The 288,358-nt window shown below is 46.3% G+C and overlaps 1 protein-coding gene across 1 annotated transcript; it reads left to right on the top strand.

Moving 5' to 3' along the window:
- The first annotated feature begins 52,824 nt into the window (after positions 1–52,824).
- LOC148773215 (anosmin-1-like) lies at positions 52,825–281,005 on the top strand. Its single transcript, XM_088833792.1, has 14 exons — positions 52,825–53,106; positions 99,659–99,706; positions 184,307–184,369; positions 206,331–206,553; positions 223,956–224,140; positions 230,874–231,003; positions 240,063–240,268; positions 244,626–244,770; positions 256,259–256,405; positions 267,985–268,079; positions 269,567–269,741; positions 270,975–271,201; positions 272,346–272,472; positions 276,426–281,005. The coding sequence occupies exons 1-14, from the start codon at positions 52,900–52,902 to the stop codon at positions 276,482–276,484; spliced, it is 2,037 nt and encodes a 678-aa protein (XP_088689918.1). The 5' UTR covers positions 52,825–52,899; the 3' UTR covers positions 276,485–281,005.
- Positions 281,006–288,358: the final 7,353 nt, after the last annotated feature.

Raw genomic sequence — 288,358 nt, 5'->3', positions numbered from 1 at the left:
GCAGTTCATGGGGTTGCAAAGAGTCAGACACGACTGAGCAACTAAACTGAACTGAATGAGAAATAAAATATTAAACATTTTATATGATGAAATAAGGTAGGATTGACTCTAATTTAAGTAAATACAGTACTGCTAGTTTTGGTATATTTCCATTGTTATTGGAAAAACTGAAAGTGTTAGTTGCTCTGTCGTGTTGAGCTCTTTGCAGCTCCACGGACTGTAACCCACCAGGCTCCTCTGTCCATAGGATTCTCCAGGCAAGAATCCTGGAGTGGGTTGCCAATTCCTCCTCCAGGGGGTCTTCCTGGCCCAGGGATCAAACCTGGGTCTCCCACATTGCAAGCAGATTCTTTACTATCAAAGAATCCCAAAGAAATCTCATCAGATTTTTTTTTTCTAAAGGTTTACATCGAAAAGTCATGTGAAGATTGGTAGATTCTGATGCCTGTCAATTGCATTTAATAAAATCAAGGTTACTAACCTGTATTGATTTAGCTGTTGGAAGATGTTTTTCTTTCAAACTCATGACATGCCATTGGACTATGTGTTGAGACTGAGAATTGTTTGCATTGAGCTATATGGGACTGCAAGGCGATCCAACCAGTCCATTCTAGAGGCGATCAATCCTGGGTGTTCATTGGAAGGACTGATGCTAAAACTGAAACTCCAATACTTTGGCCACCTCATGCAATGAGTTGACTCACTGGAAAAGACTCTGATGCTGGGAGGGATTGGGGGCAGGAGGAGACGGGGACGACAGAGAATGAGATGGCTGGATGGCATCACCAACTCGACGGACATGAGTTTGAGTAAACTCCGGGAGTTGGTGATGGACAGGGAAGCCTGGCGTGCTGTGATTCATGGGGTAGCAAAAGGTCGGACACAACTGAGCGACTGAACTGAACTGAACTGATATGGGAAAAATAACTTTTCTTATTCCACATTTTAATATCATGCTCTTTTTACTTAATTAGCAGCAAAGGATGTCTCTTGAAAGACAACCTTATCTTTGGAGAAAGCTGAGATTGAGGTTTTGGTTAAGAAAAACTGATGGCAATGTCACACTGCCCACCCTGTATAGCACGTCTCAGGTCAGAACATGTCAGGAAGAGCCCAGAGTCCTCATTTCAGAGCCCACCCCTCTCCTGAAATGGGAACAGAGTGTGTCAGCAGAGCTCGAATCTGTAATTCTACTCGCTTCTCGAGTCAGTTCCCGATTAGATTTCCCTGGTGGCTCAGACAGTAAAAGTGTCTGCCTACAATGCGGGAGACCCAGGTTCGATCCCTGGGTCGGGAAGATTCCCCTGGAGAAGGAAATGGCAATTCACTCCAGTATTCTTGCCTGGAGAATCCCATGGACTGACAGAGGAGCCAGGTGGGCTACAGTCCATGGGGTCACAAAGAGTTGGACACTTGGACACTGAGTGACTTCACTTTCTTTCTTTCTAATCCACCATGGCTATGCAGACCTCTTCATCTTTCCAAAACTCAAACTCAGACCTTATTTAACAAGCGAGTTGACTTCGTTAACAAGATAAACTAACTCCTCTTAGCCATCATGGAGACTTTTTTAATAATATCACCAAACCAAAAGCCTTTTTAAAATCCCTGGGTATTGTTTTAGAATAGATTGACAGCATTCAATAATTCTTGCAATTGATTTTCCTTCCTCTGATAAGTAAAAAGCTTATCATGGATACAGGTAGGTCCTTCCAGACTCTCTGTTTGCCTTAGGTTGGTAGGGTTGGCAGGCTAGAACCCACGGGTCAAATCCCCGCGGCCCCCTGTTTGTGTAAATAAAGTTTTATTGGGACACAGTCACGCCCATTCCTTTCTCTGCTGCCTGTGGCTGCATTGGAGTTACGGTGATGGAGGCAGGTAGCCGGGACAGATGATAGATTTCTACATAGGTCATATTATCCCGGGTCTCCTGACACTGGCCTGCTCCGTTCCAAGCTATATTAATTATTTGTGGGCGATTCCAGATGCTTCAGTTACAGATGTTTCTGACTAATACATTTACCATGCTTTATTCTCGCCATGCACATTAACGTATGTCTGGCACATGCGAGAGGGTCTTCCATTTCACAGTTAATCAAAGGTTTGCTTTGATTGAGGGATTTTCCACCCCCAGTCTTCCTTGAGTTACCACCAAAAGGATTATTGACTTATACCCTCCTTGTGTTTTGTTATTTACATCATGCAGGAATGAAAAGAGATATTAATTCATTCTCTTCTAACGCTGGCTCTTTTGTGCACATGTCCAATTTGCATTTACGGCTAGCTTTGCCAGATTCAGCAAATAGAAATACAAGATGCCTGGTTAAAGCTGAACTTCCCATAAACATCACATCAATGTTTAGGAGACATACGTCCCAAGAAAATATAATTCAAATTTAATAGGGCATCTTGGGTTTTCATCTAGCGACTCTGTTTATGATTTAAATTTATAGCATGTTCATTTTCCACGGTGGTAGAGCTCTAGGGAATGTACCCCAACAATGACAAATAGACTTGAAATAAGGAACCAAAAACTCCACTTCTAGAAATGCATGCCATGGTGTTGATTGATGACAGCCATTGAAGAAACAGATTTATGCAGATAGTAGTTGATGCCTTGTTGCAAAGCAATTATGCCATAACCTAGACTGATGAAACATTCTACACACTTGGGAAAAACAAGGGAAAAAAAACACAAACAACCCATGTTCCTCAGGTAGGAAATTAGCATAGAGTCTAGCACTTCATAAATATTTATTGCGTTGTCTCTGGATGGTCGGTGCAGATGGCAGCAAAAATGAGAGATATCGGAAGATGCCGGAATTGCCACGGAGGGAAAACAACTGCTAGGTCACAGCTCCAGTGATTTCCCACACACTCGTGATGGCCTAACTCTGCTCCATATCTCCCCGACTTTTGATCTTCCTAAAGCTGAGTGTTCTACAGCACTTCCCATAGGCCACTCTCCAAGAACTACAGAGGGAAACCCCCCAACTTCAGATTTCATCATGAAAATATTTTAGAAACTAGAGACAGTAGGGGATGAATGAATGAATTAATCAGCCATCCGTGTGTTGGTGAAGGCTGAGGGGTGGACTTCACGTCAGGGAGGAAGGCACCCTGGTCTGAGAAGGGCATCTGGATGCTGTCCTCACCGGAGAACTCACCTTGTCCCTGGAACCTGATGTACTGAGACTGCGGGTTTCAAATTGATGTTTGCAAACGATGGTTTTGACTACATTTTATCTCACCCATTAATGGCAGCAGCTTTGAAGTCCCACTCATAAAAATACTTGTGTGGTGGTTCAGTCGCTCAGTCATGTCTGACTCTTTGTGACCCTATGGATTGCAGCATGCCAGGCTTCCCTGTCCTTCACTATCTCTTAGAATTTGCTCAAAAACTCATGTTCATTAAAGTTGGTGATACCATCCAACTATCTCATCCTCTGTCACCCCCTTCTTCTCCGGCCCTCAGTTTTCCCCAGCATCAGGGTCTTTTCCAGTACGTTGGCTCTTCACATCAGGTGGCCAAAGTATTGGAGCTTCAGCATCAGTCCTTCCAATGAATAGTCAGGGTTGATTTCCTTTAGGATGGACTGGTTGTGTCTCCTTGCAGTCCAAGGGCCTCTCAAGAGTCTTCTCCAACACCACAGTTCAAAAGCATCGGTTCTTCAATGCCAGCCTTCTTCATGGTCCAACTCTCACATCCAACATGACTACTGGAAAAACCATAGCTTTGACTAGACAGACCTTTGTAGGCAAAGTAATGTCTCTGCTTTTTAATATGCTCTCTGGGTTTATCCCGGGAGTTGGTGATGGACAGGGAGGCCTGGCGTGCTGTGATTCATGGGGTCGCAAAGGGTCGGACACGACTGAGCGACTGAACTGAACTGAACTGAACTGGGTTTATCCCAGATTTTCTTCCAAGGAGATACTCTTACATTCCATATATCTGACTCTGAAATATTGACCATCAGGCTCTGCTTAACCACTTGACATGAAATCCACGTCTAAATCTATTCATTAGGTAAACAGCTGATTGAACTTGCAAGTACAGAGGAAATAAGACTGTCCTTGACCTCCCACGCCTTTAGATGGTCCCTGGTTTTGAAGTTGCATTCCTTGGGAGCAAACTTTGGTCTTTAAACAGCAGGTGTGGGGTTGTGACCGAGGACCTGATGCTGTGTAGATGTCTCGAGGGGGATCGTGAGCCGACCACTGGTCATACTCCTCTTCCAACGCCTCCGTCTCCCAGCTACCTGCTCTTCTGGCTCGTGGGCTATAGTTATCTTTCCTAACTGAGTCTCATTTTTGTCCTGATCCTGTTGCTATTGCAAAGTATAAGTTCTGGCTTTATTAAATTATCCTTCAAGTCAAAAATGAATGCTTCTAGATGTTTATAATTAGCGGTTCCTCATGGAATCAGCTCAGTAATGGAGGACTGTGTGTGTTTCATTGATGCTCTGTTTTATTTATGTCAGGATGATTTTATACGCACAGAAATACATAGGATGCTCCAGAGGGTGATTTTAGGGAATTTTGGCCAAAAGTTCGCCCAGGGGTTTGCATACAGTTTTAATAATATTCAACCAAAAGCATAATCACATGTTTCTCATATATTTCCAAAAGCCCCATATGGCAAGAAGCGCCTGCCAGATTTTTCTGTTTCGATAAACAGAATGACTTTTCTTTAAACAGTTCTGAAAAAATATATATCTTCTTTCTCTGCTCTGTACTCATCAGAGTTAATTTGGCATTGCCTGGACCTCCCTCCTGATGACTCTTGTTTTTCCCTCATGTGTCATTCCAGAGAGACCCCCAAGGTCACTAGGCCTCAAAGATTTAAGGGTTTTCAACGAAGGACAGAGGATGGCAAATGTCTGACCTCAGTGAACTGCTTGGCATTGAGACTTTAAAACAAAAACAGAGAAGATTTGTTGTCTGTGGCCCATGAAAACTTGATCTTTTCTCTAAAAGAGGTTGTTCGTTTCACCCCATGGCATTCAATGTATTTATCATCAATTCCAGCAATAGAGATTCAAGCCGAATGGGCTGAAGTGAAGCAGATAGGAAAAGGAGTAAATTCTTCGGACGCTGTTCTGTTGACGTATTTTCTCCTCTGGCTCGATGGGTCACTGCAGCCCATTACTTAGATAGCGAGGAAATATAATTGAACTGAAAGTCCCCGTGTCCTTGAAAGAAAGTGGGGCTGTTCTGTGTGGCTTTTTGCCCTGTCAGTCTTCCCTGGTCTCCGAGGTCTGCTTTGACAGCCCTGAAGTCTGCGTTATACACAATAATATACACAAAGGAAGGGAATCATTAGATCCTATGGTACGTTTCCCTCCTGAGAAACCAACTGCTTTAACGTCTTCCCATTGTCTTTGCCTGTCCTTTGCCGCCCACTGATAGTTAAACACGGCCGCGTGGGAGGGGAAAGGATGCAAACTTGAGTTCATAGGCACAGCTCAGCTTCTCCTGCAGTCCCGAGAAGGGACTCCATGTGCGCTGGACCAAGTACAGTTCTGCGGAAGTTCTGTCCCCAGTGCCATCAGCGAACTAGAAAGAGAGGCTTGGATTCCAAACAGAGCCCTGAATGATTACGAGACTTGCCTGCTGTTGTTGATGGTTGAAGGAAGTCCCCACGTCACTTACTGTCTGAGAACTGTGGGCAAGACCTGGGATCAGCATACCCAGGATTTGCAGAAAGTGGATTCACCCTGCAGAAGCCAAGGGCACTCAGAGATTGCACTCTGGTTGGCATCCCACGGAATGTATTTCAATGTTGGGTTACTGTACTGGGAGTTTCCGAGGTGTTCAGAGGGTATTCTGCATTCTTTTCGGCTTCCTTTGGTGGGACTGGGTTCTCACAGCTTTGTTGCACGATTCGACTTCTTTAGTTTCTTTATTTTCATCGGTACCATTTCTGTGTCTTTGGATGATCACGTTGAAGCAGTGCTGCTAAGTCCTTATGAGAAGCTTTATAATAATGGTGACGCTGAAGCTCCAGTACTTTGGCCAACTGATGCAAAGAGCTGACTCTTTGGAAAAGACCCTGATGATGGGAAGGGTTGAGGGCAAAAGGAGAAGGGGGCGGCAGAGGATGAGATGGTCGGATAGCATCACTGACTCAGTGGACATGAATTTGAGCCAACTCCAGGAGTTAATGGAAGACAGAGGAGCCTGGTGTGCTGCAGTCCATGGGGTCTCAAAGAGTTGGACAGACTTATAGGCTGAACAACAGTGATAATACTTTATCTTACACCAATATTTATTCTGGGAAAGATTGAAGGTGGGAGGAGAAGGGGACAACAGAGGATGAGATGGTTGGATGGCATCACCGACTCAATGGACATGGGTTTGAGTAAACTCTGGGAGTTGGTGATGGACAGGGAGGCCTAGCGTGCTGCAGTCCGTGAGTTTGCAGAGTCGGACATGACTGAGCAACTCAACTGAACTGACTGATGCAGACTTACATTGATCCATTCTTTGCCACCTTTTTATAACTCCCAGAGATTATGGTGGAGCTTTATTCTTCATTACTCGAATATCTTTTTAAAAACATCACTGTGTGTTTTGATGAGGAGTCTGCATTCGATAGTTTTTGGTAAATACTAAAATTAACGCTTGTCCCACTGAGATGATTTCCACATTCATACAGTGAAGCAAGTTGGAAAATAGAGTGATAGATATTTTCATATAAATTCAGGCAAGTCCATCTGCTACTGGAGATTGAAAATTTCTATTTTAAAACTGCGGAATAAAGTGCTATTTTTGTTTGAGATGAGGGAGAGAGAAGACATGCTGATATTGCTTGCATTAGAGGAACTTTGGAGGCTAGACATTTTAAATGGAAAGCCTTGGTCTCTGACCCAACAGTGTTGCTGCTGAAGAATCAGAAAGAGACTTCTATCTGGAAGTAGGTTGGGTAAGTGTACTGCTTTTTTGATCCCTGGGTTGGCAAGATCCCCTGGAGAAGGGAATGGCTACCCACTCCAGCATTCTGGCCTGGAGAATTCCAAGGACTGTACAGTCCATGGAGTTACCAAGAGTTGGACAGGACTGAGCAAACTTCACTGCTTTTTCTGGAATGAATTGATAGGAGAGGCTTTGGGGTGATGTCTGTTAGTCAACCTTGTACCTCTCTGAGAGGTATATCACAGGGATTGCTTATTGCTTGCAATCCCACCATTTCTTTCGGCTTCCCAACTGCCGGAATGCTGTCGTGCTGTTGGGAAGAAATGAATAAGTCACCCTAAATTTTAAAAAAATGTTGACTGTCCACATTTTGGAGAATTAGAAATGTAGTGTGGAGTAATTTCACAAGAAGACCAAATCTGTAGAAAAGGGAGCCTTTATTATAAAAACGCAACTCTCAGAAGCCAGTGAAAAAAATAACAATGTGAAATAAGAAGTTAAAGGAAAAGGCAGGAAACAATTCAGGTAATCTCCGTGTAGGAACACCTATTTTTAAGTAATAGAACATCTGACCACTTTACTGAATTCAAAATATCTGAATAAGTTGCACAGTAACGTGTTTTGCAAGTCATGTGAAGAAGAGTAGCCAGACAGAACTTTCTGCTCACAGTCACGTCCGACATACTTTGAAATAAATTTTTGTTTTGTACCGTGAATAGCAAACCTGTTATTCATGTTGTCAAAGGCAGTCAACTTGTTAAAAGTCTTCCCAATACTGATGGGACACTGATGCGGTTTTACTACTGTCTACCAAACACTGGTTCTACTTTGTGTCTAAAGCACTGCCCACAGAGCTCCCACAGATACAAACGTGAAAGATGTACAATGAGGTAACACACCTTGTATATTCCAATACATTTCTGTGACAAAAGTGTTTACGAGCAGAGTTGCGTTTGAAAACAAGCCAAGCAAAATGAGAGAGAAATAAAAAATCATGCATTGTCGTTACCTCTTCAGAGAGTCTTGCATGGAATGACCATCAATCCATGGCATGTGGACCGTGTTGATCCTGAAAAAAAACTTTGACTTGGGTGCATCCCAAGTTGCAGGAAGGGGCACCCCATCTAGGCCCCAAAAGGGGACTTCCCAACACAGGGGGTGGGAAATGAGTTTCCGAGGAGACATACATGCTGACGAAGCAAGAGATTTCATTGTGGGTGTGTGTGTGGGGTGCCCAGGTGGAGGAAGCAAGGTACCTCGAACCCTGGAGGACTACTCTTCCACGTGACTTGCGGTCCTGCATTTTATGGTGATGGGGTCAGTTTCTGGGTTATCTTTGGCCAATCATTCTGACCCAGGGTCCTTCCTGGTGGCTCACGCATTTCTCTGCCAAGATGGAGGCCAGCGAGAAGGCTTCTGGGAGTGGTAGGACACGTGACAACTCCTTTTGTCCTTTCCTGAATTCTTCTTGTTGGTGGTAGTAGCTTGTTAGTTCCGTATTCCTCACCAGGACCTCCTGTCGTAAAACAACTCACACAAATGGTGTAACTAGGTTGCCTTGCAGAGCAGGCAGTTTCAATCTGTGTTTCCTTGACATCAGCACGTCAGCTGTAAGGCATGGAGAAGGAAGACCCAGGTCACTCTGGGTTCCTATGGCCAACTTTCAAAGGGAAGGATGAGCAGGGAACTTCTGTTGCTGCTAAGTCACTTCAGTCGTGTCCGACTCTGTGTGACCCCATAGACGGAAGCCCACCAGGCTCCCCCGTCCCTGGGATTCTCCAGGCAAGAACACCGGAGTGGATTGCCACCTCCTTCTCCAATGTGTGAAAGTGAAAACTGAAAGTGAAGTCGCTCAGTCGTGTCCGACCCTTAGCGACCCCACGGACTGCAGCCTACCAGGCTCCTCCATCCATGGGATTTTCTAGGCAATAATACTGGAGTGGCTTGCCATTGCCTTCTCCGGAGCAGGGAACTAGCTGAGGTTTATTGAAGAAGAAATGGCAGAGGCTCTTCCACGTGGTATCTTGTAGTTGTCATTGCTTGGAAATAACAATTGATCATGCACTTGTAGGTAGGAAAATAAATCCGATGTGTGCTTGGTAAGAGAGCCAGGCAATTGACAAGTGGCAGTGCTAGTCCCTAGAATATGTATAGTCTTTGTACTGGGCAACTTTTTGACAGAAGCCCAGGACGTAACCCACATCAGACAGAGGCAGGCAGTTGACCAGTTATCTCTCCTCTAGGCAAACCCATCACTTCTCAGTGGAGCTTCTTAAAACACCTCCTCACTGCCTGCTGGGTTATCAGAGTCTTTGCATCCTTTTAGTACATTGCCCTCCTGTTACTAGTGATGGATGTTGCTCATAGTAAGGTCTGAAGATGACTTTGACTTTCTTAATTAAAAATAGTAGGCATGTTATGTAAATTAATTGCCTCTTTTGCATGTGAACTTCTCCCGTAATAGTCCTTGAAGAGGAAGAACTTGAGAAGAATGATAATTTAGTCTCTTTGCAGCCAAAGGGATTTTCATCATATTCCTTGACAGTTTGTTGGCTTGTAAGTGGACTGCGTCCCAGGATGCAATGCATACAAAGACATTTATTTCTCATAGCGTCTCTGACAAGTGAAATTCCCCCATTAGACTATAAATAAAAACAGCTGTGCAGCCTCCGACACATTACATAAACTGAAGATGTGTCAAATTTTAAAAATAAAACAACTATTGTGGAATTAAACTCCTCTAGCTTTTAAATATCATTACCGACAACTTAATAATGCATTTCAGACTAACCATGGCTTTTCAAAAATAAAACCAGAGGCTTTCAACTTTAATCTAGGAGAACCGATTTTGTTGGAGATCCTTCCCTATTATAGTCATAAAACAAAAAAGCAAAACCAAAAATATACATTAAAAATTGTCTATGATAAGATTATTAAATTACATATTTCATTAAAGCTATTTTTAAAGTAAGATCACAAGTCAAGTGAGATTGAGAATATTTTACATCTATTGAGAAAGCCAAGTTGAAAATGTTAAATAGCCTATCATCATTTAAACAGAAGACATTTATTATTCACAGCGTTCTACGAGATGCTGTAAATATTTTATAAATGATGCCTGCCAGCCTAATCTCCTGAGAGTTTTAGCAATGCTCTCTTAAAAATCTGGGTGAGTGGAGTGTCATTCAAATACAAAATAGAAATAGAGGTAAGTCATGAGAACAGTTTAAACTATAGTATGTGGCGGAGGAAAGTGAAATCCTTTAACCTGGTAAAGGAATCCTGCAAATTAATATACAGTTTCCTAATAAAGACCAGAAGGCTATAGTCCATGACCTCATCATTTCACGGAACTTTCAAGGTAAAATTAGTCAGTCCAGGCCCCTGCACGTCACAGAAGCTTTTGAACTTTATTATCTTATCCAAAGTCGCACAGCTAGTTAGAAGCAGGCTCAAAACTAGTTGGTCTGCATTTAATCGATTTCACTGTAATATCAGAGCACTTACAGGTTTTTGGTTTTTTTTAATTTTTACCTTATACTGGAGTCGAGTTGATTAACAGTGTCTAGGCATAGAGCAAAATGATTCAGTTATACCTGTATCTGTCCTTTTTCAAATTATTTTCCCATGTAAGTTATTATAGCGTATTGAGCAGCAATCCTTGTGTTAAGTAGTAGGTCCTTGCTGGTTATGCATTTTAAATAGAGGAATGTGTACGTGTAAATTCAAAATTGTCAATCTACCCGTACCCTCCAGCCTTCCCCCGCTGGTAACCGTAGCTTTGTTCTCTACGTCTGTAAATCTGTTTCTGTTTTCTAAGCAAGTTCATTTATATCGTTGTTTTTTTTTTCGATCCTACATGTAAGTGATGTCCTGAGACTTGTCTTTGTCTGTCTGACTTACTTCGCTTAAGATGGTCATCTCCAGGTCCATCCATGGTGCTGCAAGTGTGGCAGGAAACGGGGGACCCCTTTCAGCCAGCGAGTGGGCTCTTTGTAACACTCGGAGATGACTTGTCCAAGGAGACACACGTGCTTACAAAGCAAGAGGCTTTACTGGGAAAGGGGCGCCCGGAAGGGGAAAGCAGGAGGGAACCCAGGAGAACTTCTCTGCCACATGGCTTGCAGTCTCAGTTGAGATTAGTTTCTGGGTTGTTTCTGGCCTGTCATTCTGATTCAGGGTCCTTCCTGGGGGCGCACCACTCATTCTGGGAGGTTAGTAGTGTGTCTGGACTGGCCTCTCTCCTTTTGACGATTCTTCTAGTTGGTGGTGGCTTGTCAGTGCTGCGTTCCACACCAGGACCTCTTGTTGTAAGCAAGCTCATGCCAATGGTTACTCTTGCACCTGGCCAGGGTAGGTGGTTTCAGCCAGTGGTTTCCCTAACACAAATGGCATCATTTCATTCTTCTTAATGGCCGAGTAATATTCCACTGTGGGCTTCCCTGATAGCTCTGTTGGTAAAGAATCTGCCTGCAATGCAGGAGACCTGGGTTCAATCCCTGGGTGGGAAAGATCCCCTGCAGAAGGGATAGGCTACCCACTCCAGTCTGCTTGGGCTTCCCTGGTGGCTCAGCTTGTAAAGAATCTGCCTGTAATGCGGGAGACCTGGGTTCTATTCCTGGGTGGGGAAGATCCCCTGAAGAAGGGAAAGGCTACCCACTCCAATATTCTGGCCTGGAGAATTCCATGGACTGTATAGTCCAGGGGTCACAAAGAGACGGATACGCCTGAGTGGCTTTCACGTTCACTATTCCATTGCATATACGCACTGCATCTTTCCACATATAAGCGATATCATATGCTATTTACCTTTCTCTGCCTGATTTGCTTCACTAAGTGTGATAATCTCACATTAATCTGAAAAGGAGCAAGGAAAAAAAACCTGTTAATTTTTTTTCAGCAGGCGATTCTGTCTTTGAGAAATTTTTTATAGAGGAAACATTGCTTCGTAGCATTATGTAAGGTTCACGTGTACAGTGTTATATTTCTTCCTTCTTTGTACCTTACAGTGTGCTTACCGCACACGTTTAGTTTCTGTCCGTCACCATACAGTTCAACGCCTTTACCCATTTTGCACTTGGCCCATTCCTCCCCATTTGATAACCACTAAAGCGCCGAAGAATGGATGCTTTTGAACTGTGGTGCTGGAGAAGACTCTTGAGAGTCCCTTGGACTGCAAGGAGATCCAACCAGTCCATCCTAAAGGAGATCAGTCCTGGGTGTTCATTGGAAGGACTGATGCTCAAGCTGAAACTCCAATCCTTTGGCCACCTCATGCAACGAGTTGACTCACTGGAAAAGACTCTGATGCTGGGAGGGATTGGGGGCGGGAGGAGACGGGGATGACAGAGAATGAGATGGCTGGATGGCATCACCGACTCGATGGACATGAGTTTGTGTGAACTCCGGGAGTCGGTGATGGACAGGGAGGCCTGGCGTGCTGTGATTCATGGGGTAGCAAAGAGTTGGACACGACTGAGCGACTGAACTGAACTGAACCGAACTGAACTGATGGTGTGTTTTTGCTTTTTTTTTGGTGGGGGTGGGGTATGTCACATCTTATTAGCCCACTCGTCCAGTGATGGGCCCTTTGCTTCCATATCTCAACAGTTGAAAATACTGTCATATGAACATGGGGATGGATTTGTCTTTTTAGTGTTTTCATATTCTTTAAATGAATACCCAGAAGTGGGATAGCTGGGTCATATGATAGTTCTCTTCTTAATTATTTGTCACTCAGCAGTTTTTAAAGTAATAGGCCCACTGAAAACTAATTTCGAATGTTTACTAATATCTAGATGCAGTGGCATTAAAGTAGCCAAAACCTCTTGGGCTGAAGGGGGAGACCTCCAGAATGTTTGCATGATGAGCTTAGCAAACCGTCTCCCCCAAAAGCCTTGACAAAACTGAAAAAGATCATTAAAAAGAGCACGTCAGTTCTGGAAACTCCGACCAAAGGCTATACAAGAACCAGCAAAGCATTTTGGATTCTCCTGCCATTTCTGGATTCTCCCGCCAGAAATTCAAGATCTCGCATCGCCTTTCCCGTTCTGACCATTTTGCCGAGCCCAACCCTAGACTGAGACAACCATCTGCTCTTTCGGATCCAGCATCAGACAACCGTGCCCTGCCGTGAAAATAAAAACAAGGAGGCAAGCAGAGCACCCCAGCGGGTGCCGATGGGCGCTGCTGTGAATTGCAGTTTCACCGGGGCTCTGGGTGCCACTCAGAGATGCTCCTACTTTTTTCTTCACAGCTTCCTCTGACGGTACCCAAGGTGGTTTCAAGCACCATTTTTACCGCTCACTTCGGCATGCTTTTCAATTCTTGCTTCCCTGAATCCTCAGATAACTAGTTTCCTTTTTATTCTAGACGGAGAAATGATCGAGTCAGAACCGCGTGACTGTGCCTGCTGATTTAGCCTTTTCTGTTTCTTGCGTGTCAAGGTGATCTCCCTGCCTGAGCCCAGAGCCCTGTTCTCAGCACCCACTCTGACTTCTTGCAGCTTTAGTGTCTCTACTGCTTCAAGCTATGAAAACCTATGACAGTGAAAGTGCTTAGTTGCTCGGTCACGTCCGTCTCTTTGCAACCCCACAAACCGTATGGAGCCCTCCAGGCTCCTCTGTCCATGGGATTCTCTGGGCAAGAATCCTGGAGTGGGTTGCCATTCCTTCCTCCAGGGGATCTTCCTGACCCAGGGATAGAACCTGGGTCTCCTGCATTGCAGACAAATTCTTTACCATCTGAGCCACCAGGGAAGCCCTATAAAATGAAAACCTATACAAATGGACAATTATCTCCTTCCTCGGGGGTGGGGGGGGGAATGTGTTCCCATCACCTCACACCTATCTCTCCTTTCATAATCGTATTTTTAGTGTGTGGTTAAACACATACAACATAAAATAACCATTTTAACCATTCGAAAATGGCATTCGACCTTTTTTTTTTTCAAGTGGAAGACTCTCTTTTTACTTATTCTTTTAGGCATGATTTATTACTGCTTTTTAAAAGTCATTTAAATGTTATCTTTTTCAGGTTATTTTAGACATTTCAGTATTAAAATCTAAAGCTCTTTTAAAGAAATTTTTTTCTTGGAGTATAATTGATGTTCTGTTGGTTTCTGCCATACAGTAAAGTGATTCAGTTTGACACACACACACATATCCAGTCTTTTTAAGATTCTTTTCCCATATCCGTCATTACAGAGTATTGAGCAGAGTTCCCAGTACTGGACAGCAGGTCCTTGCTGGTTCTCCATGTTACATACAGCAGTGTGTCCATGTCCATCCCAGACTCCCTGACCATCCCTTCCCCCATCCTTCCCCCTGGTGACCATAACGTTATTACAGAGTATTGAGCAGAGTTCCCTGTGCTGTCCAGCAGATCCTTATTCCTTACTTAACTTATATACAGCAGTGTGTGCCTGTCCAAATCTTCAACCATTTTGAAGTGCTCGGTTCTATGGCATTTATTTAGTCCAGGCACAGTGTTTAGCAGCCAGAATAGCCTGTCAAGTTCCAGAATATTTTCATCCCTCCAGAAGGAAGCCCTGTAACCATGAGTGGTCACTGAGTCCCCTGGCCACCCCCTGGCAAGCCCCAGTTTGCTTTCTCCCTCTGTTTCCTGATTCTGGGTGTGATGTGTAAATCCTTAGTCAGAGGTCTCACAAAGATGAGAAAAGCTGCTTGCGTCCACGAGTTCACGTCTCCGGTTCTTCTCACGCTGCTGTAACCTAACCTAGCTGCCATCCTGTGCCTTCCTCTCCAGACCTGTTCAGTCTCAGACCCGAGGTGACAGGCTCACCAGCCCTCGAGTGTACCGTCGGGTCTCTTTCCCTTTTCACGCCCCTGAAACACTGGAAACGGATCAGCAGCTTATTCGGGGCTTTCGTTGAAATCCATGTTTCTTCATTTCTCAAGCAGTAAAAGATATCCACAGCAAGGCGGGAGCTCCTCACGACGTCTTGTCCCGTGGTGGAAAATTAAAACCATCGCAGGGCTGATGAGTTATCCCCCTCGGATGTTAGAAAACACCATCTAGGCTTCGTTTGCATTTTAGACTTTTCATATACATTTTGGTTTCATGGGTTACACCAAAGTGGCCTTTTCACATTTTCCTATTGGCTCCGAAGCTTGTGGTTTCTGCATATGTGAAAGGCCTTTGAAGGTTTAGTGCATACACACCTGTTGACTTGACTTTGGTGGTGTTCAGTTGCTCAGTTGTGTCTGACCCTTTGTGACCCCGTGGACTGCAGCATGCCAGGCTTCCCTGTCCATCACCTTCTCCCAGAGTTTGCTCAGACTCACGTCCACTGAGTCCATGATGCCTAGACTTTCAGTATTTAGTAAGAATCGTGAGGTCTTGTGAAGCCTGAATAGAAAGACTAACTCTAAGAATCCAGATCCTGTTTTATCATATTTCTTTAAAAAAATAATACAATTTCAAATGTATCTGTCCTCATATGGAAAGCATTTTGGGGCCACTACATACAGAGAAGGGGAAAATGTTTAAAGCTAATTTTAAAAGAAAAAATGCAATATAATAGTAATATGGGAAATGGAGATGGGGGTGGGAAATGGATTTATTTTTGTACTTGAAAAAATTTTTGTTTCCTAAAATAAGAGGGATCGTCACTGCTTGTTTGAAGGCTAATGCCAGAAGTCATTAGGAGGCTTCTGGGCACTTTGCTCTTGCAAGAAGCTGACATTTACAAATTTGGTGAAGGTCATCTTTTCCCCTAGGCCTGAAGACAGCAGAACATTAATTTTCCTGTATCATAAAGTCAACCAAAGGGACTCGTGATCCAGGACGGTTGCCTAAAAATGGTTCCCCAGTTTGGAAGAGTAATGGAGCAAACAAGGGAACGCTGCTTTGTAATGTCAGTGAATAATAAGCCTGGGGTTCTCTCCTCACAAGTCATTATCTAACAACACACCAGGCTGTGATTTTTCTAGCATCGGAGTAATCAGCTTATGCCAAAGTCAATAGACCAGGTTAAAAACACTCCTTCATTTTAACATGCTGGCTGTTATCTTTATGATCAGGGTTTTTTTTTTTTAAATACTCCTTATATGTGGAATGAAATTCACATTTTTTTAAAACAAAGTCTCTGCTATATGACAAAAGTATTTTGATTGTTCAAGGGTTTTGGACCATACTGTAGCTTTCAAAGTTCTTTCCCATTATTAAGGAGACTAAGTGTCTTTTCCCCCCTCACCTATCTAAAACACATTTAAAAATTTTTATTAATTCATAATTAAGTGAATTATTAATTTATTAATTCATATTTATTCAAAATTTATTAATTTATTAATTCATATTTATTCAAATCAATTTATTAATTCATAATTAATTAAGTCTATCACTTCTAAACTTATAACTGCCTCTGTCCTTTATAAATGAAAGGGGTTGGGTTTTTGCTTGCTTCTTTCGTGTGTTTGCTTGTGTGAGCGAGAACTATTTATTTGAGACAGCATTTGTGCAATGTCATCCACCAGGGAAGTTCATTAAAGAATCATGGGCTGGTCACATAGGTACCCTCTGCCTTGTGGTCAGTTGTTCAGATGTGTCCGACTCTTTTTCGACCCCATGGACTGTAGCCTGCCAGTCTCCTGTGTCCATGAGATTCTCCAGGCAAGAATACTGGAGTGGGTTGTCATGCCCTACTCCAGGGGACCTTCCGGACCCAGGGATCTAACCTGGGTCTCCTGAGTCTCCTGCATTAGCAGGTGGGTTCTTTACCATTGCACCACCTGGGAAGCCCACACCCTCTGCGTATGCAGCTCCTACAAAAACTTCAGACTCTCAGGGGAACAGATATTCATCATAAACCACGTGTAGCTCCATGAGCCCTTCTTATCAGGGTTCACAACAAACTTTCTGAGCTCCGTGTTCCCAGCTGCCAGCCAAGGACTGACCTTGCAGGTGAGGTTTTCTCGCAGAGCTGTCTGAGGTCTCCTATGCAATATTCTTTTATTTACTTTCTTCAGTTCAGTTCAGTCACTCAGTCATGTTCAACTCTTTGCGACCCCATGGACTGCAGCACATCAGGCCTCCCTGTTCATCACCAACTCCTGGAATTTACTCAAACTCATGGCCATTGAGTCTGTGATGCCATCCAACCATCTCATCCTCTGTCATCCCCTTCTCCTCCCACCTTCAATCTTTCCCAGCATCAGGGTCTTTTCCAATGAGTCAGCTCTTTGGTTCAGGTGGCCAAAGGACTGGAGCTTCAGCTTCAACATCAGTCCTTCCAATGAACACTCAGGACTGATCTCCTTTAGGATGGACTGGTTAGATCTCCTTGCAGTCCAAGGGACTCTCATGAGTCTTCTCCAACATCACAGTTCAAAACCATCAATTCTTTGGCTCTTAGCTTTTTTTATAGTCCAACTCTCATATCCATACATGACCACTGGAAAAATCATAGCCTAGATGGACCTTTGTTGGCAAAGGAATGTAATATGCTATCTTACATATTCATTTATTTGGTTGTACTGGGTCTTAGTTGAAGCAGGTGGGATCTAGCTCCCTGACCAGGGATTGAACCCAGGCACCCTGCATTGGGAGCACATAGTCTTAGCCACTGGACCCCAGGGAAGCCCCTGGGACTCTCTTTTGCATGAACATCTTGTCCCCTGTTTATCCAGACCTCCAGGTCCACCCCCCACCTTGCCTCTCAGAGACTCTTAAACTCCATCTGCAGGAACTCTTCCCTTCTTCACAGACCTTCTGTGTTCCCTGCCTCTTCCTCTTCCTTTGTCTGTGATGTGGCAGTGATGGTGTCCACTTTGGTAAGCCAACCTGAAATACCATGCGATCACTCAAGGCACACGGACATGGGCCGATGTAAATAAACACCAATGTATTTGAACATTGGGTTTTTGAACATGAATGCTTTGCAGTGCATTTTGAAAGAAAAATGAAGTCGCTCAGTTGTGTCCAGCTCTTTGTGACCCCATGGACTGTAGCCCACCAGTCTCCTCCATCCATGGAATTTTCTAGGCAAGAGTACCAGAGCGGGTTGCCATTTCCTTCTCCAGGAGATCTTCCTGACCCAGGGATCGAACCTGGGTCTCCCACATTGCAAGTAGATGCTTTATCATCTGGGCCACCAGGAAATCTCCAGTATTTTGAAACATATATTTTCATACACATTTTACTATTTGTTTTATAGATGATGCCATTAAGATTTCATTCTGAAACTTGTCCTAAAATTTGCTTCATTTTCTTCTGATCATTCTCTTAAAAGGATGAATTGAAATGTAGTAATATACTAACCCATCATTGCTAACAAATATTAATCTTATATTTTTCTTCTGATTAATCAAGAACGTTTGCACATACTGAATTGCCACATTCTTTCAATTTTCCCCCTTAGAATGGGAAAATCAAATGTTAGGTTATTTTTGTCACAGTGACTCCTCTCTTTATGGAATGTTCATCTTGTCTCCTCAGTGCTAGATTTAAGTGTATGACAGAGTAACAGTGTTGGTGATGATGTGGAAATTTTAATTGTCCTCACACGCTGCTGGTCAGGATGTGAAATGGACCAGTTGCTTTGGAAAACACTGGCATTTTTCAGAAAGTTAGACATGAGTTTCCGTGTGACTCAGACATTTTACTCCTAGATTGATACCCAAGAGAACTGAAAGCGTATGTCCTCCAATAAGCTTCAATGTGAATGTTTATAGCAGTATATCCATAGCAGACAAATAGTAAAAACAACCCAAACGCCCATCAACCAATGAGTAGAAAAACGGTGTGGTCTGCTTCTACAATGGATTAGTATTCAGCCATAGAAAGGAATGGAATACTGACTCATGGTAATGAGAGAGTCAATTCTTAGGTAGCTGGATAAGGAGTCTGGGGCCCTCAAGGAGTAAGGGGTCCAGGATTCTTAAGGAGAAAAGGACAATTTTTTTTTCCCTACATTGCTTTATCTTAGTCACATAAGGCATTAAACCCAGAGCTAATGATAACACAACAAAATTCATCTTGCTCAGTTCAGTTCAGTTCAGTTGCTCAGTCATGTCTGACTCTTTGTGACCCCATGGACTGCAGCACATCAGGCTTCCCTATCCATCACCAACTCCCGGAGTTTAGTCAGCCTCATGTCCATCGAGTCGGTGATGCCATCCAACCATCTAATCCTCTGTCGTCCCCTTCTCCTCCTGCCCTCAATCGTTCCCAGCATCAGGGTCTTTTCAAATGAGTCAGTTCTTCATTTCAGGTGGTCAAAGTATTGGAGTTTCAGCATCAGTCCTTCTAATGAACACCTAGGAATGATTTCCTTTAGGATAGACTGGTTGGATTTCCTTGCAGTCCAAGGGACTCTCAAGCGTCTTCTTGTTCAAGGGTATGTTTTTCCTTAAACTGTGTACCAGTGATTAAATAACAACAATGTATTCTGCTTGAGGACATGTTCACTTTCCTAAGAACCTTCTGACTAACTGTAATATAAAATGTGGGAGTGGGTCTGGGAAGACCTTTACAACCTTGAGAGATTCTTTTGATTTAACTGTAATGACCGAGCAACTTTCACTTTTCACTTTCATGCATTGGAGAAGGAAATGGCAACCCACTCCAGTATTCTTGCCTGGAGAATCCCAGCAATTGCGGAGCCTGGTGGGCTGCCATCTATGGGGTCGCACAGAGTCAGACACGATTGAAGCGACTTAGCAGCAGCAGCAGCAACACATTGAGAAAATATCTAGCTTCCTTGCTAAGCCTAGGGAAGAGGGCACCCTGTGTCCCCCTTCCGATGTCTATGTCAGAAGCTTTCTCTGTCCCTTTGGACACTTTAATAAAACTCTGCTACACAAAAGCTCTTGAGGGATCCAGCCTGGTCCCTGGTCCTGAAGCTAAATCTTCTTCTTCAGAGATTACAAATCTGACATCATTCACCCATCATTGTAAGCTATCGCTGTGACATGAATGACCCTCAAAAACCTGCTGCTCAGTGAAAGAAGCAGGCACGAAACGCCACCTGTTGGATCACTCGATTAGCATTGCATTTCCAGAATTGGCAAATCCTTAGAGACAGAAAGTAGACTTGTGGTGGCTGGGGGTTGGGCAGAGAGGAAAGTAGAGTGACTGCTAACTGGTATGGGCTTCTTTTTTGAGTCATGCTGATGTTCCAGAGTTCAGTGAAAGTGCTGGCTGCACTGCCTTGTGAATAGAGTAATATCCCTGACCCGTACACTTCAGCCTCCAATTAAAACAAATACAAAATTAAAAAAAAAAATCCTTGACCTGTTACACTTTAGAATGGTGGATTTTGTGTATGTGAGTTATATCTCAAAGAAATGAAAAAAAAATCTTATTAATTTCCATTTGAAGATAAGGGAAAAAATATTTTAATTTTCTCTGTGAAGCACTTAAAAGAATTTTACGGCAGAGCACGTAATGGAAACTTTTAAGAGAAATGAGAACAGAGAACCAAAAGTGATCCTATTTAATTTCATAGCTATGTGACTTTTTTTTGGCTTCACTGGGTCTTGGATGCTAACTTAGCAATTATCAGCGTTTTATTAAAGTATAAAAAGGAACAGAGAAAGCTTCTGACATAGACATCAGAAGGGGGATGGAAAGTGGCCCCCTTGCTATGAAACCGTTTACCACAGTTTGGGGCTTGAACCCGTGTGGCTCGGACTCAAACCCAGCCAAAACCCATGGGACCTGGGTTCAGGACCTAATGAAGCTCAGGTTCTTGATGTCTCATCGCAGAATGAATTCAGTGAGAGACAAAGTGATAGGTAAGAAGTGGATTTATTCAGATTCAGAGAGAAACACACTCCGCACACAGAGTTTGGGCCATCGCAGGGGGCCAGTGCGGCCGCAGAATGTGGTGTGGTTAGTTTTTATAGGCTGGCTAGTTTCATATGCTAATGAGTGGGAGGGTTATTCCAACTATTTTTGTGAAGGGAAGGACATTTCCAGGATCTGGGCTACTGCTCACTCCTTGATCTTTTAACAGTGTCTTGGAAAGGTCTATCTAGTGAAAGCTTTGGTTTTGCCAGTAGTCATGTATGGATGTGAGAGTTGTACTATAAAGAAAGTGGAGTACCGAAGAATTGATGCTTTTGAACTGTGGTGTTGGAGAAGACTCTTGAGAGTCCCTTGGACAGCAAGGAGATCCAACCAGTCCATCCTAAAAGACAGTCCTGGGTGTTCATTGGAAGGACTGGTGTTGAAACTGAAACTCCAATCCTTTGGCCACCTGATGCGAAGAGCTGACTCATCTGAAAAGATCCTGATGCTGGGAAAGATTGAGGGCAGGAAGAGAAGTGGACGACAGAGGATGAGATGGTTGGATGGCATCACTGACTTCGGACACGATTTTGGGTTAACTCCTGGAGCTGGTGATGGACAGGGAGACCTGGCGTGCTGCAGTCCACGGGGTTGCAAAGAGTTGGACAGAAATGAGCGACTGAACTGAACTGGAACTGTCAGGGCACCTCTGCGTGTGTCATTTCCACTTGCTGAGTGAGGATCAATGTCTCGTCTCGGCTGCCCTCTTGGTCCCGTTGGATTTGAATTGCCTCATGTTGTGTCCTTGGGATATGTCATTCTTTCAGAAGTTGAACCCTGCCCCTTTCCCTTCTGTTACAGCTAGTCTTAGCAGGGAAGCTATATGCTTTTTCAGGGACTTCCCTGTTGGCTCACACAGTAAAGCATCTGCCTACAACGTGGGAGACCCGGGTTCGATCTCTGGGTCAAGATGATCCGCTGGAGAAGGGAATGGCAACCCACTCCAGTCTTCTTGCCTGGAAAATCCCATGGACAGAGGAACCTGGTAGGCTAGAGTTGGACACGACTGAGCAACTTCACTTCACGTATATACTTTTTCAACTGCGTTTTCTCTAGTTACAGTGTGGGGACTTCTCTCTAGCTGTAGTGTGCTGGCTTCTCTTATTACGGAGCACAAGTTTGACAACCCCACGGCATGCGGGAACTTAGTTCCCTGAGTGGGGATTGAACCCGAGTCCCCTGCATTGCAAGGCAGACTCTTGATCACTGGACCACCAGGGAAGTCCCAGTTGTGTGATTTTTTTTGGAAGAATCATCTAATCCAGCAGTTTTCGTTTCATTTGTCAGAGTCCCCAGTCAAACCTAATAATGCATAATGATGTACAGTTAGGGATCCCAGTTAAGTAAATAGCTTTCTTCATGTAAGTCTTCACTCTGGTTCCAATGTTTTGAGATATTGCAGATTTTTTTCATACATGCATGAATAGCATGAGACAAAGACATATTGAGGGCATTTGGAAAACCTCAATTTCTCCTATCACTCTGTCACCAGTATAAGTTAAAAAAAAAATGCGTTTGATGATATACGCACAAAGCTCATGTCTTTCCTTTCAACTCCCCTTGAAATGCTGCTACATTTTTCACTCTGGCTGCCCTTGGTAGCTTGTGTTTGGGCTAAAAACCCTTGGACAAGAAGAGGAATTCCTTTAAGCAATGCCACAGTTAATATTTCATTTCTGGCTTTTCAAGTCTAATGATGTTGTAAGACCATGAGATAGTTTCTCAGTGCGTTTGCCTACTTGAAGAAATATAATCATACTTTCATATTTTTTTTTCAGTGATTATGCTTTTTCTTTTTTTAAACTGGGAACTCATGCTTATGATAATTGTGTCTTTGTGTTTCGGTAAGTACTTCACTGATAACAGGGAGCAGCTGGAATACCTTCACTCTGTCAACAGAGGACTGTTGTTCAGTCCTGACTGACTCCCTGCGACCCCATGGACCGCAGCACCCCAGGCTTCCCTGTCCTTCACCATCTCCCAGAGCTTGCTCAGACTCATGCCCATCCAGTCCGTGATGCCGTCCAACCATCTCTTCCTCTGTCGTCCCCTTCTCCTCCTGCCCTCAAGCCTGCCAGAGGACTGGCGGAATACATTAAAGGTTCAAATACAATGAGAGTTGCCAAAAGATCCTTTTACTTTTGGTTTCTGCTTCTATTAAGATGTTACACGATTAAGGATTGCTCCTTGCAGGAAATTCAGAATAAATATTCACTTTCGTAAGGAATATTACTGCGTAGGTCAGAATCAGGGACTAGGAGGATTACTAAGCGTACAGAGCACTTCTTCCATCTACCAGTGAACCAGGAAGGGCATCCGGTGGGCAATGGGTACATCCCACTTCCCCAGAGCAGATGATCACAGGCTTGCCCTCACTTTTGTTTTATTTATGTGGTTGCTTCAGGTCAGAGTTTTGGTGTGTGGATTCTTCATTGTGTCATGCAAATCTTTTTTTTAACAGGGTACAGACTATCTGGTTGTGGCATGTAGGTTTGGTCACTCTATGGCATGTGAGAGTTTGGGCTTCCCTGGTGACTCAGCTGGTAAAGAATCAGCCTGCAATGCAAGACACCCAGGTTCGATTCCTGGGTCTGGAAGATCCCCTGGAGGAGGAAGTGGCAGCCCACTCCAGTATCCTTGCCTGGAGAGTCCCATGAACAGAGGAGCCTGGGGGGCTACAGTGCATGGGGCCTCAGAGAGATGGACATGACTGATTGACTAAACGCATGTGGGATCTCTGTTCCTCGACCAGGGATCAAACCCCAGTCCAGTGCACTACGAGGCAGATTCCTAACCCCTGTTATGGCCAGAGTCGTCCCTTTTTCATTTTCTTTCCACATCTCAAAGGGGCCAACAACATCCCTTGAACCAAGAAAGAACCCAGAGGGAAGCCGCACACGAGTGTCAGGAGTCTAAGTGTTAGTCACTCAGTCGTGCCCAACTCTGCGACCCCATGGATTGCAGCCCACCGAGCTCCTCTGTCCGTGGGATTCTCCAGGCAAGAATGCTGGAGTGAGTCGCCATTTCCTTCTCCAGGGGATCTTCCCAACCCAGGGATGGAACCCGGGTCTCCTGTACTGCAGGCAGATTCTTTACTGACAGAGCTTCAAGGGAAGCCCCTTGTGGGAGGGAGTAGAATCTGCAAAAAACTAATGATTGTATATGGTTCACCTTCGCTACTTTTAATCCCATAACATTATCATCGCAGCACTGTTTATAATAGCCAGGACATGAAAGCAACATAGATGTCCATCTGCAGACGAATGGATAAGAAAGCTCTGGTACATATACACAATGGAGTATTACTCAGCCATTAAAAAGACTTTATTTAATTCAGTTCTAATTAGGTGGTTGAAACTGGACTCTATTATACAGAGTGAAATCAGCCAGAAAGAAAAACACCAATACAGTATACTAACGCATATATATGGAATTTAGAAAGATGTAATGATAACCCTGTATCTGTTCTGTTCTGTTCAATCACTCAGTCACGTCTGACTCTTTGCAACCCTGTGGACTGTAGCCTACCAGGCTTCTCCATCCATGGGATTCTCCAGGCAAGAATACTGGAGTGGGTTACCATTTCCTTCTCCAGGGGATCTTCCCGACCCAGGGATCGAACCCGGGTCTCCCGCATTGGAGGCAGATGCGTTAACCTCTGAGCCACCAGGGAAGCCCTATACAAGACAGCAAAATAGACACAGATGTATAGAACAGTCTTTGGGACTCTGTGGGAGAGGGCGAGGGTGGGATGATTTGGGAGAATGGCATTGAAACACGTATATTATCATACGTGGAACGAGTCGCCAGTCCAGGTTCGATGCATGAGGCAGGGTGCTCAGGGCTGGTGCATGGGGATGACCCAGAGGGATGGGATGGGCAGGGAGGAGGGAGGGGGGTTCAGGATGGGGAAGCCATGTACACCCATGGCTGATTCATGTCAATGTATGGCAAAACCAATAGAATAATGTAAAGTAATTAGCCCCCAATTAAAATAAATAAATTAATGACAAGATTATAAATCAGTGACCAAGCTACTGGAAAATATGAAGTATTTGGGAATTGGAACTAGTTCAAGAGAAATGTGAGTCCAAGCATGCAAGAGGACAGCAGCAAAAATGTCGGTCCCTAAAGAGGGATGGGATTTGAACACAGTTTAGCCTCACCTGAAATCTTTTGCCCATAAAAGATGACGTAGAAAAATCAGTGCTAAAATGACAAGAATTTCTGGGACAGAAAAATTGGAGATATGAGGGACAGTAAAATCCAGGGAGCCCCTGAAGATAGCTTTGAATTGCTTCGCCTACAGGGAGGCGTGGCGTGCTGTGACTCATGGGGTCGCAAAGAGTCGGACACGACCGAGCGACTGAACGGAACTGAACTGAAAGAACAAGAACAGAACTTTAATTTCCTGCTCTGTGTTGTCTGCAAAGTTGCCTGTGTCCTTCTGGGGGAGAAGAGAGGAGAACCTTTAGGAAGCGGTGGTAACCTAACTAGTTGGAATGCACCATAAGATCAGCCTTTCGTGGCCAAGGGCTACGCTGTCCAAGGCTTATTATCTCAACTGACCCTTCAATAACCTGTAAATTAGGAACTCTTAGTATCTCTGTTTTATGGGTATAAAGACAGACAGTAGAACGCTACGTATTTTGACCCGGAATAAATGGTGAGTAGGCAAGCCACTCCAGTACTCTTGCCTAGAAAATCCCATGGATGGAGGAGCCTGGTGGGCTGCAGTCCGTGGGGTCGCTAGGGGTCGGACACGACTGAGCGACTTCACTTTCACTTTTCACTTTCACACATTGGAGAAGGAAATGGCAACCCACTCCAGTGTTCTTGCCTGGAGAATCCCAGGGACGGGGCAGCCTGGTGGGTTTCCGTCTACGGGGTCGCACAGAGTCGGACACGACTGAAGTGACTTAGCAGCAGCAGCAGCAGCAGCAGCAGCAGTTGGTAAAGATGGATGTAACGGATGCTTAACCATCATAACTGGCTATTCAGGCATCACAATCTCTGTCTATAGAGACTTTTTCTTTCACTTCCTGTTTCATTTGAAATCACTTTATTTTTCACCTTTCTAGCACCATTGTCTGTTGGTTCTCAAACAAAATGGTATTTGTTCTTCTGTCTGTAGTGGGTCCGTAGTTCTCAGACCACGTATTACGGCTGCTATTTACTTAACAGGAGAAACTTTCATTGGATTCATAGTTTTATTCTCGGAACCCAGGCGCAGAAAGGAGCTCAATAAACATTTGCTAAATGAATGATTGATCATCCAAGGACTAAATTGGATAATGTTGAACAAATATCGATTCTCCGTTCTCTCTGTGTTCAGCTTATGCTAGAATTAACTGCCCCCGCTAGTGAAAACGTTGTCTTGAAATGTGTTCAAACTTCCCGTTTTCTGTGAATTAACCAGAAATGCTCTGTTTCGAGATTTTCACTAGTTAACAAGTTACGCCTCTTTTGACTTGCATCGTTTTAAAATATCAAGGGGGACACAAGTTCACGTCTCCTCAAGGAGCAGGGGTCACCCAGCCGTCTGCCTCCCTGTCTGAGTGTTCAGACAACACCTGCCTTGATGAGTGTTAATGCACGTTAAATCACATCTCCTTACCTGAACTCCGAGGGTGCCTTGTTCAACAGGTTACTCGGTTATTATTATCTTCCACCCAGCATCAAGATAAAACATGTGCCAGAGAGAGATGTCTTATAGGGTGTCTCGAAATGGGCTATTTATATACACAAACAAATAAATTACCAGGCCCAGTGATCCTACCTTTTCAGAGGACGAGATTTGTTCCAGGGGTTGAGAGTGGAAGAAAATCGATCCTTGTTGAACTGACAAATGTCCCGTCTGGATACTTCACGTTGCCTTTAAAGCATAAAGTTGCCATTTTCCTTTATCTGTCAGCTACTTATTTCCTGCAAGAGCTATTCAGGCTTTCTAAATCATACCTGTTGGTCTCTTGCCAAATGCTTGCCGCTGGGTGCATATGGAATAAATTATCCAGTGAAAAACATCTCAATCTTTTAGCTGCTTGATCAAACGCCTCTGTTAGTGTTGAAAATGCTGTTCATGTCTAAGGAGCACTTTGGCCACAAGGTACAAAAATCTCACAGAGGACAGCCAACCAAGGTCCGTGTAGTCAAGGCAATGGTTTTTCCCGTGGTCATGTATGGATGTGAGAGTTGGACTGTGAAGAAGGCTGATCGCCGAAGAGTCGATGCTTTTGAACTGTGGTGTTGGAGAAGACTCTTGAGAGTCCCTTATACTGCAAGGAGATCCAACCAGTCCATTCTAAAGGAGATCAATCCTGGGTGTTCATTGGAGGGAATGATGCTAAAGCTGAAACTGCAATACTTTGGCCACCTCATGCGACGGGTTGACTCACTGGAGAAGACTCTGATGCTGGGAAAGGTTGGGGGTGGGAGGAGAAGGGGACGACCGAGAATGAGATGGCTGGATGGCATCACCGACTCGATGGACATGAGTTTGAGTGAACTCCGGGAGTTGGTGATGGACAGGGAGGCCTGGCATGCTGTGATTCATGGGGTCGCGGAGAGTCGGACACGACTGAGCGACTGAACTGAACTGAACTGAACTGAACTTGACTTAGGAAATTTTAATAGTTAGAAGAAAAAGAAAAACCCACATCAAGTCACTACTTTGCACACACTGTGCTTGCTCTTGGTATTCAGGAAAGTTATGGTGAAATGGATGGTGGTATTTCCTTTTCAAGGTAGGAGGGGGACTTCCCCAATAATGGACATGGAGAAACACCCAGGAGAAATGGAACACACTCTCAATGCACCGCTTTCCCCAACCGGGGATTAGGGTCTCAGCTCTGAGCTTTGCTACCCTGTGTTCCTTGTTCTCCTGTAGAACCTGTCAAGGCCACCTGCCTGGTGAGAGCTGGGGCCTCGTGCCCAGCGTTCCAGAAGGGTATTCATTCTCATTGCATAAATGTAGATCATTGCTTCAGCTTCAGTATCAGTCCTTCAATAAATATTCAGGGTTGATTTCCTTCAAGACCGACTCTTAAAGGTTTGATGTCCTTGAAGTCCAAGGGACTCTCAAGAGTCTTCTCCAGCACCACAGTCTGGAAGCATCAATTCTTGAGTGTTCAGTCTTCTTTATGGTCCAAGTCTCAAATCCATACCTGACGACTGGAAAAACCAGAGCACTTTTTGCAAAGTGATGTCTCTGCTTTTTAATACACTGTCCAGGTAGGTCATAGCTTTCCTTCCAAGGAGCAAGGGTGTTAATTTAATGGCTTCAGTCCCTGTCTGCAGTGATTTCAGAGCCCAGGGAAATACAATCTGTTCCTGCTTCCGTTTTTTCGCCATCTATTTGCCGTGAAGTGATGGGATCAGATGCTATGATCTTGGTTTTTTGAATGTTGAGTTTTAAGCCAGCTTTTTCAGTCTCCTCTTTCACCCTTATCAAGAGCCCTCTTAGTGGCTGTTCACTCTCTGCCATTAGAGTGGTATCATTCGCATATCTGAGGTTGTTGATACGTCTCCTGGCAATCTTGATTCCAGCTTATGAGTCATTTATCCCAGCATTTCAAATGATGTACTCTACATATAAGTAAGCAGGGCGACAATATACAACCCTAATGCACTCCTTTCCTAGTTTTGAATCAGTCCATTGTTCCATGTCCAGTTCTGACTGTTGCTTCCTGACCTGCATACAGGTTTCTCACGAGGCAGGTCAGGTGGTCTGGTATTCCCATCTCTTTAAGAATTTTCCACAGTTTGCTGTGATCCACATAGTCAAAGACTTTAGCTTAGTCAAGGAAGCAGAAGTAGATGTTTTTCTTGAATCCTCTTGCTTTTTCTGTGATCCAACAGATGTTGGCAATTTGGTCTCTGTTTCCTCTGCCTTTTCTAAATCCAGCTTGAACATCTGGAAGTTCTCAGTTCACATACTGTTGAAGCCTAGCTTGAAGGGATTGAGCTTTAACTTGCTAACATGTAAAATGAGTGCGATTGTGTGGTGGTTTGAACATTCTTTGGCATTGCCTTTATTTGGAATTGAAATAAACACTGACATTTTCCAGTCCTGTGTCCACTGCTGAGTTTTCCAAATTTGCTTGCATATTGTGTGCAGCACTTTAACAGCATCATCTTTTAAGATTGAAATAGCTCATCACCTCCACTAGCTTTGTTTGTAGTGATGCTTCCTAAGGCACACTTGACTCAGCACTCCAAGATGTCTGGCTCTAGGTGAGTGATCACACCATCCTGGTTATCCAGGTTATTAGTTAAGTCACAAGTGTTAGTCACTCAGTCATGCCCAAGTCTTTGCGACCCCATGAACTGCAGCCCACCAGGCTCCTCTGTCCATGGGATTTTCCAGGTAACGATGCTTAACTGGGTTGCCATCTCCTTCTCCAGACGATCTTCACGACCCAGGGATCGAACCCATGTCTCCTGCACTGCAGGCAGATTCTTCACCATCTGAGCTACAAGGGAAGCCATCCAGGTCATCAAGACATTTTTAATATAGTTCTTTTGTGTATTCCTGCCACCTTTTCTTAATATCTTCTGCTTCTGTTAGGTTCATACCATTTCTGTCCTTTATCGAGCCCATCTTTGCATGAAATGTTCCCTTGGTATCTCTAATTTTCTCGAAGAGATCTCTAGCTGTTCCCATTCTATTGTTTTCCTCTATTTCTTTGCACTAATCAGTCAGGAATGCTTTCTTATCTCTCCTTGCTGTTCTTTGAAACTCTGCATTCAGATGGGTAGATCTTTCCTTTTCTCCTTTGCTTTTTGCTTCTCTTCATTTCACAGCTATTTTTAAGGCCTCCTCAGACAGGAATTTTGGTTTTTTGCATTTCTTTCTCTTGGGGATGATTTTGATAATCACTTCCTGTACAATGTCACAAACCTCCATCCATAGTTCATCAGGTACTTGGTCTATCAGATCTAATCCCTTGAATCTATGTGTCGTGTACACTGTATAATCATAAGGGATTTGAGTTAGGTTATACCGGAGTGGTCTAGCAGTTTTCTCTACTGCCTTCAATTTAAGTCTGAATTTGGCAATAAGGAGTTCATGATCTGAGCCACAGTCAGCTCCTGGTCTTCTTTTTGCTGACTGTATAGAGCTTCTCCATCTTTTGCTGCAAAGAATATAATCAATCTGATTTCAGTGCTGACCATCTGGTTATGTCCATCTGTAGAGTCGTCTCTTGTGTTGTTGGAAGAGGCTGTTTGCTATGACCGGTGCATTCTCTTGGCAAAACTCTGTTAGCCTTTGCCCTGCTTCATTTTGTACTCCAAGGCCAAACTTGCCTGTTACTCCAGGTATCTCTTGACTTCCTACTTTTGCACTCCAGTTTCCTATAATGAAAGCGAAAGTGAATGTTTCTCGGTTGTGTCTGACTCTTTGCGACCCTATGGACTATTCAGCCCATGGAATTCTCCAGACAAGAATACTGGAGTGGGTAGTCGTTCCCTTCTCCAGGGGGTCTTCCCAACCCAGGGATCGAACCCAGGTCTCCCGCATTGCAGGCAGATTCTTCACCAACTGAGCTGTGATGAAAAGGACGTCTTTTTTTGTTTGTTTTGGTGTTCGTTCTAGAAGGTCTTGTGGGTCTTCATAGAACCGTTCAACTTCTCTGGGGGAGAATGGATGTGTGTGTGTGTGTGGCTGAGTGTCGTGGCTGTGCTCCTGAAACTGTCACAATATTGTTGTACTCCAATGGAAAACAAAAAGTTTAAGGAGTTTGTTAACAGAGGGCGCAGAGGAGATGAAACCGCGCCTCGTGCTTCTCCATTGCTAGGCATTGGCCTGCAGTGTCTGTTGAAGGCAGTGACCAGCGGTGTGGTTATTGGAGATCTTCCCAGGCATCTGTAAGTCGCTCAGTCATGTCCGACTCTTTGCGACCTCATGGACTGTAGCCCGCCAGGCTCCTCTGTCCGTGCAGTTCTCCGGACAAGAATACTGGAGTGGGTTGTCATTTCCTTCTCCAGGGGATCTTCCCTACTCAGGGACTGAACCCACGTCTCCTGCCTTGCAGGCAGATTCTTTACTGTCTGAGCCACCAGGGAAGCCCCTTTGCCAGCAAGGTGCCCCCAAGATCCTTCCTCTCACGATTCCCAGGCGTCAGCACAAGCATTCACCCTCAGCAGTTTCCTGCTTCAAACTCTAGAAAGATTTTTCCTCATTCACACACTCGTGGCTTATTAGAATTCTTGTGCCGTCTTGTACTGTAATGTGAAAAGTGCAGCGTGCGTAATTTGGAATATTTTCAGTTCATCCATTTCACCATTAAATGAGCATTTATCAGATATCTGTTAACATTTCAGGCATTGAAGTGGATGATGGGGACGCAGAGATGAATCCAGTGCGTCTCTTCATATAATTAAAATCACATGATGAATGACTTTGCCGTATGTGACTGCGATTCTACGGTACATGGGGTTATAGCTCTTGTCTACAGCAGTGATTTATAGAGCATCTCTCGTGATAATGGAGGAAACCTATTAAACCAGAGCTTATCTGCTAAACCCAATGAGCGGCTAAGTCGCTTGGCTTTGGTCTGCAGTGAGTCATGAGCGTGTCGGCAACCACTGCCTTGTTTCCCTTTCTCTGACCTGACTTCTGGGAAGGTGTTAAAAGCCAGAAGAAATGTGAGTGTGTATTTTAAGAGTCTTCCAGGAAAACAAAAACTACTCTGACTATTTAAAACATAGGAAACACAATTCAGGAACGTGATGGGCAACGTGGCATGGAAAGACAAAGCAGAGAACAGTCTCCAGGAAGACTTGTTGAAGCTTGCCTTTTAGGGAGACCCATGGCAAGCCACTCCAGTACTCTTGCCTAGAAAATCCCATGGATGCAGGAGCCTGGTAGGCTGCAGTCCGTGGGGTCGCTAAGGGTCAGACACGACTGAGCGACTTCATTTTCACTTTTCACTTTCACACATTGGAGAAGGAAATGGCAACCCACTCCAGTGTTCTTGCCTGGAGAATCCCAGGGATGGGGGAGCCTGGTGGGCTTCCGTCTATGGGATCACACAGAGTCGGACACGACTGAAGTGACTTAGGAGTAGCAGCAGCTAAACCATCAGCATCTTGTATTACTCGTAACTATATTGTAGAGAATTATTATAGTCTACATAATGATAACTGTTTTGTTGTTCTTTAGTTGCTGAGTCATGTCCGACTCTTTGCGACCCCATGGACTGCAGCACACCAGGCTTCCCTGTCCTTCACCAATTCCCTGAGTTTGCTCAAACCCATGTCCACTGAGTCGGTGATGCTATCTAACCATCTCATCCTCTGCCACCCTCTTCTCCTTTTGCCTTCAGTCTTCCCCAGCAGCAGGGTCTTTTCCAATGAGTCTTCTTTTCCCACCAGGTGGCCAAAGTATTGGAGCTTCAGCGTCAGCATCAGTCCTTCCAATGAACACCCAGGACTGATCTCCTTTAGGATGGACTAGTTGAATCTCCTTGCAGTCCAAGGGACTCTCAAGAGTCCTCTCCAGCACCACAGTTTGAAAGCATCAGTTCTTCAGTGCTCAGCCTTCTTTATGGTCCGGCTGTCACATGACTAACTGGAAAAACCATAGCTTTGACTATATGGACCTCCTTTGTAGGCAAAGAGATATCTCTGCTAAATATTTCTTTTTATTTATTTATTTGGCTGTGCTGGGTCTTCGTGGAGGCACAGGGGATTGTCATTCTTTGTCATGGCATGAGGGATTTTCAGTTGCAAGTCCCATGAGCTCTCACTTGTGGCCCTTGAGAGCCCTGAGGGGGGCTCAGGGAAGGAAGGTAGGAAGGAAATAGTGATTTCCAGACCCAGATGCCGTATCACCTGCTGGGAACCAGAGCCACGGAGATGCTGGGATCTCATGAAAGACACAGCCTCCTGGGGGTCACCTGCTGTGGGCTCCTTGGAGAGCCTGGGGGTACTCCCTGGTGTCAGGAAGGGAGGACAGCATGACACAGGGACTGTTTGTGCCCCCTCCCCCAGCCAGAGTCATCTGCTGAAATGCTTTCCCCCCAGTGTGGTGCTCTTAGGACGTGGAGCCCTTGGGGGTGATTCGGTCATGAGGGTGCAGCCTTCATGAGTGGATTAGTGCCCTAATCTGAATCTGCCCACACTTGGCCTTGACTTCCAGTCTCCCAGCTACGTATTATAAAGTACTATTTTATCCAACATCACAGACAGGTCACCTAATATTTTATTTTAAAAAAAATATATTTATTTTTGAGTATACTGGGTCATCATTGCTATAAGTTGCTGGCCCTTCTCTCGTTGCTGCAACTAGTAGTGGAGGCTACTCTTTAGTTGTGGTACAGGGTTTGCTGTCTCAGTGGCTTCTCTTGCTGTGGAGCAAAATCTCTGGAGTGCACAGGCTTTAGCAGCTGTGGCATGTGGCCTCAGTAGTTGTGGGGCAGAAGCTTAGAAGACCCCGAGGCATGTGGGGTCTTCCCAGACCAGGGATCGAAACAGTGTCCCCTGCATTGGTGGATGGATTTGTAGCCACTGGACCACCAGGGAAGTCCCACCCAATATTTTATAAATATTGAGTTCTTATTATGTGTCAAGGATGGTAAGTTTGATACACATCGAACCCCGCTTCCATGAAAGTTACATTCTGGTTAGAGACAAAGATCAAGCAAGAAAATTAAATAAAAATAGTTGTACTATTAAAAAGAAAAACGGGCTTCCCTAGTGTCTCAGATGGTAAAGATCCACCTGCAATGCAGGAGAGCCTGGTTCCATCCCTGGATCAGGAAGATCCCCTGGAGAAGGGAATGACAACCCGCTCTAGTATTCTTGCCTGGGAAATCCCATGGACAGAGGAGCCCGGCGGGCTGCAGTCCATGGGGGTCACAAAGACTTGGATATGACTGAGAGATTAACACTTTCACTTTCACAAATAAATAGAATTTCAGGCAGAGATAAATGTCAGGAAGAAAAGTAAAACAGGGTCTAGTGAGTGATGGGATTAAGAGTATATACATGACTAGAGATGGACAAATGAGTACTCAACAAAAGCATATTTTTCTTGGATTATTACAAGCCAGTTTACAACTTTTTTTTTTTTTGTATAGTGATGATAGAGAAACAAAAATCAACTGAAATGCCATGCTCTTTTTTCCTTTTCCTTTTTGTATGCCACGGTTTATGTATCGAGAATTTTGAGGATATTTGCCATTTCTTGTTCGATGACATTCAAAATGCAATACTCGTAAAGACTAGAGTTATTTCTGCTGGAATTTTTTCAGAACTATCTTCCTTGCAGCCAAGAAAGTGATGGTGAGACATGAGTGGGTACTGGAGGATGAAGGGCTGGCTGACTGGGTGTAAAAATGTCTTTGGCTCTGGAAGTATTTGCTTGTCTTTGGAGGAAGGGACAAGCTGGAAGTCCAGCAGGATAAGTGCTGGGGCTGGAATGGACAGATCCAGAGAGGATACTAGACCAGAGGGAGGTTGAGCAAATCAGGACCAACTGGAGAGCAGGGAAGAGAGACTGAATATAATCTACAAGTCATGGGGGTCTATGGGGTTCGAAGGAGAAGAGATCCATCATCTGCTTTGCGCCAGGAGGGCTCAGAAGGGGGCTCAGTGGTAAAGAATCTGCCCGCCAATGCAGGAGATATTTAATCCCTGGGTCAGGAAGATCCCCTGGAGGAGGAAATGACCACCCACTCCAGCATTCTTGCCTGGGAGAATCCCACGGACAGAGGAGCCTGGCGGGCTATTGTCCATGAGGTCGCCAAGAGTCAGACACGACTCAGTGACTCAGAAGCTGCCGACGTTGCTGTGAAGGGCAGGGGTGAAGAAGAAGACCCACCCCCACCCCTCTTAACAGCTCTGGAAGCAGCGAACAGAAAAGAGCAGCCTGAGGGGAGGTCAGATGTGACTGAGGTGTATCCGGAGCTGTGCAACACGATATTATTGCAAAAGCCTCGGAAAAGAGCACACAGGTGGGAGGGAAGCCAGGAGCTGCCATTACATTGAGAACGCATTTGCCCCGCACACTCGGCCCCTGCTTTGTACTCAGGGTGGGCAGACTTGTTCCATAAAGGCTTAGCTAGTCCATCTTCGAAGCTGGGCAGACCAAACGTTTTCTATTACAGATACTCACATCGGTCCCTGTAATGTGAAAGCAGCGGTAGGCATTATGCTAGTGAGTGGAAGTGTCTGTGTTCCAATAAAACTTTATTTGCACCAACAGAGGGCAGGCAGGATTCAGTTAGCTGCTTTAGAGTGTTGGGGAGAAGGAAATGGCAACCCACTCCAGTATTCTTGCCTGGAGAATCTTGTGGACTGAGCCTCGTGGGCTACAGTCAGTCCATGGGGTTGCAAGAGTCAGACACGACTGAGCAAATAACTTGCTTCCCTCCCTTAGAGTGTTGAACCACCAGTAACATTTCCTGATGTCTGGTTCACGCAAGAAACTGTGGCCAAGTAATGTGCTCACGTTTCCAAGGATCCATTCTACAGGACATTGACCTGGGCAGTACCCACCCACATCCAGACTCCTGACTTGTGCGTGTGTGTTTACTAAGTCACCCAGTCGTGTCCAACTCTTTGTGACCCCCCTGGACTGTAACCCACCAGGCTCCTCTGTCCATGGGATTCTCCAGGCAAGAATACTGAAGCGGGCTGTCATTTTCCTCCTCCAGTAGATGTTCCAGACCCGGGAACTGAACCCATGTCTCTTATATCTCCTGCAATGGCAGGCGGGTTCTTTACCACTAGCACAACCTGGCCTTGTAGGTTCACTTAATCTCCTGACTAAGATGATCCTTTTCATAGTTCACTGGAATAACATCCTTGTTCTTAGTGTTTACTTTCTGCTTACTAATCTTTTACTTCTGCTTAAGATTTTAATGCTAGCCTTTAACTTCAGGTTATTACAGGTGAAGCCGTGGGCATATTTATTCTGCCTCCAATGACTTTATTCTTTCCATTGAAATCTTTTATTTCGGGTCCCTGGGAAGATGGTCTGATGCAGAGCACATGGACTTTGGAGTAGCTGGAGCTGGGTTTGGATAAGAGTTCCATACTTAAACCATTGTGCAAATTGGCAATTGATTGATTCTTTCCATTGAAATCTTTTATTTCGGGTCCCTGGGAAGATGGTCTGATGCAGAACACATGGACTTTGGAGTAGCTGGAGCTGGGTTTGGTTAAGAGTTCCATACTTAAACCATTGTGCAAATTGGCAATTGATTGATTCTTTCCATTGAAATCTTTTCTTTTGGGTCCCTGGGAAGATGGTCTGATGCAGAACACATGGACTTTGGAGTAGCTGGACCTGGGTTTGGGTAAGAGTTCCATACTTAAACCATTGTGCAAATTGGCAATTGATTGATTTCTGTGCACATTCATTTCCTTATCTGTAAGGCAGATAATGATATTTCCTTCACATCCTAGTTAACATTAAATGATAATCCTAAAGTACCAAAGTACCAGGCATTGCAGCAATTTAGGATTTCTTCCTTAAGATATAATAAGTCAGACCAGAAAACTGAACAAATCACTGAACTCAGTAGAAAAATGTTAAGATTTATGAAACCTCCAATTATTAGTTTACTGTTTTGTAATATTTCCATCAAGTTCCAGTGACCCCTTAATTTGACTGTTCTATTTGCAAATGAAGTATATAAACTATAAATATGTATTAATAAGAGAAATTCAACTAGTGGGTTCTTCTCAGGGAATACAAGATGTAGTGCAGGGAAACCACATCGTCTAAAGATTTAAGGGAAATGTTAGTTGCTCAGGCATGTCCAATTCTTTGGGATCCCATGGACTGCAGCCTACCAGGCTCTTCCATCCATGAGATTTTTCCAGGCAAGTATACCGGGGTGGGTTGCTAGGCTTGGAAACCCAGCTAATAACCACCCACCAACATCTTTGTGTCCCGAGTTTCATTACATTATTTTGAACCGACTGTTTCTTTTTCACTTACATTTCACAGTTGCTAGACTAGTCATCTAGCATGAAAAATTAAAACCAATATAGTCAGTGAGTGTCATTGTAAAGACTGGGGTGGCGGTTCTAGAATGGCTTTTAAACTATCTTCTAGAAAACTTGTGAGGTTGGAAACAAATAATGGCCACATTACAATAATAATCATAGCCTCAGTTTAAGGGGTTTTCTTCCCCTCTAATATTTATTTTATTTATTTGGCTACATTGGATCTCACTTGTGATATGTGGGATGTTCGATCTTCATTGCAGCATGCAAGATGCATATATATACATATATATATATATATCTTATTATTTTTTTTCAGTTGTAGCATGCCAGATCTAGCTTCCTGACTAGGTATCGAACCTGGGTCCCCTGCATTGGGAGCCTGGAGTCTCAGTCACTGGACCACCAGGGAAATCCCCAGAAATAACATTTTTTTCACCCATCTGAGCTTCCTTCAGCCCAGTCAAGTCGACATATGGAATTAGCCATCACAGTTCCTGTATAATATTAATAAACGGTCTCCCAGTAGGATGAGAAAGGTCATGTTTGAAGAGAGTCTTTTCCTAAAACTCACTCAAGTAATCAGAAAGAAAGATGAGTCTAACAAACAAGGAGAAAACAGCTTAGTAATATCACAATATCAGAAAACCCTCACAAATCTGATAGGATTTAGATTAGGTTAGTTTATATCTGGGGCTTCCCTGGTGGCTCACATAGTAAAGAATCTGCCTGCAATGGGGGAGACCTGAGTTCGATCCCTGGGTCGGGAAGAGTCCCTGGAGGAGGACATTGGCAGCCCACTCCAGTATATTGCCTGGAGCATCCCCCTGGACAGAGGAGCCTGGCGGTCTATAGTCCATGGGGTCACCAAGAGTCTGACACATCTGACCGCCTAAGCATGGGTTCGTTCTTATTGAGATATAATCAGGCACATATATTTTCCTAATGTTAGGTAACTGGAGACTTGCTCTGGATTTCTGGTCTGGGGTTTCCAGACATCACCAATCAAGGAGTCTTGGGAAGGCTTTGTTATTGTGGGAACTGTTTCTGGATGGCGGTGGTCTTTAATACTTGTGCTTACGTGCAGGTACTCAGTTGCTCACGTGTGTCTGACTCTTTGTGACCCCGATAGACTGTAGCCCGCCAGGCTCCTCCGTCCGTGGGATTTCCCAGGCAGGAATACTGGAGTGGGTTGCCGTTTCCTCCTCCAGGGGATCTTCCCAATCCGGAGATTGAACCGTATCTCTTGCGTCTCCTGCATTGGCAGGCAGATTCTTGATCTCTGAGCCACCCGGGAAGTTCATAATTAATTCCTGCAGCTCTTCCTTTTACATATGTCCTTCCTTGCTCCCTGTGTGACCTCATTCAGCCCATGGCTTTAACTATCCTTTGTTTCGTGAGTAGCCTTAACGTTTCCTCTATTACGAGAACGAAGAGCTTAGAAGCAGGGTGTCCCCTATCGGTAGGCAGGCAGGAGGTGCCGAGGAGACCATGTCATGGGCGTTGGCTAGTGCTTGCTGCTTGTTGAAACCTCAGTAGTCGTTGAGTCTTTTCCAGTCAGCCAGTTCACAGTCTTGTACTATTTACCTTTAGGTTTTTCTCACACTGAGATATCGCCTTCCTCGGGACTGCAAACAGTTCTCCAAAGTCTGGAGGGAGCCATTGCATTCTCAGGGTCAGCCTTCTTGAGTCATTTGAACGCTACCATTTTGTTCCTCACTTTTCCCAAGAATAACATTTTCACGACGAAGCCTTATTCTCCTCTGGCTTGGCACTCGGAAGAAAAGAACTGCTTTTTTTGACTCTTTCTTTCAACAAAGAATATATTTAATATTGCTCTAGAAGGCCTGGGGCTCTGAATTGCTGCTTAAATAAACATCTAGGATCTGGCGCTGATAATTTTACGTCATTATATTTTTAAAATTAAACTTCAGGAACGTGGAGTTGGATGAATTGTACTTTCTGCCCCGTGACGTTTTCACCATTTTCCAGAGATAGCCCCTTTTTTGTCTTCAGTTAGCTATTTAATTAGTTATCCTGAAGACTCGATGGACGTGAGTTTCAGTGAACTCCGGGAGTTGGTGATGGACAGCGAGGCCTGGCGTGCTGTGATTCATGGGGTCGCAAACAGTTGGACACGATTCAGAGACTGAACTGAACTGAAGAGTGTATTAGACACAAGAAAAGCCAATTACCAACAACAAAAGCTAGGTCTTTTTCAAATAACCAGCCCTCTTGTTTTCTTCACCATAACTCTGCAATCAATGTCAACTAGTCCCTTTTTTTTCTAATATAGGTTTACGGCATATGCATGGTTGCTAATTAACTAATGAGCATTTTATCAAAACGATAGCCTGCCATACTAATCTCCTGGTGGACTATCTCCAGGTGCTACATGTTTAAGGTTAATCTTTAGCGTATACATCTCAGTAATTTATTTACTGTGACAGCTATATGCTACTTCTTCACGTGAATACGTGAGTGTTTGTTCCACGGAGGGACATTCTATTGGGTTTCAAGGTCTTGCTCCTTTCAAGCTGCCCTGTGAAAAACTGGCTCATCTGTAGTTTTTACGATACACGTGCACTCCCTTCCGTTGGGTTGCCCAGGGCTGTGACTGATTGTTGCAGAGAAGAAGCCGATTCTGACTCCACGTTGGAACTGTTTCTTTGACTTGCTTTGCCGTTGCTTTTGTTATTGTACTTAACGGCTTGCCTGAAAGACCCTGCCCCTCTGCCTGACTGTTAAACTAAAGTGCCTTTGTTCAGAACCCCGTCCACCTGTAGATAGCAGGAAGGAAGAAATTAACACATCCTCTGCCTGAGGCTTGCCATTCTAAGAGATGTTTGCAAGATGAATGGCCTTTTCACTTTGCTTCCTCACCTCCCCACCCCCATCTCTGATCTATAAAAGAACCTGGCATCGAGACTACATTAGGAGGCGCTAGCCTGCCATCTTCTTGGGGTCAGCCAGCTCCCTGATTAAAATCACTTTCTTGCCTCAACACCACTCTCTCGTATTCATTGGCCTCCTGTGTGGCAAGCAGAACGAGCTCGGACTCGGTAACAATACCATCAGCTATGTGAGTGGTTGGTTGTCTAAGGGGATGCCTGACACTTCTCTCTGGTCACTGCCATCAGTTTATAGCCCCACCAGCCGTGGATAAAATCTTCTCTGGAGGCACCTACTCTTTAAGAGGTAACCTGGGCAGGCTTTCAGTTGTAGGCGAGAGAAAGTCACATCCCCTCTGCACTTTTTTTTTTTAATAATTATTTTTATTTATTTATTCGACAGTCCCAGGTCTTTTCTTAGTTGTGGCAATTTTGTGGGATCGAGTTCCCTACCTAGGAATCAAACTCAGTTCTCCTGCATTGGCAGGGGCTGGAGTCTTAGCCACTGGACCACCAAGGAAGTCCCTTCACTTTCCTCTTATTTTCGATATTTTTTTTTTTCCTGGCCATCAGTGATGCTGGACATCGCTTCATTTAACTTTATAAATAACGTGTTTCTGCATCTGTGTGTGCTCGTTCATAACTTTTGCTTAGTTTCCTTTTGGTCTGTTTATGCTCTTTTTATTGATTTGTAGGAAGCCATTCCCTAGTTTTCATTCTAGTATTTTGTCATTTGTATTGGGAAAGTATTTCCTTCTACTTTGTATTGAATCTCTTTCTTTAGGACGTTTTTGATGAACACTGTGTTGTAATTTTTAATGCAACTGCATATATCTTTCATTTAGGGGAATGTGTTAGGGGAAGCACACTGATTGAAACCGTCCACCCTGGCCAGGCACCATAGTAATCTTTTGCATCAGCTGTTTTATGACAGGAGGTCCCGGTAAGGAACTAATAAGCCTCCACCAACTGGAAGAGTTCAAGAAAGGTCAAAAGGAGACACCACATGTCCGACCACCTCCCAGAATCCTTCTCTCTGGCATCCATTTGGCTGAATAAGGCATGCACCACCAGGAAGAACTCTGAGTCAAAATGACTGGCTAAAGACAACCCAGAAACTCATCCCATCACCATAAAACTGCAGACTGCGAGCCGTGTGGCAGAGCTGTTCTTCTGGGTTCCCTTACCCTCCTGCTCTCCGCCCGGGCACCCTTTCCCAATAAAATCTCTTGCTTTGTCAGCACATGTGTCTCCTCGGACAATTCATTTCTGAGTGTTAGACAAGAGCCCAGTTTCGGGCCCTGGAAGGGGTTCCCTTTCCTATAACAAATGCATTGTGTGTTTTATTGAAGGAGTATTTTATCTGGTGTCTAGTTCAGGATTTATCTCTGATCTCAGCCCGAGTTTGTTCTCTCCTGTCAGATACTGAATTGAGTGCTTCCTCACTTCCCTGAGCCTAATTCAGGTTTTGCTGGAGGGTGAATCCATGTTGCCTTCTGAAGCTTGGAGCTTGAGGCAGTTTCCCCAGGGAAAGAGCTTCCCTTCGGGGGTTCCAGCCCTCTGACTCTGGGTGCAAAGGTTGGTGTTGCCTCCCAGCCCTTTGCTGCCCCCTGCAGGCAGCTGTGACCAGGGGCTGCTGCTTCTACATCAGCCCAGTTGCATGCTGGGAAGCAGAAAGAACCACGTGGTCTAGTGCATTTCCATTAGTTTGGGGGTCTCAAGAATTTCACCTAATTCCTATGCTGTTAGTAAACAGAGCCCTGCCCCAACCCCCATCATATTTTCAAACACTTTGCATAGGGGCTTCCCTAGTGGCTCCGTGGTGTAGAATCTGCCTGCCAATGCAGGAGACATGGGTTCGATCCCTGGTCTGGGAAGATCCCACGTGCTGCAAGGCAGCTAAACCCCGGCCCTCCCCCAACAACTACTGAGCCTGTGCTCTAGAGCACCCCCCACCCCGGACCCACAACAGCTGAGCCCACCCACTCTAGAGCCCCTGCTCTGCAACATGAGAAGCCACCCCAATGAGTAACCCACACCCCAACACTCTGTAGCTACAGAAAAACCTGCACAGCAAAGAAGGCCCAGCACCACTCTAAAGAAAGAAATAAAAATTTAAAAAATAAACCTTGCATGAATAAAGAAATAAACTGTTCCTGCTCTGGATATGTTGAATTCAGAAGCACTGTGCTCAGTTGAAAAAAATTTAAAAAAGAGCCAGACACAACACTGCCTACCATCATTTATATGACGTTCTGGCAAATGGAAGGACAGAAATCAGATCCCTGGTTGCCAGAGGCAGGGAGTGAGGGCAGGAAATTGATACAGGAGAGAGAGAAGAGAAATGTGTATGGTGCTGGAAACATTCTAGATTACTGTCGAATTGGTAGTCACACGGTTGCATACTTTAAGGCAAATTATGTCTTCACAGTCAAATTGCTCATTTGAAATTTACAAATTGTTATTTTCTGTAAGCTAATTCCATTTTAGTAAATATACCTCAATAAAACTGAGAAGTAAAGAGTTAAATAAAGGGGGGGGGGGCGGAATGTATGATCTAATTCCACAACGATGAAATTTTATACTGCAAGCCCTTAAAGAGGTGGTGTTTAAAGTCAAGTAGAGTGTTTGACCAGGTGTCGAAAAGTGACTCTGGTGTTCACGTCTGCTATGCAAGTTCTTTTTGGATAATATCTGGGGCTGAACTGCTTATCTTGAATACTCTGGACAGGCACCTGTGAATTGTACCTAGGTATTTGCTTTTCTTTTTAGTCTGTCATCATTTAGGAAGCCTGGCATGGTGCAGTCTGTGGGATCGCAAACAGTCAGACATGACTTAGTAACTGAACCACAACACATTGTCAAATGAGCCATTCGGCTTTTTTAATTTAAAAAATTTTTTTGATTGCAAGATATTTACTTGACAATATTGTGCAGATTTCTGCCGTACATCAACATGAATCTCAAATGAGTTGTTCTGAGAAATCATTTTGGAAAGTGAACTTTATTTTTATGTTCAGAAGCCAATTTTCATTTCAGTGCTCATTTAAAAATCATCTTTACCTTTCCATTACTGGGAATTGACTCTTCCAAACTAAAGAGGCATTGCTGTAACTCAGCGGTTCTCAGCTGGAAGTCATTTTGCCGCCTGGGGGACACGTGGTACTATCTGGAGACGGTTTCATTAGCTGTCCCTGTTGGGGGATGGGGTGGATGCTACTGACATCTAGCGGATAGAAGCCAGATTAGTTCCCTGTGGGAAATTATCCCTGAGTGTCAATAGTGCTGAGGTTGGAAAACTGAGGATAATCAATCCTGGATATTCATCGGAAGGACTGACGCTGAAGCTGAAACCCCAATACTTTGGCCACCTGATGCAAAGAATGGACTTATTGGAAAAGACCCTGATGCTGGGAGGGATTGGGGGCAGGAGGAGAAGGGGACGACAGAAGATGAGATGGTTGGATGGCATCACCAGTGAGATGGATGTGTGTTTGAGTAAACTCTGGGAGTTGGTGATGGACAGGGGGGCCTGGCGTGCTGCAGTCCATGGGGTCGCCAAGAGTCAGACACGGCTGAGCCATTGAAGTGAACTGACGCTCAGTTGTGTCTGACTCTTTGTGACCCCATGGCCTGCAGTATGGGGGAAACCTAGGTATGAAATTTATACAAAAATAACACAGAAGAAGTGAAGGTCGATTGGCCGTGTATGACTCTGCTGCTTCACGGACTGTAGCCTGCCAGGCTCCTCTCTCCTTGGGATTCTCTAGGCACTGAATAGTTAAAATCAAAACATATGTTATAAATCCATTGGTTAATACTGTGAATGCTATATTTACCTTGCCTGGTTTGGGCATGTATTATTAATTGAAGGTCTGTACCTAATCTTTTTGAAGTATTTAAGCAGAAGTGTGAAGGTGTTAGTCGACTCTTGGCGACCCCACGGACTGCAGCCCACCAGGCTCCTGTGTCCATGGGGATTCTGCAGGCAGGAATACTGGAGTGGGTTGCCACTTCCTTCTCCAGGGGGATCTTCCCAACCCAGGGGTCAAACCCTGGTCTCCTTCACTGCAGGCGGATTCTTGACCATTACCTGAGAATAACCCTGAGAGGTAGTTTCCTTTACGATCTCTGCTTTACAAGGCGAAGACACAGAAATGAAGGGAGGTGAAGGAATTTCTGTGGGCAGCACGGCCCCCATTGCTCCTGCTGAGACTTCAACCCCAGGTCGATTTCGAACTGATCCTTTTCACTCCTTTCAGTCCTCACACTACGCCATTTCTCATAATCCCTTGGTATCGGAAAAGGCGATTATGAAGTCACGACTTTAAAATTTTTGTAGATACAGGTATGATTTTAGTTAATTACTTTCGCAGAGAGGGAAAAACCTCTATGTAGATTTGGCATTAAACGGACATTGAACATATACACCTAATTCTCTAAAAAACAGAAAAGGGCTTAGATCACTTTCATTTCTTTTATTGTCCGTGGTAATGCCAGGAAACTGTAATTCGCTTAGTAAGATCCCGCTAATAGGACAGAGTCAGCCGGCTCTTAACATCCCAGTCTCAACTGGCTAATTCCGTATCTGTGAAGGAACACATCCACCCGCAACATTGCTCCGAACCGAACATTTTCTAGCCTCACCTATAAAGAGCAGGACGAATACCAAGATGCTGACAATAAATGTCTCTAGGATGACTGGTGTCTGTAGAATCATCCGGAATGGTAGCTACTCAATATTTGCAGGAGAAGAGAAAGGGATGGATCGAGTTTCCCGTCTGTGCCCTCCCTTAAGTTCCTCTTGAGCTGAGAAGTTGCTGCCGTGTCAACAAGGACTCGCTCTACGTGATTCAATAGTCAGAAGGACCGCAGGGAACCCAGCCCCACTAGGAATGCCACTTACACATGAGGGGAACCCCGTTTACCAGCTTTGAGAGCCCACTCTTGACAGCCTGTGTCCTGGAGAAGCTCAGATTGCTGAGAAAACAGCACAGCCGTCCAAACAGGGCTTAGCATTCCTCGTCTGGAATTCAAAGTCAGCCTTTTGTGTGAGAAGGCCGTGCTCGTGGTCCAGAGGCTGCGGGATGGACAGAAGAGAGAGGGAATGACCTTTGGATTCTGAGTCCTGGAAGCACCCAGAGAGGATCAGAGTATTCTCCAGCTGGTTCCAGTTAGCCACGATAGAAAATTCTGGATGTACACCAAAACATTTTAGTTTCGTTTTAGTCCCAGGTCCCTTTTTTTTTTTTTCCCCAAAGCCCCTGTGGATTTCCTGGTAGCTCAGATGATAAAGAAAATGCCTGCAATGCAGCTGACTCAGGTTCCATGCCTGGGTTGACACGATCCCCTGGAGGAGGAAATAACAATCCCCCTCCTTTGGTATTCTTGCCTGGAGAATCCCATGGACACAGGGGCCTGGTGGGCTACAGGCCATCAGTTCAATTCAGTTCAGTCGCTCAGTCGTGTTCGACTCTTTGCGACCCCATGGTCTTGCAGCACGCCAGGCTTCCCTGTCCATCACCAACTCCCGGAGTTCACTCAGACCCATGTCCACTGAGTCAGTGACGCCATCCAACCATCTCATCCTCTGTCGTCCCCTTCTCCTCCTGCCCTCAAATTTTCCCCGGCATCAGGGTCTTTTCAAATGAGTCAGCTCTTCCCATCAGGCGGCCAAAGTATTGGAGTCTCAGCTTCACCATCAGTGCTTCCAATGAACACCGAGGACTGATCTCCTTTTGGATGGACTGGTTGGATCTCCTTGCAGTCCACGGGGTTGCAAAAAGTCAGATACAACTGAGTGACTAGCACTTGTGGATTCAGAAGAGAAAAATATTAATTCGGGCCTTAGTCACGTTTATCTGTCTTTTCCCTTGGCTCCAGGGTATCATGGTGTTTCCCTGAGTTTCTCAAATTTCTGACCTCCTGACTGTTGGGACTCTTGCTTACAGTAGCCAGGGAGTGATGAAAGGCAGTGTGTGGGTCTTCTTTCTGCTTGCTAACACCGACGATAAAGCCTGTCCACTCTCTTCAGTTTTCCCTGGCTTTGAATTTCATCCACAATCTGAACAAGCACGTGATGTCTGAGCTGCAGAGGTATTCCGAACCAGGAGCTACTTCGGATATAATTCACACAGAGTCTGCCTTTGTCGTTTAGTTTTGCAGTGAACAGAGGAGTGCTTAAAATCACTCTGAAGACAGCTTTGCACATTTCCCCGGTTTAGTTCAGTGTGACTGTCGTTACGCGGGAAACCTTTCCCTTGCTAAAGTCCGCAGTGGTGTTAGCTGAGAAGGGTACACGATTACGCCAGTTAGATTTATGCTTTATAGTTGACAGTGCAGTCTTCAAACTAGGTTATCAGACTGGATTGTTGACTGCTGTTGCCTGGCGTGCAGTCCATGGGGGTCTGCAAAAGAGTCAGACACGACTGAGGGACTGAACTAAACTGCCGCGTTTTATTCAAATGGCCGCCATGTGGCGCTGTTTCCTGCTAAAAGTTGCCTTGTCCGTTGGCTTCTTTTTCAGATTGTCTATCCAAATCTCTGGTATTTACATGGCTCAATGTAAATTTCCACGGGCTTAACAGCATCAAAGAACAGCCCCACTTCAGTCTCTCAACACAAAACAGCTTCAGTTATTTCTAAAGAGCACCTGTGTTGATTTCTTTCATGTCTCGGGATGAAAATCAGAATAAAAAGTATGATTATTTGAGCTTCGTTTCAAAAAGCTAAAGGAGTCTCATTTTACCAAGTGTTAAATAGGAATTTTACTGAGAAATGCATTATTCCTTTCCCATGAAAAGTAGGCCCTTCAGAAGGGAGAAATGGAAAAGTTATATCATTAAAAAAAAAAAAGTCACTCAGTTGTGTCTGACTCTTTGTGACCCCATGGACTACACAGTCCATAGAATTCTCCAGGCCAGAATACTGGAGTGGGTGGCCTTTCCCTTCTCCAGGGGATCTTCCCGACCCAGAGAGTGAACCCAGGTCTCCTGGATTGCAGGAGGATTCTTTACCAGCTGAGCCACAAGGAAAACCCAAATTATGTAATTTTGGTTAAAACTGCATAATTCCCAGTTCTACTAATTTGCTAGTATGTTTGGGAGCAAACCAGTAATCTTTTGGTCAAGAACCTGAAGTACAAAAGTTACCTTTGATATTTTAGTCTCCTGCATTTGGCTGTTACATAGTATTTGCTTTATGGCTACGTCCATGTTTTTCAGTATCTACGGTTCAGATGTAAAATCAGATATGAGGACCCTGGCTCATTCTGGTTGAACACTGTAGTTTTGCCAGCATTAAAATTTGGGGGAAAAAATCAGTTAATTTGCCTAGTCACTGAGACAAGTGTTCTACTTGACTGACATTGAACATTCTTTGAAACCACTGGGTTTTAAAAAACTCTGTGTTCCTTGTAAGGTCCAGAAGCTGTTCTGCTCAATGAGACACTTAAAATAAACAAACGTCCTCAAATAAACTAAAGTTAAAATCTCCCTGGGCAGAGGGGCTAGGAGGGAAAAAGTATTCACAGTTGAACATCTTCATCACCATACAACTGATCCTTGAAATGTAAAAATTCACACTCCAACACAGTTTATTTTTTAGTAGTTAAATTTTAGTAACTATGGCAGGGAGAGAATAAAAGTGTAGCAGTCATTTAATCTAGAACAGGCTCCTAGCGCGACTACAAAACAGGTATCAAATTTAACACCAATCGATGGATTGATGGTGACTTTGGGGGAAGGGAGGGAAGCAAGCAGACAAATTCTTGATATTTGACAATTCTTTGTATAGTTTGCAAAAATCTTCCTTAAAGTATGCCTTTGCCCACAAAAGTAATACCAAACACATTTCTGATGCTTTTCAGTAACATCTCAGTAGACATCGAGGTGATTAAACATAATACCTTCAGACCTGTGTCTGGTGCAGCTGTATTTTTATAATCCCGCAGAAGAGGAAAAAGGAAGCTAAAATTATTTCCAAGTAGGCTGTTTCCCCTGCAAGATGATAAAAGAAAGCAGGTCATTGCAGATGGACACGGTTGTCCTGCTCCAAAAAGCAGAGTGTATATTCAGTGACCTGGGGCAGAAAGTTATAATTTTCATTTGTCAGTGGTTAAATCTGTCATAAGGGAGCGATTGGCACAGCACCGGGCGGTGGGGGGGTCACCCCATCCTTGCCTGAAATCATGTTACAAAGGATGCAGATTTGATTCGCTATCCACTCAGTTCTTAACCGCATCTCAGCTCCTCACTTCACTCTTGTTTTGAAAGCTGGGCAGAAAAGAGTGAAATCTGGATGGGAGGAGGAAGGCATACCTGAGGAAAAGTGATCTTCAGAAGGGATCTGGCCGCCGAATCCTGACGACTCTGCACGCAGACGTCGAGGTTCAGTGTGGGCCTAGCTCACTTCCTGGTTCTTCCCGTGACGCTAATTTCTCATCTTTAAAACACAAGCTTAATTTCTCTGGATGTGGACTGCCGTTTCTGAGAGAAGAGGCCTGTTATTGCATCATCAAATGAAAGCCATTGGAAGGAAAAAGGAAAGTGGTTTGAGTCTCTGAGACCCCCGTGGACGGTAGCCCCGCCAGGCTCCTCTGTCCATGGGATTCTCCAGACAAGAAGACTGGAGTGGGTGGCCATTTCCTCCTCCAGGGAATCATCCTGACCCAGGGATTGAACCCAGGTCTCCTGCACCGCAGGCAGATTCTTTACCATCTGTGCCACCAGGAAAGTCCCCATTAAGAAGGAAACTCGGCACCGTGGGTGAGTTTCTTGCCTGCACTTGACTGTCCCCTATAGCCCATAACCAGTGACCGTGGACCACACTCACATTACAGGTCATGAACGCCAGCAAATCAAAGCATTGATCTTCTCCAGTTTTAGAGCGCATCCTCAGTTTGCCTTTCCAACAGGGGAGCATCAGAAAAAGAGAGTGACTGTTTCCTACCCGGTTTATCCTTCTCGAATGCCACTGAAAACCCTTTAAAGAGACAAGCTGCTGCCTCCCAAAAATGAGTCTAAGAGGGTCTTGGCTAAACGTTTCTGGGGGAAAATATATCAGTGTGATTACTAAGAAGTCGAGAGGCATGTCAGCACACATCCCTCAAGAAGGTCCTTAAAATGAAGAAACAAATGCGTGCTCTTGCAATCAAAGCTTCTGCTCCATTTTCAGTAGGGTGTGTGTTTTCTGACCCAGTTTCCTCCCAAACTGGCCCTTGGCTCACTGGCTGTAGCTTCAGGAGGTGGTGTTTCACAGTTGAGAGTCCACGGCGGCTTTATCTCACACAGGCTGACCCAGAATCTCTGGATGGGAGTCCTGGAGTACACCTTGAGCAAGCCTCTCTGATTAAGGATTTTAAAAAAAACAAGGTAAAAATGAGGGGAAGAGCCTGATAACCTGAATCAGTTGCAAGGAAAAGCATTGCTAACTTTTTGGAAACCGGGAATGGGGGCCTTGTTTTCTGTTTCATTGGTAACCTGAGACAGGCCATGTATTCTGCTCTTTTTTCAAGGAGTTAATCCAGGGTATTTTTCTAGATTCTCTTTAATAGATTGCGTGTTTTGTCCAAGTCCCACTGAAGTGATTACAAGGTTCATTTCTTCTCCAGACAAATTCGGACGATCAGGTCCATCTTGGCTTTGAGGAAAGACATACTAAGCGCTTTCTTACTAATGCATCTGGACCATTCCCACTCAGCCATTTATCAGTCAGCGTTCCTTCCGGACATACTTCAGGGTCCCCTCTCAGGTACTTGGTCTTGACTAACATAGGGTGTGGCTTAACCAGTCACGTCAACAGTTAGAGAATTTCTGGCTTCATAGGTGAAGCTGGTGGTAAAGAACCTCCCTGCTAATGCAGGAGACGTAAGAGACACGGGTTCGACCCCTGGGTTGGAAAGATCCCCTGGAGGAGGGCAATGGCAACCCACTCCAGTATTCTTGCCTGGAGAATCCCATGGACAGGGGGGCCTGGTGGACTATAGTCCTTGGAGTTGCAAAGAGTTTGACAGTGATTGAAATGACTTGGCATGCACGCAGATGCCAACTCAAAAGGTTAGCTGCAAAATAAATTGAACATATGTGAAGAGAGTAAAACACTAGATTTTGAGCATTACTCTGACTTTACCAAAATGCATTCTTTTCAAAGTGACTTTCAACTGCAATTAAAATAAAGAACATGAAAAAGACGAGCACACTCATAGAGGATGTCTGTGATACTTCTAAAAGAAGAAAGCTATGTAACCACAAGTCCTATTGTAACATATGCATAAGAAAGCAGACCCTATACGTTTAAACCTAAGCTTCCTGTGCAGCTCACTAGATGTTCTTTTGTAGTTTATCACAAAATGCATTTATACATGGAAATGAATACGCTATGTCACACATATAACCGGCAAACATATTGCTTTGTTAAAAAAAAAATACAGTGATCCCTTTGAACACTTAAAAGCTCAGCATGCCTGTCCTTGTGAGTTCACTTTCTAGAATATAAATTTAATGATGTAACATGCAGAGTTATAAATCAAACATACTGTAAGAAAACACAGGCATGCATGATATCGTTGCCTTCACAGAGACAAGTTTTTGCTTAACTTTAAAATGCAAACTCCAGAATCCGCTACAGCTTTTGGAAATGTTTGTAGTAATTCCCAGATGAAAGTGATAACATTCAGAAGACACTTCCTGGGTTCGGATGTTTGTCCTCCATTCACTGATTTATGGCTCAACACACCTTCCTGCTTGGGGTCTCCAAGAAGATGCTCTTCTTTGCTCTTAGTCAATATTTAAGTGTGTCGGTTGTTCTTTTGTCGCTGAGTCACATCCCAGCCTTTGCGACCCCGTGGACCGCAGCACGACAAGGCTTCCCTGTCCTTCACCATCTCCAGGAGTTTACTCAAACTCACGTCCATCGAGTCGGTGATGCCATCCAGCCATCTCAACCTCTGTCGTCCCCTTCTCCTCCTGCCCTCCATCTTTCCCAGCATCGGGCTCTTTTCCAAGTCAGCTCTTCGCATCAGGTGGCCAAAGTATTGGAGCTTCAGCTTCAGGATCAGTCCTTTCAATGAATATTCAGGGTTGATGACCTTTAGGAAGTGTGCTTAACATACTTTAAAAAGATCTCCATCCACAGTTCTTAACATCTTTTCAACAAACTTATGAGTTCACGTGAGCTCAGGTATAAACATTTTATGGTTCTGGCTCATGTTTAGAACTGTCATGCTAAAAGCTACCGATGAGGTTGGCTGTGTCATTTGCAGGGCCTCGGGCAAAATGAAAATTCAGAGAACCATGCTGAAAATTAAAATCAAGATTGTGACAGATGAACATTAAACGAAGTGTGGATCCTTCTAAGGTCACACAAGCCATGAGACCAGCTCTGCCTACAGAGCCTTTGGCACAAAGCAACTCTGATTTTTAAAAGCCACTGGGAGAAACACGCCAAACAGTTAATTTTCTTGGCCTTGCTGATTTGAACGATATGAAAAAATATATACACAAGATGATGTGAAAAAAAAATGGGTATGAAAGGATCACAGCAGATGGTTGTTATTGTCATCATTTCACAGGAAGATCTCAGAGTGTCAGGGTGGAAACTGTGGGGAATTTTAGGAGGAGAGAACTGGAGATTGGAGCAAGCCATGGGCTCTGTGGGAAGGGGACTCTGGCTTCTCGCTGTGTGTTTGGGCAGGTTGCATGCGTCTAGACCAAACTGCTGCTTTGTGTGGTGGTGCGCTAACCAAGGCCCCTCCTTTAGAACGTGTGTGTGCAGTCCTGCATGAGGGCCAGCTCATGTCTGTGCTCAGGAGTGTCAGTCCCGTTGCCCCGCGAGTGCCCTTGAGTCTTCCAACTCCTGTGACACCTAAGTGTCCTCAGACCCCGGCTGTCTGTGGGGTCTCCTACCTGCAGAGGGCTGGAGCAATGTCCCTTCCCCGTGGAGCTCTGGGAAATACAGAGCTTTGTCAGGGAGGGGGTGTAGTCCAGACAATGCAGCACGTCCACCTCTGGACAGAGAGCGTGGCTGGTAAGTGGGAAAAGATGACAAGAGGTGTGGTGTGCTGTGCCTGGTTGCTCAGTCGTGTGCGACTCTTCGTGACCCCACAGACTGTAGCCCGCCAGGCTCCTCCGTCCCTGGGGATTCTCCAGGCCAGATTACAGGATGTGACGGGGTGGCTGTCTTGCTACTCAAAGGGCCAAATCAAAAGACTTGGGGGCAAAGAGGAGCAGGGTTCAGAAAAGACTACTGTCTTGAATAGGCCCCCCGTGCTGGCCAGGCAAGGCCTTGCTGGAACAGACACCTGCGGAGATGAGGTGTGAGTCGTGTCCGAATCTTTGCGGGCAGCCCCACGGAGGGCAGCCCACCCGGCCTCCCTGGCCATCACCAGCTCCCGGAGCTGGCTGAAACTCACGTTCGTTGAGTCGGTGATGCCATCCAACCATCTCCTCCTCTGTCGACCCCTTCTCCTCCATAAATGTTCCTAGCGACCTGCCTGGATGGATTTTCAGGTGATGGATGCTCGTTAAGAGGGAAGGAAAGGCCTAGTGAAAGGTCTCAATGGACGCAGTTGAAGAAGAGAGGGAAGGAGACAGGAAAGGAAGCAAGCAGCAAAGGATGAGGAAAGAAGGAACGGGGGAGGCGGGGGAGGATGGGGAGATCTGGGGGAAGGGGGGGTCAAACGTCCCTGCCTGTCTCCTCTTATTGCGCCCAGCGCAGTTCTGTCCATCCCCTTCTTTCCGCTCCTCGAAAAAGGGAACATCCCAATACTCCAAAGCATATGAGTAGGACCTGGGACCACTGGAGTCGGAAGCAGGGATGGAAGCCCACAAGTTCGGGGGGCGGGGGGGGGGCGCTTTCGTCTATCCTTAAGCTGTTGTCACGTCCACGTGGGGTCCCAGGCCCTGAAGCCCAGGCCAGCACTTGACACCCAGGCCCGGGGCCTGCTGTTGACGCCCGATTGGCGAGGGGGTGCTGGGGGGGTGCAGCAGGGAGCGCAGGCGGCGTGCGGGGGAGCGGACCCCCAGGAGAGGGGCGCACGGCGGGCGCTCCGCAGGCGGGCGCGCGGCTGGGTCCCTTGGACCTGCCCACGGGCCTCGGCGCGCCCCGCCCACCGCCGTCACTCACTTTGCTCGCAGCCAATGGCGCGGCCGCCTGTCACCCTCGCTCCGCCCCCCGGAGGCGGGGCCGGGGGAGGGCGCGCGGCGGGAGTGGCCGGGTTGAACTTTGCCAGCCGAGTCGCGGCGGCCGCGCGGTCTCCGGCGGCGGCGCGGAGCGGGGAGCCTCGGCCAGCGCCCGGCGCCCGCGCGCCCTCCGACCCGCAGCCATGGCGGCCGCGGCGCCCGGCGCGGCCCTGACCCTCTGCCTCTGGCTGGCGGCCTCCGGGGGCTGCCTGGCGGCCGGCTCCGGCGCGGCCGCTGCCCGGCGCTTGGATGAGTCGCTGGCGGCCGGGAGCGTCCAGCGCGCCCGCTGCGCCTCCAGGTGCCTCAGCCTGCAGATCACGCGCATCTCCGCCTTCTTCCAGCACTTCCAGGTACGCACCGCCGCGCGCCCGGGTGCGCCCCTGCAGCTGCGGGGCGCGCGCCTTCCAGCCTCGCCGCTCAAACTTCTCGCTCAGCGGCAGCCAGCCGGGGTCCGTCCAGCTTTACGCGCGGGGTGCGTTGTATCTTCGGGGAGTAGGGGGCGGTGGGCGATCCCCCCTTTGCAGCCCCTCGACGGCTCCCGACCTAACTCCCTGCTTCCCCGGGGAAACCCAAAAGGCGCTTTCCTTCGGGAACGGAGTGGCTTCCGACGATGGAGTCGGGTAGGCTGTGGGCTTGTGAGTTGCCCCGGGACCTCCGCCGCGGGACTGCGGGCCGGTGGCCGGTCTCCCCTTAAAGTCCCCGGGCGCTCCGGGCCCTCCGCGCCGCTTGCAGAGCGAGCGAGGCTCGCGCTCCGCTGCACCCGGGGACCCCGCGCGACCAGCCCCGGCGCCGCAGGTGCCCGCCGGCCGAGACTTTTTTTTTGTCTCTGTTGAGCTTTGCTTTCGCACTCGGCGGGCCGAGAGCTCGCGGTGCACCCTTGGAGCCTCAGGCAGGGGTCGTGCCTTCCAGCGAGTTTGCGTGGGGGGCGGGTGGTGGTGCTGGTTACTGCCGGTGACTCTGCCGCCCCAATTCGGAGCCCCAGAGCTTCCAGGTGTCGCCAGAGAATGGCGTGGAGACTAAGGGAAGAGATGGCAACGGATAAGGGACTCGGAGGCGCCGAGTTCGCATGTTCCGAGAGGACTCCGGGGGCCAGTATCTCTTCCAACCCTCGTAGGTTCTGCCGACTTGGGGGTAGAGGGGCGCGTGTGGGTGCGTAGAAGGGTCAGGGGACAGGACGCTTGATGCCAGTAGATGGCTGGGATACTGGGGGGAGCCACAGCGGGGAGTGACTCAGGGCCCCTGGGTGGCGATGGGCTCCCGGGAACCGCTCCCGAGCCGGCCCCAGGCGCGTCTCGCAGCCGCGGTCTCCAGCTGATCCGAGCGCGCGCACTCTGCAATTCACGCGTATAACCTAATTCCTCTTGTGTGCTCGCTTCTCGCCCTAGCCGTCTCCTCTTGTAGTCGTTCACCTGTTACAAGATCCCAACTTCTGGCCGCAGGGAAAACCGCTGCTCCCAGAAAGGGGCCGCGCGGCTCCTTGATGGGTTTCTAAGCCGAGCCCCTCTGAAATAAACGAGGCGCCCCTCGCGCTTGCGCGGGGTCAAAGGGGGCCTTCCAAGGGTCCCCGGGCCCTAAGCTGCGATGAGGGCCATCGTAGTGACCGTGGAGTTTGGGACGAATCTCCGAAGCCTTTAAGCCCCGTTCATTCTGGCGTGAGAGAGCTAATGAAACCTTGCCCGGAATGGCCCACGGAGAGCTAAAAGTTGGGATGTGCAGAGAGTGAACCCGCTGGCCAAGTCTCCACGCGCTCGAGTGCGCGCGGTTCTGCGTGTTCACAGAGAAGCGGCGTCCGTAGGTTTCAGAGAACTCCGCGATCCTCCTTGGTCTTCAGGGAAGGGACCGAGGGGGTGTGGTCTCTTGTGCTGAAATTCCGCGGACACCCTGGAGAGGGTCCCTCCCAGCCACCCGGTTTCTTGCCTCCCTGCCCTGCCCTGCGGTCGCTCTTCTGAGGCAGTGCCACCCTGTTGTTCAAACAACGACGTAAAACAGCATCCTGTTCCCAAGGAGAAAGACTATCTTTTCTTTTTCTTCTTCCCTTCCTTCCTTCTTTAAATTGAACTGTCAGTCGCTGTAATTTATTTGTTTTACAGTTTCAGCCGCCTAAAGAAACAGTGCAGATCAAGCCAATTCCCGTGAAAGGCTTTTCTTGTGGTCTCTTGGCATGATTTCTCTTCGGAAGAAAAAAACTGCTGACAGAATACACATTGCCAGACAATCCTGATTACATTTTAATTAGCTGGGGTGGGGGGTGAACTAAGCTGCAAATTACTCAGTTAGGACTTAATAACTGCTGTTTCTGCAATCAACTGCAAAGCCATTCTTGGAGGGTTAACCCTAACCTGATAATGCCTATCTGATTTATCTAAATTGCAGGGATTAAGCTTTCTTAAGATTTGAAAAGACAGAGGCGCACGCTCCTTATAAAACCTCAAGCTTCCCCGTCCCTCCCCTCTTTAAATGATTGGAAGGATGCTGAGGTATCAGGCAGGGGCAAGGGCAGGTGGGAATTGTGAACTGGTGGGAAAGGCTGGGCTGGAGAAAGGTTTTGGAACAGTGCCTTCTATCAGGGATACCCTAGCCACCCACGCACTTGTGCAAATAAACCGGAGAGGAAGGCTGTGTCTGCTGCAGGTAGTGTTTCACAGTTTCTCCCGTGTGGGTCCATCCTGGCCTGCTTGTGAGGGTAGAGGAAGGTTCGCCTGCAGCCTTGAGGCCAGACAAGCCTGTGGACTCTCAGTTCAGTTCGGTTCAGTTGCTCAGTCACGTCCGACTCTTTGCGACCTCATGGACTGCAGCACGCCAGGCTTCCCTGTCCATCACCAACTCCCGGAGCTTGCTCAGACTCATGTCCATTGAGTCGGAGATGCCCTCCAACCATCTCATCCTCTGTCGTCCCCTTCTCCTCCTGCCCTCAATCTTTCCCAGTATCAGGGTCTTTTCCAATGAGTCAGTTCTTCGCATCAGGTGGCCAAAGGATTGAAGCTTCAGCTTTAGCATCCGTCCTTCCAATGAATATTCAGGACTGATTTCCTTTAGGATGGACTGGTTGGATCTCCTTGCAGCCCAAGGGACTCTCAAGAGTCTTTTCCGACACCAGCGTTCAAAAGCATCAATTCTTCGATGCTCAGCTTTCTTTATAGACCAACTCTCACATCCATACATGGCTACTGGAAAAACCATAGCTTTCGCTAGACAGACCTTTGTCGGCAAAGCAATGTCTGCTTTTTAATATGCTGTCTAGTTTGGTCATAGCTTTTCTTCCAAGGTTAGTGGGTTGATTACTTCAGAACCGGCTGCCTTTTTTTTCTGGCCCCGGGGCCACATAGAAACGTGCTGTCTGTTACTAAAGAGTAGGAAGTGTTGTGGAAGGAGCTAAACTATCAAACTTGTTCTTTCTCCTGTGACCCTTCTCTCTTGGCTTCTCCGTGGTGTTTCAAATTTGCTCTCCAGCGCTGTTCTCGGTAAGGAATAATTTAAAGATGAAGTCATTCGCGTGGATTTCACTGTTCATCTTTCTCTTGGGCAATGCCTGTGTTACACCCAAACATCAGAGTTTTCACTTGGAATTACCAGCAGTACAGAGCTTGGATTTCCTGGCTCGTCCCTCGAGGGCCAAGCTGGGGCCACACTCAGAAAGGTGGGAAGGAGGCAGAGGTAGTGTTAGTCACTCAACAGTATCTGACTCTTTGTGACCCCATGGACTGTAGCCCTGCCAGGCTCCTCTGTCCATGGGATTCTCCAGGCACGAATACTGGAGTGGGTTGCCATTGCCCTCCTCCAGGGGATCTTCCCGACCCAGGGATCAAATCCGGGTCTCCCACGTTGCCGGCAGATTCTTTACTGTCTGAGTCACCAGGGTAGCCCACCTACCAAAGTGCCCTGTGTGGGGGTGTGCCCAATGGGCGCCCCACAAGGGAATCTCGCAGGATGTTTGTAGACCATCATGGATACCCAGGATCTGACGAGCACGCACACTTGCTCAGGCATGGCGCTCGCCTGGTGTCCTTTCTTACCAGCTGCTGGGCCAACACGTTGGACCTTATTTTAGCTAGATCATAGCTCAGTTGGTAAAGAATCCACCTGCAAAGCAGGAGACCTGGATTCGATCCCTGGGTTGGGAAGAGCCCCTGGAGAAGGAAAAGGGTACCCGCTCCACTATTCAGGCCTGGAGAATTTCATGGACTGTATATTCTGTGGGGTTGCAAAGAGCTGGACACAACTGAGCCACTTCCCCTTTCACTTTCTGGAAGTTAGGCTTTCCTGGTGGCTAAACCAGTGGGTAAACCGTCTGCCTGCCTGCCATATGGGAGACCCAGGTTCGATCCTCAGACTGGGAAGTTCCTCTGGAGAAGGAAATGGCAACCCACTCCAGTACTCTTGCCTGGAAAACTCCATGGGCGGAGGAGCCTACTACAGTAACCAAAGAGTCGTACGTGACTGCGCGACTGCAGGAAGTCGAGCCAGGGATCTCCCCACTTCTTCCTGCTCCACCCACAGCGGATGGGCAGCCCCCTCCAAGGGTGCTCAGACCCCCTTACCAGAGGCAGTTAGGTGCCTGCCCCAGGAATGGGCGACAGGCTCATTCCTGTGGCGTTGTGGCCTCTGGCTGGTCATCCACAAACACAGCGTGCAGCTCCCAGAGTGGGATGGGCACAGCTGCCACTAAACTGTGGGCACTTCAAAGCGTGCTTGTGTCCGCTCTCAGGTTGTTGCAGGGGGCAGAGTGTGACAGTACTTTGGCGGGGGGCAGGCAGGGAGAGGTTGGGGAGGACCGGGGCTCCAGGGGGCCCCACAGCATTAGGCAGCTCAGAACCTTCGCTGGAGAGGAGAGGGATGTGAGAGGCATCACGCCTGCGGAGATCTCCAGAACGCGCTTCAGCATCCCAGCAGATTCCACATTGCAAAATGCAGACTCAGAGACGAGCTCACTGAGAATTCCAGTAGGGTGGTCTTGGCGCGGTCACCCCCCAAGCTGCAGGGCTGTTTCTGAGCTTGACCCACGTGCCCGGATCTGTGTCCCTGGGGCTGGCCCTGGTTTGGGTTGTTCAAGCCCTGGAAGTGGCTTGAACAACTTGAAGTTACGCCCACTTGTCCTGGGGATTACTCATAGGCTGTCCTTAGTGTTCAGAGATGTGATAAGTGACATGTTCACTTGGGAGTACCCTGGCCCTGCACTCATTTTCTCTGTTCTGTTCAGCCGCTCAGTCGTGTCCGATTCTTTGAGACCCCGTGGACTGCAGCACGCCAGGCCTCCGTATCCATCACCAACTCCTGGAGTTTACCCAAACTCATGTCCATCGAGTCAGTGATGCCATCCAGCCATCTCATCCTCTGTCGTCCCCTTCTCCTCCTGCCTTCAATCTTTCCCAGCATCAGGGTCTTTTCCAGTGAGTCGGCTCTTCCCAGTAGGTAGCCTAAGTATTGGAGCTTCCTTCACTGGAAGATTAAAGAAGAGGGACCCTTAGCCTGAGAGAAGCTCTGTGTCTTTTTAGGGAATCTCATGTACCCTGCGGAGTGACTTCCTCCCTTGTGCTGGGACATTCCTGGTGGCCACCCCGCCTGTCTCTGCAGGTTCTGTGCGTTATGGCCGTGATAGAGCTGAACCTCAGAGGCTCCCTGAATATTAGCAGACCTGCAACCTGCTGTTCCTATGCCTGGGTATTCTCAAAGGAGGCACAGTAGACTAGGGCTTGAGGAAAAATAGCCCGATTGGAAGAAAAAGAGTCTGAGCGAGTCTGTTTCTTTTGGGATTGGCTTTCGGGACCTGATGGGGGGAAGTGGGTGGAGTCTTGGAAGATAAATAGCAGGTTGCTGGCGACCTTGGTCCTAGGGCTCTAGGATTTTATTAGCGCGAAGAGATTCTTGCTTAATGGGACATTATTCACTCTTCCAAGTACCACTGAGAGCCTGGTTTAGGTAACTGATTAGAGATCAGAGGCTTTCTTCTAGCAGTAATTGGAAGCTGTTTGTTTTGGCAGAAGAGAGAATGGAGCTGGTGATTAGCTCATTCCGTGTAGAGGACTAGCCTCTGCTCTCAGAAAAAGTAAGCAAACAATTAGCGCATCGGAAGCCTTCGGCAGCCACCAATCAGCCCCAGGCTGACGGAGTTTTGAAGCAACAATCTTGCGGTGAATATGCTCAATTCTTAGTGTGTCTGCTGGGCCTTCGCTGAGATCGAAGTGACATGCTAGAAAGTCTCTGGGAAGAAAGGCCATCCTCACGTTTCACCTTCATATTTCCTGGTCTGGGTCGCTGGAGCTGTGTCTCCAAGAATTTCTAACTTTGACCCAAACTAAACATTAGGTTGTCAGCCTGCATGCTCGGCCTCTCAGTTTTGCAACTCCATGGACTGTAGCTCCCTGGACTTGTCTGTCCATGGGATTTTCCAGGCAAGAATACTGGAGTGGGTTGCAGTTTCCTCCCCCACCGCAGACCCAGGGATCGAACCTTGCGTCTCTTGGGTCTCCTGCATTAGCAGGCAGATTGTTTACCACTGGGGAAGCCCAAACATTAGGTTATGTGTGGCAAATTTTCTTGCTTCTAATAAAGTGTTTCTCATTGAACGTGATTTATTTATTTTTAGTAAAGTAAGTAAGTAAAGTCACTCAGTCGTGTCCGACTCTTTGCGACCCCGTGGACGGTAGCCTACCAGGCTTCTCCGTCCATGGGATTCTCCAGGCAAGAATACTGGAGTGGGTTACCATTTCCTTCTCCAGGGGATCTTCCCGACCCAGGGATCGAACCCGGGTCTTCCGCATTGGAGGCAGACGCTTTAACCTCTGAGCCACCAGGGAAGCCAATTTATTTTAATTGGAGGCTTATTACTTTACAGTATTGTAGTGGGTTTTGCCATATATTGACATGACTCAGCATTGGGTGTACATGTGTCCCCCATCCTGAACCCCCCTTGGTGTGTTTCAGTGAATGGGCATACAACTTTCAGGCTAGGTAAAGAAACTTATAACACTGTCAGTGGGCACCGCTTGTATTAACTCAGAAGTGGAGAAGTCCCTACATGTGACTTGGCCATTGCTTTCCAGAAATCTGACTCTTAAACAGTTTTGAGGGTTGGGCTTGGGAAGATGATCAGTGAAGCCTATCTGCATTATTGACAGATGTTTGGTATCTGAACGGTAGTACTGGGGGAAATAACGTATGCTGGTCCATCTAGTCAAGGCTATGGTTTTTCCCGTGGTCATGTATGGATGTGAGAGTTGGACTATAAAGAAAGCTGAGTGCCGAAGAATCGATGCTTTGAACTGTGGTGTTGGACTCTTGAGCGTCCCTTGAACTGCAAGGAGATCCAACCAGTCCATCCTAAAGGAGATCAGTCCTGGGTGTTCATTGGAAAAGACTGATGGTGACGCTGAAACTCCAATCCTTTGGCCACCTGGTGCAAAGAGCTGACTCATTGGGAAAGACCCTGATGCTGGGAAAGATTGAGGGAGGGAGGAGACGGGGACAACAGAGGATGAGACGGGTGGATGGCATCACCGACTTGGTGGACATGAGTTTGAGTGAACTCCGGGAGTTGCTGATGGACAGGGAGGCCTGGCGTGCTGCAGTTCATGGGCTGGCAAAGAGTTGGACACGACTGAGCGACAGAACTGAACTGAGCTGTTGGGATGCTTTGTCAAATAATTCCATAACTCTGAGCACTGTTGGTGCCATGTCTGAGCACCAAGCCCCGACTGAGAGTTCTGAAGTAAGCCTCCTTTCCACATTTCTTTTGCACGCACCCTGGACTCCATATTCTGAAAGTCTGGTTGTCTGTCAACATATGGCATTTATTAAGTGTGACCTAGTTTTTGCTCTTCCCATTAATCAAAGATATCCATAAGTCCTTCCAAGTTCAGATCAGCGTGAGGTCACCGACTTTACCGAAGCAGACCGATAAAACGGATATTGTCAACCTTGCAGTTATTTTTTGCAACATCCGTCTAAGGAGAATGTGCAGTTTCCTTTGGCTTCCCTGAAGCCATGGACGTGGGGCGTAGCTGCCTATCCCATCTCAGGAGATGCTGTTGGTGACCTTCTGGCCCCCAGTTCGCCGCCCTGGATCAGCTGCTAATAGCTTACAGCTGCTCCCCCTTGGAGACTGACCTTTAGCCCCCGGGCACCGTCTTGCCAGCAGGGTAGCGCATCGTCCTTCCTTGATGAAGCCAAATCATGGTCATTGGCTCACCATTGGGGGAGGGGGGATCCGGGAGGCCTGCCCTCTTGCTGGGATGAGCTCTGGTTCAGTTTATGCTCTGCAGCCTTGCATGGGGCCAGGCTTCTTTGGGCTCTCCCCGAGATGGCATGTCTGCTTCACCTCTGTCCTTCCCTCCCCTTCCACTGAGAGCTTCCCCCATCCATCACGTTCACTCAGAGCCCCCCTTTCAGCCTCCGCCTCCAGGAAACCCAGCCTCAGACACCTCCCTTCAGGTACCTCTTCTAATTCAGCCCCTTCCTCCTGCAGGTTACACAGCTTGATTCTTATCGGAATGATTCATTCAATCACGTACAGATAATAGACCGTAGAAGGAAAAATATGAACCAGCTTTTACAACTCTCAGTTCAGACTTTTCCCCACTATCCCCTTTATTTATTTAATGTTTATTTTAGATTGAAGTATACCTGACTCAGCTCAGTGTACTTGAAGTCTGCTTGGCTCAGCTCGTAAAGAATCCGCCTGCAATGCAGGAGACCTGGGTTCGATCCCTGGGTCAGGAAGATCCCCTGGAGAAGGGAACAGCTACCCACTCCAGGATTCTGGCCTGGAGAATTCCATGGACTGTATAGTCCATGGGGTCGCAAAGGGTTGGACACAACTGAGCAACTTTTGCATACTTGACTTACAATGGTGTGTTACCTTTCCGATTCTTTACCCATGTAGGTCATTACGGAGTATTGAGAAGAATCCCTTGTGCTGTACAGTACCTCCTTGTTAGTTACCTATTTTATATATAGTGTGAACATGTTAGTTCCAAACTCCTATTTATCTCCCCCCACCCTTTTCCTCTTTGGTAACTGTAAGTTTGGTTTCTAAGTCTGTGAGTCTATTTCTGTTTTGTAACCCACTCTCCCCTTTCAAAAAAAAATAATAATAATAGCAGTTGCTGCTGCTGCTGCTAAGTCACTTCAGTTGTGTCCGACTCTGTGTGACCCCACAGATGGAAGCCCACCAGGCTCCCCCGTTCCTGGGATTCTCCAGGCAAGAACACTGGAGTGGGTTGCCATTTCCTTCTCCAATGTGTGAAAGTGAAAAGTGAAAGTGAAGTCGCTCAGTCGTGTCTGACCCTTAGCGACCCCACGGACTGCAACCTACCAGGCTCCTCCATCCTTGGGATTTTCCAGGCAAGAGTACTGGAGTGGCTTGCCATTGCCTTCTCCGTAATAACAGTTAATGCAAGTTAAAAATAATAATCTTTCTAGATCAGGAAGCACTCTGGACATTTTCTGGTCTTTGTTCTTGTTTTTCTTTCCTGATGATTTCAGTGGAAACGTTAAAATCTTGATCCTAATACATAAGCATATCATGCTTCTTCACTGCCTGTGTGAAATACACACACACACACACACACACACACACACATAAATGTAGAGTCGGCACTGTGTGTGCTGGTTCTGCCATCTGCAGACAGAGAGCCAGCTGTACTCTGCCACTGTGTATGAGACTTGAGTGTCCGCAGATTTGGATACCCACGGGGGTCCCGGAAACCCACAGTCCTCAAGGGATGACTACTATGAAGCCAGCTTGAAGCAGTGTATGAGAGGTGGACAGTAGTTAGCATCAGGGGACATCATTAACCTCGGTGCCCCTGGCAGCTCTGGGAAGATGGCAAGGAAGACCAGTTAGTTCAGATATTAGGCAGCTCTGGATTTACTCCGCGAGCGACCAAGGGGGCCACGTCCCCCCACGACCTCATTGTTGTTGTTTAGTCACTCCGTCACGTCCCACTCTTTGCGACTCCATGGACTGTAGTCTGCCAGGCTGCTCTGCCCATGGGATTCTCCAGGCAAGAATACTGCAGTGGGCTGCCATGCCCCTCTCCAAGATCTTCCCGACCCAGGGATCGAACGTGCATGTCTTGCATTGGCAGGCCGATTCTTTACCGCTGAGCCACCAGAGACCCAGAGTCCCCTCCATATCTTTAAAAGACTTTACATGCACATGGTTTCAAAGTGGTGAGCTGAGGCATCTCCCCAACGCTGGGACAGATGGTTGGATAAAAGTGGTCATCCCTGAGAGCCAACAAGTGAAGAGTTATTGATGTGTCTATGGCTCATTTTCATGTACATTTCAGACCATAGGTGCTAGATCGCTTTCTCCCTTTTACAAAAAAAGAAAATAAAAAAGCACGTCACTTTAATCACTTCCATTTATTTCAGCTGTTATCAATGGATTGTTGCAATTTCAGAGATGAGGCTGTAAAATCCTCAGGGATTTAGAATCTGGTATGAGAACTAAGCGGAGAAGGCAATGGCAAGCCACTCCAGCACTCTTGCCTGGAAAATCGCATGGACAGAGGAGCCTGGTGGGCTGCAGTCCGTGGGGTCGCTAAGGGTCGGACACGACTGAGCGACTTCACTTTCACTTTTCACTTTCACACATTGGAGAAGGAAATGGCAACCCACTCCGGTGTTCTTGCCTAGAGAATCCCAGGGACGGCGGAGCCTGGTCGGCTGCCGTCTATGGGGTCGCACAGAGTCGGACACGACTGAAGTGACTTAGCAGCAGCAGCATAAGAACTAAACCTGTAAACAGACCACGGCAGTCCACCAGGGAGGTGCTAGGGAGAGTTATTCGTGTGAGATCTCAGAGGAGAGGTCCTGTTGCTTGAGTGGACGTTCCCCAAGGGAGATGATACACGCTGAGCACAGCCACTGCGGACTCTTCCAATGTAGAAGAGCCAACGTGAGTCAATGCAGAATCCTGCGGGAGTGCAGTCTGCCTGCTGGGGGCCTCTTGGCGGCTTGTCATCGACAGGATACAGCGTCAGCCTGCCCAGCCAGCAGCCAGGCGTTGGGGACTTTTGGTGAGAGCTGTTACAAAGCGCAAGTCCTTTGTTCTGCAGGACAGGTTGAGAGCAAGTCATCACACTTGGCAATGTCTTCCTGGTTCTTGCTGATCTGGTTGAACCTCGGGCTCCACCACCAATTGCCCTTAGGCTATTGAGCTGGTCTCTCTGGAGATCCTTGCCAGCACCCCCTGAGAAAAAGCCCCAGCTGAGCATCAAAAAGAAAGGACTGCCTTTCCCCTCTCCCTGGGGTCACGCTTTGGCTTACAGTAGAATTCCAGTTCTGAACTGGTGGGGCTGGACCCAAAGCAGAATCTCTGCTGAACGACCGAGCCACAGGTTAGAAAGTTATTTGGCGTTCATTGTTTTCTGTGCAGTCTTGGTGTTGACAGAGTTCAGTTCAGTCGCTCAGTCGTGTCCGACTCTCCGCAACCCCATGAATCACAGCACGCCAGGCCTCCCTGTCCATCATCAACTCCCGGAGTTCACTCAAACTCATGTCCATCGAGTCGGTGATGCCATCCAGCCATCGCATTCTCTGTCGTCCCCGTCTCCTCCTACCCCCAATCCCTCCCAGCATCAGAGTCTTTTCCAGTGAGTCAACTCGTCGCATGAAGTGGCCAAAATATTGGAGTTTCAGCTTTAGCATCAGTCCTTCCAATGAACACCCAGGATGGATCTCCTTTAGAATGGACTGGCTGGATCTCCTTGCAGTCCAAGGGACTCTCAAGAGTCTTCTAAAACACCACAGTTCAAAAGCATCAATTCTTCGGCACTCAGCCTTCTTCACAGTCCAACTCTCACATCCATACATGACCACGGGAAAAACCATAGCCTTGACTAGATGGACCTTGGTTGGCAAAGTAATGTCTCTGCTTTTTATTATATTATCAAGGTTGGTCATAACTTTCCTTCCAAGGAGTAAGCGTCTTTTAACTTCATGGCTGCAATCAGCATCTGCAGTGATTTTGGAGCCCCCCCAAAAAAAAAGTCTGACACTGTTTCCCCATCTATTTCCCATGAAGTGATGGGACCATATGCCATGATCTTTGTTTTCTGAATGTTGAGCTTCAAGCCAACTTTTTCACTCTCCTCTTTCACTTTCATCAAGAGGCTTTTGAATTCCTCTTCACTTTCTGCCATAAGGGTGGTGTCATCTGCATATCTGAGGTTATTGATATTTCTGCCAGCAATCTTGATTCCAGCTTGTGCTTCTTCCAGCCCAGCGTTCCTCATGATGTACTCTGCATAGAAGTTAAATAAGCAGGGTGACAATATACAGCCTTGACGTACTCCTTTTCCTATTTGGAACCATTCTGTTGTTTCATGTCCAGTTCTAACTGTTGCTTCCTGACCTGCATACAGGTTTCTCAAGAGGCAGGTCAGGTGGTCTGGTATTCCCATCTCTTTCAGAATGTTCCACAGTTTATTGTGATCCACATAGTCAAAGGCTTTGGCATAGTCAATGAAGCAGAAATAGATGTTTTTCTGGAACTCTTTTGCTTTTTTGATGATCCAGCGGATGTTGGCAATTTGATCTCTGGTGCCTCTGCCTTTTCTAAAACCTGCTTAAACATCTGAAAGTTCAATGTTCACATATTGCTGAAGCCTGGCTTGGAGAATTTTGAGCATGACTTTACTAGCGTGTGAGATGAGTGCAATTGTGCGGTAGTTTGAGCATTCTTTGGCATTGCCTTTCTTTGGGATTGGAATGAAGACTGACCTTTTCCAGTCCCGTGGCCACTGCTGAGTTTTCCAAATTTGCTGGCCTATTGAGTGCAGCACTTTTTTTCAGGATTTGAAATAGCTCAACTGGAATTCCATCACCTCCATTAGCTTTGTTCGTAGTGATGCTCTCTAAGTCCCACTCGACTTCACATTTCAAGATAGTTTCACATAAAATCTCTCTTTGACCTTCACAGCAACTCTTTTGAGGTTGGGAGCATTCTTTTGATAGATGAGACAACCGAAGCCATCGGAAGGTGAGATAACCAAGGCTTCATGGCAGAAACTCACGCCCTAATTGTCACATTGCCAGACGTTCATACTAAACGACCCACTCCTCAACATGTTAACAGTGAGAGAAGAGAAAGTTATCATGTCAGCTGTAATATCATCAGGGGTCACTGAGTTTGGGGGACATGGGATCATTGCCTCCTGGAACCACGATCGCATCATGAAGTATTGAAGTGAAAGATTGTTGGTGTGAGAGAAGAAAAAGATACGTTTAAAATATCACTCCAGCAACAAGATCCCCTGTGCCCTAGTCTACCCCAGTTCTTCCAGCCAACACAAATCTGTCACACACAGTTATCATTCAAGTAGCTTAGATTCTGGTGACCCAGCCTAAGTGTCTCTTGATTCCCGCCCACAGAAGAATTCTTTTCTACTAGGGAGAAAGCCTGATAGACATTTATGCGGACAGTTGTGGAAAGTGAAGAAAGTATTATAATCATTAATCATCTTTTAAATCTTTATACAGCCATTTGGCAGACAGTCGTAATTTCTTAGATGAAGACTTTTCCCTTATAAATTGAGTTTGTGTGCATGTATGTTAAGTCGCTTCAGTCATATCTGACTCTTTGCAACCCCATGGACTGTAGCTTTCCAGGTTCCTCTGTCTGTGGGATTCTCCAGGCAAGGATACTGGAGTGGGTTGCCATTTTCTTCTCCAGGGGATCTTCCCAACCCAGGGATCGAACCCGTGGCTCTTATGTCTCCTGCATTGGCAGGTGGGTTCTTTACCACTGACACCACCTGGGAAGTCCTGAGTTTGTGTAGATCCACCCAGAATTTCCCTTGTCTAGCCAAATAGTAGAGAAGTAGTATGATCCTCGCAGAAATGTTTCATGAACAGCTGGACCTCTTGATGTCATAGAGGATGAGTTTGTTGCCAGGGAATCCCAGAGGTCTCAGGACTTCAGCCTTGACCTTCATTCTTGGCTGCTGTTGCTGTTCTGTAACAGGACATATTCGGAGTATTTGCCAGTGATGATGGTAGCTTGTAGGTATGTGAACAGCTACTTCCAAGACCTGGCATATGCCCCCTTGCTTGCTTTTCATTTTTGTTTTGAATGGTGCATGTGTGTGGTTACACTTGATCATTCTTTTCAGCTTCCCTGTAATACATAAATGTTAGACAATAAGGAATTCTGAGAAACAATGTAGAAAATTCTCAAGGCTGCTCGTGAAAAGAAAATGGTGATGACATGGGATTCTGTAACCACCCCCAAAGTCCAACAATCTATCCTCAGGGGAACCTGAGGAACAATGGCTCATCAAGAGCGGGGAAAAACACTAATATACAACTCTTCATTCACATGCTATTTATCCTTTCATTTTAAATTGTAGCTTCCATCATTTAGTAAGCATTTTGGTCTCCAAGTGATTAATACCCTGCCAACTGGAGAAAATGACACTCTATTAGAGTGACCTCAAAATATGTAATTTCGTATTCCCTGGTACCTTCTTTCTTTGAAAGATAAAGGAGATAGGCTTTCTCCGCAGGAAAGAGTCATATCATGGCTGGTGATCAGCATCTTCACTTTCGGGAAGTGGAAGGTCCTATTGGCACATGCAGGATCTGAAAGAACCTTCAGAGAACAAAAATGCACCTTCCCCCCCTCTCAGTCCATATTCTAACCATCACTGATGACCTTTAAAATTTCATAGCTCATTTCTGATGATAGCCAAAGAAGTGACAGTTTTATAAGTCCATAAGTGCAAATGTAAAACAGAGTCCTTTTAATGAAGCTAGAAACATTAATTTTGCAAAGCAATCCATCACCTTCCAAAAATGTCATTAATCATGCCACTGCTGGGGACCACAGAAGTGTTGGGAATTCATGTATGTAAGCAATTTACAGCTCTTTTTTCCATCTTGTGTTCCGAGCCTGCACATTTTTTTCATCCCACTGAACTGTTCCAATGCGTTAATAATTCATATCTCTGAAACACAGCACAGGATTTTGTTCTTCCCCTCTCCCTCCAATGCAAGTGACGTTCTTCTTATCCAACAACAAGACAGAGGGGGCACATTCTTGGGAGGTGACCGAGAGCTTCTCTCAAAGAAAGACCAAAACAGTCAAGAAATTGTAAATGTAGACGAAAAGTAAAGGTTCCAGGTTAAATGTGATTTTTGCCAATTACTTACGGTGTCCTTCTTGGCTTCAGAGAAACGGTCCCTCCGATGTCAGTTTATCAAGTCTTGTTTCATTGTCTGGGAAGACATAATCGAGAGAGAGATGGCAGTTGGTAGTCTTATAGATGTGTCAGCCCTTGTTTTTAAATGCTGGCACTAGAGGAATGAATGAATAGTGTTTCTTGTACTTTGTGGACTGGAAGCAAAATTGACAAACCTAGAACAGTGAGAGAGAGAGATTTTGAAGAGGACTCACATCGTACAAATGATTTGCCACCGTAGCCCCTGGATAAGGTTTTTCAGTGCTCTTATAAAAAAGCAAGCATGCCAAGGAAACTGGCCTCCCTAGATCATTAGCTTGCTTTCCACCAGTTGATGCCAAGGAATCTGGCATCCCTGGATGATTAGCTTGCTTTCCACCAGTTAATGGAAGGAAACTGGCATCTCTGGATCATTAGGTTCCTTTCCAACAGTTGAACAGAGCCCTGCAGGATGCGAATACCAGGACCATTTCCAATTGTGAGGGAATCAGCACCACCTTCATCATAATCATTTGCATCATCATCATAACCACCACCGCCACCATCATGGCCATCACACTACCAGCACCATCATTATCATCCCCCCCACCCGCACTATCATCATCATCATCATAGCAATCATCACCGTCATCACTGCCACCACCATCATTATCAAGAATCACCACCATCATTATCACCACAGCCCATCATCATCATCATCATCAGAACCACTGCCATCATTATCACCATCAAAACCCCATCATCATCATCATCAGAACCACCACCATCATTATCACCACAGTCCATCATCATCATCATCATCATCATCATCAGAACCACTGCCATCATTATCACCACACCCCATCATCATCCCCATCATCATCAGAACCACCACCGTCATTATCACCACAGCCCATCATCATCATCATCATCATCATCATCATCAGAACCACTGCCATCATTATCACCACACCCCATCATCATTCCCACAATCATTATCAAGAACCACCACCATCATTATCACCACAGCCCATCATCATCATCATCATCATCAGAACCACCACCACCATTATCACCACAGCCCATCATCATCATCATCAGAACCACCACCATCATTATCACCACACCCTATCATCATCATGATCATCATCTGAACCACCACCATCATTATCACCACAGCCCATCATCATCATCATCATCATCATCAGAACCACTGCCATCATTATCACCACACCCCATCATCATCCCCACAATCATTATCAAGAACCAGCACCATCATTATCACCACAGCCCCATCATCATCATCATCAGAACCACCACCATCATTATCAGCACACCCTATCATCATCATGATCATCATCTGAACAACCACCATCATTATCACCACAGCCCATCATCATCATCATCATCATCAGAACCACTGCCATCATTATCACCACACCCCATCATCATCCCCACAATCATTATCAAGAACCAGCACCATCATTATCACCACAGCCCCATCATCATCATCATCAGAACCACCACCATCATTATCACCACAGCCCATCATCATTCCCACAATCATTATCAAGAATCACCACCATCATTATCACCACAGCCCATCATCATCATCATCATCATCAGAACCACTGCCATCATTATCACCACAGTCCATCATCATCATCATCATCAGAACCACCACCATCATTATCACCACAGTCCATCATCATCATCATCAGAACCACCACCGTCATTATCACCACAGCCCATCATCATCATCATCATCATCATCATCATCAGAACGACTGCCATCATTATCACCACAGCCCATCATCATTCCCACAATCATCATCAAGAACCACCACCATCATTATCACCACAGCCCCATCATCATCATCATCATCATCAGAACCACCACCGTCATTATCACCACAGCCCATCATCATCATCATCATCATCATCATCAGAACCACTGCCATCATTATCACCACACCCCATCATCATCCCCATCATCATCATCATCATCAGAACCACCACCGTCATTATCACCACAGTCCATCATCATCATCATCAGAACCACCACCGTCATTATCACCACAGCCCATCATCATCATCGTCATCATCATCATCATCAGAACCACTGCCATCATTATCACCACAGCCCATCATCATCATCATCATCATCATCATCATCAGAACCACTGCCATCATTATCACCACACCCCATCATCATTCCCACAATCATTATCAAGAACCACCACCATCATTATCACCACAGCCCCATCATCATCATCATCATCATCATCAGAACCACTGCCATCATTATCACCACACCCCATCATCATTCCCACAATCATTATCAAGAACCACCACCATCATTATCACCACAGCCCATCATCATCTCCATGATCATGATCATCAGAACCCCCACCATCATTATCACCACAGCCCATCATCATCATCATCATCATCAGAACCACCACCATCATTATCAATACAACCCCATCATCATCATCATCATCATCAGAACCACCACCATCATTATCACCACATTCCATCATCATCATCATCATCAGAACCACCACCATCATTATCAATACAACCCCATCATCATCATCATCATCATCAGAACCACCACCATCATTATCAATACAACCCCATCATCATCATCATCATCATCAGAACCACCACCATCATTATCACCACAGCCCATCATCATCATCATCATCAGAACCCCCACCATCATTATCACCACACCCCATCATCCCCATCATCAGAACCCCCACCATCATTATCACCACAGCCCATCATCATCTCCATGATCATGATCATCAGAACCCCCACCATCATTATCACCACAGCCCATCATCATCATCATCATCATCAGAACCACCACCATCATTATCAATACAACCCCATCATCATCATCATCATCATCAGAACCACCACCATCATTATCACCACATTCCATCATCATCATCATCATCAGAACCACCACCATCATTATCAATACAACCCCATCATCATCATCATCATCATCAGAACCACCACCATCATTATCACCACAGCCCATCATCATCATCATCATCAGAACCCCCACCATCATTATCACCACAGCCCATCATCATCTCCATGATCATGATCATCAGAACCACCACCATCATTATCACCACAGCCCATCATCATCTCCATGATCATGATCATCAGAACCACCACCATCATTATCACCACAGCCCATCATCATCATCATCATCAGAACCCCAACCATCATTAACACCACACCCCATCATCATCCCCATCATCATCCTCATCATCAGAACCCCAACCATCATTAACACCACACCCCATCATCATCCCCATCATCATCATCATCATCAGAACCCCAACCATCATTATCACCACACCCCTATCAACATCATCATCATCATCAGAACCCCCACCATCATTATCACCACAGCCCATCATCATCATGATCATCAGGAACCCCACCATCATTAACACCACACCCCATAATCATCCCCATCATCATCATCATCATCATCATCAGAACCACCACCATCATTATCACCACAGCCCATCATCATCCCCATCATCATCATCAGAACCACCACCATCATTATCACCACATTCCATCATCATCATCATCATCAGAACCACCACCATCATTATCACCACAGCCCATCATCATCATCATCAGAACCACCACCATCATTATCACCACACCCCATCATCATCATCCCCATCATCTGAACCCCCACCATCATTATCACCACAGCCCATCATCATCATCATCAGAACCACCACCATCATTATCACCACACCCCATCATCATCATCAGAACCCCCACCATCATTATCACCACACCCCATCATCATCATGATCATCATCTGAACCACCACCATCATTATCACCACCCCATCATCATCATCATCAGAATCACCACCATCATTATCACCACCCCATCATCATCATGATCATCATCTGAACGACCACCATCATTATCACCACACCCCATCATCATCATCATCAGAACCACCACCATCATTATCACCACACCCCATCATCATCATCATCATCATCTGAACGACCACCATCATTATCACCACACCCCATCATCATCATCATCATCATCAGAACCACCACCATCATTATCACCACACCCCCATCATCATCATCAGAACCACCACCATCATTATCACCACAGCCCATCATCATCATCATCATCATCATCAGAACCACCACCATCATTATCACCACCACCACAACCTTGCTTATTTAACTTCTATGCAGAGTACATCATGAGGAACGCTGGGCTGGAAGAAGCACAAGCTGGAATCAAGATTGCCGGGTGGAATATCAGTAACCTCAGACATGCAGATGACACTACCCTTATGGCAGAAAGTGAAGAGGAACTCAAAAGCCTCTTGATGAAAGTGAAAGAGGAGAGTGAAAAGGTTGGCTTGAAGCTCAACATTCAGAAAACAAAGATCATGGCATCTGGTCCCATCACTTCATGGGAAATAGATGGGGAAACAGTGGAAACAGTGTCAGACTTTATTTTTTTGGGCTCCAAAATAACTGCAGATGCTGATTGCTGTCATGAAATTAAAAGACGCTTACTCCTTTAAGGAAAGTTATGACCAACCTTGACAGTATATTAAAAAGCAGAGACATTACTTTGCCAACCAAGGTCCGTCTAGTCAAGGCTATGGTTTTTCCCGTGGTCATGTATGGATGTGAGAGTTGGACTGTGAAGAAAGCTGATCGCCAAAGAATGGATGCTTTTGAACTGTGGTGCTGGAGAAGACTCTTGCGAGTCCCTTGGACTGCAAGGAGATCCAACCAGTCCATCCTAAAGGAGATCAATCCTGGGTGTTCACTGGAAGGACAGATGCTAAAGCTGAAACCCCAATACTTTGGCCACCTCATGCGAAGAGTGGACTCACTGGAAAAGACTCTGATGCTGGGAAAGGTTGGGGGCGGGAGGAGAAGGGGACGAATGAGAGTGAGATGGCTGGATGGCATCACCGACTCTGTGGACATGAGTTTGGGTAAACTCCGGGAGTTGGTGATGGACAGGAAGGCCTGGTGTGCTGTGATTCATGGGGTCGCGGAGAGTCGGACACGACTGAGCCACTGAACTGAGCTGAGCTGACAACCCCTATTATCAGTACCATCATCATCACCACCGACATGACCGTCATCACTACCATCATTGTCATCATAACCACCATCAGCTCCATCACCAGCATTGCCATCATGACCGTAATACCACCACCAGCATCGCTCTCATCATGATCATAACCACCATCTCCAGCATCATTACCAGCATCATCTCATCATCCCCATCTTCCCATCTTCATCAGCCACATCCCCACATTTGGAATTGTGACCCTATTCCCTGAGAAATCTCTGTACAAACAATTCTGTTGAGACACTCAGATTTCCACACTTTACACATCATGATGGGACTCCTTACTTTGCCCCTGCTTACTGAAGTCGGTCCTTCCCTTGAGGGCCATTCCCCCAATGAAGAGGGTTTTGCTCACCACAGAGGACAAAGCTGGTGTGAAACCAGGATCAGAAACCCCCCTTTCCCCACACCCAGGCGTCTGTGGTCATCTGTTCTTGCTCAGCAGCCTTCCCATATGGATGAGTCAAATAGGGGTAAAGTTACAGGCTATCAGTTCAGTTCAGTCGCTCAGTCATGTCCGACTCTTTGCGACCCCATGAATCACAGCACACCAGGCCTCCCTGTCCATCACCAACTCCCAGAGTTCACTCAAACTCATCTCCATCGAGTCGGTGATGCCATGCACACATCTCATTCTCTGTCGTCCCCTTCTCCTCCCACCCCCAATCCCTCCCAGCATCAGAGTCTTTTCCAGTGAGTCAACTCGTCGCATGTATTGGCCAAAGTATTGGAGTTTCAGCTTTAGCATCAGTCCTTCCAGTGGACACCCAGGACTGATCTCCTCTAGAATATCCCAGCTTGGAGCTCACTTTCTGGAGTGGAAGTTTATTAATGATAACAGTGCCGAGTATGTGTAGAAGTTACTGATGGCTTTCAGAAACGGTGAGCTGCCGGTTGCCATTGAGATGTATCAGTAACTGCAATTCTTTTAAATTTCTTCTGTTGGAAGAAACTGCAGAGCATCACTCAAGATGCTCGCCACAATTAAAGATAGTCATTGGTTGAAGGTGGGCACTTACTTGGCTTCTAATGATTTTCTCCCATGTTTTGGGCTATCATAGCCATTTAGAACTGAAACTTTGCCTTTAAAACCTAAAATAGGTATCCCAGTTTCTTTCTTCCTCTTTTAGACATAGATAGGCCTGCGGTAGGGGTTTGGCGAATATCCCCGAGGCATCTTTGACTAGAAATGCATCTTCTCTCCCTCCCTGTCACCCCGCTTCTCTCTTCGTCTCCTTCCTTTATTTTGACACTTGGCTGTCCCGTTTTGAAAGCCGCACAGCCAAACCCATTCGCTGATCATTCCAGAAATGGCCAACATCTGGGAAGTGATTTTTCCCATTGGGCCAGAATCTGAAAGAAAGTAGGGAACATTTTCTGTTGTTGTTTCCACGTTTTCGTATCCGGAGCTATGAGATAATGTCTTCACAGCTGCAAAGAAATTAAAAAAAAAAAAAAATTAACTTCTGTGCAGGATATATTTATTTGTTAACTATCACCAGAAAAAAAAAACAAAACATGTAGAGGTGAGGTTCCATGAGAACAGATCTCCATTTGTATTTTGATCTTTCTGTTTTTCAGAGGCCATGGACTTGTATAATATTTTAAACCTGTTTTTCTTGGGCAAGACTTGTGTACTCTGATCTCATTTGTTACTCCACAATTTTACAAAAAAAATGAGGAGGTTTTTTTTCTTCCTTTTTGAACAACTGTATGAAATTAGGGCCCCAATTTTTTTTTTCATATCTATGTCTGTATGTGTATTACCCAAGAGTGTCTAGTTCATGATTTCTCAGCCTTGACACTGTTGATCTTGGGGGCCAGATTATTCTGTGTTATGAGGCTTGTCCTGTGCATTCTTGGCTGTTCAGCATCACCCAGCATGCGTGCTTAGTCGTGTCTGACTGTTTGGGACCCCATGGACTGTAGCCCATGAGGCTCCTCTGTCCATGGGATTTCCCAGGCAAACATACCAGGGTGGGTTGTCATTTCCTCCTTCGGGGGATCTTTCCGACCCAGGAATCAAACTTGTGTCTAGTGCATCTCCTGTATTGGCAGATGGATTCTTTACCACTGAGCAACCCGCTGGTCTTTACCCAATAGATCCCAGTAGCTTTCCTCCCACCCCCAATCATAACACTCACATATACACACACATGAATATCTCCGGACATTACAGTCTGTGCCCGAGGGTAAAGTCACCCCTGTTGGAAACCACTGGTATAGTTCAATCAACGTGTGTCTAGTTCAGTATCTGTATTCAGACATGTACATCCATATCGAAATGTATACATATGAGTCTCTGATGACATATACAGTCATCTTCTTTGAAAGGGTAAACTTAGATACCTGAGCCAGTAGATCAATTGCAGTAACAACGTTCTTTTTCACTTAGGCTTCCCTGATAGCTCAGTTAGTAAAAAATCCAACTGCAATGCAAGAGACCCTGGTTCAATTCCTGGGTCAGGAAGATCCGCTGGAGAAGGGATAGGCTACCCACTCCAGTATTCTTGGACTTCCCTGGTGGCTCAGCTGGTACAGAACCCGCCTGCAGTGCGTGAGACCTGGGTTCAATCCCTGGGTTGGGAAGATTCCCCTGGAGAAAGATACTACCCACTCCAGTATCCTGGCCTGGAGAATTCCACAGATGGTATAGTCCATGAGGTCACAAAGAGGTGGACACGACTGAGTGACTTTTTCACTTTTCCCTTATAACTTGGGAGTTTGGAAAGGTGCTCATTTCTGTCTCCATTTGAGATTCTAGGAAAGCATGAGGTACTTGTTTCTACAAAGTACAATTAGAAAAAATGCTTGGCTCCCATTCTATAGCAGTTCATTCTCCTGAATGCAAACAGCTGTATGTCTCTCCTCAGCGGTGATGATTCTGGAGATGGGTCATGGCATATGTGGATGTGATAGCCTGTAAGAAAATTGAGCTTTTTTCCAGCCTTGAGCAGGCTAATGTGAAGTTGATCATAGAGCATCTTTTCCTTTCAATATCCACTGTGTTTTTAAAATTTGGTGAGTGGGTCCTAAAGTCTGATTCCCTTATGACTTCTTTGCAAGTAAACTCTTTGCCTTTTTCAAAAACCCTTTTGTCTCTGAGCCTTCTTACATGCTTTTTTTAAAAAATTTATTTTTGGCTGTTCTGGTTCTTAATTGTTACATGGCTTTTTCTCTAATTGAGGTGATCAGGGGCTCCTCTCTAGTTGCCGTGTGCAGCCATTTCTGTGGCTTCTCTTGTTGCAGAACACGGGCTCTAGGATGTGTGGACTCAATGGTTGTGGCTACCAGGCTCTAGAGCACAGATGCAGTAGTTTCGGTGCTTGGGCTTAGTTGCTCTGCAGCATGTGGGATCTTCCTGGAGCATGGATCAAACCTGTGTCTCCTGCACTGGTGGGCGGATTCTCATCCACTGAGCCACCAGGGAAGCCCTCCATGTACTCTTTATTTCAAGTATGTTGCCTGTAAAGTGGTGGCCATGGTAACACTGCCTCTTTGGACCCTGGTATGATGCCACACTATTCACTTGGGTCAGAACCTCACACGTAGCAATCCTCAGCTCTGCAGAAGTCTTGGCTGCTGTTGTTAAGATGAGCAAGGCCCTGGTGCTGAAGGGCTTGGGATGCAAAAATGAATACTGGGAAGCCCTCAAGTCCTTCACAGGCTGGTCTGTGAAGTGAGGGCAGTGCAAGGGAATTTAAACAACTTGATCTAACCAAGGAATCACAGACAGCAACAGACACTTTACCAAAGAAAACAGACAGATGACAGATGGCAAAGAAGCATATGAAAAAGAGGCCCCACGTCGCATGTCATCAGGAAAATGACAGATTCCAACAGCGAGATACCGGCACACGCCCGTTAGAGTGGCCGTAATCTGGGAGACTGACGACATCAGATGATGCTGAAGAGATGGAGCACCAGGAACGCTCCCTTTTTGCTGCCGGGAACGCAAAATGGGGCAGGCAGTTTCTTACAAAACAAAACATACCCTTACTCCTCGGCATTTGTTCAAATAGGATGAAAACGTCTGTACACAATGAAACAGACATCCATGCCCATGAATGTATAGACCCAGCTTTATTGATTATTGTCCAAATTTGGAAGCAACCAAGATGTCTTCCAGTAGCTGAAAGGATGCTTCCCTTGTAGCTCAGCTGGTAAAGAATCCTCCTGCAATAAATGGAATAAATAAACTGAGATCCATCCAGATTATGGACTGTTCCTGAGCACTACACAGAAATGAGCTGTCAGGCCACAAAGAGACACGGAGAAAACTAAAACGCGTATTATTGGACGAAAGAGGCCCATCTGAAAAGGCTGCACATTGCAGGATTCCAACTCTATGTCCTTCTGGAAAAAGCACGACTATGCAGAAAGTGAAAAAGATCAGTGGTTGCAGGGGCTGGGGTGGGTAGCAATGAATAGGTGGAGCACAGAGGATTTTTTTTTTTCAGGCAGTGAAACTACTCTGTATACTGTTATTATGGATTTGTGTAGTCACACATTTGTCCAAACCCTTAGAATGCGCAATGAGTAGTGATCCGTGGAGTAAACTGTAGACTCTGGGAGACAATGATGTTTCACTGTAGGTTCGTCACTTGTAACAGATGAGCCACTGGTGGCGGTGCTGATGATGGAGAAGGCTGTGCGTGTCAGGGAGCAGGGGGCTAAATGAGTGCCTTTCTCTGTGCCTTTCTTTTAATTTTTCTATGAACCTAAAATTGCTCTAAAAATGAAGAATCATTTTTAATTTATTATTTGAAAACCTTAGCCTTTGACGTTTCTTGGAAAGTGCTAGTTCTCCATGGAGAATGAAATTCAGATCTCTTATCTGCTCTCGCCACTTAAAGATTTTCTTTTCCTATGTGATGCATGGGAATAGCTTAAGGAGATTTTTAAATGGTAGCTTGAAGTCCTGCCTAGCTATTGTATAAGGAGAAAAGACCACTGAATTCTAGGTCATCTATTCTGTTAGGAAAACATAACCTGCCTTCCCAGGTGCTGGGTGCTTATAAATCTGCAGATACGACATTTTTTTTCTTGCAATTAATTTTTTTTTTCTGCAAATTGCGGTGTTGTCTTGGGGTTATTGCTCCTTCTCTTTCAGCCGATTTAATTCATCATGTTTTCTCAAGTGATCTCTCATTAAAACAGGCTATCTTTTGAACTTTGTATTAAAATAACTCAGAATCATGATGAATGGGCTAGAATACCATATGAGCCAGGGTCCTGGACTATGAGATGCTCTGTTTTAATTTGATTAATTATCCTGTACTCTCTAATGAATAACACATAAATTAGCACAGTGAAGAAGCATCTATCACAAGAAAACCACACGACAGAAATCTGACTTAGTAAAGTCAAGTAGAATGGGAAAACCCTGTACTATAGCTAGTCATTGTTTTTTCCTGCTTAGATTTTCCCCGCTACAAATGAAATTCAGCTAAACCAGTCCTGAATCTTCCATCCCATGTATATATCAAGGTGGTAGATTTTGCTTTAGTAGTAAAATAAGTCCTTCTAGGATTTATTGTATCCCCAAAGGGATACTAAACTATTTTGAAGGAATGCAAATAGTTTTCATTTACGGGGTACTGTATATTTTTTTCAAAAGCAAAATGGCTGTCTGAGGAGGCCTTACGAATAACTGTGAAAAGAGGAGAAGCGAAAAGCGGAGAAAAGGAAAGATATAAGCATCTGAATGCAGAGTTCCAAAGAATAGCAAGGAGAGATAAGAAAGCCTTCCTCAGTGATCAATGCAAAGAAATAGAGGAAAGCAACAGAAAAGGAAAAACAAGAGATCTCTTCAAGAAAATTAGAGATTCCAAGGGAACATTTCATGCAAAGATGGGCTCGATAAAGGACAGAAATGGTATGGACCTAACAGAAGCAGAAGATATTAAGAAGAGGTGGCAAGAATACACAGAAGAACTGTACAGAAAAGATCTTCACGACCAAGATAGTCACGATAACATGATCACTGACCTAGAACCAGAAATCTTGGAATGTGAAGTCAAGTGAGCCTTAGAAAGCATCACTACGAACAAAGCTAATGAAGGTGATGGAATTCCAGTTGAGCTATTTCAAATCTTGAAAGATGATGCTGTGAAAGTGCTGCACTCAATAGGCCAGCAAATTTGGAAAACTCAGCGCTGGCCACAGGACTGGAAAAGGTCAGTCTTCATTCCAATCCCAAAGAAAGGCAATGCCAAAGAATGCTCAAACTACCGCACAATTGCACTCATCTCACACGCTAGTAAAGTCATGCTCAAAACTCTCCAAGCTAGGCTTCAGCAATATGTGAACCATGAACTCCCAGATGTTCAAGCAGGTTTTAGAAAAGGCAGAGGCACCAGAGATCAAATTGCCAACATCCGCTGGATCATGGAGAAAGCAAGAGAGTTCCAGAAAAACATCTATTTCTGCTTCATTGACTATGCCAAAGCCTTTGACTATGTGGATCACAATAAACTGTGGAAAATTCTGAAAGAGATGGGAATCCCAGACCACCTGAACTGCCTCTTGAGAAACCTGTATGCAGGTCAGGAAGCAACAGTCAGAACTGGACATGGAACAACAGACTGGTTCCAAATAGAAAAAGGAGTGCGTCAAGGCTGTATATTGTCACCTTGCTTATTTAACTTATATGCAGAGTACATCATGAGGAACGCTGGGCTGGAAGAAGCACAAGCTGGAATCAAGATTGCTGGGAGAAATATCTATAATCTCAGATATGCTGATGACACCACCCTTATGGCAGAAAGTGAAGAGGAACTAAAAAGCCTCTTGATGAAAGTGAAAGAGGAGAGTGAAAAGTTTGGCTTGAAGCTCAACATTCAGAAAACAAAGATCATGGCATCTGGCCCCATCACTTCATGGGAAATAGATGGAAAAACAGTGGAAACATTGTCAGACTTTATTTTTTGGGGCTCCAAAATCACTACAGATGCTGATTGCAGTCATGAAATTAAAAGATGCTTACTCCTTGGAAGGAAAGTTATGACCAACCTTGATAATATAATAAAAAGCAGAGACATTATTTGCCAACCAAGGTCCGTCTAGTCAAGGCTATGGTTTTTCCTGTGGTCATGTATGGATGTGAGAGTTGGACTGTGAAGAAAGCTGATCGCCGAAGAATTGATGCTTTTGAACTGTGGTGTTGGAGAAGACTATTGAGAGTCCCTTGGACTGCAGGGAGATCCAACCAGTCCATTCTAAGGGAGATCAATCCTGGGTATTCATTGGAAGGACTGATGCTAAAGCTGATACTGCAATACTTTGGCCACCTCATGCGACGAGTTGACTCACTGGAAAAGACTCTGATGCTGGGAAAGGTTGGGGGCGGGAGGAGACGGGGACGATAGAGAATGATATGGCTGGATGGCATCACCGACTCTGTGGACATGAGTTTGAGTGACCTCTGGGAGTTGGTGATGGACAGGGAGGCCTGGCGTGCTGGGATTCATGGGGTCGCGGCGAGTCGGACACGACTGAGCGACTGAACTGAACTGAACATTTTTTAAATGGTTGTGGTGATAATGGATAGCATCATCAACTCAATGGACATGAGTCTGAGCAAACTCCAGGAGGAGCCTGAAGTGCTGTATAGTCCATGGGGTCAAAAAGAATCAGACACGACTGAGCAACTGAATCCTGACACCCGAGTTATAACAGCAATAGAAGAGAATCCAGTTCATATTGCCTGATGATGTGTTGTCTCTGGTTGCTGTTTATGCTCATGAGCAACCAGCTTGACAATTTTAAATTAATCCTTATCCTCTGCTGGTCAGCATGCTAGAATCCAGGCCATCGTGTGCCTCACAGGAACGTTTTATTATGAACCACGGATCGCCCTGTCGAGCTTTGCAGCTGCCAAGCATCTATTCTGAAGAATAAGAGGGAACTTGAGAATGCCTTTAGAGCCGGCTGTGTTTCCACCCTCACTGCCATCCCCATCAACACATAGCATCTTCGTAGAGTTGTTGACTCTATGGAGACCGAGGTGAGGCTTAGAGAGTGGAGGGCAGAGGGGCCTGGACCACGCTGGGGGTCATTGCCCTGGACAATCCATGCTTCCCCGAGGGAGATCAGCCCGAAGGCTGAGAGGCAGAAATGGACTTGAACTGGTGGAAAATTATGCACGCACACACGTGCATCCAGTGATCAATTTATTAGTTGATAAAGAGGGCTGCCTTTCTCAGTACCTGGATCGCTAGGAGGTCACCTGAAGAGCTACACGAAGTGCTTAGAGGAGAGGGAGACGGAGCCAACATTGGGAGTGCTGGTTCCACGTGGTTCCTTGAGGTCCCGTGTAGCCCAATACGATGGACTGTTCTTCCCCCTTTACAGCAAGGTCATCGAGCTTCAGTGAGGGTTGCAACCATTGGGAGCCTTGTTAAAACACATTTCGCGGCACCCACCCTCCGAGCACCCGATTCTGTGGATCTGGGGTGAGACTCGAGACTGACATGTTCTAACAGGCTTCCAAGTGAGGCCGATGCGGCAGGTCTCAAGATCGCACTTTGAGAACGACTGCTGCGGTGTCATGTATGCCCTAGGGCTTCGATCTGGTGTCTTTCTTTCCCTAGTAACTTGTGCCAATTTCAGAGTATTGACACATTACATTCTCTGCCTCCCTGCCCCTACGTTCCTGTTCTGACCAACCTTCATTCTAGATTGTTGGTGTGGTTGAATCCTTGGTTCATGTCCGACTCTTTCCAACCATGGACTGTAGCCTGCCGGGATCTTCTGTCTGTGGGATTTCCGAAACAAGAATACTAGACTGAGTTACCATTTCCTTCTCCAGGGGATCTTCCTGACCCAGGGAATGAACCTGCATCCCCTGCATTGGGAGGTGGGTTCTTCACTGCTGAACCACTTGGGAAGCTCTGGTCCTGAGTTCTAGCCCAGGAATCTAGGAAGCCAAATGTTTCTCTGAATTATGGGGGCTGCTCTAGCAAGTAAATCAAAAGTTGATCCGATCCAATCCAATCCAACCCAACAGAGGTCATGGGAATATCTATTGTAGACAGTTGGCCAGGAGTACAGGTAACAGTTTGAACTTGCAGTTGGTGTTCAAAGCCAAGGAGGGATTGTTGGGGGCCTCCCAGGTAGAGCTAGTAAAGAACCTTCCTGCCAATGCAGGAGACCTAAGAGACAAAGGTTTGATCCCTGGGTCGGGAAGATCCCCTGGAGGAGGGCATGGCAACCCACTCCAGTATTGTTGCCTGGAGACTCCCACGGACAGAGGAGCCTGGGGGGCTGTGGTCCATAGGGTTAGAAAGAGTGGGACATGACTGAAGTGACTTGGCACACCACAGGGATCATTTTAATGTCTGATCTGTAGTTGGTTGGTCAGAAGCTCTGATGGTAGCCCGGGCTTGCTGTTGGCAGCTGAAGGTGGGGTCAGGGCAGTCCAAAGGGATTGAGCCCTTAGCCCGTGGGTTCTGAGCTGTCTTGGGGTAGACAGTGTCGGAGTCAAGTCACCCTGTTGATGCGAGCGAATTGCTTGATGGTGTGGAAAAACCACCATCCCTCCCACCCCCTGGCAGCATGCATGTTGGACCTGGGTCCAGGAACCCCAAAGAAATAGTGTTTGCTGATATGAGACTTTTATGTTCCCCCAAATGGGGCTATGAGTTATGGATTTCATTTTAGTGCAGCTCTGCACTGAAGCAGTGTTCTTCTGATTCTGAGCTTTTCGCAGACCACATGCCTTTAGAAGGACTCCAAAGAGCCAAGTGACGTAGCAGTTCATAACACTGACCTTATTCCCAAGCAGTGGAAAATCGTTTTCTTTATCAGTACATCAGAACTTACTGAGGGCCCTCAGAATTTTGACTTCTTCACAGGCCATCAATCACGTGAGCCAGGCAGGACTCCAGAACTTTCTGTGAACGTCTTCTACGTTATTAAGAGTCATTCCTTGTGCTGAGAGCTCTCTCATATGTGGATTTGCATCACTTTTTATTTTTATTTTGGCTGTACTGGTAACCAAGATTTACTGGAACAATGTTTGTTCCTTGATGCACGTGGGCTTTCTCTACTTGCGGCCAGCAGAGCTTCTCATGGCAGTGGCTTCACGTGTTACTGACCACAGGCTTCAGGGCACACATGGGCTTCAGTAGTTGCTATTCCAGACTCTATAGAGTACAGACTCAATAGTTGTGGCACCCGGGCTTAGGTGCCCCGTGACGTGTGGAATCTTCTCAGATCAGGGATGGAACCCCTGTCTCCTGCAATGGGGGTAGCTTCTTTACCACCGAGTCACCAGGGAAGCCTGAGAGATTTGCATGTTGACACCTAGACATGACCATTCGCACATTTCCCCTGAAGTAGGAAATGGCAACCTGCTTCGGTATTCTTGCCTGCAAAATCCCATACTCGGCACTGAGGTTCACACTCACTGGAGAAGGAAATGGCAAACCCACTCCAGTATCCTGGCCTGGAGAATCCCATGGCAAGAGGAGCCTGGCGGACTGCAGTCCACAGGGTTGCAAAGACTCGGATGTGAATGACTACGCAGAGCCTAGACAGCAGCCTTGACTTTAGATGATCCCAGGGTGTCTTCGTAAACTTCTCTGTGATGATGTTTATTTTTTTTTATTTTTTAATGTTTTGATGCTGTTGTTTATTTGTTATATGGAGCTGAGTTCCTCCAAACCTGATTCTCTACTGTATATCTTTATTTTTTTTTTTTAGATACAGGTGATACCATTATTATTATTATTTTTTTTTTTTTACAAAAACACTCCTCCTCGCATCTTTAGGAAGAGAAGAAGCTCATTTTCTTGAGAGCTCACAATTTATAATGGAGAGGTAACCTGGGATGTGAAGTAGGGTCTTTTGAATCCATGTGGGTTGTGCTTTCTATGAAACATATTTTGATTGGAATCCACCAGGTGTTCTGTAATTTTTTTTACTTCCCGGGCTCTACTCTCTGCATGTCTAAAGAGAGGACATTGGTCCTCAGTCTCTCTTACCTGTCAGAATTCTCCTGGGTCTAAAATTTTCTTCAGCACCTGCTGTTGCCAGTATTGCTCATGGCTTGCATGGGTTCCTCAGATCCATGATAATGAGTGACCCACGTGGCCAGACAGGCCCCGGCATGATCCTTCTGGGCTTTGTGCCATCGCTGGACTTAACAACCTCCCTCCCCAGCCTTTCTGCAAACGCCTTTCTCCTCAGACATTGCTGGGCATTTCTCAGAAAGTTTCCCTTTCATGGTGGCGCCAAAGATGCGGCTTATCTGCATCATCATCTTGGTCCAGCCCTTGAGTTATCGATTGTGAGGTTGAGGACCATCTGTCTCTGTGGTCTTCCCAGCCTTGAGTCCTGTGGGGTCTGTGGTCTTGCCTCCTGGGGCTCACACTGGATGGACCCTGTGTTATGTCGTTCTCATCTGCTTTCGACCTTTCTTCGTGGACACTGTAAATGCTCTGGAGAGAGTTATTAGAGGTGTTGGGATTCCCCGGTGGCTCTTTAGTGGTAAAGCATCTGCCTGCAAAGCAGGAGATGAGGGTTCTATCCCTGGGTCGAGACGATCCCGTGGAGAAGGCAGTGGCCATCCGCTCCAGTATTCTTGCCTAGAGAATCCCATGGACAGAGGAGCCTGGCGGGCTACAGTCCAGGGGGTCACAAAGAGTCAGACATGAGTTAGCAACGAAACAGCAACAGTTAGAGGCGTTAGTTTATTAGAGGATAAAGTGTCAGCAGGCAGAAGGTCTGAAAGTTAATAACCTCTCACCCCTCTGCTCTTGAACGGATTTGAGAGTTTTGAGCTGGATTCAAGGGTTGGAGAAGTCCCTGAGACAGGCTTCCATGTTAACTGGGGCCCTGTAACCTCTTTCCTTGGCAAAGTTCCCTGTATTATAAGACAATGACGTGTCAGTCACAGCTCACACGTGTCTTGGCGTTCAGCAAGAAGAGGGATTGCATGACCCTCAAAGGTCTTCTCGCACTTGTAATTCCACTGGGAGCATCTGACTCAGAATCCTGCAGTTTCTAAACATTTCAAGTGGGTGTTTGGCGTCACGGTTGGGGTTCCTTTCCTTGTCCTGTCTGTTCTTAGAGCACAGGCTTGGTGCTAGTATCGGATAGATCGTAACACTTTGAAGAGAGAGATGGACAGAGATGCTCACCGACACAGCGGCACGGTGACCATTAGTGATTTTTTTAAAATAATTCTATTTTTTTTTAATTTATTGGTCCTGCCAGGTCTGCATTGCTGCATGGGCTTTCCTCTAGTTGTGGAGAGCTGGGGCTCCTGTCTAGTCATGGTATGTGAGCTTCCCTTGGTGGGGGCTTCTCATTGAGGTGCTGCCCAGGGCTCGAAAGCATCTGGACCTGAGCAGTTGCAGCAGAAAGGCTCAATAGTTTCCGCCCCCGGTCTCTAGAGCATACCGTCAGTAGTTGGGGCGCATGGACTTAGCTATTCAGGGGCCTGTGAGGTCTTCCCCACCCAGGGAATGAACCCAAGTCTCCTGCACTGACAAGCAGAGTCGTAACCCCCGGACCACCAGGGAAGCCATCAGACACAAAACTTCAGATCCACAAGTTTATTGAACAAGTGGCAGAAAGGCCCCAAACCTACACCTCTGTGTATGACTTTCAAGAGACCGAAAATGAAAGATTAAAAAAAAAAAAGAAAGCCTGAAGAAAAGTCAAAAGTGAAAAAAAATGTTAGTCGCTCAGTCGTGTCTGACTCTTGCGACCCCATGAACTGTAGCCCACCAGGCTCCTCTGTCCATGCAATTCTCCAGGCAAGAATACTGGTGTGTGTAGCCATGCCCTTCTCCAGGGGATCTTCTCGGCCCAGGGATTGAACCCGGGTCTCCTGCATTGCAGGCAGATTCTTTACCATCTGAGCCACCGGGGAAGCCCGCCTGGTAGTAATTTTGAAGAGAGCCCTGGAATCCCACTTGACTCACCTGATCAACTGTGCAGAGTCAGCATTCTAAGAGCCCTCAGTTAGCTTTGATATAGTTTAAAAAAAAAAAAAAGGTTTTTAATTGCTTACAGATAAGAGCAGCTTTTGTACACTACCCTTCCCAGGCAGGACAAGATTAAATCCCGCTGTAGCTCAGAAATCTAGTGAAGTCATTGCTTTAGTTTGTGCTAAGAGGTCTCCTAATTTTCTGCTTTGTTCACCTGTAAAACAGCCTGCAATTAAAACATAAGAGCAACACTAAGGAAAGAAAAGACCTAAGAGGATTTCTAAACATCACTCCTCTAATGCTGCCCAAAGTGTCTTTTTGGTATTGTTCAGTCGCTCAGTGGTGTCGGACTCTTTGTGACCCCACGGACTGCAGCACGCCAGGCTTCCCTATCCTTCACCATCTCCCGGAGCTTGTTCAAACTCATGTCCATCGAGTCGATGATGTCATCCAACCATCTCATCCTCTGTCGCCCCCTTCACCTCCTGACCTCAATTTTTAGCGAGTTGCGAATATCCACATCACTGTCTTTCCAGAGAAAGGTAGTAAAAGATGTAATTAACAGTTGGCGGAAAGTTGTTTCTAAATTGCTGTTCCACATTGCTCTTGCATTTTTTTCTCCTTTGATCATGGTTTGAATTCTTCACAGGGACTTTGACGTGTTTTCTTTAACAATATTTCCACTGTTCCTTTCAGTTGCTTGGTACGCAGGCTCACACGAAAGTACAGATGAACACAGCTGCCAATAACGAGGCAAAACACATTGCAACAACAATACATTCTTTGGTGAAAACGCTCAAGACACCACGAGTCTCTTAGTTTCAGGAAAAGTATCTTAACCTCCAGTGAAATTGCAGTGCCCCCTAAACTAGCTTGGTTCATTGAGGAAGAGCTTTGTTGGGACTTGAAGTGGAGAGACGTGTCTTTGGGCAGAAGTGGTGACCTGCTCACCTCCTATTTCGTGTGTACTCGTGTTCGTCTTCCACACCAAAGGGGCTACCCCTCCATACTGCTCTTAGGTCTTCCCAGAACAGGGTTAATTCCTTTACCACTCTCATCTCCTACGAGAAATACACCTCATAGCGACTTACTTTTGTTGAAACTGTGGCGTTGGAGAAGACTCTTGAGAGTCCCTTGGACTGCAATGAGATCCAACCAGTCCATCCTAAAGGAGATCACTCCTGAATATCCATTGGAAGGACCGATGCTGAAGCTGAAGCTCCAATACTCTGGCCTCCTGATGCGAAGAACTGACTCACTGGAAAAGACCCTGATGCTGGGCAAGATTGAAGGCAGAAGAAGGGGACGACAGAGGATGAAATGGTTGGATGGCATCACTGACTCCATGGACATGAGTCCAGGAGTTGGTAATGGACAGGGAAGCCTGGCATGCTGCGGTCCCCGGGGTCACAAAAAGTCAGACAGGACTGAGCTACTGAACTGAACTGAACTATAGTCCCCTTCTCCTCCTGCCTTCAGTCTTTCTAATGAGTCAGTTCTTCGGATCAGGATTGGAGCTTCAGTTTCAGCATCAGTCCTTCCAGTGAATAATTTAAGACTGATTTCCTTTGGGATTGACTTGTTTGATCTCCTTGTGTCCAAGGGAATCACAGGAGTCTTCTCCAACACCACAGTTCAAAAATACCACTTCTTCAGCGCTCATCTTTCTTTGTGGTCCAACTCTAACATCCGCATGTGACCACTGGAAAAACCATAGCTTTGACTACATGGGCCTTTGTCAACAAAGGAATGTCTCTGCTTTTTAATATGCTGTCTAGGTTGGTCATAGCTTTTCTTCCAAGGAGCAAAGCGTCTTTTAATCTCATGCCTGCCGTCACCATCTGCAGTGATCCTGGAGCCCAAGAAAATAAAGTCTGTCTTTAATATTAAGTTTCAAAGGAGTTTTAACATCTCACGTTTATGCCCTAGGACCTAATATGCCATTTACATCAGACTTTTGGGGCCTTTTCTATCTTTCTTCCCCGTTTCTTCTGCTTCTTCTCCCATGGCTCATTCTTGTCCCTTCTTCCCAGTCTTGTCTTTCCCACCAACACTGAGACCCACACAGGTGATTCAGACTGAAGTTAGGGCCACTTTGAAGGAAGGGTTAGAAACTCAAGAATGTGTGGCTGACCCACCTCGGAAAGAACCCTTCCAGAACTTTGAAGTCGATGGTCGCTCCTACCTGAGGAATGCCGCCTCTCTGCCCCTTTCAGCCTGGACACTTTATTCCAGAGATATTTGTTTACTTTCTCGACAAGCAGGGCATGGTGATGGGGGAGAAATTCCTGGAACTGGGAGGATCCACACAATTTCCAGGCGAAGCAAGAACTTGAGAGCCATGTCTGAGCACGCCTGCCTTTATAGGCTGTGTTCATCACTGTTCCTTGTCTCCGCTGTGAAGGAGGAGGTGGTAAGAGAATGAGGTTTATACAGATGTTTCTTTATTTTTTTTTTAGGTTTTCCAGGAACAATACTGTCGTTGTTTAATTTATGTAGGTGCTCTGTTGCTCATGCTTCCCTTACTTTGTAATAACGAGTCATTAACTCAATTTTAGTTATTACCATTAACACTCCCTCTCAACCTACCGAAGGTTGGATTTCTTTCTGCACAAGTCACTTATTCTGTCTTGAAATTTCTTCCAGGGCTTAATGTGATTTTCGTGGAGAGGGCACGATTTACCAGAATTTTCTTCTGAGAATGTACATTTGAATACCAAATGTAGTTTACATATCCGCAGTCACAGCTGTGGCAGGGATGAATTCAGAATTAACACATCTTCTTGGAGGAGATTAAAGTCGGAAGACTGTTCCTTGGGATGTGCTAACAGAAGCCGGTACCTCCAATTCCATAGTTCCATGGTGTCTCCCCTCATTCCATCGGGGATAGCGAGTAATAAAAGTTGCATGCAGTCCTTTCCCCAGGATGGAATTTGTAAGCGTATTCCTTATCAAAATTCATATCAAAGTGGTAATAAAAGGAATGCTTTCCCACATGGCATTGTATAACGCTTGCTGTTCTATAAATTTTCTTTAGATGACTTTATTTCAGTTCAGTTCAGTTCAATTCAGTTGCTGAGTCGTGTCCGACTCTCCGCGACCCCATGAATCACAGCACGCCAGGCCTCCCTGTCCATCACCAACTCCCGGAGTTCACTCAAACTCATGTCCACAGAGTCGGTGATGCCATCCAGCCATCTCATTCTCTGTCGTCCCCTTCTCCTCCCGCCCCTAATCCTTCCCAGCATCAGAGTCTTTTCCAGTGAGTCAACTCGTCGCATGAGGTGGCCAAAGTATTGCAGTTTCAGCTTCAGCATCAGTCCTTCCAATGAACACCCAGGATTGATCTCCTTTAGAATGGACCGGTTGGATCTCCTTGAAGTCCAAGGGACTCTCAAGAGTCTTCTCCAACACCACAGTTCAAAAGCATCAATTCTTTGGCGATCAGCTTTGTCACAGTCCAACTCTCACATCCATACTTGACCACGGGAAAAACCATAGCCTTGACTAGACGGACCTTTGTTGGCAAAGTAATGTCTCTGCTTTTTAATATACTATCAAGGTTGGTCATAACTTTCCTTCCAAGGAGTAAGCGTCTTTTAATTTCATGGCTGCAATCAGCATCTGCAGTGATTTTGGAGCCCCCCAAAAATAAAGTCTGACACTGTTTCCACTGTTTTTCCATCTATTTCCCATGAAGTGATGGGACCAGATGCCATGATCTTTGTTTTCTGAATGTTGAGCTTCAAGCCAACCTTTTCACTCTCCTCTTTCACTTTCATCAAGAGGCTTTTGAGTTCCTCTTCACTTTCTGCCATAAAAGATGGTTAGCACCATTATTTCTTAAATAATTTACACTTGATTTTGTATACAAGCCTTTGTTCAGTTTTTTATATTCTCATGGTGAATCTCTTGGACGCTGAATCTCTTCTCTATGCGAGGCAAACTAGTGAAGCCATTTCCTGAAATGTCTACCTAGTGAAGATGAACAATTTGTTCATCTCTGTCTGTTTATTTCCTTCTTTTCACTTCCTCATGACCTAATGATTAAAGTGTAATTTCATTTATGACTCCCTATTCCATTCATTTATCTATTCAGCCAGCAGTTTTTAAGATTACAAGGGACCCAGTGGTGACGGGGGAATACAGATACGTTCTGTATTTGAGGAAGTCATAGGTAGGGGGTGGGGGGGGTGACGATCATTAAAGAAAAAACAATACAAATACATTTATACCTGACCACCATCTAGAGTGCTTTGGAACAGAAGTACAGGGAAGCCCAGGGCATGTGCCACTGGGGAGCTGTCGTAGTCAGGGAGTTGGGCATCAGGGAGGGCTTCCTGGAAGAAGTGGCGTGGAAGTCGCCTTGGGGAGCGGACAAGTCCCGGATAGGAAAATAGCACTTACAGAGGTTCTCATTCCTGGACAGGCTGCCAGGTGTCAGGAAATGAGGCAGAGAATGTGGCCAGACCCTGGGTTCCAGTGGTGGGAGCCACAGGGGAGGTCTGGGCGTTTCAGGGGGTAGGTTTGTGTGGTCAGATACTGTTTTCCTGTAGAATTCAGTTCACTGTGAGATAGTTGTCGAATGTGGAGGGAAATTTACGGGGAGGGGTTAATGAAAAGATTGCTTGTTTCCTGAGGGTAATCCATAACAAAAGAACTTGTACTGTAAACAACAAACATAAACATTGAGCTTTTTTTTTCTCTCTCTCTTTAAGTAGATTTTGTTTTAGAGCTTCTTAGCTTCACAAAGGGAGAAGGAAATGGCAACGCACTCCAGTGTTCTTGCCTGGAGAATCCTGTGGACAGAGAAGCCTGGAGGGCTGCTGTCCACAGGGTCGCACGGAGTCGGACATGACTGAAGCAACTTAGCATGCATGCATTGGAGAAGGAAGTGGCAACCCACTCCAGTATTCTTGCCTGGAGACTCCCAGGGATGGGGGAGTCTGGTGGGCTGCCATCTATGGGGTTGCACAGAGTCGGACACGGCTGAAGCGACTTAGCAGCAGCAACAGCAGCTTCACAAAAAGATTGAGCAGAAAATACCAAGAGTTCCCATACACCCCATGGCCCCCATATATGCACAGCCTCCCTCGTCACCAGCATCCCACCCGAGTGGTACATCTGCTGTGCTAAGGAACCATCACTGACACACGGTCAGCACCCCGGGTCCACAGGTTACATCCGGGTTCATCTTGCTGTCCATTCTGTGAGTTTTGGGTAAATGTACAGTGACGTGTTCCGCAGTGACAGTGTCACACACAGTTGGTTCATTGCTCTAAAAATCCTCTGTATTCTCCCTGTTCATCCCTCCCTCCCTGCAACTGCTGGCCACCACTGATGCGTTTACTGTCTCCATAGCTTTGCCTTTCCTAGAACGTCGCAAAGCTGGACTCGTACAATGTGTAGCCTTTTCAGATTGGCTTCTTTCACTTAGCAGTATGCATTTAAGTTTCCTGAGACATATTTAGAGTGGATGTATAGTTGTGACTTCCCTGGTGGCTCAGGTGGTAAAGTGTCTGTCCGCAATGCGGGAGACCTGGGTTCGATCCCTGGGTCGGGAAGATTCCCCGGAGAAGGAAATGGCAACCTACTCCAGTACTCTTGCCTAGAAAAGCCCATGGACGGAGGAGCATGGTGTCCATGGGGTCGCAAAGAGTCGGACACGACTGAGCGACTGACACGACACTCAACTTTCACTCGTAGTTGTTGGTCACTAGCAAAGACTCATTAAAAAGAAAAAAATACTTCGAGGGACTTCCCTGGTGGTCCAATAGGCAAGACTGTGCGCTCCCAATGCAAGTGGCCTGACATCGATCCGCGATCAGGGAAATAGTTTGCACACGGGCCAAGTTAAGAGTTTGCATGCTGCAATTAAAGATCTGCTTGCTGTAACTAAGAACGGCTGCAGCCAAATAAATAAATATTAAAAAAAAATTTTTTTAAATACTTTGAGCCATGAAAATGTCTAGTCTCAATTGAAGTCTCCTGAACACCCCTCTTAGCTGCTGTTGAATATACGAGAAACTTGTGAGTGTATCAGCAATACAACGGAATATCCTTACAACGATGAATAAAATCAAGTATTTTGTTTCTTAATTCCAAGGTCATAGAAAACTATTCTGCATTAAAGCGAAATTCCTAAATTTCAATTCATGCCTTCTTTTTAAAAACCCTCCATTTACCACGAAAAGAAAATGGATTGAGTCACAGCTAGTGATGCTGTGGTTTCAAAGGGCTGATTTGTTAAGTTTCGGTCTGTCATGGGTTCTCTGGAATGGTTTCAGGTCAGATGTTCCATGTTGCTGTTGGGCACTCATTCAGGGGCACGTTCGTGAAACTGCACCCTGGTTAGCCCTTATGGGAAATACCACACCATCACCTCCAAAACAAGAGGGATCTGTTCTAATTCTCTTTTTTTCTCGGCAAATGACTGTATTGAGATAGCTAGTTTTCATCTGTCTTTATCCTTCCCTTGTGGGTCGTCTTTGAGTGAAGTGTTTGCTTTACTTGAAGCTTTTGAAGAATTATTTTTTTTTCTTGAAGGGAAAAATCAAAAGGCTGGAAATGAAGAGACTTTGGAAATATCATTGAAATAGTGTCTGGGTGCAGCTGACTGAACTCACATAAACTCTTTGAAAGTTGGACTGACTGGCATTCGTGTTTGATCTCGTTAAACCAATAAAATACAGGATGTAATCTTTCTATAATTACCAAAGTCTCACTGTCTGATGCTACCTGGAGGTTAAAGTGATGATTCTAGAGGCAAATATCTTTCATGCCTAATGTACTTTGGCTCTTTATTTTTGCTGGCTTTCAGCCAGAGCGAGACTTTATTGCAGATACTGTATTTTATTTTTTGTTGTCAAGTGGCTTAACTGGTGAAGGCTATTGTAATCCGGCTAAAAATTTCCCCCCGGGCGGGATGTTGAAACGCTCTGGGTTTTTATATTTTCCCATTGCTTTTCTGCTCAGAGAGCATTCCAGGTAAGCTGCAGAGGTGGATGGTGGGGTGTTCGTGCACACCTGGCCCAAACACAGTGGCCGGAGCTCATCGGGGGTTTACAGACATCCGCCATGCCATTAGGCAGGGTTCTTAGACGTTCTTTGTAGAGATAAATTGTGTGGAAGATGCTGATTGATAAAACCAAAAGCATAGGGCAGCTGCAAAACCTTGTCATGGGCGATTGTTTTAAAGAAAACAGGAAACTTAAAAGCCCAAAAGGAAATAGAGACTTTGGGTGGGGAAGTGTGTGTGTGTGTGTGTGTGTGTGTGTGTATGTGTAGAAATTTCTACCTGGAGAAAATTCCATGAGTAAATTCAAAAGACAGATAATGTACTGGAAACCTTTTACTTAAAACAGTAAATAACAGGCAAATTATTACTAAATCTAATTGGTTCCAATAGCTGCAGTGTCTAAGAAGAGGGTGGACACTCCAAAATAGAATTGGCAAAATGCAAAGACAGTTCACTTTAGAGCAAATACAAGTGGCCAGTCAAAGGCAGTTAAAGCAATTACCCCCTCATCACATTGGCCAGTGTTGGAAATTGCTACCCCTCATGGAAGAGCTGGCTCATTTGAAAAGACCCTGATGCTGGGAAAGATTGAGGGCAGGAGGAGAAGGGGATGATGGAGGATGAGATGGTTGGATGGCATCACCGACTCGATGGACATGAGTTTGAGTAGACTCTGGGAGTTGGTGATGGACAGGGAGGCCTGGCGTGCTGCAGTCCGTGGGGTCGCAGAGAGTCGGACACGGCTGAGCGACTGAACTGAACTGAACTGAAGGGAAGAAAACATGCTACTTCCCACCCCAACCCGACCCATCTCACCACCCCAAACCCCCTCACTCTCTGAGCCTCACTAAAAAGATGAAACCAGTTAGCACAGGATGCGTGTTATACACAAAAGCTGGGAGTTTCAAAGTCCAGGATTACTCTTCCACTCCTCAGAACAAAAATAATGGCAAACATAGTAAAATTTATAATCACGATCGTCTTTTTTTTTTTTTTAACATCTAACTCTGTGCCAACCATTTTGCTAAGCACTTTACCTGGATTATCGTTTTAATCTTCCCCAGCAAGCTATAACATCCTATCTTCTGTAATAAAAAAGTTAATGATTATAATCATAATAAACCTTTCATGCCTGCTTGCTGTTGCCCCCAATATTTCTTTCTAAGGATAGCTTTTCATTTTTAATGATTCATGGGAAATTTGGCCTCAAATGAAAGTGCTTTGGTGGAGGAAATGCGTTGGTCTTAAATCCCAGGAAAATGTCAATGACAGATGGGCTCAGTGACTGTCGGTGTGCAGGCCCATGGGACCGGCGGCAATGTGTGTTTCAGCCTGGGGCTGGCAGTCATGTTTGCGTTTGCCAAGCGGCTGAAGGCACCCTTCCCTGGATTTGTCAGTTGTTGAGGTTTAACCATTTTACCTCCAAAGTGAACAGAAGGATTCTGACCAAGGTGTGCCATGAATGGAGCTTCTCACAGCCCTTATCGTCCAATTTTTTTTTTAACCCTCTGACATATACTAAGCGAAAAGTGTTCTTTCCCGTCGTTTGTAACCTGTTCCGCTTTCTGCGTGTTTACCCCATCTCCTGTCCTATTCCCTGCTCCAGCCGCTCCACCTGATCTGATATTCTCTGAGCTTACAATGGTGGGAACTGTCTAGTTCGATTCCCACTCTCCTTGTGGTTTGTACCTCTGGAGATTTCATTCACAGCCCGCTCTAGTCTCGCTGTGTCCCTCGCTTTTCTTCACCATGGCACTCGTAGCTGAGTTTCACCACTGGCTGCAGGATGTGTGTATATATATATATTATTTGCCCTCTTTGACTCCCAGTGCCTTCAGTGTGAGGATGCTTGTGTGGTCCGTGGAACGATCATGTAGGTGATTATGACAGATAACCAGAGCAAATGCTTATACTGTCTCGATCACGATATTTATTGATAATACTCAGGTCAGTGGCATATGACCCCGCTGGTAATATTTTTGTCAGCCCATCACTGGGGGCAGGGAGCAGTTGCCATGCCTGCTTCTGCAGCCCTGGGCACCCTCACGATTGGCCTACGAAGCTGGTGCAGTTGCCAGTGTGAAGGTTTCAAGTGGAGAGGAAAGAGGAAGCCCTGTCTCCAGGACCACACTCCCGTTGAGGAGCTTAAGACTCAGATGAGGGAAAAGAGATCCCAGAGCAGGAGGGTGTGTGCTGCATCTCTCAAGAGCAGAGGCAGAGTTGCAGAGGGCCTGCCTGTGTGTCCAGCAGAAGGAAGATCTGGAGGGGAAGCCGGTGGAAGACGTTCCCAGGTCAGGGATCCCAGGGCAAGGGGCAGGATGCAATGACCTGACTCAGGGAGGCAGAAGGTCTTCAGACCACATTGTTGTCATTGAGTCCCTCAATCGTGTCCGACTCTTTGCAACCCCATGGACTGTAGCCCTGCCAGGCTCTTCCATCCATGGGATTTTCCAGGCAAGAATACTGGACTGGGTTGCCGTTCCCTTCTCCAGGGGATCTTCCTCACCCAGGGATCGAACCCAGATCTCCTGCATTGGCAGGAAGATTCTTGTCCATCTGAGCCATCAGGGAAGCCCCCCTCAGACCATGACCCTGCTGAAGGAGGTGATCAAGATCTGGCCTTGACCTAGTCGCCAAGGTTGGGAGTCCATTTGCTTTAGCCCTGTGTCTCTTTGGAAGGAACCTCACTGGTTCCCATCTCTGGGGCGTGAGCACAGGGCACTCAAGTTGGGGTCAGGCTGTGGTCTGCCAGACCTGGTCCCTGGAAGTCCCAGCAGGATCCAACCCCACATGGGACAGGCTGCAAACACCCTTCCCAGACAGGATGAGGAGGGGAGAAGTTCTCCTGATGCCCCAGACCCCGCCCCCAGCGTTGCCATAACAACATACTTCTCAGCGTTTGGCCCCTGCTTCTTGTTGCTATTGTTAACCCTATTTATGGGCCTCCCAGGCGGCTCAGTGGTAAGGAACCCGTCTGCCAATGCTAGAGATGCAGGTTCCATCCCTGTGTCTCCAGCAAGATGTCCTGGAGACGGGAATGGCTACCCCTACTCCAGTATTCTTGCCTGGGAAATCTCAGGGACAGAGGAGCCTGGCGGGCTAAGTCCCTGGGCTTGCAAAGACTCAGACATGACTGAGACATGTCTGAACACAGCACACTCTGCTTGTGACCAATACGTTGGTCTGCCTCACGCCCTTGTAAACTTTGTCACCAGTTTTTTATGAAACATTGGGTTTTCCCATAATGGCCTCTTTCTTGAACACATTATTGCCAGTGATTAAACCACGTCCACCGTTTGTCCAGCTTTGGCCCCCAGGCAGTCTATTAAATTCTTGTGTCTCTGATGTCAAGCCTACACAAGACCATGCGTGACCTCAGTCCAGGCTGTTCGTACACAACGCCAGCCCTTATTGATGGACTGGTGGGCATTGATAACGTAGGGAGATATCAGTACCCACTGAGGATGGGTGTGGCTCAGCGAGGGGGTAAGGAGGTTAATATCAGATGATCTAAATTGTTAGGGGCATTCAGCGATCTGGGGGAGTTAAGCTTGTAAAGGAGGCTTGAGTTAGTATGATGGAGACACTTAATGGGGAAAGCTTTCCTGCAGGACTGAGATCTTTTAGCCGAATGATTATTAGATGGAAGAGGGAAATTTCGAATCCTAAACAGTTGAGATAGACCCAGTGATTCTGAGAATCCTGCATTAGGAAGATATGTTATTGTGAGTGGAAGAGCAAATATCCATACAATAGTATCTGACAGTGACAAAAGAATGAATGGGATATTGATGTGTGTGACAGTATGGATGAAGCAAAAAGACGGCTGTTCGGTTGCTGAGTTGTGTCCGACTGTTTGCGACCTCATGGACTGCAGCGCACCAGGCCTCTCTGTCCTCTAGTATTTCTCCTGGAGCTTTCTCAGACTCATGCTCATTGGGTCGGTGAGGCCATCTCATCCTCTGTCACCCTCTTCTCCTTCTGCCCTCAATCTTTCCCAGCTTCAGGGTCTTTTCTAACGAGTCGGCTGTTTGCATCAAGTATTGGAGCTTCAGCTTCACCATCAGTCCTTCCAGTGAATATTCAAGATGGATTTCCATTAGGATGGACTGGTTTGATCTCCTTGCTGTCCACGGGACTCTCAGGAGCATAATCTAAAACATGATGAAGCGAAATAATCCAGGCACAGAAGACTACGCATGTTCTGATTCCATTTACATGAAGTGTCCAGAGTAGGGAAATTTCTAGAGAAAGAATGTATGTGAGTGGTTGTCAGAGTCTGAGAAGAGGGACTGCAAAATGGACAGCTTTGTGTCAGCAGAGATGAAAAAGTTCAACAACTAGTGGTGATGGTCGCCCAGCCTTTCTACTAAAAACCACTGAATTATACAGTTTAAATGAGTGCCTTTTGTGTCTGTGAATTATGTATCAGTAAATTTGTAATAAGGATATTTTGGGAGTGGGATGGTTTGGGAGAATGGCATTGAAACATGTATGTTGTCATATGTGAAACGAATCACCAGTTCAGGGTCGATGGATGATACAGGATGCCCGGGGCTGGTGCGCAGGGATGACCCAGAGGGAGGATAAACGGAGGAGGGACGAGGGAGGGGGGCTCAGGAAGGGGAACTCATGTACACCCAGGGCGGATTCATGTCAATGCATGGCAAAACCAACCAATATAATATTGTAAAATAATTAGCCTCCAATAAAAAACAAATAAATAAATAAAAATAAAAGGTACATTATTGGTTTAGTGTTCTTTTGAGTGCAAACAAAGGTGATACTATTCTATTCACTATGATATTCTTAAAATTAAAAGTTTAGGCATTCAGACATAGGTAATGGACAGGGAGGCCTGGCGTGCTGTGATTCAGGGGGTCGCAAAGAGTCGGACACGACTGAGCGACTGAACTGAACTGAATGGGCTACTTTAATCTCGTATCCAACCTTGAACTTCAGAGAACAGGAGGTCACAATGTCTTAATGACCAGGTGACCGTTTCCATTAGCGCTCCCAACCTATCCCAGCCTAGCAGAGTCTGATGTAAAGTGTCATAATCCAACCAAAAGTTTAGTCATGTCCGATGACAAGTGTCAAATGCAAGTTCAGAATCTAGGGATGATAAATCATAGTTCTGCAGAACTGTAATTCGAAAAGATATATGCTCCTCTGTGTTCATGGTGTCACTATATACAATAGCCAAGATATGGAAGCCATGTAAATATCCATCAGCAGATGAGTGGGTAAAGAAACTTATGTATACAATAAAATACTAGTCAGTCACAGAAAAAAAATGAGATAATGCCATTGGGAGTGACATGGATGGATGCAGAGATTATCACAGCAAGTGAAGTAAGTCAGAGAAAGGTCAATAGCATATGCCGTCGCTTACATGTAGAATCTAAAACACGACACGAATGAACTTATCTATGAAGCGGAAAGAGACTCGCAGTCTTGCAGGGCAGACTGGTGGTTGTCAAGGGGGCGGGGCGGAGGAGAGGGACGAATCGGGAGTTTGGGGTTAGCAGGTGGGAACACACACATATGGATGGATCAACAAGGTTCTACTGTAGAGCTCAGGGAACTATACTCAATCAGCTCAGTGCAGTCGCTCAGTGGTGTCCGACTCTTTGCGACCCCGTGGACTGCAGCACACCAGGCCTCCCTGTCCATCACCAACTCCCTGAGTTTACTCAAACTCATGTCCATCGAGTGGGTGATGCCATCCAACCATCTCACTCTCTGTCGTCCCCTTCTCCTCCTGCCCTCAATCTTTCCCAGCATCAGGGTCTTTTCCAATGAGTCAGCTCTCGGCATCAGGTGGCCAAAGGATTGGAGCGTCAGCATCAGTCCTCATTTACTCAACATCCTCTGATAAAGCATAATGGAAAAGAATATGAAAAAATGTGTATATATATATACATACATGTATAACAGAGTCACTCAGTACAGCAGAAATTCACACAACATGATAAATCAGCTATACCGCAATAAAATAAATTTGAATGTGAATAAATCCGAATCCTGGCATTTGGTGTGCTTGAGTAGTTTGTGCGTATCCCCTCACTTATTTATACCACTGACCACATGCAAGAGCTAATGTCCTTATGCTTTACAGACGGATAAACTGAGGGACAGACATACTAAGTCCCTTGTCCAGAGTCACACATCCAGAGAAGGGGGAAAGAGAGAGAGAGAGAGGATGATTTTCCCACTGGATCTGACTTCCAGGCTCAAACTCTTTTTACTGATTAGCTGAAATTGAAAAGCCTCCAGGAAGACACCTCTGCGGGTCATTTCTCTGCTGGTCTGTATTTCATCACTCAGCACACCCCTGAGAGATGGCTCACACACTTTTCCTTCCCAAAACAGCTTGAAATTCTTCCTTATTTTATATGTATTTGTATCACGACGTCAAGGGCCAAACAGGATTTCCATTAGAAACCCACTTTTCTGTCTTAGGAAGAAAGACACAGCAGGGTGGCAAGTTGGTCTTTCATTAGGGCTGATATTTTAAAATTATATTAATGCACACAGGTGTATGCAGTTTTCCAATAGAAAAGTATTTAATGAGTCAATGTTGCTTTTTTCCTTTTGCAGAACAATGGTTCCCTGGTTTGGTGCCAGAATCACAAGCAATGTTCAAAGGTATGTTCCCTACAACTGTATCAGTATTTTTTTTTTAAATTAATTTTGGAATAAGTGTAGAGTCACAGGAAGCCTCAAAGCTAGTGGAGAGAAATCACATGTACTGTTCACCCTCTTTCCAGCCATGATTATACCTTATTTATTTGTAGCACAGTATCACAAGCAGAAAACCATCACTGGTACAAGGGATGTATTTAATATAGTTTGGTAAGATTTTTATCACATGCATAGATTCCATTAATGTAGTTGCTGCTGCAATCGAGATATATGTATCAGTATTTCTATTTATTACCTCATTTGTATCTCCATTCTATAGTTATGTTAGTCAAAAATGTTTTCAAGGAGAAAACATCTTCTGATTCCACCAGAAAGCTTAACGCATTCTACTTACAGCTAAGTTATTTTGTATGTGTTCACTTTGTGTGGAGGAACTGCTCATTAAGTAATTCGATTCTTTAAGGAAGCAGCCTCTTTTCTGAGTATTTCTCGTTGCACACCCCTGGTCTCAATTTCACATTAGTCTGATAGCATAAATTGCTCAGTCCCCAAGCATCATAAGCTATAAGAATCTGTATGTGTGTATACATGTAATATACATGTAGGTATATGCTTCAGCTCTAGTCTGAAGGTTGGCTTTATATTCAGATAGTATAAGTGAATACAGTTGAAACCTGCTATACATACCGGAGCGCTTTGCGATCGTAGTAGAGTTTGTTGAAGTTTCTTTCGTGGTTGCGACTGTTAGACTGGAAATTGAAGCATTCTTTTATTTTACAGTCAAAATTGTATAATCATGTTAATGTGACATAATTTGGTGACAGTTGCTTACCTCTGACTCTCTAGATTCTGGGCAGACGTGGAATGTCTGGTTTATGATCCTTTTCCTTTTTATAGAGTATCGTAAACATTGGCCCTGATAAGACGTTTTCTGGTATCTGTTATAATAATTGTTCTCCAGCTAGTGTTTTGGATAATTTGTTTATGTCATCAATACAGAAAAAGGTTGTGTGTGTATGTGTGTGTGTGTGTGTGTGTGTGTGTGTGCATGAATATATGGCTCTGTGACTAAATTTCATAAAAGTAGTTTTTTTTTCCGGTTTTGTTGGTTGGGTATTCAGTTCAGTTCTGTTCAGTCGCTCAGTCATGTCTGACTCTTTGCGACCCCATGAATCACAGCACGCCAGGCCTCCCTGTCCATCACCAGCTCCCGGAGTTCAGTCACACTCACGTCCATCAAGTTGGTGATTGCTACTGCTGCTGCTGCTAAGTTGCTTCAGTCGTGTCCGACTCTGTGCGACCCCATAGACGGCAGCATGAGGGTAATTTTTTGTATCTGTGTTATTTATACTTAGCACCCTTTTTATCCTTACCCCATCAAGAAGTTAATTCCTTTTTATACATTTGAAATTTGAATGGGAGAGATTCATTTGAATTGCTTTTAAAATACCCTAATTAAAGAACATTGCCACTCTGGGGAATACAGATCGTTGAACCATATTTCGTAATTGAATGATCAAGGCTGACATGAGAGACCGAATTTCACAAGAACAGAAATCAATTCCTTTTGCCTGAAAGCAAAAATGAATCAGTAAGTCACGGCTAACTCCAACAGAACCTTTGGAATATATTACAAAGCTGACATAAATTTCAGGGTTGTTTTTAGTCTGAATCCGTGGGGATGAACCTTACACGTTAATCAAAGTTTATCTCCTTTGGATATTATCGTCACTGGGTACATTCGCAGATAATTAGTTTGCATTTCTTTTGAGACTTTGAAGCACCGTGTAAGCTTTTCCTCTTGATCTTCTGGTTAATGAAGTGAAGGGTAAGTGATGATAACTCCATTTTACATGTGGGGAAAATCATACATGTTATATGATGGTGGAAGCACATACATATTGGATGATGGTCCTGAAATAACCCAACAAATCGGGTGTGGTGGTTGTTTAGTCACTAAGTCGTGCCTGACTCTTTGTCATCCGATGGACGGTGGCCAGCTAGGATCCTCTGTTCATTGGACTTCCCAGGCAAGCAAATTGATAGAGGCAACTCAAGTTGGGAATGCTGTCTCCACTGTGGTCTTGAATAAAGATCTATAACTTTAAAAACCGTTTTGAACAAATACTGGGACAGAAGAGTTAAAAAAAAAAGAAACCCCACCAAGTCAAAAAGTTATACTGATGAGATAACTGAGTGTATGTTAAAGTTTACATAATATTTTATAGAAAGTTGTTGTTCAGTGGCTGTCGTGTCTGACTCTTTGCGACCCCATGGACTGCAGCACACCAGGCTTTGCTGTCCTTCACTATGTCCCCAAGTTTGCTCAAACTCATGTCCATTGAGTCATGATGCCATCCAACCACCTCATCCTCTGTCACCCACTTCTTCTCCTGCCTTCAATCTTTCCCAGCATCAGGGTCATTTCAAATGAGTCGACTCCTCGCATCAGGTGGCTAAAGCATTGGAGCTTCAGCTTCAGTATCCGTAGGGTCATTTCAAATGAGTCGACTCCTCGCATCAGGTGGCTAAAGCATTGGAGCTTCAGCTTCAGTATCCGTAGGGTCATTTCAAATGAGTCGACTCCTCGCATCAGGTGGCTAAAGCATTGGAGCTTCAGCTTCAGCATCCGTTCTTTCAGTGAATCTTCAGGACTGATCTTCTTTAGAATGGACTGGTTGGATCTCCTTGCAGTCCAAGGGATCCTCAAGAATCTTCTCCAACACCACAGTTCAAAAGCATCAATTCTTTGGTGCTCAGACTTCTTTATGTCCCAACTCTCGCATCCACAGATGACTATTGGAAAAGCCATAGCTTTGTCTATACAGACCTTTGTGGGCAAAGGAATGTCTCTGCTTTTTACACAAAGTAATTAGTTCTGGTTGCGTCTGCAAAGCTGGTCACCATCAGGATCTCTCCAGAACACGGGTTCTTCCTTCCATCCAGTTGCCTGCCTTGTCCAGTGTGCCAGCATCTCTTGTCTGGGCCAGTCCACGAGCATGCTCTCGGGTCTGCCAGATTCTACTGCATGCACGTGTGTGTTGGAAAGACACTTTTACACACGTAATCTGAATCATGCTGCCGTTTGCCTCACGCCCTTTAATATCGAAACATCACCTTCGGTGTAAACACTATCTCATCTGTCCTGAGAGAAGTGGTCTCTCTCCACTTCCTCCTGTGTTCAACCCCCATCAGTGTGTCTTTTCCCTCCTCCCAGAAAACTTCTTCCAAAGACACCCAGCTCACTACGCACCACCACGCCACCCACCCCCGCCCCATTCACGTCTCAGCACAAATGCCACCTCCTCAGCCTTGCCCTCCCGTATCACCACCCACACATTTACAGTTTCCTGGGCCATATTACACCCTTGTCATTTTATATACCTCTTTGTCTCTACGATCCTGTCCCCTTCACCAGAAAATAAGCTTCAGGCAGCCATTGATTGATTGTCTCCGCTTTGTTCATTGTGGTGTCTTGAAGCTTAGAACCGTGTTTGGGTACAGAGTCGTTGCTTACTGAGTATTTGTCTTTTTGTTTGTTTGTTTTTTCAACATTTTATTTTGTATTGAGGTGGTGATGGACAGGGAGGCCTGGCGTGTTATGATTCATGGGGTGGCAAAGAGTCGGACACGTCTGAGCAACTGAACTGAACTGAGCTGATAGCTGATTAACAAACAGTGTTGTGACAGTTTCAGGTGCACAGTGAAGTGATTCAGGCATACATGCATCCACTTTCCCACAAACTCCCCTCCCATCCGGGCTGCAACATGACATTGAGCAGAGTTCCCTGTGCTGTGCAGCAGGCCCTTGCTGGTTCTTCATGTTAAATCCAGCAGTGTGTATCCATCCCTGACTATCCCTTCCTCCATCCTCCCCCCTGGGAACCATAAGGTTATTACAGAGCATTGAGCAGAGTTCCCTGTGCTGTGCAGCAGGTCCTTGCTGGTTCTCCATGTTCAATACAGCAGTGTGTCCATGTCCATCCCAGACTCCCTGACTATCCCTTCCCCCATCCTTCATGCTGGTGACCATAAGGTCATTACAGAGCATTGAGCAGAGTTCCCTGTGCTGTGCAGCAGGCCCTTGCTGGTTCTTCATGTTAAATCCAGCAGTGTGTATCCATCCCTGACTATCCCTTCCTCCATCCTCCCCCGTGGGAACCATAAGGTTATTACAGAGTATTGAGCAGAGTTCCCTGTGCTGTCCAGCAGGTCCTTGCTGGTTCTCCATGTTCAATACAGGAGTGTGTCCATGTCCATCCCAGACTCCCTGACTCTTCCTTCCCCCATCCTTCATGCTGGTGACCATAAGGTCATTACAGAGCATTGAGCAGAGTTCCCTGTGCTGTCCAGCAGGTCCTTGCTGGTTCTCCATGTTCAATACAGCAGAGTACACGTCTATCCCAAACTCACTGACTTATCGTCTCCCTGGCAACCGTAAGTTTGTTTTCTGGGTCTGTTGGTCTCTCTCTGTTTTGTGAGTAGGTCATGTGTATCGTTTCTTTGTAGATTCCCCTTATGAGGGATGTCACTGTATTTCTCCCTCTCCATCTGACTTAGTTGCACTTAGCGTGACAGTCTCTAGGTTCATAGATGTTGGTGCAGGAGGCATAATTTCATTTTTGTAATGGCGAGTAATGCTCCATTTTATACATGTACCACATCTTCCATATCCTTTCTTCTCTTGGTGTATGTTTGAGTTGTTTCCGTGTCTTTGCTGTTGCGAATAGTGCTGCAGTGGACACCGGGATGCATGTTTCCTCTTGGGTCTGGATAAATGCCCAGGAGTGGGATTTCAGGGTCATGGGCGTATGCTAAGTTGCTTCAGTCTTGCCTGACTCTTTGTGACCCCAGGGACTGTAGCCCACCAGGCTACTCTGTTCACGGAATTTTCCAGGCAAGAATAATGGAGTGGGTTGCCATTTCATTCTCCAGGGGGCAGGGCCATCGCTCTATTTTTAGATTTTTTAAGGAACCTCCATACTGTTCTCCGTAGTGGCTGGACCCATTTACATCCCCACCAACAGTGCAGGAGAGTTCCCTTCTCCCCACACCTTCTCCACCATTTATTATTTGTGGATCTTTTTTATGATAGCCATTTTGGCTGGTGCTCATTAAGTGTTTGTGAATGATCCATGAATGAAATGTATACATTTTCTTCCTCCTCCAAAGTACATCCTTTGGAGGAGGAAAAAAAAGGTTATATAATCCATTTTGTACCTGAGTAACATACCACGATCATTTATTCAGTTTCGTCCAGTCGCTCAGTCGTGTCTGACTCTTCTCAACCTTATGGACTGCAGCACACCAGGCTTCCCTGTCCACCACCAACTCCTGGAGCTTGCTTAGACTCATGTCCATCGAGTCAGTGACGCCATCCCACCATCTCATCCTCTGCCGTCCCCTTCTCCTCCTGCCCCCAATCGCTCCCAGCATCAGAGTCTTCTCCAGTAAGTCAACTCGTCGCATGAGGTGGCCAAAGTATTGGAGTTTCGGCTTCAGCATCAGCCCTTCCAATGAACACCCAGGACTGATCTCCTTTAGAGTGGACTGGTTGGATCTCCTTGCAGTCCAAGGGACTCTCAAGAGTCTTCTCCAACACCACAGTTGAAACGCATCAATTCTTCAGTGCTCAGCTTTCTTTATAGTCCAGCTCTCACATCCACACATGACTACTAGAAAAACGTTAGCTTTGACTGTATGGACTTTGTCACTAATGTCTCTGCTTTTTTTAATACGCTGTCTAGGTTGGTTATAGCTTTTCTTCCTAAGAGCAAGTGTCTTCTAACTTCATGGCTGCAGTCATCATCTGAAGTGACTTTGGAGCCCAGGAAAATAAAGTCTGTCATGGTTTCTATCCTTTCCCCATCTATTTGCCATGAAGTGATGGGATGGGATTCCATGATCTTCATTTTTTGAATGTTGAGTTTTAAGCCAGCTTTTTCACTCTCTTTCACTTGGGTTCGACCCCTGGGTTGGGAAGATCCCCTGGAGAAGGAAATAGCAATCCACTCCAGTACTATTGCCTGGAAAATCCCATGGACAGAGGAGCCTGGTGGGCTACAGTCCATGGGGTCGCAAAGAGTCGGACACGACTGAGCGACTTCACCTTCAGCTTTACTTTCATCAAGAGGCTCTTTAGTTCCTCTTCAGTTTCTGCCATAAGGGTGGTGTCATCTGCATATCTGAGGTTATTGATATTTCTCTCTGCAGTCATGATTCTAGCTTGTGCTTCATCCACCCCAGCATTTTGCTTGATGTACTCTACCTATCAGTTAAACAAGGCGACATTATACAGCTTTGGTTGACGTACTCCTTTCCCAATTTGGAACCAGTCCATTGTTCCATGTCTGCTTCTAACTGTTGCTTCTTGACCTGCATACAGATTTCTCAGGAGGCAGGTAATTAATTATTTCCTAATTAATAATAAATAAAGATCATTTATTATTAATTAGGAAAATCTTCCTCCTGTAATGAAGTCAGGGTTCATTAGCATGTTTCAGCTTCTTCGTGATTTAGAACAGTGACTTACTTTCCAGCGTAGCGTGAGGCCAGTGGTTACCCAGCTGGAGCGATTTTGCTCCCTAGGGGATATTTGGCAATGGCGGGAGACATTTTTGGTGGTCACTACTGGTTGGTGGGAAGCTACTGGCATCTAGCCGGTGGAGGTCAGGGGTGCAGACAAACCGCAACACACAGGACTCCCTCATGGAGAGAAGTTTCCTGACTTCAATCTCAATAGTGCCAAGAGAGGTTCAGAAACCTCTGTCTGTGCATTTTGCGAGTTACAAAAAGAATTAAGGGAGAAGGCAGGAGGAGAAGGGGATGACAGAGGACGAGATGGCTGGATGGCATCAGTGATTCAATGGACGTGAGTTTGAGCAAACTCCGGGAGATGATGACGGACAGGGAAGCCTGGCGTGCTGCAGCCCATGGGGTCCCAAAGAGTCGGACATGACTGAGCGACTGAACAACAAGGAAAAGCATTGAAGAACACAGTTCTGTTCTCAGGAGTTTTACTTTATAACTCAAAGGGAAATAAACGCATGATTTACTGAACACGTGGTATGCACCAAGCACCTTTTCAGGGGCTCATTATAATGTTAGGAATTCTGAGTCTCATCATTACAGTTTCTGTAAGAAGGTCTGATAGTAAATATTTTCATCTCTGTGGTCCTTCGGGTGTTGGTGACAGCTACTGTTTTGGCCCTTGTAGCCTGAAAAATAAAGTGATGGATAGGGGCTTCCCTGGTGGCTCAGAGGTTAAAGCATCTGCCTCCAATGCGGGAGACCCGGGTTCGATCCCTGGGTCAGGAAGGTCCCCTGGAGAAGGAAACGGTAACCCACTCCAGTATTCTTGCCTGGAGAATCCCATGGACGGAGAAGCCTGGTAGGCTACAGTCCACGGGGTCGCAAAGAGTCGGACACGACTGAGTGATGGAACAGAACAGAACAGTAGACAAGCAAAGGTAAGTGGCTGTTTTCCAATGAAACGTTGTGTGCAGACACTGAAATTGGAATCTCATGTAACTTCCGTGTCATGAAATTTTGTTTTCCCCAGCCACATTTTAAAAAGTAAGAACAATTCTGTGCTCGCCAGCAGTACAAAAACAGGCGCTGAGCTGGGTTTGCCCGCTTGCCGTAGTTTGCCAGCCTCTCTCGTCTGCCAAGGCATTCCCCTGAGCAAAAGCAAGCAAAAAGTAAACAGTAAAGTCGTGTTTTTCTCTCAGTACAAAGACATATCTTGATGTGTGGAAACTAATAAATGGGCCATTTTTAACAGCATGTGTGGAACATTGTTGATCAGGTTTCGTTGACTGAATGATAAATGATAGGAAATTGAAAGCGAAAATGAAGTCTCTCAGTCGTGTCCAACTCTTTGCGATTCCATGGACTGTAGCCCGCCAAGCTCCTCCATCCATGGCATTTTCCAGGCAAGAATACTGGAATGGGTTGCCATTTTCTTCTCCAGGGGATCTTCCCAACCGAGGGATCAAACCCAGGACTCCCGCATTGTAGGCAGATGCTTTACCGTCTGAGCCACAAGGAAGCCCCAACAATAGGAAGAGGATATTAAACCACAATTAATTTTTGAACGTTCAGCGATTATTAGAGCCAGTAAAAGTTGTGCGTGTGTGCTAAGTCACTAAGTTGTGTCCGACTCTTGAAACCCCATGGACTGTTGTAGCCCTCCAGGCTCCTTTATCCATGGGATTCTCTAGGAAGGCATATGGGAGAGGGTGGCCATGTCCTTCTCCAAGGGATCTTCCTGACCCGGGGATCAAACACATGTCACTTACATCTCCTGCATTGGCAAGTGGGTTCTTTACCACTAGCGCCACCTGGGAATCCCAGTAAGACTTGTTCAGTCATTTAGTGCCCAACTCTTTGCGACCCCATGGACAGCAGCCCGCCAGGCTTCCCTGTCCTTCACTGTCTCCCGGAGTTTGCTCAAACTCTTGTCCATTGAGTCGGTGATACCATCCAACCATCTCATCCTCTGCCGCGAGTAAGACTTGTGGAGGACTTCAAAATGGGCAAAATAAAAGGTGGCTGGATGCTGTCCATCTCGCATCTTGTGGGTTACCTACAATGTTCATATCTCTGAGCTGTTTTCTTCCTCTGCAAATGGTAGGAGGCTGATAATAACGCAGATGACTCTAGTCCATGGAAATGCAAATGGTTGTGTGCAGGGGACTGCCACTGAAGCTTCCCCGTCAACAAATCATTTTGCGTGTATTTGTAAATCCACTCGAGCGATCCTTTTTGGGTGTCAGTGTGTTTATATTTTTTGGATTTCTCCTTTGAACCAAATGTAAGGTATTCCTGGTCCTTGAGTTAAATATTTGACACTTGTTCATTTTATATTTGCACGAGAGTCATGCATTTATAAGATAAGTATGCTTTGACCTTATCATGCTGTGTTGCCTTTCTAAACCTTGCACCCAAGAATGGCACTCTTGGTGACAGCCACCCATTTGGGGTGCATGTGTGCTCATCCTTCTCCTTCTGGATGGTGTAACTCTCTTGGTTAACTTTTGTTTCCATTTGGTTGTGAGGATTTGAGTTGAAAAGCAGCAATTCAGGGCTCAATCTTGCTGTGGTAGCCTGTTGCTTTGATCTCAGTGGGAGTTCTGTTCTTATAAGGGCCATAACTCCAGATTCTTAGTGATTTTCCAGGCTTATTCTGAGCCAGATTTGGAGGTGAGGAAGATTGGTTTTGCCTGTATGAACATCTGGACGGCTTCATTTGGCATCTGTGAAATTTATTGGATAAAGGTCAAACCCCAGAAACATAACTGAATGTGACTTTTGGAGGTTTTTGTTTTGTGTTAAATGTTTTCCATGATTTATGTGGTAATGACTGTAAGTCCACAGATCCCCAGGAAAATATATCTTTAGGAGGAAAATGAAAACTCAGGCACCCATGGAAATGCGCCATGTCCGCATACCCAAAGAACCAAAGTTGAACAGTTTATCTTTTGCAGCGTTGTAATATGCAACAGTTTGAAATTTCAGTTGTTCCTTAGACTTTAAAATACTTAAAACCTATGGTAATACTTACTGATATTCATGCAGTTTTCCCTGACTTTGTATAAACATCCACTTTAAGGACAAAGTTGTTGTATATTGAACATCTCTTGTCCAAAGTATTGATATCTTTTGGGAGTTTACCAAGTATTTCGTAAGGACAGTCCCCACTGAGATGTCAAAGGAAGCTGTAGGTTTCTGCTGCTAGAAGAGTCGAAAACTTCTCCAATGTTGTAATTAATTCCTTTTATTTTAATATTAGTGTTATTTTTGTAAGTAGTGATCATGACGTTGTTCTTCAGTCGTCAAGTTGTGTCTGACCCTTTGCAGCCCCACGGACACACTAGGTTTCCCTGTCCTTTCCCATCTCCCTGAGTTTGCTTAAACTCATGTTCACCGCGTCAATGATGCCATCCAACCGTCTTGTCCTTTGCCACCCCCTTGATTATGACTTCATTTTAAAGTCAATGGGATGTGATAATTTAGGAAGAGAAATATTGTACTTCTTTAAACCAGTGGTGGAATTAAAATGTGTATGGAACGCTTAGGAAAAGAAATCGTGCGGTGTGTTAAAGTTTGGCTACTGTTCTTTTGAAAAATCGGTCTGTAACACAATATATTGCCAGCATGATGAATGAAAACTGCTGAGTGCACGTTGGTCAGACTGTCCTATAACATCGTGCCTGTAAATGGCATAATCTCAAGTACCCCCAAAGACCGCTGAGTGCTCGCCAGGCGATGAAGTCTCTCCTCTGGAAGACCTGAGCTCTTGTGCAGTTGCACATCAGACAGTCAGCAAGTCTGAGTTAGGGTTCCACGTGCCACTTTATTCTCCAATCCTCCATCCAGTATTGCTGTAGGGAAACATGCTAGTCGGTATGATCTCCGTGGTAAAGGCAGAAGCGGAGAAAAAAGAAAGAACAAAGTGAGAGAATGCGGAGCCCATGAAAACAAAAACAAATTACAGATGGTTGTTTGTTGTTGTTGAGTTGCAAAGTCACGTCCGGCTCTTTGTGACTGCATGGACTGCACCTTACCAAGCAGGCTTCCCTGCCCCTCAGTATGTCATGGAATTTGCTCAAACTCACGTCCATTGAGTCGGTGATGCCATCCGACCACCTCATCCTCTGTCGCCCCCTTCTCCTACTGCCCTCAATCTTCCCCGGCGTCAAGGGTCTTTTTCCCTGAGTGGTCAGGTTGAGGCAGATGGTTGCAGCTAAATAAATACCTAGTTTCAGAGCTTCGTGTCTGAAGTGGTAAGTGCTGAAGGCTCTTGGCAGGGTCGCTGCCCGGCCTGGCAGGTGGCTTGGTGAGTTAATGGTTTTAACAACGAGAGATCTGAGGCACCCCTCCATCTGATGCAGCCTCCTGGAACGCAGGTTCACAGCTCTAATTGGAGCCTCTAGCGTGGAAGGCAGGCTATAGCAGAGGCATTGATTTGCTTTCCCTCACACCGTCATTCTTATGGTAAGTGTTTTCCGCCCTCATGCTGGGAACTTTTATCAAACATATTAGTGTGCTTTGGGGCATCATTAGCCAGCAATAGCTGGAACATTCTGAGGTTTTTTTGTAGCCTAGAAACTAGCCTGTGTGCGGCAGTAACTTGCAACACTTGGCCAGTAGCGCAATCAATATTTAAGGAAAAGAACAGGTTCTTATTTGGATTCAAGTCCAGCACATGGCAATCGAATAGCCCAGTGTCCCAATGTGTTTCTGATTTTTCCGTATCAGTTTTTACGGCGGTGAAAGAATTTCCACCTGCCGTAAACTTCAAAGCCAAGACACGGGGAAGGGGAAAAGCACCTCCAGGTAACCTGTAATCCCCACCCCTTCCGCGTCTCTTTCTCGATTTCCCCTCCCATCTCGTGGTAGGAGACACAAACGAAATCTCTTATTTGGCCCATGACTGAGGAAGACTTCCTGAAAGCTGACTTGGGAAAGGGATTGCACATGGAACGTATGAAAAACATCTCCGTCAACATGCATTACGTGGCGATGATGGTCTGCCAGAGGTTTTGACGTTGTAATGTATTCATCAGAGGTTAGATCGCATCACCAACTCAATGGACATGAATTTGAGCCAACTGTGCGAGGTAGTGGGGGGGACAGAGGAGCCTGGTATGCTGCATTCCATGGGGTCGCAAAGAGTCGGACAGGACTTAGGGACTGAACAACAACGTTTGAGTTAGTCAGAAAGTGGAACTTACCCAACCAGAGGACCGGAGATTGAACCTGTTCCCCTTGTAGTGAAAGCACAGCGTCTTAACCTGGGACCACGAGGGAAGTTCATGGAAATTTTTTTTTACCTTTTTATTTTGTTTTGGTGTGTAGCCGATTAATAATCTTGTGATAGTTTTGGGTGAACAGCGAAGGGATTCAGCCATTCATATATATGTATCCATTCTTCCCCCAAATTCCCCTCCCATCCAGGCTGCCACACTGAGCAGAGTTCACTGTGCTGTCCAGTAGTTCCTTGGTGTTATCAGTTTTAAATATAGCGAGTCCATCCCACACGTCTGTACATGTCCATCCCAAACTCCCTAACTCTCTTCCCCCTCACATCCATACGTTCATTCTCTAAGACTGTGAGTCTCTTTCTGTTTTGGAAGTAGGTTCATTTGTATAATTTCTTTATAGATCCTACATATCAGGGATGTCATAGCGTACAGGGAAATGTTTTTAATGAATGGGTGCGGGAGAGGAGTTGCAGGTGTGTGATCAGCTTATGGACATTATTCTGCTTTGTTGGTGGTGAGGTAACTGAGTGGTATTTTGGGAGCCAACCTCATCAGCCTTCTGGTTCTATCTGGTCTGGAATGCTTGTGGTCAACATGAAGTTAACTTCTTCCTCATGGTGGGGTTTTGGTATCCGCAAAACGGCTCGAGGACACAGCTCAGAATATTATCTGTAGCCCCTAAGGAGAGAGCAACCATCCTTGATTTTGTTTAAGGGATAACCTGTTATTATTTTGTCTTCCTTGACGGTTTTCCTGTCTTTCTGCATCCTCTCACTTCTCAGATTAAATTTGCTTTTTGGATCTCAGGGAAAGCCTAGGAGGCTAAAGTTTTCGTGGAAACAGGAGAAAGGCAGAGGTCATGGGGTTGGGGTCTATCTTGGGAAAGTCCCACAGGGCTCTGCTTGATTCCAGTATGATGTGTGTATGTGCGTTTGATGGCTAAGCTGGGCACTTGTTCTAAACTCTCTTTCAGCCTAAAATTACTGCAGCCATGGATAGGGTGTCCCACTGAGCTTGTACCTTTTTGGTTTCTTCTGTGTTGGAAGAGAAAAATACTATTTCCTAAGGAGGATCTGGACCAAGTACTTCCTTCACCTTCTTTGATGTGTGTGTAGCCAGAGTTAGGGTGACATTCTTATCCAAGCAATAATCCTTGTTAGGATATGTCATTTTTGCTGTGGGTATCGGAGCCAACGGCACCTCTGCTGCCGGTGAAATGACAGTGATAATCCACACACCACTGCTTTGCTGGTACTTGCCCAGGGCTAGAAACTCAAACCTTTTGTATCCTTGCAGTACAGAAAGTCACCCAGAGCACCAACATTTCTCTGTACCTCATGGATAGCTCAGTTGGTAAAGAATCTGCCTGCAGTGCAAGAGATCCTGGTTCGATCCCTGGGTTGGGAAGATCCCCTGGAGAAGGGAAAGGCTACCCCCTCCAGTCTTCTGGCCTGGAGAATGCTATGGACGGTATAGTCTGTGGGGTTGCAAAGAGTCGAACACAACTGTTTCACTTTCATGCGTATAGAGTTTCCAGATGCTGTGCCATCCATGCCTTGATTCCAGGACTGAACCATGTCCCTTCACTGTCTCAAAACTGTCCTTTAATGAATGACGCTTAGTGAACCCCATGTTGCTGCAATGCAAGGCATGCAATATTCTCAGACACTGGCTCAGAGACTCAGTCGTTGGGGAACATTCTGAGGAACTTGCCGAGGACATCAGTCCTGTTATTCCGTGCTGTTTTTAGGAGAAAACTTGGGGGGGCAGTCATCGTATTCACCTTGTTGTGTGCTTAGCTGGTCAGTCGTGTCCGAATCTTTGCGACCCCGTGGACTGTAGCCCGCCAGGCTCCTCTGTCCATGGGGTTCTCCAGGCAAGAATACTGGAGTGGATTGCCATGCCTCCTTCAGTCATGTTCATCTAATCAACAGTAATTCTAGAAACTGGTATATATTTTAGCCCTTGGACACTGTATTTTCCCCTTAGAGTTGGCTGTTGGAAGGCTCAACAATAAATTCAATCGCTTACTTTATCAAGGTTACTGAAATTTATCCCATGTATTTTGGGAACTAGCTTTATCACTGACTCGAGTTTTTATTGTCCAGTTTTTTATCTGTTTTTCTGGCTATATCCAGTGGAACTTTGAAAACCGTCTTGGATGCTATTAAGAGTGAGAAAGGCAACAGATAAAACCGTAAATTGTAAAATAATAACTCGAGAAATCCCTCATTGCGGCTGAAACTTGCCCCGCCCGTTGCTTAGTTTCCTGAACCATTCTGTCTCCAATTTCGTGGTTAACTGACATGGGATGACAAGACATCTATATTCCTACCAGATCCCCTCTCAGCCGGGTGGTGATGACTAGGGCTTCCTTCCCTGCAAAGGAGCGAAGGTGGCCAGCTCGGCAATGGCTGTAACTGGGCCAGAGAAAGGGGAGAATTCAGCTTGTGAAACCAGGGGGCTGTGGTACGGATGTGTTCTGAGTTGGGGGGGGTGGGGTGGAATGAGGTAAGTGGAACAAAGGTGAAAAGCTTTTGTTTGTCAGCGCCTTTTGGAGCCAAAGGGGTCTGGCCCTGTCTTCACAGCTTTCAAGTCATAAATAGCAGAGGTCAAAGAATAGTCTTTAAAACCACACAATAAAGAAAGGACTTCTCTCAACTGCGTCCTTTCAGAGCGGAGCGACCAGTGTGGGTGAGTTCATTTTCCATTGGTGTGAGAGACGCGGTGGCTTCCAGTGTGCAGTTTGTAAGGATGGCCTGTCTTCTCTCTCCCCTCCTTCCTTGTCTCTTTTTTTTTTCTCTCTCTCTGCCTCTCTCTTTCTCTTCCTTTCTTTTTCCTTTCCTTCCTTCTTTCTATTATAGTCCCAAATGTCTGTGGACTTCAAAGACAAACCTTCCCAATCTGCTTTAGGGTATGGGAAGTCCCTCTTGAAAATGTTCAGCAGAGAGACACAGGTGTGGATGAGCTGGGCTAATCACCTTCTTTAGCTGAATGGAAAACCCTGCTCAAGGGACAAGTGCCACAACCCCGATGCGGTTTTCGTTACACCAGTGGCACCGCTCCTGTTAATGTCTCTTCGTGTTGGAAGACAGGTTGTGGGTAAGGCCGAGCTGAAAAGGAGAAGTGGGATCCTGAGCCACTGCCCTATTAAACCAGGTGCATTTGAAGTCACTCCAGGGGACTGATTCTTTGTCAGATTCCATGTCGGGAATGCTGCTTTCGATGAGACCCGTGGAGGCTCCCGGGCCTTGCACTGTGTAGGCAAAGGTCACTTTGAGGGTGCGGCTGCCTGCAGAGGGGGGCTGGCACAGCCTTTCGCAGACTCTTCTCACGTGCCTCGATGGCAGCATTGTGGCGAGGGGCCGGGGGAGCCGAGCCGTTCTTCCTCAGGACCCGGCACCTCTTCTGGCCTCCTCCTGCTAAAGATGATGGGACTCTGGAGGGCCCTGGGCCCCCTCACCCCCACCCCACCCCAGTTCTCACAGCTGAAAGGTTGAACTTGGGCAGTTGCAGATGAATGAGCCGCCTTTCCCAGGACAAAGTGCACAATGGCCCTGGGACTATTAAGCTGTGAAGATTCATGCTCTGGTGTTTGGGGACTGTGTGTTCAGCATCTCTTCCTTGGGGCAGGGAGGAAGGGGGGAGCCGTGCGCATTTTGGCTTTTTATGCATTTCACTGTATGCACATTTTCCCTTTTTGTATGAGGAAATAATGCCTGCACTAAGGCTCGCCCTCCCCTCCTCCTAAATCCTTCCACACAAAAAAAAGATACTTATTAAGGCTGCCATTCTGAAGAACTAAATGCTTCTTTAACTTTGCTTTATCTGCTTCAATGAACACAGTGTACAGAGCCTGGGGAATGCACATTACGGCCGTGAGCCGCCCTCCCTATTCTCTCGGGCTCTTTGGACACAGAAGTAATCCCTTCCTAGAAGCCTTTGAGAAAGCAACTCAGCTATGCAGGCTAATCAACTGTAAATCTTGGCCATCCCCAACCTACTGCATGAAGCTGCATTAAAAAGTGTCCCGTTCCCCAGGAAAACCTGTTTCTTTAAAGACAGACACTAATTTCAAGACCCCAGGGCAGGTTTGCTGCCAACATACCGATTTGCTGCATTTTAAAGGTCCGGGATGCAGTTCCGTCCTGCATCCATCCTCCGCTTTTGTGCTTGGCATCCCATGTATGTTTATTTCATCTCTTTGTCACTTGGAGACAAAAAGACAATGAAACTCCTTACAACTTTTGTTTTCCGACTGGTAATGGAGAATATTATTAAGAGACGTGAACTCTGGTGGAATGTTGAGTTATGCACACTCGGAGGCTCTTCTCTTTGACTTCTAAATCATTTTCTGCTCACGCCTGGGACAGAGTTTGGGAGGAAAAAAAAAAAAACCTAGGTTGGGTGAGTCCCACCTCTAGGCCTCTGTGAACCACTGTGCAGAAATCTTGCACGTTATCACATTAGCTGCCATATTGCTGAGAGGTTGTGTTTTGCTCAGGAGGAAGTCAAGGCTAGGCGGCCTGCATTCTCCTTGCCCTTGTAAGAGTGCATCAACAGTGCCTTTATAGTAGTATAAATCAAGCCTTAAGATCCTCAATGTATAGAGTGGAAGGCTCTTTCTGAATCACTAGCATCTAATGGCAGAGAAGGCAATGGCAGGCCACTCCAGTACTCTTGCCTAGAAAATCGCATGGACGGAGGAGCCTGGTAGGCTGCAGTCCATGGGGTCGCTACGAGTCAGACATGACCGAGTGACTTCACTTTCACTTTTCACTTTCACACGTTGGAGAAGGAAATGGCAACCCACTCCAGTGTTCTTGCCTGGAGAATCCCAGGGACGGGGGAGCCTGGTGGGCTTCTGTCTATGGGGTCACACAGAGTCGTACACGACTGAAGTGACTTAGCAGCAGCAGCAGCATCTAATGGAGATAGGACAGCGGTACCTGCCCGCTGATATTTGGAAGGAAGAAAGAGAACGTCATTTTTGGTCAATGAAATGTCCTTTCTTGACCTGCCTTATTCTTTCTGATATTGCTCTGTCCATATGTGCACAAACCACTGCCATATTGTGACCGAGTCCAAGTTTGCTCTGCTCAGCACGTGGCAGGCCAGTAAGTTGGGAGACGAGGTGTTGCAGCAAGGAGTAATGCCTTTATTGGGAGAGCCAGCGGACTGAGAAGATGGCAGACTAGTGTTTCAAAATAACTGTCTTATCGGAGTCTGGATGCCAGGTTCTTTTATAGCACACACACGAGACAGGAGATTAGGAAGTAAGGTTTAAAAAGCCATGGATCTTGCAAATATCTCCTGAAACGGCCAGCCTTGGGGAGAGTTGGGAAGGGGGATGTGTTTAACATTCAGGCAGAGGGAAGGGTTCCCCGAGGCAGGCCTTTATGTACAGACGTACCCTTTTAGTAAAAGCACCGGAAAGCAAAGGTTAACATAAACAGGTTCTTCCCTGAAACAGTATTTCTGTCCTGAGGTGTGGATTCAACTCCATATCGATCAGTTCTTGACTCTTTTTCCTATTTGGAACCAGTCTGTTGTTCCATGTCCAGTTCTGACTGTTGCTTCCTGACCTGCGTATAGGTTTCTCAAGAGGCAATTCAGGTGGTCTGGTATTCCCATCTCTTTCAGAATTTTCCATAGTTTATTGTGATCCACACAGTCAAAGGTTTTGGCATAGTCCATAAAGCAGAAATAGATGTTTTTCTGGAACTCTCTTGCTTTTTCCATGATCCAGCAGATGTTGGCAATTTGATCTCTGGTGCCTCTGCCTTTTCTAAAACCAGCTTGAACATCTGGAAGTTCATGGTTCATGTATTGCAGAAGCCTGGCTTGGAGAATTTTTACTGCTGAAGCCTGGCTTGGAGAATTTTGAGCATGACTTTACTACCGTGTGACATGAGTGCAATTGTGCGGTAGTTTGAGCATTCTTTAGCATTGCCTTTCTTTGGGATTGGAATGAAAACTGACCTTTTCCAGTCCCGTGGCCACTGCTGAGTTTTCCAAATTTGCTGGCCTATTGAGTGCAGCACTTTCACAGCATCATCTTTCAGGATTTGAAATAGCTCAACTGGAATTCCATCACCTCCACTAGCTTTGTTCATAGTGGTGCTTTCTAAGGTCCACTTGACTTCACATTCCAGGATGTCTGGCTCTAGATGAGTGATCACACCATCGTGATTATCTGGGTTGTGAAGATCTTTTTTTGTACAGTTCTTCTGTGTATTCCTGCTACCTCTTCTTAATATCTTCTGCTTCTGTTAGGTCCATACCATTTCTGTCTTTTATCGAGCCCATCTTTGCATGAAATGTTCCCTTGGTATCTCTAATTTTCTTGAAGAGATCTCTAGTCTTTCCTATTCTGTTGTTTTCCTCTATTTCTTTGCATTGATTGCTGAGGAAGGCTTTCTTATCTCTCCTTCCTATTCTTTGGAACTCTGCATTCAGATGCTTATATCTTTCCTTTTCTCCTTTGCTTTTCGCTTCTCTTCTTTTCACAGCTGGTTCCAAATAGGAAAAGGAGGACGTCAAGGCTGTATATTGTCACCTTGCTGATTTAACTTATATACAGAGTACATCATGAGGAATGCTGGGCTGGAAGAAGCACAAGCTGGAATCAAGATTGCCGGGAGAAATATCAATAACCTCAGATATGCAGATGACACCACCCTTATGGCAGAAAGTGAAGAGGAACTAAAGACCCTCTTGATGAAAGTGAAAGAGGAGAGTGAAAAAGTTGGCTTAAAGCTCAACGTTCAGAAAACGAAGATCATGGCATCTGGTCCCATCACTTCATGGGATATAGATGGAGAAACAGTGTCAGAATTTATTTTTTGGGGCTCCAAAATCACTGCAGATGGTGATTGCAGCCATGAAATTAAAAGATGCTTACTCTTTGGAAGGAAAGTTATGACCAACCTAGATAGCATATTAAAAAACAGAGACATTACTTTGCCAACAAAGGTCCATCTAGTAAAGGCTATGGTTTTTCCAGTGGTCATGTATGGATATGAGAGTTGGACTGTGAAGAAAGCTGAGCACCAAAGAATGGATGCTTTTGAACTGTGGTGCTGGAGAAGACTCTTGAGAGTCCCTTGTACCTCAAGGAGATCCAACCAGTCCATCCTAAAAGTGATCAATCCTGGGTGTTCATTGGAAGGACTGATGCTAAAGCTGAAACTCCAATCCTTTGGCCACCTCGTGCGACGAGTTGACTCATTGGAAAAGAGTCTGATGCTGGGAGGGATTGGGGGTGGGAGGAGACGGGGACGACAGAGAATGAGATGGCTGGATGGCATCACCAACTCGATGGACATGAGTTGGTGTGAACTCCGGGAGGTGGTGATGGCGTGGTGTGATTCATGGGGTCGCAAAGAGTCAGACACGACTGAGCGACTGAACTGAACTGAACTGAAAAGCCCTTTAAGTTGCTGTGCCCTGAGTGAGACACGTTTCTTCTGCCCCGTGCATGAGAGGCTGTGAATGGCATGTGGAAAAGTCTGGTCTTTGGGCCGAGGGCCTGAGGGTGTGATTTGTAAACTCTGTGACCTGGCCCAAGTTGCTTATTTGCCTTCCCCAAACGAATTCCTCTCCCTGGAATCTCCATGTTAATGAAAAACATGAGTATTCAGTCATTCAGCCTAAAAACTCAAAATCCTCTTTAGTGCCACCCTGTCCTTTATCTTTTTACCCATCTTTCTGCGAAGCTCTTGAGATTCATGTCTTGAGCTAATTTGCCGTTCTCTCTATTATTTGCGTATGAGTTGTCTCTGAAATACACTAGTCTCGTGACTTCCATTTTCTCCCTAGTTCTACTTTTTGTGGATCCCAGCTTCTTAGAGCAGTGCTTCTCAAATATCAGCTTGCTTAACTGTCTCCTGAGGAGCTTGCTCAGATACAGTTTCCTGGGCCCCACCTCCAAAGATGCTGATTCAGTAGGTCTGGGTAGGGTTTGAGATGCTGTATTTCTAGGAGACTTCCGCTGGATTCTGGTGTTGCCAGTCCAGGGTAGCTTCAAGTTTTTCACCATTAAGTTTGATGATACCTGTGGGTATTTTTGTAGGTGTTTGTGTGTGTGTGTGTGTGTATGTGTGTGCTTAGTCATATCTGACTCTTTGCAACCCCATGGACTGTAGCCCACAAGGTTCCTCTGTCCTTGGAATTTTCCAGGCAAAAATACTGGAGTGGGTTGCCATTTCTTACTCTAGCAGTTTCTTCCTTACCCTGGGATCAAATCCATATCTCCTGCATTGGCAGGCAGGTTCTTTACCCCTGAACCACCCGAGAAACCATTTTTGTAGATAGTCTTTATCAAGTTGAGAAAGTTCACCTGTATTCCTAATTTACTGAAAGTCTTTATGATGAATGAGTGTCAGATTTTGTTAAATGATTTTTCTGCATTTATTAATATAATTGTGTTTTTCATTGTTAGGCTGTTGATATTATGAATTAACATATTTCCAACTCTTTGCGACCCCATGGGCTATACAGTCCATGGAATTCTCCAGGCCAGAATACTGGAGTGGGTCGTCTTTCCCTTCTGAGGGAATCTTCCCAACCCAGGGATGGAACCCAGGTCTCCCACATTGCAGGAGGATTCTTTACCAGCTGAACCACCAGGGAAGCCCAAGAATACTGGAGTGGGTAGCCTATCCCTTCTCCAGGGGATCTTCCCAACCCAGGAATCCAACCAGGGTCTTCTGTATTGCAGGTGGATTCTTTACCAACTGAGCAATCAGGGAAGCCCGATGAATTATATTAACTGATTTTTTTTGAGTGTTGAACCATCATGACATTCAATGCTGGGATAAATCCCAGTTGGTCAAATGCGAATTCTTTTCATACATTTTTTGATTTGGTTTGCTAATATTTTCTTGAGGATTTTTGTATGTCTGTTCATGAGAGATATTTTCTATAGCTTTCTGGCATTGTCTTTACCTGCTTTCGGTATTAAGGTAATGCTGGCCTCATAGAAAGAAGGAGGAAGTATCCCCCTCTGCTGTCATCCTCTGAAAGACTCTGTAGAGAATTAGTATGTTTAGCCGCTCAGTCTTGTCCCACTCTTTGCGACCCCATGGACTGTAACCCGCCAGGCTCCTCCGTCCGTGGGATTCTCCAGGCAAGGATACTGGCGTGGGTTGCCATTTCCTACTCCAAGAGAATCAGTATAATTCCTTCCTTAAATGTTTGGTAGAATTTACCAGTGAACCCATTTGTGCTTGCTGCTTTTTATTAACTATTGACTCAATGTCTTAACGTAGATACAGTGAGTTTTAGTCAGGTCATCTCTTCTTGGGAGTTTTGGCAGACGGTACCTTTTAAGCAGTTGGTGGGTTTCATCTAGGTCATTGAATCTGGGGGCATAGAGTTGTTCATAATATTCCTTTATTATGCTCTAAATATCCATGGGATCCATAGTGATGTTCCCACATTCATGGCTAATAGTAGGAATTTGTGTCTCTTGTTAGTCTGACTAGAGTCCTAATGATATTATAGCTCTTTTTTGAAGACGTAGCTTTTGGTTTTGTTGATTATTGACTTCCTATTTTAATGTCTTTTATTTCTGTTCTAATTCTTATTACTTCTTTTCCTCTCCTCACTTTGGATTTAGTTTATTCTTTCTGGTTTTCTGCATTGGAAACTTAGATTATTGATTTTAGATCTTTCTTCTTCTCTAATATAGGAATCAACGCTATATGTTTTCCTTTAAGCACTGTTTCCACTGTATGACACAGATTGTGAAAAGTTGTGTTTTTATTTTCATTTAGTTTGAAATAATTTTGAATTCCTTTTGAGACTTCTTTGACGCATGTGTTATTTAGAAGTGTGTTTTTCACTCTCCGTGTGTTTGTGGGTTTTCCAGTGATCTTTCTGTTACTAATTGCTAGTTTTCATTCCGTTGTAATCTGGGAGCAGACATTATAGGATATATCTTCTTTTGAATTTGTTATGGTGTGTTTTTGGGCTCCAAAATCACTGCAGATGCTGATTGCAGCCATGAAATTAAAAGACGCTTACTCCTTGGAGGGAAAGTTATGACCAACCTAGATAGCATATTAAAAAGCAGAGACATTACTTTGCCAACCAAGGTCCGTCTAGTCAAGGCTGTGGCTTTTCCAGTGGTCATGTATGGATGTGAGAGTTGGACTGTGAAGAAAGCTGATCACTGAAGAATTGATACTTTTGAACTGTGGTGTTGGAGAAGACTGTTGAGAGTCCCTTGGACTGCAAGGAGATCCAACCAGTCCATTCTAAAGGAGATCCGTCCTGGGTGTTCATTGGACGTACTGATGCTAAAGCTGAAACTCCAATCCTTTGCCCACCTCATGCGAAGAGTTGACTCACTGGAAAAGACTCTGATGCTGGGAGGGATTGGGGGCAGGAGGAGAAGGGGACGACAGAGAATGAGATGGCTGGTTGGCATCACTGACTCTATGGACATGAGTTTGAGTGAACTCCAGGAGTTGGTGATGGACAGGGAGGCCTGGCGTGCTGTGATTCATGGGGTCGCAAAGAGTCGGACACGACTGAGCGACTGAACTGAACTGAACTGATGGTGTGTTTTGTGGCCCAGAATGTGGCCTCTCTTGATGAAGATTCCATGTGAGCTTGAGAAAAATGTGTATTTTGCTTTTGTTGAATATAATATCAATTATGTATATCTGACACCAATTATATGCAGTTGTGGCTTCCCTGGTGGCTCAGACAGTAAAAGAATCTGCCTGCTTGTGGGAAACCTGGGTTCGATCCCTGGGTTGGGAAGATCCCCTGGAGGAGGGCATGGCAACCTACTCCAGTATTCTTGCCTGGAGAATCCCTATGGACAGAAGAGCCTGGTGGGCTTCAGTCCACGGGGTTGCAAAGAGTTGGACACGACTGAGCAACTTGGCATATATGTAGTTGAGTTCAGTTTTGTCTTCATTGATTTTCTGCCTGCTGGATCTGTCTGTTGCTGAGAGGAGCGTGTTGAAGTCTCCAGCTATGATAGTGAAGGCATCTATTAATATTTCTTCTTGTGGTTCTACTTGGTTTTGTCTCATGGAGTTTGTTAAGAACTCTTCTTGGAAAATTGACCACTTTATCATTATGTAATGCTCTTTTTTTAAATTTTAATCTTTGATAACTTTCTTTACTTTGAAATCTGCTCTGAAATTAATGTAACTACTCATGGTTTGTTATAATTAGTGTCAGCGTCCTTTTAACGTATACATGTATTTATGTTTAAGGCAGACTTCTTATAGATAACATATCTATAACATATCTATAACATATAATATATCTATCTGGGTCTGGTTTTTTTTTATTCACTCTGTCTTTTAATTGGTGCATTTAGACTTTATAGTGATTATTGATATAGTTGGGCTAATATCTATCATATTTGATACTGGTTTGCCTGTTGCTTTTGTTTTTTGTTCCTATTTCTGATTTGTTTTTTTAAAATTGAAGTCTAGTTGATTTGTCATGATTCATGTGTGTAGCAAAGTCATTCAGTTTACATATATACATAGATAGATATATAGATACTCTTTTTCATATTTTTCTGTTGTGCATTATAAGATATTGAATATTGTTCTTTGGGCTCTACAGTAGGTCCCTTGTTCTTTGCCTATTTTACATATACGAGTGTGTAGTTAATCCCAAGCTCCTAGCTTACCCCTCCCACTTCTTTCCCCTTTGGTTTGTGTTCTATGTTTGTGAGTTTATTTCTCTTTAGCAAATAAGTTCATTTGAATCATTTTTTTTAATTTCCCCATCTAAGTGGTATCTTGATTATTTGTGTATTCTGTCTTTACTTAGTATGACAACCTCTGTGTCCATCCGTGTTGTTCCAAATGGCACGATTTCATTGTTTGTGCTGTCTGAGTAATATCTCGTTGTGTCTATATGTCACACCTTCTTCGTGACGTTCATCTGTCAGTGGACATTTAGGTTGCTTCCACAGCTCGGCTGTTGTAAGTAATGCTGCAGTGAATGTTGGAGTGCACGTATCTGTTTGGATTATGGTTTTCTCCAGATGCGTGCCCAGGAGTGGGATCGTTTGATCATGTTTCCTCTATTCTTAGCTTTTCAAGGAGCCTCCATCCTGTTGTCCACAGTTGCTGCGACATTTACATTCCCACCGACAGTGGAGGAGAGTTCTCTTTCCTCCAACATCCTCGCTACCATTTTTTTTTTATAGACCTTTTCATGATGGCCGTTCTGACTGGTGTGAGGTGATACCTCACTGTAGTTTTGATTTGTGCTTCACGAATGATTAGCCACGTTGTACGTGGTGTTTGGCCCCCTGTGTGCAGCACACCAGGCTCTCTGGTCTTCCACTATCTCCCGGAGTTTGCTCAGATGCACGTCATTGAATCAGTGATGCTGTGTGACCATCTGATGCTCAGGTAAGCTGTGATAGTACCCTGTGATAGCACCCTGGCCAGTTAGGGTCTTGTGAGCTAGTTCCCCTGACACTGGCCCTCCCAGAAAGAAGGGAACAACTCAGCATATTTCACAAGGATTCCTTTTGGAGTCCTTCTGGCTTGTAACCCTCAGACTTGTCCCCCAGAGCCTCCAGCAGTTGGTCAGTTAAATGTCAGGTTCCGTACCCCAGCCCTGGTCACCACGGTGGTTTCCACCCACAGATCTGTGTTCTGGGAAGCCGTGACTGCGTGCATTTGCCTGTTTCTCCAGTCCTGGGAGCCCTGGTCTGTTCTGTGTCCTTGTCTTATGGATCCAAGGGCAGTGGTTGATTTTTCAGTCTGTTCAGCTTTTCGTTTGCTGTTAAAATTGAGTGGCAAATTCCAGGTCCCTAACCCGTGGACCAGGAAACAGGACGTCCCCCTGTACGTTTTTTGCCGTGCAATTCTCCTTTTCTTCCAACGGCCATATTAATTCGTTTCTTCTGGGCAGCCTTTCCTGACCTCTGCATTTCTTCAGCCCCAGCACTGAGGACTCAGCCCGTCCTGGGCACTGACAAGATGGTATGTTTTCACGTTCATTTTCTTGGAGTTTTTTTTTTTTTAATTATTCTGTGTGTTTGCATATGGAGCCCAAGATTCTCAAGGCATGGAACCTCATTACTCTAACCCCTTTTATTATAGTTTGTTTATCCCTCTTCACTCCCTTTCCATTATTTCAACTTGAATTGTGTTATATCTGTGTGCCTGGCCCAGTGCTTATGGAGGGTCAAGCAAGATGAGAAGGGTTGGGTATAAATTTCATCATCTCATCAGATTTCTTCAGTTCTGTGTTCTCAGAAGTACCTTCTAATCAGTAGAATTCTTTCACGTCCTTAACATGTGTTGCATTTACATTACTTCTAGATTGCTCCCGAAATGTGTTGATCGCGAGTTTGGCTTGATCTTCAGTCCTGACGTTCAGGTCTTTTGTTTGGTTAAGATTTACAGCCTGCAGACGTCTTCACAGAAATTAATACCATTTGCTTTTCAAAGCATCTTTCTGAACAGAGAAGGGAAAGGGCTGATTTTCTTTGACTGTTGTGTAGGGTATGGTATGGGGAGTAGCACCCTCCGTGTGTTCAGGCTAATGTGTAAGATTGTGGGCACAGGGGACTCACATCTGTGTCCTTGGTAACTTGAGGGAGAAAGGACAGGTGAGCCTGGACGACGAGAACCTGACTGCAAATGCGTTGAAAGTGTGCAAAGTAGGAGATTTGATTCTGTTTATGGGGCCCCCTCGTTTTGTAGTTTTGCCGTAAGTAAAACAATAAAGGCGGGAATCGGGGTTTTGAGAAACAGGACAATCTCTTAAAAACGATAGATTTAGCTATATTCTCTTGAATGTATATGAGTCAATATTCCTCCTCGCATTCTATTTAGTTTGTTTGGATATTGATCTTTGCCTGCTGTATAGCTGCTAGGGGCCTAGACTAGCATGGAAGGAAAACATTTCCGCTACCCTCTTAGTTTCCCCAGCCTGATGTGTTGGCTAAACCTGGCATGTATGCTAGTTTTGAGGTGCAGGGTAAAGAAAAATGGCAGAATCTTGGGATGGTTCTTAAAACTCCCTTGCACTGTTTAATGTCCACTGATCATGGGGCTTCCCAGGTGGCTCAGCAGTTGAGAATGTGTCTGCCAGTGCAGGAGATGCAGATTTGGTCCTTGGGTAGGAAAGATCCCCTGGAGGAGGAAATGGCAACCCACTCCAGTATTCTTGGAAATACCATGGACGGAGGAGCCTGGCGGGCTACAGTCTATGAGATCACAGAGAGCTGGACATGACTGAGCAACTGAACATGCATGCATATACGTAATATATTCTGCTGGAAATAAGTTTTCTATCAGCTAAAATTTTGAATTATTTCACGTGATTCTACGTAACGTCTTGATGTCTTAGTAACACTTAATTATCCCAGGGGTGCAGCCAGGGAAATGTCTGGCTTTGCCTATGTGTTCTCCCTTCCCCTCACTTTGATTCCCAGCCAGGGAACCTTACAGAGAAATGCAAACGTGTGAGGTTTTCATTTTAGATGAAACATGACATGGATTTGCCCACATGTGTTCTGGCTTCGCTCGTGGCTCCGATGGTAGAGAATCTGCCTGAAATGCAGGAGGCCTGGGTTCGATCCCTGGGTTGGGGAGATCCCTTGGAGAAGGCAAAGGCAACCCACTCCAGGATTCTGGCCTGGAGAAGCCAATGGACAGAGGAGCCTGGCGGGCTACAGTCCACGGGGTCGCAAAGAGTTGGACACGACTGTGCCACTGAGAAGCCAAGCGAGCCACATGTATTTATTTGACCTTGACAACTGTTGTTGCTATTGTTACAGACCACAAATTACTGGAGTCACGCCACCCATGTAATGCAGTGTGCCCATGTATCAAGACCCTGTTTGGGGGCCTGCTTACCTAGATGGGATTGGTCAAGCTCCAGTTTGCATCACCTGAAGGACTTGTTCAAATGTAGACTTGAGCTGGGGCTCAAGTCTCTGTATTTCCAGAAGATTCTCCGGTGATGCTGAGTCTGTTGGTCTGTGGACCATAGCTCGAGTAGCAAGGCTCTAACCTATTAACTGTAAACATCGCAGCCCTTGGTGGGAGTAGCAGTGTATCTAGAATATCAGTGCCCATTAGTGGCAAAGGTTGTGACACATAGTTAAGTGAACTTTCCTTTTTACTATGTATACCTGGTTTATCTTTTTTATGTTTATTTTTTGCTCCTTATGGAAACGATTCCATTTCCTATGCCATGAATGGACTGTATTTCTCCACAAACTAAAAGTAACCCAGACACACTGAGTTCCAGGAACTTCTACTGTCATTAAAGGAGATACTTGCCTAAAATAGGAATTTTTAAAAATGTTTTTTCTTATGGTCAGCAGCTTGCTCATCAAGCAGAAATACTTGTTTGATGTGGTCACAAGACAAATGGGTCATGTTCCACCCTCAGGACACGGGCACTGGGCAGAAGTGCTCACACTTAGTCGTGTCCGACTCTCTGTGACCCCCATGGACTGTAGCCCGCCAGGCTCCTCTGTCCATGGGATTCCCCAGGCAAGAAGAGTGGAGTGGGTTGCTATTGCCTTCTCCAGGGGATCTTCCTGAGCCAGGGCTCAAACCCTAGGTCTCCTGCATTGCAGGCGTGTTCTTTGCCCCTGAGCCCCCAGGAAGCCCCTAGCGGCAGGAGACAGGGGGGACACTTTCAGCAGCATGTCTGCCGGGAGGAGCATCATCTAGCGTTCTCCCCTCAGCACCGGTTCTGTGCTTCAGCCCCTGAGAGATGGGTGTCCCAGGACATGCTTTCAGGGCTGTTTGTTTCCGGTGAGTGCAGTGTGCTGTGAGAGGCAGTGAGAGGTTTCTCTGCTGTCATCTCCCATCTCGATGCCAAGGAGACCATAGGTGCCAAGTGTGTGTCTGTGTGAGCCTGTGTCTGTGTGTGTGTGTGTAAGTGTGAGCCTGTGTCTGTGTGTGTGTGACCCTGTGTCTGTGTGTGTGTGAGCTTGTGTCTGTGTGTGTGTGAGTGTGAGCCTGTGTGAGCTTGTGTCTGTGTGTGTGTGAGTGTGATCCTGTGTGTGTGTGTGTGTGAGCCTGTGTCTGTGTGAGTCTGTGTCTGTGTGTGTGTGTGTGTGTGTGAGCCTGTATCTGTGTGTGTGTGAGTCTGTGTCTGTGTGTGTGTGTGTAAGTGTGAGCCTGTGTCTGTGTGTCTGTGTATGTGAGCTTGTGTCTATGTGTGTGTGTGTGAGCCTGTGTCTGTGTGTGTGTGAGCCTGTGTCTGTGTGTGTGTGTGTAAGTGTGAGCCTGTGTATGTGAGCTTGTGTCTGTGTGTGTGAGTGTGAGCCTGTGTGTGTGTGAGCCTGTGTGTGTGTGATCCTGTATGTGTGTGTGTGTGATCCTGTGTCTGTGTGTAAGTGTGAACCTGCATGTGTGTGTGTGATCCTGTGCCTGTGTGTGTGTGTGAACCTGTGCGTGATCCTGTGTCTGTGTGTAAGTGTGAACCTGTGTGTGTATGTGTGTGTGTGTGAGAGCTTGTGTCTGTGTGTGTAAGTGTGAACCTGTGTGTGTGTGAGCCTGTGTCTGTGTGTGTGTGTGTGAGCCTGTGTCTGTGTGTGTGTGTAAGTGTGAGCCTGTGTCTGTGTGTGTGTGTAAGTGTGAGCCTGTGTCTGTGTGTGTGTGTGAGCCTGTGTCTGTGTGTCTGTGTATGTGAGCTTGTTTCTGTGTCTGTGTGTGTGTCTGAGCCTGTGTCTGTGTGTGTGTGTGTGAGCCTGTGTCTGTGTGTGTGTGTGTAAGTGTGAGCCTGTGTCTGTGTGTGTGTAAGTGTGAGCCTGTGTCTGTGTGTCTGTGTATGTGAGCTTGTGTCTATGTGTGTGTGTGTGAGCCTGTGTCTGTGTGTGTGTGAGCCTGTGTCTGTGTGTGTGTGTGTAAGTGTGAGCCTGTGTATGTGAGCTTGTGTCTGTGTGTGTGAGTGTGAGCCTGTGTGTGTGTGAGCCTGTGTGTGTGTGATCCTGTATGTGTGTGTGTGTGATCCTGTGTCTGTGTGTAAGTGTGAACCTGTGTGTGTGTGTGATCCTGTGCCTGTGTGTGTGTGTGAACCTGTGCGTGATCCTGTGTCTGTGTGTAAGTGTGAACCTGTGTGTGTATGTGTATGTGTGTGAGAGCTTGTGTCTGTGTGTGTAAGTGTGAACCTGTGTGTGTGTGTGAGCCTGTGTCTGTGTGTGTGTGTGAACCTGTGTGTGTGTGTGAGCCTGTGTCTGTGTGTGTGTGTGTGTGTGAGCCTGTGTCTGTGTGTGTGTGTGTAAGTGTGAGCCTGTGTCTGTGTGTCTGTGTATGTGAGCTTGTTTCTGTGTCTGTGTGTGTGTCTGAGCCTGTGTCTGTGTGTGTATGTGTGAGCCTGTGTCTGTGTGTGAGCTTGTGTCTGTGTGTGTGTGAGCCTGTGTCTGTGTGTGTGTGTGAGCCTGTGTATGTGAGCTTGTGTCTGTGTGTGTGTGAGTGTGAGCCTGTGTGTATGTGTGTGAGCCTGTGTCTGTGTGTAAATGTGAACCTGTGTGTGTGTGATCCTGTATATGTGTGTGTGTGTGATCCTGTGTCTGTGTGTAAGTGTGAACCTGTGTGTGTGTGTGATCCTGTGCCTGTGTGTGTGTGTGAACCTGTGCGTGATCCTGTGTCTGTGTGTAAGTGTGAACCTGTGTGTGTATGTGTATGTGTGTGAGAGCTTGTGTCTGTGTGTGTAAATGTGAACCTGTGTGTGTGTGATCCTGTATATGTGTGTGTGTGTGATCCTGTGTCTGTGTATAAGTGTGAACCTGTGTGTGTGTGATCCTGTGTCTATGTGTGTGTGTGTGTGAGCCTGTGTCTGTGTGTGTGTGAACTTGTGTGTGTGTGTGAGCCTGTGTCTGTGTGGAAGTGTGAACCTGTGTGTGTGTGTGATCCTGTGTCTGTGTGTGTGTGTATGCACACCTGCCTCATAGCTGGGAGCGCTGCATAACCGGCTGTTCATCTTCTGTTTTTCTTTTTTTTTTTAAATATTCACATATTTATCCACTTGGCTTCCTGAGGTCTCGACGGCAGCACGTGAGATCTTGTAGCAGGTGGGCTCTTTCGTTGCAACGCCCTGGCTTAGCTGCCCTGCAGCGCGTGGGATATTAGTTCCCCGACCAGGAATCCACGTCCCCTACATTGGAAGGCGGGTTCTTAACCACTGGACCACCAGGGAAGTCCCCATCTTTTTTTTTGATTGTGATAGAAGGCACATAAGGTTAAAAAGTTACCGTTGTAAATCACCTTGAGATGCCCCGCCCGGTGGCATTAAGCGCACGCTCACGGTTGTACAGCCATCACCACCGTTCATCTCCAGAACCTTCCCATCCTCCCAAACCCAAACTCTTCACTCACCAAGCGCCTGACTCCCCGTTTCTCTCCCCCGCAGCCCCTGACACGCACCCTTCCACCCTCTGCCCCTGTGAATGAGACTCCTCTCCGAGCCTCATATCAGTGGGATCATGCGGTCGTTTCCTGTCCAACCCTCTTCGTAATGCTCATCTTTTTTTTTTTAATTAAAATTTTTTTTAATCCAAGTATAGGTGATTCACAATGTTGTGTTAATTACTGCTGCACAGCAAGGTGATCAGTTATACATACATATATATGCATGCTTTTTTTAAAGTATTCTTTACCATGATGGTTTATTTAAGATATTGAAAACCGTTCTCTGTGCTGTACAGTGGGAACTTGTTTATCCATCCTGTATATTTATCAAAGCTCGCATCTGCTAACCCCGACATCCCCCTCCAGCCCTCTCCCAACCCCTGCCCCTTCAGCAGTCGTGACGAGTCTGTTCTATATGTCCGAATGCACACCTTTTGAAATCAAGTTGTTGCTGAGTTGATCCTCATTGTTTGTTTTTTTCTCTAATCTGAATTGTCTAAACAAAAGTTGTTGGGAGCAGTGTCATCATTTAATCTCTAGGACTCTTGAGTTGGATAAGGACTTGTGTGAATGCATGGGTTTTGAACTCTTTCCCCCCTTGGAAGAGCTCTTGAAACTCACAGATGCCCGAGGCACCCCCCACTTTTTTTTTGTTTGTTTGTTTCACAATTAAAGAGAGTTGTTTATGTTGCTCTCTTTTGGTAGCTGTTCACTTGGGGGGCATTTCCTCTCCAAAGTATATGAGCCGTGGCGTCCGGCTTGCTCCGACGGTAAGTGGTGTGTTCCCACCGTGTTTCTCTTTCATCTACGGCGGTGTTTATGTGCCTGTCTCCTGGAGTGAGGAGACTGTGTGCTTACAGTGTCTGGGGGCTCCGTGAGCGCCTTGCTGGGCAGGGGACTGTTATTTTTTGTGTGTGTCTTCCAGCACCAAGAACACCAAAAAACACTGCGTAAAAGGAGACTGGAAGTTAGGGTGTATGAAATGGGCAAAATGTATGGGTTGGCACATTCTGCAAAATGCTCTTTTCAGTTTTTGCAGGGACCCCAGGAAGTGGCTATTATTTTTCTCTTTTTGCAGTTCAGAAAGCTGGACCTCGGCTGAAATCATGACTTGTCTGAGGTCCCCGGAACTGGCCAACTGTGGGCTAAACGTCAGGACTGTTTGTCTCTGTTCCTTCTTTGGACTTTAACCGGGTGTTGCTGGCTTCAGAAATGTTGAGATGATGCCCCCTCCGAGCGTTTGGGAGGAAATCATCAAATGTTAGTGTGCTTCGCCACACTGCATACTGTTTTCCTTCCAGCAGTACCCGTGTGCTTCCTGGGATGTAGCCTTGGGAAGTGGACATTTCAGCCTCCAGGGCTGTTGCCGGTCAGTTGCCTTTGACATTCCAGCGAGGCGGATTGCTCTCTGAGCTTCTGCCTTTGAACTTGGATTCACTCGGGGAGGTGGGGCTCTCACTCTTGTTCCTGGGGTTCTCCGACCTGACACAGTCATTTCCTATCCCCGGAGATTGTCCTCTCTGCTCAAATGAAAGCACGCATGTCTCTAAACTTCCCGTGTGTCAGATGAACCTTTGTAACTCCACTTGAACGGCCCTGGCGTCAGCTCAGTGTCCAGCAGTGGAAGTGGGGTGACCACGGCGGGCTGGGGGGGGGGTTGCAGCTTGCTGGATCAGGTCAGTCAGGCTGCCCAAAGCAGTTGCACCTGGTCCCGTGTGTGTGTGTGTGTGTGTGTGTGTGTGTGTGTGTGTGTGGTGGGGGCGGATTATTCACAAAGAAGGGAGTGAGAGCCAGCAGGAACAGCTTGGGGTGGTCACGGCTCTTAACTCCCTCTTTGGTTCAGGCCGCTGCTACTGTGGGATCGCTGTTCATCTCATTCTTCCCTCCCTGGGTGGCAGGTAAGGATAAAAAAAAAAACCAAAAAGCCCTGTGGTGGTTTTTTAAAGATCGTCTTTTATTATGAATCTTGTACCTTTTTCACACATTGCTGGGTTACCATTGGTCTCAATGCCCTGAGCTGAAGACCGCAGAAAAAAACCAATTATTATGCAAATAAAGTGGAAGTTTCTTATTGTTTTTAATCTTTAGCCCTTTCAGGGGGGGAAATAAAATCCTAAACTTCCCATCATATTTGTTGACTGTCAGTCTAGCTTTTTATAATAAGCTCATGGGTTTTAAGATAATGCTGTCCAAAGCAGCAGCTGCTCAACATACTTGTTGCAATTGTTTGGTCCGACTCTTTGTGACCCCACGGACGGCAGCACGCCAGGCTTCCCTGTCCTTCACCATCTCCCTGAGTTTGCTCAAACTCATGTCCATCGAGCCGGTGATGCCATCCAGCCATCTCATCCTCTGTCACCCCCTTCTCCTCCCACCTTCAATCTTTCCCAGCATCAGGGTCTTTTCCAGTGAGTCGGCTCTTCTCATCAGGTGCCCAGGGTATTGGAGTTTCAGCTACCGCGTCAGTCCTTCCAATGAATAGTCAAGGTTTGCTATTTAATTTGAGTTAAATATGGTTAGAAATTCAGTTCCAGGAACCCCAGGGTTCTCAACAGGGAGATAGCTTTGCTCCCCCACAGGACGTTGGGCGGTGTCTAGGGACAGCTTTGGTTGTCACCACTGGGAGAAGGAGGTGGTACTGGAATCCAGTTGTGGCCGGGAAGGGGTGCTGCACTCAACGCCCTGCAGTGCCCAGGGCGGCCCCCCCAACAAAGAAGTCTTTGACCCACAATGTCAATAGCACTCAAGTAGAAAAGAGTCCCCACTCGCCGCGTTGCAGGGGCTCAGTGACCACTCACAGGGTGGAGGCTGCCGTGTGCGTTTGGGGGAACAACAGAGTTGGAGAACATCCCTCCCCACAAACCCACCCCACCTCCCCCGGTTCTGCCAGACCGCCCTGTCTAAGGTGAGAGAGGAGACGGGACTCACAGTGACTCTCTCCGGGCGAGAGCAGGGAAGTGGTATTCTTCTAAAGGCGATTTCCCTGAACGAGGTACTGCAGAGTCTATATTCCTTTTCTTTTCTGAAAACAAAACAAAACTTTATATTTGGCTATGCTGGGTCTTTGTTGCTGAGCAGACTTTTCTCTAGTTGCAGCAAGCACAGGGCTACCCTCTCGCTGAGGTCCACGCGCTTCTCACTGTTTCGGAGTTCAGGCTTAGTTGCCCCCCAGCATATGGGACCTTCCTGGACCAGGGATCAAACCCGTGTCCCCTGCGTTGGACCACCAGGGAAGTCCCTGGATTCCACTTCCATAGACGATCTCTTCTTAACTGTCAGGAGCCTACGACCTTCCTCAAAGTCACACTGTTAGTAATGTGAGTGCTCAACTTCACCATCAACTGTCTCATTGAAGTTTTGCAGATGCCTAATGGCAACCCACTCCACTGTTCTTGCCTGGAGGATCCCAGGGACGGGGGAGCTTGGTGGGCTTCCGTCTGTGGGGTCGCACAGAGTCGGACACGACTGAAGCGACTTAGCAGCAGCAGCAGCAGCACAGATCAGGAGAAGGAAATGGCAACCCACTCCAGTATTCTTGCCTGGAAATTCCCAGGGACAGAGGAGCCTGGTGGGCTGCTGTCTGTGGGGTCGCACAGAGTCGGACACGACTGATGTGACTTAGCAGCAGCAGCACAGATCAGCGTTGCATTTTACAGATGTGTCAAAATGAGAGTGTGAAGCGAAGCCTCTGGCCGTCTGAACTCATGTATTTTCGACAGAAGACCTGTTGGGTCACCCCCGTACCACAGGGGTGGAGCCCAGCTCTCCCGGTTTCAGAGCTGACACCCTCTCTGCTTTATCACCACCATCGCCTCCTCTGAGAAAACAGTTTGAAGCAGTCAGTGTATCACGTTCACAAATAGGCCAGCTCTTCAAATCCCAAGTCATTTTTGCATCTCACTTTTCCATGGTCAGTCTTGGAAGGGAAAGAAAGCGATCAAGACAATGCGGTTCTTTTTCTCCTCATCGAACAATCATGAGACAGTTATGGATCTTCTTCAATTGACAAATCAAGTTCTCATAAATATATATTTTACTGTACGATCTCAATATAAGAAGAGAAGACATCCCTCCCATCCAGCCCAGCTTCACTGGAACTTACCGATGAATGATGCACCGTGTTCCCAAAAGTATCGTTTTATTTTTCATCTTTGGGAAGATCATTTCCCCCCAGATTAGCTTATGCAAATAAAGATAGCATATGCATGTGCCTAATTTTCTTAGTCATGTATGGATGTGAGAGTTGGACTATAAATAAAGGTGAGTACAGAAGAATTGATGCTTTTGAACGTGGTGCTGGAGAAGACTCTTGAGAGTCCCTTGGACTGCAGGGAGATCCAACCAGTCCATCCTAATGGAAATCCGTCCTGAATATTCATTGGAAGGACTGATGTTGAAGCTGAAACTCCAGTACTTTGGCCACCTGATGCGAAGAGCTGACTCATTGGAAAAGACCCTGATGCTGGGAAAGACTGAAGGCGGGAGGAGAAGGGGACGACAGAGGATGAGATGGTTGGATGGCATCACTGACTCGATGGACATGAGTTTAGCAAGCTCCGAGAGTTGGTGATGGACAGGAAGGCCTGGCGTGCTCCAGTTCGTGGGGTCGCAAAGAGTCAGACACGACTGAGCGATTGAACTGAACTGAATCTTCTTATGCTTTCTTTGATTCCTTCAAAGGGAAACCTGTGAATGTCTTCACACAGTTACACTTATGCGATTTCAACCCAGTGAGTGACTCTGGAGAGGAAATCAAAGTATATGATACTGAGCCAGTTATAAAGGAACCCCGTAGTCAACCCTGGTTAGTTAACCACTTGAGTTCAATGAAAATCAGTCAAAACAGCAAGTAACAGAGGCTGGCACTCCCAAGGGGAAACTCCTCCTAGCCTTTTCTAAACAAACAGGACTGTTGAGGTCGAAATGTGTAATTTTAGAGACCAGAGACAAAGGCTTCTTTTATTTACATACGTTGATGCTTGTGTTCTCCCAGAGGTTGAGACCCAGAGCTGGTTTAGGAGCAGGTTCAGATACAGAGACAGCCACTGTCTTCGATTTCTTATGACTTCACCAGGCATCTGGACAGACTCTCTCTCAACGTACCAGAGAGGAGGAGATTTCTGGGGAAATGGTTCCCGTGCCTTTCCTTTGAGGCGATCTTGCTCTCCTATTCTTTGAAAGTTGCGGGCAGCATATGATCAGTTTAGGTATTTATGTATTAGCACATGTTTTGGCCTCAGAACGATGCCCGGGAAAAAATGTTCAATACATTATGTTTACAGAATACTCAGGGCGATTCTCTCTGCTAACTTTTGTGCCCGTTGAGGGGTGCCAGCTTTTGAAAGGAAATTTCTGTTCTTATCGAGCAGTGCCAACTTCATAGCTTGTGGGTTTCAAGAAGTTCCTTTCTGGGATGTGGAATATGGCAGTCCACGCATGCAAGCCTCAGTTTCTCGACTGCCTTCTGTAGCCCATATACATCTTTCAGATTGTCTTTGGAAAGAACGACCCTGCTGTCGAAACAGGGCCGAGGAAGTGAGAGCCTGCTTTTAGAATACGTGGAGCTGACTGTGCAGAGACGGGGCAGAGATGGCCACATCGGGAGGTCTCATGTACGGATGCCACGGTGTCCTGTTGGAATTCCTCTACTGCTCCTGGGATATCCCCCACGTTTTAGAGGCAACTCAGGGATTTCTGTGTGTGAGTGGTGAATTTCACACCAATGAGGCATATGCACTTTATTAGGAACTCTTCATGCGTAGAGCTTTATGCTCATCATTTGAGCCACCTATGTCTTTAAGACCTTGGAAAGGAGATAAAGCGATTGTTGCTGTTCAGTCGCTGAGTCGTGTCCAACTCTTTGTGACCCCGTGGACTGCAGCACACCAGGCTCCTTTGTCGTTCGCTGTCTCCCGGCGTTTGCTCAAACTCATGTCCACTGGGTTGGTGATGGTATCTAATCATTTAATCCTCTAACACCCTCTTCTCCTCCCGCCTTCAGTCTTTCCCAGCATCAGGGTCTTTTGCAATGAGTCAGCTCTTCCCATCAGGTGGCCAAAGGATTGGAGCTTCAGCATCAGTCCTTCCAATGAATATTCAGATACAGCGATCCCATCTCTCAGGAACATTTGTGGTTTTATTTGTGAGGCTTGTTGATTTTATAAGTCTGACTTCTATGGGATCACAGAAATGTTAACATAAACTACAAAACAAAGCAGGAATTCTTAACATGTCTAAAAGAAATTAACAAGAGTAATATATTTGAAACATACCATTGGTTGAGACCCTGAGGAAATCCATTCTTGGTTTTGCAAACTGTTTGGAGATTCTGCGTCTCCCTTTTTGATCACATAAAAGTGAAGGGGCTTTGCAGAATCTCCCCACGTTAAAAAAAAAAAAAAAAAAAAGAAATCCAGACCATGAGTTTCTCGGTGTAAAGAAATAAGCCAAAAGGTGCTTGCGTTTTGTTTATGGGTCCTTTCTCGGGAGCCTGTGAACTTTCCTTTACTGCTGGCATTTGGAGCCTGGCGATGGGCTGGTTGACACCTTGGGCAGAGAGGGACCACAGGCAGCCTTGCAGGGCAGATCTTAATTCTGGTGGGGGGTTGGCGGGGGTTGGGGGGAGGTGGGTGGCTCCTTGTGAAGCCAGCCTGCCTGCCTGGGGGTGTCAGGCTTAACCCAGCATCCTCCGCTCCCCGTTTGCCCTGCTGGTCACATTCCCTGGGCATTTGCACTTCTGGCCCGTCCATCTCACTGAAACACCAACACTGAGCCTGGAAAATGGATTAAGTGTCATCATCTCTGTGGCGATCCGGGGTAAGGATCCCACAACGATCATTTCAAAACGTGAGCTAACTGTCTGACGTTTCAAGGCAGAACAGAACTCACTGTCTGTTTCCCTATGATTATTACTTTTTATGTTTGTATTTATTTGTGGCCGCTTGGAATCTTCATTGCTGCACGCGAGCTTTCTCTACTTGCAGTGTGTAGGCTTCCCGTTGCAGTTGCGGTCCCTGGTCAGGGTGGACCACAATTCTCCAGCTTCTCTTGTTGTGAAACTTGGGCTCAGTAGGTGTGTCTCATGGGCCCAGCGGGTCCCCGGGCACGTGGAATCCTCTCGGACCAGGGATCGTACCCATGTCCCCTGCACTGGCAGGCAGAATCTTAAGCACTGCGCCACTAGCGAAGTCCCGCTGTCCATTCCTTATCCCTCCTGGAATGCAGACATAGAAGAGGGCGGTCTGGAGACAGGAGTTCAGGGTGCCACAGTGGAGCCCCTGAGACCCACCTGTAAGGTAACATCACTGCCCATGGGTCTGGAGCGTCTGCCGTGTCTACGGGCTGCTCTGACTCTTTGTACGAACCGGCCTTTCTGGTTTGGACAGCGTTTGGAAAACCTCCCCAGCCCTGTCCACCAGAGACTTCCCTTTTCCGTGAAGGCTGTAGTCATGATGAACAGAAACGCGTGCAACTGCCAAGTTCCATCGTCCCCAGCATCGTTCCTGAAGTGCCGTCAAGTTGCGTGACAGCTCTTGTGAGAACCAGGCTCCTCTGTCCATGGAATCCTCCGGGCAAGAATACTGGAGTGGGTTGTCATGCCCTCCTCCAGGGGTTCTTTCCGACCCAGGGATTGAACCTGCGTCTCCAACATGGGCAGGTGGATGCTTTACCACTAAGGCATCTGGGTGGTTGTGCAGGAAGCATTAAGGAAGCATTTACCTAATTAACGCCCCAAGCTGAATGGATGATGGTGGTGCAGTAAAAAAAAAGAAAAAAAAATTAATATGAGTTTTGTCTTAGAATCATGTTCCATCACCTTCATATTTTAATTTTTTTAATTTATTTGGGGCTGTGTTGGGCTTTCCTTGCTGCACAGGGGCTTTCTTTAGTTGTGGAAAGCAGGGGCTATTGTCGGTTGCATTGCAAGGCGTTCTCAGTTGCAGTGAATTCTTTTCCTGTGGCAGACAGGCTCTGGAAAGACGGGGCTTCAGTAGCTGTGGTACACGGGCTTAATTGCTCTGCAGGATGTGGGATCCAGATCCACCCAGACCAGGGATCGAACCCGTGTCCCCTGTGTTGCCAAGCAGATTCTTAACTACCGGACCACACGGGAAGCCCCATTATTTTTTATGTTGAAGGACATCTAAGGTAACAAGTGATTTCAATGTTAAAAAAATAGCCGCACATTTCTGTTTTATTCTGTAATGTATGTAATAGCGTTGAATACAGCAATTCTCCATAGTAAGTAATATTTATTTAGTTCTGTGCTTACCTAGGTGGGCCTCCTTGGTGGCTCAGATGGTAAAGAATCCGCCTGCAATACAGGAGACCCCGGTTTGATCCCGGGGTCAGAAAGATTCCCCTGGAGAAGGGCATGGCAGCCCACTCCAGTATTCTTACCTGGGGAGTCCCATGGACAGAGGAGCCTAAAGTCAACGGGGTCACAAGAGAATCAGACACGACTGAGCGACTAATGCTTTCACTTTTCACTTTCCCTCGGTGACCTCTAACCTCTCTGGTTCTATTATTTTAGTAGCTCTTCCTTATTTTTGTGTCCCCTGGAGCAATTCGGAAAACCCCCTATTCACACTCTTGGGGTTTTTTGCCTCCTGGAAGAAGACTGCGAAGGTCCACGGATCTCTTCTGTTCTGAGCGACCAGCCAACTTCTGGGTGAGGAGTTTTTTCTTGTTACGATCAGGATATGACCTGTGTTCAGGTTGAAGAGCCCAGTTGATGAATTAACAGGCCGTCATGGGCCAGTTGAGGGCAAAGCTGTCTAGCTCTTTCGGTTCTCGTCCAGGTGCCAGGAGATAAGCCCCGGTGCCCAGCTGTAGCCGGGCTTGTTAGCAGTGACTGACTCCCACACCCTGGACCCCAACACGGATGAGCAGCTGGCCCACAGTCACTTGTTGGGGAGTGCTGTGGTGTCGTGGGACACTTCCCACTGCTTCTGGCCAAGCCTCAACACACTATTCACTGGAGCTGGGCTGATGGATTTGAAATTTTTTTACGTACAGGTTAGGGCAGTAGGCGGATTCCATGTACATCCCTCAGTTTACCAGCAGCCACCAGGAAAAGCCTGGCATTTTCCTCTTATAAAGCAGGGTTTCAAACTTTCCTCGGCATTGTCAATGGGTGAGTCCAAGTTTAAATTCTCTCTGAGGTCTGGGGAGCCATGTGATGCAAACAGGAGTCTGTGTGTGTGTGTGTGTGTGCAATTTCTCTGCAGAAGTGATTATTTTAATCCACTCAAGGAAATTAATGTGTCATTGGATTTTTTTTTTTGAATGGTCTTTCATACAAACAGTTGGTGATTGGAAAGTCGCTCAGTCATGTTCAACTCTTGGCGACCCCATGGGCTGCAGCCCGCCAGGCTCCTCCGTCCATGGGGATTCTCCAGGCCAAGAATACTGGAGTGGGTTGCCACGTCCTCCTCTGGGGGATCTTTCCAGCCCAGGGATGGAACCTGGGTCTCCTGCATTGCAGGCCGATTCTTCACCACACATAGTAGATAAACGCATAATATGTGCCGTTATAATATCAAATAGGGGTACATGTTGCTTTACTTGAGGCAGGGTTGGTTTTCCTAAGCGTGCAGAAGTCTTTCCTAAATCAGAGGAACACATGTAACATCCCAGCCCTGAACTAAGGTTCACAAGCACGTTCTCTTTTTTCTCTCTTTACAAATTAGCAGGAAATTACTGTTCAGAAGATTAATTCAGCACTGTGTCCCTCAGTAAGAACCAGAAAGGAAATGCAATTTGCACCTTTCTACAAATAGCCTTTTATCTGATCTCTGCATGCCTTGACCCACTTTTCTGGGAAAAAAAAAAATACATATATATATATATGTATTTTTTTTTGAATGTTAAATATTTGAATTAAGCCATTTCCCATCATGGAGATGAAAACATCTTTCCTTGAAGTAGATTATCTGACCTTGTATACATGCCTCAAATTGGAAATATTACTGAGAGTCTGGTATTTAACCTGTCTCTTCTGAAATTGAGAGTGTCTCCCACATAACAGGTACCTTAATCGCTGTTATTGTTCAGTGGCTCAGTCGTGTCCGACTCTTTGCGACTCCACGGACTGCACCACACCAGGCCTCCCTGTCCTTCATGGTCTCCCAGGACTTGCTCAAACTCATGTCCATCGAGTCGGTGATGCCCTCCAACCATCTCATCCTCTGTCGTCCCCTTCTCCTCCTGCCTTCAATCTTTCCCAGCATCAGGATCTTTTCCAATGAATCAGTTCTTCCAATCAGTGGCCAAAGGACTGGAGCTTCATCTTCAACATCAGTCCTTCTGATGAACACCCAGGACTGATCTCCTTTAGGATGGACTGGTTGGCTCTCCTTGCAGTCCAAGGGACTGTCAGGAGTCTTCTCCAACACCACTGTTGGAAAGCATCAATTCTTTGGCGCTCAGCCTCCTTTATGGTCCAACCCTCACATCCGAACATGCTCTTCCTTGTTGGGCGAGGAGGGCTGGACCACATGGAAACTCCCCTTTGGACGTGACAGACTGAGCTGGTAGGCAGAGATGTCTGAGGTCTCCAGCTCGGGAGAAGGTGGAACGAGAGACATGAACTTGTGTTTTCCATGACTGCACGCTGTTTCCAGCTCCCTAGGGGACTCACTGGAAAAGACTCTGATGCTGGGAGGGATTGGGGGCAGGAGGAGATGGGGACGACAGAGAATGAGATGGCTGGATGGCATCACCGACTCGATGGACATGAGTTTGAGTGAACTCTGGGAGTTGGTGATGGACAGGGAGGCCTGGCGTGCTGTGATTCATGGGGTCGCAAAGAGTCGGACACGACTGAGCAACTGAACTGAACTGAACTGAACTGAACTGAGGGGGGCCCCTGGGTTGTTGCACTCTGAGTGCATGGACAGAGTGTCCATCTCTGCTTCCTCAACTTGCTGACTTAACAAGCACGGTTGTGTTCATGAAAGCAGCCTGGGACTCAGCATCACGGACAGTTAGGGCGGTGTCCCCTAAGGGCAGGGCCAGAGGCTGAGTCCGATTCCTCCTCTCCACGCTCATGACCTTCCTCTCCCTGCTCCTGGCACTTGCCAGCACCTGGCAGCTCGAAACTCTTGGCCAGATCCCACTGCAGTCTTGTGAAGTAGAAGTTAACGCTTTTCCCCCTGAGTGTAGAATATGGGGGAGATGGGATTTGAACCCGGGACACCTGGCCCAACAAGTCCATGCTCTGAGCTTCCATCCGCTCTTGCAAAGCTGCAATCTTGCCCCCCTGGCCCAGGCAGACCTAAGGGACAACCTTCTAGAAAGCGCTCGGTCCTTTCTGGTCTTTGGCAATGAAAATTCTTTAAATTCCACCTACTCTGCCCCCCAGGAGTTCCCTTCATCTCTGCTGGTGTGTGGGATCAAACCGCCTCCACTGTCTGTGTTTAGTTGTTCAGTCATGTCCGACTCTTGCAACCCCATAGACTGTAGCCTGCCAGGCTCCTCTGTCCGTGGGATTCTCCAGGAACGGATACTGGAATGGGTTGCCACTTCCTTCTCCAGGGGATCTTCCTGACCCAGGGATCGAACCAGGGTCCCCTGCCTCGCAGGCAGTTTCCTTACTGATTGAGCTATGAAGGAAGCCCCCAGGAAGGCTTGAATCTCTTCCAAGCAACGTGTAAACCCAACTTTCCTCTGCATTTTAGACTTGAATTTTCCTAGATGCATCCTGGGATTTGCAGGGAAAGGGTCAGCAACCGATAAGACCGTCCGATGGGGTAGGACTTGGTGGAAGAATACAGACGGAGTCTATGTTAAGAGTTTCCATACAGTTCTGCACCCGTGGGTGACGGCTGGAGTTTCAGTTCTCGTCACGTGTCTGGTTGTCCTGGAGCAAGATGTCTTTTCTCCCAGTCTGCTCCTCCGGTGCGTGCTTGTCCGGGGTGGGTAGCGGAAAGTGGATTGCCGGCATGCGTTGATGGTGTCAGCTCTTGGGTATGATCCCTGGCCACCATCCCAGGGCTCCTAAGGTTGAACGGAGCCCCTGAAGGTCGAATTTTCTAGTTATCAAGATGTCTGGAGGCTGGGAGGAAATACCAGCTTGAAGGGCCCTTCTCACAAGCGATGCCAATCTCCACGTCTTGGAGAGACGCCACGGTTTCATTCAGTACAAAACCAGCTTGTCAGGTGTTCCCTCCTGGCCACTGCAGAATGTACAGCATTCCCTCTCAACATGCTCAGCGTGTCACAGACACTGGTGCAAGCACACACGAATTCCTAAATTCATACACTCCTCCTCTCTAACGCATGTGGGAGCCGGACCCCAAAGAAAGCTGAGCGCCGCAGAATTGATGCTTTCCAACTGTGGACCAGGGACTGGTCCAGGGGATGCAGAGCTCACAGGGCTGAGCTGGGTGAACAGGGTGCGGCCAGGGCGTTTGCTGGGGTGACCGAGAAAGGTGGGTGCCTTGCGTAGCAGTGGGCAGGACCAGGAGGTGTCTTTTTGTCCCCGTGGTATTGATCAGAAAACCGTGGTTGCTGGGTTCACACGGCGTCCCACAGCGGGGCTCGAGCCTGTGTTCTTCACCAGAACTGCTGGGTCCAGAGTGTACTGGTGGCCGGAGCCTCCTTGCTATATACTATTCTTGTTTAGTCCCTCAGTCGTGTCTGACTCCTTTGCTTGCACATGGACTGTAGCCCGCCAGGCTCCTCTGTCCTTGGGATTCTGCAGGCAAGAATTCTAGGTTGGGTTGCCATTTCCTCCTCCAGGAGATTTTCCTCAATCGGGGATCAAACCCGTGTCTCCTGCATTGGCGGGCGAGTTCTCTACCGCTGAGTCACCAGGGAAAGCCTGCTATTGTGGAAGGGGTGGGGGGTGGTTCTGCCCCTTGCAGGCGCTTGCAGAAATGTGATAGGAGGTCTTATGGAGGTGCTGGAATGTGGAGGGCGTGGGTTGGGTATTGCAGACCTACATACTGCAGGCCTCTTTCAGGACCTGGATTCCGTACTTCCATTCCCTTCATCACATGTACTGTGTCTGGGGAAGGATGTATGGGTGTCCGTGATCACGGGCTTCGGTATCAATTCTCAGATTCTGTGAAACCGAGAGAACCGACGTCCCAGTTGTGCCGAGTCCACCGATGTGGCTGGACTGGGCTGAATGATGCCCGCAGATTCAAACCACGCCATCTCCTTCCTCCTGGCCAGGGAAGTTCGTACAGGTGATCAACGTGCTTTGTACCCGCCAGGGAACTGCTGTGTTGATATTACTGAAAGGTGGGCTTCCCTGGTGGCTCAGACAGTAAAGAATCTGCCTGCAGCGCAGGAGACCTGAGTTTGATCCCTGGGTTGGGAAGATTCCCTAGAGGAGGGAATGGCAGCCCATTCTAGTATTCTGGCCTGGAGAATCCCAGGGACAGAGGAGCCTGGTGGGTCTCAAAAGAGTCAGACATGACTGAGCGACTAACGCTCTGAGATAAAACGATTCTGAGGTCTCGGATTCTTTCCAGAGGTGAGAGTTCTGCCCATGTGAATTTGATACAGATTTGAAGAGGATCAGCCATGTCCCAGGCTCCTGCTGTCATGTGGGGAGAAGTGATGAACTAGAGCAGGGCTTGACATGTTTTTCTCTAAACGGCCAGAGAACAGGGGTTTGGGGCTTTGCAAGGCCGAATGCCCCATTGCACCTACTCAGTCCTGCCCACCTGGAAGCAGCTGTGGGCAGTGGGCATTGCGTGGCTTGTGTGGCAGTCCCACCTGGGTTCTGGACTTTGACGTTGGATTTCCACGTAATTGTCAGATACTGTGAGACTCTCATTCTTGATGTGATCTCTTTCAACCATTTCATTTATTTGTTTTTAAAATTAGTTTGTTGTATTAATTTCTTTTAAATTAAAAGTTTATGTATTAAACCTAATTATTAATGAAATTCCTTAAATTTAACTAATTTGTTTCAAGTTAATTTGTTTTGTAAATTAACTTTGTTTTTAAAATTAATTTTTAATGATTTGTATTATTATAAATCATTGAAGGGAAAGGTTGGGGGCGGGAGGAGAAGGGAACGACCGAGGTTGAGATGGCTGGATGGCATCACCGACTCTGTGGACATGAGTTTGAGTGTACTCTGGGAGTTGGTGATGGACAGGGAGGCCTGGCGTGCTGTGATTCATGGGGTCGCGGAGAGTCGGACACGACTGAGAGACTGCACTGAACTGAACGGAACTGAATGAAATGATTTAATGAAATATATTATTGTATTTATAAGATATATTATTTATTTTATTATATTATTTTATGTATTGTGTTATATTATGTATTGCATTATATTATAATATATTATGAATTGTACTATATTATATTATGTATTATATTATATATTACTGTATTATGTATATTATAATATTGACTTCCCAGGTGGCTCAGACAGTAAAGCGTCTGCCTACAATACGGGAGACCCGGGTTCCATCTCTGGGTTCGGAAGATCCCCTGGAGAAGGAAATGGCAACCCACTCTAGTATTCTTGCCTGGAGAATCCCCATGGGTGGAGGAGCCTGGTGGGCTACAGTCCATGAGCTCACAAAGAGTTAGACATGACTTCACTCACTCACATATAAATATATATTTATATAAATATAGATATATTAAATATAAATAAAATGTATTAATTTTAAGATTAAATTTATTTTTAAAATGAATTTGTGTAGTTGCATCGGGTCTTAGTTTCAGCGTGCACACTTCTCTCCTTGTAGGCACCTGGGCTCAGAAGTTGCCAAGTGCAGACTTACTCATGGCATGTGGGATCTTGCTTCCCCATCCAGGGATTGAGTCCACGTACCCTCCATCTTCATTGTTGTCCTTTTTTGTTTTCATTTTATTGATTTTTGATTGGATGATAACTGCTTTGCAGTATTGCGTTGGTCTCTGCCGTACGTCAGCATGAATCGACCACAGGTAGACGTGCGTCTCCGCTCTCTTGAGCCTCCTCACCACCTCCCACCCCAACCCACCTTTCTAGGTTTTCATAGAGCCCCCTGAGTCATAGAGCAAATTCCCACCACCTTGCTTATTTAACTTATATGCAGAGTACATCATGAGGAACGCTGGGCTGGAAGAAGCACAGGCTAGAATCAAGATTGCCGGGAGAAATATCAATAACTTCAGATATGCAGATGACACCACCCTTATGGCAGAAAGTGAAGAGGAACTCAAAAGCCTCTTGATGAAAGTGAAAGAGGAGAGTGAAAAGGTTGGCTTGAAGCTCAACATTCCGAAAACAAAGATCATGGCATCTGGTCCCATCACTTCATGGGAAATAGATGGAAAAACAGTGGAAACAGTGTCAGACTTTACTTTTTTGGGCTCCAAAATCACTGCAGATGTTGATTGCAGCCATGAAATTAAAAGACGCTTGCTCCTTGGAAGGAAAGTTATGACCAACCGTGATAGTATATTAAAAAGCAGAGACATTACTTTGCCAACCAAGGTCCGTCTAGTCAAGGCTATGGTTTTTCCCGTGGTCATGTATGGATGTGAGAGTTGGACTGTGAAGAAGGCTGATCGCCGAAGAATCGATGCTTTTGAACTGTGGTGTTGGAGAAGACTCTTGAGAGTCCCTTATACTGCAAGGAGATCCAACCAGTCCATTCTAAAGGAGATCAATCCTGGATGTTCATTGGAGGGACTGATGCTAAAGCTGAAACTGCAATACTTTGGCCACCTCATGCGACGAGTTGACTCACTGGAAAAGACTCTGATGCTGGGAAAGGTTGGGGGCGGGAGGAGAAGGGGACGACGGAGAATGAGATGGCTGGATGACATCACCGACTCTGTGGACATGAGTTTGAGTGAACTCCGGGAGTTGGTGATGGACAGGGAGGCCTGGCGTGCTGTGATTCATGGGGTCTCAAAGAGTCGGACATGACTGAGCGACTGAACTGAACTGAACTGAATAAGGAGATCCAACCAGTCCCTCCTAAAGGAAATCAGTCCTGGGTGTTCATTGGAAGGACTGATGCCATAGCTGAAACTCAAGTACTTTGGCCACCTGATGCAAGGAGCCAACTCATTGGAAGAGACCCTGATGCTGGGAAAGATTGAGGGCAGGAGGAGACGGGGATGACAGAGGATGAGCTGGTTGGATGGTATCACCGACTTGATGGACATGAGTTTGGGTGGACTCCGGGAGTTGGTGATGGACAGGGAGGCCTGGCGTGCTGCAGTCCATGGGGTCGCAAAGAGTCGGACATGACTGAGTGGCTGAACTGAACTGAATTTCACATATGGTAGTGTACATGTTTCAGTGCTACTTTGTCAACCCTTCCCATCCCCTCCTGTGTCCATTCTCTGCATCTGCCTCTCTACTGCTGCCCTGAAAATAGGTTCATCAAGACCATCTTTCTCGACTCCATACATATGCGTTAATATATGATGCTTTTTCTCTTTCTGACTTACACGGAAGGTGGATTCATAACCATTGGACCACCGGGGACATCCCTGCAACCACATACACCCATGGCTGATTCGTATCAATGTATGGCCAAAACCACTGCAATACTGTAAAGTCATTAGCCTCCAATAAAAATAAATTAATTTTTAAAAAAGTAAAAAAAATCAGGGTTAGGGCTTCCCAGGTGGCCCTAGTGGTAAAGAATCTGCTTGCCAGTGCAGGAGGCACAGGTGGGATCCCTGATCCGGGAGGCTCCCACATGCCGAGCAGCAGCGAAAAGCCCTTCCATCACAACTGCTGAGGCCCTGTGCCCTGAAACCCGGGCTCTACCACAAGAGAAAGCCACCACAATGAGACGCCCATGTGCCACAGCTGGACAAAGGCCCACACAGCCGTGAAGACCCAGCTCAGCCAAAAATAAAAATAAATTGAAAAAATTATTTAAAAAAACCTGCAGTTAGATCGTGGACTGTAGAGAAACAGGTGTCAGGCTAGTTTGGCCAGACGTTGCCAGGCCCTGAATGACCACAGCAACCCCTGCTTTAAGGAGCTCATTGAGGATTCTAGGGGAGAAATCAGCAAGGAGATGAGTCAGGCCAGCCCCGTGTAGCGAGCTCTGTGTTCACGGGACACAGATGGGCTCAGGCCGCATGGCCTGCTGGCTCAGGCCCTGGGCTAAGTTCTGCTACTGGACAGACGTTAAAGGCTTTCTGTATTCAGGTCTTTAAAAATCTGCTGACAATTCTTGTACTTGGTGGATTCGTGAAGTTGCTTGGTCATGTCTGACTCTTTGCGAACCCATAGACTGGAGCCCCACAAGGCTCCTCCGTCCATGGGATTTTTCCAGGCAAAAATACTGGAATTGGTTATCTTCCTAGCCCAGGGATGGAACCCGGGTCTCCTGCACTGCAGGCAGGCTTTTCACCATCTGAGCCACTTGGTGGATTAAATGGAGATAAAAAGCAAGAATCAGAAATATCAACTCTTGTTTGTTTGCTCAGCATGGACTTTTTGTCCTCATAGTAACATCTGTGGCAAAAGATCAGACATATATTTTGTTGTTGTTCTTTAGTCGCTCAGTCACGTTTGACTCTTTGCGACTCCATGGACTTCAGCACGCCAAGCCTCCCTGTCCATCACTATCTCCTGGAGTTTACTCAAACCCATGTCCATCGAGTTGGTGATGCCATCCAACCATCTCATCCTCTGTCGTCCCCTTCTCCTCCTGCCTTCAATCCCTCCCAGCATCAGGGTCTTTTCTAATGAGTCAGCTCTTCATATCAGGTGGCCAGAGTTATTGGAGCTTCAACTTCAGCATCAGTCCTTCCAATGAATATTCAGGACTGATCTCCTTTAGGATGGACTGGTTGGATCTCCTTGCAGTCCAAGGGACTCTCAAGAGTCTTCTCCAGCACTAGAGTTCAAAAGCATCAAACATGGACTTCTTTTGTGGGGGGGGGGGGTGGTCCTCATGAATTCGGAGAAGGCAATGGCAAGCCACTTCAGTACTCTTGCCTAGAAAATCCCATGGATGGAGGAGCCTGGTAGGCTGCAGTCCGTGGTGTCGCTAAGGGTCGGACACGACTGAGCGACTTCTCTTTCACTTTTCACTTTCACACATTGGAGAAGGAAATGGCAACCCACTCCAGTGTTCTTGCCTGGAGAATCCCAGGGATGGGGGAGCCTGGTGGGCTGCCGTCTATGGGGTCACACAGAGTCAGACACGACTGAAGTGACTTAGCAGCAGCAGCAGCAGCATGGTGAATTTGTAGCCAAAGGTCAGAAATATATGTTGTTGCTGTTGGGCAAACGGAGTAGAGCCTGACCTTCACCAGGACCACAGCTGTTCTTCTTTTATGGGATTACATTGATATTTCCGGCTAGCAGAGGACAGATTTCTTTGGTGGGGGGAGTTGTATTCAGTTTTATTGAATGTTATTTGTAAATATCTAAATGCCAATACTGGCATCCTGTACCAGGAACCTCTGCCTCCCTTGGTGCAGACCAATGAGGGGAAACACGCAAGGTCAGTTTCAAGGACACACGGCTTGCATAAGAGGTGTCAGCTCTGGCCCTGGGCCTGGATGGTTTGGCCTTGAAAGTGAGACCAGAGACGCTCTGAGGCCAAAGCTGAAATGTGAAGCCTTGAATTTCATCCCACTGAGGCCGGTGCCCAGGGAGCCAGCTGAGAAGTCCCCTTGGAAGCTGAGCCATGTCTATTTTGGTGCCCATTGAATCGCCCAGCACTTGGCACCCTGCTTGGCACTCACCAGTTCAGCTGGAGAACAAAGACACGTGTCTGTTCATTCCCCACTCCTGCATTGAACGTGTATTGAGTGCCTACTCTGTGCCCGAGACTGTGCGGGACTCTGGTGATTCCAGAATGAAAGTGTGCACACACTCCACGTCCTCGCGGAAGACCATCTAGCGTGGAGGAGAAACAAGACACGCAAGAAGCAAATCTAAATTATGCTGGTTGGCGAGGAGATCAAGGGAGAACACCGAAGGCAAATTTGGGGGAGACGGAGTTTGGGGAAGGGAGTGTTTTTATTTAGCAAAAGGTCCCTGCTAAACACATTTCTCTCAGTCGTGTCTGACTCTTTGCAACCCCATGGACTGTAGCCCGCCAGGCTCCTCTGTCCATGGGATTCTCCAGGCAAGAATACTGGAGTGGGTTGCCATGCCCTTCTCCAGCGGATCTTTCTGACCATGGGCAGCGGTCCCATGCCTCCTGCATTGGCAGGCACATTCTTTACCACTGAGCCACCAGGGAAGCCCTCTCAGGATACTGTGGTAGGTTCTGTCACCAGAAGGGGCTCCTCATGGACGGTATCAGGACGGTGTTTTTAGTATCTGTGTTGAGAGTAATTGTTCCTGCAGCCTACTTCTTGCTTGTGACCTCTGAGTACTTGAATCGTATGGACTGATCAAGGGTCTCCTTTTCCTGTTGGCTGGTCAAAAGCTAAGACCAGTATTTGTGTTAAGACCTCCACAGGGTGTAATTTGGTATCAGTTCAGTTCAGTCGCTCCGTCGTGTCCGACTCTTTGCCACTTTGTGGATGGCAGCACGCCAGGCCTCCCTGTCCATCACCAACTCCCGGAGTTTGCTCAGACTCATGTCCATTGAGTCAGTGATGCCATCCAAGCATCTCATCCTCTGTCATCCCCTTCTGTCTTTCCCAGCATCAGGGTCTTTTCCAGTGAGTCGGCTCTTTGCATCAGGTGGCCAAAGTACTGGAGTTTCAGCTTCAGCGTCAGTCCTTCCAATGAGTATTCAGGACTTATCTCCTTTAGGATGGACTGGTTTGATCTCCTTGCAGTCCAAGGGACTCTCAAGAGTCTTCTCCAACACCACAGTTCAAAAGCATCAGTTTTTCGGTGCTTAGCCTTCTATATGATTCATTTCCTATCATCTCTTCTCATTGGCATCCAATTCAGGTCATTTCTCCATCTTTTATGAATAAGTGTATCATTGAAAATCATTCCTAAAAAGAAAGCCCGAGGCTCTGATGTACCCCTAGGCCGCTGCTGGTGGCCCATCCCCAGTGTCTATGGATACCATCCACAGTATCTGTCTGTGTTTCAGCCTGGCCCCGACCCCCAATCCCTGGCCTCACTAATTACGATGGAAACTTTAGGACAGGAAATGCAATTCCGCCTAAACTACTGGTTTGACAGGAGTTTATTTCACCTAGATAAGAGCACTGCCATCTGAGTCCTTTCCCTCTGTGCCATTCTCCACTCTGAAATGTTTTATTGGGTGACCTTGTGGGAAGCCAGTACAGAAATCTCAGCTGGGGAAATTGTTTCTTGATTTAATATCGTCTTAAATGGTTTTTAGAGCACCCACTTGGCGTAGTCCACAAATCAGCGGCCCCTCCGTCAGACACACTCTTGTTGTAAAAAAAATCTGATTAAAAAAAATGATGAATTTCAGGCCACTTGGCCACCTATTAGCTGAGAATGCGGTCCTGGAAAAGGATTTCTCTCTAATTCCTGCCGAGTAATCTTCTCTTCGCCCTAGAGTTTTACCACTTTGCCACTCTCTGTTGAATTTTATTTCACGTTTTCTTCCCCCCAGTTCCAGGCTTTAATGTATTCTGGGGTCCTTTTCATGACCAGAGTACTTATTGGAGGGTCCTGGGAAGTGATTTGCATTGGTTCGAAGACAGAGGGCGTGAGAAGGCCGTCTGCTTTTGAGCAGGCTACGTGTTTTGCGGTTTGAGAGGTGGTCGGGCCACCTCTGAGCATCTCCGAGTCCCTCGGGTGGGCTGGGAAGGACCCCTGTGCCCAGCCACCCCGCGCCAGCCGCCCCGGCGTTCCCAGGGTAGGCGGCACGGGGCTCTGTGTCCTGGCCGAGCCATTTCTTCCCAGTCATCCGTCCAGTGCGCAGAGGCTGCGGGCTTTCTTTCAGGTGTCAGTGCGGATCAAAGCCACCCCGGGGACATTTGCATGAGAATCTGTGGAATGATTCATTAGCAATGGTCATTAGCGATTTTCCTTTTCGGGCTTTGAAATGTCTTCCATTGATAAACTAGTGCTGTTAAGCCTTGACTCCTTTTCACAGAGTTTTCACCCAGTCCTCCCTCTGGGATTACAAATTGCATCCCCCATCACCCCCCGCCTGTCTGTACCTCTCCTTGGACTTGGCCCTGTGGTTAAAAGGACACACTCCTGAAGGTACCAGTTACCATCATCAGACTGTGTCCCACAGGAGATGTCTTCCATCCGCTCTTATTGGCTATCTCTTTTCTTTTCTTTTTGTAATCCTGCAGTTGGCTTCCCTGGTGGCTCAGATGGTGAAGAATCCGTCCGCAATGCCGGATACTGCTGTTTGATCCCTGGGTCGGGTAGATCCCCTGGAGGAGGGCATGGCAACCCACTCCAGTGTTCTTGCCTGGAGAATCCCATGGACAGAGGAGGCTGGTGGGCTACAGTCTGTGGGGTTGCAAAGAGTCAGACAAGACTGAGTGCCTCACACACACACACACACACACACACGCACACAAAATTGTCCTATTTACCCCATCTTCTGGTTGCCTCCCTGTTCTCACACACTGTTGTCTCTTTACGACGTAGAACGTGAGCTGACACCCTCTGATTCTAACGTGTCTCTTCCTGATCGTTCAGGAGACCTTGAGGGTGTTTTTATAAAGGGCACACGGACAGGGCCGAAGCGGACAGAGGGAACAGTTTCACACCCAGGACAGACCCTGGAGACCTCCGTCCTCTGGAAGACGCAGTTGCATGTCTCCACGTTGGGGACCGTGGCAGAATGCCCTGGCAGCTGTCGTGGGCAGCAGATCAAACTTGATACCGACCGACCCTTTGCCAGAAATAAAGCCTGTTCCCATCATGTGATGGAGCTGTGTGAAACAGAAGCCATCATGCGATTTCTTGTTGCTGTTCAGTCGCTCAGTCGTGTCCGGCTCTTTGCGACCCCATGAATCACAGCACGCCAGGCCTCCCTGTCCATCACCAACTCCCAGAGTCCACCCAAACCCATATCCATCGAGTCGGTGATGCCATCCAGCCATCTCATTCTCTGTCATCCCCTTCTCCTCCTGCCCTCAAGCTTTCCCAGCATCAGGGTCTTTTCCAAAGAGTCAGCTCTTTGCATCAGGTGGCCAAAGTATTGGGAGTTTCAGCTTCAACATCAGTCCTTCCAATGAGCACCCAGGACTGATCTCCTTTAGGATGGACTGGCTGGATCTCCTTATATAGTTATGAGAAATAAACGAAGATTTGTTACTTTTGTAAATTTTGTAGGTGGACTTCTTCCAGGACTTTGAAAGGGCTCCTGATGGGTGAGGAGCCCTGAGCTTTGAACTTCAGGCACACCCTGAGGACTCCTGGTGGGTGAGGAGCCCTGAGCTTTGAACTTCAGGCACACCCTGAGGACTCCTGGTGGGTGAGGAGCCCTGAGCTTTGAACTTCAGGCATACCCTGGGGAATATGCTTAAGCGCCTGGAGAATGAGGGCTGTCCTGAGAAGGTGTAGCTCAGAAATGGCTGGTTCTTGCGGGAGCCCCACTTTGTGCTGCAGAAAGCGAAGATGCGCCACCGACTCCATGGACATGAGTTGGAGTAAGCTCTGGGAGCTGGTGATGGACAGGGAGGCCTGGCATGCTGCAGTCCATGGGGTTGCAAAGAGTTGGACACCACTGAGTGACCTGACCATACCTGTGAGTGACAAATTTTACATTGTGGGACTTGGCCCTGCGCCGGTCCAGGGCGCCAGAATGTGATGGCTGCCTTCATTCCTGGGATGCCTGCTGCTTATGCAGGGTGCATCTGGGGATGAAGAGAAGTCGTCTCTTTGTGAGTACAAAAGAAGAGGCTGGTGGCGCCATGGCGGAAGGTCAAGTGAAGGAGGAGACAGAGTTGGGCTCAGGTGGAAGCTGTGCCTGGTGGCTGCGTGAGCACTGGGGAACCTGATGAGCATTTGCAGGTGCGGGCGGCAGTCCAGTCCTGCGTTTGTCATGAGACCATCTTTTGAGTTCCTCACACGTGTCGGCTCCCCGGGCCATCAAGTCTTCAGCAGGAAAGTGGGGTCCCGTGGACTCTTTTGGATCGTTCCTGTGACTTGAGGACTCTTCCTCTTTATTTTCCCCATCTCACGTGTGGTTCTGATGATCCCAGCCATGGCTGTTCCCATCAGACACGTTGGGATCGTTTGGATTTGGCGCTTTATGAACTGTGTCTTGGAGTTAAGGATGAGCCCCTTTGTAAATTCATCAGGGTGCTCAAGTAATTCAGGTGTCCTTCCTGGGAGAGACGTACGCTGCAGCGGTATAGCATTTTTATCTTCTAGTGGATTTTCACGGCTTTAAACGTTTCTCTGTTGGAACCCTTTTAAGGAACTGTCTGGTGATAAGGGAGGGTCTGAAGGAGACGGAGAAGGCAATGGCAAGCCACTCCAGTACTCTTGCCTAGAAAATCCCATGGATGGAGGAGCCTGGTAGGCTGCAGTCCATGGGGTCGCTACGAGTCAGACATGACTGAGCGAATTCACTTTCCCTTTGCACTTTCACACATTGGAGAAGGAAATGGCAACCCACTCCAGTGTTCTTGCCTGGAGAATCCCAGGGACGGGGGAGCCTGATGGGCTGCCGTCTATGGGGTCACACAGAGTCAGACACGACTGAAGTGACTTAGCAGCAGCAGAAGGAGATGGGGACGACAGAGAATGAGATGGTTGGATAGCATCACTGACTCGATGGACATGACTTTGAGCAAGCTCCCGGAGTTGGTGATGGACAGGGAGGCCTGGCGTGCTGCGGTCCATGGAGCTGCAGAGTCGGACACAACTGAATTGAACTGGTGATAAAGGCAATGCTGACTTCAGACCTTGCCACTCCTTGCTTGGTTCTTTATATTAAAAGAAGGTGTTCCGTCATGGGTTCAGTTTGTACTTATTAAACATGCAGAGGGCACCTGGTCTTGTGTGATATCCTTTAAAAGACCATACCCCCATAGGTCTATAAGAATGTGTTAAAAACAGGCTATCATGTTTTAAAATTTACATTAAAAAGTAAATGATCTTGTGTTAAAACAGGCTATTCAGTAACATATCTGGAAACGAAATTAAAAAGTAAAATAATAAGGAAAGGAGCGTGTATGTTAAAACTGGCTGTTGAGTAACTCTGGTCCTTTAAGAGATTCCTAAGGAGTCCTTCCCTGATGGCTCAGACGGTAAAAGAGTCTACCTGCGATGCGGGAGGCCTGGGTTCAATCCCTGGGTCAGGAATATCCCCTGGAGAAGGAAATGGTGACCCATTTCAGTATTCTTGCTTGGAAAATCCTGTGGTCGGAGGAGCCTGGTGGGTTACAGTCCATGGGGGTCGCAAAGAGTTGGACACGACTGAGCCACGTCCCTACTAAGAGTACTTTCCATGATCTGGAGGGGTGGAATGGGGGTGGTGGGAGGGGACCCAAGACAGAATGAATATACGTGTACCTATAGCTGGTTCCCTTTGTCATACAGCAGAAACTAACGCAATATGGTAAAGCCATTACACTCCAATGAAAAGTAATTAATAAGCATCAGATTGTTAAGAAAAGTAGAGTAACAAGTTTCTATGGTTCTTTAATTTTGCAAAGTGACAATATATTGTGACCCCTTGGACTGTAGCGCACCAGGTTCCTCTGTAAGTGGGATTCTCCAGGCAAGAATACTGGAGTGGGTCGCCATGCCCTCCTCCAGGAGGTCTTCCCAACCCAGGGATCAAATCTGGGTCTCCTGCATTGCAGGCAGACTCTTTACTGTCTGAGCCAGCAAGGAAGCCCAAAGAATATAAAGTTAGTATAAGTTTAAGAAGTTTTATTCTTCAACTTGCCTTAGGTATAGCCAAATGATAAAAAAAAAAAAAGCAACTTTCCCACTTTTGAATTATTTTGCTTATTTTAGATTCCAAACTTGCAGTCAATAGTAGCTTAGTTTGAACGTTTGTTGAATGCTTTCTTTTAGCATTTACTTGACCTGATTAAATTTGTTTCCTTTGTAACGGAATTCTCTTTATATAATTATCTTAGTATACTGTATTGGTCCACTTTCAAAAAAACATTTAAAGTATTTCCCACGCTGAAGATTAACCCAAGAAGCATTATTTTATTCGGCTCATCTAACAGTTTATGACACCATTATGATTTAATGAACTTCACCCGGTTTCCGATGCTTAGTACTATAGAAATGGAAAGTTTTGATGGTATTTGTTGCCCTCAGTTAGACGGCTGAGTGGAACAGAATAGAGTGCCCAAATGAGATGCAATCAAAACGTGTGCCTTTAAAGCACTCCTTTGGCTCATCTGAGCGAAGTGAGGGAATCTCAGTAATGTAACGATTCACTTTTTCCCAGGTCCTTCATCTTTCTGGAGTTCTTAAGCCTTTTCTCAAAAATGTGGAACATAGTAACTCTGCTTGCTTGCTGCTTACAGCTAAGAGGGAATGCATTGGTTCACTTCAAGACTAACAGATGTGACCTCTTTACATAAATGATTCAAAAGTGCCCCCAGGAACGTTAATCGAGACAATCTTGATTTGTTGCTGTTCAGTCGATCAGTCGTGTCTGACTCTTTGAGACTCCATGGACTGCAGCACTCCAGGCTTCCCTTTCTATCACCAACTCCCGGAGCTTGCTCAAAGTCATGTCCATCGAGTCGGTGATGCCATCCAACCATCTTGTCTTCTGTTGTCCCCTTCTTCTTCTGCTTTCTGTCTTCAGGGTGTTTTCCAAAGAGTTGGCTGTTTGCATCAAGGGGCCACGGGACTGGAGCTTTTGCTTCAGCCTCAGCCCTTCCAATAAATATTCACGGTTGATTTCCTTTAGGATGGACTGGTTGTATCTCCTTGCTGCCCAAGGCACTCCCAGGACTCTTCTCCAACTCTTCAACAGTAGAGTTCGGTCTTTGTACGAGAGACTGTGTCACATGGGGGTCAAGCCCTCAATCTTGGTGTCTTCCAAATGCCACATGAGATGTTCCCCTAGAATTCTATTTTAGAGACTTTCCCCTTCAGGGGGTTCAGGGGGAGGGGTAGCCTTTACTAATAATTGCAGTCTAGAAAAGATTTAGAGCTTTTGTTATAGCCAAGTAAAGATGGAAGACGGGTGTGATGTGTTCCACTAATATTCATGCTGAGAAGGATAGTGTCCTGTCCTGTCCATGTGGCCATTCTTAAAGCGTATCCTCGGTATTCTGGCACCAGTTGCCAAAATCATTAGGCCCACAGAATTCAAATTTCACCTGCCTGAAGATGTCTTCCTCGAGGGTCCCACACTTATTACCCTTATTGTTGAACCCAGTGGCTCGTCCTTTGCTCTTAATTACTGCCTTGAAAGGTAGAGTCCGTGCTAGACATATTTCATTGTATTTTTCACCTTCCCTGGGTAAAGATTCCCATAAGGCTGAATGCCCAGGTCCAGCTAAGGATTTTCTTGCCTCTTCTGAAAAAGTAAGTTAGGAGAGGTTTTTAAAATATGTATTGCTTTATTTTTGGCTGTGCGGGGTCTTCGATGCTGTGTGTAGGCTTTTCTAGCTACAGCGAACGGGGGCTTCTCTCACACAGCGGTGTGTGGGCTGTCGTTTCTCTTATTTTGGAGCACGGGCCTCTGTAGTTCCAACTCCCAGACTCTGGAGCAGTCTCCATCATTGTGGCACGTGGGTTTAGTTACCCCTCAGCATGTAGGATCTTCCCGGACCAGGGATCAAACCCGTGTCCTTTGCATGGGCAGACAGATTCTTAACCACTGAACCACTCGGAAAGCCCTCTTTACGGGGAGTTTTAAAACAATCTGCAGAGTCAGAGACAGTCCATGTGTCTGTATAGAATCACCTCCCTGCACCCCAGTTTTAAGGATGCAAATGCCTACAGAACTGTATCAGGTAGACTCAACTTTCAGGCAATGTTTGAGTTCATGTTTCTTCACTGAGGGGAGGAGAAGATGAATTTTGAAAGAAATAAAAAAAAAAAACAGCAGAGGGTAAGGATAGCGCATTTGAAGGTGAGCGGAGAGGTCTAATAAGAGGAACCATACTAGAGTAATCATCTTAAGTCTATCATGCAGGAGGTCAGCATGGCTGTCAGTTGAACATTAAGCTCCCTGGAAGGTCCAAGTGTCCCACAAGGAGATAAAAAAAAAAAAGAAAGAAAGAAAGTCCAAGTGTCTTGAATGTAGAATCTGAGGGTCCACTCAAGTCTTCCTTCTGGGAAACCAGCAGCTGGAAACGTCAGTCAGCTGATGCTTCGTCAACCTCTGCAGAAGGCCCTTTGGGTCACTCTTCTGGGTCCAGCGGGCATGGACATTTGACCTCCCTCTGTGAATGGGAGGCTGCACACAGCGCTGAGTTACTCCTATGCTTCATTGTATTTCTTCTCCAAGGAGCCTTGAATTCCATGTCAAAGAATATGCATTCGAAAGTGGGTCCATTTATAGTAAAAGCTTTCCACTTCAAAATTGTACACGGAAAGGCCATCTGATACAGTGTTGAGGCTGAAAGGTATATCACATCCATCTGTTCCTTCAAACCTATATCTTCAACAGAAGCAGAACAGGACAGTAATGTGACTTAGAATGAGAGGGCCTGATTCATCCATGCGGTGGGGGATTTGAGTTCCCAATTTGTAGTCACCAGAATCTCAAACTATGGTTTTTCCCAGTAGTCATGTATGGATGTGAGAGTTGGACTATAAAGAAGGCTGAGCGCCGAAGAATGGATGCTTTTGAACTGTAGTGTTGGAGAAGACTCTTGAGAGTCCCTTGGACTGCAAGGAGATCCAACCAGTCCATTGTAAAGGAGATCAGTCCTGGGTGTTCATTGGAAGGACTGATGTTGAAGCTGAAACTCCAGTCCTTTGACCACCTCATGCAAAGAGCTGACTCATTGGAAAAGACCCTGATGCTGGGAAAGATTGAGGGCAGGAGGAGAAGGGGACGACAGAGGATGAGATGGTTGGATGGTGTCACCGACTCGATGGACATGGGTTTGGGTGAACTCTGGGAGTTGGTGATGGACAGGGAGGCCTGGCGTGCTGCGGTTCATGGGATCGCAAAGAGTCAGACATGACTGAGCGACTGAACTGAACTGAGCATTTCAGGATAGTACATCGCTTTGCTCCATTGATGAGCAAAGAGTCCAACAATTGCAGGTTGCAAACACACCTATTTTGTCTCATTGCAATGACCTTTTCCAGATACCACATTGCAATGTCGGGAATCCATGAATGAGTGCCGAGTCTTGGCATTGGTATGTCTAGAATTTCTTTCTTCCACAGGTCATTTCGTTTTCAAGAGGTCATTTTTTTCTAGGTGACAAACAAATAGAAAAAAATGTTTCGACTGCCCTGTAAAACTTGAGATAATGCTGTTGTTTTCTAGCATTTTCTAGATTTATTGGTTGAGGGTGGTTAAATATGTTGCGTGGGGGCAAAAAACGTTATTTCAAAGTTAACGTGGAAGTGGAAACATTTAAATATTTTAATCCCACTTAAAGATTTTAATCTCACTTAAATTTTTTTATTTATGTATTTTAGGCCGTGCTGGGTCTCCTTGGGTGTGCGGGCTTTCTCTAGTTTTGACAAGCAGGAGATCCCCTCCAGTTTCGCTGTGTGGGCTTCTCATTTTAGTGGCTTCTCTTGTTTCGTAGCACAGGCTCCAGGGTGATTCTGGCACACAAGCTAAGTTGCTCTGCAACATGTGGGCTCTTTCCAGACCAGGGATTGAACCCACTTCCCCTGCATTGGCAGGCAAATTCTTTACCACGGGACCACTAGAGAAGTCCCCCAAAGAGCCCCAGTTTTGTGTGGCCAGGGTTTTCTTCTGAACTGGGTATGACTTGAAATCATGGTTATCATTTGGGCTGTGGTCCTCAAGTGCGGCCCGTGTAAGCATCACCCCGGAGTCCCTGTTGAGACCTCCTCCGGGGCGCTCCTTCAGACTGAATGCCAGTCTTGGTGAGGTGTGGGAATGGGGGGGGGCCATGCCCACACACTGAGAAAGACTGATGTACGTGCTCAGTCCACTGAAGGGAATGGAGATCGCTGACAATGTGAACCTGTTCAAAATGGGACAAGCAGCACTGTTTTTTATTTTTAATTTGTTCTTTTTATAGAAGGATAATTGCTTTACAGAATCGTGTTGTTTTCTGGCAAACCTCAACCTCCGTGACTTTTCATTTTCAGTTATTACTCAATAAAAATTATGCATTGATGAATTGATGAGCATACTTTTCAAGACATAGCAACATTATTGAGATATCATTCACATGCCATGCGGTTGACCTATTTACATAATTCCTGGGTTTTTTCATGTACCCACAGACTTGTGCAACCAATTGGACAATAACAGCGTATTTTCAACACCACCCCCAGAAAAGCACCATAGATGTTAGCAGTCACTGCTTTTTCCGTCTCTCTCACACACCCCTCCTCCCCCGGTCCTAGAGAACCTCTCATCTAATTTCTGTCCACGTGCAGACTGGCTCCTTCTGGACTTTTCTTAAAGATGGCATCACAGGGTCCGTAGTCTTCTGAACCTGGCTTCTCTCACTGAGTACAGTGTTGTTAAGGTTCATCTTTGCTGTTTCTCATAGATCACCTCAGCGTTTCGCTCCTTTTCATTGCCAAGTAATATTCCATTGTGCATTTTCATTGTATTTATTCCTTCAGCAGTTGATACACGTTAGGATAGTATCCACTTTTTGACTGTGAACGAGTCATGCTGTCATGAACATTTGTGTACAGATTTTGGGTGGTGTGGATGGAATTACAAACCTATTGGACATATTTTATCCTGAAATTTCTGCATTAAATTTATTCTTTGAGTTTCCTGTTATAATAGTAAGATGACCTTTTTCATCCTTTACCCCCATGGAAAATTCCTGAGATAATAACACTCATGCCCAATATCAAAACAATAATGGCAATGTTTGGGAAGGAGGGGATGGATGTCTACCTATGGCTGGTTCATGTTGATGTATGGTGGAAACCATCCCAGTATTGTAGAGTGATTATCCTCCAATTAAAAATAAAATTTTAAGCGGTGGGATGGGAGGGAGTTTCAAAAGGGAGGGGATATGTGTATACCTATGCCTGATTCATGCTGAGGTTTGACAGAAAACAGCAAAATTCTGTAAAGCAATTATCCTTCAATAAAAAATAGATGAATTACTATAAAATAAAATATTAAAAAAACCAATTACATAACGAAGAGAGTGGATGTCTTTCTGGAGCACTAAGCACTAACCTTAAATCAGCTTTCGAGGAAATTCACTTAATTCTTTTGAGAAAAGATGAATAGACTTCCTGTACACACCCACGTTCCATCAGAGTGACATTCCCTTGAACACACGGGCGTAACTGGGGTCTGCATTGAGTATCTGAGCTGTATCTCATGGGCTTTGACATATCTACAGTGATTTCCTATAAACTAGTGTGTGCATTTTTGTGTGTATGCTGATGTGTTTTAGTTGCTTTTCGGTCTTTGGATTTTCGGGTCTTGTACTTTATAGTATTCTAATGAACCAAGAAAGGAGCACAGTTTAAATGAGATTGATTTTGCACTGGTACTGTCTTGCTTTTGAAAAGACTGGTGGAATAATTGCATCCACCTCAGTGAATGGGGGGAAAGGACCCCTGGGGACTAATAGTGTACTGGAATGGTGACTTGTAAGGATCGTCCTTTTCTTTCACTGACCACTTCCCTGAAAACTCTTTTTTCTCTTCTCACACACCTCATTACTGATTACTGCCTTGTTCACCAAGGGCAAATTAGATTAGATTCTTCTGTTGTGTGTGTGTGCATGGTTTTAATATGTATAATTATATATATTTATATTTTATATTATTATATGATATATATTGTTATAATATGTATTATACTATGCATGGTATATTATTATACCATATTATATTGTATTATGTATGATATGTTAATTGTATTATATATGATATATAATATCATATATGATATATATGTTATATTATTATAATACTATATTTTACATAACATATTATAAATAATTTCTTATACATATTTTATATTATATATGATTATAATATATAGTGTTTGTTATATTATTATGTTATACTATAATATATATGATTTTATATGTATTATATGATATATGATATATAAAATGATCTATTTTATATTATATATTATACATGATAGTTTATATATTATATTATATCACGTATTATATTATATATTATACTATATTATATATGATTGTATATGATATGATATGATGATGATATATGATGTATAGAACGATCTATTTTATATTGTATTATATATTATACATGAATATTATATTGTTAATTATACATGATAGTTTATATATTATATCATGTATTATATTATATATTATATTATACTATATTATATATGATCGTATATGATATATGATATATAAAATGATCTATTATTATATTATATCATGTATAATATAATATATAGTATTGTTATATTATACATGATAATTTATATATTATATTGTATCATGTGTTATATTATATATTATATTATACTATATTATACATGATTATATATTATATGATATATAAAATGATCTATTATATCATGTATAATATAATATATAATATTGTTATATTATACATGATAGGTTATATAAATTGTATATATATATGACTCTTCAGATTCATAAAATATAGTATGTTTTATTGCTTTCTTCCCTGTAAAATTCTTTGCTTTTTGGTCATTCTGTATGTCTGACTAACCTCCTTATTTCTGGTAGTTTTCTCAAAATTTAAAAATGTTTCTTTTTCTTCACATCAGCTGGGCTATTGAAGTACAGCCTTAACATCAAAGAAAGAAGTACAGTCCTGTTGAAATGGAAAAACACTGCTCTGTTGATTATAATGACTTCAGAAAACTCTATTTCTCAACTACTGGTTTGGGTCATATTCAGCGATCTAACTTTTTAGGGGGCCATCTCTACACATTAGCTTCTTTCTGCGGTGGAAATTGTAGCTCTAACTTACGCGTGCATGCCTGCTCAGTCGCTTCAGTCGTGTCTGATTCTTTCTGACCCCGTGAACTGTAGCCCGCCAGGCTCCTCTGTCCATGGGATTCTCCAGGCAAGACTCCTGGAGTGGGTTGCCCTGCCCTCCTCTCCAGGGGATCTTCTCGACCTGGTGATCGAACCCGCGTCTCTTACGTCTCCTTCACTGACAGGCAGATTCTTTACTGCTGAGCCACTGGGGAAGCCCCAGCTAAAACTTACGGAAATAATTCAATATTAACCACGTTCTGTAAAGCTCTTCGCATAGAGACTGTCTCCAGATAGAATGGCCTCTTTGTTAACCTTGCATAGCAAATATCTCTTCCTCGGCCGACAGGATTCCTGAATTGAGAAGAATTCATTTCCAAGTTCTATGTACAATTTTATTGCAAACGGCGGGGAAAAAAAACCCCTAAAAAATGGATCTTCAATATTTCCAATGCTATTTTTCTGCAGTTCTTCTGGCTGATTAAGAAGTCTGAGCAAAGGTCCTCACTTATGGCTTTTGAGCAAGAAGAGAGGGCTGAGATTGCAGGACGAAGGTTGGGCATCTCACACCTATTGGAGCTGATTTGTGGGGGGCCCTCCTCGTAGCGGGCAGCCCTTTCATGTGTGCCTGATTCCTGCTGAGTGGCAGGAGGGAATTTGCACCCCCCTCCCCGAAGATGGCTTTCAGAGAGGACTTCCCTTCCTCTCCCCTACCCCACCTCCCCTCTCTCCCTCCCCTTAGGAGACCTTGCTGAAGACAAACAGATGCCTGCTGCCAAAACGCAGGACTTAACCTGACCCTCCGGCAGCCATCTCACAAAGGAGGGCGCTTTCAGGTCCCCGGGGGAAACAGCCCCCAGCATCTTATCAGGCCGTGAAATTTAGAGAGAAAAGCCCTTTGCCTCCGGCTGCCTAACCATGCCCGGCAGTGATAACGATGCTGCTGCCCCCGGAGGGAGGAAGGGAGAATGGACGCACAGAATACCGGCCAGCGCACAAAGGCGGCCTGGCCCCTCACCCCGCTTCCTGGATTGCTAGGTGGCCTGCAAAGCTCCTGAGGACCCATCACGGGGCAGGGTGGGGGGCACAAGAGCATTCTGTTGTCCCTGGGTCGCTCCGGGTGGGGGTGGACTGCAGCGGGAATCTGGTTCTCTGCTCCGGAGGGTCCCTGGCTTCCTCTCATTGACAAACAGCAGTGGCAGCTTCATTTCCAAAAATAATAAAAAAATAACAGAAGGGAGAGGAGCTCATCCCTTCATGGAAAAGACAAGTCTTGCGTCTAAAAGTACTAGCACGCTGGGCTTCCTGCAGCTGCCGGAGCGCTCTTTGCAATCAAGTGCATGTTTGAATCGCTCAGGTTTCAAGTTAACAACTCGGGTGCAAGGTGCTAATGTTTTGTATCAACACGTGGCGACATTGAGAGCTATGAAAAGACATAGAAGAAGAGCGTTCCTCAGGGTTTGGAAGTGCCTTCCTTCGGGACCCTCAGGAATAAAGCAGTGGTTGGCCTTCCGTGACGTGGTTCCATTGACTATGGGTCAGCAGTGTCCTGGCTGAGGTCGCTGCAATGTTGCTGTGCTGGTACAAGGTATTCTAGGTCACTCTCAGGAAATAAAAGGTAGAAAATAAGCGGAAGGAATTGCACGGAAAATAATAGAACCTGTGGAAGAAATAGCCTTTACTTTTCCTCTTGTATGTCTGCAGCCACTCACTTATCCTACCAGATTGAGTGGTCTCAGCTATCCCGAGCTGCCAACTCAGATTTGTGGGGTTTGTACACCTTATCTGTATGCTCAGAGGTATGGTTTTTCCAGTAGTCACGTACAGATGTGAGAGTTGGACCATAAAGAAGGCTGAGCACCGAAGAACTGATGCTTTTGAACTGTGGTGTTGGAGAAGACTCTTGAGAGTCCCTTGGATTGCAAGGAGATCCAACCAGTCCATCCGAAAGGAAATCAGTCCTGAATATTCATTGGAAGGACTGATGCCGAAGCTCCAATATTTTGGTCACCTGATGGGAAGAGCCGACTCATTGGAAAAGACCCTGATGCTGGGAGAGATTGAAGGCAGGACAAGGGGACGACAGAGGATGAGAGGGTTGGATGGCATTGCCGACTCTACGGACATGAGTTAGAGCAAATTCCGGGCAATAGTGAAGGACGGGGAAGCCTGGTGTGCTGGTAGGACATAGGATCTCGAAGAGTTGGACATGACATACTGAGCAGCAACACCTTATCTAAAATTTGGAAATACTCTGTGGTGTGAATGAGACCATTTTTAAGCTCCCCTAAAACAGAGGAAGCAGTCTTAATACAGCTATGTCACAAACACCACACATGCCTTTTATCATATAGGAGTGTCCTAACACATGTTATTTTCAAGCGTGCGGACTCTTACTTAATAACGTTACCGTTTCATAGAGCAGCAGTCTCCATGGTGTATTTATTAGATGATTAAACAATTGGCTCTATAAACGGCACCGGGTGTTTGGAGAAACGGAAGCTAGATCATTTGTCTCTGATAAAGGGAGCATAAATTTCTTTAATAGCAGAGTCATTTTCCTGCCTCCGTTTTACACTTTGACATCATGTCTGCTGTACTTCTGGAAACACATTCAGCAATTACTCCAAGGACAGCTAAGATCCCAGCTCTCACGTCCCAGCAGCTGAAGTTTACTCTGAGAAGCCTGTGTGTTGTAAATCATCTATGTCTCTCTTCTCGCAAACCAGCAGAAACTGTTGGGGGTGGAGCCATACTGCTGGAATTTACAACCTTATTTTCATGCTTCTGAAGGTCAGATCCGACAAGAACATCCTTCTTGCTACAAGAACTTGCTTCTGCTGCTCATTTTTCTCCCACTCGGCATTCTGTCTGCTGCCTGAATATCCGTTCATCCAGAGAGCTCTGTCCAGCTTTATGCTAGGGTGACGTAGCCCTAACTAACTCGTCATGTCTCTGGGTGTTGGACACACAGATGTGTCCCAACAAATAGTATGCAGGGAAGGTCGGGAGGTACCAGAGTGGTTATCCACTTACAGGTATGACCTGTAAAGCCGTGGCTCTGTTCTTTGCGTTGTCGATGGCGTCAAGGTTAGATCTGAATGCACATCCATCATCTTGGCGGCTTGGGTCAGCCAGTGTCAGTCAAGAGAAGAAACCACGCCAGGTACACACACTGGAAGGAGTTTAATCCAGGGAATCAAGTGCTTCTAAAATGTAAGTGCAGAGGGAATTGGGCTCTCCACTAAACCCCCAGAGGTGAGTCGAGAATAGGACAGAACTGATCCTCTTGGTCGCTCTAGAGATCTCTCTGGAACAATGATCTCAGGGCTAGGGGTCTTCCCCTGTGGAGACTCTGTGGATACCCAGAAGCTGAGCAATGAAGGCTTGAGGATGACAGCAGAAAACCTGGACAAGTCCACACATTCTGTACAGCAGAAATGGTGATGAGGGGTGTAGGGAGTGGGCAGGCAAGGAAACAGCATCTTCCTCCTTCAGAGGTGGCCTTGATGGGTTCACTAGCACGGCCAAGTGACGTTCCAAGTCTTCGTGACAAGGTCATCCGGGGAATGTAGTTTTCATCTCCTTTCCCACCAGGAGAAGTGTGTAATGGGCATTGAATGTGCAGTCTTGTACTGTTAACACTCTCCAAGGTTTTTAAAAGCTGGGGCGAAAGTTAAAAGGTGGGGAAAAGTTGGAAACAGTGACAGATTTCATTTTCTTGGGCTCCTAAATCACTGTGGATGGTGACTGCGAAAAGACGCTTGCTCCTTGGAAGAAAAGCTATGACAAACCGAGACGGCGTATTAAAAAGCAGAGACATCACTTTGCCAACAGAGTTGTGCATGGTCAAAGCCATGGTTTTTCCAGTCATCATGGATGGATGGAAGTAGCTTTCATTGTTATTTCATCAGAGTGGAATTCCACTGGACACAAGAACCTGGGTGTCACTCATTTCCTGGTAAAAGGGCAATGAAGTGAAACACCCAAGTGAAACTCGGCGTGTTCTGAGTTTGGGTTAAAGGCAGAATGGGTTCTATAGAAACAGGGTCTCCCACACATCACTAAAGTGTATCCCCCTCTCCGGGGCTTTCAGCTTCTGGAAAGCTACAGATACTATGACTCACTCAACTTGGAACAGACCTTCTGCATCAGGCCCCCTTGAATGTGTTTCCTCGGGGATGGCGTGATGTGCTCGAGGCCCATCTCGGTCCACAAAGCCGGGCTGACTTGGCCTGCTGGCATGGGAGACAGGAAACATGGAAGTCCTCACAAACCTTGCTTGCCTCCCTGGTCTTTTCAGGAGCACGCCATGCCTTCCTGGAGCTGGACGTGGTCAGACACCCCGACCACAAAGATACAGATGAAACCGTCAGTGGCTACAGGCTGCTTCTCTCTGCAAACGATTAATGCCGACACTCCCGACGATTTGTGCAACTGAAAGGGCTCGCTCTGCTCCCCCTTCCTTGCTGGAGACCTGCTATGACAGTCACTTACCTCCCAGACAGATATATCCAACTGCTTGGAATTAAGTAGCCACAGTGGCCATCCACCTAGGCATTGATCATATAAATAATCTTCTTAACTCAGATCATATATATATATATATATATAAGTTCCAAAGTTACTCCATGAGATAGAACATAGGACCCCTTGACAGTAGTCACTCATTGCTGTTGACTTAGGCACAGTTTTATAAGAGCAGATGGACAACAGACGACCCGGCGAGGGAATACCATTGACACAGTTTTCCAAAACCACTGATGACATGATTCGCTAGGAACTGTGCACTGTTAAGAAAATGTGCAGGGAAAAATATATATATATAGATATAGATATATGTTCGGGGGTAAGGATCAGCATTGGACCAGCTTCAGCATCTCAGCATCGCTCAAAGACGGGAGGGGGGCCCCTAATCTCCACTCGGCGTGTGGCCTGTCAGGAGGGTTTTCAGACCTGGCCTCCGAGCTGTCAGGAGCGTGCTGGGCGGATTACACACTCTGGCTTTTCACCATGGAGTGGGGGGACCAGCTGGTTAAGCTCTTGGGATGCTGTGACTGGGCATCCCCGTCGAGTTGTGCAGAGAATCTGACTGAATGAAAGCACAAGACGGTTCTCAGCCTGTGAAATCTCGACTGATGGCAGTGATGGGTTTTCCCGAGTTACTTTGATTACCTGGGGGTTCCTTCGTGGAGAATGAGGACTGGTTGATTTGGTGGCCTGCAAAAGGAAGAGATGCCTATTACCAAACTATTAAAAAATATTTTTTGCATGTGAGAGTGTGTGTGTGTCTTTCTGGCTTTGAAATGACATAGAGGTCATATTTCTTAGCTGTTGTTGGTTTTCTGCCCACGCATATGAAATATACATGTTTTATTTTCCCGGAGGAAAGGCTGTCTTCTCGTGCACATCGTTGGCTGGGGCCACCCGCATCTACAGTCCATTGCCCTCAGGGAATTGATGGCGTCTGGATGAGGAATGGGGTAGATTCAAAAATCAATGAAATCACCCTTGTCTTATGCCCCTGTCTTGGCCAGACAGCAGTATCACTTCTTCGTATTCAGTTCAGTTCAGTTCAGTTGCTCAGTCGTGTCCGACTCTCCGCGACCCCATGAATCACAGCACGCCAGGCCTCCCTGTCCATCACCAACTCCCGGAGTTCACTCAAACTCATGTCCACAGAGTCGGTGATGCCATCCACCCATCTCATTCTCTGTTGTCCCCTTCTCCTCCCGCCCCAAAGCTTTCCCAGCATCAGAGTCTTTTCCAGTGAGTCAACTTGTCGCATGAGGTGGCCAAAGTATTGCAGTTTCAGCTTTAGCATCAGTCCTTCCAGTGAACACCCAGGATTGATCTCCTTTAGAATGGACTGGTTGGATCTCCTTGCAGTCCAAGGGACTCTCAAGAGTCTTCTCCAACACCACAGTTCAAAAGCATCAATTCTTCGGTGATCAGCTTTCTTCACAGTCCAACTGGACTTGTAATAGGGAAGGGCTGATTTCTGAGGCTTTCAGAATTTAGGTATGAGTTTTAGGCAGCTTGGGCAAATACTGCTGAAAGCTGATAATTTCACAAGGATGTATCATCACGTGGTTTGCAACAGTGCAACAAGTGGCATATACTTCTTTCCTGTTTTCACTGTGAGACACATTTTGCTTCCATGTTGTTACAGGGTTTCTTTAGGACAAAGGAGGGAGGCACATTTTCAGAGGCAAACTGGCCCATAGGGCTGAGTGAACTTGCTTCCTGTGTTTATAATTAGGAGCCAAGGAAAGGGAAGGGGTGATTGGGGTTGTCACACACGCACCATGGAGTTACCTCAGGACTCCAGGTTGGCAGGGCTACTCTGGCACCATCAGGATTCCTGAGACTGTTGTGAAAACACCTGTTTGTCTGACAGGCAAGGATGGGGGAAAGGGACAGGGAGTTTGGGATGGACATGGACACACTGCTGTGTTTAACATGGATGACCAGCAAGGACCTGCTGTCCAGCACAGGGAACTCTGCTCAATACCCGGTAATAACCTTATGGTTCTCAGGGAGAAGGATGGGGGAAGGGATAGTCAGGGAGTTGGGGATGGTCATGGACACACTGCTGTATTTAACATGGAGAACCAGCAAGGACCTGCTGGACAGCACAGGGAACTCTGCTCAATGTCATGTAGCAGCCTGAATGGGAAGGCACTTTGGGGGAGAATGGATCCATGCATATGTATGGCTGAGTCCCTTTGCTGTCCACCTAAAACCATCACAGCATTGTTAATTGGCTATCAGTTCAGTTCAGTCGCTCAGTCATGTCTAGCTCTGCGACCCCATGGACTGCAGCATGCCTGGCCTCCCTGTCCATTGCCAACTCCCAGAGTTTACTCAAACTCATGTCCATCAAGTCAGTGATGCCATCCAACCACCTCATCCTCTATCATCCCCTTCTCCTCCTACTTTCCCAGCATCAGGGTCTTTTCAAATGAGTCAGTTCTTTGCATCAGATGGCCAAAGTATTGGAGTTTCAGCTTTAGCATCAGTCTTTCCAATGAATATTCAGGACTGATTTCCTTTAAGGTGGACTGGTTGGATCTCCTTGCAGTTCAAGGGACTCTCAAGGGTCTTCTCCAACACCACAGTTCAAAAGCATCAATACTTAAGTGTTCAGCCTTCATTATAGTCCAACTCTCACATCCATACATGACCACTAGAAAAACCATAGCTTTGACTTGACAGACCTTTGTTGGCAAAGTAATGTCTCTGCTTTTTAATATGCTGTCTAGATTGGTCATAGCTTTTCTTCCAAAGAGCAAGCATCTTTTAATTTCATGGCTGCAATCAGCATCTGCAGTGATTTTGGAGCCCCCCAAAATAAAGTCTGACACTGTTTTCACTGTTTCCCCATCTATTTCCTATGAAGTGATGGGACCAGATGCCATGATCTTAGTTTTCTGAATGTTGAGCTTTAAGCCAACTTTTTCACTTTTCCTCTTTCACTTTCATCAAGAGAGTCTTTAGTTCCTCTTCACTTTCTGCCATAAGGGTGGTGTCATCTGCATATCTGAGGTTATTGCTATTTCTCTGGGCAATCTTGATTCCAGCTTGTGCTTCATCCAGCCCAGCGTTTCTCATGATGTACTCTGCGTATAAGTTAAATAAGCAGGCTGACAATATACAGCCTTAATGAATTCCTTTCCCTATTTGGAACCAGTCTGTTGTTCCATGTCCAGTTCTAACTGTTGCTTCTTGACCTGCATACAGATTTCTCAAGAGGCAGGTCAGCTGGTCTGGTATTCCCATCTCCTTCAGAATTTTCCAGTTTGTTGTGATCCACACAGTCAAAGGCTTTGGCATAGTCAATAAACCAGAAATAGATGCTTTTCTGGAACTCTCTTGCTTTTTCCATGATCCAGCGGATGTTGGCAGTTTGATCTCTGGTTCCTCTGCCTTTTCTAAAACCAGCTTGAACATCTGGAAGTTCACGTTTCACTTATTGCTGAAGCCTGGCTTGGAGAATTTTGAGCATGACTTTACTAGCGTGTGAGATGAGTGCAGTTGTGCGGTAGTTTGAGCATTCTTTGGCATTGCTATAATTGGCTGTATAATTGGCTATACCCCAATACAAATAAAAAGATTTTAAAAACACAGCTGTTTACAGAACCTTTATACACACCTTTGCAGAACCTGGAAGGTTCTTGTGAACCATTGTGTGGGAAGACCAGCCCTCCAGTCAGTATGAAGGTTCGGGTCCCGAGCCTCCATCTTGGAATCTCCATGTCTTCCCACAACTTGTTCATAGCCACTTTGCTATCTTGATTTTTAAAATTACATTTATTTATTTATAATTGAAGGATAATTGCTTTACAGTGTTGTGTTTTGGGGTTTCTGCCAAACATCAGCAGGAATCACCCATACTTATACCTCTTGAACCCCCTCCCACCTCCCTCTGCATCCCACCCCTCTCAGCAGTTACAGAGCCCCACTTTGAGTTTCCTGAGTCATACAGCAAACTCCCATCGCCACTTTACTAGTTTTAAATCACCTTTTGCCCACAGATCTATGTCCATACCAGATTTCAGTGGTGCCAGCTATTGAAAATTGGTTGTTGTTTAGTCGCTCGGTCCTGTCCGACTTTTTGTGAGCCCGTGGACTGCAGCATGCCAGGCAAAGTCTGTGATTCTGAGTAGTTTTAAGAATACTTGATGTATTCATTTTAAAAAAAATTAGAGTATAGTTAGTTTACAATGTTGCCTTTATTTTTACTGTAGAGAAAAATGACTCAGTTATCCACATATATACATTTTTTAATATTCTTTCCCATGATCCTCTAGCACAGGATATTGAATATACTTCCCTGTGGCTTTAATAAGAAGACCTTGTTTTGATGTATTCATTGTTAACTTGTTTTAGAACACTTCCAGAAACCTTTTGAGAATAGTACTTTCATATACCTTTATTCTGAATCAGAGTACAGCAACCGTGTTGGTAAAGACTAGTAAACATTTTTGTCTTTCTTGGCCATAAAAGGGCTTTCCTGGTGGCTCAGCTGGTAAAGAATCCGCCTGCAATGCGGGAGACCTGGATTCGATCCCTGGGTTCAGAAGATCCCCTGGAGAAGGGAAAGGCTTCCCACTCCAGTATTGTGGCCTGAAGAATTCCACGGACTGTATAGTCCATGGGGTGACAAAGAGTAGGACATGACTGAGCAAGTTTCACTTTCTTTAGCCGTACAAACTGTTGCAACTATTCAGCTCAGCTATTGTGTGGCCCAGAAGCAACCACAGAGAATACATTAGTGAATGGATGTGGCTGTGTTGCAGTAACTTTTACTTGCGAAAACAGTTTGTGATTCAGATTTGGTCCCTGGTTTTAGCTTCTGACCCTAATCTACATGTGCCACTTATTAACTTTTATTTGCTTTATCACGTTCTCTCTAGATAGTTAGATATAGATATAGGTGTATGTGTATGCTTAGAGTTGTTCATTTTTCCATCCATTTAAAACTAAGTTGCAGACATCAGGACTTGTTAGCCTTCAAAGTTTTACCATGTATCTCTTCCATAAGTTGCAGATGTCATGACGTTTTATCCTTCAACGTTTTAGCATGTATCTCTTACATAACTGCCGTGGAATGATCACATCCAGAGACTTTCACGTGGGTGTAGCCCTATAATCTCTTATTTGATCTGCTGGTACATTTCACTGCTTGTGCCAATAATGTCCCGTCCAGCTTTGTTTTCTCTGGTTCAGGGTCTGGCCCCTCCAGCACTCCTTGTGTTCAGCTGTTACATGGCTTCAGTCTGCCTTCATCAGGAAGCAGTTCTCAGCCCTCCTTTGCATCTGACAACATTGGTATGTTTTACGACTAGAGGCTTTTGGCTTTGTAGAAGGGCGCCTCATTCTGGATTTGCCGGATTTTTCCTGGTGGTTCCGTTAAGATTCAGGATGCCACCTGGGTGGTTTTGAGGCTGTGTTTTTACCAGTGCGTCACGTCGGGGCATGCCATGTGGGGTTCCCCTGGAGATGTTTCCTTTATCACTTAGTTAAGGCGTTACGTCCAGATTTCTCCACTGTAAAGCTGTCACTTTATCTTCATTATTAATATCTTTTTAGCATATTAAATATTTTTAATTAGACTATAGTTGATGTACAATCTTATGTCAGTTACAAGTATAAAAAGTGAAAGCTGCTCAGTCGTGTCCAACGCTTTGCGACCCCATGGACTATACAGTCCATGAAATTGTCCAGTTCAGAATACTTGAGTGGGTAGCCTTTCCCTGCTCCAGGGGATCTTCCCAACCCAGGGATCGAACCCAAGTCTCCTGCGTTGCAGCAGATTCTTTACCAGCTGAGCCCCCACAAGGGGAGCCACAAGGAAAGCCCAAGCAGACTGGAGTGGGTAGCCTATCCCTTCTCCAGGGGATCTTCCGGACCCAGGAATCGAACCAGGGTCTCCTGCATTGCATTCTTTACTAGCTGAGCTATCACGGAGGCCCAAGTTCCAAGTATACATACTATCTTTTTAACTTGAGAAGTAACCATGGGCTGTTATTGGGACTTTCAGTACTGTGCCCAAAAAAATGCCATAAAAGAGGAGCAGGTGGAGAATCTGGATGCTAAGAAAGTATGCTTGGTCTTCAATAAACAGAATTCCCCTGATGGATCTATTTGAAGACACTTGATGATATGCCTAATGGCACAGCTGACCTGATAAATAAAAGACAGTGAGAGGGTGGTTTTCTGATAATAGCTACCTCGATTCACCTTTTTTTTTTTTCCATTTTAAGTTTTTGTTTGTTTCGAATTTCATTGCAACTAGGAGAACTCTTGATGGTTGGAATCCCCTTTATTGGCATCAGTAGTTGTGATAACATGAGACCCAGTTTTCTCGACAGTCATCGTGGTGGGAGAGAAACTCTCCCCTGAGCATTTCAGAGAAAGCTGACTTTCTCGGAGGTGGGACGCGGGAGGTGGCGTGACACAGCAGAGCCGGGCTGGTTCACTGATCTTCTCGGGTTTAGGCTCTGCTGGTCGTGCAGCTGTGCGTCCGCGGGCCGACCGCCAAAAGATTTCATTATTTTGGCAAGACACAGTATGCTTTTCGACACACAGGATTGCAACAATTTCTCTACCAATTTAGAGCTGGAGAGAGTCCATGAAGACTTCTAAAGCCAGCACAGTACACATATTTTAGGAAATATATTGGGGGAAAAATGCTTTCCATTGGGGAAAAAAAAAAAACACAGATTCATCGTTTTCCAAAGAAGCTTGCTGCCCTTAATTGAGAAAACAGAAAAAGTCTATGGAAACTTGTGTTGAGAGCATTATTATCTGCTTTTTGAGTATATACCTGTGTGAAATGAAAAGTGAATTTTTGTGTGTGTGTGAAACTCCAAATTTATATTTTACATGAGGCAAAAATGAAATATATATCACTATTCAACTTTTTCTTATACAACAGAAATGTTTGTGTATGAGAGCATTCCATATATCCTATAAATGGTGTAGTGCTCTGGTGTCAGAATTTTCCTTCTGATTCCAGCTTCTAGCCACACCCAAGAACCTGACACCTCACCCAACCAGAGCTGTTGGACTTTGGGCTGAGAAGTTGGCAGTTTTGAAACAATTATTGAAATAGGCTTGAGAGACTTGAATTAAAAGAAATTTTCGTTTCTTTACTTAAAAAAAAAAAAAAAGCAGTTATCAGGGAAATCCAAGAGAACGAAAATAAATTCTCCTTACTGGTCTTTTAGAAATGGAAGAGAATCAGATTTGCTGAATACCCACCACCGTGTGGGTGTTTAAAAAGGTTGTCTGTGCAAGTTTTTTTTAGAAAGAATCTTCTGAGGCAAGTATTACTCTTTTGTGGGGGTAGCGGGGGGTCCCCAGTGGCTCAGGTGGTAAAGAATACACCTGCAATGCAGGAGACACGGGTTCGATCCCTGGGTTGGGATCCCTGGAGGAGGAAAATGCAACCCACTCCAGTATGCTCGCATGGAGAATTCTATGGACAAGATGAACCTGGCGGGCCACGGTGCGTATTACTCTTTCATGTATCAGAAACCTCAGACCTTCTGGCTGGAATTGTCCATTTCTGGGTCCTTCGGTTTGTATTACATTTCCACTCATGACCTCTTGAGCTTAGTCACAAGAGTTGCACCTGGAAGGGCAGACACGTCTGGTCATCAGCGCTTTCCCGCCGTATCGGAAAGCTGTGGACACAGTGTGCTGCTCGTGACCATCGTTGTGTGTCTGTGCATCTGGATTCTCACATCCTCTAAGCTCAGCAGTGGATTGAATGGCTTGTGTCCAATCACAGATGGAGCTGTGGACGTAAATCCCGCTACCCAGCCATTGCTCCTGTAAACAGGTTTTAGTTCCCAAATCTGTGGGATGCAGGGTTGGGTTCGATGCCACCGGAGAGACTTGCTTTTCTAAAGTTCTGTGTTTCCATGTTGTAACCCCTGGAGCATTGTCTGCTTAAGTATTTCCTGTTTCGCCTAGCGCTTCAGTCAGACCGCCTCCACTGGGTCCTTTTTGCCTACGAATATGTTCTAGTCTGTTCTTTTTCATGTCTCCTCCCGTCTCAGTCTCCCCAGGCACTAATAACAAGAAGAGGGGACAAACAGATGAAAAGATGCTCGGGGAACTCATTATTCAGTTCAGTTCAGTCGCTCAGTCGTGTCCGACTCTTTGCGACCCCATGAATTGCAGCACGCCAGGCCTCCTTGTCCATCACCAACTCCCGGAATACACTCAAACTCATGTCCACAGAGTCAGTGATGCCATCCAGCCATCTCATTCTCTGTCGTCCCCTTCTCCTCCTGCCCCCAATCCTTCCCAGCATCAGTCTTTTCCAGTGAGTCAACTCGTCACATGAGGTGGCCAAAGTATTGCAGTTTCAGCTTTAGTATCAGTCCTTCCAATGAACACCCAGGACTGATCTCCTTTAGAATGAACTGGTTGGATCTCCTTGCAGTCCAAGGGACTCTCAAGAGTCTCCTCCAACACCACAGTTCAAAAGCATCAATTCTTTGGCGATCAGCCTTCTTCACAGTCCAACTCTCACATCCATACATGACCACGGGAAAAACCATAGCCTTGACTAGACGGACCCTTGTTGGCAAAGTAATGTCTCTGCTTTTTAATATGCTTTCTAGGTTGGTCATAACTTTCCTTCCAAGGAGTAAGCGTCTTTTAATTTCCTGGCTGCAATCAGCATCTGCAGTGATTTTGGAGCCCCCAAAAATAAAGTCTGACACTGTCTCCACTGTTTCCCCATCTATTTCCCATGAAGTGATGGGACCAGATGCCATGATCTTTGTTTTCTGAATGTTGAGCTTCAAGCCAACCTTTTCACTCTCCTCTTTCACTTTCATCAAGAGGCTTTTGAGTTCCTCTTCACTTTCTGTCATAAGGGTGGTGTCATCTGCATGTCTGAGGTTATTGATATTTCTCGCGGCAATCTTGATTCCAGCTTGTGCTTCTTCCAGCCCAGCGTTCCTCATGATGGACTCTGCATATAACTTAAATAAGCAAGGTGACAATATACAACCTTGGCGCACTCCTTTTCCTATTTGGAACCAGTCTGTTGTTCCATGTCCAGTTCTAACTGTTGGTTCCTGACCTGCATACAGGTTTCTCAAGAGGCAGGTCAGGTGGTCTGGTATTCCCATCTCTTTCAGAATGTTCCACAGTTTATTGTGATCCACATAGTCAAAGGCTTTGGCATAGTCAATGAAGCAGAAATAGATGTTTTTCTGGAACTCTCTTGCTTTCTCCATGATCCAGCGGATGTTGGCAATTTGATCTCTGGTGCCTCTACCTTTTCTAAAACCTGCTTGAACGTGTGGAAGTTCATGGTTCACATACTGCTGAAGCCTTGCTTGGAGAATTTCTCATTATTAGAGAAATGCAAATCAAAGCTACAAGGAAGTATCACCTCACACCAGTCAGAATAGCCATCATCAAGAAAAATCTGTAAACAGTAAATGCTGGGGAGGGTGTGGAGAAAAGGGAACCCTCTTAAACCGTTGGTGGGAATGAAAATCGGTGCAACCACTATAGAAAACCATATGGAGATTCCTTAAACAACAAAACATAGAACTACCATATGACCTGACTCTTGGGCATCTATCTAGGGAAAACCATAATTCAAAAAGATACAGGTAGCCCCAGTGTTCATGGCAGCACTGTTGACAATAACCAGGACATGGAAGCAACCTAAATGGCCATCGACAGGGAAATGGATAAAGAAGAAGTGGTCCACATTCATGGTGGAATACTACTCAGCCATGAAAAGGAATGAAATCGTGCCATTTGCAGAGATGTGGCTGGACCTAGAGACTGAAGGAAGTCAGAGAAAAATAAATATTGAATAATGTCACTTATACGTGTAATATAGAAAAAGGGTACAGAGGAACTTATTTGCAGAGCAGAAATAGAGACACAGATGTTTTGGATACCAGAATAGGGAAAAGGGAATGGGGTGGATTGGGAGATGGAGCCTGGCATATACATACTACTGTGTATACAACAGATAAATGACTAGAATCTACTGTACAGGTCAGGGAACTCTGCTCAGTGTTCTGCAGTGACTTCAATGAGAAGGAAATCCAAAACAGAGAGGATATATGTACACGAATAGCTGACCCACTCTGCCGTACGTGCGTGTGTGCTCAGCCGCTCCAGTCGTGTCTGACTCTTTGCGACCCCAATGGACTGTGGCTCACCAGGCTCCTCTGTCCATGGGATTCTCCAGGCAAGAATACTGGAGTGGGTTGCCGTTTCCTTCTCCAGCTCTGCTGTACGGCAGACACTAACATAACATTGTAAAGCATTCTGTACTCCAGTAAAGATTAAGAGAAAGAGGGGACAAGATAGATCGCACAAGAACGTTCTGCGGAACCATGAGACCTCCAGCGTCGCCATTCTAGCACTCACAAATCACAGCTCCCCAAATCCTTTAGACGCCATCTTCACGTTTCCCCTACTTCCTTTTGATGCGAATCTTAGACTTTTGCTTCTACGTGGCTTGTTTACCTTTCTAGACTGTGAAGAACTTGAAGATGGGGCGTGTGTGTGTGTGTGTGTGTAGTTTATGAATTAAGCAGAGCCGTCGCTTCGCATGACATGGTGGTGATGGAATGAAGTGTGTGTTTATGAAAAAAATGAATGGTGTAGCAAGAAAGAGAAAAGACAGGTTGTAAATGTGCGTCAGTCGCTTTACCCTTTCTGCAGAAGTGCGGATGCTCGCTTGTGCAGTTGAGCGGGCACCCCTCCCTGTACCTCCACTCAACACCTCAGACGCAGCGCGTTGACTGTTGACTCCCAGCCCTCTCCCTCTGTACCTTCCTCCTGCACCCGTCATCTTACTAACACGCTCAGCACCTTTCTCGTGGAGATTAGCAAGTTGGGTGCCCCTCCCATCTCACTTCTGCTCCTTTGCCCTTCACGGGTTGATTTTTCTCTGCCTTTCGCTCACTGTCGTCCGCTATCCAAACGGCATGTTGACCCTACAAGTGGTAGGGAGACTGTCTGGGAGACACTATACTCATTTTCGCTCTGATTCGGCTTCCTGTGGATCTCGCCTCCCTACTCCACCTCCCATTCGAACACTCCAGTCACTTTAAGCACGAACTGGGGCGAGCACCTCTGCTCTGTTGGGTTGGCCAAAACGTCCTTTCAGGTGTTTCCATAACATCTGACGGCAAACGCTGAGCAAGATTCTTGGCCGACCCAGTAAGACTGTCAACGGCTCTCGTTGAATTCCAAGGGCTGTCTTCCTAGCCGTGTGTTTTATGGCGTCTTCTCTTTTTAAGCTTTCCTACTCCACACATTTACAGCCCTGTTCAGGCCCCAAACCTGTTCACCAGGGATCAGATCGTCCTCATCCTTCTAAGCTGATACATGTTCCCTTCGTTGTTGAAACCTTCTCCATTTATCACATGTGAAACAACATACCACTTCTTTGGCTTCTCATGGGACGTTCTTCCGTTATTTATCGTACACACTGTTGCTATTCTTATTATCATTCAGTCACTCAGTCGTGTCTGACTCTTTGCGACCCCATGGACTGCAGCCCGCCAGGCCTCCCTGTCCGTTACCAACTCCCAGAGCTTGCTCAAACTCAAGTCCATCGAGTCAGTGATGCCATCCAGCCATCTCATCCTCTGCCGTCCCCTTCTCCTGCCTTCAGTCTTTCCCAGCATCAGAGTCTTTTCCAGTGAGTCAACTCTTTGTATCAGGTGGCCAAAGGATTGGAGTTTCAGCTTCAGCATCTGTCCTTCCAGTGAATATTGAGGACTGATCTCTTTTAGGATGGACTGGTTGGATCTTGCAGTCCAACAGACTCTCAAGAGTCTTCTCCAGCACCACAGTTCAAAAGCATCATCATTTGTTGCTATAGGCTGATATATTTGTGTGCTCTTCTCCCATGGAGGTTACAGACTGCCTCAGGGCTGGACACATTTCAACCATATTTATACCCACCAGAGTATAGTTGAGCAGTTAGAACACAGGAAACATGAATCCCTATTTGTTGATTTAGCAGATGTTAATTTGAACAGGTGGAAATGTATAGAATGCTCGCTGCTTTATTTTTACGAGGGTTATATCTATTTGTGCTCAGTCACCTAGTCGTGTCCAACTCTTTGCGACCCCATGGACTGTAGTCCGCCAGGCTCCTCTGTCCGTGGGATTCTCCAGGCAAGAATACTGAAGTGGGTTGCCATTTCCTCCTCCAAGGGATCTTCCCAACCCAGGGATCGAACCCGTGTCTCTTGCGTCTCCTACATTGGCAGGCGGATTCTTTACCACTTAAGTGCCACCTGGGAAGCCATCTATCTATTTAACATAATGTAATTATGGGTTCTATTTCCTTGAGAATGGGGTGCGTATGAAAATTTGAATTTCATCGGAAGTCTTTTGCCTCAGAATTCTTTTGTGACTGCTGTTTAGGTAATATAATTTCGTTTGAGAAAGTTTTGGGTTAAATGTAAGGTATGGAATTTTGTGCTAAATACTGTGAATTTGGAGGTTCACCAAAGCAATGTCAATAATTTTCCTCTTTGTCAGCACTTTGGCTCCTAAGAGGTAGATCTCTTTATCTGTGGTGTACATAAAAACTTTGGAATTTGTAGCACCGAGGGCATTCTGGAAGTGAGTCCTCCTTGGGATCATAATAAGTTAGTAATCTCATAGATTTGCACAGTACTTTTCAGTTTCAAAATCCCTTTCACATATATCATCTCCTTAAGCCCTCCTAGCTCGTGGTAGAAATAGGGCAGTGCTTTATAATGGAAATAGCATTCCTTTGAGTGGGCCAGAGCGTGCCGCCAAACACCAGTTCCCACAGTCTCAACTATGTTCACTTGCTCTCTTTCCTCTGCCTCTATAAGCAGAAGTTTCCTCTCTGTAAAATAGAATAGTACTGCTTTATGTTATACACCTCCATAGATTTGATGTCATGAGGCTCCACTGAACAGATCATTTTAAACATGCTCCGTGAATCTATAAAGATTTGGGCACACTCTCTCATTCAAGACAGTAGCAACGAAACATGGATGATTGTCTTCTCATATTTGAATTAGCATTGTTGTTCATCTGCTAAGTCATATCTGAGTCCGTGGAACCCCGTGGACTGCAGCATGCCCGGCTTCCCATGTCCTCCACCATCTCCCAGAGGTTGTGCAGGTTTTTGGTCATTGAGTCTCTGATGCCATCCAACCATGTCATCCTTTGTTACTCCCGCCCCAACCCTGCTTCTCCTGCCCTAAGTCTTTCCCAGCATCAGGGTCTTTTCCACTGCGTCAGCTCTTTGCATCAGGTGGCCAAAGGATTGGGGCTCCAGCAACAGTCCATCCAGTGAATATTCAGGGTTGATTTCCTTTAAGGTGGACTGTTTGATCTCTTTGCAGTCCACAGCCTCTCAAGAGTCTTCTCTAACACCACAGTTCAAAAGCGTCAAGTCTATGGCACTCAACCTTCTTTATGGTCCAACTCTCACATCTGTACATGACTGTTGGAAAAACCATAGCTTTAACTCTATGGACCTTTGTCAGCAAAATGATGTTTCTGCTTTTTAATACAGTCTCTCCCACCTGGCAGAGGGAGGGGTTGGGGCTCATCTTCCGGTGTTGTCATGTCTTTTCGTCTTTTTATTCTGTCTTTTGGGTTTTTCCAGGCAAGAATACTGGAGTTGGGTGCCCCTTCCTTCTCTAGTGGACCACATTTTGTCAGAACTCTTCACTATGGCCTGTTCGTCTTTGGCGAACTGCATGACATGGATCATAGCTTCAGTGAGCTACACAAGCCCCTTTGCCACGACAAGGCTGTGATCCATGAAGCAGTTGAATTAGCTGAAACTGAATAGTTGATGTGATTTTCTCAGTTGTAGAGGAGACACATGGTCAAATTAGCCTCAGACCAAGACTTTGTTTTCCATGATGCCCATGGCTTCTTCCGTAGACGGTATTCTCTGAGGGCGTGCTCTGTCCCACATGCCTTGTGAAGGGTTATAAAAGGGTTAGCAGACATGTTCCCCTCTCACCAGGACTTGGAGACACTAAAACTTCAGTACAAGTCATAGACTCCACCAGTCTGTCAGCAATGTGAGCATTCTTGGGGGAGACTCCAAGTCCTACCTGGTTGCACAGAGGGGAAATCAGTTTGTGCTTTGGGCACAGCAGTGGCCAAAAATAGATGGTTTGGTCTGAGTGGAGAAGGACCGCATAGCTTGTCTGCAAGGAAGACAGGTTAGTTTAGTCGCTCAGCCATGTCTGACCCTTGTGACCCCATGAACTGTAGCCTGCCAGGCTTCTCTGTCCATGGGATTCTCCAGGCCAGAATTCTCCAGGAGTGGGCTGCCACTTCCTTCTCCACAGGATCCTCCCAATCCAGGGATTGAACTGGCGTCTTCTGCACTGCAGGTGGTGTCTTGCATTGCAGGAAGAGTTTTTACCCACTGAGCCACCAGGGAAGCACTTCAGTTCAGTTCAGTCATTCAGTCGTGTCCGACTCTCTGCGACCCCATGAATCACAGCACGCCAGGCCTCCCTGTCCATCACCAACTCCCGGAGTTCACTCAAACTCATGTCCATTGAGCTGGTGATGCCATCCAGCCATCTCATTCTCTGTCGTCCCCTTCTCCTTCCGCCCCCAATCCTTCCCAGCATCAGAGTCTTTTCCGGTAAGTCAACTCGTCGCATGAGGTGACCAAAGTATTGGAGTTTCAGCTTTAGCATCAGTCCTTCCAATGAACACCCAGGATTTATCTGCTTTAGAATGGATGATCATGGCATCTGGTCCCATCACTTCATGGGAAATAGATGGGGAAACAGTGGAAACAGTGTCAGACTTTATATTTTTGGGCTTCAAAATCACTGTGGATGCTGATTGCAGCCATGAAATTAAAAGATGCTTACTCCTTGGAAGGAAAGTTATGACCAACCTAGATAGTATATTAAAAAGTAGAGACATTACTTTGCCAACCAAGGTCCGTCTAGTCAAGGCTATGGTTTTTCCAGTGGTCATGTAGGGATGTGAGTGTTGGAGTATAAAGAAAGCTGGTCGCTGAAGAATGGATGCTTTTGAACTGTGGTGCTGGAGAAGACTCTTGAGAGTCCCTTGGACTGCAAGGAGATCCAACCAGTCCATCCTAAAGGGAAGCACTTAAGGAAGACATATCATGACAAAAGTGGATTTAGAAAGGATTTGGGGTTTAGGGAACAGAAGAGCAACTAGCTTCACTGGAAGCAATTCATAGGATATTGAAAGCGTTAATTGGGCAGGATTTGCTGGTTGACCAGATGTTTGGAATGTTAAGGGCTTCCCTGGTGGCTCAGATGGTAAAGAATCTGCCTGCAATACAGGAGACCCAAGTTCAATCCCTGGGTCAGGAAGATCCCCTGGAGAAGGGAATGGCAACCCACTCCAGTATTCTTGCCTGGAGAATCCCATGGATGGAGGAGCCTGGCCAGCTACAGATAATAGGGTTGCACAGAGTCAGACACGACTGAGTGGCTAACACTTTTTCGTCACTTTGAATGTAAACCCATGTACTCCGGGTTAGATTGAATAATTATTGACTAATTGTATCAGAATTGACTCGTTTTGAAAACACCCTTATGCTGGGAAAGATTGAAGGCATGAGGAGAAGGGGATGACAGAGGATGAGTTGGTTGGATGGCATCCCTGACTCAGCGGACATGGTTTGAGTAAACTCCGCGAGTTGGTGATGGACAGGGAGGCCTGGCGGGCTGCAGTCTCTGGTGTCGCAAAGAGTCGGACAGGACTGAGCGACTAACACATAACACATATATATCTCTGCCATTACTGTTTCAGATAAATGCCTCATTTTGTAAATGATGTCTGTGTTCTATAAGGTGTTTTTTCCACACGTTGTCAGGATTATGGTTATTTGGTAATATGGACATCACAGAGGACTGACTTTTTAATACACTGGTGTCTATAGTTGTGAAAATGCAAGTGTGTACATACAATACCTTGTTTTCCTAATTTACACTTTCAACAATGACAGAAAGATTCACACAATTATTTTGTGATATTTTTAGCCACATTGCATTGAATGGTTTTTATATGAAGTGAATGCTTGTTGGATGTTTCCCGAATGAAATGATGGAGACTTAACTTGTCAGCAGCTGAGCTTCTGTCTGGGAGAAATCCCCAGGTCTTGTGGAGTGGTCCTTCTCCGTCATATGACACATTTTCAGATGAAAAAAAATTGCAGGTTATTTTTAAAGAGTGCCATTGATTCATTTTGAGTAGTCTTGAGAAGGAGTTGGGCTAAATATATTTATTAAATGGCTAAGCACCAACTTTTTTGGCTAGGAGCCACAGTCCTGAGAAGATTGAAGACAGCTTAGAGGGTAAGGCATTGGACTGAACGTTTAGCAAACAAATTAACTCTTTAGGGAGTTTATAAAATATGTAAGGTGGACAAGTGTTTAAACTGTTTCATTTAAATTTTTAAATTATTTCATTACTGTTAGAAAATGGTATTCTTTTAGAATTGCTGTATTGATGAAAATTTATACATTTGTTTTGGAACATACTTGAGAGAGGTGAGCACTAATAAACTTGGGACAAGCTTGTACAATGCTTGGAAAAGCATTGATGAGCTCAACATTTTTTTTTTTCATGAAGTAACCAAGAATGAATCTTATATTCAGTATTAAAGAATGTAAAATCTAGAATATTCTCGGAAGAAATAGCTTACCCCTTGAGGTCTACATGGAACAAGAAAAAGACTGTTGTCATCAAATTCTATAGCAGTTTTTTTTCCCCCCAACTTTATTGAGATATAATTGACATATATAACATGGTGTAAGTTTAGGGTATGCAGTGTGAGATTGGATACATGTGTGTATTGGAGTATGTTTAGTGTCAACACTGAGATTTCCAGACAAAATTGCTGAAAGAGGATCTTGCATTTTGATCCCAGAGATCTGACTCTGTTGGCGTAGGGGACGGTCATGGGCTGGCATTTCTGATGACCTGCAGGGTGACGCTTCTGTTACTGTTTGATCACACATTGAGAGCAGTCCTACGACAGACTGACAGTTGATACAGTCAGTGGTTTGTTTTCATACAGGCAGTTTTGAATATATGAAGCCTCTGAAATAATCATGAGCTTATGGGAGCCAGGAGCATACCAATATTTAGATAACTGGCATTTAACCGGACATAATGAATATTTAATAATTGATAAGTTAATAATTAACTGTGGTATTAAAATATATTTTGAGAATCATATATCCATTCATATGAAAGTATCATTTTGATTTAAATCATGAGGCCTGACTCTCTTTTTCATTTTGATATATAGATAATGTATATTTTATGTGTTATATAAGTTCAGTTCAGTTCAGTCGCTCAGTCGTGTCCGAGTCTTTGCGACCCCATGAATCACAGCACACCAGGCCTCCCTGTCCATTACCAACTCCCAGAGTTTACTCAAACTCATGTCCATTGAGTCAGTGATGCCATCCAACCACCTCATCCTCTACATATATATAACAAAGAGCGTGTACGTGTATATATACCTTGTTAATTCCATAATATTATTAGTTCTTATTAAAATTGTTGCTGAACAATGGATCCTGGCTATTATCTTTGATTTATTAAATCATGCGTATAAATCATATTTAACAGTTCAATCGCTCAGTAGTGTCCAACTCTTTGCAACCCCATGGACTGCAGCATGCCAGGCCTCCCTATCGATCACCAGCTCCAGGAGCTGGCTCAAACTCATGTCCATTGAGTCGGTGATGCCATCCAACCACCTCATCATCTGTCATCCCCTTCTCCTCCTGCCCTCAATCTTTCCCAGCATCAGGGTCTTTTCCAGGGAATCCCATCAGCTTCCCAGGATGCACATTTGAGATGGGGTGAGGTTTAGCTACATCTCCCAGAGTCACTCGGAAATGCTGACGCTGAAGAGTCAGGGGCGTGCACAGTAGGGACCTTTCCTCTGGGGCCTTGTTTGTCACCTGTGTCCACTGATCGGTTTTCACCGTTCTCTCTCCCAGTGCCTGGAGCCCTGCAAGGTGTCCTGGGACCTGCGAAAGCAGCAATGCCAGAGCTTCTGCGAGGTAAGGGGCGTGCATGCAGCCACAGGCTGAGCTGTGGACCAAGGAGCCCTGGGCATTCAGGGAGGGCATCGTGTCCTTCTGGGGCTGGGAGGCTTGGTTTACTTCTGGGGTGTGTGTGTGTGTGTGTGTGTGTGCGCGCGCACGCGCAAATTCACAGTCAACAAAATTGTTGAGACTTCTAAAAACCCAGGTGGCATTACTGGTCAGGAACCTCACCTGCCAGTGCAAGAGACTTAAGATACTCGGGTTCGATCCCTGGGTTGGGAAGATCCCCTGGAGAAGGGAATGGCAACCCACTCCAGTATTCTTAAGCTGGAGAATCCCATGGACAGAGGAACCTGGTGGGCTACAGTCCACGGGGTCACAGAGTGTTGGACATGACTGAAGTGACTTTGCATGCACTTAAAGCCTGGCCACTCACTGCTTCAATTGTTAATTAGGCAGGAAAATTATTTTTGTTTTTTACTATAAATTAAAAAAAACGACAAGCCATTAGCAGCCTCTCCACCTCACATGGGGACTCTTCTCTGGGTGGCTCTTGGCATGAGGTTGAAATGCTCGTGCCTTTTGGAAGGAGCCTAGCGTTTTATGGGCTTCCCTTGTGGCTTAGCTGGTAAAGAATCTGCCTGCAGTGCAGGAGACCTGGGTTCGATCCCTGGGTGGACAAGATCCCCTGGAGAAGGGAAAGGCTACCCTCTCTGGTATTCTGACCTAGAGAATTCCATGGACTGTCCACGGGGGTCACAAAGAGTTGGACACGACTGAGCGACTTGCTTCACCACTTCACTCACGTTTTATGAGTTGCGGGGTTCTCAGACCCTTTGATCTTCCTCTGGGTCGGCCACATCCCCGGGCTGAGACTGGCCCACATTTTCCTGTGCAGAAGGCACCTTCCTTTCCCCAAGCTGTCAGTTAGATAACAGAGCACTCCTGTCCTGGGCAACTGCTGTTTAAAGTCACTGCTTGTGCCAAAGAAAGAGGGTGCTGCTTTGCGGTACTGTATCCTCCAGGGTGGGGAGAAGACTTGAGAGTCCCTTGGACTGCAAGGAGATCCAACCAGTCCATCCCAAAAGAAATCAGTCCTGAAGATTCATTGGAAGGGCTGATGCTGAAGCTCTAGTACTTTGGCCACCTGATGCGATGAGCTGACTCATTTGAAAAGACCCAGATGCTGGGAAACATTGAAGGCGGGAGGAGAAGGGGACAACAGAGGATGAGACGTTTGGATGGCATCACTGACTCCATAGACATGAGTTTGAGTAAACTCCAGGAGATGGTGAAGGACAGGGAAGCCTGGCGTGCTGCAGTCCATGGGGTTCCAAAGAGTCAGACATGACTCAGCAACTGTGCGACAGCAATTCTCCAGGGCAGACCAGGGGCCCTGCTGTGAAGCAGACAGGCTGACCACACGGTGGCCACTCAGTGTAAGGGGACCAGAAAGCCCACAGGGCCCTCGAGGACATGAGTTGGACCCACATGGGAACCAGAGCTCCGCTGTGGAAGGGGTGGGGAGGGAAGCAGAGACGTGCCTGAGTGGTCTTAGAGGGAGACCCTGCTGCAGGTCTACTCCAGATGGAACCGGGGCCGATCAGAACTTCCGAGCTGTTCCAGACAAACACAGGGGTCTGGTCCTCCCCCTAAGCCCTCCCCCCAGCATGTGAGTATGGTCCTGTTACCTGAGTTTCACCTCCGAGGGCACGCAGACTCTGTCCTGAAGACAAGCCTGTGGACCTGGCATTGTAACAGCCCCTGCAGTTTTAAGGTCCATGAGATACATCCACGTTCCCGATACCACCTGACCTTCTGATAGACGTGAAGGTCTTCGGAGTTGTGTGTGAAGCGTGCAGGAGTGGAGGCTGGAAATTTTCAAACCCTTGGGCTCACCCACTGCAGATGCCCAGAAAGTGAAAGTCGCTGTCATGTCCAATTCTTTGTGACCCCATAGGCTATACAGTCCATGGAATTCCCCAGGCCAGAAGACTCGAGTGGGTAGCCTTTCCCTTCTCCAGGGGATCTTCCTGACCCGGGGATGGAACCTGGTTGTCCTGCATTGGCAGGTGGATTCTTTACCACCTGAGAAGCCCTCAGTATAATATATGTTTATATTACATGTCCCTTGTCTCATAACAGATCACCCTCAAATTTAAGTGGCTGAAGGCAACACCTGAATCTTGTTTTGTTCGCTTGCTGTTTTTGTTTTCTTCTTTAATATATATATTTTACTGAAGTATACCTGACTTACAGTGTTTCAGGTTCCCAAGTGATTCAGTTATACACATACATTATTTTTCATATTATTTTCCATCATAGGTTATTACAAGATATTGACTGCTGTTCCCTGTGCTGTAAACTTTTGTTGCCTGTTGCGTATTTTTTTCAAATTTTTTAATTAGAAATCTAGCATTCTGTTCATGAGCACCAGTATCTCATCCTACCGTTTCTTTGGGTCAGGAGCTTGGGTGGAGCTTCACTGCACTGTCTGCACAGCATCTGTCGTGGTTGAAGTCAAGGTGTTGGCTGGGGTCCCTTCTCATCTGGGGGCTTGACTGTGGGAGAAATCTGCTCTCAACTCATCGCAGTCGGCAGGATCCGTTTCCTTGCAGTGGTGACACTGTGGACCTGTTGCGCTGATGACGTGTGGCTGGGGTCCACTCTGAGCTCCTTGAAGGTGCCTGTGGCACCTCCCTGTGTGGCCCCCTTCAGCGGCAGACCACAAAATAGCTTTTTTTCCTTAAGACTGGCAGGAGAATCCTGATCTCAAGCCTGCTGACACAGAATTTTCTGTAACACAACATAGTCTCAGCAGTGAGAGTGCTTTGCGTCAGCCGTGTTCTGTTGATTAGAAGTGTATACGCACACACGCACACACACGCACACACACGCACACACGCACACACACACACACACGGTCAGCTGATGACATCATGCAGGTTGTGAGTCTGTGAGGCTCACTCTGCGCCATGTCTAATTGAGAGCTGGTGATTTGGTTCCTAAGTCATGTCCAACTCTTGTGATTCCATGGGCAGAAGAGCCTGGCGGGCTACGGTCCAGGAATACCAGAGTGGGTTGCCAAGTCCTCCTCCAGGGGATCTTCCCGACCCAGGGATCAAACCCAGGTCTCCTGCATTGCAGGCGGATTCTTTACGGACTGAGCCACCAGGGAAGCCCGTGTCTAATACAGAAACAGAAAAAAAAAAAAAAAAAAAAGAGGGGATTCAGGTCTCTTGAGACCTCAAGTCTAGAGAAACAAGATGTGCTATTCACTTGAGAAACACATTAGCCGTTAACATCCCTGAGTCTGGGTTAGTAGGTTTATGTCAGATCCATGAAACTTGAAATACAACTGAAGGTCATTTGAAACCTTTCTCCATGCAATTTCAGAGGTGATAGTGGGCTTCTATGAATCTCGTTCTGTCTGAAATAACCATGGGGACTTCTGAACCACATCTGGTTTATTAAAATGAGACTGGAAGCCTGCAGACCACAACTAGCGTTGGGCCCTGCTAGGCGCAACTAAGCAAGCCCGTGAGGCAGCAAAGACCCAGCACAGCCAAAAATAAATATATATTTTTTTAACGGGATGCGTGTCCAAATTGTGATATGCTGTGGCAGAAAGGTTCATTGAAACTTGAAAGGTGGGGAAAAGAGAGGCTACTTAACATGAGGAACTTTATAGAGCACTCCCAGCTCAATGATCCAAAAGCTCAAGCCTTAATATTCAACTTTAGTTGCTTTGATGGTTCTTATTCCTGTGGGTTGTTTTTTTTTTTTTTTGGCTCCTGTTTTATTGTGCTAATAAATGTCTGACTGTTTTGCTTAAAGAGACTGAATCCTGGAAGGACTCATTCCTGTTTTCAAGGCTACGCATTCATTGAGAAGACCTGTCCATCCTCCTGGTTATTACATTTTGTGTTAAGAAGGTATCCAGGTTCCGTATTGTCAAGAACCTAAGCTTTCCCTCTGTAAGAGTATGAACCCAGGACGACTCCAGATTTTAGTCTTCTATGCAGAAACAACTAGACAATTAGAGATATTTGGTCCAGTGTATTCAGTTGTAAAATGGTCCAAGCTTTATCTTCAAAGGCATGAGCGTGCAAACCACACCCCGAAGAGCAAAACCAGTCTGTCCCTTGCTTTTTTGTAAATCAGATTTTATTGGAACGTAGTCAGAACAGTTGTTTTTGTTTTTTTTTTAATGTTTTATCTACAACTGTTTTTGTGCTACAAGAGCAGAGTTGGGTAGTTGTGACGTGTCGTGTGGTCCGTAAAGCTGAAACTTTGGCAAAAATCTGGCCGTTCCCAGAAAGTATGTTCCACTTTCTGAGTGAAGTCGCTCAGTCGTGTCAGACTCTTTGTGACCCCATGGACTGCAGCCTGCCAGGCTCTTCCATCCGTGGGATTTTATAGGCAAGAATACTGGAATGGGGTTGTCATTCCCTTCTCCAGGGGATCTTCCCGACTCAGGGATCAAACCCAGGTCTCCCACATTGTAGGCAGATGCTTTTACCATCTTCTGAGCCAGCAGGGAAGAAGAACCACAAAGCATCATGATACCCACATAACCCCCCTTATGATAGATGGAATCTTAAATTATAAGAGCAAGCATCTTTTTTCCTTGCTGGCAGTAGGTAAGAGAATCATCTGTGTTACAGCTGCTATTGCCTTATTTCTGATGACGCATGATACATCGTAGTTTACACATGGCCTTCTTGGTGACGATACGCCTCCCACCTTTAACTGTGATGTTTTTGACTTCCTAACATGCCCACTCTAGCAGGATGTCAGCTGACAGTCAACACTGGCCATCTGAACTGTGCGCTAAGGGTCTTGGAAAGCTGAGAGCTCACCTACATCAGGTGTGAGTCAGTGAGGGAAGCGTCCGTGGTTGGTACTGAACTTGACATTCACTCTGCCTGGTGATCAGGTCCTGGTCAGGGTAAAAATAGGAACACAAAGGAGGCCGGCACTCTGCCACAGCCAGCAACGTTGATTGATTTCTTTGTGCTTTCTGATTTTCGAAATTTTTTTTTTTTCCGTCTTCCTCCATTTGATTTTCACGGCAATTCCCAGGAGAAGTTATGTCTGAGTTTTGCTCAGGGAACTTTGTGGACGATGAAGCTGACACACAAGAAGAAAATGAGATGACATTGTTGAGTGGCAGAGAAACGAGACGTGAAATCGAGGCCGTGTGGTTTCTCGTTATGTTTCGTTCCCACGGTCCTCTGTCCCAGGCTCCTCTGTCTAACCTGCTCCATGTCACAACGCCCATAGTGGAAGACAAGACTTTTACGTCCCTCAGCAGAAAGTCCAGAATGAGCCTGTCTCTTAGGGAGACCCGTTGTCCCAGCCATTAGTATATTCAGAGACTTGCTCTCAAATGACAAGGAAGCTGTGCAAAATCAGAGTTCATTCAAGGCCCTTCAAGGAGTTAAAGGAAGAGCAAGATTCCTCACTAACTTCAGGGTCTCCTTGGCCTTGGGATATTCCAGCATGACTGCGAAGAGACCCCCAAAAGTGTGGTGTTCATCACAGCCCACTTCTTGCCATCAAACCTCGTCTTCCTTCTGTTCCTCCACAACTCAGTTGTGTTGTCTTCTGATCAGGGGTGTTAAGTAAATGCATCACTTGAGGAATGCAGGCAGAGCCCTTACCTGTCTGGGTGCGTTTCCGTTAGAGTTAAAGGTACTGAAAGACATGGGTGACAGCTAAACAGATAAAATTATATAATTTGGCCCATGTGTATGCCTGAGACAGCCCATAGAATTTGCTACACGTTAGCAGCCTTTGACTTCAGTGTATCAGAACAGTGGCTGACCTGAATAGACCATCCCTGTGAAGGGACATGTGCAGATGGATTTTGGAGCTGATGCTTTGGAACTGTGGTGCTGGAGAAGACTCTTGAGAGTCTGTTGGACTGCAAGGAGATCCAACCACTCCATCCTAAAGGAGATCAGTCCTGGGTGTTCATTGGAAGGACTGATGTTGAAGCTGCAACTCCAGTCCTTTGGCCACCTGATGCGAAGAGCTGACTCATTTGAAAAGAGCCTGATGCTGGGAAAGATTGAAGGTAGGAGGAGAAGGGGACGACAGAGGATGAGATGGTTGGATGGCATCACCCACTCAATGGAGATGAGTTTGAGCAAGCTCCGGGAGTTGGTGATGGACAGGGAGGCCTTGTGTGCTGCAGTCCACAGGGTCGCAAAGAGTCGGACATGACTGAGGGACTGAACTGAACAGAACTGAACTTGGAACACTGTTGTATCTTCTCTTTTTTGTGGTTGGGGATATACCAGAGCTGTACTGAAACAAACCTAACTATGGGTGCTAACCTTGGGAGACATGACACCGTCAATTCTGTTCTTTTGAAAAGTCAGTTCGTGACATTCTGAGTCCATTAAGTTAGTGTCCAGTATCAGAAGATGGACTCTACTTGTATTGAAATGGTTTGCTCTTTGGGATTGTCTTCTTAAGAAAAGTTATAGTATGGTTCCTGGGTACTCCCTTTAGGGGAGTTGTTCGTATTTGAGGGGCAAATTGGATGGCTCTCGAGGTGTAAGCTTGCCGGTCAGAAGCACAGCTTCTTTTTTCCTGTAAAGTGTGAGCACTTCTGCAGATGAAAGACGCTGGTGTGCTAGACCAGGGTGGTGGTCCAGAAGGTGGGCAGAGTGCTCCCCACATATTCTGGATGGAGAGCTGACCAAATCAGATGACAGGCTACAGAGGAAAAGTGGGGATGGGGACTGAAGAATTGATGATGGGGCTGGAATCTTTGTCTTGAACAGCGCAGGGAAGGGAATTGAGATGACCCTGAGCTGAGCCCAAGATGTGGAGTACACAGCAGGCGCAGATTTGGGGGCGGGGTGGGGGGGCAGGAGAAAAGGATGATCGGAGGCTTGGTGTTGATCATCCTGTGTCTGAGATGCAAACCATACATCCACTTGAGACGTGTTATGGGCACACTGCTGATCCATGAGTCTGCAGTTGAGGGGAGAGATCAGGCTGGAAAAGCAGACCTCATGGTTGATAGACGGTATTTAAAGTCATGAAGCTGGATGAAGTGGTAGAAAGACAGGAGTTTCCTGGGTTATGCCCTGAATTGCAATAGTATAAAGATGGGAGTCTAGGAAGACCCAGCAAGTGGACTAACTTCAGTTCAGTCGCTCAGTCGTGTCTGACTCTTTGTGACCCCATGGACTGCAGCCTGCCAGGCCTCCCTGTCCATCACCAACTCTCAGAGTTTGCTCAAACTAATGGGTGATGCCATCCAACCACCTCACCCTCTGTTGCCCCCTTCTCCTCCTGCCTTCAATCTTCCCCAGCATTAAGGTCTTTTCAAATGAGTCAGCTCTTCACATCAGGTGGCCAAAGTATTGGAGCTTGTGCATCAGTCCTTACAATGAATATTCAGCACTGATTTCCTTTAGAAGTCAGTTGGTTGGATCTCCTTGCAGTCCAAGAACCTCTCAAGAGTCTTCTCTAACACCACAGTGGACTAAGGGAAGCTGTTAAGATGGGAGAAAGTTGAGCTTCCCTGGTGGCCCAGTGGCTGAGACTCTGTGCTCCCAGAGGAGAAAGTCCAGGGTGGAAGTCTAAAGGACACACAGCAACAGTTTTTCAAGAAAAGTATTAGTCATTCAGTCATGTCCAGAATCCCAGGGACAGAGGACCCTGGTGGGCTGCCCTCTATGGGGGTTGCACAGAGTTGGACACGACTGACGTGACTTAGCAGCAGCAGCATGGCCAACTCATTGCAACCCCATGGTCTGTGCATGGAATTCTTGAGGCAAGAATACTGGCGTGGCTAGCCTTTCCCTTCTTCAGGGAATCTTTGCGACCAAGGGATAAAACTGGTGTCTCCTGCATTGCAGATTGTTTTACCAACTGAGCTACCAGGGAAATCCCCAGAAGGAAGCAGTAATGGACTGTGTCTGCCAGATGGGGGAGGTCTGAAAATTGATCACTGGGAGCCGTGATGCACAGAATATGGGCAGCGTTAGAAGGTGGCTGCAGAGAAGGCTTGGTGGACGTGCTCCAGAGGGGTGGGCGGGCGGCTTGCAGAGAGGAGGGGGTCTATGAGAACATTTCACGGACATACGTTGAGAGGGAGGGGGAGAGGGACGAATTGGTGGAGCACAGAGGCGTTTTGGGGCACTGAGTTGATTCCTTGTGATCATGGTGGGAGGAGACGGGGGCAACAGAGGATGAGATGGCTGGATGGCATCACTGACTCGATGGACATGAGTTTGAGCAAGCTCCGGGAGTTGGTGATGGACAGGGAGGCGTGGCGTGCTGCAGTCCCTGGGGTCGCAGAGAGTCGGACACGACTGTAGCGACTGAACTGAACTGGACTGAGGCCACGTGGGCCCAGCTTCCGGGCATGGGCGGGTGTGAAGGGGGACGCGTGGAAGTTGGTATAATGGAGTAGTTTTCTGAGAACACTGCTAGCTAGGAGAACCTGCACACTTTCTGAAAGCGTTAGCTCCCATTACTACAAGGAATAAGGTTTCATTTTTACAAATGCTGGACGTTTACCTTTTATATTTTTATGGTAAAGAGACATGTCGACCTGGTTGTGGAGGGCGTCGTGATGGGCAGGGCGGGGCGTCCGTGGTCACCCTGGAACCGTGGATTCCAGGCAGTTTTGCAGAACTCTGATATCTGTGGACGCTAATATGGACTTCGTTTAAAGAAATCCACGGACCAAGTTATTCCCAAAAAAGAAAAGAAACATGTTGGCGATAGATTCTGGGTTGTGATCCTTGGGTAAGGTGCAGATTTGGTCCAAGTTTTCAACTTGGAGTGGAAGTCATGGAACTGAAACGGTTCGCGGAATGGTGAAGAATTTTATCATCACTATGAGATTTCCTTTACCACTGTGTTATAAAAGAAGCTGTCCTCATTAGAACCAGTTATCACAGCCCTGGAAAATGAGGATATCAAGAATATGGAATGATGTTTTGTTGTCATTGGGTGGATTATTCTCTGGGTGGAACACATTCTCCATGGAATGTCGCCTTCCCCCTCCCCCTCCCCGAGGAGCAAGGCTCAATTTTCAGTGAATTTTTATGTGGCGCTGGGGAGTATAGAATTATATGAGACTCTGCTGAGAAGAACTGATGAGGTTTGAAAATTTGTAGCAGACTGAGACTGGAGGCTATTTGGAATGATTTAAAGACTTATCCTGGTCTGAGAAGAGGGATTAGGCAGGTAGCCACACTCCTTGTTAGGGGGCTGTCTTGGAAATTGCTAAAGCTAATTTAAGTCAATGATAAAAGATCCATTAAAGCACTTAAACAGTGACAGAACATAACAGAGATGGGGTAAACAGTAGGTATTTCTATGATGAAGGCGAAGTGCAAGGGCATTGCTTTGAAGATTCCACGATAAGGTCCCACTGAACAGTAGAAAAGTGAAATTGTCCACTGTGCAGTTTCGTTTGACTCTTTTGTAACCGCATGGACTGTAGCCCGCCAGGCTCCTCTGCCCATGGGATTCTCCAGGCAAGAATACTGGAGTGGGTTGCCATGCCCTTCTCCAGGGGATCTTCCCAACCCAGGTATTGAACCCCCTGTCTCCAAGACTGCAAACAGATTCTTTCCCATCTGTCCCCTCAGCAGTTTGCAGTCCTCAGTATGCAAACACACAGGAGGAAATGCACAGCAAATGCGCACAAGTCTGTTCCTAAGTTTTAACTTCCTTGCTAAGACTGGGTGGGAAAGACGAGAAGCAAGGGGCCATGGTCAGGGGCTTTCATTTTGGGGAAATGATTCTTGTGTGTTCTCACCTTGGAAAGGCTTGAATACACGCCAAGGGGGGATGAACAGGAGTGTGCAGTGGGAGATGCATTGGGGAAAAGCCCAGATTTCTGGAGTCAGAGGTGAGGTTTTTGAATCACGTTTCTGTCACAGAGATGGGAGAGAAATGGCTTCTCCCTCCAGCTTCCAGGGACCAAACTTGATCCTGCTGTGCACACGTCACCTGGAGTTTTTTTTGCTAAAGTGCAGATTCTGACCCAGCAGGTGTGGACCACAGGCATCAGGGTCTGTGTCCCTTGATGCTGGTCGTGGACTAGCAAGTGTGCATGTGGATGCTGCTCACTGATCCTGGGGCTCCGTGTAAGCGCTCACTTTGTGTCGCCTGCCGACTTGATGAAGTCTTGGCATTATCCTCTCTGGTATTCCATAGAAAGAAAGTATGCAGTGACTCACAAAGGTGTTTTAAGGTGGCAGGGGGAACCCTCACTCGTTTATATCATTTAAAATTTAGCAGAGTTACAACTGTTGCCTTGTCTCTGCCCCCACATGAAACGTATTTGAATGGGGTATAGAATTCCAGTGAAATATTAATGATTTTTTTTTTCAAAATTTAGTGATTTAAAAATAGCTCTTCATTTACTTTTGTCTTGAATATTTTCTGAAATTTTTCTGACTTGCTTTTTTTGTAAAGCTGTATATAAAGTATCTTTTTATTTCTCTGCCTCCTTTTTTTTTTTTTTAAACTTGAGGTGATGTATTTGTTTTTCCTGTTTTCCTTCTTTCTTTCTTTGTCTCTCTCTCTCTTTTTTTTTTTTTTCTTTCTTTTGCCTGTGCTGGGTCCTCATTTCGGAGCACTGGCTAAGTAGTTGAGCAGGCTTCACTGTCTCAAGGCACGTGGAATCTTAGTTCCCCGACCAGGGATTGAACCTGCGTCCCCTGCATTGCAAGACAGATTCTTAACCACTGGACCACCGAGGAAGCCCTCTCGTGGTCTGCTTTTCAGTTCTTTTTTTTCTGTATCTGATTGTAATATGGTTACGGTATACCTTGATGGGGTAGCCTTTATATGCCTTCTGTTTGGGGTGAGTAAGATTCTTCTAATTGTAGGCTTATAATTTTCACCAAGTTTTTTTTTTTTTTTTTTAACATCCTCCATGTCCTGTCTTCTGGGGACCTGATTATATATATGATAGACTTATATGGTCTTCTCATCAGAGACTCTCTGATCTTGTTTTTTTGTTGTTGTTGCTGGTGTTCATTTCCCTACCCACCCCCACTCTCTGCTTCATTTAGATACTTTTCATCGTTGTGACTTCAAGTTCCCGTCAAGTAATCTTTTCCTCTACAACGTCTGACACTTTTAAAATCTTATCTGGGATATTTTTGTGTGTTTTCATCTTTGCTTCTGCAGGTTTCATGCAGGTCCTTCTCGCATCTTCCGTTTCTCTTTCCTCTGTGTGTTTTCTTGTATGTTCCTAAGGTATACAGAGCATATTTATAACATCCTATCACTTGTCTTTTTCTGCCAACTGCATCACCTTTGGATTCTCGGTTTCCCTTTTGGTTGTATGTCATGGTTGCCTGCTTCTTTGCATGCCAGCTGATTTTTGACTAGATGTCACTTTTTCGTGTTCTCAATTCTGCTGTATTTCTGTAAAAAGCACTGGACTCTTGTGACGTGGAGAGAGTTACTTGACATCAGTTTTTTCTGCAGAGACTTGCTTTTAAACTTTCTTAGGGACAGAATCAGAGCAGCCTTTAGTCCGCGGCTCATGTGTCCCCATTACTAAGGTGATTAGAGAAGAAAATGGCACTAAACTCCAGGATTCGTGACTGGAGAATTCCATGGACAGAGGAGCCTGGCGGGCTACAGGCCACGAGGTTGCAGAGAGTCAGACATGAATGAGCCACTGACCACTCAGGTGATGCTTTTCTTAGGAGTCTGTCCGATGCCCTGTGTATTATGTATCCTCTCTGCTCTGATGGCTGGAATGGGAGGTGCTAGGCTCCTTGGAAGTCTAGGCGTGCTTTGCCTGGTGCTTTTTCTTCTGGCACTTTCTGCCATTCTTGTGAGCTTTCGCCATGTGCACCTTCAAAAAGCAGTATTCAGCCCAACCTCAGGGGGTCCCTTACACCTCTCTGGGTTTCTCTGTCCAGTTCCATCCTTCCTGATTTTTTTTTTTTTTTGCTCACAAGACCTATGCATTTCAACCTCCTTAAACTTTCATTTTGGCTAGGCTGAGCTTTTGTTGATTTGCACAGACTTGGCTCTACTTGCAACAAAGGTCCGTCTAGTCAACGCTATGCTTTTTCCAGGAGTCATGTATGAATGTGAGAGCTGGACCATAAAGAAAGCTGAGCGCTGAAGAATTGATGCTTTTGAACTGCAGTGTTGGAAAAGACTCTTGAGAGTCCCTTGGACTGCAAGGAGATCCAACCAGTCCATCCTAAAGGAGATCAGTCCTTGGGTGTTCATTGGAAGGACTGATGCTGAAGCTGAAACTCCAATCCTTTGGCCACCTGATGCGAAGAACTGACTCATTGGAAAAGACCCTGATGCTGGGAAAGAGTGACTGAACTGAACTGAACTGCTCTACTTGCAGCCAGTAGGAGCTACTGTCTAGCTGTGGGGCACAACGTTTCTCATTGCGGTGGCTTCCCTTGTTGCCGAGCACGGGCTCTTGGCACATGTTTCTTCAATAATTGCAGCACTCAGGCTTGAGAGTTGCAGCTCAGGAGCTCTGGAGTGTGGGCTCAATTAGTTGTGGTGCTTGGGGCTTAGTTGCTCTGCAGCATGAGGGAATCTTCCCAGACCGGGAATCGAACCTGTGTCCCCGCCGTTGGCAGGCAGTGATTTTTATCCTCCGCGCCACCTCAAACTCTGATCTCTCTCTCCTCAACTCAGAAGCACCTGTCAACTTGTGGCCCAGCCCCGAGGACTCAAACCCGCCTCCAGGTGTGCATTTTTGGTCATCTCTGGGGTCCCCTCCATGTGTGTGTGCTCTCAGGGAACGCAGCCCTGTGCAACCTGGGGGCCATTATCTGAACGGCTCCAGTAAAGTGTAAGAGTCGTACACTTTTATCAGAGTAGTAGTAGGAAAGCAGCATTCTTAAAATACGTGTTTCTGATTTTCTCCTAACTTGATAGCATTCACAGCCATGGTCTACAGTTTGCCTGGGAAGCAAGGTAATGGTCATTCCATTTACTCCGTTAGGATATATGACTGAGTTTCCAAGCAATTCATAATTGCATTCCCGAGCCCAGGTTACAAATGTTTGAATTGAGGATGCTTTTTCCGATTTCACGAACACTCAGTCATTAGATGCCCTCTTTGAAAGATGCAGCTGGTGCTTTGAGTGGTTTCCTCTAAACAGGTTCATGTATTTATTTTTTATATAAATTGTATATGATCATTGAAACACTGATATGTCAAACTGCACGAGAGAGTGAAACTTAACCTTCATTCCAAATTCTCAAACCTAGACCATGTATTACAAATCAAAAACATCACTTTGCTGTCAAGGTCCATTCTAGTCAAAGCTGTGGGTTTTCCAGTAGTCATGGACAGATGTGAGAGTTGGACTATAAAGAAAACTGAGTGCCCTAAGAGTTGATTCTTTTGAACTGTGGTTTTGGAGAAGACTCTTGAGAGTCCCTTGGACTGCAAGGAGATCCAACCACATCCTAAAGGAAATCAACCCTGAATACTCATTGGAAGGACTGATGCTGAAGCTAAAACTTCAATACTTTGGCCACCTGATGGGAAGAGCCAACTCATTTGAAAAGACCCTGATGCTGGGAAAGCTTGAGGGCAGGAGAAGAAGGGGACGACAGAGGATGAGATGGTTGGATGGCATCACTGACTCAATGGGCATGAGTTTGAGCAAGCTCCGGGAGTTGGTGATGGACAGGGAAGCCTGGCATCCTGCAGCCAATGGGGTTGCAAAGAGTCAGACACGACTGGGCGACTCAACAACATCAACTACCATCTGGAAATAGCCATGATTACCTGCACAGCATAGCAAAACTGTCTTTAGAAATTCCTGCTTAAAAGGTTGACCTTTGGCAGGCTTCTGGAAACTTAAGAATTGGAGGGAGGGCTTCCCACCCACCCCTCACTGATAAGAGGGGCTCGCCCTTCCTAAGCTCTTGGCCCCTGTTCCCTGCTGGGAGTCTGGATTCTGGTCCATGCTGGGCAGAAGGAACCTCAGAGCCTCCCAGAAGAACTCTGGGCCTCAGGCCCGCCCCCAGAACTTCTCTGGATGACAGCGTTCCACACGTGCTGTTAGAACTCGTGGCTGGACAGACTGAGTGCTTCCTGTGTGGCTCTAATGCAAGACCCTCCACCTGGTTTCTTCTTTACTTCTCCCCACGGGCCCTTCCCTTCTGCCTCTTTTGCTCTGGATCCTTCTACTGTAGTCCATCACAGCCCTGAGTGCAGGGGTCCTAAAATTAAGTTCAACGTTTCTTGCCCCATTCCTTCTAAGCCACCAAAGTTTTAAAGACATACTCTTTTATTTTTAGCTTTATTATATCATGTCCTCTTTTTTTTTAAAAAAAAACTGTCATTCATACTTTTTTCCATTTTCAGTTCAGTTCAGCCACTCAGTCGTGTCCGACTCTTTGCGAGCCCATGGACCGCAGCACACCAGGCCTCCCTGTCCATCACCAACTCCCGGAGTTTGCTCAAACTCATGTCCGTCGAGTCGGTGATGCCATCCAACCGTCTCGTCCTCTGTCGTCCCCTTCTCCTTCCGCCTTCAATTTTTCCATTTTGGTTTCCCATATATGTGGATGAGAAAATGATTAGTAATTCTTTTATGCTAATTTCTGTATTTCTGGCTTTCTAAATTTGATCCTCAGTGTCTTTTAAAAGACACCGTTTTCTTTGAGATATTCATGACAGATTCTGCCTTCTGTTATACCTGAAGTCCAAATTGATTTGCACAAACTTTTCCTCACATAATGTATATGTGCATACTAAGTCACTTCAGTCGTGTCCAACTCTTTGCGACCCCACAAACTGTAGCCCACCAGGCTCCTCTGTCCGTGGGATTCTCCAGGCAAGAAGCCTGGAGTGGGTTGCCATGCCCTCCTCCAGGGCATCTTCCCGACCCGGGGATCGAACCCGTGTCTCTTCAATCTCCTACACTGCAGGCGGGTATTTGTCACTAGCACCATCTGGGAAGCCCTACATATACATATGTATGTATGTGCTTTACTTTCTGTTAATTGTGGAACAGCTGAATTTTACCATTACAGACTGAAGTGACTTAGCAGCAGCAGCAGTTTGGCAAGAAAGGCTCATGCGTGTTATATTCTCCAAGTCTTTATGTCTTTGAGAATATTTCTGTCACATGTATATTTAAACAACAGTTGAGCTCATTTTGGGGTCTGCCCTGGTGGCTCAGAGGTTTACGCGTCTGCCTGCAATGCGAGTAGACCTGGGTTCGATCCCTGGGTCCGGAAGATCCCCTGGACAAGGAAATGGCAGCCCACTCCAGTATTCTTGCCTAGAGAATCATCCCCATGGACAGAGGAGTCTGGTGGGCTACAGTCCATGGGGAAGGAAATGACAACCCACTGCAGTGTTCTTGCCTGGAGAATCCCATGGACAGAGGAGCCTGGTGGGCTACAGTCCACGGGGTTGCAAAGAGTCGGATACGACTGAGCGACTTTACTCACTTCACTCACTGAACTCATTTTACTTTTTTTAATATTCTTTAGTATTTATATATATTTGATATTATATAGTATATATAATATTATTTTATATTCTTTAGTATCATATACTATTATACGTCCTTTAGTATTATATATTATATATATATTTAGTATTGTGTATTTGTCTACTGGATTCACACATTAAATTTGATAGAGAGAAACTAACCCAAGAGAAAGCTTATTTTCCCTATCATAATCAACTTGCGTTTTCTACCTACATGCCTGAAAAATTGTATTTTTATTCTTGAAGTTCAGTAGTGCAAGCTGTATCTCAGTGTTGCTCATGCTTGTCAGTATTCCTGGACTATAACTGCTGTTTTGATTTACGCATGTATGATTTATGTGTGTGTGCCTGTGTTCAATCATGTCCACCTCTTTTGCGACCCCACGAACTGTAGCCCACCAGGCTCCTCCATCCATGGGATTTCCCAGGCAAGAATACTGGAGCGGGTAGCCATTTCCATCTCTAGGAGATCTTCCCAACCCAGGGATGGAACCCAGGTCTCCTGCATTGGAAGATGGATTCTTTACCACTAGTGCCGCCTGGAAAGCCCCATGTATGATCTACATGCATCTGTGTATGTGTATATAGACACACACATATTTACGTGTGCGTATATATGTGCATTTTCCCTCTCTGCCCTTGTCCTTGGTATTTCCGGAGTGTTGGAAACCCCCAGATGACCGTAGCAGGGAAGCACGTTTAGAGCCGCTGCCTTTGTCATCTTCTAATTCCACCCTGACATACGGAGTACCCCTGAGATAAAGCTTGGTGTGTGATTTGGGGTAAACTGCATCCTACCTGAGCGTCTCATCTGCCAAGTGAAAATAATCCTGCTTGTGGGCCCTGGGGAGGCATATAAGTGGGGGGTGAGGGCCTGGGAGACCCTCAGCAGTTGTCAGAGGTTGACCCGCCGTGGCAGGTCCGTCAGCTCATCATTGGTGAGGATGTGGAGAGATGGCGGTGGTGACAGTGGAGAATTCATTTCAGGGGGCCCACGCTGAAGCTGCCTGTGTGTGTGTGTGTGTGTGTGTTGGCTGGAGCAAGGAGAGAACCCTTTGGCCCCTTGCTCTCTGCAAAGGCTGTGTACTTAAGATCTGGCTCATGTGCAATTCTGGTGAACTTGGCTAAATACCAAATGCAGAGTTTTCTACGGAGAAACTGTGTGCAGGTGTGTGTCAGTTACTCTGTCATGTCTAACTCTTTGCAACCCCACTTTCTGTAGCCTGCCTGGCTCCTCCATCCGTGGGATTCTCCAGGCAAGAATACTGGAGTGGGGTGCCATTTGCTTCTCCAGAGGAACTTCCCGACCCAGGGATCGAGCCCTGGTCTCCTGCACCCCAACAGTCCTTACCATTTGAGCTACAAGGGAGTCAGGGAGAAACTGAGACCTCCTATTTAGGTGATTGCTTGCCCATTTCCTTATTTTACTGAATTTGATGTGTTTGTGTTCATCGTCCCATGATTTCCACACTAATTATTTTAATGTATGGTAATGGCAACCCACTCCAGTATTCTTGCCTGGAGAATCCCGCAGGCAGAGGAGCCTGGCGGGCTACAGCCCATGGGGTCGCAAAGAGTCAGACAAAGCTTAGTGACTACACCAGCACCTTGCATTTTACGCCAAAATGAAGGTAACGGTGTCTTTTTGAAAAGCATCCAAGAATGATCAGCTGCTGTTGTTAGTGTTTCTTTACCATCAGCCACAAGAAAGCTGATCTTAGCTTGTCGTGCAGGTGGGGTCCTGAAAACACAACTTTAGTTTTGAGTTAAGAGATGGAGATGTAGCAGAGATTTATAAGAAGTGATTAATATTCTAAAGAGTATTGATTAAAATAGAAGTATTTTCCCCTTCATCCAGTGCATCCAACGGCATTTTCCCTGAGTACACTGCTTTTCTGAGCCCTTCTTTGTATCTGTTGGGCTTCCCTGGTGGCTCAGCTGATAAAGAATCCGGCTGCCATGCAGGAGACCTGGGTTTGCTCCCTGGGTGGGGAAGATCCCCTGGAGAAGGGAACGGCAACCCACTGCAGTATTCTTGCCTGGAGAATCCCACGGACAGAGGAGCCTGGCTACAGTCTGCTGGGTCGCAAAGAGTTGGACATGACTGAGCGACTAACATTGACAGGTTTTCTTACTCTGGCATCATTTTCTGTCACCTGTAAGCATTTTTGTCCTTATACCACTGAACTCGTAAGTTCTTACTAAGCGATGATGAAAGACATGGGGAGTGACGTCTTGTACAGATGCCAAATGTTCTCTCATTTGCATTCAGACCAATAATATTTTTCAACTGGGTCCCAGAGGATTATCCAAGATAATTGACAGAAAACGTCAAAATTTGCCTTCAGTGCGTGTAAACAGGGGAACTGTTAAGTAGAACGCCTCTGAAAGATGACTAAATCCACGGATTTGTGAGACGGTCTTCATGTAAGTTCAGAGACTACAGATGGTTTCTTAGAAGTTCCAAGGGGGCCCAGTTCCCTCCTTAGAGGTCTCAGGGGGGCACGTTGGAGACTTGTGGGTGGTCATATCATTGGGGGAAGCAACTCTTGCTCTGGCCTCTGTAGCATTTTGGTCAGAATAACAGAAGAATCTGGACATGTTAAACAGGACATCTGTAGCAGTGGGGAAACAAAAGAGACGTCCGTGGGTCCAGTCCTGTTGAGTAGCTGGTGTGACCTGCTCTGCACAGCCTTGCCTGGTTGTCTGTGGGCACAGTCTCTCTTAATCCTCATCATCTCGTCTGCAACATGACAAGCTCAGGGACCAGTCTAGAAAACTGCAGCGCAGACAGGAACTTTCCCAACTCCTTTCCGTGGACCTCAAAAATAATCACCCTCCCGCAAAATCACGTTTGTGAAACCCTCACGAAAAGGAGATGTATTTAATTGTATGAAACAACCCTCACATCCACTGGAAGCTCCAAATTAGGGTACAAATTATGGTCATTTGGAGAAGGGAACGACAACCCACTCCTGTATTCCTGCCTGGAGAATCCCACGGACAGAGGAGCCTTGGCTGGCTACAGTCCACGGGGTTTTAAAGAGTCAGACATGACTGAGCGACTACAAACAGAGATTAATCAAAGAGAATTAAATAAAAAGACTGGGAAGACCATAAACTTGAATTTAGATGACACGCTCAAAACGCTGTTTTCATTTTATTTTATTTTTTTAAAAAGAATGCTGTTAAGGGTTTCACACAGTGACTGCACTGTGAAGCAATTGATGGAACAATAGTTCATATTATAACTGTGGCGACTTAACTCACTAATTAGCAAATAGTTCTGCTGTCCCCCCTGTATTAGGGCTTCCGTAGTGCCTCAGATGGCAAAGAACCCGCCTGCCGATGCAGAAGATTTTAGAGATGCAGGTTCAATCCCTGGGTCGGGAAGATCCCCTGGAGCAGGGCATGGCAACTCACTCCAGGATTCTTGCCTGGAGAATCGCCATGGACAGAGGAGCCTGGTGGGCTCCAGTCCATGGGGAAGGAAATGACAACCCACTCCAGGATTCTTGCCTGGAGAATCGCCATGGACAGAGGAGCCTGGTGGGCTCCAGTCCATGGGGAAGGAAATGACAACCCACTCCAGGATTCTTGCCTGGAGAATCGCCATGGACAGAGGAGCCTGGTGGGCTCCAGTCCATGGGGAAGGAAATGACAACCCACTCCAGGATTCTTGCCTGGAGAATCGCCATGGACAGAGGAGCCTGGTGGGCTCCAGTCCATGGAGTCGCGAAGAGTCGGTCGGGATTGAGCGACTAACGCTTCCCCTTCATGATCCTTCTGCTATCCTTCTCAATGGGAACAAATGTTCCAGATCTGTCTCCACCACTGTTTGTTCTTAACTTTGACCTGTTAGCTTGGCGAGTAAACAGGAGCTGACAACATCTCTGTGTTTCTGTGCCAGTTCGAGGGCGTGACGGTTGGCAGGTGGGTGATTAGAGTCACGTGCACAGAGAGTCCTTCCTTTGTTTTCTGATTCCAAGTGACACCTCGTTTTCATACGTGAACAAGTTTGCACGCTGTTGATTTGATTTCACCATAATACACACTTCACTCCTTGTGATTGCTGACTTAGCCAGCAGTGAACACTTGCCAGCTTGAATAAAACCATTTCCACTCGCAAAGCTCAGCCTGTGTTGCAGGGGCCAGCGATCTGGGTAACTTCAGCGCTTTCTTTCAGCCCATGTAATGTATACGTTTTGCTGAAAGAGGAAAGTTGGCCAACACTCCACAATAGTTCCCGATCCTTTTGCACGCTTCCTGGATTCTTCAGATTTGGACTGGAATTTAGAACTTTTTCAAAAGCCAATGAAGTAAAACAGGTCTCGAAAGTAAGAGAAGAGTGAGCTGTGAAATTAAGAGAGAAGAGCCTTAAGAACTGATAATGCTTTAAATGTTTTACAAAGTTTCTTTTTTTTTTAATTAGCTACAGAGTTATGCTACTTAAATATTGAAAACGTGGCCTTTTTTCTGTCTTACCTGGATAGTTCTTGAGTTGAGACGTGGTTTTAATCCAGTCAGTTCATATCATTTTAAAATTTTATATATGATTGCTGTTGCTGTTTAGTCGCTAAGTCGTGTCCAACTCTTTATATGTGATCATTAACAATCAATATTATTGACGTCTACAGTTGAATTGAACTGAACTGAACAGTTGAATTCAAACCTTGGGACTGTACGTTTTCTACCTATTGCTCCCAGTTTTCCACTTATTGTATTAAAGAGTGTGAAATTTTCCCCTGGTATTTGTTACAGTACTGATGACGTGTACATTAAAATTGCACTTTAAATTTACAGTGTCGGAACTCAGAATGTATTAACAATCATCTGTGGATGTGTGTGTCATTGCTGTGTATCTGTTGCGCGTAATATAAAGTTGCAGTTCCTGGCTCATGCTGCTGCTGCTGCTAAGTCACTTCAATTGTGTCCGACTCTGTGCGACCCCATAGACGGCAGCCCACCAGGCTCCCCCGTCCCTGGGATTCTCCAGGCAAGAACACTGGAGTGGGTTGCCTTTTCCTTCTCCAATGTGTGAAAGTGAAGTCACTCAGTCATGTCTGACTCGTAGCGACCGCACGGACTGCAGCCTACCAGGCTCCTCCATCCATGGGATTCTCTAGGCAAGAGTACTGGAGTGGCTTGCCATTGCCTTCTCCGTTCATGGCTCATACTTCTTTAGAAAATCAGCATGTCATTTCTTTGAGGTTTCCCTGGTGGCTCAGACAGTAAAGAATCTGCCTGCAGTGCAGCAGACCTGGGTTCGATCCCTGGGTCGGGAAGATCCCCTGGAGAAGGGAATGGCAACCCACTCCAGTATTCTGACCTGGAGAATTCCATGGACAGAGGAGCCTGGTGGGCTGCAGTTCATGGGGTCTGCAAAGAGTCAGACGTGACTGAGAGGGAAAGAAAGCAAGTACATTTATTTTGTAAACAATTCAAGGAAAAATCTGATGGAGCAAGATTTTTTTTTTTTCCTTCCCTACCCACATGCAGACACAAATACACACATCCCTCCACTTTTTCCATTTTGACAGTATTCATGATGAAATTTGTGTACATTCCACTCTTTCCGGAAAGGACTTGAGATCGCTTTTTAAATTCTAAAATATACTTTGTATATGAAAATAGGAGTTTACACAAAAGATACTTTATGAGATGATTATCACTTTTGTAAAAGGAGTAACCATACTTTCTTTTAAGATTTTATTAATCTTTTTGTTTCTATTGTGGTATAGTCCATTAACAATGTTGTGATAATTTCAAGTTGGACAGCAAAGGGACTCAGTCAAACATACGCATGTATCCATTCTACTTCAAACGCCCCTCCCATCCAGGCTGCCACATGACATTGAGCAGAGTTCCCTGTGCTGTCCAGCAGGTCCTTGCTGGTTCTCCATGTTAAATACAGCAGTGTGTCCATGTCCATCCCAGACTCCCTGACTATCCCTTCCCCCATCCTTCATGCTGGTGACCATAAGGTCATTACAGAGGATTGAGCAGAGTTCCCTGTGCTGTCCAGCAGGTCCTTGCTGGTTCTCCCTGTTAAACACAGCAGTGTGTCCATGTCCATCCCAGACTCCCTGACTATCCCTTCCCCCCATCCTTCCCCCTACCCAGCAACCATAAGTTCATGTCTAAGTCTCTGCATCTATTTTCTGTTTTGTACATAAGTTCATTTGTATCATTTCTTTTTAGATTCTTCACATAAAGGGCATCATACAATGATTCTGCATCTCTGCCTGACTCACTCCACCCAGTATGACAATGTCCAGGTCCATCCATGTTGGTGTCGATGACATGACTTCATTCTTTTTAGTGGCAGCATAATATTCCATTGTGCATATGTACCACATCCGCTTTATCTATCCATCTGTTGAAGGACATTGAAGTTGCTTCAGAATTTTGACCTGCCTCTCTGATGTCGTGGACATCAGACCCCAGGAGTCTTTAAGAATTTCTGTTCTCTTGCAGTCTCTGTTCCCCAAGAAGAATTACGAGTGCGTGACCAGCTGTGAGTTCCTCAAGTACATCCTGTCGGTGAAGCAGGGAGACTGCCCCTCCCCAGAGAAGGCCAGCGGGTTTGCCGCCGCCTGCGTGGAAAGCTGCGACGCGGACGACGAGTGCTCCGGGGTTAAGAAGTGCTGTTCCAACGGCTGCGGGCACACCTGCCAGGTGCCCAAGACTCTGTACAAAGGTGAGGAGCAGGGCAGAGTGGGGGCGAAGGGGCCTCCAGCCTCGCAGCGGCTTGTGTATGCATGTGGGAGAGGGTGTCCTCAAAGACGCGACGATGGCCAGGAAACACAGAGCTGCAGGAAGAAATACCCTGTGGCACACAAACGTCTGAAAACGTGCGGACTCAGGCGTGCAGGGCATCGTCCGTGTGAATGCTCATCCGAGAGTTTACTGAAGGACGGGTGATTTGCAACACTGGCTTCCGTGTGCAACCTCGAGACTCAAGATGAAACTACTCAGTATGATGATAATATAATAATATAAAGCGCAATACATTTGATTATATTAGAATACAATACATTTTATTAACTATAATACATTTAAATATATTTTATACATTAAAACATAAAATATTTATTCTATTAAATTTAATAGAATAAATATATTGTATTTTAATATAGTAAAATATATTATATTTTAATATATCAAATATATAAAATGTATTATACTTAATATAATAAAATATATTATATTTTAATATAATCAAATATATATTTAAAATGTATATTTAATATAAAATATATTATATCTAATTTAATAAAGTATATTTAACATAATAAATATATATTAAAATAGAATATAAGCATTATATCATAAATATAAATATAATAAAATATATTATATTTAATATAATAAATATAATAAAATATATTTAAATTGAATGGATATACATTAAAATATAATAATAAGCATTATATTATACATATAGTAAATATTTATATATTTATAAATATAATAAAATAATGAAATATATAATAAAAATATAATAAAACATATTTTATATAAATTATTATAATGATTTTTATTATGTTTATATATATAGAAATATAATAAAATAATTATAATAAAAGTCATTATACTCCATTTAAAGTTATTATCAGGACTTCCCTGGCTATCCAGTGGTCAAGACTTTGCCTTCCAATGGAGGGCGTGCAGGTTTGATCCCTGGTCTAGGAGCTAACATTCCACTCGTGGAGAAAAAAGCCAAAACAGAAAGCAGAAGCAATGGTGTAACAAATTCAATGATTACTTTCAAAATGGTCCACATAAAAAAAAAGTCTTTAAAAAATAATGGCTATGTTCTATGAATCCTGCCGAAATTGAACATGTAGGAAGGCCATCATCAATTCAGGGACTTTATGGTGTGTTTTTCTCCAACTTGAGTAAGCCACTGAGGCTATACTGCCTTCCTAGGAGTAAATGTGTTTAAATCTTTGGAAAATAGGCTAGGGGTGGCACCCTTAGAAAAGCCGTAATGCTTGCATGGGTATTGCGGTTTTTCGGTTTGCGTTATCCAAGAACAGAGGTGTGTTTGCTAGAGAGTGTCATGCTGACGGAAGTAAGTCAGACTTAGAAATGTCCTATGACATTCCTTATATGTGGAATCTAAAAATGATACAGATGAATTTACTAAACAGAAACAGACTCACAGACTTAGAGAACGAACTTACGGTTGCTAGTGGGGAAGGATGGGGGAAGGGATAGTCAGGGAGTCTGGGATGGACATGGACACACTGCTGTGTTTAACATGGAGAACCAGCAGGGACCTGCTGTCCAGCACAGGGAACTCTGCTCAATGTCATGTGGCTGCCTGGATGAGAGGGGAGTTTGAGGGAGAAAGGATGCATGCATATGTATGTCTGAGTCCCTTTGCTGTCCACATGAATCTATGACAGCAGTGTTAATTGACCTATACCCCAATACAAGATAAAAAGTTTAAAGTTAGAAAAAATAAAAAAAAGAAGGATGTTTGCAGGGACTTTCAGTATTTTGAATAATATCTTGAGATCCTGGGCTTCCCTGATGGCTCAGCTGGTAAAGAATCCACCTGCAATGCAACAGACCTGGGTTCGATCCCTGGGTCGGGAAGGTCCCAGGGAGAAAGGAAAGGCAATCCACTCCAGTATTCTGGCCTGGAGAATTCCAAGGACTGCATAGTCCATGGGGTCACAAAGAGTCAGACATGACTGAGCGACTTTCACTTGAGATCCTAGATGCTAAGCTCTTCCAGACAGCCAGGATGAGGCTTGTCAAACAATTTAGCTGACGTAACAGTTTGCCTTCTATAGGCAGTTTCTAGGGCACTTGACTCCTGTATGCTAAGTGTTACTGACTGAGTGTGCAAATGTGCCCAACTTGTTTCATGCCAAACCGATGCTATTGTGTTATGTACCAGTTTTGGATGCCGTCAAAGGATGCTGTGAGAGACGGAGCATTTGGTTACTTTTTGGAGTGTGATTTGAAGAGAAAAATAGAATCACTCAGCATTATTCATTACAAGCAGAAAGAGAAATCTCTCTGGCTTTCTCGCTTTGACTCTTACACATCCAGTAGATACTGTTGCACTGCTGATTTTGAAGTCAGTGCTTGCTGAGCGTTTTCCCAAGTCCTTACTTACATTTTCAGAAGTCCATTGTTACACTTACAACAGCTCAGGTGTCCCAGAAGTCACACAGCTGCACGACATTCCTCCAGCTTCCTGTTGGAAACATTCTTATCTGAAGTCTGTGCAATCCACCCCATTTGCCATTTTTCTCGCCCTAAGATCCTTGGAAACCTGGCACAGTTACTGTCTCAAATTCAAAATAATTGCTGTGTTCCCTTTCTTAACAGACTGACATTTCTTTAATGGATCTGGGTTTTCTTATTTCCACGCTTTTTATTATAAACCACAAAGAATGACTTCCACCAAATCTCACGCCACTTAAGTTTTTAACCGTCGACTCTTAGGAAACCTTTTCTGTTATTATAGATCACTTGCTATTTCACTATTTGCATTTGCCATAAAAATAGGATGCTATTAGAATGATTGTTGAAAACCCATTTGCAAAACCTTTTTGTTTTAAAATAAGGTGGTTAAGAGAGGCGCTGAAAATTATGCTTTTTGTGTAAAAGCAGTGAAGAGTCACTGTGAATTTCAAGTACGCCTGGTTCACCGAGAATAAGGGGAATAATCCAGAGAGGGCCAGCATAAATGGTTAATGATTAAAAGATACCTGCGATTATTTATTTATTTATGGGTGTGTCCCGCTTTAGTCACAAGATCGTTAGTTGCAGTGCCCAGGCTCTTTATTGTAGTGTGTGGGTTCTCCCTTGCTGTGGCATGTGGTCTTCAGAGCTTGGGGGGGCTCTGTATCGTTTGTGGGACCTGGGCCTCTCTCGTTGAGGCACCTGGGCTCAGTACTTGTCAAACATATGCGGTTATTAGTTCATCCACTGGATGCAGGTGATCCTGGTTTCCCGACCAGAGATTGAACCTGCAACCCCCTGCGCTGATTGCAAGGCGGATTCTCCACCAATGGAACCACCAGGGAAGTCCCAGGACGCTTGCACTTTGACCTTCACATGATGCATTTTTTCCAGGGCCCAAGTCACCTCTCTGCTACCAGTAACTCTGGACTTGGACGTTTGTGGAGAGAGGGCATTCACAGGGAGCTAACCACCAAGACAATAAACAGGCTCTGTTGACTTGGCAGTGATTTTTGGCATAATGAGCATAAGGATTATTTTGGGGAAAAAAAAAATCTAAGTACACGTAGAGATATTTTCCCTTCTCTCTGAAGCGTATATCTGTACACATACAACCTCCTTCTTAAACTTCCCACCCTTCCAGGTCATCACAGAGCACCGAGCTGAGTTCCCTGCACTGTACAGCAACTTCCCACTCTCTGTGTTACACATGGGCGAGTGTACATGTCAGTGTATATGTCAGTGTATATGCCGTGTGTATATGTTAGTGTATATGTTGTGTGCATATATCAGTGTATATGTCAGTGTATATGCTGTTTGTGTATATGTCAGTGTATATGCCGTGTGTGTATATGTCATGTGTATATGCCGTGTGTATATATGCCGTGTGTATATATGCCGTGTGTATATGCCATGCATATATATGTCGTGTGTATATGTCAGTGTATATGCCGTGTGTATATATGTAGTGTATATGCTGTGTGTATATATGTCATGTGTATATGCTGTGCGTATATATGTCGTGTGTATATGCTGTGCATATATATGTTGTATGTACATGTCAGTGTATATGCCATGAGTATATATGTCATGTGTATATGCCGTGTGTACATATGTCATGTGTATATGTCAGTGTATATGCCGTGTGTATATGTCAGTGTATATGCCGTGTGCATATGTCAGTGTATATGCCGTGCGTATATATGTCATGTGTATATGTCAGTGTATATGCCGTCTGTACATGTCAGTGTATATGCCGTGCGTATATATGTCATGTGTATATGCCATGCATATATATCTCGTGTGTATATGTCGTGTGTACATATGTCGTGTGTATATGCCGTGCGTATATATGTCGTGTGTATATGTCAGTGTATATGCCATGTGTATATATGTCATGTGTATATGCTGTGCGTATATATGTCGTGTGTACATGTCAGTGTATATGCCGTGTGTATATGTCAGTGTATATGCCATGTGTATATATGTCATGTGTATATGTCAGTGTATATGCCGTGTGTATATGTCAGTGTATATGCCGTGTGCATATGTCAGTGTATATGCCGTGTGTATATATGTCATGTGTATATGCAGTGCGTATATATGTCATGTGCATATGTCAGTGTATATGCCGTGTGTATATGTCAGTGTATATGCCGTGTGCATATGTCAGTGTATATGCCGTGTGTATATATGTCATGTGTATATGCAGTGCGTATATATGTCATGTGCATATGTCAGTGTATATGCCATGTGTATATATGTCATGTGTATATGTCAGTGTATATGCCATGTGCATATGTCAGTGTATATGCCGTGTGCATATGTCAGTGTATATGCCGTGCGTATATATGTCATGTGTATATGTCAGTGTATATGCCGTCTGTACATGTCAGTGTATATGCCGTGCGTATATATGTCATGTGTATATGCCATGCATATATATCTCGTGTGTATATGCCGTGTGTACATATGTCGTGTGTATATGCCGTGCGTATATATGTCGTGTGCATATGTCAGTGTATATGCCATGTGTATATATGTCATGTGTATATGTCAGTGTATATGCCGTGTGTATATGTCAGTGTATATGCCGTGTGCATATGTCAGTGTATATGCCGTGTGTATATATGTCATGTGTATATGCAGTGCGTATATATGTCATGTACATATGTCAGTGTATATGCCATGTGTATATATGTCATGTGTATATGTCAGTGTATATGCCATGTGCATATGTCAGTGTATATGCCGTGTGCATATGTCAGTGTATATGCCGTGTGTATATATGTCATGTGTATATGTCAGTGTATATGCCATGTGTATATGTCAATGTATATGCCGTGTGTATATGTCAGTGTATATGCCGTGTGTATATATGTCATATGTATATGTCAGTGTATATGCCGTGTGTATATATGTCATATGTATATGTCAGTGTATATGTCGTGTGTATATGTCAGTCCCATGGACGGAGGAGCCTGGTAGCCTGCAGTCCATGGGGTCGCTAAGGGTCGGACACAACTGAGCAACTTCACTTTCACTTTTCACTTTCACACATTGGAGAAGGAAATGGCAACCCACTCCAGTGTTCTTGCCTGGAGAATCCCAGGGACGGGGGAGCCTGGTGGTATTCCATCTATGGGGTCACACAGAGTCGGACACGACTGAAGTGACTTAGCAGCAGCAGCAGCAGCATGCCATGTGCATATGTCAGTGTATATGCCGTGTGTATATATGTCATGTGTATATGTCAGTGTGTATGCCATGTGTATATGTCAGTGTATATGTCATGTGTATATGTCAGTGTATATGTCTGTCAATGTATATGTCATGTGTATATGTCAGTGTATATGTCGTGTGTCTCTGTCATGTGTATATGTCATGTGTATTCAGTGGTACTCTCTCTGGTCATGCCATGCTCCCCTTCCCACACAATGTCCATGAGTTCTTTCTCTATGTCCGAGTGGCTTTTCCCTCCCTGCAAATAGGTTCCTCTGTACCATTTTTTTCTAGACTCTGCATACATGCATTGATATGATCCAGCAGTCCCACTGCTGGGCATATACCTTGAGAAAACCATAATTGAAAATGACACATGCTCCTCAGTATTCACGGCAGCGCTGTTTACAATAAGCGGGACACGGAAGCGACCTGACTGTCCATCAGTAGATGAAGGGATAAAGGCGTGGCCCATATATGTTGTTGTTTTAGTCACTACATCGTGTCCAGCTCTTTTGTGACCCCACAGACTGCTGCCCACCAGGCTCCTCCGTCCATGGGATTCTCCGGGCAAGAATACTGCAGTGGGTTGCCATTTCCTTCTCCAGGGGATGTTCCCAACCCAGGGATCAAATCCACGTATCCTGCATTGGTGGGCAGATTCTTCACCAGTGAGCCACCTGGGAAGCCCGTGGCACCTATATGCAATGAAATATTGCTCAGAGATAAAGAGGAACAAAATTATTTCATTTGTAGTGATGTAGTGATGTATAACGCTTGTTATACAGAGTGGGAAGTGAGTCAGAAAAACACAAGTATTGTGTGAAGTGAAAGTCGCTCAGTCACGTCTGACTCTTTGTGACCCCCATGGACTATACAGTCCATGGAATTCTCCAGGCCAGAATACTGCAGTGGGTAGTCTTTCCCTTCTCCAGGGGATCTTCCCAACCCAGGGATCAAAACCAGGTCTCCCGCATTACAGACAGATTCTTTACCAGCTGAGCCACCAGGGAAGCCCACGAATACTAGAGTGAGTAGCCTATCCCTTCTCCAGGGGATCTTCCCAACCCAGGGATTAAACCAGGGTCTCTTGCATTGCAAGCAGATTCTTTACCAACTGAGCTATCCAGGAAGCCCAAGTATTGTATATTAGCACAATAAACTGTGGAACATTCTGAAAGAGATGGGAATCCCAGACCACCTGACCTGCCTCTTGAGAAACCTGTATGCAGGTCAGGAAGCAACAGTTAGAACTGGACATGGAACAACAGACTGGTTCCAAATAGGAAAAGGAGTCCGTCAAGGTTGTATATTGCCACCCTGCTTATTTAACTTATATGCAGAGTACATCATGAGGAACGCTGGGCTGGAAGAAGCACAGGCTGGAATCAAGAATGCCGGGAGAAATATCAATAACCTCAGATATGCAGATGACACCACCCTTATGGCAGAAAGTGAAGAGGAACTCAAAGGCCTCTTGATGAAAGTGAAAGAGGAGAGTGAAAAGGTTGGCTTAAAGTTCAACATTCAGAAAACGAAGATCATGGCATCTGGTCCCATCACTTCATGGGAAATAGATGGGGAAACAGTGGAAACAGTGTCAGACTTTATTTTGGGGGGCTCCAAAATCACTGCAGATGCTGATTGCAGCCATGAAATTAAAAGACGTTTACTCCTTGGAAGGAAAGTTATGACCAACCTGCTGCTGCTGCTAAGTCACTTCAGTCGTGTCCGACTCTGTGTGACTCCATAGATGGAAGCCCACCAGGCTCCCCCTGTCCCTGGGATTCTCCAGGCAAGAACACTGGAGTGGGTTGCCATTTCCTTCTCCAATGTGTGAAAGTGAAAAGTGAAAGTGAAGTCGCTCAGTCGTGTCCGACTCTTAGCAACCACACGGACTACAGCCTACCAGGCTCCTCCATCCATGGGATTTTCTAGGCAAGAGTACTGTAGTGGCTTGCCATTGCCTTCTCCATATGACCAACCTACACAGCATATTAAAAAGCAGAGACATTACTTTGCCAACCAAGGTCCGTCTAGTCAAGGCTATGGTTTTTCCCGTGGTCATGTATGGATGTGAGAGTTGGACTGTGAAGAAAGCTGATCGCCGAAGAATTGATGCTTTTGAACTGTGGTGCTGGAGAAGACTCTTGGGAGTCCCTTGGACTGCAAGGAGATCAATCCTGGGTGTTCATTGGAAGGACTGATGCTAAAGCTGAAACTCCAATACTTTAGCCAACTCATGCGACGAGTTGACTCACTGGAAAAGAGTCTGATGCTGGGAGGGATTGGGGGCGGGAGGAGAAGGGGACGACCGAGAATGAGATGGCTGGATGGCATCACCGACTCGATGGACATGAGTTTGAGTGAACTCCGGGAGTTGGTGATGGACAGGGAGGCCTGGCGTGCTGTGATTCATGGGGTCGCAAAGAGTCGGACACAACTGAGCAACTGAACTGAACTGAACAAATACATGGGATACAGAACAGTGGTCTTGAAGTGCAGATTTTTTCCTCAGGAGGGACACGCTCCATCACGGGTTGAGCTGGACCAGTCCCACTGTCAGTTTAGCAGCACGGAGGCTGAGGTTGCGGGCGTCTCTGGAGCGATCTGGTGGTTGACATCAGACACGCCTCCAGGGCCTCATCCCATCTGCCCAGCTGTCCTGTCATCTTTATTGTGATTCTATCCAGCTACTGTTAGAGGGCCCTCAACCTCAAACTATCTTTGGGCACCCCTGTATTATTATATTATAGGCCAGTTAAAAGATATATCCAGATCAGTTAGGTTAGATCTAATACCATCACTAATTAAGCAGTCGTTTTAGGCTAATAAAGAACCTGGAGCTTTTTTTCTCTGAAGGTAACTTTTAGCTAATTTCTGGAGTTGTAGGAATGGCTACCCACTCCAGTATTCTTGCCAGGACAATCCCATGGACAGAGGAGCCTGGAGGGCTGCAGTCCATGGGGTCTAGAGTCGGACACGACTGAACGACTGACACTTTCTACTTTCAGTATTTAAGTGAGACATACCTCGTGAAGAGCTTCCCTGATGGCATAGACAGTAAAGAATCTGCCTGCAATGCAGGAGACCCAGGTTCGATCCCTGAGTTGGGAAGATCCCCTGGAGAAGGGCATGGCAACCCACTCCAGTATCCTCGCCTGGAGAAGCCCATGGACAGAGGAGCCTGGCGGGCTGCAGTCCATGGGGTCGCAAAGCGTCGGACACAACTGAGCAACTAACACACACACACACACACACACACACACACACATGTGAAGAACCAGACACTCCTGGACAGACCTGTAAGTTCCTCAATTTTCGTTTGTTCATTGTTAACTTACTGAAGTGTCAATCTCATAGGAAATCCCAAAGAGCATTTTTCTTTATTTTTTGACTGTACTGGGTCTTAGTTGCCTTGCCAGGCTTTCTCTGGTCACTGCACTGAGGGCTGCTCTCTTAATAGCAATGGTTTCCCTTGCTATGGTGCATGGGCTTAGTTGCTCCCTGGCACATGGGAATCTTCCGGGACCAGGGATCGAATCCGTGCCTCCTAGACTGCCAGGCAGATTCTTCACCACTGCGCCACCAGGCAAAGCCCACAAAGCATTTTCTTAATGTCTTCCCCAGTTTGAGTTCTAAAGGGCCAGCTCAGTCTACAAGTATGGATCCCTGTTCCCTTGGTGAATATTGACCATTGGTGAAAGTTATGACCAACCTAGACAGCATATTAAAGAGCAGAGACATTACTTTGCCAACCAAGGTCCGTCTAGTCAAGGCTATGGTTTTTCCCGTGGTCATGTATGGATGTGAGAGTTGGACTGTGAAGAAAGCTGATCGCCGAAGAATTGATGCTTTTGAACTGTGGTGCTGGAGAAGACTCTTGAGAGTCCCTTGGACTGAAAGGAGATCCAACCAGTCCATTCTAAGGGAGACCGATCCTGGGTGTTAATTGGAAGGACTGATGCTAAAGCTGAAACTGCAATACTTTGGCCACCTCATGGGACGAGTTGACTCACTGGAAAAGAGTCTGATGCTGGGAGGGATTGGGGGCGGGAGGAAACGGGGACGACAGAGAATGAGATGGCTGGGTGGCATCACCGACTCGATGGACGTGAGTTTGAGTGAACTCCGGGAGTTGGTGATGGACAGGGAGGCCTGGCGTGCTGTGATTCATGGGGTCGCAAAGAGTCGGACACGACTGAGCAACTGAACTGAACTGAACTGACTGAGAAGTTATGAGAATTGCCTGACATTGGTGATGATGACCCTTATTCGGCACTGACGTCCAGAACCGAAGCACACAGCCTCTGCCCGGCCCAGCAGTGGACTCATTGAGGTGGTCACGCGTGCACACTGGTGTTTAAGTGGGCCACTCACTTTCCTAACTGATATGGGCCAACCACTGCACTAACTTTTCTCCTCTTTCTCTCTTATGGGGCTAAGGAAAAATTATAAAAATTCATGGAAACACGTATATCCTTTCTGTGTGGTCCATGTGTGTAGGAGATGTGGGCTGACCTCATAACTTCAGAGGCTTCATATGCCGGAAACTTGACTTTTTAGAAGCACAGTATGTTTTGAAAAGATGGTCCACGCAGTGACCCGTTACCCTGGAGCATGTAACTTGGGGAAGTGCTGTGAGAACTGTCCTTGGCTGATGCCTCAACCACTGCAGACTGGTATTGGGGTTTGACATGAAGGAAAATAGCAGTGAGGCTTTCCTTTACCCTTCAAGTGAAGGCTATTACAAGCCTCGAAGACTTGACAGTGTTACTGTGGGTGAACCAGGCCCTTGAGTGCTGCCTCTGAAACATGCGCCTTCGCGAGGCTGTGGGATGTTCACAAGCTGACCTCCTGCGGGTGACACACAAACTCTGGTTTGTTGGGCTGCTGGCTCTCCTTTGATTCTCCCCTAGTTTAGTTCTGGTTTACTTAGCAGCTTTGTCGAACTGTCCTCTGCCTAGAGGCCTTGCTTTCTTATCTTACTGCCTCTCTTGATGCCCATGACTCTCCTGATAGCTCAGATGGTAAAGAATCCGCCTGCAATGAAGAAGACCCCGGTTCGACTCCTGGACCAGGAAGATCCCCTTGGAGACGAGACAGGCTACCCACTCCAGTATTCTTGGACTTCCCTGGTGGCTCACCTGCTAAAGAATCTGCCTGCAATGCAAAGACCTGGGTTCCATCCCTGGGTCGGGAAGATCCCCTGGAGAAGGGAAAGGCTACCCACTCCAGTATTCTAGCCTGGAGAATTCCATGGACAACATAGACCTAGGAGTCGCAAAGAGTCGGACACAACTGAGCGACCTTATCTTTCACTTTTCACTTTCCTGACGCCCAGCTGCGGCGGTTAGTTTGGGCAGGGAAAGAGAAACACTGAACTTGTTTTCCACACAGAAAAATGCCAGGTAGCCGTGGCCTTCAGTTTTACAGGTGGCCATGACCCAGGGCTGATCTTTTAGCAGGTTCTAGAGGAACGCTGGGCTGGAAGAAGCACAAGCTGGAATCAAGATTGCTGGCAGAAATATCAATAACCTCAGATATGCAGATGACACTACCCTTATGGCAGAAAGTGAAGAGGAACTCAAAAGCCTCTTGATGAAAGTGAAAGAGGAAAGTGAAAAGGTTGGCTTGAAGCTCAACATTCAGAAAACAAAGATCATGGCATCTGGTCCCATCACTTCATGGGAAATAGATGGAAAAACAGTGCAAACAGTGTCAGACTTTATTTTTTTGGGCTCCAAAATCACTGCAGATGCTGATTGCAGCCAGGAAATTAAAAGACGCTTGCTCCTTGGAAGGAAAGTTATGACCAACCTTGATAGTATATTAAAAAGCAGAGACATTACTTTGCCAACCAAGGTCCATCTAGTCAAGGCAATGGTTTTTCCCGTGGTCATGTATGGATGTGAGAGTTGGACCGTGAAGAAAGCTGATCGCCGAAGAATCGATGCTTTTGAACTGTGGTGTTGGAGAAGACTCTTGAGAGTCCCTTATACTGCAAGGAGATCCAACCAGTCCATTCTAAAGGAGATCAATCCTGGATGTTCATTGGAGGGACTGATGCTAAAGCTGAAACTGCAATACTTTGGCCACCTCATGCGACGAGTTGACTCACTGGAAAAGACCTTGATGCTGGGAAAGGTTGGGGACGGGAGGAGAAGGGGACGACGGAGAATGAGATGGCTGGATGGCATCACCGACTCTGTGGACATGAGTTTGAGTGTACTCCGGGAGTTGGTGATGGACAGGGAGGCCTGGCGTGCTGTGATTCATGGGGTCGCGGAGAGTCGGACACGACTGAGCGACTGAACTGAACTGAACTGAACCTGGAATCAATTGGGTTATCAGTTTGTTTCTTTTCAAAAAGAGCTGATGACGCCACTGCTTTAATAGTTCCATGACCCTGTCAGTATTGGAAATCTGTAAACCTCAGGGTTTTTGAGGTGGACCACTTTTCACAAAGTAATCACTCCCATTTTGAATACAGTAACCACATCCTCTCATGTGATAGGAACCCAGATGTCTTGAGTACAGCTGTCTCTATGAGAGACGTTATGCAGTGACTAATCAGTGACTCACTGGAACTCCATACGTTGGTGTGTTTTCACACGTGGACTTGTGACAAGTCCTTTTATGAACACTCACTTTGGGTAATTTGCAATTGCCAATTGGCAGCCTTCGGACGATTTTTCTATCAGTCTGTTTTGAACATTTTTTTTTTTTTGAAGTGTTGGGTTTCCGTGCCTTTGATTTCAGCAAAAGACTTGCTACGCTTTCAAGAAACACCCCCATATATTGCAGGATGCTACACCGTAGCATTTTGACATTTTTAACAGAATCGTTTACATTTCAGATGACGAAGTTGTTTGAAACCAATAAAGAAAGATGGTAGTCATTTACATAATGAAAACCACACTGAGGCCAGATCTCTGTCCTCTGCTCCCGGGATGCCCTCAGGAGGCTGGGGGAGCTCACAAGAACGAGACCCCTGGAAGGGGCGTCGGTGGGGGTGGGGCCCCATCTGCACACAATTAACAGCCCAGAGGGTGCAGTTCCTCCCAATCAGGGCAGCCAGCCGACCCTAATGCAGACCAGATGGACCATTTCTTCACATGCAAATAGCCAGATCATTGCCCATCAGAATGAAGGAGATGCTTAAGGGAAGGAATTTGAGGTGACAGCGCCCCGATGCTCAGTCATGTGGTGTGGAGACCCGTGGCAGTCAGATGACATTCATGACCGAGGCCTCAGAGCGTGGGGGTGGGGGTGGGGGCGGGGGTCCCCCGCTGAGTTCAGGGTACTTCGGCGCTGGACCAGTTACTGGAGCTGCATTTACGCTAGAGGATTCCCTGTGGAGGGCCAAGGAGAAGGGTGGGTTTGCAATCTCAGACAGTGCTCTGTGAGGTTAAGAAACTTAACGAGCCATCTTCTGTACCTTTAAAATAAAAATGTCTTTTTAATTGGGGGATCATCGCTTCGCAGTGTCGTGTTGGTTTCTGCCATACAACAACAAGAATCAGCCCTAAGTGTGTGTGTGTGTTACAACACACACGTATATATATAAAACATATGGATCTTCCCAACCCAGGGATTGAACCCGGGTCTCCCACATTGTAGGCAGACGCTTCTCCTTCTGAGCCACCAGGAAAGTCAATATATACAATACAACATATATGCATATATATATAAAGCACAGTGCTTCCTAAAGGAAATCAGTCCTGAATATTCATTGGAAGGACTGATCCTGAAGCTGAAACTCCAATTCTTTGGACACCTGATGCGAAGAACTGACTCACTGGGAAAGACCCTGATGCTGGGAAAGATTGAAGGTGGGAGGAGAAGGGGACGACAGAGGATGAGATGGTCGGATGGCATCACCGACTTGATGGACATGAGTTTGAGGAAGCTCTGGGAGTTGGTGACGGACAGGGAGGCCTGACGGGCTGCAGTCCATGGAGTCACGAAGAGTCGGACAGGACTGACCAACTAACACTTAAACTTTCATTGTTTTCCTTGATTCCATATACATGTGTTAATATACAATATTTGTTATTCTCTTTCTGACTTACTTGTATAACAAGCTCTAGTTCCGTCCATCTCACTAGAACTAGAGTCAAATTCATTTTTTATGGCTGAGTAGTGTTCCACTTGAAGAAGGAAATGGCAACCCACTCCAGTGTTCTTGCCTGGAAAATCCCAGGGACGGGGGAGCCTGGTGGGCTTCCGTCTGTGGGGTCACACAGAGTCGGACACGACTGAAGTGACTTAGCAGCAGCAGCAGTGTTCCACTGTGTATATGTAACACAACCTCTTTATCTATCCTTCTGTCGATGGACATCACGGTTGCTTCCATGGCTTAGCTATTATCATGAACAATTGGGGTACCTGTGTCTTTTTCAGTTTTAGTTTTCTGAGGGTGTATGCCTGGTAGTGGGATTGCTGGTTCGTATGGAAGGACTGATGTTGAAGCTGAAACGCCAATCCTTTGGCCACCTGATGGGAAGAACCGAGTCACTGGAAAAGACCCTGATGCTGGGAAAGATTGAGGGCAGGAGGAGAAGGGGATGACAGAGGATGAGATGGGTGGATGGCATCACCGACTCAATGGACATGAGTTTGAGTGAGCTCCATTCCCACCAGCAGGGCAGTAGGGTTTCCTTCTTCTCCACACCCTCTCCACCATTCATTGTTTGTAGATTTTTTTTTTTTTTTTTTTTGGTGCTTAGCCTTGCTCTGTTTAAACAGGAAATAAAGGAATGTTTGAGTCCCAGGACCTTGATGGCGGAGGGAGATGTGAGCTCCTTGAATAGATACGATCCCAGAGGAGGTGGCAGCGAACGCCTGCGATGAGCCTTCTCGTCCCTCTCTGAGACTCTCAAGCGGAGATTTTTTTTACCCTTGTTGCCATGTCTTCCTCCTACTTCTCCCTGAGAAAAGACTAAAGTGGGCTACTCCTACTTTTCTAGGCATATTCCTAAGAGAAGGATAATGCTGTAGGCTAGGCTGTTTCTTCAGTGAACAGTTCCACACCATTTGCTTCTGCAGAGTGCTCCTTATGGGGACATTGGTTGGGGGGCTGGGGAGGGTGGAGGAGAACCCAGTTCTTGACACACACACACACCCCCACCCCTGGGGCTTGAGCTTTGTAGGGAAGATAAGACATTCAGAGAGCTGGTTGTGGTCAGAGGCACTTGAATGCCTGTGTCGATGGTCACAGGTTCAACGCGGAAGAGCAGACCAAGGAATGGAGCCTTGTACTTCCAGCTGGAGGTTGAGGGAAGGTGGCTGAGAAGGCAGTGGCATCTGGCATCTGCCAGAGCCTATGTCAGAAAAACCAAAGGCAAGAGATTTCAGAGGAGACCGCGTGGCCGGACCACAGCAGTAGGGAGAACCTGGCAGTGTGGTCTGGGGAAGCCGGGTGTGGAAGGCAGGCTGTGTATTGTTTCTATTTAGTGGTTTCGTCTTGTCCAGCTCTCTGCAACCCCATGGACTGTAGCCCACCAGGCTCCTCTGTCCATGGGCTTCTCCAGGCAAGAATGCTGGCGTTGACTGGCCGCCCATACTCTGTGACTCCTGCAAGCTGCAGCGAAGACCCAACACAGCCAGAAATGAATGAACACATAAGTCAATAGTTTTCTTCACGTACCCCCGTGGCTGATTTCATGTCGATGTGTGGCAGAAACCCCTACAATCCTGTAATTAGCCTCCAATGAAAATCAATCAATTCATTAAAAAAAAATCATCAGTGAGCTTTTGAGCAGATACACACGCGCTGCGTTTAAATCACCCAGCTCCATCCAGATCAACGATGAATGACTTTAGAATTTCCCACCATAAGAAGACCTCAGGGTGAATTCAGATCAAAATGAGATGAGTTGAAATTTCAGCCTCGCTGCTAAACTTTGTCAGATCTTCCCTGTGTTTTGTAGCTTTCCCTCCGCTGAGACTGAAGAAGTGGAAACTGGCTTACAACCTTCCGAACTAGCCGTTTCAAATGAGTTGTCAGCACTCTAGAGGAACGCTCATGCTCGGTGCAGAACGGCTTTACGGGCAGCTGGTGTTCTTGGTTCGAATGGCACTTAGCATCACAGTGCTGTGCTGCTGCTGCTAAGTCACTTCAGTCGTGTCCGACTCTGTGCGACCCCACAGACGGCTGTGCACTCTACCTGAATTCAGTTGGTTCCATCTGTCCCTTTGGTATTATGAATTTGTTCTAAGTTTCCCTTTCCATCATGGCTGCTGTTTTGAACCGTGGTTCTTACATCTTTGGGTTACCAGGCAACTTGCTCGCTCTGTAGGGGGAAAGAGAAATCAAAATGATGAAGTATGTTCCAGCGAGCCACCTGTGAGGGACTTTTTTTGGAAGCCAGGCACTCACCCGTGCCAAAACCCAAACATTATAAATTCATCTTTTTTTTTTTCTTCCAATTTTAAACAGCAAGTCAGCGGGGAGAGCCCCAGCAATCAGTTGGGGAAATCCATGAGACCCGTGCTTCAGAAACCGTTCCTGTGTGCTTTGACCACATGACAGCATTGGGCTGTATAATGTTTTCCTTAAAAGGAAAACTCACTCAGACGGAGAGGAGAGGAAACTCGGGAACTGTGTCATAAGCACCCTGAGATTTAGCTGCAGAGGCAGAGCATGTTATGTGGAGAAGGACTCGAGACTCCTAATGACTGTCGTCTCTGGTGGATTCCGTGTGCATCTTGCTGTGTACATGCGTGTCTGACTCTCTGTGACCCCATGGACTGTAGCCCGCCAGGCTCCTCTGTCCATGGGATTCTCCAGGCAAAAATACTAGAGTGGGTTGCCATGCCGTCCTCCAGTGGAACCGCGTGACCCAGAGATCAAACCCGGGTATCCTGTGTCTCCTGCACTGCAGACAGATTCTTTACCACTTGAGTCACCAGGGACACCTGTTTATGTAACGTGTCAAGACCTAATTCCACCTGTTCACTTATGCGTTAGAAAATGGGAATTCTATCAGCTTTTCATTACAAACCAAATTGGGTTAAACAGAAGGACACCTGGCACATAGTAAATGTTAGGTATTTCTCTTCCCCTTACAAAAGGTTTAGTCTGCCCATTTGTCAAGTTTTAACTTTAGCGGGAGTGCCTTCTAACTCTGCCATCTATAAAGTTCTTGCATTTTTTCTTTTATTTGAACGAATGCACATTAAAGAACTGCTGTGAGATTATGGGCTTCCCTAGTGTCTCAGAGGGTAAAGACTCTGCCTGCAGTGCAGGAAACCTGGGTTCGATCCCTGGTTCAGGAAGATCCCCTGGAGAAGGGAATGACAACCCGCTCCAGTATTCTTGCCTGGAGAATCTCATGGACAGAGAAGCTTGGCAGGCTCCCATTCTTGGGGGTCACAAAGAGTCAGACACAGCTAAGTGACTAACACTCGAGGTTACTGGGGAGACAAAATCTTGCTCAGGCTCATGAATCAATTTAGACCCTATGAAACGGTGAGAACGTGAAACTGAACTTGGCATCGTACGATTTCAGACTGAACCCCTGATGGGGAGATGCTGCTATTAAGAAGGGAAGCAGAGGGTCCTTTGTCGTGAGATGAGTTTCATCTCCTATTCAGTTCTTCTTCCTCAGTGCTCACCGTGGCCCGCGTCACACGCGGGCTGTTGTGACCGGCGTCGTTCTGTTCCAGGTGTCCCCCTGAAGCCCAGGAAGGAGTTGCGGTTCACGGAACTGCAGTCTGGGCAGCTGGAGGTAAAGTGGTCCTCGAAGTTCAACGTTTCCATTGAGCCCGTGATCTATGTGGTGCAGAGAAGGTGGAATTACGGGATCCATCCCAGCGAAGACGACGCCACGCACTGGCAGACCGTGGCGCAGGTGAGTGCTTCGTGGACTCTGTTTGCTGACTCTTTGTGGCCCCGCGGGCTGCAGCCCGCCAGGCTCCTCTCTCCATGGGATTCTCCAGGCAAGAATCTGGGAGTGGGTTGTCATTTCCTCCTCCAGGGGATCTTCCCGACCCAGGGATCCAACCCGGGTCTCCTGATGTCACCCTGGAGGTGACATCTCCTGCACACCTACACAGAGATGGTTAACCTGCTGTAGCTTGCTCAAAATAGCCTGAGCATGCAAGTGACTAAAACTGCTGTGCACACACCTCACCTCCACCCCCCCTTCTTTCACCCCTATCTTTCACCCCACCTGGATCTTCCCGATCCAGGGATTGAACCCGGGTCTCCCATAGTGTATGCAGACGCTTTACTGTCTGAGCCGCCAGAGAAGTCCCAGTGCATAATTCTCCTTTTCAGAAGATCCATTTACTTATTCGTGTCTGTGCTGGGTCCCTGTTAGTACATTCGGGCTTCCTCTTGTTGCAGCAAACAGGGAGTTTCTCTTCATTGCCGTGTGAGGGCTTCTCATTGCGGTGGCTTCTAGAACACGGGCTGTAGAACTCAGGCTCAGAAGTTGTGGCTCACGAACTCCCTTGCTCCGAGGACTGTGGGCTCTCCCCAGAACAGGGATCCAAGTGGTGTCCCCTGCATTGCAAGGCGGGTTCTTAAAGCACTGGACCACCAGGGAAGCCTCCAAGAACTGTGTGTAAGCCTTGAGATACATGTAGAACCCGCTAGACTGAGGGAAACCCATAGGACTTGCTGACCTGCCCTGGGATCCTCTTGATGTCTTGTCCCGTGTTGCTCCTGAAAGGTTGTTGCTGAACCATCAAAGATGCCAGGATTCTCGGCCTCTGGAGGAGAAGAATTCAATCCGGGGCCAGAGACTAGGCTTGATTGCTCAGAGCTTTTGTGTCATAAAGTTTCGTTAAAGTATAAAACAGATAGACAAAGCTTATGACACAGACATCACAAGGGGGAGGCGGGAAGAGTGCCCCCTCACTAGTGTTAGCAATGGAATCACATACTTTTTAATTACTGATTACCGTGAATCAAAAGAATGTCTGGAGGTTGTAAAGACCTTCCTAGACCCACTCCCATAATTGACATTTTAAGATAACAGGATTAGTCAGAAGGTTTTTTTCCAGAAGCTGTTCTCAAGCAGGATACATTATCGTTACATAATTCTAAGGAATGTAGAGGGAAAAAAAGTTTGTCCTTTCCTCCTCCTTGAGAATTCCAGACTCCTCTCTCCTTGGGGACCCCCGGACTTCTTATCCACCTGCCTAGGAATTGACTCTCTCACTCCCACATTTAAGCGTTCATTCCGCACAGGACTTGAGTGGCTGAAGGAAGAATCCTGTCACCAAACTGCTTGGTGGGAAGCAGCGGGCAGGTCTCGAATCTTCCCTGAGTGCTTCCTTCTCCTTCCTCTTGCTCAACTCCCCAATCAACGGGCCACCGGACGGCACCCCTCCTGGGGGTCATCTCCCCAGTGCTGAGGAAAGAATAAAGGATCGGTGTGAAACCACTTCATGCTTTTCAACAAGTAAACATGCCTTCTCCACCTGTAGGTCTATAGGGAAATCTTCTCTGCTGATGTGTGTAAGACTGTTTCTTCAAAGACAAGATTCCCTTGATTTTTTTTTTTTTCTTTTTCAGTACGTGTAAGCTACAGTGCTATACTCAGCTGTTTGAAATAAAAATGTAATTGCTTTTTCATCACTCGTGTCTCAGAGAGGATAAACACAAGAGTATTTAAAGACCTCAAAAGCAATGAGAAATGTGATGTTAAAATGATTTTAAAAAAATGGGAGGATAATGTGCAACGTTGTATTAGTTTCTGCCGTACGACAAATGTGCACACATGTGTACAGTTTCCCTTCCTTCTTGACCCTCCCACCCGGCTCGTGTGCCCTCTAGATCATCACAGAGAACCAGGCTAAGCTCCCCGTGTTACACGGCAGGCTCCTGCCGACTTTCTATTGCACACAGAAAGTAGTGCCTAGGGTCAGCGCTGTTAGTGTCCATGGTCAGTGCTGCTTGCTGAATTTGTCCCACTTGCTCCTTACCCTTCTGTGTCCACACCTCCATTCTCTACGCCTCTGTCTCTGTTTCTTCCCTGTGAAGAGGTTCCTTGGGACCCTTTGTTGAGGTTCCGTATATACGTGCTGATATTTGACATTTATTTTTTCTTCTACTTCTGCCTTATTCGACTCTGTAGAACAGGCTCTCAGTGCATCCAGCTCATTTACAACTGACTCAGATTCACTCCTTTTTCATGGCTGAGTAATATTCCATTGTGAATATTAGTACCACATGTAAAAGAAACATCTTCAATTGGGGGGAAAAAAAAAGAACTCGTCAGAAATATTTAGTAATTTTATTCCATATATATCTTGTTAAACCGTTTTGCTTTAACAAAACATAAGGATGTTCAGAATTCAGCCTAAAAATATGTTTAAGTGAAAGTGAAGTCGCTCAGTCGTGTCCGACTCTTAGCGACCTCACGGACTGCAGCCTACCAGGCTGCTCCGTCCATGGGATTTTCCAGGCGAGAGTACTGGAGTGGGGTGCCATGTCCTAGCTATTGCAAACAGTGCTGCCGTGAACTGTTTCCACTTCATACGGTACCACTTATAGAATTTCCAGATTACCAATTTGAAGAGTTATGAAAGTAACTGATGATAAGACTTTCTCTCTCATATTCTCTTTCTTGGAGAGAGGAAAGACCTTGCTCTATCGTTTTTATTATTGTTGCTGTCTTCGCTGGTTAATGCCACACTAAATGCTTCTTTTCTGTGTCTGCTGAGCATGCTGACTTTAACTCCTTCAGCTGAAGGCTGAAAGTAGACAAAGAAGTCAATGGAAATGTTGTCTCAAATTCTGCCAGATAAGGTAGAAAGCCACGCTTGTCAGTGGCTTCCTTTTTTAAAAAAAAAAAAGAAAATCATTTGTTTATTTTTACTTTATTTAATTGGAGTCTAATTACTTTACACTATTGTGGTGATTTTTGCCGTACATTAACATGAATCAGCCACAGGTGTACATATGTCCCCCATCCTGAACCGCCCTCCTACCTCCCTCCCCACCCCATCCCTCTGGGTCATCCCAGAGCACTGGCTTTTGAGTGTCCTGCTTCATGCATCGAACTTGCACAGGTCACCTGTTTCACATATGGTGATATACATGTTTCAGTGCTATTCTCTCAAATCATCCCACCCTAGCCTACTGGGAATACACACTGAGGAAACCAGAATTGAAAGAGACTCATGTACCCCAGTGTTCACGGCAGCACTGTTTGCAATAGCTAGGACATGGCACCCCACTCCAGTACTCTCGCCTGGAAAATCCCATGGACGGAGCAGCCTGGTAGGCTGCAGTCCGTGAGGTCGCTAAGAGTCGGACACGACTGAGCGACTTCACTTTCACTTTTCACTTTCAAGCATTGGAGAAGGAAATGGTAACCCACTCCAGTGTTCTTGCCTGGAGAATCCCAGGGACGGGGGAGCCTGGTGGGCTGCCGTCTATGGGGTCACACAGAGTCAGACACGACTGAAGCGACTTAGCAGCAGGACATGGAAGCAACCCAGATGTCCATCGACAGATTAATGAATGATGAAGTTGTGGTACACAGACACAATGGAATATTACTCAGCAATAAAAAAGAACACATTTGAGTCCGTTCTAATAAGGTGGATGAAATGGAGCCTATTATACAGAGTGAAGTTAAGTGAGAACAAGAAACACCAATACGGTATATTAACGCATATATATGGAATTTAGAAAGACAGTAACGACGACCCTGTTTATTTTAATCATGGAAGTACTTAGTTTCTTTTGAATGTTGAAGTACACATGGCAGTCCTTTTAGTAAGTTATCACAAGCTGAGGTTTAGAAGGATTTCAGTTCCGTTCTGTTGCCCAGTTTCATGCACTGAGCGTCTCATTGAGCTGGCACTAGGCCCAGATGACCCACAGAACTCAGACATTTATCCCTTGGAGTTGATAGCTTATGGTGAACGGTGTCAGATTCGTGATCTCCGAAAAAGGAGATTTGGCTTCGGGACCAGGGACCAGGCTTCATCGCTCAAGAGCTTCTGTGTAGCGGAGTTTTATTAAAGTGACAAAAGGGACGGGGAAAGCTTCTGACACAGACATCAGAAGGGGGATGGAGAGTGACCCCCTCACTAGTGTTAGCAAGGGAGCTATATAGTTTTCAGTTATTACAATAAATCAAAAGAATGTCTCAAGGTTGTAAAAATGTGACCAGACCCACTCCCACAATTTACATCTTAGGATAACAGGATTAGAACTTGACAATAGAAAGATCCTACCACACCCATTCCCATAATATACATTCTAAGATATCAGGATTAGTCAGAAGGTTTTCAGGAAAGAGAAACTGTCTTCAAGCAGGGTACATTGTTGTTAAATAATCCTTCAGTTCAGTTCAGTTCAGTCGCTCAGTTGTGTCCGGCTCTTTGCAACCCCATGGACTGCAGCACGCCAGGCCTCCCTGTCCATTACCAACCCCCAGCGTTTACTCAAACTCATGTCCATTGAGTCAGTGATGCCATCCAGCCAGCTCATTCTCTGTCGTCCCCTTCTCCTGCCTTCAATCTTTCCCAGCGTCAGGGTCTTTTTAAATGAGTCAGCTCTTTGCATCAGGCGGCCAAAGTATTGGAGTTTCAGCTTCAGCATCAGTCCTTCCAATGAATATTCAGGACTGATTTCCTTGAGGATGGACTGGTTGGATCTCCTTGCAGTCCAAGGGAATCTCAAGAGTCTTCTCCAACACCACAGTTCAAAAGCATCCATTCTTTGGTGCTCAGCTTTCTTTAAAGTCCAACTCTCACATCCATACATGACTACTGGAACAAATATATGTTCTAAGATATCAGAATTTGGACAAAATGTGGTCCAAAGATATCAGGATTCAGTTCAGTTCAGTCGCTCAGTTGTGTCTGACTCTTTGCAACCCCATGAATCACAGCACGCCAGGCCTCCCTGTCCATCACTAACTCCCGGAGTTCACTCAAACTCATGTCCATCGAGTCGGTGATGCCATCCAGCCATCTCATTCTCTGTCGTCCCCGTCTCCTCCCGCCCCTAATCCTTCCCAGCATCAGAGTCTTTTCCAGTGAGTCAACTCGCATGAGGTGGCCAAAGTATTGCAGTTTCAGCTTTAGCATCAATCCTTCCCAGGATTGATCTCCTTTAGAATGGACTGGTTGGATCTCCTTGCAGTCCAAAGGACTCTCGAGAGTCTTCTCCAGCACCACAGTTCAAAAGTGTCAATTAGTACAGAGTTTAAACTGAGTTGTTTGATCATCAGTTCCAGGCTTAAAGGAAAAAAAAAAATCAACGTATTTTATGTGACTAAGACTAAGGAATGTAGAGAAAAAAGATGTTTGCCCTTTCCTCCTCCTCGAGAACCCCAGATCCCTCTCTTTGGGGTCCCCCGGACTTCTTATCCACCTTCCTAGGAAGTGACGCTCTCAGAGTCAGGGCCAAGTTCTCACGTCTGCCCTAGGACATTGTTGAAAGTGGGCGTATTGCCCTGAACTTGACAAAGGGGGACAGTGACAATCGGGTCAGGTTGTCTGAGATCTCAGGACATAGCCAGAGGGACAGCAAGCCCTGTCGACGTGTCCCTGTGTCCAGTTTTCTTCTTTGCAATGTTTTATTGGACTAAGGTACAGCCACTCCTGATGGCTCAGCAGTAAAGAACCCGCCTGCCAATGCAGCAGACCCAGGTTCGATCCCTGGTTTGGGAAGATCCCCTGGAGAAGGACATGGCAACCCACTCCACTGTTGTTGCCTGGAGAATCCCATGGACAGAGAAGCCTGGTGGGCTACAATTTGTGGGGTCGCAAAGAGTCAGACACGACTTAGTGATTAAACCACCTCCACGTAGTAACACACCTCATCCTTCAGGAACATGAATCTATGCACATCTTACATGATTTACTCAAACTAAAAAGGAAAGAAAGAAAAAGCCTTGAGTTGCAAGGTACTTCCAGAATTTAAGTGCGTGGGTTCGCATACCTACTTCCAGAATTATATTTGGTGTCCAAGTAGGAGGCATTTTCCTTCTGTCATCTACAGATGATTTCATGTTGCCTGTAATGTAATGATCGCTTCCTGTATTTATTCATTCATGAAGTGAAGCAACAGTCGCTCAGTCCTGTCCAACTCTCTGCAACCCCACGGACTGTAGCCCACCAGGCTCCTCTGTCCATGGGATTCTCCAGGCAAGAATACTAGAGTGGGTTGCCATTCCCTTCTCCCTTCCTGACCCAGGGATCGAACCTGGGTCTCCCGCGTTGCAGGCAGATTCTTGACCATCTGACCCACAGGGGAAGTCCATTATTCATCCGTGTGTATACTTCACTAATGAAAACCCTCCAATGCTGTATGTAGTCATCAGAGGTAAAAACCAGCCTGTGCATTCAATCATGAGACTTTGACTTCCACAGAGCTGTCAGAATCTTTGGGAGTAAATAGCCGTGAGTGGCATGCAGCCGCTGGAGCCTCCCCTGGGAATTCCCTGATCCCGATAGCCCTCCCCGGAACCCAGCAGGGTTGCTCGTCCTCACCCAGGAGGGCAGGGGGAGGGCGGGACTGTGTCAAGCCCGCTGGTGAGTCGAGCATGTGTTTATAAAGCATACGCAGTGAGCACATCAGGATAACACGCTTCTGTGTGCCTTTCCCCTCAGACCACGGACGAGCGGGTGCAGCTGACGGACGTCCGGCCCAGCAGGTGGTACCAGTTCCGTGTGGCGGCCGTGAACGTGCACGGGACCCGAGGCTTCACCGCCCCTAGCAAGCACTTCCGCTCCTCCAAAGGTCAGTGGTGCTTGCTGCCCACCCACCCACCCACCTCGTTATGGGCGGAGGGGGCACATCCGTGGTGTCGCCAGGCTGGTATGGGTGTGTTTGGCCAGCGCGTGGCTTTGCTGTGCTGAGCGAATGGGACCAGGTGCCTCTGAAGGAGCCGCATGTCTTCATGGCTGGGAGGATCCCTGGGTTTTGACCTCTGCGAGGCTCCGGAAACTGTCATCGTGATGAGGTTTTCTCAGCTTGGAACGGGCAGTTGTCTGTGGTCAGCTTCCACTCCCTGGGTTTCTGCATCTCTTATGCATCAAGCACCATTCAGTTTAAATTTTTTTGGAAAGAAAGCTTTCGTGTCTGCCCCATCAGACGATGCAGGTCTCTTGAAACTAGTGGCTCTGTTGAGGGTCATTTCCCCTCCTGTTTCACACCAGGCAGAGTTTAAATCCGTCCTGAGTCACTTTATCGTGGCTATCACTTTCTTCCCTTCTCATTTCTCTGCTGTTCTGAAACCTCTGTGGGTGTGATGAATACTCAGTTTTCCGTTTGTGGTTGGTTTAGGCTGTAACAGTGCAAGGTCATGATTGGACCGGATATTAAGAACAGCTCTGTACATTTCTCCAGTTGCGCTGGGCATTCTGAATTAAGGATATGTCAGCCTGGCTAATCAGCAAGGTCCAGTTTTCATGGAAGATTAGCAAGGTTATTCACTGACTAATCAGCAGTTATCGCCCTCGACAGGAGGTCACTCAAACTCGGTTTAGGCAGGCATTGTGATGTTAATGAACAATGTGAGGCGTGTAACATCAGTCATGTCTTTCAAGATGGGAAGGTTTGCACTGGCTGCTATAAATTGCAATTCCTTTCCATTTTGGATGTCTAGGTGACTCAGTGGTAAAGGACCCACCAGCCAATGCAAAAGATGCAGGTTCAATCCTTGGGCAGGAAGATTCCCCCGGAGGAGGAAATGGCAACCCACTCCAGTATTCTTGCCTGGAGAATCCCATGGACAGAGGAGCCTGGTGGACTACAGTCCATGGAGTCACAAAAGTGCCAGACGTGATTGAGCCCACACACCCTCTTATGTTTAAGCTAGTCTATTTGTATCTTGCTAGAATAATATTGCCACTCTTTTATTGAGATAATCACAGGTCTCAAGTGGAAATTTGCAGCCAAAATAATTTAAATATTTGGATGCCATTCCAGTGTTTATTGCAGACCTTTTTTTATTTTTAAATTGATTGCATTAGCTCTTAGTTGCGACAGGCAGACCCTTCAGTCTTCATTGTAGTATGTGGAGTCCAGTTCCCTGACCAGAGATTGAACCCGGGTCCCCTGCACCAGGTGTGTGGAGTCTTAGCCACTGGACCACTGGGGACGTCCCCTATGTTGTAGATTTTTTTTTTTAACTCTTTCTTTAAAAAAAAACCCTTTTAAGAAAGGTATACCCCGCACACCCCACTCCCAGGTGAATACACTGAGCAAGCTGGAAAGAGAAATAGCAAACAGAGACATGAGACCTTTCTCAAATGAGGACTGTCTCCCTGTGGTCTGATGATTGAGAGAGGCCATGCCAATAAATAGTCAGTGATGGGCTCAGAGGCGAGGATCCGCATGAGGCTCGGGAAGTCTCCACCTTGCCTTTCCCAGTTCACGCGTGGTCCAGGGATGCTGTGGTCACACCGTGTTCCCGCTGGCCCCGTTGCCTGCTTGCGGTCTGGCGCTCTCAGATCAACACTGCTTGCACACACACGAGGCACAGTGGTGCCCAGCCTCTGCACACACAGGACAAATCCCCTTTGGAGCTGGGCAGGACCTGGGCAGAGGTCCCGTCACTGTGGCTGCCAACCTGCAAAGAGGCACGTGTCCTGGGCCAGCAGGGCCACGTCGCCCCAGCCCTTCCTGTGTATCTGAGCACCGCTCGGGTCTCGGATTAGCCCTGTGTCCATCAGTTGAAATGGGCTTTCGTTGAATGAAGGTGCACCGTTTGGGCAATCCCTGCCCTCACCATTAAATCATTCTATTTCTTGGTTTGACAAATGTGCCCAGCATTCAGCATTGCAGAGTGCACGTCTGAAGCAAAAAAAAAAAAAAAAAACACATGCCTGGAATTCGTGGTAGATTCTAGTGTCTTCGCTGAAGATACAGACCCACTAAGCAGCTGACGCTGATTCATCCAGGATGCAGCTAAGCGTTGTGGTTGTTGCTAAGTCATGTCTAACTCTTTGCGACTCCAAGGACTGCAGCACGCCAGGCCTCCCTGTCCATCACCAACTCCCGGAGTTTACTCAAACTCATGTCCATCGCATCGGTGATGCCACCCAACCATTTCATCCTCCATCGTCCCCTTCTCCTCCCGCCTTCGATCTTTCCCAGCATCAGGGTCTTTTCTAATGAGTCGGCTCCTCACATCAAGTGACCAAAGAACTGAAGCTTCAGCTTCAGCATCAGTCCTTCCAATGAGTATTCAGGACTGATTTCCTTTAGGATGGACTCGTTTGATCTCCTTGGTGTCCAAGGGACTCTTAAGAGTTCTCCAGCACCATAGTTTGAAAGCATCAATTCTTTAGGTTCCACATGTAAGTGATATTACATGAAGTTTGTCTTCTGCAGTATGACCATCTAAAGGTCTCTGTTGCAATTTGCACACTGGTTTTTGGTGCAAATGTGGAGGTGGGTTTCTGTATGTCACCATTAGTGTTGTGGGGACACCTTGAGGTGCCTGCCTCACAGGAATTGATGGCCTTTCTCCCCGGGCAGGACAGAGCAAGGGCTCCTTTCTCACGGGGTTTCATGTCGGTGTGATCACAGACCTGCATTTCTCCAGGGGTGACAAGTGACTTCATTTGGCATTTTCTGCACCGTAGGCGCTAGGCTGTTCCATCATTGTGCATGTTACTTTTTGCTCATGGAATTAATCACGAAAGGTTCGAAGAGGAAACCATAAATCTTTCTTCTGAAATCCAAGTGTTCCATCTTCTTTTGCCAAAAGTACTACATAGAGTTGTTAATAAAAGGAACTATTTTCAAGGCTGAATTTGGATAGTCCTGCTAAATACTGAATGTATCTTGCCCTGGAAATCACGCAAATTGTAAAAGGAGCTGACATGGCCCTCCTCTTCCATTTATCTGTGAGGGTGTGTTTGCTTCCTGCTCCGTGAGACGGGTTTCTGTAGATGACTGGGAAGGTTGTAAAGAGGGAGTGGATGAGGCAGACAGAGATGTGGTATGAGGGGAAATGCTCTCATTTAAGCCTCAAGGAAGCTCTCACCTTGTGATGCGACTCTGGCCCTCTCATGCTACACTCCCCAACTAGTGAATGACACTGTGACCCTCCGTTTCCTCATCTGTAAAATGGGAACATGATGCTAACATTTCAAACACAAGCTTCAGCCATATATGCTCATTAGAAATAAGCACTGCCTATGAGACCTGAATTAGATCCATGGGTTGGGAAGATCCCTTGGAGAAGGAAATGGCAGCCCACTCCAGTATTCTTGCCTGGAGAATCCCATGGACAGAGGAGCCTGGAGGGCCACAGTCCATGGGGTTGCAAAGAATTGGACACAACTGGACGACTAACACTTTTATGTCCAGTTGCAAGAGACTGAATGGTGTCATTGCCTTAGAAAGACTGACTTGGGGTTGGCACTCTGTGGCCCATGGTCCGTGTTTGACCTGCTACTTGTTTGTGCAAACAGCGTTTCATTAGCACAGAGCCATGCTGATTTGTTGCCATATTGTCAATTTTTGCTGTTCTTTAGTCATTCAGTCGTGTCCAACTGTTTGCGACCCGATGGACTGCAGCACGCCAGGCTTCCCTGTCCTTCACTATCTCTTGGACTTTGCTCAAACTCATGTCCATCGAGTCATGATGCCATCCAACCATCTCATTCTCTGTCACTCCCTTCTCTTCCTGCCTTCAATCTTTCCCAGCATTGGGGTCTTTTTTAATGAGTCTATGGCTGCTCTTTTAAAAAAGCACTTTTTAGTTTGTATTGGGGTAGAGCTTTTTAACAGTATTGTGATAGTTTCAGCTAGATAATGAAGAAACTCAGCCATACATGTACATATATATATATATTCTCCCCCAATCTCCCCTCCCGTCCAGGCTGCCACATGACATTGAGCAGAGTTCCCCGTGCTGTCCAGCAGGTTCTTGTTTGTTCTCCATGTTAAATACAGCAGTGTGTCCATGTCCATCTCAGACTCCCTAACTATCCCTTCCCCCATCCTTCCCCCTGGGAACCATAAGGTTATCACAGAGTATTGAGCAGAGTTCCCTGTGCTGTCCAGCAGGTCCTTGGTGGTTCTCCTTGTTAAATACAGCACTGTGTCCATGTTCATCCCAGACTCCCTAACTGTCCCTTCCGCCATCCTTCTCCCTGGGAACCATCAGGTTATTACAGAGTAATAAATGCAGACGTGCAGGGGTGTGAGAGGCTCAGTCCCTCTGTCTCCCCTCCCTATCTTTCTCACTTCTGACTGCCACCAGTTACCTGAATGACCTCGGCCAGGTCACTTCACCTGTTCAACCCTATGGGTCAAAAGATTGAAAGATCCTTACCAGTTTAGGAAAAAAAAAAAAGACCAAAGAAGTAGCTTTGAGGCTTTATCATAATGTGGCATCAGCTCTATGCATATAATTGTTTTCCACAAACTTCCACTGCATTTCAAAGTTTTCATATAATCGAAACATGTAAATTGAAAGAAAAGATCTTGTACCTCTCAACAAAGTGAATATACTTCATTCCACAATGTAGGGAACCACTTCATAAGGCCATGGATGGCTAGGCATTATTTCCTAGTGCTATTTCAACAGTTCTGTTTCATGTTTCACAAACCAGTGTGGGAATTTGTTGGGACTGATTGAAATCCTTCAGCATAGGCGGGTCGGACAGACTCTCATCTGAGATCTTCCTTGACTAAACAGATAAACAAAAAGCTGGTTTACAGAGACTAATTGGGGCTGATAAGCAGATCATCTCTGCTATTCCCTCTTGGCTCTGTAATTTTAAAGTGATTATTTGGGGGCGGGGGAAGGAAGAGATTGGCGTGTCTTATCTTCGTTATGGGAATATGCCATCTTCAGTATTCTGAACACCGAAATGGGCCTTATGTTTAAGAACATGTGAAAGTGAAAGAGTTAGCCGCTCAGTTGTGTCCAGCTCTTTGCGACCCGATGGACTGTAGCCCGCCAGGCTCCTCTGTCCATGGGACTCTCCAGGCAACAATACTGGAGTGGGTTAATTCCCTTCTCCAGGGGGATATTCCTTACCCAGGGATCGGACCCAGGTCTCCTGCATTGCAGGCAGATTGTTTACTCTTTGAGCCACCAGGGAAGAAAATCTGAGCCAAATACTATTAGTTTATTTAAAGGCCTTATTTCCTAGTGCTGTTTCAACAGTTCTGTTTCATGTTTCACAAACCAGGTGATGTTATCCTGGACTATTGCAATCACAGGTAAGGCATGAGATATTTTTCCAGGGCGGTGAGTAATGTTACAATGAATGAAGCAGATTAAGGAAATGATGAAACACCACCAGTTGACTTTCCCAAACTGGGAATTTTCTTCAGAAAAGTAGATGATTTTGCTCTTTTCCTGTGAACGTCGGATTTCTGGAAGCATAACCGTGTATTTTCAGCTCGTAGACATCCAGGTGCATCGTTGAAAATGTGAATGGCTGTGATTATCTTTACACGTTTTGATTTTCTTTTTGCTTCGAAGTGGTAATGAGCTTGAAGACAAGCTTCCTCTGAGAAGGGTCTGCAGTGACCTGGTGTAGGTTCAGGATTGAATCAAGCCAAAGATTTGGTTCTAAGGGCCTCGGAGAACATAAAGGCAGGAGGAAATTGTGACAATATTTTGCTAGTGAGAGGAGGAAAGCACATAACAGTCTAGAATAGGGAGACATCTGGTCAACCTGCAGCAGTTGAACAGTCAGGTCAGGACTCCCTGGGGGAAGGCGTTGAGGCTCAACAACCATTGGAAGAGCCTCAGTAGTTCCTGGTTTCATCTCCAGGAAGTAACCTGGGAATCAGAGTGGCCAGAGCAGTGGGAGGAGCAGGGACAGGAAAGCAGACTCAGGAAGTTATGTGTGGCAGGAACGCACAGGGCTTTGGGGAGACTGCCAGCTCTTTGGGAGGGGGTGGGCAGTGAGAACTCCTGAACTCGTGTCATGAAGAATCACCAGCTGGGACTTCCCTGGTGGTCCAACAGCTAAGACTCTGTGTTCCCAATGCAGGGGACCCAGGTTCAATCCCCGCTATGGGAACTGGGTCCCACCTGCCACAGCTAAGAGTTCCTATGTCCCAGCTAAAAATACCACATGCTAGAACGAAGACCCAGCATGGCCAAAGAAATACAAATAAATTTAAAAGCAAAATAAATGAAACATAAACAAAAATAAAAGCATACTGGAGTGGGTAGCCATTCCCTTCTCTAGGGGATCTCCTTGACCCAAGGATCGAACCCAGGTCTCCCACATTGCAGGTGGATTCTTTAGTGTCTGAACCACCAGAGAAGCCCAAGAATACTGGAGTGGGTAAGCCTATCCCTTCTCCAGCGGATCTTCCCGGCCCAGGAATCAAACCGGGGTCTCCTGCATTGCAGGCTGATTTTTTTATCAGCTGAGCTACCAGGGAAGCCAAATAAATAAAAATAAATTGAAAAACTGATTCACCAGCTGCCATACTGAGAAAGGCTCAGACAGGCCTTCCCAATAATCAGGGAGAGAGGAGGTGAAATGGGCCCGGGGTGTTATTCTGGTAGAGACAGTGGGATTCCAGACACACTCTGTAGTACTGATATGCCTACAGGAGCTGTTCAATGAGAGCTCGGGAAGGATACAGCCTCGAAGTTTGGGAAAGGAGCCGTGGGAAGGAGAAATGTGCATTTTCTGAGACGTGTCTGTGGTGGGGAGTAGGGGCTGGAGGGGCCAAGACTATGGTGTTGGCAAAGTTGTCCCCCAAGTGGCTCAGTGGTAAGCAATCTGTCTGCCCAGGCAGGAGACACAAGTTCTATTCCTCAGTCAGGAAGATTCCCCTGGAGAAGGAAATGGCAACCCACTCCAGTATTCTTGCCTGGAAAATCCCATGGATGGAGGAGCCTGGCGGGCTATAGTCCATGGTGTTGCAGAGAGTCAGACATGGCTGAGTGATTAAACAACAACAGTTATTTTATATAAAACATATTTCACATGAATATATTTCTGGGCCCTTCCAGGACTCACTGAAACAGCATTATCTCAGCGTAAGTCTTGGGCACTCCCAGAGGGTTCCTAATGTTCATTGTTTGAGAACCACTTGGTCAAAAAAAAAAACCACATAATATGCTCTGGATTAGTGATTAGCATAGAAAAGCAATTGCAAAACTTAAAAAAAAATTTTTTTAATAACTCACCAAACCTCCAGAACTTAGCTATCTTACAGGAAAGCAAGATTTAAGAAAACAAGAATTCATGTTTCCATCATTCCAAAAGTGCAAAGCATCCTGGGACTAAAAAGATGGGTATTTTCCCCCAGTCTTTCTTCTTCATTTATACTGAGTTAGCGTCTTTGCTCCTCTGGTGCAGATGGTGTTAGAACTGTTGGGCAGGCGTCTTGAAGCAAAACCATCTGTAAGTCCTTTGTGGTGACTGGCATCTATATTTGCTCAATTTCTGGGGCTTCCCAGGTGGGGCTAGTGGTAAAGAATCCACCTGTCAATGCAGGAGACATAAGCAACTCGGGTTTGATCCCTGGGACTGGAATATCCCCTGGAGAAGGAAAAGGCTACCCACTCCAGTATTCTTGCCTGGAGAATCCCATGGACAGAGGAGCCTGGCGGACTGCAGTCTATAGGGTCACAAAGAGTCGGACATGACTGAAGCGACTGAGCATGTACACACAGGTGGCAAAAAAATAAGGGAAAGACCCCCAGTTTCACACACATTTTGTCATTCTTGTATACAGATCTCAAATGGAAATTTGTTGGGGTCAGGGGGAGTCGTTCCAGGACCTGGTCTCTCTCGAGAGCTGAGAAGGTCCGGGTTTATGCAACAAACAAGAGACGGTGAAGTGACAAACATGTTAGCCGTCTGTCATCCCCATTTGTAATGTGGATTTAAAAAAAAAAAAATGGTTTGTTTTTGCTGATGTCTCCATGTGGCTCTTGACTTTGGACTACACGATGTTAAGCTCCAGATCCACTCAGATGAAAACTTATTTGTATGAACTGGCCCTGGATTTCTGTTTTCTCTTTTCAGAATTTTCAAAGGTATTTCACCATTGCTGACATGTTTAATGTCATCTAACCTAAACGGAATTTGACCGTGTTTTACAGAATTCTGTCAGTTTCAGTACAGTGAAAATTTGGCAGGGTTGTAGTGGTATGAAACTGTTTAGATTACAAACATGGTCCAAAAGCAGGTGTCTTACCATTCTGTGGGCTTCCCTGGTGGCTCAGTTGGTAAAGAATCCTCCTACAATGCAGGAGACCCCGGTTCAATCCCTGTGTTTGGAAGATCCCCTGGAGAAGGGAAAGGCTACCCACTCTGGCCTGGAGAATATGAGGTTGCAAAGAATCAGACACAACTGAGTGACTTTCACTTTCTACTGTTCTGTAGACTGTATTTCAATTTGAGGCTTAAAAAGTGGTTCTTAATGCTGGGAAAGATTGAGGGCAGGAGGAGAAGGGGACGACCGAGGATGAGATGCTTGGATGGCATCATTGACTCAACGGACATGCGTTTGGATAAACTCCAGTGGTTGGTGATGGACAGGGAAGCCTGCGTGCTGCGGTCCATGGGGTCACAAAGAGCTGGACATGACTGAGCGACTGAACTGAAGTGCTTGTTTTCAAGTACCCTACATATAAAGGGCAGTGTTCCTGCATTGACCCTGCAGTCGTTACATGTGCAAAAATGGCGCTTCTGTGGTTGACTTGTCTGACTCTCTGTGACCCCACGGACGGCAGCACGCCAGGCTACCCTGTCCTTTGTCATCTCCCAGAGTTTGCTCAAACTCCTGTCCATGGAGTCAATAGTACGTTCATGGTCATCCTTGAAACTGAACTCTGTCTCCTGCAATTTCAGATCCGTCCGCACCCCCGGCCCCAGCCAACCTCCGGCTGGCAAACTCCACCGTCCACAGTGACGGAAGTGTGGCCGTGACCATCGCGTGGGACGTCCCCGAGGAACCGGACATCCCGGTGCACCACTACAAAGTCTTCTGGAGCTGGACGGTCAGCGGCAAGTCCCTTGTGCCGACCAAGAAGAAGAGGAGGAAGACCACGGATGGGGTAAGTGCCCAGTCTGGGGAGGGGGGCCCGGCGTCTCGTGGGGTGGGGGGGGACTGAACTCAAGAGCAGCCTCCGGTGAGCCCAGAAGAGGGGTGGATGAGGGATGAATTCCCATCGCTTTCTGCTGACCGAGGAGGGTCAGCGATCAGAGGACCACACCAGCCGATCAGCCTGGGGCATTTCAGGTTGAGAATGCTTGAATGTCATCTGTTGACTTACTCATATCCAAAGGGCCAGCACAAACTCTAGAAATCAAAGGGACTGGAATGATGTCCATCTTACCTGTCTAGTCACTGAAAATGGTACAATTCAAAATGTCCTTGACGTTAAGGTTTGATTTCTTTTTTTTCAAGCGATCCTTCTGAATTGGGGAGTTAAAGTTCGTACCTTTCGTGCTGTGTGTTGCAAGGTGCTCCCATCTGTAATGTCATTGCTGGAACTGCAGACAGTTTACAAGATGTACATTTGACAATATATGTTTCTCATGGATTAAAAGGACGTGGGATGGCTTGTTGTCCACATACCAAGAAACAAAATCTTCACTAAAACATTTCATGCAATGAGATCTCCATAACCCTGAACATTCTGCATTGTGTGACATGCTTAAATGTATATAAAAAAAGTCCTTTTATTACACATTTCTTTATCTTGTTGTTATAAAACATAAATGAACAACTTCCTCTCTAATTTAGATGGTTGAATTCCATAAATTAATATTGAAAAGTGCTTTAAAAAGATAGCAACTTTTTTTTTTTAAATGAACCTTCCGGTATCTGGGCCACGGGGGATTGTAAAACTTGCCTCTACCAGTCCACATCACTGATATCCAGCTGCGATGCTGTTTTGGTTGATTTGTAAGAAACTTTCCAACAGTTCCAGGTTTTATTTCGTACAGCTCTGCAACAGGTGAAAACTGATGATGTGTGCTCATCTCATAGAAAGTGCCGAAAGAGATGAAGGCGGGAAATCACAGGAATGGAAGTCAGAATGTGACATGATAAAATATATGCATGTATAGTGTACGTATAGTGCGTGTGTATCAGGCGGCCCTTAGACTGAAACAAGACTGTGTGTGTGTGTGTGTCCTGTGCCATTTGCAGGGTGTGTGTGTGTGTGTGTGTGTCCTGCACCATTTGCAGAGTGTGTGTGTGTGTGTGTGTGTCCTGCACCATTTGCAGGGGGTGTGTGTGTGTGTATCCTGCACCATTTGCAGGGTGTGTGTGTGTGTGTGTGTGTCCTGCACCATTTGCAGGGTGTGTGTGTGTGTGTGTGTGTCCTGCACCATTTGCAGGGTGTGTGTGTGTGTGTGTGTGTGTGTCCTGCACCATTTGCAGGGTGTGTGTGTGTGTGTGTGTCCTGCACCATTTGCAGGGGGTGTGTGTGTGTGTGTGTGTGTCCTGCACCATTTGCAGGGTGTGTGTGTGTGTGTGTGTGTATCCTGCACCATTTGCAGGGTGTGTGTGTGTGTGTGTCCTACACCATTTGCAGGGTGTGTGTGTGTGTGTGTGTGTCCTGCACCATTTGCAGGGGGTGTGTGTGTGTGTGTGTGTCCTGCACCATTTGCAGGGTGTGTGTGTGTGTGTGTGTGTGTGTGTCCTGCACCATTTGCAGGGGGTGTGTGTGTGTGTGTGTGTCCTGCACCATTTGCAGGGGGTGTGTGTGTGTGTGTGTGTCCTGCACCATTTGCAGGGTGTGTGTGTGTGTGTGTGTGTCCTGCACCATTTGCAGGGTGTGTGTGTGTGTGTGTGTCCTGCACCATTTGCAGGGGGTGTGTGTGTGTGTGTGTGTCCTGCACCATTTGCAGGGTGTGTGTGTGTGTGTGTGTCCTGCACCATTTGCAGGGTGTGTGTGTGTGTGTGTGTGTCCTGCACCATTTGCAGGGTGTGTGTGTGTGTGTGTGTGTATCCTGCACCATTTTCAGGGTGTGTGTGTGTGTGTGTGTGTCCTGCACCATTTGCAGGGTGTGTGTGTGTGTGTGTGTGTGTCCTGCACCATTTGCAGGGTGTGTGTGTGTGTGTGTGTGTCCTGCACCATTTGCAGGGTGTGTGTGTGTGTGTGTGTGTGTGTCCTGCACCATTTGCAGGGGGTGTGTGTGTGTGTGTGTGTCCTGCACCATTTGCAGGGTGTGTGTGTGTGTGTGTGTGTCCTGCACCATTTGCAGGGTGTGTGTGTGTGTGTGTGTGTCCTGCACCATTTGCAGGGTGTGTGTGTGTGTGTGTGTGTCCTGCACCATTTGCAGGGTGTGTGTGTGTGTGTGTGTGTCCTGCACCATTTGCAGGGTGTGTGTGTGTGTGTGTGTGTCCTGCACCATTTGCAGGGTGTGTGTGTGTGTGTGTGTGTCCTGCACCATTTGCAGGGGGTGTGTGTGTGTGTGTGTGTCCTGCACCATTTGCAGGGTGTGTGTGTGTGTGTGTGTGTCCTGCACCATTTGCAGGGTGTGTGTGTGTGTGTGTGTGTCCTGCACCATTTGCAGGGTGTGTGTGTGTTTCCTCACCATTGCAGGGTATGCCTATGTCTTCTCTACCATTGGCAGGATGTGTGTGTGTGTTTGTGTGTGTATGCTGTGCCATTTGCAAGATGTGTGTGTGTGTGTGTGTATCTTGTGCCTTTTGCAGGATGTTTGTATATGTGTGTGTGTTAGTGCCATTTGCAAATGTGTGTCTGTGTGTATTTTGTGCTGTTTGCTGTGTGTGTGTCTGTGTGTGTGTCTTAAGCCATTTGCAGGATGTGTGTGTGTGTGTTTGTGTATTCCGTGCCATTTGTAGGATATATATGTCTGTGTCTGTGTATTTTATGCCAATTCTAGGATTGTGTGTTTGTTTGAATCCTGTGCCACTGGCAGGAAGTATTTGTGTGTGTGTATCCTGTGCCTTCTGTAGGATGGGTGTGTGTGTTTGTGTGTGTGTGTGTATCCTGTGCAGTTTGCAGGGTGTGTGTGTGTGTATTTTGTGCCAGTTCTAGGATTGTGTGTTTGTTTGAATCGTGTGCCATTGGCAGGATGTGTGTGTATGTGTAACCTGTGTCATTTGCATGGTGTGTGTGTGTCCTATTCCATTGTGGGGGGGTGTGTGTGTGTCCTGTTCCATCTGCAGGGCGTGTGTGTGTGTGTGTGTGTGTCCTGTTCCATTTGCAGGGTATGTGTGTGGTGTGTGTCCTGTTCCATCTGCAGGGTGTGTGTGTGTGTGTGTGTCCTATTCCATCTGCAGGGTGTGTGTATGTGTGTCCTGTTCCATTGAGGGGGTGTGTGTGTGTGTCCTATTCCATTGGGTGTGTGTGTGTGTGTGTGTGTGTGTGTGTGTGTCCCATTGGGGGTGTGTGTATGTCCTGTTCCATTGTGTGTGTGTGTGTGTGTGTCCTGTTCCACTGGGGCTGTGTGTGTGTGTGCGTGTGTCCTGTTCTATTAGGGGTGTGTGTGTGTGTGTGTGTGTCCTGTTCTATGAGAGGGGTGTGTGTGTGAGTGTGTCCTGTTCCATTGGGGGGTGTGTGTGTGTGTGTCCTGTTCCATTTGCTGTGTGTGTTCCTCCACAGGGAACTGAACCCTGGCCCCAACACTGAAAGCACCAAATCCAAGCCAGTGTCCTACCACGGAACTGCCGATGCACTATCTTTAGACAAATGTTTGAATTCTAAGACCACAACCTTATTTGTCTTAATTCCCAGTTCTTGTAAGGGACCTTGTTATCATACCTGAAAGCCATAAAAACGTGCTTTAAAAAGCATTCTGTCAAATTGATTTTTCTTAACAACTTTCGGTGGAAATTTTCTCATAGAAGACGGAGGATCCATTCTGGGGAAATGCAGTGAATGTCAGTTCTCTGGGTCTCTCCAGGTGTACGCTGATGTGACCCTCTGCTAGTCTGTTATAAAGGGCTTTCGTTTTTCCTGTGAGCTGCAGTCCGGGAAGGAGTGAGGGACACACAGATACACACACACACACACACACATCCTGCAAAAGGCACAGAATACACACACACACACACACACACATCCTGCAAAAGGCACAGAATACACACACACGCACACACACACACACATCCTGCAAAAGGCACAGGATTCAAACACACATACAATCCTAGAACTGTGAGTTCTAGGAGTGAGTTATTCATCCCCATGTGACTTCAGAGCATCCAAAATGGGATGAGTGACACAGTTTCAAAAAGGAAAAGATGCTTTTGTGTGACATCTATTTGGATCCACGGCACGACTGTCTTTGCTAAAGATGGAGAAGGTTCTGTGACCTTAGTCCGGGCGGAGGTCAGGTGGGAGCTGGCGGGCTCCCTGAGGACTGGGAACCTCTGGCGGGAGGCTCAGGGTCCGGGCGGCTTGTGACACAGTCTCGTCTCCCCTCTGCATGCAGTCTCATAACTGGGTGACCCTGGAGCCGCTGCAGCTGGGCTGTGACTACACCGTGGAGCTGCAAGCCATCACCTACTGGGGCCAGACGCGCCTCAAGAGCGCCAAGGTGTCCCTGCGGTTCACGTCTGCGCACGCCGCCCACAACAGTGAGTGCGCGGTTCCTTTCCCTCACTTCCCGTCTTCACCAGGCAGGTCTTCCTACCAGCACGTGTGAGACTGTTTCCTCTGAACCAGCACGCATGCAGTGTTTGGGCATCGTAATGGAAACTTCAGAAGAAAAGGTGGCTCATCCTAGGAGATGGTAATATTGACATGATTCAGGGTCCTTATTCTAATGGAAACTTCAGAAGATGAGGTGTCTCATTCTAGCAGATGCTGATATTGACATGATTCGGGGTCCTTCTTGCAATAGAAACTTCAGAAGAAAAGGTGTCTCATCCTAGCAGATGCTGATATTGACATGATTCAGGGTCCTTTTTCTAATGAAAACTCTAGAAGGAAAGGTGTCTCATCCTAGCAGATGCTGATATTGACATGATTCAGTGTCCTTATTCTAATGGAAACTTTGGAACAAAAGGTGTCTCATTCTAGCTGATGCTGATATTGACATGATTTGGGGTCCTTATTCTAATGGAAACTTCAGAAGAAAAGGTGTCTCATCCTCGCATCTGATATTGACATGATTCAGGATCCTTATTCTAATGGAAACTTCGGAAGGAAAGGTGTCTCATCTTAGCAGATGCTAATATTGACATGATTTGGGGTCCTTATTCTAATGAAAACTCTAGAAGGAAAGGTGTCTCATCCTAGCAGATGCTAATATTGACATGATTCGGGGTCCTTATTCTAATGGAAACTTCGGAAGGAAAGGTGTCTCATTCTAGAAGATGCTAATATTGACATGATTCGGGGTCCTTATTCTAATGGAAACTTCGGAAGGAAAGGTGTCTCATCCTAGCAGATGCTAATATTGACATGATTCGGGGTCCTTATTCTAATGGAAACTCTAGAAGGAAAGGTGTCTCATCCTAGCAGATGATAATATTGACATGATTCGGGGTCCTTATTCTAATGGAAACTTCGGAAGGAAAGGTGTCTCATTCTAGAAGATGCTAATATTGACATGATTCGGGGTCCTTATTCTAATGGAAACTTCAGAAGGAAAGGTGTCTCATCCTAGCAGATGCTAATATTGACATGATTCGGGGTCCTTATTCTAATGGAAACTTCGGAAGGAAAGGTGTCTCATCCTAGCAGATGATAATATTGACATGATTTGGGGTCCTTATTCTAATGGAAACTTCAGAAGGAAAGGTGTCTCATTCTAGCAGATGTCAATATTGACATGATTCGGGGTCCTTATTCTAATGGAAACTTCGGAAGGAAAGGTGTCTCATCTTAGCAGATGCTAATATTGACATGATTTGGGGTCCTTATTCTAATGAAAACTCTAGAAGGAAAGGTGTCTCATCCTAGCAGATGCTAATATTGACATGATTCGGGGTCCTTATTCTAATGGAAACTTCGTAAGGAAAGGTGTCTCATTCTAGAAGATGCTAATATTGACATGATTCGGGGTCCTTATTCTAATGGAAACTTCAGAAGGAAAGGTGTCTCATCCTAGCAGATGCTAATATTGACATGATTCGGGATCCTTATTCTAATGGAAACTTCGGAAGGAAAGATGTCTCATTCTAGAAGATGCTAATATTGACATGATTCGGGGTCCTTATTCTAATGGAAACTTCAGAAGGAAAGGTGTCTCATCCTAGCAGATGCTAATATTGACATGATTCGGGGTCCTTATTCTAATGGAAACTCTAGAAGGAAAGGTGTCTCATCCTAGCAGATGATAATATTGACATGATTCGGGGTCCTTATTCTAATGGAAACTTCGGAAGGAAAGGTGTCTCATTCTAGAAGATGCTAATATTGACATGATTCGGGGTCCTTATTCTAATGGAAACTTCAGAAGGAAAGGTGTCTCATCCTAGCAGATGCTAATATTGACATGATTCGGGGTCCTTATTCTAATGGAAACTTCGGAAGGAAAGGTGTCTCATCCTAGCAGATGATAATATTGACATGATTTGGGGTCCTTATTCTAATGGAAACTTCAGAAGGAAAGGTGTCTCATTCTAGCAGATGTCAATATTGACATGATTCGGGGTCCTTATTCTAATGGAAACTTCGGAAGGAAAGGTGTCTCATCTTAGCAGATGCTAATATTGACATGATTTGGGGTCCTTATTCTAATGAAAACTCTAGAAGGAAAGGTGTCTCATCCTAGCAGATGCTAATATTGACATGATTCGGGGTCCTTATTCTAATGGAAACTTCGGAAGGAAAGGTGTCTCATTCTAGCAGATGTCAATATTGACATGATTCGGGGTCCTTATTCTAATGGAAACTTCGTAAGGAAAGATGTCTCATTCTAGCAGATGCTAATATTGACATGATTCAGGGTCGTTATTCTAATGGAAACTTCCGAAGGAAAGGTGTCTCATCCTAGCAGATGCTAACATTGACATGATTCAGGGTCCTTATTCTAATGGAAACTTCAGAAGGAAAGGTGTCTAATTCTAGCAGATGTCAATATTGACATGATTCAGGGTCCTTCTTGTAAGAGAAACCTCAGAAGAAAAGATGTCTCATTCTAGCAGATGCTGATATTGACATGATTCAAGGTCCTTATTCTAATGGAAACTTCAGAAGGAAAGGTGTCTCATCCTAGCAGATGCCGTTATTGACATGATTCGGGGTCCTTATGCAATTGCGTCCTTATTTTTTATATATATATATTTTTTGTATGTGTCTGTGCTGGGTCTTCGTAGCTGTGTGAGGGCTTTTCACTAGTTGAGGCAAGCAGGGATTATTGTCTAGTATGGTGCCCAGGCTTCTCACTGAGATGGCTCCTCGTTGCAGTCCTTGGGCTCTAGGACACACGGGCTCACTAACTGTGATATATGGGCTTAGCTCCTCCATGACACGTGGGAATGTTCCCGGACCGGGGAGCGTACCCGTGTCTCCTGCTTTGGCAGGCGGATTCTTTACCACTGAGCCACCAGGGAAGCCCTGCCTTGTTGTTTTCTGTACGACTTTCATCTGTCTCATAGACAGTTGTGGTGTCATAGTGGAAACTTAAGAAGGTGTCTCATTCCAGCCTGTGTTCACACACACAGTCGGGTCCTCACGCACGTGTGAACTTGTCTTCAAGGACAATCCTTATAGCTTAACTCTCAGAAACTGTTGGTTCCTTCCTCGAATGCAACATGCATTTGAGGCTTTCAACGACTTTGTTTTCGGTGGGTTTCGCACAGTGGTCACAATTCCTGCAGAAGGCTACCCAGTACTGCACTGAGAGCAGTGACCAGGTCACCCCATCACCCCACACCCATGTCCTAGGCGCCAGTGTTACCAAGCTCAGCTGTGACCATGACCTTAGCACAGCAAGAGGAGGGGCGTATGAGACCCTCGTCTCTGAGCCAGATGTTGGGTGGTGTGGTGTTTCTGGCTTTTGCTGACAGCTGGGGAGTGGTGGGTGGGGCTATAGGGAGGCTCCTTGGGCCGGGCTGATGGAAGGCCAGCCCGGGAGAGGCCACAGGCATCTCCACGAGTGTTTCTGCCCCAGGCTCACGGGGTCTGCCTTTCGTCATGGCTCCGCGCCTGGGTCCGACCAGGACAGTGTGACAAGCGTCTAGAATTTAGGAAAGAGTAGGTTGAAGCTGAAATTCCAATGCTTTGGCCACCTGATGCAAAGAGCTGACTCATTTGAAAAGACCCCGATGCTGGGAAAGATTGAAGGCAGGAGGAGAAGGGGACGACAGAGGATGAGATGGTTGGATGGCATCACCGACTCAACAGACATGAGTTTGGGTGGGCTCCGGGAGTTGGTGGTGGACAGGGAGGCCTGGCATGCTGCGGTTCATGGGGTCACAAAGAGTCAGACACGACTGAGCGACTGAACTGAACTGAACTGAGGCTGGCTCCTCTGAGTTAGATACAGGGATTGTCCATAACCATCTTCCTTGAGCTTGTGTGCATGCTGAGTCATGTCCAACTCTGTGATCCCCATGGACTCCTCTGTCCATGGGATTCTCCAGGCAAGAATACTGGAGCGGGTTGCCATTTCCTTCTCCAGGGGACTCTTCCCGACCCAGGGGTGGAACTTGTGTCTCCTGCATTGGCAGGCGGATGCTTTAACCACCGACCGAGCCACTTGGGAAGCCCTAATTATCTTGTACCACCTGGAAGATAACGGGGTCCAAAGGAGCAGATCCACTTGAAACTATGTTTTTCAAGAGTTCTCGAAACAGAGCTTCCTCCCTGTTTCAGAAATGGGTCCTTTGGGAGATGAGATGGATTTGAAAAGTCCACTATTTCTGTGTGTAAGTCTGGGTACAGTACAACTTTTATGTAAAAATTCTCATGGAAACATTTCTGAACATTTAGTAACTTCACTGACTTTTTTAAAGAAGTTTTTTTTTATTGAAGTGTAGTTGATTTACAACATTGTGGCACTTTTCTGCTGTTACAGCAAAGTGATTTCAGTTATGTATATATACATTTTATAAAGTATATTCTTTGCCATGATGGTTTATCACAGGATATTGAATATAGTTTCCTGCAATACACAGTAGGACCTTGTTGCTTATCCATTCTCTATATTAAAGGTCACATCTGCGAACCCCAACCTCCCACTCCATCTCTTCCCATCACCAGGCCCCATCACCAGTCTGTTCTCAATCTCTGTGAGTCTGTTTCTGCTTCATAGGTAAGTTCATTAGTGTCACATTTCAGATTCCACAAGCTATATCAACAGTATTCGTCGTTCTCTGTCAGACTTAATTTGCTTAGTATGATAATCGCTAGGTCCATCCGCATCACTGCAAATGGCATCGTTTCATTCTTTTTCATGGCTAAGTAATATTCCACTGTCTATATGTACCACCCCCTTCTTTATCCATTCCTCTGTTGGTGGGCCTTTGGATTGTTTCACATGTGTTGGCTGTTGTGAATAGTACTGCCGTGAACGTAGAGGTGTGTGTACCTTTGTGGATTATAATTTTGTCTGGATACAGGCCCAGAAATGGGGTAGCTGGATCACACAGTAGTTCTAGTTTTAGTTTTCTTAGGAGCTTTCCTTCTGTTTTCCACAGTGGCCATACCCACCGTTCATTAATTTCTTTAAATACAATCCTACATTCATTCAGCCAGTATTCTTGGGCTTCCCTGCTGGCCCAGCTGGTAAAGAGTCCGCCTGCAGTGTGGGAGACCTGGGTTTGATCCCTGGGTTGGGAAGATTCCCTCGGAGAAGGGAACGGCTACCCACTCCAGTATTCTGGCCTGGAGAATTCCACGGACTGTATAGCCCATGGGGTCACAAAGAGTCGGACACGACTGAGCGACTTGCACATTTTAATTCACTCATCAAACCGTGTCTAACGATGGGAATAGTTACTATATTCTACTATCATAGACCGCACTAGATTATAAACAAATATGTCATATACATGGCAAAAAGTATATATATATAGTATATATACTATATAGACTATGAGTATATGTACATTATACAGTCTCTATGTACTATGTATTTCTATGTATTCTATGTAATACTATGTCTTCATGTATTAACACAAACTCACGCACACATTACTGCCAGCCCTAGACACATCTGACGTCGGCCTTCTGAGAGCCCAAGTGTGGAGTCTGTAAACGCATGACCGGGATAACCAAGAGACTAGCCCGTGGAGCACAGAGCTGCAGGGGGATGGTGGAGGCAGACAGACTGACGTGGAGGTAGGCACTCAGTCTGCCAGCCTGTCCTGGGCCCTGCAGCATGGGTGCTCCACGGAGCACCGGGCATCACACTGCACGTGTGTAGCGCTTGAACAAAGCACTGTGTGTGCAGAGAACCAGGGTGTGTAGGGGGGAACAAAGCAGGGGGAGGCACTCTCCCCCCTTGGAGAGCGAATCAGTCCCATGGGTGTCCTGCCTTCCATGTGCTGAGGCCACCCTGGGCCCCCACAACCTGACAGTCCGCCCCCCCGAAACCAGAGCTGTATGTTTGACTGCCCGCCTGGCACCGCCGCTGGGATGGCTGACAGGTTCTTGAAATGGAACGTCCTCCAAACCACGATCATCTCATCCTTTGACCCGTTTCTCTCCACGGCCCTCCTGATCCCCCTTCCCCTCAGAGCACCTGTCCCTCAGCCCTTTTGTTTGAGCTTAAGGTCAGGAGAGGTCGTTTTTCATGCCTCGGTTTACCTCTCTCCAGAAATCCAGTTAATGAGGAATCAAAGTCCTCTGGTCTCCTAATGTCACCTGCAACGTGGGGACGTGTCCAGTTCTTGCCCTTGTTCAGGCCATTGCCACCTTCCTGATACAATTAGTCTCCTAATTATTATTGGTTTCCAGCCCTTCTTCAATATCTGTCTTATAAATGAGTGTCAGAAGAGTCCCGAGAAAACATTAACCAGTATCACAGATTTCTTCTCCTCTCAAGACTGTCACATATTCCAGACTTCTCCTCATTTATGCCCAGATCTCATGTTTTCCTGTTTCCCCAACTTATTACTCCCTGATTTCTCCTCAAACCAAAATCCTTTAAACGCCTGATTCTCCTAAGACAGTAGTTTTTCTTCTACCGGTGGTGGGGATTTCTGTCTTGTGCAAAGTAAGCTGACCTTTTGAAGTCTTTCCAGTTTTCCCAATAAACAACGTTCCTTCCCCCTTAGAGGCTGATACGGCTGTGCTCCATGAAGGGACCGTACGAGTCCCGTAATTGAATTTGTGTTTCTGCCCACAACTGCGAATCCCATGGACAGAGGAGCCTGGTGGGCTACCGTCAGCTCAGTTCAGTTCAGTCGCTCAGTCGTGTCCGACTCTTTGCGACTCCATGAACCACAGCACGCCAGGCCTCCCTCACCAACTCTCGGAGTCCACCCAAACTCATGTCCATCGAGTCGGTGATGCCATCCAACCATTTCATCCTCTGTTGTCCCCTTCTCCTCCCACCCTCAATCTTTCCCAGCATCAGGGTCTTTTCAAAAGAGTCAGCTCTTTGCATCAGGTGACCAAAGTATTGGAGTTTCAGCTTCAACATCAGTCCTTCCAATGAACGCTCAGGACTGATTTCCTTTAGGATGGACTGGTTGGATCTCCTTGCAGCCCAAGGGACTCTCAAGAGTCTCCTCAAACAGCACAGTTCAAAAGCATCCATTCTTTAGCTCTCAGCTTTCTTCATAGTCCAACTCTCACATCCATACATGACTATTGGAAAAACCACAGCTTTGACTAGATGGACCTTTGTTGGCAAAGTAATGTCTCTACTTTTTTATTTGCTGTCTAGGGTTGGTCATAACTTTTGGCTACAGTCCATGGGGTTGCAAAGAGTTGGACACGACTGAGCATACACATACCGTTTTGCCTAACCAAGAAAGAGATATGATACATAACCTACCAAAGGCCACTTTATTCTAGGATTAGCTGATTCCTGTCAGAAAGATCACAACAATAAAAAAAAAAGTGATACCTCAAAGTACCTGTCATAATACATGTTACTTGGGTTTCAGGGTGGCCTCCAGCAGAGACTGTCTTAACACAGGATTAGGCAGGGCACAGCTGAGTGTGTGTCAGGACACGCTTTGTAACCCAACGTGATGTTTAATCCCATAAGCACTAATGCATGCCTGTGACAGGAACACAATGAGTTTTCATCATGAACCAACCAGAAGTAAAGAATCATCACAACTTTCCAGTTTAAGCAAGGGAAATTATATTTTATAGGAAGCAGTGCTGTAAATGTCAGTATATAAATTACTTTTTGAATGCTGTTTTTCCAGGTCTGCAGGCTACTTAAGGTGTTTTAATGATAAATGTTTCTATGAAAGCAAAGGCTGCGTGTTCACACAGTTGTGTACAAGGATCCCTTGAAGGAAAGACATAATCCTGTCTTTAATAGAAACGTAACTTGCTCTCTTGGGAGGGAGGAGGAACATTTCCGGGGGTGACGGTTTCCAAGTGCTTGATGTAGTTGCCTCATGGAGCTGGAAGAATATTCCAGCTCTGCAAAATAATAACGGGGCAGAGAGAAAAGGCTCCCAGTCTGGATAAAGTTCATCTTAACTCTCAACATCTGGAGAAACGGCCTAGTCAGTCAATTTTCTTTAACTGTCAGGAGTTTAATAGAGTATAAACCAGACCTCATACCGTTGCAGAATGTGGAGAAGTGGCTTTTATTCCGTATTTGTTTCCTGCTGAGAGTGGAGGACACGCTCAGAGGGAGGGACCACCCCCCATTGCTGAGGTTGGACTGTGTGTCCTCTGTGTGTGGGCGTGCCCCGTGTGTGGGCGTGTCCCTTGTGTGTGGGGGCGTGTCCTCTGTGTGGGGGCGTGTCCTCTGGGGGCATGTCCCCTGTGTGGGGAGTGTGTCCTCTATGTGGGGGTGTGTCCTCTGGGTGGGGGGGGCGTGTCCTCTGGGGCAAGGCCTTTGTGTGGGGGCGTGTCCTCTGGAGGCATGTCCTCTGTGTGGGGGCGTGTCCAGGATGTGGGGCGTGTCCTCTGGAGGCATGTCCTCTGTGTGGGGGCGTGTCCCTGTGTGGGGGCGTGGCCAGGATGTGGGGCGTGTCCTCTGTGGTGGGGCGTGCCCATGCCTGTTCACGCTGGAGTCATTTGCTAAAACAGCAGAGATTCAATCCTGAGATATATGCACTTTTTAATGTCGGTAGTGAAAATTAAGCATTTCCATGGGCTATAACAGGCTTAAGTAGGACAATATTCACAGAGAGGTTAAACAACCGTCTAGACTGTCTTGGTCATCTGCCAGTGAATTCTTAACACGACAGGTTATTAAAGGAATTAGAGGCAGAAGTGAGCTTGTGAAAAATTTAAGATTTGTGAAAAAATTAAACCTTCTAAGAAAGCTTTTTATTGGAGTACAGTTGATTTTACAGTGTTGGTGTTAGTTTCTGCTATACAGCACAGGCAGTTATATGTATACACGTATCCCCTCTCTTCGATGTCTTCTCATATAGACCATTACAGAGCCTTGAGTAGAGTTCCCTGTGGTATACAGTAGGTGCTCATTCAGTTCAGTTCAGTCACTCAGTCGTGTCCAATTCTTTGTGACCCCATGGACTGCAGCACGCCAGGCCTCGCTGTCCATCACCAACTCCTGGAGCTTGCTCAAACGCATGCCCAATGAGTGGGTGATGCCCCCCCAACCATCTCATCCTCTGTCGTCCTCTTCTCCTCCCGCCTTCCGTCTTTCCCAGCATCGGGGTCTTTTCCAATGAGTCAGGTTCTCATTAGTTTAGTGTATGTAAGTAAATTCCTATCTCCCAGCTCATCCCACCCCACTCTTAACACCCTTGGTATCCTTGCGTGTGTTCTGTACATCTGTGTCTCTATTTCTGCTTTGTAAATATGTTCATCTACACTATTTTGCTATATTCTACGTACATGCATTAATGTATTTGTCTTTCTGACTTCCTTCACACTCTATCACAGTCTCCAGGTCCCTCCATGTCTATGAAGAACACAGAGTTTAATTCCTGTTTCTGGCTGAGTAATCTTCCAACACACTTTCAATTCTTTTTTTAAAATGCCTTAGGTGTAAGTGGTGGGATTCTGTAAGCCCACGGTGGCATCCGGAAAGGGGCATGTTTGGGTCCCTGTCTTGTGGGTTGCCTGTGACCCTGCCACCACTCTCTGGGCCCCAGGCTTGCTGTGCTGGGGTCTGCAGACTGGGATGTAAGGCTTCTCACAGCCTGTGACGTTGTCACTTAAAGATGACATTGGTGTTGGCCCATTCCAGGCACACGGCTCCAGAAACTCTTGGAATTCCTTAAGCAGTGAGAGTCATGAAGGTGTGTTTTCTTACATGAATGAGGTGATTTCTTGGACAGCACCTAAGGACAGGGTGGGCGTGAGAGGAACCTACTACTGACTGGAAGGTTGGAACTTTCTGTCTCCACTTCCTACCACCACCTCTGAGGAAGAGACAGCGGCTGGAGGTGCAGTTCAGTCATGGGTGGCTAATAATTTAATCCATCACATCTGCGTAATGAAGCCTCGGTAAACCCGGGACACCAGGATTCAGAGGGCTCTGGGCTTGGTGAATGCGTGCTGGGAGGGGGACTTCCTGGAGCAGGAAGCCCCACTCCCTTCTCCCCACCCTATCCCACACCCCTCTGCCATCTGGCTGTTCCTGAGTTATATCCTTTCTTTCTGTCTCTTTTCATATATCTAAATCAGATTTCACGCTTAGGCATTACTACCTTTGAAGATCAGTCAGTTCAGTCGCTCGGTCATGTCTGACTCTTTGCGACCCCATGGACTGCAGCACGCCAGGCTTCCCTGTCCATCACCAATTCCCGGAGCTTACTCAAACTCACATCCATTGAGTCAGTGATGCCATCCAACCATCTTATCCTCTGTCGTCCCCTTCTCCCGCCTTCCATCTTTCCCAGCATCAGGGTCTTTTCAAAAGAGTCAGTTCTTTGCATCAGATGGCCAGTGGACCTTCAGCTTCAGCATCAGTCCTTCCAATGAATATTCAGGATTGATTTCCTTTAGGATGGACCGGTTGGATCTCCCTGCAGTCCAAGGGACTCTCCAGAGTCTTCTCCAACACCACAGTTCAAAAGCATCCATTCTTCGGCGATCAGCTTTCCTCACAGTCCAACTCTCACATCCATACATGACTGCTGAAAAAAACGTAGCCTTGACTAGACCCACCTTTGTTGGCAAAGGAATGTCTCTGCTTTTTAATATGGTGTCTAGGTTGGTCATAGCTTTTCTTCCAAGGAGCAAGAGGCTTTTAATTTCATGGCTGCTGTCACCATCTGCAGTGATTTCGGAGCCCCCCAAAATAAAGTCAGCCACTGTTTTTATTATTTCCCCATCTATTTGCCGTGAAGTGATGGGACCAGATGCCATGATCTTAGTTTTCTAAATGCTGAGTTTTAAGTGAACTTTTTCACATTGCTTACTGGTTTATCATCAATACAGGTTGAGATATTATATCTCATAGGAGTACTTGGAATTCTGAAAGCAGAAAAGGACATTATTTCTACAAGTGCAACTTCTAAAAGTCAGTGAGCTGCAAAAGGAGAGATTGGAGGCCAGGAATTGTTGGTGTCTTTCCTACTAAGCCATGTGAACTCTCCTCTGTCTCTCTCAAGACGGAGGAATCTAACATGCTGGTCCTTCAGCGAAAACCCACCCAGTGTATTGTTTTCATGAAATGCTATTTTAATATTATTTCATTGACTTCCTTCACAAGTGCCAAAAAAAAATTCATGTATTGTGAGAAATACTATTTCCACTTATTACTGAAATCAGAGCATTTATCAAGGTTGGTGAATGTGTGTTTCTTACCAAGTTAAATTTGGGGATTCGGTGTAATCTACACGGCGTACTTTTAGGACTGCATTACAGCCTGTGATGAAGGGGGAAGTGTGGTCAACCTGGACAGGAAGGAATGTGTGGCTGAATTACGTTTTACTTTAAAAAATACAGACATTAAATATGAAAAGATCGCAGAGGGAATTCAGATGCACTGGGATTACCATCAGGTTCCATGTTGCTTTTTCCACCAGTAAGTCAGAATGTTGTGCACTCTTACAGAGGAACAGCTCGGGAAGAGTAGAAAGAGTGTGACGCACACGCAGCCTCCCCTTCAAAGACGCCGGCCCGCTCGCCTCCTGGAAGTCGGGGCTCCGTTTTTCCAAGACAACCAGCTTCAAGTCAAGGTCTACTGGAAGAAGACGGAAGGTGAGCAGATGCTTGCTTAGCCGTTGTTGTCCTTGAGCTTTATTCTAATATTGGAGCACAGTTGATGTTCAGCGTTGTGTGAGTTTCAGGTGTCAGCTGTACGTATACACAGATTGATTCTTTTTCAGATTCTTTTTCCAGTTGTTGGTGGTGGTGGTTTAGTCGCTAAGTCGTGTCCGACTCCTTGTGACCCCATAGACTGTAGCCCGCCAGGCTCCTCTGTCCATGGGATTCTCCAGGCAAGCGTACTGGAGTGGGTTGCCATTGCCTTCTCCAGGGGATCTTCCCAACCACAGGAATCGAACCTGGGTCTCCTGTATTGCAGGCAGATTCTTGAGCGACTGAGCTATGAGGGAAGCCTTAGGTTATTACATTGAGCAGAGCTCCCTGTGGTATACAGTAGTCCCTGCTGATTATTTTAAATATAGTAGTGTGTACCTGTCCATCCCAGTCTCCCAGTCTATTGCCCCCCACCCCTACCAGTCCCCTTTGGTAACTGTCAACTTGCTTTCTAAGTCTGTAAATCTATTTCTGTTTTGTAAATAAGTTCATCGGTATCATTTTTTTTGGATTCCACAGAGAAGTGATATCTTGTTTCTTTCCCCGATATCTCTACCGCCCTACCCATGTTACTGCACCTGGCATTTATTTCATTCTTGATGAAGCTGAGTAGTATTCTGTGTGTACATGGACCACATGGATTCCTCTGTCGATGGACATTTACCATGTCTTGACTATGGTAAATAGTGCTGCAGTGGGGTGCATGTATGTTTTCAAATGATGGTTTTCTCCAGGCATGTGTCCAGGAGTGGGGTTGCTGGGTCATATGGTAGCTCTGTTTTTAGTTTTCTTAGGAACCTCCAGGCTGTTCTCTGAAGGGGCTGCACTGCTTTACATTCCCACCAACAGTGCAAGCGAGTTTCCTTTTCCCCACACTCTGTCCAGCATTTAAAGTTTGTAGACTTTTTGATCACAGTCGTTCTGACTGGTAGGAGGTGGTAACTCACTGTAATTTTGATTTGTGTTTCTGCAGTAACTAGCAACGTTGGCCATCTTTTCATGTTCCTTTGGAGAAATGTCTTTTTAGGTCTTCTGATTTTTGATTGGGTTTTTTGTTTTGATTTTTTTTTAATTTATTTATTTTAATTGGAGGCTAATTACATTATTGTATTGGTTTTGCCATACTTTGACATGAATCTGCCCCGGGTGTCCATATGTTCCCCATCTTGAACCCCTCTCGCACGGCGTATAAGCCGTCTTGTGTATTTTGTAGATTAAGCCTGCATCAGTCATAGGCAAATCTCTTCTCTCATTTCTGGGTTGTCTTTTTGCTTTATTATTTCGCTGTGCAGAAGCTCTCACATTTAATTAGGTCCCGTTTGTTTATTTTCTGATCTTACTTTCATAACTCTTAAGAGGTGGATCCAAAAAGATCTTGCTGTGATTTATTTCAGAGAATGTTCTGCCTGCACTTTCGTCTAACACTTTTATGATTACTGTTTGCATTGAAGAGTTCTGAGCTGTCGGGGTGCTTGTGGAAACATCACCATCAAGCCACACCACCGCTATTAAGGAAACAGCCGAACAAAATGCGTGCACGCGGCCTTGTTTTATCGAATGCCTTGCGGTTCTGACGTTTGAATGGGTTGCCCCTGGTTCCCAGGAATGTGTCTCACGTTCTGAAATCTGCTGTTGACATTGCATCATTTCAGGGATCTTGACCTGTCTTCACCTCTTTCCTAGAAAGCCGGTCTTGTGTTCAAACACTCAAAACAGTCGTTACTTTGCACTATAAAGCTCTGTTCTAAAGTAATTATTTATTAAAAAGGTACGTAACGCAAATGATTTGGAAGACAGGAAAAAAGCCAGTTCTCTTCCCAGTGTTTCACAGGAGTAGCATTTTGGTGGATTTGCTTTCATAAGTTTCCTATACCTCTCGTGTCACACCCAGCTAGTATATATGTATGTGCAGGCTCTCAGTGGGGTCTGACCCTTTTCGACCCCATGGACTGGAGCCCACCAGGCTCCTCTGTCCATGGGGATTCTCCAGGCAAGAAGGCTGGAGTGAGTTGCCATTCCCTTCTCCAGGGGATCTTCCCCACCCAGTGATTGAACCCAGGTCTCTTGAATTGCAGGCTGAGCCACCAGGGAAGCCATTTTTATCTGTATGTGTATATGTAAAATGAACACCTTTTCAAATGATATATTTGCATTTTATATACTCTTAGTATTTTTCATAACATTTTGAAATGGTTACCTTGATGGATATTATGCGTTGTGGTAATTGCACTTGTAGCCAAATATTTAGTTGCCTTCAGAATTTCTGTTTTATCGTTAATACTGCAGTGAACGTTCATCCTTAGAAGAGATTCTGTTTTCTTTTTATCTTAGAGATAAATTCCTTTCATTCCTTTGCTTTGTTTTCTAAGAGTATTTGTTTTGCATTACTGAAATACTGCTTTTAGAGGTAACTGACATACATATTATCACTTCTATGCATTTTAAGACACAAAATCTATTTTAGGCAAAACTATTTCATGAATTAGTTTTCAAAATTCTTACTTTTCTGAGGCGCTGTTTTACTCAGTGGATCAACTCACGTGCCATTTGGGATATTGGTGCTGGGGCTCTTGTTCTGGAATTTTCTTCCAAGCTGCTCAAATTCATTCTGTAGCTAAAATAACATTACCAATAAGGTTTAGTATTGTATTACTATCATATGTTAATTTAAATTTATTTGATATTACTAAAGTAAAATTATGTATACATATTGCAACATTTAAATTAATATTGATTAATATTAAGTTAACATTAAATTATAGAATTTATTTAATCTCTTGCACAGTCAGCTGTCCACATCAGCGGGTTCTGCATCTGCAGGTTCACCCGCCTGTGGGTCCCATACTCTTGTCGATGGTCAGCAGCTGGTTGAACCCAAGGATGTAGAACCCGCAGGTAGCAAGGGCTCACTGTGGGACTTCAGCATCCATCCTTGGAATCTGGTATTCAAGGTGGGGGTCTGATCCGCAACCTCCAGTGGGTATCGGAGGATGACTGTCCTTCAGTTCAGTTCAGTCGCTCAGTCGTGTCCGACTATTTGCGACCCCACGAATCCCAGCACGCCAGGCCTCCCTGTCCATCACCAACTCCCAGAGTTCACTCAAACTCATGTCCATCGAGTCGGTGATGCCATCCAGCCATCTCATTCTCTGTCATCCCCTTCTCCTCCCGCCCCCAATCCCTCCCAGCATCAGAGTCTTTTCAACTCTTCGCATGAGGTGGCCAAAGTATTGGAGTTTCAGTTTCAGCATCAGTCCATCCAGTGAGCACCCAGGACTGATCTCCTTTAGAATCCTTATCAATTTAAAATTAGCATTGTATGTCCATATGACATTACTATCAATAAAATAACACATTTTATTATTGAGCATGTAAGCATCTCTTCTAACGAAAAGGTAAACATACAGGAGATGCAAACATCTCAGGCACGGAAGAGTAAACCACCAGTATCGTGACTTCTGACCGTGAACATGTGTTGTACCTGGACTTGAGTTTATCCAGATAGGATCTTAATAATCTGTACCTGGCTTCTTGCAGTGAACAGTACATGGGGGCCACTCACCCAGTCTCCTGCAGGAAGCACTGATTCTTTCACACATATTGCCGTACCGTTTGTCCCTGGGACACGTCCAGCTGTGAAGTTTCTTGTCAACAGTGGCTGGAGATTTGGTCTGCCCCAGTGATGGGCTGGTGAGAAGGACTTCCCTGGCAGTCCAGTGGTCAAGACATCACCTTCCAGCATGGGGGTTGTGGGTTCCATCCCTGGTCGGGAAGCTAGGATCACACATGCCTTGGGGCCAAGAGCAAAATGAAACATAGAACAGAAGTGATGTTGTAGCAAATTCAATACTTTTCAAAGGATCCACAACAGTGATCTTAAAGATGGAAAAGAACAGCACCGTTGTGAACATCCTGTGAACACACTTTCTGAGTCACACATGTGCATATAGATTCCATCCCCCGCGCCCAGAGGTGAGATTCTTAGGTCAGAGGATGTTGAGCCCTAGAAGAGTCTTGCACAGTGCTTGGACCATGCACCCGCCCACCAGGAAGCTTAGATGTTCTCCACAGTCTCCCCATGTGGAGAATCCATCTTTTTCTCACCTCAGCCCTTCTGGTACGTGTGTGGTGATGGCTCGCTGCTCTTTGCATTTGCATGCTTCTGCTCTTCCAGGGGTTGAACAGCTCATTGTGAGTTTATTGGCGATGGGGCTCCTCTTTACCAAAGCACGATCCAGGTGGTTTAGCCAGTCTGTCCTGCAAGAGTCCTTTATGTATGGAGTATAACAGTCATGTACTGGTTTCATCTCCCTTTCTCGCTACTTTTATTTCTTTCACTTTCCTGAAGGTTCTTACTTTGGGGCTTCACTGGGCTTCCCTGGTGGCTCAGTTGGTAAAGAATCCGCCTGCAATGCAGGAGACCCCGGTTCGATTCCTGCATAGGGAAAATCCACTGGCGAAGGGAGAGGCTACCCACTTCAGCATTCTTGGGCTTCCCCTGTGGCTCCGCTGGTAAAGAATCCTCCTGCAGTGAGGGAGACGTGGATTCGATCCCTGGGACAGGAAGATCCCCTGGAGAAGGGAAAGGCTACCCACTCCAGTATCCTGGCCTGGAGAATCCCATGGACTGTATAGTCCATGGGATCGCAAAGAGTCGGACACGACTGAGCGACTTTCACTTGGGGCTTCACTTTTTTCTTTGCTTTCTTCTGGGTTACTTGATCAGTTTACCAGTAATTAGAAAACAGGTCTAACTGTTCCACTAGTAATGTGGACACAGGTAGTAGTATTATGTATAAATAAGAGAAATCATTGCAATTGAGTATCTCCAAGCAACCATTGTATGTAAAACATGGTTCATTTGTAGTACTCGGACCAGAGTAAGTCGGAGTTTAAGAATATGTTCTTAAGTAAGGTAAGAACTTAAGATCCCCTAGAGCAGCGATCCCGAACCTTGGATCTAATGCTTGATGCTCAGAGGTGGAGCTGATGGAATAAATAAGAGAAAGCACACAATACATGGAACACCACTTGTGAAAGTGAAGTCGCTCAGTCGTGTCTGACTCTTTGCGACCCCATGGACTGTAGCCTACCAGGCTCCTCGGTCCCTGGGATTTTCCAGGCGAGAGGACTGGAGTGGGTGGCCATTTCCTTCTCTAGGAATGCACTTGAATCATCTCTAAAACCATCCACCCCCACCCCCACTCCTAGCCGTGGAAAATTCGTCTTCCACGAAACGGGTCCCTGGTACTACCAGGGAGGTCAGGGACCGCTGCTCTAGAGGGAAGAGGAATTGAGACCCATCTCGACCCACCTCCCAGAATATTGGAAACAAAAGCAAAAATAAACAAATGGGACCTAATTAAAATCAAAAGCTTCTGCACAGCAAAGGAAACTCTAAGCAAGGTGAAAAGACAGCCGTCAGAATGGGAGAAAATAATAGCAAATGAAGCAACTGATAAAGGATTAATCTCCAAATTATACAAGCAGCTCCTGCAGCTTAATTCCAGAAAACTAAGTGACCCAATCAAAAAATGGGCCAAAGAACTAAACAGACATTTCTCCAGAGAAGACATAAAGATGGCTAACAAACACATGAAAAAATGCTCAACATTCCTTTCACACCAGTCAGAATGGCTGCTATCCAAAAGTCTACATGCAATAAGTGCTGGAGAGGGTGTGGAGAGAAGGGAACCCTCTTACACTGTTGGTGGGAATGCAAACTAGTACAGCCACTATGGAGAACAGTGTGGAGATTCCTCAGAAAACTGGAAATAGAACTGCCATATGATCCAGCAATCGCACTCCTGAGCATGCACACCGAGGAAAGCAGAATTGAAAGAGACACATGTACTCCAATGTTCATTGCAGTACTGTTTATAATAGCCAGGACGTGGAAGCAACCTAGATGTCCATCTGCAGACGAATGGATAAGAAAGCTTTGGTACGTATACACAATGGAGTATTTCTCAGCCATCAAAAAGAATGCATTAGAATCAGTTTTAATGAGGTGGATGAAATTGGAGCCAATTATACAGAGTGAAGTAAGCCAGAAAGAAGAACATCAATACTGTATATTAACGCATATATATGGAATTTAGAAAAATGGTAACCTGAACCCTGTATAAGAGACTGCAAAAGAGACATAGGCATTTAGAACAGTCTTTGGGACTCTGTGGGAGAGGGTGAAGGTGGAATGATTGGGGAGAATGGAATTGTAGCATGTATATTATCATAAGTGACCAGTCCAGGTTCGACGCATAAATTTTCCTCTGTTCATTTCTTTGCATTTGTGCTTTTTTAATAAAAATACTTTTAACTGTAAAGAAAAAAAAAAATTATAAAAAAATAAATAAATAAATAAATTTTGAGAAAGTCACAAAAAAAAAAAAATAAAATAAAATAATTAAAAAAAAAAAAAAAGAGACCCATCTCAATGGGCCACACAAAGCGGGGTGAGGCCGCCGGGGACCCCGACAGTGCCTGCCCAGAGGAAGTGGAGAGCCCTGGGGAGTGCTGAGACAGAGGCGGAGAGGAGCTGGGGTGGTTTCCAGAGTGAGTGAGGTCAGAATGCTGGAGTCGTGGTCCGGCACGTGCTCACTATGCACGACGAGAGATGGCTCCGGAATCAGCTGAGTCCATATCTTTGCAGCAAGGGGGGAGGACGGGTTGAAAGGAGGGCTTCCCCGTGCTGCTAGTGGTAAAGAACCCGCCTGCCAAGATCCCCTGGAGGAGGGCATGGCAACCCACTCATTCTTGCCTGGAGACTCCCCTGGACAGAGGAGCCTGATGGGCTGCAGTCCTTGGGGTCACAGAGAGTCGGACACGACTGAGCAGGCATACAGGGCTTAAAGGTAACACGTGAACATGCTCTGGAATGTGTGTCTTTAAAAGCTCTACCTTACGCTACTGATGTGAAAAGGAAAGACAGGCTGTGGATCGTCCGTGCCCACGGGACCGTGTCCTTGCAGATTCGCGGAGCCACTGAGGTTTATGCACCCGCCCTGGGGTGCTTGTGGTCCTCGGTGGAGATGCTCATGCAGGGCGTGGCGCTGGGCTGGAAGGGACCCCGCCTCCACGTTCCCACCCAACGCTGCCCTCTCGGTTGAACCAGGAACACACCCTCAGTGTGGTCTGCTTTCGTGCCGTGGACGCTGTGTCTGTCTCGTTGAGATCTGTTCTGTGTAAAAGTGGCCCAGAGTGCAGAGCTGCCCCCTAAGGCTCCCCAGGAGGAAGGTGACATGCCCCACCTGGCAGCGGAGGTGGGCGGTGGGCCCGTCTCCCTGCAGGTGTGGCTTGTGGCACCGTGAGCTCAGTATGACAGAGGTAGTAACGCGGAACCGCCTCCAGAAACAGCGAGAGGAGAGCCCCTGATTCAGGCTTGAGGTTGCGTGTCAGGGGCCGGGGTTACACTGAGAGCCCATGAGGATGCTCTGGAAAAGGGGAAGAAAGCAACAGTGGAAGTCGCTCAGTCGTGTCCGACTCGCTGCGACCCCGTGGACTATACAGCCCATGGGATTCTCCAGGCCAGGATACTGGAGTGGGTAGCCTTTCCCTTCTCCAGGGGATCGTCCCAACCCAGGAATTGAACCCAGGTCTCCTGCATTGCAGGCGGATTCTTTACCAGCTGAGACACCAGGGAAGCCCAAAAAAAGGTTAAAAAAAAAAGGGGGGGTGTTAAGTTTGTGGGTTCTGAGATGACGCTGGATTAAATTACAGTGGGGCTGAAGGCAAAAGACATTTGCTGTCCTTCTATCCAGGATTGTGAAAATGTTTTCAACTATAGTTCCTTGTGAGTTACAACCCCACGGACTATAACCCGCCAGACTTCTCTATCCATGGAATTCTCCAGGCAATAACACTGGAGTGGACTGCCATTCCCTAGACTTCTTTCAGTTCATGAATAATTGTAATATCTCTTAGATTAGATTTGGGTTTCCCTGGTGGCTCAGACGGTAAAGAATCCCCCTGCAATGCGGGAGATGTGGGTTCCATCTCAGAGTGGAGAAGATTCCCTTGGAGAAGGAAATGGCAACCCACTCCAGTGCTCTTGGCCTGGAGAAGCTCAGACAAGACAGAGGAACCTGACAGGCTACAGTGAGTCCATGGAGATCACAAAGACGTGACTGGGATGACTAAAGATTTTAAGAGATATATAGTAAGTTTTTAAAAAAAACAAACAAACACATTAAAACGGGTTACTTACTGATTGGCAGACAACGATAGCTGTCACCACAGGAATCCAGTAACCCTGCATTTCCGCCAAGGAGCAGCCACCCAGGGTTTGCTACGGTGTGTTCACGGTTGACTTTCTAAACCCTAACTTGTGCGAGTTACAAGGTGGCTGCAGACTTGACGTGAGATGCAGGCCACTGTTTGAGCCACCTCGGAAAAGCTCGGACAGTGAGTTGTGTCTGAAAACACGCCATCAAGGACTGTGGGAAAGACAGGCAGTTCGTGTAAACTGTTTTGCAGTGTGGGTTTGGTGGAAGGCAACTGATCAACAGATGCCTGCCGTTGAGAAGGTGGTTTGTGACTCTTGGTCTGCCAAAGGGGGGGGCCCTCCACGCCTCTCGGGGAGACCCCAGGGTTGGGGAGGAGGCAGTGCTCAGGAGCCTTGACCGTGCTTTCTGTAGCGGGGAACAGGAAACGCTGGTCAGTCTGAGGGTTGACGGGTCTGGATCATCACAGTGGGCTCTGGGAAGTGGTGGAAATTTATTTAGTCACTCAGTCATGTCTGACTCTTTGCAAGTCTGTAGCCCGCCAGGCTCCTCTGTCCATGTGGATTCTCCAGGCAAGAATACTGGAGTGGGTTGCCACGCCCTCCTCCAGGGGATCGTCCCGACCCAGGGATAGAACCCGGGTCTCCTGCATTGCAGGCAGATTCTTTACCTTCTGAGCCGCCAGGGAAGCTCAGATTCTGGACACAGGCTGCCCCAGTTCCCTGGCCCTGGGAGGGGGGCGGTGATGAGGGTGGGCCTGGTGGCCCCAAGGGTGAGGGTCCCCGCTCTGAGGGGATGCTGGGGTGCAGGCTCTGGATCGGCCAGTCTACACAGAACACGGATGCCTGCAGGTGAGCCGTCTGCTCTCTGGACATAAGGCCATCCCGGGGAGGGCTGTCCCACCAGGCCCCAGGAGGTCAGAGCCTCACAGATACAGGAAACCAAAGGCATCGTTAAATAAAGGCAGAGGCAACGCAGGGGGGCAGGAATCTAGGGTGGGGAGTCCACTGAGTCAGGCTTGGGAAGTGATTGGAAAGCCTTGGGTTTGCATGGAGATCCTCACCAAGGTAGGGATCCATGTCCAGAGACCCAGGGCATGTACTCAGAGCTGGCAGCTTGCAGAGCTAAGAGGCGGGAGGGGCCATCAGATGTGTGGCTTGGTACGTGCTCCTGTGAACCGTGCTGTAGGAAGGCGTGGGTTCTTGGGGGATCCGGAGCCGTGGGTAACAATTGCACATCGCACAGCTGTAGCGCAGTGAAGTGAGGTCCACTTGGCTGCTCCACACCAGGGACTGTGAGGACTCCTCTGTGCCCGGCTCGGGACTTGGCAGGAACTGGCCTATTCTCTGTGGTGAGAATCACACTCTCCGATACAGGGGGCCACCCATCTGTCCAGTGGGATTTTTAATGAAGATGAAAAGTCTGATCCCTTCAGCGGCAGCAGCAAGTGCTTCGATTTGCTTTGTGGGCTCGAGGGAGGCAGGGGTTCACCACGTACAGAAATGAGTTTGCATCAGGGCACACAGGGGCGTTGGGTAGCGCCCTGCCCACCGCTACCTGCCCTGCTCAGGGCTCTGCGCACCCCTTCCGTGAGCTGTGCCCATGCTGTGGTTACCGCCATCACCGCCTTGTCAGTACACCGTGCTGCTGTCATGATCATTCTGTATTCACCTGTATCCCAGCTCCGTCCAACCTAACTTGGATGTCACCCAGGCACTGTGTTACTGACCCAGGCGCCTCTGTGTTTCGTGTCCATGAGTCCAGCTGCCTCTGGGAGGTCATTTCAGCACAATGCGTCGAGCAGCACCACTTGTTAAAAGAAAGGGTATGAATTCGCTCATCAGTTGACTTCATACTTTGCGTATAATGTGCAGTTCTTCTCTAGTCAGCCCACAGTTCTTGACATCTGCCATGTAAGCAGTTACAGCCTCAACCCTTTTTAGCTAAACAGCGTTGATGCCTGCTTGGTATCTCTTTACTTTCTGGTGGAAAAGTCCTTTCTTCGTTTCCCAAAGTGCTCCAGAGAAAGTTGCCAGCAGACCCAGCACTCCATCAAAGAGGCCTGTGCTCTGAAAACCTCTCATCAAATGTTTGGTTTGAGTGCAGCCGGGTCGCGAGGCTGTGGGGGTGGGGTGGGTGGGAGCGATGCCTTTCACGCCCACCTGGGGACTAACTGGGTGATTGATAAACCCGGCCCAGCCTCTGTTCCCACACTCAGGCCTGGCTCCACAGCACGTTTGTCTTTTTTCTTTCCACGCGGTCGATCGCCCAAAGAAAAGACGCAGACAGAAAACGCGCCACTCAGGCTGGAGGTGGTGATGTTACTTAAGGGGCCGTGTTCTCTGGGTGCTGGGGGAGCAGGTCTGATATCTGCAGAGGTCACGCAGCCGGCGAGGCCGGGGCACGCTCACTGCACACTGTTCTCACCCTCGCCTCCTGAGGAGGAGGCCCTGTCCACATGGAGCACACACGTTGCACACATGGAGTCCACACGTTGCACACACGGAGTCCACACGTTGCACACACAGAGTCCACACCAAGCCCACGCAGAGCACACTGCGGCGGCCAGGCCTTCCGGGTGAGGAGGGACCAGGCGTTGACTCCTGCCCGGCTTCAGGATTCCTTCCACCAGCTTCCTCAGAAACACGCAAGATTCAGACTCCTGCGGAATCTCTCTCATCACCGAGGAAACAAAAGGACGGACGCTGAGCATCCCCCATTCTTGTCGGGTTTCGTTACTGTGGGCGCCACGGCTGGCTTAGGCTCAAGACCTTTGCGGACGCATCACACTGTCACTTTTCTCATGATTTTTTTTTTTTTTTTTCCTATCTGGTTCTGGTATCTCAATTTACTTTCCCTTTTATGCTCTATTACGTTCCCCCCGACTTCATTCTTTTCCCCGACTCCATTCTTGAAGATTTCTTTGATACGGACCGTTTTTAAAGCCTTCACGGAACGTGTGAAGCGGTATCGCTTTCGTTTTATGCTTTGGTTCTTTGGCCACGAGGCGTGTGGGATCTTAGATCCCCAAACAGGGATGGAACCGACACTGCATTGGAAGGTACAGTCCCAACCACTGGAGCATCGGGGAAGTCCTGAGCTGATTTTTTATTGAGGAAACAGTAGGCAGAATCTGGGGAGACATCCCTCCTCGGCCTGGCGGATACCTGTCTGCATTGCCTGCAGGGTCCTATGCCCCCTTCCTGTTCTCTCCAGCTTCAGGAACACCGGGCTGCGAGCCCTCTTGCTTGTAGACTGTTCTTTTTTTTCTTTTGCTTAACTGCGTTCACCTTACAGATCCCGGCGTCGGCCAGTATCACGTGGAGTGGTTTCCGGAAGTCTGCGCCCACAACGAATCCGCCAGGCTGAAGGCGTCCTCGGCTGTGACCCAGGTGAGGAGGAGGAGGCTGGAAATGAGGGCTGCTCGGGGGCTCTTAGACGCACCCGGCCTGCGGGTACAGCTGGTCGGGAAGAGGTGCAGGCTGAGCGTGCCGTGGGTGACTCGGTCACCGACCTGTGACCTTCGGGACAGGTGGGGAGGAGACACAGGGTCACGTGTGCACTCACCCCTCATCCCCACATGTTGTCAGGGTGGTGTGGGGGGACCCTGAGACGGAGATTCCAGACACAGCTCACAAGGAGCTCCCAGGGCAAACGCCGTCAGCCTGGGAGGGTTTCGTCGTAATCACACAGAAGCTCGGAATTCTCTTCTCCATCCTGAGCTGGATTCCCGCCCCCCCCACCCCGTGACCTGAAGGCCTCATTTTCCCAGGGTAAATGGGAAAATTTCCCGAGGTTTCTCTGCAGCCCTGTCCCTCAGCCTCCCCTTTAGCTACATCCCTACCTTGTGCCAGCTCGTGCTGGGGAGTGGAAGACCTGCCCATCCTGGGCCCCAGCACGTGCTCTTCTGACCTTAAGGGTCCCAGACATGCTCCAAGCTGCAGCTCTTGCATGGGAGCAGGAGGCCATGACAACTGCGTGCCAAGAACTGACCCACAAACACCCTAACACAACTCACCTACAATTGACTCACACCCGCTAATTTCACACACATCCTAACACAAGTCACCTACAATTGACACACACTCCCTGACACAACTGCTGGCCTAGAATTGACACACACCCCCTAACACACCCAGGGTAAGAAACCTGACACTGGCTTGTTACAGCCATCACCATCAGCTTTCCTGTTCCTGTAAGGTTATATATGTGTGCAGGAGGCCGCGACAACGCCACCTTGCAGTGGACATGCACACGCTCACACGCAAAGGGCAACGAACAGGACAGTAGCTTGCTACAACCATAACCGTCCGCTTCCTCTTCCTGTAAGGCGACATCCCCAGCCCCGTCAGCCCCCCACTGTTGAGTCTGGCCTCGTAATTCTGTTTAATCATCACATGCTGGCCAGAAGCAACAAAGAGAGCCCTCCAGAAGCGGGAGAAGAGACACCGCTCTTCTCTGCCTTCAGGAAAGACTCAGGTCTAAACTGAGCCTGCGTCTGGGAGGAAGCCCGAGTTAGCTTTTTTTTTTAAAAAATGACAAATCGGGTTGATATTCACAGTTTTTCACCCTCCTTGTCCAGCCAGCTCCCCACGGTGGGTCGTGACCATCAGAACACGGTTCCCGTGGACTGAACGCTTCCACCCGGTTGTTCTAGAGCCTGGGTGAGCCCCCTCGCCCCAGGAGCAGGTCATGGTTGTAAATCATCTCAGCAGGGACACTGTGTGCTTTGTGTGAAGACCGTACCACACACACTTAAACTGCCCCGCCACATTACAAGAAGACAACCTCCTGGGATGTCATCGCATCTCCTGCCAAGTCCGTTCCCTCGTGAGACTTATACAGCTGGTGTGTTCTCTCTCTCTGCATCTTGCTCTAGGAAAACTACATGATTCTTCCAGACCTGTCGTTCTCCTGCAAATACAAGGTAATCGTGCAAGCTGCGCGGCCCCAGGGCCGCTGGAAGGCAGAAAGCGCGTCCTTCACGACCCCACCGTGCTCCGCGCTCAAGGGCAAGACCCACAAGCACTTCAGCTGCCCCGGCGCGGAGGAGGGTATGTGTCGCCTGGAATCCCCGGGGGAGCGGCGGTGGACACAGCTCCAAAGCGTGATTCACGAGGCCCCAAAACCCACAAGGATCACCCCTTTTTAGACGGCCCTAGGACAGCCCTCTCTGAAGGGAACGTGTGTATATGAACACTCGCATAACCTCCAAAGTCCAGCCGCACTTGGCGACACAGGCTTTGCTGAAGGATCAGCCCTTAGAAGTGAAAGTGAAAGTCGCTCAGTCGTGTCTGACTCTTTGCGACCCCGTGGACTGTACAGTCCGTGGAATTCTCCAGGCCAGGATACTGGAGTGGGTAGCCATTCCCTGCTCCAGGGGGATCTTCCCAACCTAGGGATGGATCCCAGGTCTCCCGCATTGCAGACAGATTCTTTACCAGCTGAGCCACCAGGGAAGCCCAAGAATACTAGAGTGGGTAGCCTATCCCTTCTCCAGGGGATCTTCCCAACCCAGGAATTGAACCGGGGTCTCCTGCATTGCAGGCGGATTCTTTACCAGCTGAGTCACCAGGGAAGCCCAAGAATACTGGAGTGGGTAGCCTTTCCCTTCTCCAGCAGATCATCCCAACCCAGGAATTGATCCGGGGTCTCCGACATTGCAGGTGGATTCTTTACCAGCTGAGCCACCAGGGAAGCCCAACCTTGGAAGCCCAAGCCCTTAGAAGGGGGGCCGGCATCTCTCCGCAGGTGCTCTGGGGCGCCTCGTGTAGCTCACTTGACTCGTGTTCAGCCTGGCCCCAGGGGTGTTACCGTTCACAGCCTTTCCATCCCCTATCTCCACCTTCCGCAGCCCCGGCCCACATAGAGGGACACTCATCCTCAGAGGCCCTGCCCGGGAACTGGTTCTGGTCATTGCCGACGGCTCTCACGGCGACCCCAGCCTTCCCCACCCACCTCCTCCCCCAGCACCCATTCCTGCCCTCTGGGTGACTGGGTCCTCAGAGATCACAGCATTCTTTTCTGCATCGTTCACCCCCATCTGCACGCTGGACTCGCAAATGACCCCGAGCCATCAGCAGCCACTGGGCACAGAGCTGCAGAGATGAGGGTCCAGCTCAGATGCCATCTGCCCAGGCGGCCATGGGACTTACCCCCCGCCCCCGAGGGAGGTCACAGCGCTGACCCCGGGGCCCAGAGAATGGCAGACTGAACGCCGTCTCCTCTGGGGCTGCCCTGTCTCCACCCCTCTAACCGTTCCACGGTTCCCCTTCCTGTGCTCACAGGTCACAGTCACGTGCGCCCAAAAGTGCAGGCCAAACCCGAGAACCTGTCCGCCTCCTTCATGGGACGCGATGCCAACATCACGGGGCACTTCTCCTGGAGGGTGAGCCAGGCGGGCTTGCCACGGCCGGCCACCGGCTTCCAGGTGACCTGGGCCGAGGTCACCACTGAGAGCCGGCCCAACAGCCTTCCGAACAGCATCATCTCGCAGTCCCAGATTCTGCCCGCGGTAAGTGCCCGCCCCATCTCGGGGTGGGTTCCCCCCCACCATGCGGCCGGAGCATCCCTGGGGGAGGCACTCGGGCACCCCAAACCCCCACTGCAGCGGCGACTTGTTGAGACTCACATGTAGGTTTTCTTCTCCGGTGTGAATTCTTTTGCAAGAATCAGAACACACCACCAGGGTTCCTGTGGGCCCCCAGTGAATTCTTTTGTAAGAATCGGAACACACCACCAGGGTTCCGGTAGATTAACTATCATCACGATAAACTTAGGAGAAACCGTCCTGTAGCTACCCGTGATGACAAGGGCCAGCTCTTAAGGAGACCTCTCCTGTCGGCACGGAACGCAAAGGTTTCACCATTTTCTGTCTTTTGAATCCCTGTCCTTCTGGGCGAAGCAGACGTGCCCCATTTGAAGTGTTAAATTTGGGGGGAAAAGAGCTAAAAAGAACCTTGTTCTTTCTCTTCATTTCCCCCTTCAAATCTGGCCAGAGCACATAATGAGCTGGAGTGCCTTCCAGGCCAACTTAATTCCTTGGCTTGGGGGGGAAAAAAAAAGCATGTGTGGGCTTTTACCAACTCTCAAAACGCCCTTAGAATATGCAACTCTTGCTCCAAAAAGAGGGGAAAAAAAAAAACTTAAATCCCGGAAGGAAAAAAAAAAACCCATGGAATTGGACAGTAATTATTCTGTGTATGTGCCTTAGGTTCTATTGAGTTCTGAGACCAAAAAACAACAACAAAAAAATGCGTTGGCATAAGAAGAAACATTTTTTGGCTGCGGGCACTGACAGATACTGTCTTTTAAGGAGCGCAAGTTGGCGTGTTTCCCCGAGACGTGGATTATCAAAAATTCACATCACAAGATGTGCAGATGAAAACTTTTAAAGCCTGGGAAAGTCTTAGGTTCAGGAACGGAAAATACAGTCTCTGGGAGGGGGTGGGGGTGAGTCGCAAGAACTGGCCTGACTCATGTGAGCTCTTGGCTGCCAAGAGCCGGGCTCTCCTTGCTGCCCAGACCACCCGAGGTTGGTAACACGGTGACGTTGTGAGGGAGGCGTGGTCTCTGGAAGAGAGGCCAGACGTGGGTCGTGGGCAGAGGCAGCGCCTGACGACCTCGTGTCCCCCAACGCCTCCCCTCCCCTTCCCCAGGATCACCCCGAGCTCTCGGTCCCGGGTCTGCGGCCCAACACCCTCTACCGCCTGGAGGTGCAGGTGCTGACCGCGGGCGGGGAGGGGCCCGCCACCATCAGGACCTTCCGGACCCCCGACGTGCACGGTGAGTCCTGGCCGGGGGTGGGGGTCCCGTCCTGCCCGGCTTGCAGACACACAGAAAGTCTTGGTGCAAAAACGAAACTCCATAGATCCAGCATTGCAGGCTCCTACCCACAGGGAGTTCTCTGAACCTGAAGTCCTCCCTCCCCTACGTCCGTGCTTCCTCCCAGCCGACCTGACACGCTCCCCTTTTCCCTCCCCAGCACCCTCCTCCGCCCCTTCTCTTACTTTTTTGCTCTACAGAATGCACACTTTTTTCTTATCTTCTAACCATAAATACACAAGAGGTAGGGCTTCCAATGCAGGTAGACCTTAGCAACATAAGGCTTGACCCCTGGGCCGGGAAGATCCCCTGGAGGAGGGCATGGCAACCCACTCCAAGTTTCTTGCCTGGAGAATCCCACGGATAGAGGAGCCTGGATGGGTTATATTCCATGGCGTCACACAGACTCAGACACAGCTAAAGTGACTTAGCATGCGCCCACACAAGTGGGAAAAAAAAAAATCCATCATATCATTCTGACATTTTTTTAAAAATTAAGATGTTCAAATATAACTATATAGGAAATACTACTTTGCTATGGAGCTTATTACATGTATTTCTACTATATATAATCTATTGGCTTCCCTGGTGGCTCAGCTGGTAAAGGATCGGCCTGCAATGCAGGAGACCCTGGTTCAACTCAAGACCCCCCTGGAGAAGGGATAGCCTACCCACTGCAGTATCCTTGGGCTTCCCTGGTGGCTCAGCTGGTGAAGAATGAACCACGATGTGGGAGACCTGCGTTGGTTCCCTGGGTTGGGAGGATCCCCCTGGAGAAGGGAAAGGCTACCCGCTCCAGTATCCCAGCCTGGAGAATTCCATGGACCGTTTAGTCCTTGGAGTTGCAAGGGAGTCGGACACCACTGAGCTGATTTTCATTTTCACTATCTGTATTGTATAACTTTTGTTCATAACATAATCCAAATCAACCTACTTGACTTCCGGCTAAATCATGTAGATTAAAAATAATCGTCACCTATTGTTTGAAAACAAACAGCTTCCCAGGCAGCACTAAGGAGATCCGTTGGGGAGTGGTTGCAGTTATTTACCATAAAGGAGTCCTCATCCAAGTATGTTTGCTGATATTGAAAACAACGAGAAAGAGAATGTAGTGACGTCTTCAGGGGCCGGAACTGTTAGCTTTGGCAGTGATTGAATATGTGCTGGGTCTGTTAACCCTCAAGTCCTGGTCCACCCCCAGCCCCACCCCTCCTTCAACCCTCCGCAGCCACAAGTCTGTTCTGTATGTCTGTTAGTCTGTTCTTGTTTCATAGATGTCACTTGCAAGGAGTCTAAAATACAGCACAAAGGAACTTGACTATGAAACAGAGACAGACTCACAGAGAGAACAGACTTGTGGGAGGTTGGGATCAGCAGATAGAAACCAGTATACACAGGATGGATAAATACCGAGGTCCTACCATGGAGCAAGGGAACTGTATCCTATATTCTGTGGTAAGAAAGAAAGTGAAGTTGCTCAGTCATGTCCGACTCTTTGCGACCCCATGGACTGTAGCCCACCAGGCTCCTCCATCCATGGAATTTTCTAGGCAAGAGTACTAGAGTGGGCTTGCCATTTCCTTCTCCAGGGGATCTTCCCAACCCAGGGATCCAACCCGGGTCTCTCGCATTGCAGGCTTTACCGTCTGAGCCACCAGGGAACCACGATGGAAAAGAATATATATAGTGTGTGCGCACATATAAAAACAGTATATATTAAACTGTACTGTCTCTCTGTTTATATATATAATTGAGTCACTTTGGTCTACAGCAGAAATTATACGCAACATTATAAATCTAATAAAATTTTTAAACGTATGTGTTTGGGAGCAAAAAGTACACATGGTGGAATAAGTGCAGGAGGAAGCCAAGAGTCATTTAGTGCAAGAGGGTGTGGTTCGCTGGAACCGTGGTCCAAGGTGCTGGAAGCCCAGGTTGGGGTGTGAGACGGAGGATGGTGAGATTAACATAGAGACGACCGCATCTGAGTCACCCGTGGGATAGTGAGAGAGAGACTTCCTGAAGGCCTTTGGGACTGCAGGGTCCAGCGCTGAAAGCTTGGAAGGTCATCGGCATGTGGGTAGTAATTGAACGTGGGGGTGTGTACTGGAAGTCAGGACGGTGAGGAGAGTTAGGCTTGCACAAGACCAGGGGAAGTGCTGTGGAAACTAGGAACACCACGGCTCAAGGTGTTGGGCAAAGCGAAGAATCTACGTGGGGGATAGCCTATGTCTTCCCAAATTCTTGTGGCTAAATACCAATTTCAACAGCTACATCTTAGGAGCAATGCTTTCATTTCTGTTCCTGTTTTTAAACAGATCATTTAAAATATCAGATTCTTATGTTTTCCTTCAATTCTTCCATCACTTTAAGTTCTTCTTCACGTAGATGATGTGCTAGAAATAGTAAGTATCCACCCCTTCCACTGTTACACACTTCAGCCTCCGCTCTATTAGTAAAAACATACGGAAGCTAATTTTAGTTATTAGCAAAACTAAATGGCAACAATTGTGTATTTACAAAGATTACTTATTAGCAAAACTAAACAGCAACAACTGTGTATTTACAGAGATTAGTTATTAGCAAAACTAAGTGGTAACAACTGTGTATTTACAAAAATTAGTTATTAGCAAAACTAAATGGTAACAAACTCATGTCCATCGAGCTGGTGATGCCATCCAGCCATCTCATACTCTGTCGTCCCCTTCTCCTCCCGCCCCCAGTCCTTCCCAGCATCAGAGTCTTTTCCAGTGAGTCAGCTCATCGCATGAGGTGGCCAAAGTATTGAGTTTCAGCTTTAGCATCAGTCCTTCCAATGAACATCCAGGACTGATCTCCTTTAGAATGAACTGGTTGGATCTCCTTGCAGTCCAAGCGACTCTCAAGAGTCTTCTCCAACACCACAGTTCTAAAGCATCAATTCTTCGGCGATCAGCTTTCTTCATGGTCCAACTCTCACATCCATACGTGACCACGGGGAAAACCATAGCCTTGACTAGACAGACCTTTGTTGGCAAAGTAATGTCTCTGCTTTTTAATATGCTATCTAGGTTGGTAATATCTTTCCTTCCAAGGAGTAAGCGTCTTTTAATTTCATGGCTGCAATCAGCATCCGCAGTGATTTTGGAGCCCCAAAATATGAAGTCTGACACTGTTTCCACTGTTTCCCCATTTCCCATGAAGTGATGGGACCAGATGCCATGATCTTTGTTTTCTGAATGTTGAGCTTCAAGCCAACCTTTTCATGCTCCTCTTTCACTTTCATCAAGAGGCTTATTAGTTATTAGCAAAACTAAATGGTAACAATTGCGTATTTAAAACAAAGAGAGCCTCCTGTTGGGTTTCAGATTATGTACATTGCTTTCTCAGCTTAAATTTTAAAAAGCCACATCAAAGGTTTATGTGTTGATAAGAATTAATGATCCTGGTTTTATTTTTATTTTCTTTAATGATGGATCAAATTTGCCCCAGCAGCTTTTTGCACTTAGGAGTTTGAAGACAAATAAAAACCACCCCACTGGGAGTGCCCTGTGTGAAGCCCTGTCCCATTTGGGACCACGTCCACCCATCACTTACAATGTCCCTCCACCAAAAGTGCATGTATCATGAAAGGATGTGTTAATTTCTAAACTTTTCCGAGGAAATACAAAGGGTTCTGGCCAGCTTACGTTATTATAAAGAAAGGGGCTTGTCTTCTTTCTCTTGTGATCTTACAGGTTTTATGGAGGGAGCCAGAGAGCCGGGGAAGGCAGAGAGAAAAGACAGGCAGGGTGGATGTGTGTCTGCAAGTTCAGAGTCAGGGCCGGGAGGACCGGGGTGGTACGGACCACGGGCAGGGCACAGACACACAGCTGTTCCTCTAGTCAGTCCAGCTGGGTATGGCGGCCGGACTGACACGTCCATTCTGTCTCTAGGCCCCCATCTGAAACACCGCCATCCCCACCACTACAAGCCTCCTGCAGAAAGGTACTGAGCTGCTCTGAGAGCCCGTCTGAAACCTGAGCGAGTGTGGAAGCTGGCACAACCCCCCAAGGACTGGCCGTGCCCACTGGGAGGCATCAGGCCCTTTCTGGAGGACCGCCCGCCCCTGCCTAATAACCGTGGGGTGCTCATGTCTGCCCTGGAAAACATGCCCCGAAAACCAGGGACCCGCACTGAGCCTTGCGAAGGTGGGGGACAGGTTCCTGTTACATAGGACAACACGCAGCCCAGCCCTGTTCCGCTTCTAACTCTGTGTGGTGAAGAGCTTCCTGATGCAGGTCTGAGATGTCCCCAAATTTGCACCAACAGATTCTCCAAAGAAGCAATTTACACACGTAATAGACCTGCCCGTAGTAAGCGTACAGTTACTGAACACTTGGAGATTACATTATTGATTGGATTTGCCACATCAACGGAAGAGTATCCAGATTTTTACGCCCTAATATTTATTCAGAGATTTCTGAAGATGAATTTTTTTTAATCACCTGTGGTTTTTTTCCTTCAACTGAAAAATCTGTAAACCCGAAATATTGCCAATTAATTTAAACCTAAAATGCTCCAGCTTCAAGCACTCAAGCTTCATTTTATACAAAGACATGGATGAGTTTGGCCTCTAAATGACAGTTTCTGTTAAGGCATTCCCAGCCAGGAGTCAACACTGCTACCCAGATTCTGCCGTGGAGAAATTAAAACTGTTTTCTGGGGCTGCTTTTTAATATTTCATCCTACAACAAGTTTTCCTGATGCTTTCATTTATATTTTCCTTTTTTCCTTAATGGGGAAAACACTTGCTGGTGTGCCATGTTTTCCCACTTACATATGTCTTAACACGCTGCAAATCCTCTTGCTTGAAATGAAAGAATCCCAACTATCGAATATTTTCAAATCTTTCCTGAGATATCCCCCTTTTCTTAATCAAAGCAAGCTCTTTGTTTGGTAGAGTATTCTCCATAATGTAGAAAAGGCAGAGGGGGACTTTGGAAGGTAGAGAAGGACAGCTGTTTGTCTTGGATTAACCTCCCTTTGCTTTCCAGGTGGCTCAATGGTAAAGAACCTGCCTGCCAATGCAGGAGATGCGGGTTTGAGTTCCATCCCTGGGTTGCAAAGATCCTCTGGAGGAGGAAATGGCAACCCACTCCAGTATTCTTGCCTGGAGAAAATCCCATGGACCAGAGGAGCCTGGCGGGCTACAGTCCGTGGGGTCGCAAAGAGTCAGACACTATGTAACAAAACGAAACAGGAAACCTTTCTCTACTCCTTCAAATCTATTACATCTTATTTGAAAAATTTATGAAAAATTTAATTGAAAAATTATGAGGTGCCATGCTAACGGCTCATAGCATGAACTCAATTGCAGACACGGTGTTAGTATATAGTGTTTAGGGGAATGTTGGGGCACCCTGAAACCAGAGATGCTTTAATATATTTTTTGCTTGAGGGAACAGCCATGTGTATACACATGTACGTATGTGTGTCTGTATACTTCCGGGTAGGTATACAATATATATGGAGAAGGAAATGGCAACCCACTCCAGTGTTCTTGCCTGGAGAATCCCAGGGACAGAGGAGCCTGGTGGCTGCCATCTATGGGGTCGCACAGAGTCGGACGCGACTGAAGTGACTTAGCAGCAGCAACAACATACAATATATACATCCAGGTAAATACACACACACAGACGCACACACATATACACGTGGGTAGCTTGAGTACAAGTCGCTGCAAAAATTGTTTTCCCAACTCACCAGTGAGGGATGCAACTCTAAAAGATCATTCAAGTAATCTGTTTTCCCCATCGGTCTCGATTCTACGAAAAAACAGCCATTTCTCCAAAGTAAACATTTTCACGGAAGGGCATCCTCATCTCATTATCTACACGAGGAGCACAGTAAAAGCTCTTGTGCGCCTGGGAGCCTGCCAGTTTTCTTCCTTCCCGAAAGCCTGCGGTGGGCGCCCTGGTTGCGGGGAGTTGAATGAGCGGCGCAGGGTGAGAACGTGAGGGTCTCGACTCCTCCCGGGAGGTCCAGGCTCTTAAGTGTGGACACCAGGCAGAGAGACGACCCCTGTTATCACACGCACACCTCTCTCCCCGGAGAACTCCGGGGCCGGTAGGCATGGATCTCCGACGGCCCAGATGGGGAAAAAAACGACTTCCTGCGTCTTCCACGAGCTTGGAAGCTTGAGCAGGCGGGCGGTGCTTTGCAGCCTTCAGGAGGGGCTGCGGGGGGATCTCAAGGGTGCAGCCAGCTCACGGGGCTTCGGGCTGTTTCTCTGCAGCTCCTAACGTGGTCTGGGGTGGACTCTGCAACAGAGTGTCCCTGCAGAGTCAGCGGGTTCCCCTTTGGCACGGAGACGGGAGGGACTCATGCGCAAACGCAGAGATCATCTCTGAAACCATGAGTTTTCCTTAGACGCCGTTCCCAGCATCTGGATTTTCAAACCCTCAGAATCTCCAAGGGGAAGGCTTCAAATTATTATTGGCTGTGTGTTTATCGTCTACCTTCATTGGTCCTAAATATATCCATAAGTATTTGTGCCAGCCCATCTTTGTACTGTTGTATAGTTTAAAAGGCGGGAGTATATACATAGATGCAAAATATTATTAAATTATTAAATACACTTACTTTTGTAAAATTTAATGATGTTTCTTTTGCCTGGGTCATAGACGTTGAGCAAATACATTTTGAGTTCAGATCAAGGTTCTGAAGCTTCTATCTTCTTTGAAATACCTGAAGTAGGTCTTATGAGCATTTCATTAGGCTAGGCAATAAAAGAAAGCTGAGTTTCCTTTATAAATTTCAATAGTGTTGAAATGAGCAAAATTATAATCACAGTTTTTTGAATTTTGGGACGGGGGAGCCTGGTGGGCTGCCGTCTATGGGGTCGCACAGAGTCGGACACAACTTTAGCGACTTAGCAGCAGCAGCCCTAGTAAAGGTCTAAAAAATTATGTTGTTTAATTTTAAAGCCAATTTAGTAGCTGATTCTCTGTTTCATTGAAATTAGATGCCTTTCTCACATATGAAAAAAAGTATATTCAGTGACAGTATAGTCACTCTTTAAAAAAATCAAGCTCATCAAACATATGAAGTCATCAAATGCACATGTGTAACCCGATATACATCGAGGCTATGTGCATCTTTTTCCTGAGAATATTCACTCCACAGTGATGGGTTTATTTATCTGGGCTATCCTCTTGTTCTAAGGGGGCTCTGGGAGCAATCTTTATAAACAAATGTGTGCCCTTCACATCAGCCAGTGTTTTTTTAATATACATAAATGGGAAGGAAATCCAGAAATGAGGGGATAAATGTCCACTCAGAGCTGAGCAGAGACTAACACAAAATTATAAAGCAGTTACACTCCCAATAAAATTGTCTTCAAGAGACAGTAACGTTTGCGACAGGTAAATTTTCCAAAATCCAAAGTTTACAAACACACATCTCTGTCCTAGAAAGACCTGGAAGAACCCAGAACCCATCTAGAGAGCAGAACCCATCCTCCAGCTCAGCACTGCTGAGACTTGGGGCCGCACGGTTCTCTGTCGGCGGGCGGGCCCTGCCCTCGGCACTGTGGGGCGTGGAGAGGCACCCCTGGTCGCCACCCACCAGAGGCGAGGAGCCACCCCACCCCGGGTGTGATGACCGCACGCTCTGCAGTCACGGCCCACACCCTCTCGGGGTACAGAGTCACCCCCGGTGAGAATCACTACATCGTCATAATGTCCACTGCATAGCGGAGAACTGGCCTCTGCAAGGGGGAACTGGGTCAGCTGGAGTAGGCACACCTGGGAAGTGGTTGCACTGGACCTCAGAGCCCTTAGCAGTATCTTTTATCTCCACTGAAGAACCTGATTAAAAGGCTGAGTTTGTGCATCACACGAGTACAAATACTCATCTTGTTCTACAGACCAGTCAGCATCATCCAGGATGTTGGCAGTCTGACTTAACGTCTCTTCCTTACACTGCGTGTCGTGGGGTTCGTAGGTTCAGCCCTGTGACTGCGAATATCTCAATCTAAACGTATGCACACTTGCACATCGTCAGCAGAACACAGAGGCCAGATTCCCGTTGCACTTGTACGTTCATTTACGATAAAAAGCACAAAGCTGGCGACTCGTGTCTATGGCTTTGCACGGCCAAGCTCAGCTTCTTACCTCTCCTGGACACTTGGCAGGTTACACCATTCACAGAGCGACTCACACAGGTCTCTCTGCAGAGCTATTAGGACTTTTCCTTGACGTAACCATGGTGCGCAGGTAACAGAATGGCTACCCTCTCATCCGAACAGCCTGTAGAAACCATGTCCCTTAGGCCATTTAAAAGTCAATATTTATTTATGTATGTAATAAAAAATGATTCTGTTTGTGTGTCATGTTATTTAGAGAGAAATAATCTTGTAAAGAAATGTTGTTAAAAACACAAAAGCATTGTAAATAGTCTGATCTCTGTCACTCATTATTTTCACATTAGAGTTTGTACATACTGACTGATTCCGTTAATAAAGGACCTTTAAACCTGCTCGGTGGACTAAACTTGTTACTTTCCTGAAAACACACACACACATTTTCTTTTCACATAGAAAGAAAAATGAGCAGTTTCCTATGAAGCTGGGGAGACTGAAAAAGCCTCATTCTCCTGTCAGTATGAATGGAACTCAAGGTCTGGTCAAAGATTGAAGGCAGGAGGAGAAGGGGGCGACAGAGGATGGGATGGTTGGATGACATCGCCGACTCAATGGACGTGAGTTTGGGTAAAGTCCAGGAGGTGGTGATGGACAGGGAAGCCTGGCGTGCTGCAGTCCATGGTATCACAGACAGTCGGACACGACTGAGTGACTGAACAAGCAAAATTACAACAAGGCAGCTCATCGTCCTGAACAGAGCGTGCTGGACTATTGACAGAGATCACTGCATCATGGCTTTCACTCTATTTGCAAGCATGACTCTCAACGGTTTTGGTGGCATTCTCTCCATCCATTGGTCCACAGGCTTAGACAACTATCCCCCACCACCACCCCCGGCCCCAGGAGCTGTCCATAAAATGCTACCAGATACGCGTTGTGCTCATAAGCTTTCAGCCACAGCCCTTGGTTCTCAACAGCACAGTCACTGCAGGCGGGGCTGGGGGGGGGTGTCCCCTCCCCAGCAGAGGGTCTTGCAGAACCCCACACCGGGTGGGCGCTGTGCCCACGGGCATCTCCACCCGTGACTTAGGAGGATGCTACTCCATAAACCACCCGAAGAAGGCGGTCCATCCGAAAGCCGAGATGAGTTCTGTCTGCATCAAATCACCTACTTATTTCTCTACGCATTCACCTGGCAGGAATGTCCTTAGTTTCCGCTGCTGCGTGGTCCTGCTATATGGGCGGGATATTGGCTATGATGGCAGGTCCCAGGTCTTCCAGGGCTCTTCCTCCTAGGAGAAGGCTACTAGAAAGAACTGGAGTGTGAGAAGCCCAAGGAGGAAAAGAAAGCAGAGCGTTGGGTGAGGGAGAGGTTGTGGGGTCCTGACTTTTGTGTTCTTAAGCAGGATCACTGTGGGCTTCTTCACCCCAGCAGTGAATAAGCTGGTGGCTACCCCAGGGATGGACATGGGGCACCCAAAGGGAGATACGGGACCTCTGAGGTGTCAGCCTGGGCTTCCTGAGTGACCTCCGGAGCCAGTTACCTTTCCTTCTCTTGTTTTCTAATCTCTCCTTGAAAAGATGATGGGATTTTCCTGACAAAAAATAGCAAACGTTTGTGTTGTGTTTCTTTATAATGAGAAGCGGCTGCATCTAGAGACACTGTGCTGGTCAATGAAATTCTCAAACAATGGTGATGGATTCTTTTTTTTAAAAAAGTATATGAGCCACACCTAAGAATCTGGACACACAAGGTCCGCTGTTGCATGACAGTGTTTTTGTGAACTTTCTCGAACAGCAAAGTCCATGGAGGCAGAAAACACCTGGGTTAGCTGCCAGGGACTGGAGGGGGACCAGGTGGGAAGTGCTTTATGGGGACAGTGTTCACATCTGGAAGTGATGACAAGGTCTTGCAACTTTATAGAGGGGATGGTTGTGCGTTTTGAACAGGAATGAAATGCCACTGAATTACACTCTTTAAAATGGTCCAGTAATTTCCAAATACAAACACAGGTTACATATCACAACCCCGTGTGAGTACAAATACAATTTATTTGCAGAACGAATTATCCATCTGACTTTCAAATGAAAAGCAAGCAGAAATCCCACTGAGGAAATAATGTCCCTGGCCATGATCTTAACCAGGAGGTATGCTGGCTCTCAGTCCCACTCCGGGTACCCCGAATCCAGGCCCCGGGTGGTGTCTCTCTTGACAATGGCCCTGCTGCTGAGCCCCTGCACCAGCTGCCTGAGTCACTCTCAACATTGAGACTTCACCCCTGAGGAACCCCACTTCAGCTCCATAAGGTCCTCCAGTCCATGACGCCACCATTCCCCAGACCGGTCATCCACGCTGGCCCTGAGCTCCACCTGCCGGCAGCTGCACTGCCCCTCCGTATGGCCTCCACCTTACACGCTTCCAGCCACTCGCGCCAAGATCAGAGGGACTGTGCACTCAGCTCAGAGGTGACTGTGGGCTCAGCACTCAGGCCCAAGACATTCAACTAATGTCTCTCAGAAACCCCACAGGCCACAAGGTCGGGGGTGGGGGCGGTGATGGTGGGAGGCAAGATCTACTCACAGTCCTGAGAAAGGGACAATGTCTGCAATCTAGGATAGTCTACCCAGCAAGATTATCATTCAGAATGGGAGAGAGAGAAAAGAATTTCTCAGTGGAGCAAAAAAATAAATAAAATTCAAAGAAGACAGCAATACTCAACCTATCCTAAAATTTAAAAAATTAAAAAAAAAATTGAAAGTTCTTCTCTACAAAGACAAAGGAAGCAAGAATCTATAGGGAAGAGAAAAATCAACAGCAGGGAAAGCAAACACACGAGAAAGGCCTGATGGTCACATAAATAAGCCACTGCATACACTATATGACGTAGGAAAGACAGCCTCTTCAGCCAGTGGTGCTGGGAAAGCCAGACAGATGCATGCAAATCAAAGAAGTTAGAACACTCGCTCACATTATGTGCTGTGTGCTGTCACATCAGTCATGCCCAACTCTTTGTGACCCCCTGGGCTATAGCCCACCAGGCTCTTCTGTCCATGGGATTCTCCAGGCAGGAATACTGGAGTGGGTTGCCATTTCCTCCTCCAGGGGATCTTCCCGACCCAGGGATCGAACCTGAGGCTCCTGCATTGCAGGTGGATTCTTTACCACTAGCACCGCCTGGGAAGTCATCGTCACGTCATACACAAAGATAAATTCAAAATGCTTTAAAGACCTAAATATAAGACATGATACCCTTCAACTTCTAGCAAAGACCATAGGCAAAACATTCTCATACATAAGTCATAGCCGTACATTCTTAAGTCGGTCTTGAAAGGTAAAAGAAATAAAAGCAATTATACACAAAAGGGACCTAATCAAACCAAATTTTGCACAGCTACCACAAACAAAATGAAAACACAACCTACGCAATGAGAGGAAATATTTGTAAACAATGAGACTGACAAGGGATTAATCTCCCAAATACACAAACAGGTCATACAATTCTACAACAACAACAAAAACCAAAAAAAAAAAAAAAAAAAAATTTAAAAAATGGGCAGAAGACCTAAATAAAGAGATATTTCTCTAATGTCTGACAATGAGACTGACAAGGGATTAATCTCCCAAATACACAAACAGGTCATACAATTCTACAACAACAACAAAAACCAAAAAAAAAATTTAAAAAATGGGCAGAAGACCTAAATAAAGAGATATTTCTCTAATGTCTGTTGGCCATACAGATGGCCATACAATAGGCACATAAAAAGATGCTCATCATTACTGTCAGTTCAGTTCAGTCGCTCAGTCGTGTCCGACACTTTGAGCCCCATGAATCACAGCACGCCAGGCCTCCCTGTCCATCACCAACTCCCGGAGTTCACTCAAACTAATGTCCATAGAGTCGGTGATGCCATCCAGCCATCGCATTCTCTGTCGTCCCCTTCTCCTCCTGCCCCCAATCCCTCCCAACATCAGTCTTTTCCAGTGAGTCAACTCGTTGCATGAGGTGGCCAAAGTATTGGAGCTTCAGCTTTAGCATCAGTCCTTCCAGTGAACACTCAGGATTGATCTCCTTTAGAAAGGACTGGTTGGATCTCCTTGTAGTCCAAGGGACTCTCAAGAGTCTTCAGCACCACAGTTCAAAAGCATCCATTCTTCGGCGATCAGCTTTCTTTACAGTCCAACCCTCACATCCATACATGACCACGGGAAAAACCATAGCCTTGACTAGACGGACCTTGGTTGGCAAAGTAATGTCTCTGCTTTTTAATATGCTGTCTAGGTTGGTCATAACTTTCCTTCGAAGGAGTAAGCGTCTTTTAATTTCATGGCTGCAGTCAGCATCTGCAGTGATTTTCGAGCCCAGAAAAATAAAGTCAGCTACTGTTTTCACCGTTTCCCCATCTATCTGCCATGAAGTGATGGGACCAGATACCATGATCTTTCTTTTCTGAATGTTGAGCTTTAAGTCAACTTTTTCACTCTCCTCTTTCACCTTCATCAAGAGGCTCTTTAGTTCCTCTTCACTTTCTGCCATAAGGGTAGTGTCATCTGCATATCTGAGGTTATTGATATTTCTCCCGGCAATGTTGATTCCAGCTTGTGCTTCCTCCAGCCCAGCGTTCCTCATGATGTACTCTGCATATAAGTTAAATAAGCCGGGTGACAATATACAACCTTGACGTACTCCTTTTCCTATTTGGAACCAGTCTGTTGTTCCATGTCCAGTTCTAACTGTTGCTTCCTGACCTGCATACAGGTTTCTCAAGAGGCAGGTCAGGTGGTCTGGTATTCCCATCTCTTTCAGCATTTTCCACAGTTTATTGTGATCCACACAGTCAAAGGCTTAACAGATACCTTTTCCCTTTGGCAAGCCACTCCAGTACTCTTGCCTAGAAAATCCCATGGATGGAGGAGCCTGGTGGGCTGCAGTCCGTGGGGTCGCTAAGGGTCGGATACGACTGAGTGACTTCACTTTCCCTTTTCACTTTCACACATTGGAGAAGGAAATGACAACCCACTCCAGTGTTCTTGCCTGGAGAATCCCAGGGACGGGGGAGCCTGGTGGGTTTCCGTCTACGGGGTCACACAGAGTCGGACACGACTGAAGTGACTGAGCAGAGCAGAGTAGAGCAGAAGTACCGTATATAAAATAGGCAAACAGCACGGAGCCACTGTATAGCACACTTGGGCAAACTCCAGGAGGTAGTGAAGGATAGGGAGGCCTGACATGCTGCGTTCCGTGAGGTCGCAAAGAGTCGGACGCAAGTGACCCAACGACAACAGGGAATGATAATTTCTTGGAATCGCCTCCAATGCTAATTAATCTGAAACAATATATATACATATATCATGAAATTACTTTGATGTACATCTGAAATTAGCACCATATTGCAAATCGACTACAGTTCAACAGGAAGGACCAGTAGTCAAGACAGGTCACTGCCCGAGAACCTCATCCGGGTTTTCCCCCAGCGGTAACATTGTTCAAACCTACTACAGGACAGAGTCATAACCAGAAACCTGCCATCGACACCACTTAGATGCTTCAGATGTCCCTGGATTAACATGCACGGGTGTGTGCCTGTATTTAGTTCTGTGTGATTTTACTACATGTATATACTTGCCATTTTTATTTTTTGTCTCCTCATACTGTGCATGGGGTTGCTCCTTGGAAGAAAAACTATGACAAACCTAGCCAGCGTCATTAAAAAGCAGCGCGATCACTTTGCCCACAAAGGTCCATCTAGTCAAAACTATGGTTTCTTCCCAGTAGCCGGGTATGCGTGTGAGAGTTGGATCATAAAGAAGGCTGAGTGCTGAAGATTTGATGCTTTCGAACTGTGGTGCTGGAGAAGACTGGGGAGTCCCTTGGACAACAAGGAGATCAAAACCGGTCCATCCTGAAGGAAATCAGTCCTGAATACTCATTGGAAGGAGTGATGCGGAAGCTGGAACTCCAATCCTTTGGCCACCTGATGCAAAGAGCCGACTCACTGGAAAAGACCCTGATGCTGGGAAAGATTGAGGGCGGGAGGAGAAGGGGACGACAGAGGACGAGATGGTTGGATGGCATCACCGACTCAGTGGACATGAGTTTAAGCAAGCTCTGGCAGTTGGTGATGGACAGGGAGGCCTGGCGTGCTGCAGTCCATGGGATCACAAAGAGTTGGACACGACTAAGCGACTGAAAAGCACTGTTTTCTAAGCAAAAGAACATCTAAACCACAATTAGTTAAATCCACCTGATGGAAGTATTGTGTATTTTTGCAATTTCTCTCAAGCTGGATGCTATTTATTTCAGGGCGATGTTAACTTCAATGCAATCGAAATGATCCGCTCATTACCCATTTGACAGTGTCTTGGATTTCAGGCTATGACATGTTTCCCTAAAGCTGCATGCCTACCACCAGTTCTGCCTACAAAGCTCTGTCTTGTCCGGTGAAACTAAACCTATGTGTAAATAAAATCCACAGATCTGAAAACTCATTTCACGGATTAAGAAGAATGGACGTGCATATTGATGGTCGAGATGTTGGTTTTAGGGAGGGTTAAAAAAAAAAAAAGGAAACAGTGAGATTTGTTCCTGTTTTAGAAAGCCAGACCTTGTCCAAAGTGGCAAACACACTGTTGTTTCAGATTAACATAATCCTGAGAGACGAGTTTTGAACAACTGCCTCCAGTTGATATCAACTTCACTTCAGTCCAGATGCTTTCAAAACTCACTGCCGGTTAGATCCTGGGGGAGACCTACCAGAGCCCTCCGGCACCTTCGGGTCCAGAGTGAAGAGTGGACATCAGAGCCATGTTCAAGGGTCCCCGGGGGCCTTGCCTGGGGGTTCAGCGGTTAAGACTCCAGGCTTCCACGCCGCAGGGCACACGGGTTTGTTCCCTGGTCGGGGAACTAAGATCCCCGCCTTCCACACAGCAAGGCCAAATGTAAATAGATGAAGCCAATTAAGGGTCCCCGGATAATTCTAAGATGGACCCACGGTGAGAACCAGTCCTGCAGACCCAGTTCCCTGTTAACAAACATCCTGCTCGTGGAGCTGAAGAAGTTAAAAGTCCCAGGAAAAGGCACTACCCTGGGACGGCACCAGAGTTGCTTTCTTGCCACACTTTTACACCAGAGTCAATTATGCAAAAAGACACAGCGGCCTGCCTCAGCATGGGTGCCGCTGCATAGCTGTGCAGATGGATGTGGCATTCCTATACGCAGACGTCTCCCGCTCTGTGTTTGGGGCGTCCTTGCGAATTGACTGTGGGAAACGCTGGTAAAACGCAGGGTAGTCAGACACAGTCTGGGATATTCTAGAGTGTATGGGCTTCCCAAATGGCTCAGTGGTAATGAGCCATTGCAGGAGACCTGGGTTCCATCCCTGGGTTGGGAAGATCCCCTGGAGGAGGGAATGGCAACCCGCTCCAGTATTCTGGCCTGGAGAAATCCCATGGACAGAGGAGCCTGGCGGGCTACATAGAGCTCACGGGGTCGCAAGACTCCCACACAACTTAGCAGCTAAACAGCAACAGGGTGTGAGTTAAGAGAAACGGCATGTTTTTCCTAGCTGCTGTGAAAGAGCTTGCAGACTGGCAGCTTGCAGTGATTTAAAACGCAATCTCAGGAGCTAATTAGGATGGAGCGGGGGGCGGGGGGCCTACCTACAGCACCAGCTCGTATGTGACCCTGCCTCGATGCTGACTGACCTTTCCAACCGCGGTATCGCCCTCCCCATCTCAAACAA

Source organism: Moschus berezovskii, chromosome X (genome assembly GCF_049115385.1).
Source record: "Moschus berezovskii isolate FMDL1 chromosome X, NW_MosBer_1.0, whole genome shotgun sequence".
In the NCBI taxonomy this organism is placed as follows: Eukaryota; Metazoa; Chordata; class Mammalia; order Artiodactyla; family Moschidae; genus Moschus; species Moschus berezovskii.
Note: the sequence above shows the minus strand (reverse complement) of the source record. Positions and strands in the feature narration are given on the sequence as shown.

Coding starts and splice junctions, on each gene's coding strand:
- LOC148773215 (XM_088833792.1), top strand. CDS start 52,900: ATGGCGGCCGCGGCGCCCGGCGCGGCCCTGACCCTCTGCCTCTGGCTG. Junction 184,370..206,330: donor AATGCCAGAGCTTCTGCGAG/GTAAGGGGCGTG, acceptor GTTCTCTTGCAG/TCTCTGTTCCCCAAGAAGAA. Junction 269,742..270,974: donor CTGCCCCGGCGCGGAGGAGG/GTATGTGTCGCC, acceptor CTGTGCTCACAG/GTCACAGTCACGTGCGCCCA.